This window comes from Oryctolagus cuniculus, chromosome 13 (genome assembly GCF_051225735.1).
Source record: "Oryctolagus cuniculus isolate XC-2025 breed Fujian yellow rabbit chromosome 13, ASM5122573v1, whole genome shotgun sequence".
Taxonomy (NCBI): Eukaryota; Metazoa; Chordata; class Mammalia; order Lagomorpha; family Leporidae; genus Oryctolagus; species Oryctolagus cuniculus.
Genome location: NC_142879.1, coordinates 46,861,953 through 47,150,310, shown reverse-complemented (window position 1 = coordinate 47,150,310; position 288,358 = coordinate 46,861,953). Strand labels below are relative to the sequence as shown.

Sequence of the window (288,358 nt, the reverse complement as noted above, 5' to 3'; positions counted from 1 at the left end):
TATTCATTCAATGTAAAGTCAATACATATTTGGGGAGTAAGTCTCCTGAATTTTTAAACTGCACAGAATGCTCACATAGCAAGATATTCCTGCTTCTAGCCTTTAGGAATTTGGATCTGATCATAATTTAACTAGAGGGCAATTACTTTACAATAAAGACAGAGGAAGAACAAGACATCGCATGCAGTTGGGTTGTCATTTGATGGTGTTCGCATAGTACTAAAGCTTTGTCAGGATACTAAGCATCTCAGTAGAACAATAAGAAATACACATGTGTAATACCAAAGTGCTATTTTTACAGCCTCATTTTTAAAAACAACCATTCTGGAAACAACGTTTCCAGCTGGCACGTGCCTTCTGTGCACCTTCAGTTTGGCCACAGTTATCTCATACATAACACAGCTAAAGAAGAATTCTAAAACAAGTCTTTAAAAAATGAAGTTATTGAGACTGTAAGTGCCCGAGCACAGAGAGCATGCACCTGATTTTCTAAATGGAATGTGTTCTCAAACCTGACTAAAGCACAAGGGGTAGTTGGATACGCTTTAAAAAGGTTTTGACAACAAAATTGGTTGTAGATCATATCTCTCTTGAGAAAAGTATCACAACAGAGTATCTTGCTTTTGTTGTTTTGTGGTAAATGTTTCTACTAATTCTTGTTCTCTGGAAAGTTTTCTAGTTGTGACCTATTGCGAAATGAATGCTTCATGTCTTCTTGTTACTGTTTGTACATCACAGGGTAACTCAGTTTGAAATATGTATCTGGTTGTCAGCTCTCCGCAGAGGCCGTGTGTCTGACTGCCAGAGACCACACAGGGATGTGTAAGCACAATGCCCACAAGCACCTTGTCTGAGCGAGGCTGGCCTCCGAGCGGCCCCTGGCCTGGCCCTGGCCTGCAGAGGATGAGACTACGGGTCTGCCACACTCTTTCTTTCCTTGCCTCTTTGTGCTGAGCTTTATAGCACTCCGGGAATTGGGAAAACAATGGAAAGAGAGGGTGGAAGCACTAGTGGCACCCCTTATTTTCAGGTTCATGATTTCCCATGGAATGTTTTTAATAAAGAGATAATGTCTATGATCTTTGATAACATAGCCCTATACAAAGTGGACATAGTTTATACCAAAATTATAGTAATAGATACATAAAAAAAGAGGTGCCTTTTTGATTACCCTGTTTATCTATTATGGTCTTGGGAAGAAAACTAAATGAGCAAACTTCTGCCTATTATTCTATAGGAATATTTTATTATACATGATGGGTATTTTTGTGGTGGGGTTGGGGAATGCTCCTGCGAGGTATTAATGGTGGTAGCTAATTGTATTGTATTTTAACTCTAAAGGTTTAGAACTTTAGAAAATGTTGGCTTCTTCCATCGATTTCTGAAAGGTTCTTTATGGATTAATATATAGCTGAGATATGGAGACATTAACTTTAGGTTTGGGGTTTGAAATACTAGTGTAAGAGAATAATTTTGTTAGAAGGCTGAATTCGCTATGTAAGATGAATTTCACCTAATACGTTAATTATACCTTAGCTATTTGCTTCTGATAATCTAAAGTGGCTAGATTGCTGATGTTTTGGGTAATGTGACATGGAGATGAGATAGCTTTCATTGAGCAAGTAGCTGTGTAAACTCGATGAAGGATGCTAAAATGAGAGTCTCTTTCTGAAGTAACCCACAAGGGCCCTTTCCAATTTCAACTGTTGATGATCAAGAATGTCAAGACCTCATATGAGACCTCTGTGGTCGTCGTTCCGTGATGCTCACACTACTAGAATCCACAAGCCTGGAAAGATCCCCAGGCAAATTTTCTCCCCAGTTGTCCACATTACTTTGGTAGATTTGTGGGAATTCCATATGCTTTTTGTGTTTGATAATATGGTATTCAGTTTGCATAGTATCTGCGTCTTTGTAATCCAGTCGCTGTTGAGAACGATTTGCTTTAAAGGAAAAGAGAAAACTGTATCACAGTCCCATTCTCCAGCGTCCATATAATCAGCTGCTACACATTTTGGGAAGCAGCACCAAGTATGTGACAGGCATGATACAGAACTGTTGGCCTTTGACCTGTGATAAAAATGCAAAATCGCACCATTTTCTCCTTCGAAATATGTAGAATTGTGGTTGATGATAAATGTGCAAGACTGTACTAACATTGAGAACCTAACAGTTTTGAAGAAAACATTCAAAATGCTTTTCAAATGAAGGGGCTTACAGAATGATACAATGTTCTTAACATAATTTGGCTTTTGTTATGCAAATTGTTAACACCAGCTATTAAAATATATTTTAGTAGAAATGCTTTAATTCATGTTTTTTTCCTCTACACTGTGAATCTTTAAGCCTTGGTGGACTAGAGCAACATCATGCTGTCCAAAGGACTAACCTATGCAAACTAGTTCACATTTTAGTGGATGTCACAGTAGACGTGTAATGAGACATTATTTCCCCCTGCATAATGTACAATGGCATTGAAATTACACATTTAGCCCAGCATCATGTATGTATAGTACAGTCACTCACAGACCCTTCAAGGCTATCATAATCATTAGTATTAGTATTCATGTAAAAGCAAATCCATGATTTTTCAATGGAAGAGACTTGAACGATGTGAGAAGGACAATGAGCGATGGGCTCGTCGGCCATGGCTTTTGTGTGGTCCCTGTAGGTGGTCTCCTATGATAGAACTGTGTTCTCAGATGCACTCTCTTCAGGGTCTTAAAAGTTGGTGTCTTTTTCTGTATTTGTAAAACATTATAATGCATTAATTTCCTATCTCTACACATCTGGTTTGCTTAAATAAATGCAGGATGTAACAAAGTGGTTCTGCTTCTTGGTTCTCACCATGGGTCCTTGGAACATGGGTTGTGAGGTGCAGGTAATGAACCTCAACAGTATCCTGGGTATTAGGATTCTCGTGACAGTTCCCATCAAATCTGTCAGAGGCACGTGCTGGCTTTCATGCATCTCTACTGGTGAGTCATTCAAATGTGTTTTCCTCCCCAAAATGAGCTTAGTTTTATGTGATAATAATATTATGTAGTTTCAAGCTCAGTATATTTCTGTGTACTGCAATAATACATCATTATAGGTGACTTCTTTTAGAAACAAATTCCTCATATGTTCTCAACAGTACAATCCTAATTTCTTTATATTCATAAGAGGAAATAAACACCTTGGAGCAGAGAATAAAAAAGCACAATTTGAGTCTATGAAATGGGAAGATACTGTTAAGCTAAGAAGGACTCACTTATCATAGAACATAATTACTTTTTCCCCTAATTTTCTTATAACTGAAAAAAGTGATCCCCAGTTTTGCCCTCGTATTGAGACTTAGATCTTAGCCTGTATTGTTTTGTAAAAGTCTTCATTTGGTGCATATTTCTTCTTTATTGTCAACTGATACACTTGACAGCTGACCCCTATTCCTAGAATAAAGATTGCTTCCAAATGTTGAATTTTTTAAATTCAGCAGTCTAAAATGAATATATTTATAATAGTGGTAAACATACTCATGATATTGAAATTACAAAATAGAACAGCTCTTTATTTGAAAAATTTACTATCTTTTTCACTAAGGCTCAACTCCCACTCCCAATCCCTCTACCCCCTCCAGAATCTGGGCCACAGAGGAAATGAACTTAGGAAGAATTATTTTCTGACCTAAAATAATCTAGACTTAGAACACTCTATGATTGTATTCTTCTAACTTAAAGTATTATGAAATTAGTTTTATAGGTAATTGAGACATGGTAACCACCAAAAGCTTATTACCAAAATAACTTTCTACAAAAATACTCAGACACAATACATTGAAAAGTAGATGAAAGGAAAGTTTCGTTCCTTTATGTAATGTGCTTCTCCTACACAGAAAGATTGAATACGACTTTTGTGATAGCAGAAAGCTGGCCGTGGTCCAAGCGTGAACTCGGCCCCTTTCTGTGGTTGCAAGCAGAATTCTCAGGCCTTTGTCCATTGTATTTGTATTTGGGAGCAGCAGAGTTCTGATGAAAAAAAATAGAACAAGAAAATGGGTTTTAAGTGGTGGAAAATCAATGAGAACAAAGGGCCCAGTGGCTGGTTTTCTGTTTATACCATGGCATTTTGATCTTCATGTGTATCTTCCTCTCTTTCTTCCTTTCTTCATCCTTCTCCCCTCGCCCCCTTTTTTGAGTACCAAACAAGAAATAGAATTAGAGACAGAGAAATGAGCAAAATCTGAACTGCTGTGTTTTGACTTGAGAAAACAGGAAACGTATCTGCATCCCTACCTGAATGATCGTCTTGCTTTGTAAATGAACTCACTTCTGATTCCTGACCCAGGGCAGCTACACTTCTTGTCTTCTTCCAGGAGGTTGCTGTCTTCAGGCCGCATGGCTCAAATTGGTTTTTGTTCTACATGGATAGCTGTATCGCATCCCGCGAGATGCCATGTCTCTGGTCACAGCTGACTGCATCAAGGTGATCCAAAGGTCTTCACAAGAGCTTTGCGCAGGGATTGTGCCTTTACCTGCTCACGTCTCCCTCCTCACTGTGTAGAGCAGGTCAGTTAACTGCTTGTGTTAGTAAAAACGAAAAGGCATACAGAAGGAAAACAGGAGGAAGCATCAGCCAGGAATGAGCAGAAGAATAAGAGAAAGCCACGAGATGAGGCTGGGATATTTAGGAAGAATAAAATATACAGTAGATGATTGGTAGTGACAAGAATCAGAATGGATCTCGATGGTGGCCACGTAGGACTACGGACTGTGCTGCTGAGCCCATTCCAGATGTGTGAGTTCATCCACCAGTGGCCTCTGCTGTGCCTCTCTGTATATAGTGTCCCTTGTGGAGCTGAATCCTGTGCTCCTTCCCACCTTTGCACATAAACCTGCTAATCCTTGAGGTGGTTTTGAGCGGCTCTTTGTGCCTCCCAATCACAGTAGCTCAACCCACAGAGCCCCCACATATGTCCACTGTTGCAAAATGCAAGTTTCATGTTTTTAATTTATCTCCAGTGGATTATGTGACAGAATAAATCATTTTGACAAGGAATACACTTCATGAGTGGTGGGAAGATCTGCAAAATGTCCTTTCCAAAAAAATATTCAGTAGCAAATATGATTGCAATGCCAATCACATTATCACAGGTAAAATATCATAAGGTTATCTGCAATTTTATTTTTTGTTTCATGGACTGTTGAAAATCAGTGTGCAGTTAGAAAGTTGTTTCCTTGGATCCTGTGAAGAATATCAAGAATTAATATCAAATACATTTTTAAAATGCATGAATGACCTGAGTAGATATTTCTCAAAAAAAAAGATATACAAACAACCACCAAGTATATGAAAAAGGCCCAACATCACATCAGGGCACTACAAATCAAAATCACAATGAGATCATCTCACTCAGAATGGCTATTACCAGAAAGACAAAAAAAAATGCTAGCAAGGATGCAAAGACAGTGGAACTCTCATACACTGTTGGTGGGGATGAAAATGAAAATTAGTACAGCCTTTAGGAAAACAGTATGAAGATTCCTCAGAAAATCTAGAAATCAAACTACCCTATGTTCCAGCTTTTCGTACTATTAGGTATCTATCCAATGGAAATAGCAAGTTGAAGAGACATTTGCCCATGCATGTTTTTTTGCAACACTATTTAAAATAACCAGAGTGTGGAATCAACTTAGGTATCTGTCGATGGATGAATGGGTTAGGAAGATGTGTGTGTGTGTAATTTAACCCCCCCCCCATGTGTCATTTGCAGCTACAAGGGTAGAACTGGAGGATATTGTGTGAAGTGGAGTAAGCACAGAAAGAAAAATACATGTTCTCACTTCTATGTGGAAACTAGAGTTGATTTCCAAGAAGTAGAGAATCGAGGAGGGCTTACCAGACCTGAGGAAGGTGTCGCCGTGTCCAGGGTTACTCTTGGGTGGGAGGAATGACTTGACGTTCTGGAGCACGGTAGAACTGTGCTTGACAATAGTTAATTGAGCATTTCAGAATAGCTACTAAAGAGGATTTTAGACGTTCCTGGTACAAAAATATTTATGTTTGAGTTGATAAATATGCCAGTTACCCTCATCATCACACATAGCATCCCGTAAATATGTACTTTAACTTTTATCAGTAGAGATGTACAAAGAAAGGATGGGGGGGTAGTTTGGAGAATGTCTTCATTGTTTTCTAAGTGTTTGGCATAAAAGTAGAGGGAGAGTGCCATAGGCTTGGGTGTTAGGGGCTAAACACTGAACTGTTACTGCCCATCCTGATTAAGAAATAACTGAATTCTTCCAGGCTTACTCAGTGTTAGCTCTTTATTAAGGTGGAAGAACCAGTAGAAGTAATTTATTCATTGCAAATCTGTTTCTTCAGTGTTTACTTGATTGAAGGCAGTGAACACACTTTCTCACACAATGCTCATGGTGGGAAGGGAAGATGGGTATCAAACCACGAATTATCTCCTAACCCAAGTCTTTACTTAATTGCAGTTTAAGAGATGCCATGAGAGGGAAGCCCAGTACACCCTGGGTTCTGGTTGCCAGGAGTGATCTTAGGCTGGAGATGGGATGGCAAGAGATACTTCCCTGAAGAGCTGCTATCTGAACTGAGCTCAGAGCTGCCTGGGGAGTGGGCCGTGGCCATCCAGGGGTCAGGGGCGCGGGAAGATGTAGTCACTAGCAGTCAGCAACAGAACTACTCCAGTCTTCTCTCAAATTTACTTAACTTCAGCAGCAATGACAGATATCCTTATTTTTAACAAAATTAAATTCTTCATAGATGAAAGTCAGGATGTGCATTTGCATGAGTTTGTGTGGATGTGTGCCCTTTTGTTCCAACTTCTTCCATTTTTAAAGGATTCAGCAGGTTGCAGAGTGGGTTCTGTAAACACAGTTTCGCAGATGTGGAATACTTCACTTCCATTTTTGGATAATTGGTCACTCAGAGGCTCTCCTGTGTCCGTCCTTCTCCCTGAATGTGTTTGGAAAGTGTGTGCCTGCTGGGGTTACCAGAACACAGTGAGCCCAGAACCCACTGATCCCAGGGCTATGCTCTCCTGTTTGAGCTTCTTCAGATTTGGAACTTGTCCTCCCCTCTAATACGCGACCTGAGTTAGATACGCTACATGCACCAGGCAATGTGGGGAAAATGATTGACAAAGCAGGAAAATTGTGAGCAATTGTTGAGAGCACTTCCTTGCTTGGTGGTTATTCAAGGCTTTGTTGTAGAATCCAAGCAAGGATACTGCAATGTCTGCATCCCGTAAAGGCCTGAAGTATGTTTGTACGTTTATTTATTTATTTTTTATTTTTTTGACAGGCAGAGTGGACAGTGAGAGAGAGAGAGAGACAGAGAGAAAGGTCTTCCTTTGCCATTGGTTCACCCTCCAATGGCCGCCGAGGCCAGCGCACCGCGCTGATCCGATGGTAGGAGCCAGGTACTTATCCTGGTCTCCCATGGGGTGCAGGGCCCAAGGACTTGGGCCATCCTCCACTGCACTCCCTGGCCACAGCAGAGAGCTGGCCTGGAAGAGGGTCAACCGGGACAGAATCCGGTGCCCCGACCGGGACTGGAACCCGGTGTGCCAGCGCCACAAGGCGGAGGATTAGCCTAGTGAGCCACGGCGCTGGCTTGTATGTTTTATCTTATGCCATGTAAATGAATGATCATATTTTGGACATATTTGATTCCTCTAATCGATGCCTAGGAATAGGCTTCTTGTGGGATCACTTGTTCACATACAGATATTGCTTATACAGGTTTTTTTTTTTTTTTTTAGAAAGAAATGTTTTGAATTCCATAAGGGTACCAGATAAAGTGATGTCTGGACCTCCGCTTTGTTTGGTATATTACCTTTTAAAAATTTTTAAAGGATAGCTCTGATGCTGCACTCGCTGTAGGGTCACGTTTACATTGTAACACACAATTTCTTGTGTGGACAAACCGGGTCCCTATTGGCTTATGTTCATTGTAGGGGATAAGGAGAAGAGGAGCCCAAGACCCTTGCAGGACAGACTTAGTTTGTGGGACTCACCCACAAAACCTCCCTCTAGGAGTGTCCCTGCAGCAGCCCTGGTGAGCCCACAGGTTCCTCCCTGCCTGTACCCTCCTCCAGTTGGAAGCACGAGGGGCCATAGAGGACTTCTCCACTCTTCATGGTTTATGTGCGGAGACACATGGGGAGTCAGGGGTGGCCCCTACAGTGATTTATTTGCAAACAGGCAAACAAAAAAATGCTAATAGTTTGAGAACAACAAATTATACTCTGCTGGCTCCTTAGAATGATCACAAAATGACACTTAAATATATTTAGAACCTTATATAGGACCTGCCTGGTCTTCATGTAAGTTACTTTGATGATCCGTGAGACCCTACAGTGGGCGTTTCATAAGTAGAACCCTTAAGAATTTGACAGCTCCATTGTCGTTACATTCACACACAGGTCTAGATTGTGTGCCATGGGGGTTATCTGCAGTGAGAAGTTGTAGGGCCAGAGATGACCACTGCAGGTAAGTGAATCCCTGTGGGAAAGGAACCTGGGGATTTCTGAGGCCAAGGCAGAGCTGACGCTCTCAACGCCTCACTTGGATGAAAAATTCAAGTTTTTTCTATCTTCAAGCAGAATTTGATCCTTCAAAGTTATTTCAGTTTTCAGAAATAGGATCTCTCTGTGTGGCTCTCAATGATCTGATCTTTGTGGTTCGGTGATGGCCACAAAATAATTCTGCACCTGGTTTTGCAGCTTAGCTGTTGCTGATTTGGAAGCGTCTGGAAATGTGAGAACCAGTCTCGTGGGAATGCAGAAATTGGGATACGTTCTTTGATTTAAAGATCATATGACACTTCAGGTTTTATGTAACATGTTTATTTGAAAGAGTAACAGAGAGAGAGAGAGAGAGAGAGAGAGAGAGAGAGAGAGAGAGAGAGCTCCCATCCTCTAATCTCCAAGTGGTTGTAATGGCCTGAGCTGGGCCAGTCCGAAGTCTGGATGGAACTCCATCTGAGTCTCCTACATGGGTTGCAGGAGCGAAGGATTATCTGTTTATTGCCCAGGCATATCAGCAGTGAGCTGGATCAAAAGTGGAGCAGCTGGGGATTCCAACTGGCACTTTGATAGAGGATTGTGGCTCCATCCATGCTGTACCACAGTGCTGGCCCCTATAGTAGTTTTTTTTTTTTTTTTTTTTTTTTTTTTTTTTTAGGTCCAAGAAAGCCAGGGACGTTGGTGCAGACACTATGGGACTATGGGTTTGTTTGATAGTTGGGTGGTGCCACGCTACTCAGGGCATGCAGTTTTGGCTGGCTGAGGGTCTCACCTTCCAGGATCATTATACCCAGAGGCTTCCAGGTGAATAGGGACTTTCAGTTCTCGCCCAGCTTCAGCGACACAGGCCCCATTGTGCCATTTTACATTGTAAGACAAGGGCCTGAGAAGTTTGGTGACTCTAGTTAAACAGCACGTGCCTGGAAGGCTGGATGGAAACCTGTGTGTGTCACTGTGTCTATGCTTCTCCGTGTGCCCCAAGTTCACTTTCACTGGGGGGAAGAGAATGAGAGCCTGCCTGACGTGGCCTTTCCTGTTCCGTGAATGTCCCAGTGGGGGCTCTGTGGCAGCGCAGCTCTAATCACCCAGGAGTATCCGGGAGGCTGCCTGACTTTGGTCCCGAAACCACAGCAAGCTTTGGAGTGGCAGCAGTGCGGACGCGTGTTGCAGGTTAGGCAGTCAGTATCTCATTGCCTTGAAGATGCCGCAAGCAGAACGTAAGACAAGCACAGGGGCTTCATGGTGCCAGCAGAAGTCAGAATTTGTTCTCCTGCTCCACGCCCACTCCTTTCTTCTCCCAGAAAGACTGGACTAAGCCACTATCACTCCCAACTCCGGCCTCTCGTAAGCTGGTGGTTAGCCTGCCTCAGGCCTTCTCATCTGTTTTAATGTCATTTGTCACTGACATTTCTTAGGCACCGCAGTATACCCCACGTGGGATGCCAGCAGGGTTCAGAGTCGGACCATAGGATAGATTTGTGACGAGGTGTGAGCAATCAGCCCCTCCCAGCTGTGCGTCCCATTGTGTCCGTGCTTTTTCCTTCCTGTATCGTCCCTTCAGATTTTCAAAGCATGTGTTGATTACAACTTAAAGGAATCCATCCTCACTGTAGAACTTTCAGAAGAATACAGCAAAGGAAATAATCATGTACAAACTATCTGAAGTGACAGTGTTGGTGCACATCCTTGCATGGTATTATGCATACTGGGGGGGGGGTGTCTTAAAAACATCATGGAAGGGGCCATTGTCACGGTGTAGTAAGCTAAGCATCTGCCTGCAGCACTGGTATCCCATATGGGCACCAGTTTGAGTCCTGGATCTGATCTGGCTTTCTGCTATGGCCTGTGAGGGCAGTGGAAGATGGCCAAGTGCTTGGGCCCCTGCACCCATGTGGGTGACCCAGAAGAAGCTCCTGGCTCCTGGCTTCAGATCAACCCAGCTCTGGCCATTATGGCCATTTGGGGAGTGAACCAGCAGATGGAAGACCTTTCTCTCTGTCTCTCCCTCTCTCTTTCAGTAGCTCACCTCTCAAATAAATAAATAAAATCTTAAAAAAAAGTTCATGGAAAATATGAATTATGAAAAAAAGCAAGGATTTCAAAGTTTTCCCACCAAAGTAAGTATATTTTAATTAAATTTTTCCAAGAACTTTTGAAAGTACTCTCATGCACATATATTTTTAAAATTTTGTCCATTAGTTCTTTTTTTTTTTTTTTTTTTTTGACAGGCAGAGTGGACAGTGAGAGAGACAGAGAGAAAGGTCTTCCTTTCGCTGTTGGTTCACCCTCCAATGGCCGCCACAGCTGGCACGCTGCGGCCGGCGTACCGCGCTGATCCGAAGGCAGGAGCCAGGTACTTCTCCTGGTCTCCCATGGGGTGCAGGGCCCAAGGACTTGGGCCATCCTCCACTGCACTCCCTGGCCACAGCAGAGAGCTGGCCTGGAAGAGGGGCAATCGGGACAGAATGCAGCGCCCTGACCAGGACTAGAATCCGGTGGAGAACCTAGGTGGAGGATTACCCTATTGAGCTGCGGTGCTGGCCCTCCATTAGTTTTTTTTTTTTTTTTTTTTTTTTTTGACAGGCAGAGTGGACAGTGAGAGAGAGAGACAGAGAAAAGGTCTTCCTTTTGCCGTTGGTTCACCCTCCAATGGCCGCCGCGGCCGGTGCGCTGCGGCCGGCGCACCGCGCTGGTCCGATGGCAGGAGCCAGGAGCCAGGTGCTTTTCCTGGTCTCCCATGGGGTGCAGGGCCCAAGCACCTGGGCCATCCTCCACTGCACTCCCTGGCCACAGCAGAGAGCTGGCCTGGAAGAGGGGCAACCAGGACAGAATCTGGCGCCCCGACCGGGACTAGAACCCGGTGTGCCGGCGCCACAAGGCGGAGGATTAGCCTAGTGAGCCGCGGCGCCGGCCCCATTAGTTCTTAAAATATTTTTTAAGATTTATTTATTTAAAAGGCAGAGCAACAGCAAGAGAGAGAGAGGGAGAGACAGGTAGATATCTTTATCTTCTGGTTCACTCCCCAAATGGCTATAATAGCCACGGTTGGGCCAGGCTGAAGCCAGAAGCCAGGAACTCCATCCTGGGCTCCTACATGTGTGTCAGGGGCCTAGGTTCCTGGAAAGTCACTCACTGCCCTCCCAGGTGCATTAGCAGGAAGCTGGATAAGAAGCAGAGCAGCCGGGACTCAGATCAATGTCTGATATGGGATGCCAGCATCCCAAGCAGCAACTTAACCCTCTTCACCACAGTGCCAGCCCTTGCACATATTTTTTTAATAATACTTTTCCTAAAGACAGTTTTATGTATCACTTCCACATCTCACATTCTATGATGTTTCTTTTATAAAATCATTTTTTGAAAATATTTGATCACACAGAGAAATTGTTATTTATGTAACCCTCGTTTTGGACATTTAGATTGTTTCCTTGTTAAGATTTTGCAGTAAATATTTTATAATATTATTTCCATTATTATTTCTTTTTAAAGAGATTTATATATTTATTTGAGATGTAGAGTTATATATAGAGAGAAGGAGAGACAGGTAGAGAGATCTTCCACCTGTTGGTTCACTCCTCAAATGGCTGCAACCAGCAGAGCTGGGCCAGGCTGAAACCAGGAGCCAGGAGTTTCTTCTAGGTCTCCCACACAGGTGCAGGGACCCAAGCACTTCGGCCATCATCCACAGCTTTCCTGGGTACATTAGCAGGGAGCTGGATCAGAAGTGGAGCAGGCGGGACTCAACCAGCATCCATATGAGATGCCAGTGCTGAAAGCTGTGGCTTTAACCTACCACACCACAGTGCCAGTACTCTCATTATTATTTCTTTAGGCTAAATTCCTCAAGATGGGATTTGGTGGACAAAAGGAATATATAATTTTTAGGCTTTTACTAAACATCAATTTGTTAATAGATTTACCAATGTAGCCACCTACCCTTGGTAGATGGTTCCTCTTGATACGTTTTTATTTCTGTGATTGCTAGTGAGGTCTAGCATCTGCAGTCCACTTCCCCAACTCCCCCACTCCCCCAGATTCCTGGTCTTCCACTTTGTTGCCTAGGATATTCAGTGTTTGCATGTGAGTATTTTTTAAAATTTTCATTATGTATGGCTATATATATATGGATGGATATATATATATGGATGGATATATATATATATATATATATACACACACACACACACCCTCCAGAAAGTTTCTACAAATGCGAACATACTTCAAAAAATTGAAAATAGATGTAAGAGACAAATTTATTTTGGTGCAAAAAATTTCAAAATACATGCATACATGGGGCCTTCAGAGTTCATGGAAAAAAGATTATTATGAAAAAAGTATGCATGGATTTCAATTTTTTTGCACCAAAACAAATATATCTCATTTCCGTTTTCACAAACTTTTTGAAGTCTCCTGACATATACTCTGGTTAGCGGTTTGTGTAAGTCCCATTTCACTGAGACTTCCTAACATTGATTGCCATTGTTTAAGCTTCCTGAGTCCCACTTACAGTTACAGCGACTGCCTTGTTTATGGTGCACATTTATGGCCTTGTCTTTACATATACAACTGCTGTGTGTTAAAACTCAATGGGCAGTAAACAGAGAGAGAGAAGGAGAAAGAGAATTTTGTGCAGGGAAGTAGAGGAGGGTGAGGACTTTGATGACAAGTGTTTTAAGATTGCTACAGAGAGAAAGTACAAACAAAGGAAAACATAGGGGTGCCTGGTGGCTCACCAGCCTGGGTAGCTGACTGAGTAGAAATTGGGTTTTTCACGATTCTCGAGGCTAGATGTTCAACATCCAGGTGTCTACAGGTTTGGTCATTTCTGCAACCTACCTCATTGGCTTGCATCTGGCCGTCTTCCCCCTGTGTGTTCACATGGTTGTCTCTCTGTACATGTCTGCGTTCTAACTGCTCATCTCGTAAGGACACGAGTTGTTTTGGATTAGGCCCAGTCTTCTTGATCTCATTTTACCTGAACAACCATTTCCCTGTTGCCACAGTCACACTCAGAAATACTGGGGATTAGGTTTTCTTTTTTTTTTTTTTTTTTAAGATTTATTTATTTGAAAGTCAGAGTTACACAGAGAGAGGAGAGGCAGAGAGAGAGAGAGAGAGAGAGAGGAGAGAGAGAGGTCTTCCATCTGATGATTCACTCCCCAGATGGCTGCAACAGCCGGAGCTGTGCTGATCTGAAGCCAGGAGCCAGGAGCTTCTTCCAGGTCTCCCACGTGGGTGCAGGGGCCCAAGGACTTGGGCCATCTTCACTGCCCTCCTGGGCCACAGCTGAGAGCTGGACTGGAAGAGGAGCAACTGGGACTAGAACCTGGCACCCAAATGGGATGCCGGTGCCACAGGCAGAGGATTAACCAAATGAGCCACAGCACTGGCCCCAAGGCAGACATTTGAAAGATGAGAAAACAGAACCTGAAAGGTGAGGCGATTGGCCTGAGATCAAATAACCAGGTAGTCACAGAGTTAGGACCAGAGCCCAGGACATGGGATTTCAACCTTCATGGCTTCCTGGTTGCACAGCTCAGCAGCTGTGTCCCCTGACTCCAGCCCTTCTCAGTGATCTTGAGTTGAGCAATCCACTGCCATGTGCCCCAAATCACTGTTGCTAAGTTACTCTCTACAGAAGGCGGTTTCCACATTTCCCTCCTGCAGACGTTTCTCCTCTCTATGTCAAGTTGGAGTCAATATAGTAAGATCCATTTCACTTTATGCCTGCAGTGGAGGGAGCTCAGCACCAGCTGCAGTGGAGGAGTTGAGTTTGTGTATTAAGACAACGCAGGCACACAATCTCCTCCTTGCCCTTCACCTCCCACCTTGTCCCCAGCACCAAGGCCTCTCCCTGCCCTCCTTTTCCACTTCCATGACACTTGTTTTGGGCAAAGGATAATGCATCCCAGCTTATATTTTCTTCCTTCCATCGTGTTCCTGTCTCTGTGGTAAGTTCTCTTAGAGGCACCATCTCCCAGGAAACGAGGAACTGAGACTGCCTGACTGGTTTGTCCTCTTGAGTTACTGTTGGATTCTCACTCTTCCTGGTTATTGGGCATAGCCACCAAGCCAATGTTGATTGGTGCAAAAGGATAGCTTCCTGTTCCCCTGAAAGAGTATTATTTTTAGGTTTTTATATCTACTCTTCTCTAATGCAGGGAACTACTATATGGAGCTAGTATTAAATAAGGAAATATAGCAACTTAATAAAGAACCATCCATTTGTGTCAACATTGGTGACAAACTTATCTTTGCTGTCTAAACTTTAATTAGATAGTTTCCAGTATTCTGAATGGCTGGCTGGCCGTGAATGCATGGATGACAAGTTATAGTAGAGAGATGCTGAAGAATAGAACAAACAAGTCACAGTAGGCATTTAGCCTAGTGGTAGATGTCAGTAAAGGTGCCTGTCCCCATAATCACGGTACCTGGGTTTGATTTCTGGCTCTCGCTCCTGGATCCAGCTTCCTGATAATTCAGGCCATAGGAGGCAGCAGTGATGGCTCAAATTTGGGTTCTTGCCACCAACCTGGGAGAACTGGATTGAGTTCTAGGCTCCTGACTGTATCCCAGCCCAGTGCTGGCAATTGTGAGCATTCAGGGAGTGATCCAACGAATGAGAAAATTCCCCTCTCTCTCACACATTATCTCTCTCTCTCTCTCTCTATCTCTGTCTCTATCTCTCACTCTCTCTCTCTCTCCATCTCCATCTCCATCTATCTCTATCTCTATCTCTAATCTCTATATCACTATCTCTCCCTCTTAAATTAAAAAAAGTCTTGGTTTGTAGAGTTACAATGTGGAAAATGATACCAAAATTCCCTTTTTAACTTCTTGGAAGGTGTTACCTAACTCTGGTAACTGGGCTCCTTTACTTGTTAAATGGAGAACAAATTTCTCTTCTATGCATGTTCTTGTATATTTTGTTTGTACAGAATATAGCACAGTACTTAGCTCATAACTGGTGCTTAATAGGCAGCGGAGACCATAAGTGGCCCTCTGTGAGGGCTCCCTTGTCCATTGTTACAAAAGAGAACTCGCTTCATTTCCCTCCGCTGTAGGGTCACTGAGTGATCGGTGGTGAAGACTTTAGTGTAAGTCCACCTACTTATTAAGAACAAGTTAAATACTAATTGACTATTAACTGAGTGTGATGAGATGATACAAAAGCATGTTAAGGCAACTAAGTACTAAGTATTTGCATGAGGAAAGGGCCAAGACGGAGTAAATTACGTTACCTTTTCAATATATGGATGTTTATGTCGATAAGTTCTACTTAAATTAATATGGAGATCTGATATGTTGTCACATATTTTACTTTGTAAATTACCATTTAGTAAATTAACTTCAGAAGTGGATAAGCTGTGCTCTATTGATGACCTTCACAAATGCACAGCTAATTTAATCCCTGGTATTCGAACACTAATAGATTTAATTATATGAAAGTGACACAAGAGGGCAGCTGTGTACTGTTCCTGAATATTTTTTTGCTGCAACATATTTGACTAAAATCAAATATGTGAATAATCAGAATGATAGGAAATCATCTTTAATAAATTTATTATTTAGGTGCAATAAAATTATTTAGTTAGGAACTAGTTAATTCTACCTTATACTACTCAAATCTTTATTGACAATGATTGACAAGCAATAATACCATTAACATCCTACTTATTAGCTTTGGCTCCTACCTACATTTACACAAAATTTGCTGTTGAAGTCTCGAGACTTGTTTGACCTGAGAGTGAGGAAGGAAGTTCTCATCACTAGATATTCTGCTCCCCATGGTAGCACATTTATTAGAATGGAAGACTATTCTGTTCAGAGCTTAGCAGTCTTGCAGTGTTGGACAGGAACTTCCCAGCTCCCAAGTTTCACATATTTCCTAGAAGTGGGTTTACTTCTCGAGCTTTTGCTGGGCATCCTTTGAGACTCACAGCAGGGAAACATCCTGTGTGTCCCTGGGGTCTCTGCCAGGGCAGTGGGCCCTGTGCTGGGGATCAGACAGATCCTAGGCGCTAAGATAATGGAACCTGAGCAAGGGGCCCTGAAGATGCCTAGAATGTTGTAGGTCTGAACTGCATCCAGTTTAGGGGCTGTGTAGTTGCATGGGGACAGCAAGGGTCAGGGATGGAGCTGCGCTGGGTCTCCTGTGCTTCAGCAACTATGGCATTGGCTTTGGAAGATGCCTAAGCTTTGTGCAAATGGGCAGCCACAAAATTTGCAGAGTGGCTCCTCCCCTCAAGGTGAATGTAGATCATCTTTATTGAATTCTTATCAACAAACATTTATTATCCACACATTGCAAGGTCCAGTTCATGGGGGGTGCAAATAAGCCATACAGCATTATTTCTGACAAGCGCTAACTGATCAGAGAGAGGAGGTGGCAATAGGTGGGGTATGACCTGAGCCCATAGATCCCAAGGCCCTGAAGTCTCCGGAGAGTGGGTACTTTGGCCATGGGCCCAGTAGTGTGCTGGCTGACAAATCCCAGTGGAGCCTGGGGATGGAGTGCTGAGACAGTCATGATGGTGGTGTCCAGTGTGAGAGAGAGTACAAAGGGCCTCAAACTGGCTGTGAGGGCGGCGTAGGCTAGATGGTGAGGTGGCCTAGAGACCCAAGAGCTGTCTGTGGGACCACTCATCCTGAAACAACGGAGCACGGACATAGCATCCTAAGGACTCAGTGTCAGTTCCGGTTCAAGAACCAGGGAGAGATGTAAGCTCAGAAGTTGGAGCTGGGGGTGCTGCACGGTCAGGGTACTCAAACTGGGCACAGCACGAAGGGGTGCTCACTGAGAGAAAATAGGCACATGACAAAGCTCTGAAATTGAGAAACCAGGCAGGCCGTCCAGATCAGAGAGCAGCGAATCTGGATGTCATTATCGATCACACATCAGGAAGCATTTTTCTGTCTATGCTGGTTTAAAACAATCTTCCCGGTAAGGACAAGATCACCCATGCACAGCTGCTGGTTCCCTCAGTTGTCTCAGAATTCAGAGTAGAACCATCTATGGAATACAGGCACTGCAGTCTAAGATGACTGGAAAGGAAATCAAGCCTTAACTCATATCATGAGGTTATGTCTTTAGGTAGAACCCAGTTTGATCCCAAGCTGCTGGAGGAATTTAAATATGTAATCACGGAGATTCCACAGGTTGTCTTTAAAAAATCATGTACCACAAGAGAGGAGCCTGAGTATTGATGACAAGCGAATGTCACGAGTTTTGCAAAGGAGTAGACTCCAGAAACTGCAGGTTAATAAATCTGGACAAATTAGAGAGTGACTTTTGAGCAGATGTGTTATGAGCACTTTGAAAGGAATGTGTTGACTCCTACAAGACATGGAGTCATTAACGACAAGTCCTGCCAAACCTCATCTTCCGTGAAAACATTTCCTCCAGTTGGTGCATCAGGAGGAGTGACATGACTCTGGTGCTGCCTGGCCTTAGGAAAACATTTGGTAAAATGTGACAGTTACGTCAACACATCACTCCGGGGAGCAGAGCAAAAGACACATAGCATAAAGGTGCTCTTGAGAGGCGGGCCCTAGTTCAAGACTACGCTCAGAATGGGAGAAAAAAAATTAGTTCACAACTATATTTGGTGAGTGCCTTGTTGCCTTGTTACCCCTCACAAGTTTTTTCTAGAAGACCTGCAAAGACACAGGAAAAGAGGTACCTGAATTGGGACTGGACACCACAAAAACTTGTGCTAGTATCGAGAAGTCATTTCTACTAAGTTCAAGGCTGATAAGGACGTTATTGGGGGGAAGCCATCGTAATCCATATTCTGTACTTTGGAAATTTATATTCATTAAATGAAAGTTTAAAAAAATGATTATCAGTAATCTAAAATGATCGCTTAAATATAAATATTGCTTATATGGAAAGACCTTTTTTTTCTTCCTCATTGTTTAGTTCCTGATTTAGAAAAGGAATCTGTACAAACTAAGAAACTCCACATCTACCCCCTCTGTGTTGGAGCACACTCCAGTCACAAGAGCAGCTAAGCCTCAGAATAATTCTAGCAAGAAATAAATTCTAAAGCTTTGCTGAGTGATATAAAAGCATATGAACAAATGAAGAATCCCATTCCTGAACAGGAAGATTAAACAACAGAAATATGATTCTTTCACAATTAATTATAAGCTTACTGGGGTCTAAACAGAATCGTGAGGAATTTCTCTTTGGACCTGACAGAAACATACTGAATGTATCTTTAAAAAAAAAAAAAAAAAAAAAGTAAGAGTGGTTAAGAAAAACCATCCTTACCTGTATTTCAGAAGTTAGTGTAGGGGCCGGCACTGTGGTGCAGTAGGTTAATCCTCTGTCTGTGGCGCCGGCATCCCATATGGGCACTGATTCAAGTCTCGGCTGCTCCTCTTCTAATCCAGCTCTCTGCTGTGGCCTGGGAAAGCAGTAGAAGATGGCCCACGTTCTTGGGCCCCTGCACCCACGTGGGAGACTGGAAGAAGCTCCTGGCTCCTGGAGTTGGATAGGTGCAGCTCTGATGGAAGACCTTTCTCTCTATCTCTCTCTCTCACTGTCTGTAACTCTTCCTCTCAAATAAATAAATAGAATCTTAAAAAAAAAAAAAAGCTAGTGTATGATTACAGAGACATCATAAACCAATGAAGAATGGGTGGATTCATTAACAATTTAATTTTGCAAAATAATTCACACTTGAAAAACGTGAGAGTTTTTTTTTATACATAAATAAGCATCAGAATAAGGTGTGAAACTTTACAAGCCATGTTCAAAGTCCTGAAAGATAAATATAGGATACTTAGCATATTCCAGAAAGATCTAACATGGGGTATCCAGGAGGACTTTCCTCAGTTGGGATCTAAAATGTTAAGGAGACCAAGATTTAGGAAAAGAGACTCAGGATAGAGGAACAACATAGGAAAGGCTCTGAGGTGGGAGGAGCCACGGGGTGTCCGCAGCAGTAGTAGAGAGAGAGAGGAGGAGAATCGCCTACAGGAAGCAGAGGAGGTAGGTGGGGCCAGACCCTGGGAGGCCTGGAAACCACATTAATGGGGGTGATCTTTATCTGGAGGGCAATGAGAAGGTATTGAAGATTTTTAACTGTGAAGAGAGATGATTAGACTTGAGTTTTTTAACATCAATTTTCCTTCTGTATGGACAATAAATTGGAGGGAGCCGAGGGAAGGGGGGGATGGAATTAGCAGAAAATGGCAGTAATCAGGCGATGTGGTTTGTCCTAGCCTGGTGACAGTGGCAAGAGAAATAGGAGAGAAAGTGACACACTTTATTTCACAGTCAGCAGCATATTGGACACCAAGGATATACTACAATTGCTGGAAAAGCTGACAGTGTGTGTTCATAAAAGGATACTTTCTGCTCATTATGGGAACATGGAGAGAAAGCAAAACAGTGTTTGAGTTTAAAAATTTCCACATAGGTCCAGCTATCACACATTCCAGATGTCTGACCATAAGCAAGTAATGTAAACGAGCCTCAGTGTCTCCATTTGTTCGATGACTTCTATAACATCTTCATGTGTTTGCTGTATGGTGTGGCCAACACTGCTGGTTGTCCCTAAATGTCTATTTTCTTCCTTTTTCAGTCAAACATTTTAGTTGAGCCAATGGCTGTAAAACAAAATAAAACACTTCCAGGCTCCTTATGGTTAGGCATGGTCGGGTGACAAACTTCTGACCAATACAGTGTAAGAGTGAATGGCGGGGCCAGCGCCATGGCTCACTTGGTTAATCCTCTGCCTGTGGCGCTGGCATCCCATATGGGCACCGGGTTCTAGTCCCTGGTGCTCCTCTTCCAGTCCAGCTCTCTGCTGTGGCCCGGAAGGCAGTGGAGGATGGCCCAAGTGCTTGGGCCCTGCACCCGCCTGGGAGACCAGGAGGAGGCACCTGGCTCCTGGCTTCGGATTGGTGCAGCACGCCAGCTGTAGTGACCATTTTGGGGTGTGAACCAATGGAAGGAAGACCTTTCTCTCTGTCTCTCTATCTGTCCAAAAAAAAAAAAAAAAGAGTTGAGTGGCAGCATCTGAGAACTTTCCTCAGGACAGCATTGACACCTTCTCTTTGCTCCTGTCCCCCCCCCCCCATCTTCCCCTTCTCCTCCTCTTTTTCTTCCTCCCCTTCTTTCTCATTCTCCTTCTTTTCCTTTAAGATTTATTTATTTATTCAAAGGAGAGAGTAATAGAGAGAGACATCTTCCATCCACTAGTGCCCTCCCCAAATGCCCTGCAAGAACAGAAGTTGGGTTAGGCTGAAGCCAGGAGCCAGGAACTCCATCCTGGTCTTCCACATGGGTACAGGGGCCCAAGTTCTTGGGCTAACTTCCACTGCTTTCCCAGGTGCATTAGCAAGTAGTTGGACTGGTAGCAGAGCAGCTTGAACTTAAACTCGCTGCTCTGTCACAGGAAGCCAGCATTGCAGGTGGCAGGTTAGCTGGCCCCTTTTCTTCAACATTGCCAGCCAGAAGAAAAAAGTTCCTCTTCCTGATATGAGTGTGGGCCATACAATAGGGATAGCAGAATAGTGAGCTGGAAAGGGGCTTGATCCCTAAGGAATCCCTAGAGCAGTTCAAGCCTGAATGTTGCTTTTATTTTGTTGTCGTTCGCTTGTGTATGTTCACAAGAAGGAGAAGTGGAAAGGGAAAGATTTCGTTATGGGCAGCCTCACCTGAACTGACCTGTTACATAAAGATCAGAAGACGCAGTGCGTTTGAAATGCCCAGCACATCATTAAGTACTTTGTCTTGCATGCTTCTCCCAGTAACAAAAGAAAAGACAAGCTTTAGAATTCTGTCCTCCAGGAATGGAGAATTAAATTGGATTCTTAAAGTTTTTATTTTCTTAGAGGAGACTGACAAACTGGAATGTAGCCAGAATACAATGCTCAAGGTGGGGACCCTACCTGGAAGCCATATGCATGCAATGGACAATTGATGACAGGAGCTGTGCTGTGTTTACTCTTCTAAAAATAAGTGTGCCTTCAACTCAGGCTTGGGGACCTCAGGCAAGTGGCTGGGACCCCGTAATTCCATCTATTCTGATGGGATTGAAACTGCATTATGAATAGCACTGCTGGGGCCCAGAGCTGGTTTTCTGACCAAAGGCACTTTGGGCTGGGGAGGGATTGTGGCTACACAGTTGTCTTGTGCATCCACAGATGCGGCTGGGCGTGAGGCGCCAAGGGGACCAGCAAGTGGAGAGGCTCTGTCTGCCTGTTGGGACTGCAAGGGTTCTCACCCTAGTGCAGAGACCATTGGCTTTCGCAGCCCCTACCAGGGAGTGGTGGAGGCTCAGCATAGGTGTCTTAAGGGCTCCCAAGGAGGGTGCTGGGTAGAGGCAGTAGGACAGGCATCTTCTTCTGTAAGGTTCACAATGGCAGAACTTTGAATAAGAAGGGGGATTAAAAACTTATGGTTTGAAAAATGAAAATCAAAGCCATTTTGGGGATTTTAAACCTGAAATAGAAACTGAGAGTGGAGCAACAGAGGTTCCAATTCAGCCTTTTCGGTTGCTTGCTCTGTAATGTGCCAAGTTCATCTGAACGTCCTTTAGCCTTCAATTATCCAGCTGCAGAAAGGTATCAGGGCTGTGAGCAAGCATGAGTAAAGATGGTCAAAGCTACACAGGAGTCCGTCTGAGGGAAGCACATAAGCTGCCTTCCTAAGTGAATCCATGTGTCCACCAAAAAGGACACAGTTTGGTAGAGGAAGGGTCCTATCGTGGTCTAGTCGATGGCGGAAGTGATGCTTTAACAGTGGGAACAGCTGACATGAGGTTCAAGGAGAACAATTTTCAAATGGATGGCTGCTAGGCTTGTTCTTTCTCAAGTGGCAGATGTCCTGGAGACGCCTGTGTTGACCTCATAACCTTGAGGGGCCCTCCATGGTTCACCTAACATAGGCTCACTATCAGCCTGAACTGTCTCCATGGGAGTTCTCTTCTGTTTCTCCCAACACGCTCACACCTTGTGATGCAGCCATTCCATGTGACCTGCAATTAGCAGAAGACATGTTCTCCCATATCTGCAGGCTTTCTGCTTGGAAAGCCTTCCCTTCCGTGTGTAGTACCCTGTGCACACACCCATCACAACACAGCCTGCCTGTCTGCTTGGTTGTACCCCTGCTCAACTAGGAGAGACTGCAGCTAGTTTGTTTTCACCACTTTTCCCCAGTAACCCAGAAGGTTGGTAAAAATATTTCTTGGTGAATTGAGCTGACCCTCCTGCTGGTAAACCAGTTTCACAAGGCTCTACCCTCACTACTAGGGATGCTGTTCTAAAGACAGCAAAAGTCCCTGCATCCATTCTGAGTGCACCACGTGGTCTCCAGATAGTGCACATTTGTTTCCTCAGACCAGGGAGATCTAGAGAGAGGCAACCACAGGTAAAGAAAGGATTCAGGCAACTGAGACCGGATACTTGGGTCCTAGTTTGAGCTTTATCCCCCACTTGTTATGTGGCCTCGAACAAGTCACCTAACATTTGTGTGCCTTCTTTTTTGGACTCCGTTATATCTTAATGTTAGCCGTCGCAAAGCACACCGGACACTGGAGTAAGGGAAAGGGTTTATTGGGGAACACCCTACAGACCGGAGTGAAGGGGCGGTGAAGGAAAAAGAGAGAAAGAGAATAAGAGAGAAACAGAGAGGAGAGTAGCTAGCAAGGAGAGAAGAGAGAGCAGCGAAGAGGAGAGAGGAGAGCAGAGCCAAGGGCCCAGAGGAGGAGGCTAGAGAGAGGAACCGAGAGAGAGCAGGAGAGAAGGGCCAAGAGAGCACATGTGCAGGAACAGGCCCTTTTAAAACTTCGCCTGAGGGTGGGCAGGGAAGCAGGAGCAGCGAATCCCATTAGGATGGGGGTGGAGCCTGACTCAGGTAGCTGGGCCATGCGGCCACCTGGCTACAACTGCACCAGTTTCCTAACAGACTCCTTTGACTCTATCATCATAGTAAAATAGTGGGGCAGTCTCAAATATTTATGTAGAATATTACAGAAGGAACCATGAAGGAAAAAAAATAAACAAATGGTAAGTGTTGAAGGGGGAGTGTTTTCCCTCTGGCCCCATGTGGAGGAAGTTCCATTTGCAGCAGTCCATTAGAGAACCACTCTGGTGTTTCCTTGCTTTCATCTACAAGAGGGAGGAGAGATTTCTGTCAGCGGGAAAAGGGACAGAGAATGCTCCCCCCAGTCCCTTCTGTGCTGAGTCATGTTTTCCAGGAGGGCATGAATTCTGTTCTGTCTTCTGCCACATCCCCAAGAGGCTGCTTTGGTGTAGAGGCCTGAGGCAGTAGTGGGTTAGGCACACTGACAAAAGAGCGAAGAGACGTCCTAGTAGTCACTGCTCTGTAACTCTGCCCAATTGCCTCTATCGGTAATAATGCTGGTATTTGGTTTCACTGTTTGATGTCTCTGTCTTATTTCTCAATAGGAAAGAATGTTATATACAGACACCCTGAAAGCCAACAAAAGGCTGCATCGCAGTTGTAAAGCAAGGAAGTAAGGAAGTTTAGTGCAGTCAAAACCACTTTTGATTGGAATCACCAAGGCCCCTTTTGCAGCCCCAGCTCTAATGCTCACTTACTTTGCTGTCTTGGCCAAGTTCAATGGCATTTATGGCCCTCAGTTTCTTCAACCTTAAAACGCAAGTGTTAGATGACTTGATCTTTCATCCTTTTTAGCTCTAAAAGCTTGTGAATCCACAACTGTAATTCATCCAAAGAAGGTTCCAAGTGCACTGGGCGTCTTTTATCTTTTGGTAACTGGCAGAGACTCTTCGTCAACTACTTATCTAGTCACTCTTTCTTGGAGTAAGAAACCTAGCTCTTGCTGCTTGGGAAGTACAAGAAATATTTTGTTGACGTCTTTGGAAGCTAGGAAGCTTTTGTCTTCCTTCTAACATAAAATGTGGACACACTGGTTGGAGTTCCAGGAGTTGTCATGATGCATATCAACACCAGAAGGCATAGGGGAAGGTTGGTGGAAAGACAGAAGGAGCCTGGATTAATGGTGACAAGGTGGGACAGCCACCCAAGCTGTAAATTGCCTGCTTCCAGATTTCTTTTATGTGAAGAAGAAATAAAAGAGCCACAGTTATTCCTTTTCTTTGTTGCCAGAGGCTGAATGAAATTTCCTCATGAAATAACTAGCTTGGCTTTCCCTTGTAAATAAACGATAAATCCTTCTACAGGATGCAAAGTCTGAACCTGTAGGGCACACGGCTCATCTTTAGAACAGAGAGGTTTCATTCAGATCAAGAAGTCTGAGTCTTCTGCAGTGAAAGAAATGAAATTCTCTTTCACTTTTGGGCACTAGTGGTCATGCAGAAAACAGAGAGGCTCCATTCCTGCTGACCCCAGCCATCATTTAAATATTCCAGCTAGCCCCCTCTGAAAGGGTTTTTTTTTTTTTTTCTTCAGACATCTGTAATAGTTAACAACTGTGGATCCGAACAAAACCTGTTAGCCAGAAATTCTTTCAGGCTGACAAAATGTGCTAGTCCCTGCCAAACATAAAATAACACTTAGTCATTTTCAATGAACGCTATAAAGCGGTGCAGTTGGTGCCTCATGTGTTTTGCACTATTATGAAGTAAGTAGCGACAGGAAAATAGATATCCAGCTAAATCAAGCAACTGACATTCCTCTTTAAGCATCTCAAGATGGTTTTGCAAAGCTCTAGGACATAATAAAGGTAAGATTTGCCCTGAAAGAGTTCTGCAAATGTTTCTTCCATATTGCTCTTGATGGGAACTGTGGAACTGTGGAAAGACATCTGGACTTGGAGTTGGCAGTCCTAGATCTGAACTACAGTTATTCTAAATAGTGCCCTGGCTCTGGGTGAGCCATTTAGCCTCCCTGTTTCCTTAACTGTAGAACTGGGACATGAAAAATGTATATCACAAAGCTATTGTAAGGATTACATAGTCTAACTAATACAGATCAAAGACCTGGCATAGGGCCCAATGGAAAACAGGTGCTCTTTATTTAATTTTTTAAAGTAATTAATTAATTTGAGAGAGAGAAAGAAAGAGGAGATGGGGAGAGAGCACCCCATTCCCTGATTCATACTCCCCAAATGCCTACTACAGCCAAGACGGGGCTGGGCCAAAGCTGGAAACTATGTAGGTCTCCCATATGGGTGGCAGGAACCTAATTTCTAGAGCCATCATAGCTACTTCCCAGGAGCTACATCAGCAGGAAGCTGGAATCAGGAGCCAGAGCTGGGAACTGTACTAAAGTACTCCAAGGTAGGTCCTGGATTTTTTTTTTTTTTTAAGATTTTACTTGTTTATTTGAGAGGTAGTTACAGTCAGAGGGAGAAACAGAGAGAAAGGTCTTCCATCTGCTGTTTCACTCCCCAAATGGCCCCAACGGCCGGAGCTGTGCCGATTCAAAGCCAGGAGCCAGGAGCTTCTTCCAGGTCTCCCACTGAGGTGCAGGGGCCCAAGTACTTGGGCCATCTTCTACTGGTCCTGGATATCTTAACTGCTAGGCCCAATGACCATTCCAAGAGGTGCTACACTATTTATTTATAGTGTATTTCCTCTGAGTTTCAAGCTGTAAGACAAGTTATCTGGTATCTGGACTTTTATCCTAGAGCATTTGAGGTATTGATTGGCTGCATTAAAGAATAGTCAGACACCCTCAAGCAATCAATGTTCAAATACAGGAGACTCCCTTGCCATTGTGAGGGAACGAAATGCCCAAGGGCGTTGGTGCCTCCCAGGCTCTGGGGATGACTTGCTGACAGCTCCAGTTTGAGTGTGTGAGGCTCACAGTGTGAAAGACAAGACTGGAATTAAAGTCTAACAGGTTCAATACTGAGCAAGAGAGGGAGGGAGCCCAGAGCTCAAGTGGCCCCAAGTGGGAGGACTGGCTCTGTGGGAGCAGGCAGAGGAGGGGCAGGGCGAGGGGAGACATTATTGACAGCAGTAGCTTCTCGGGGCTCTCCTGCTCCTCAGCACACGTAACAGCTCTACTTCTTCTTCCAACACACCCATTTTCCTGGAGGGCATGAAGAGGGCCCGGGGAAGCCCAAGCTCTACCGGAGTAAGAGGTTCCTACATCATGCACTGCTCCTACGTGGTGCTTCGTTTGAGCCTCAAACAACTCTGTGCACGGCCAGGCAAGTAGTCTGCTGACCTTTTTAAGGGCAAGAGAATGGAGGTAGGGAGAGGTTCAATGGCAGACCATTCGGAGCCCAGACTGGAACCCAGACGAATTTGAGTTTATTATGGAGTTAAGATACAATGTAAGTCAAACACTTAGTGCAGTGTTCAATGAATGGCGGTTATGGGTAGTATTGAGAAGGAAGATGGCCCCCAAGTTCTGCAGCCTGGAAATGGGGACATTCACGTGACCCAATCACTCTCTTCCGGGGGAAGAAGCTGGACAACATGCTTCCCATCTTTTCTGAGGACAAAACAAGAGGAAATGGGTTTCAGCTGCCTGTGGAATTTGTACATTCATTCTGCAATGAGCTTTCTACTCAAATACCTATATAAACACATATAGCCTCAGGATGCAAATGCTGTGAAATCAGTCAATAAAATAATTAAATTAATGGCAGCAAGAACATTTTCAAGTAAGAGCTAACACAACACGCACTGTGGAAACAGCACGCTCAGCTCACGTAAGAACATGCGTTCTTAGCTACCTTTCCTTTGTTCCCCGCCTACCCCCCCCCCACATACACCCCTCCCCAGTATCTGCTGCTGAATACCACAGGCCACTTGCCATTCTCCACATAAGTCACCCATCTTTGGGGGAAGGCACCTGCCATTTGGGAAGCTATTACCAGCCTCACAGGTATTCCTCGTAAGGTGATAGATTCACGGCCGAGTCTCTGAACACGTTGCTGCCATAATTAGCACTTGTGATCTGGAGGCGCTGACATTCAGCTGAGAACATCAGTGAGGCCAAGGCCCTGTGACCATAATTAAGTGACCTGCTTGGGTCATATAGCTTTGGCTTATTCTGGGACCTCTCAGCTGGAGTTTGCAGCACTCAGAGAGCCTGCAGATTTCATTTTTTCTCCTACCTTTTCTGGTTTGCTCAAACTGTTCCCCTTGTCCTCCTAGAGCCACAGGATCACGGAGATCAGGGATATGGGAATGTGAATCTCCAGGGAGCTAACTCATATTCTGATGCAGCAGGGCTGGATGGGGCCCAAGACTCTTATTTAGAAGACACTCCTAGGACTTGCAAAGACCAGAGGCTCTCCTGCTTGGAAAGAGAGTCTATCTCTCTGGCTTGCATCCCCCTAGCCAGTCCAAAGGGCAAAACACCATGGCTCTGCAAGACAGTAGTCTAGGAGCAGAGAGCCTAAAGTTTTAACAAACAAAAATCATCCTGCTCAGGCTTATTTTGCATTGAAGGACGTAGAGAATCTCCCACTTTGGGAAGCTTTCAGAATCCTTTTTGTCTCTTGCGATTGGGGCGAATGTTGACCATGGCTTCCCTAGAGGTGAGCACAGGAGAGGGAGTCACAACTAGAAGGCTCTTGGAGACTTTATCTTGTGGAACCAGGAAAGTCTGGTAACTTGGACTGAATTATAAGCAGATAGAGCACTGTTTGGTGCTGCTCAGCTTCCTTTTTGAGCCAAATGCTAAAAAACGCCAACCTCTGTAAACTTTTTGAACATGGTTTGCATTTTCAAAGCAGAGCAGAGGGTACCTTCCATGTCCACATAGATATCGTCTTCTAATGATTTTCCTGTTCTACATGCAAAGAGCCAAAAGAGCCTTCAAGGGTCTTTTTCCAAAAAGGCACTTCCTCCTGAAATATTCATTTAGGTACCTCAGCTACCTACCCTAGGCTCATGATAAATTATTTAGATAATTGCTTTAATTCTCTGCTTCATTTTGCTAATGTAGATCTGGCCTTGGCCTGTGGATTTACTGCCAGCTTCATGGTTTTCAGGAATCAAGAATCACTAAAGAGTTGATTGTGTCATTGAGGCTTATTGCTGAGGCATTAGGCATAATGACATGGTTTCAGATCCTACAGTTGGAATCTTCTGTGAGTCAAATTGTTAGATGTAGTAGACAACTCACATATGGGGATGGCTGATGAGGCAAAGAACCCTCTAACACATACGAAGCTCTTAATATTATGGCTACTAAATATTGCATTTCAATTAGGCTGTCACCTCTACTCCTTCCAGAGGCAATGAAATATATATCCATGTGTTCCACTAACTCACTGAACATGATACATAATGAGTGTTTTCCTCAGTGTGACTTGATGCCTACCAAATACCCACTGGGTACAGTGAAAACTGGGGGCTCCACTGAAGATGTTCCTGCTTAGGGCTCACTGGTCTTCACTCTATTTAGCTTGTGGAACTTGATGGGACTGTAGTTGGAGGCAGCGTGGTGGGCACCCATGGAGAGGAGGGATCAGTACAAGAGCAAGGCCTAATTGTGGCTTCAGGGTGAGGTTTGGTGAAAAAAGGAACCTGCATTTAAAATCCTAGTGGCACCTTGATTCCTGAGTGAGAAAAACAAGAAATGGAACAACCACAAGGCCATCCTAAGCTAAACCACCCAGGAGAATTACGGGCAGACAACAATACAGACATCAACACTGCAGACCGTTTAGGGACTTGTCCTAAGACTGCACCATGTCTACCTAGACTGACCCCTTGTCATCCCAGCAGGGTCACGCATGGCCCGCGGGGGGCTGTGGACCAGCTTCAAACTCTTTCTCACTTTCCCAAGCACTCAGTCCTTGGAACACACAAGCAGGAAATCTCTGTGAGAGGGAGGGACTCTGACGTTCTTAACATTACAACTTTTTTTTTTTTTTTTTTTTTTTGACAGGCAGAGTGGACAGTGAGAGAGAGAGAGAGAGACAGAGAGAAAGGTCTTCCTTTGCCGTTGGTTCACCCTCCAATGGCCGCCGCGGCCGGCGCACCGCACCGATCCGATGGCAGGAGCCAGGAGCCAGGTGCTTTTCCTGGTCTCCCATGGGGTGCAGGGCCCAAGCACCTGGGCCATCCTCCACTGCACTCCCGGGCCACAGCAGAGGGCTGGCCTGGAAGAGGGGCAACCGGGACAGAATCCGGCGCCCCGACCGGGACTAGAACCCGGTGTGCCGGCGCCGCTAGGCGGAGGATTAGCCTAGTGAGCCGCGGCGCCGGCCCTTAACATTACAACTTAAAATAGCCATGTAAACACAAACAAAGGCTTTAAAGAACTCTATTTCTCCTTAAAACCAGCACCCTGTGGCAGTTAGTTGTGGTTCCTATCACAACCATTACAACACCTGATTTTCCAAGGTCTTTGTTGGTCTATGACCAAGGCTTCGGAGGTCTTCGTTGGTCTGTGACCAAGCATTACAGCTGGTGAGTGACATTTTTCTTTTTCCTCCATTGCCTTCCTCCTCTGCCGATTGCAACACTCAGTGGTGAAGCTAAACTTTTCCAGGAGCGTGGTGCTAAAAAGGCAAAGAGGCATTTGGCTTTTAAATTATGCTTTAATGCTACAAACATTTCCCGAGCCTGGGCCTCAACTAAAGTCTTTGAGAAGAATTCCAACCTGAGTCCATTCTCTACACAACGTAGTCTGAATGGCACTCAATGCAGTGTGGCGGCACGCGTTCCTCTTCTTTCATGGTATTGATGAGTTGCTGACATCTATGTGGGGCTACGAGACTGGTTTGGGTCTCTGTCATTCTGCTGCTGTCGCTACCAGCAGCTGTTATTTTGGAACCTGATGAGATATTGGACTCTGTTTACAACCCTGCCTCTCGGACACCTCATCTGCAGCCCAGCTTCTGCTTCAGTTCTCTCAGTTGCCTCCTCCAGCACAGTGGCCACCATTCTTACCTTCTGTCTTTCTCTTTCCTTGCATCTAACGATGCACGTGGAGGAGCTTGTCACTGCATCTTATCACATCCTGGTGATGCTGTTTCCCTCTGCTGGAAATAGATGGTTAAAGAAAAATCTGAGATACCTTAAGTGTGACAGTTTATGTAAGAAAAAGGCTCTAGACCTGGCCAGCATTCCAGACTGAAGAGGGTGTTTTGTTTTGTTTTGTTTTGTTTTGTTTACATTTCTAGACGTTTAATTTTTTATCTTTAAATTCAGGGCCGGCGCCGTGGCACCCTTGGTTAATAATCTTCCGCCTACGGTGCCGTTATCCCATATGGGTGCCAGATTCTGTCCCAGTTGCTCCTCTTCCAGGCCAGCTCTCTGCTGTGGCCCAGGAGTGCAGTGGAGGATGGCCCAAGTGCTTGGGCCCTGCACCCGCATGGGAGACCAGGAGGAGCACCTGGCTCCTGGCTTTGGATCGGCACAGCGCTGGCTGTGGTGGCCATTTGGGGAGTGAACCAACGGAAGGAAGACCTTTCTCTCTGTCTCTCTCTTACTGTCTGTAACTCTACTGTCAAATAAAATAAAATAAATAAATAAATTCAAACAGTTTTTAACATTTTGCTTCACTTCAAATGTGGACATTATATACATACACATACATACTTTTTTTTTCTTGGATACAGGGACAGTATCACAACATGAGAGATTCATGAGGGTGATGATAATGTAGGGAATGAAGGGCATATTGTCAGATATGGTATAATTCAGTGTACAATATTAATCACTATATCCCAAATGACATGACATCCTCACAATTTTTTTACTCTCTATATTAACTTCCACAAGTAAGAGAAAACACGATATTGGTCTTTCTGTGCCTGGCTTATTACACTGCGGTTCCATTTATTTTGTTGCAAATATGAGGATTTGATTCTTGGTCAAGTAATATTCCCTTTTGTGTATGCACCATATTTTCTTTATCCATTCATAAGTTGATGAACATCTAGGTTGATTCCATCTTTACTATTGTGAATTGGGCTGCTGTGAACATAGGAGAATGGCTACCTCTTTGTTATGTTGATTTTGCTTTCTTTAGATTTATTTCCGGGAGTGGGAAGACTGAGTCATATGGTAGATCCATTTTTAGTTTTTTGAGGAATCTCCAAGTTTATCTGGGTAAAACGGAGGTTCCGGAATCAGTTAGCATTTCAGACTGAAAATGGTTCAGAATGCCCCACCCCTTCACTATGCTGGTTTTGTTTATACCAGTGACAAGGAGGTGGCATACTGAAGGCTTTCACCCTGATTAGCTGGAGGTTCAGCTGCCATGATTGGCTGAGACTCAGTTGTTTGGTTGGGAGCACGTACTCTTAGTTAAGTTACGTTGTTTACCTATCAAGCTGGGGCACAGTTACACCTACACAGACCACTTTTGGACAAACTTTATCACCCAAGTATGGAGACAGGTGTAGGCCAAACTGAACTCAGTTTTGTAGAATGGAGTCCAGCCTTCCTAGATCTGGTTACCTCTCCAGCTTCCTTCATGCCCACAGCCCTCTCTCAGCTCTAGACTGCTGCCACACTAAGCTATTCTATGGGCCTCCAACAAGCTGCGCTCTCTCTTGCATCCCTTTTGCCTGGAACTTCTGCTGTTTCTTTTCTTGGCCATCTTGTACATACCCTTTGAGTCTGAGTGTAGGTGGCTCCTTACTTTGAGGTTTGCCTTTATACTTTCCTGATACACAAACATCCGCCGGCTTCACAGTTCTAGCAAGCTGCAGAGCTCAGCTTGAATAAGGTCTCTCTGAATCTATATTCTTGTTTCTTCCACTATGTCATTCTGCCTCTCCAAAGAAACACCAGCTTGGCTTTTGTCCTTTTGGAGCTTGCTGAGGGAAGATGGGGGGTTTTTTGGTTGTCTAAGTTGTGGCAGGGCCTTCCTTCTCTTTTATTGTCCTAGACATCAAATGGCCATGCTGTCTTTCATTCCAACAAGATTTTACACAGTCCTTCTTTCCTTCTGTTTGCTCTTATACATGGTAGCCTCAGGGTCTAATATATATGGTATTCACAGAATTCCTCCTTTTCTTTACAAACCAAAAACTGAAGTTGTGATACTTAAGCCCTTCATGATCAAGGTTTGCTGTAGCAACGTTAATATTATAACTTCCGTGGGTTACTGATAAGTCAGGCCTAACTTACTGAAGAAACTGGATAGCAATTGGGTAGGTTAGCATTTCCCAAACCAGTATCCCAAGGAATAGTTATCTTAAGTAAAATTTAAAGAGAAAACATCTTTGAAATGTATAGCTAGTACAGTTTAACAATAAGAACTCTGTAGCTCTCCGGGAGGTGTTTCTAATATGAGAATTCTTCTAGAATGGAAACTGGTATAACAAAGATGTGAAGTGCTTGTCCTAAGAAGAGAAAGCTGGTCAGTGATGATGCTAAGAGAACTCAGATGACCCATGACAATCACTGCGGCTGTTCACCCTAGACCAGGATGTTTGTGGCTACGGATTATGGATGCTGGAAGATACCGTCACTCCTCCAGACCATGGGTGTCTAGGGCGTACTGAGCCAGCCACTTGAAACCCATTAGTGTTGTGAACAGAGAAGGATATTCCTCTCAGTACCAAAGCAAGTTCCCTGGCTATGACTCCATTCCCAAAGAGAATCACTTCACCTGTGTTCTCTAAGTAATCACGTTTTTAAAAAGACACAGTAATCTCAATACCCCTCTCGTAGGATACTACACTGAGCCTTGAAAGTCTGTTTTCATTCCCCTTAACTCATCACAGCCGTGCCACACTTGGCAGACAGATGTCATGCATTAAGCAACGGTTTCCTGGAGCATGGCTTGCATTACCACTTATCTTGCTCCTTTTCCTGAGTTTCAAGACTACACAATACTTTGAAATGCCATTAACTCCAGCCAATTTGATTATCTAGCACAGTAGGGAATACATCAAAGAGTAGGTGCTTCTGACCACAATGAAATACGGACCTAGCTATATATGTGTGTGTGTGTGTGTGTGTGTGTATACACACACACACATATATATGTATATGAATACATATATAAGTATATGTACACACATATATGTATATACATACATATATATAATAAGTAAACAATGGGATATATTAAAAATTATGAAAAATGTAGTTCAGGGATTGTGTTGTTGCCACAATGAGCAATGTAGTTAAATGTCTTTGGTGCTGGATCTATAGCCTAACCAAAAGGAGATTTAGAATCTTGGGGAGGAGGGATTGATACAGTCTAGTGAGAGCAAGACAGGGTTAGGATGCCCCATACTGAGTCTGTGGGGCTTGTGATGAAACCAAAGCTGGGAGCAATTACTTCCTTTTAAGGGGCTGAATGACTCAAAAAGAAGGAGACATGTGCTGGAGAACAGGTGACTGTGTATGTATGGAGGACAAGGAGGGGGCACTCTAAATGGAGGAAATACAAAGGTACTTCAGAAAGTTCCAGAAAATGGAATTAAAAGATTAGCTTATTTTGGTGCAAAAAATTTTGAAATCCATGCATAGTTTTTCCTAATATGTATTTATCATGGAACTTTTAGAGACGCCCTCATATGTGGACATAGAAGCATGCAAACACAAGGAGCAAGGCTTCAAAATCCTAAAAGTCATTTGCAGAGGGATAAATACTTAAAAATTCTTAGGGATAAATTTAACAGAAGGTGGGCAAGGCTGCTTTACTGAAAACTATAAAATACTGCTGCTAATGGATCAAAGCTCTCAGTACTGTTAAGCATCAATTCTCTCTAAATTGATCTGTAGATTCAACTCAAGTACAATCAAAACACAGTATTTTGTGAGCGGAAATTGACAAGTTGATACTAAGATTTATATAGAAATGCAAAAGATCTAAAATAGTTAAAACAATCTTGTAAATGTATAACGTTAAAGGACTTAATACTACTTGATTTCAAGATTTTAAGCTGTGGTAGTGAAGACATTATGATAATAAATATAATAAAGATGACAGAATAGAATAGAGTCCAGAAAGAGTCCCATATTTTACTACCAATTGCCTTTGACAAAGGTGCTAATGCACTTTGATGGGACAAGGCCTTGGAACAACTGGCTAGACTGGTAAACTGATAAGCAAATTGAAAAGGTGGCAACAGAGGCCCAGAGAAGTTAAATGCATTACTCAAAGCCACACAGCTGAGTCTTGACCGTGACTTTGGCAGTTTGGTGTGGTCTCTACTACTCACAATGCTTCCTTTGACAGTAATGTTGCATTCATCTTTATGTCGTATATAATGCAGTCTGAACTTCTGTGGCTAGGTAATTTTTCTCAAATACTTATGGGACCTATTTCATTACAAAGGAGTATTGAGACTTATCAGTAGGAATGATACTGGAATGGAAGACACCTATGGGGCCAAGAGAGTAATAATCTGATTTGTTAAAAACTCCTGCCCTCAGGAAACTGTCATTAATAACTATCTTTTCTTTTTTCATTTTTTTATTTCTATCAAAAAGTTCCATAAATTGGCAATTTTAAAACTCCCTTAATATACTGTCAGTTTTCCCTATTTTGATCATTAGCAAGTTAAAATTGGATAAAGGTAGAACAAGGTGTTGAGACAGAGGGAAAAGGATTGACAGTTTGGGGTCAGAAAACACTGCTGACTGACCATTGCAGAGTTCTATATTTTCGGAGAGTCTGAGTCCACGGGAGGTTTTCTGAATCTGGTATGGGTAACTTTTCAAAAGTATCATGGGTAATTTTTTTTTTTTAAAGTATCAGGTGGAAACTCATGTACTTATGGCAGGACATATAAAAAGATAACGCTGATAGAGAATGTGTGAAGGCAGAGCAGGATGGGGCAGGCATAGTGGTTTCAGCAAACAGCAAAAGTTCACATCCCTGGGGTGATGCGTCCATGTCTTGCCGCTTGCTGGACATGAATCCTGACACGCCATAGGAAGTCTGTGTGGGACTCTCCGATTATGTGTTTTGGGAGATTTTCTAATATTTGGGACTATATAATGTTTACGATGCCAGTTGTGTAGAAAAATAACATATTAGATACGGGAAAGAACTTGAAAAGCATTTTATCCAGCCAACTACATAAGACACATAGTCATTGTTACAGGAATACAGTTCATCTGCCACACAAAGGACAATGCTGCTGTCATTCTATCATTCTCACCTTACAGCTTCAATTTTATTTTTTTCTCCTAGCACATGGGGAGCTTTACTAATGGTATAATATAATGCTAAACCGGGCTTTCCTGGTTGGGGGTTTTAAAAATGTTTAATTTTTATTTGAAAGACAGAGGAAGGGAAGAGTATGAGAGAACAAGAGAGAGAGAGAGAGAGAAAGAGAGAGAGAGAGAGTTGGAATCCCCCATCCATCTCTGTACTCCCTAAATGCCTGCAACAGCCAGTGCTGGGTTGGGCCAAAGAGAGGAACCAGGACCTCAATCCATGCCTCCCACATGGGTCGCAGGAACCATAACACTCAAGCCATCATCTGCTGCCTCCCAGAGAGCACATTAGCAGGAAGCTAAAATCAGGCGCAGAGCTAGGACCCAAGTGAGAACATTCACACGTGGCGAGCACAGCGCCACCCCGCAAAGCCTTTTGTTTGCTTTGCTTTGTTGACTCCTCCAGCTCCAGTTCCCCTTCCAGAGGAACCACAAGTAGCTTCTGAATGGGGGAGGCCATGGAGGAGAAAAAAAAAATCTTGCTCTAGGTTTCTGAATGTGAATAAGCTTCCCAGCTGTGGCAAAGGAGATCAGCCACAGATGGTATGACAAGTGGGAAATTTTAATACTTGAGGGGCTATTTGCTAATCTGTATTAACACTTAAATAAAGTATGGGTTCCTTCCAGGGTGGGGAAGGGAGACCCCCCAGAACCCTCCTCAAGAGAATGAGAGAGAGAAGTGCAGGTGCTGGTTGGTTCTAGTTAACTCTATGAAACAATAAAATCTCTCAATCTGACTTCTTTTATAGGTGGATTGCAACCAATGCAATCTCTGAAGGCTGCTTCTCTGTTTTATGTTTTTACTCAATTATTATTTTTAGTTTCTGGGGAAAGTGTATTTTTATCCTTTAAAAAGGCAATGATTGCATGAATTCTTTTCTGCTCTGTAATTTGGTTGGCAGCCTTTTTATCTATGTGAATCTAGATGGAGGGAACATAGCTTTCCAATGAATTGCTCTCTTTTCCATTTTATAAAGGGTTTTAAACTGCATTATTGTTCTTTCTCCAGATAGAAAAGGTCATTATGAGCTATGCAGGCAGGACTATTAGCTTCAGGCATACAATAAAAAATGCAAATCCATGCTCCTTTTTCTTTAAGTCTCCAGGGTGTTTCTAAGTTCAGACCCTTGCTGCCCAAGGCTCTGGGCTGCTTCTTCACTCTGCAAGACATTTACAAATTGTTTTCCTTTTTTTTTTTTTTTAAAGATTTATTTATTTATTGAGAGATGGGGAGAGAGAAAGAGGTCTTCCATCCGCTGGTTCACTCCCCCTTGGCTGCAAGGGCCGGAGCTGTGCCAGTCCCAAGCAGGGATCCAGGAGCTTCTTCCAGGTCTCCCACTCAGGTGCAGGGGCCCAAGGACTTGGGCCATTTTCCACTGCTTTCCCAGGCCATAGCAGAGAGCTGGATCGGAAGTGGAGCAGCTAGGACTTGAACCGGAATCCACTGCAGGCGGCAGCCTTACCTGCTACACCACAGCGCCGGCCCCTAGCATTAGTTTTCTACCCTCCTGCCTGGTTCAAACCTCCTGAGGGGGGGTCACTCGGACTTTAACTCTTGGTTGGGTCCGGTCAGTGGAAAGTCGCAGCAGGACATTAGAGAGAGGAAGAGGACACCAGTGCTTGTTTTCATGCCTCCCTCTGTGAGCACTCACCAACAGTGAGTCCTGTCCCTTGCCTAGAGGTGAAGCCCCTGTCCCTGTCCCGTGTCTTTCTCTCCCCCTGTCCAATGACCACTTTTAGTTCAGCCCTTCAGGCATAGGCGTGCTGATGTCCTGCTGTGTTAGTCCTGGGGCACTGCATGCCTTTTGAGGGTCCATACATCCACCTGTGCTCCAATTGTCCCTAGATTATACTCTTAAACCCAGTTTGAGAGAATCCCTTTTTTCTTAGTAGACCTTGAAGAGCACATTTTTGGCAGAGTTACAGAGAAAGAGAGAGAGAGAGAGAGAGACTTCCACTTACTGGTTCACTCCCCAGATGGCAGCAGCTGCCCAGGCGGGTGCAGAGGCCCGAAGACTTCAGCCATCTTTTGCTTTCCCAGGCCACAGCAGAGAGTGAGATAGGAAATGGAGCAGCCGGGACTTGAACTGGCACCCATATGGGATGCCAGCACTACAGGCGGCAGCTTCACCCGCTATGCTACAGCTCCAGCCCCAAAGAGCACATTCTTTTTTGAATATTTATTCTCTTTGTCAGGAAGCTGCTAACATCCACTCCAAACCTCCAGCTGATATGGTAAAGATTAGATAGATAACTTTAAGCCGCACCTCCACACCTCCATAGCTCTGTGTTGCCAGGTTCATCTACCTGTCAATCAGGGGACCCTCCCCAGGAAGTACCTCCTCCTACCTGGGACGTGAAGGTGGTACCGCGTAAACACGTCCGTTTTCCTAACCGCGTAAAATGCTAGGAAGACGAGCCGCTTGTTCTCTTCTCCAGGTAGACTCAGGACGAGCAGAGCGGGGTGTGATAATCCTCTTTCCTTGGCCCCATTCTCCCTTAATAAAACTCTAAAGGGCCTGTGCATTTTCCTCACTTCGTAAATAAAGTTTATCATGCTGTGCTTGGGCCTGCATTTAGAATTCTTCTCTAAGAAAGGCAAGAACCTGGAAAATTGATTTAGGCCCATACCCAGCCCATAAGACAGTGACCTCCAACATCAATTAGTTGAAAACTTCTTTTGACTCTCTTCTGAGTCCCTAAATTACTGCCTGTATTTTTCTATTATAGACTTTATGAATAGTAGCAGAGAAATGGTTTACATTTTCATTAGTACCTCCTAGACCATCGACTTCTTCCAATCTGGGAATACCTGTGTGTCCTCACCACGTAGTAAATAGCCTTTTTTACACCATTTCCAATACTCTAAAGTGGACACTTTTTGAAAGGTACATTGGAAAAAGCCTAACACATAAAGATGGAATGAAAACGGGCACAATTAGCTGCTTACTGTTCTCCGATAGTGTTGTGCCTGACTGAGTGCAAACAGAAGGGCACCCACACATTGATAAAATTTAACGATCCTTTATTGCCAGCGGTGGAGAGGGGCTCATGCCCTAAAGAACTCTTGACCCAAAGCTCAAAGCAACAGCAAAAAGCCACAAGGAGGGGAGGGGGGAATAAGGCCTATGCAAAACCAATATCAATTATAATCTTGACAATAGACAGATTCCAATCTTAACATTAATCCAGGTGCAGCCTATCTGTTTTAAGCTTGAGCAATCATGTTAGGGAGTTTCTATGTTCTGCCAAGTGGGATGCAGTGGACTGTTATTGCCTGAGTTTTAGATCATAGTTTCAGACCGGAGTTTCAAGGTAGGGTAGTTGCTTTCTTAGGATAGAGTCTTGGATGCTCTAAAATGGAGTCCCCACTGTCAAGATGTTACTTCAATAGCAATTATTATTTTAATGTGAAGCAGTATATCGTATTACTATGTGATCATTCATATCAATCATACAGAATTTAGAATTATAAAGTAACCCTGTGGATGAAACATTTTGAAGAGAGGAGACCACACTGAAGTTAAGGATTGTTCCAATATTTTGCCACTGTCATTTTGTATTGCAGAGTGAAAATGACCTCTGTGGCCACAGAGTAGACTTTTACTACAAATGGATGTCCTTGGAAAAGTGACCTTGGCCTCACGGAATTATTTTAAAAACTTGAAATAACCTTTTTTTTTTTAAAGTCTCTTCAGAAAGAGATTAGTTGCTCAATGAGTGTTATTCGTTTGATAAATATTGGTTCATTTTCTCTTCTAGATTCTGAAGTCAAGCCTTAAAGGCCCAAAGCAATGAAGAAGCATTGCAGGTAAAAAGCCCTGGGGGCTGGGAGTCCCATCAGCAAAGCTGGAAGTGGCTCTCTGATGGAGTTTCCCATTTACCACTTTACCAAGTAGGCTTTGGTGAGATAAGCAGTTTCTCTGGGAGCCTAAAGGAGTAAAAGCTCAGATACTTAGGTCAGGAATTAAAACCTTATGGTTCAGTTCCCTACAACAAAAAATTTCACATTCAACTTGATCTTTCTAATATTTGTTAAAGGTGTGAATCATAAGCAATAGCGTATTTGTTTAACCAGACAATAACAGTTAAGTATCTCATAACCATAGGTTCAGAACAGAAGTGAGCAGGAGGAAGCCTTCTGGTAAAGAGCTAGTTTGTGGCAATGACATGAACTAAACCAAGTCCAAACTCATTTGTCTAGTTGCACGCTAACCCCCACCACTCCGACCTTGAATACTGTCATATTTTTGCAAAGAAAAATATTATTGAAAAAATTTGCTTATACCTCTTGGCATATCTTTAGGTAGTTTTAAGGATGGTGATGTGTTTCCTTTTGTTGGTTTGGGAAGGCTGTCTACGTGCACATGGAACCATTTCACCTCTGGCACGGCAGCTACAGAAAGAATGGATTTGTGCCATAACATAGTATGCAACCATCAATTGTGTGGAGCAATTAAGAGACTCAGAGACTCCATTAACCCAAAGGTTTATTTAACTGAATGAGCTTCTTTCTTCTGAAAAGCTGTGTCAGGGCCAATGCTGTGGCATAGTGGCTTAAACCACTGCCTTTGACACCTGCATCCCACATCAGAGCACCAGTATGTGTAACTGCTTCACTTCTAATATAGCACCCTTGGGGCTGGTGCTGTGGCGTAGTGGGTAAAGCTTGTAGTGTCGGCATCCCATATGGGCACTGGTTCGAGTCCTGGCTGCTCCACTTCCGATCCAGCTCTCTGCTATGGCCTGGGAAAGCAGTAGAAGATGGCCCAAGTCCCCACATGGCAGACCAGGAAGAAGCACCTGGCTCCTGACTTTGGTTCAGCGCAGCTCTGGTTGTTGCAGCTATCTGGGAAGTGAACCAGCAGATGGAAGACCTCTCTCTCTCTCTCTCTCCCCCTCTCCCCCTCTCTCCCTCTCTCCTTCTTTCCTTCTCTCCCCCTCTTCCCTTCTCTCTGTGTAACTCTTTCAAATAAATAAATAAATTTTTTTGACAGGCAGAGTGGACAGTGAGAGAGAGAGAGACAGAGAGAAAGGTCTTCCTTTGCCGTTGGTTCACCCCTCAATGGCCGCTGCGGCTGGTGTGTTGCGGCCAGCGCACCGCACTGATCCAAAGGCAGGAGCCAGGTGCTTCTCCTGGTCTCCCATGTGGGTGCAGGGCCCAAGCACTTGGACCATCCTCCACTGCACTCCCGGGCCATAGCAAAGAGCTGGCCTGGGAGAGGAGCAACCAGGACAGAATCCGGTGCCCCGACCGGGACTAGAACCCAGGGTGCTGGCGCCGCAGGCGGAGGATTAGCCTAGTGAGCCACGGTGCCAGCCAATAAATAAATCTTTAAAAAATATATACAGCACCCTGCTAATGTGCCTAGGGAGGCGGCAGTAAATGGACTAAGTACTTGGGCCCTTGCCACCCACATGGAAGATTTGGATGAAGTTCTAGGCTTCCAGGCTTCAGACTGGCCCAGCCTTGGCTATTGTGGTCATGTGGAGGGTGAACCTTTTCCTCTTATCAGAAGATTTTGTGAAGAACATATGTGGATAGGGCCTGCGCTGTAGCACAGTGGGTTACCGCCTTGGCCTAAAGCGCCGGCATCCCATATGGGCATCCTGGTTCTAGTCCCAGCTGTTCCTCTTGCAATCCAGCTCTCTGCTATGGCCTGGGAAAGCAGTAGAAGATGGCCCAAGTCCTTGGCCCCTGTACCTGTGTGGGAGACCTGGAAGAAGCTCCTGGCTTCAGATCGGTGCAGCTCCAGCCGTTGCGGCCATCTGGGGAGTGACCCATCAGTTGGACGACCTCTCTCTCTGTCTCTTCTTCTCTCTGTAACTCAAATAAATAAATATTTTAAAAAATAAAATAAAAAAAAAACATGTGGAGAAGTGAACACAGCCAGAGGAAATGGAGCCAACCCGCCACTGTCTTCTTAGTAGGAGTTCAATAAATTTGTATTGAACTGAGCTGGAGACTCTTGGCTTTCCTTTCTTTCTTTCTTTACTTTTTTTTTTTTTTAAGATTTATTTATTTATTTGAAAGGCAGAGTTACAAAGAGACAGAGAGAGAGAGAGAGAGAGGGAGAGTCTTCCATCCACTGGTTCACTCTCCAAATGGCTGCAACTGCCGGAGCTAGGCCGATCTGAAGCTACAAGGCAGGAGCTTCTTCTGTGTCTCTCATGTGGTGCAGGGGCCCAAGGACTTGGGCCATCTTCCACTTTTTCCCCAGGCCATAGTAGAGAGCTGGATCAGAAGTGGAGCAGCCAGGACTTGAACCGGTGCCCATATGGGATGCCGGCACTACAGGTGGCGGCCCCTTGGCTTCTATTTCTAATGATATGATTTTCTTACTTAGCATGAAAACCAGAGTGGCAATTTTGTATTTTCAGCTAAGCTGTTCCTATGCCTATGGTGAAGTTATTATTTTTAAAGTTGGGATGAAATATAAAGGAGCAACTATTTTAGAACAAATAAAGTTAAATATACTATAAAATCTCCTGCTACACAGAAACTAAGCTTTTTCTTTTTACCTCCTTTCTTCAGTTCCAATTTTAAGGTAATTAATAGAATAATGGCACCTATAAAATATTTTTATGAGTCAACAAATATTGGTTTTATTAATTCATCTTAAGGATTCTTCAAGGAGTGTGCGGTTTTGAATTTTTAATTGAATGCATCTAGTTTGGTTTCTAATTTGGTTCACTCATTACCATAGCATCAAAATATTGAGCTCACAATATCCATTGACAAGAGTCAATGAACTTGACCCCTTCAGAAATCTGCTTATAGCACATGTTGTTGTTCATTTTTCACTCGGTGATGACATCTTAACAGTACTTTGAGAATAACGACAGAATACCATAGGTGAAAATCAATGAAGAAAATCATTGCCTGGCCTCCTGTTTCTGTTACTTTTGATATATATATATATATATATATATATATATATATATATAACTACATGAAAACCTAGCAATGCAAAGCAACCATTTTATTCTTATAACTTCTGTAGGTTTGGAATTTGGAAGGAATATGTGGGAACAGCTTGTCTCTGTTCCATGCTGTCTTCACTGGGGACCATGTGATGGCTGAGGAACTGGAGTTACCTGAAGGCTCGCTTATTCCTGTGACTGGCAGCTGCAAGTCCCTACTAGAGCTGATGAGTAGAAGTCCTCGACTGTCATTCTCCATGGAGCTGTTTGGGTTCATTCACAGCTTAGTCCTGGATTCCAAGAAAGAGTGTCCAAGAGATCCAGGCAAAAGCTGATTACTTTGAATGACCTGACCCCAGAGCTCACACACATCACCTCACTGCCTTCCAGTTTGTTTTTTATTCCAGTTATATTTGTAAACAATCTTTTAATTGACAAAAAATTTAATTATTTCAGGAATACTACTGTATTATATAATGCTTAAATCAGAGTAAGCACATTATGTCCTTGAATTTATTACTTCTTTGTGGTGGAAATATTCAATATCATTTCTCTTAGCCTTTTTGAAAAATACAGTACACAATCCTACCATGCAATATAAGAACGGATTTCTCCTATCTAAGTATGGTACCCATTGGCTTATCTCTCTCTGCTTCCTACTCTCCCCAGTCTGATAACCACTATTACACTCTTAACTGCTTCTTTAGGCTCTACATCTGAGTGAGATTGTGCAGTAACTTTCCTCTGTTACTTATTTCAGCTAACACGTTTTCCACCTCCATCTGTGTTGTTGTGAGTGACAAAATTTCATACTTTTATGGCTAAAAAATATTGTACTGTGGATGAGTTAATACAAGAACCACACGTTTTTAATCTGTTCATTGATTTATGGACATGTAGGTTGATTCCACTTTTTGGCTATTGTGTATAGTGTTTCTGCAAATGTGGAAATACAGACGTCTTTTTGACACTGATTTAATTTTCTTTGGATATATATACCCAGTAGTGGGTTATTGGATCAAGAGGTAGTTTTATTTGAAATTTTTGAAGAGTCATCATACTGTTTCCCACAGTGGCTATACTAATCTACTTTCCCATCAACAGTGTGCAAACTTCCCTTTCCTTCACATCCTCTCCAACACTGGTCGTTTTTTGTTTTTTTGTAACAGCCATTCTAACCATTGTGGGGCAAGATTTCCTTGAGGCTTTGATTTGCATTTCCCTGATGCTTAGTAATGATGAGCATTTTATTTTTTTTAAAGATTATTTATTTGAAAGGCAGAGTTACAAAGAGGCAGAGGCAGATAGAGAGAGAAGTCTTCCATCAGCTGGTTCACTCCCCAGATGGCTGCAATGTCCAGTGCTGTGCCGTCCCACATGGGTGCAGGGGCCCAAGGACTTGGGCCATCTTCTACTGCTTCCCCAGGCCATAGCAGAGAGCTGGATCAGAAGAGCAGCAGCTGGGACTAGAACCAGTGTCCATATGGGATGCCAGCACTGCAGGTGATGACTTTTTTTTTTACCTGCTACGCCACAGCACTGACCCCTGAGCATTTTATTTTGCTGTATCTGTTGGCCTTTTCGTTGTATTCTTTTGAGAAATGTCTATTTAGATTTATTGTCCATTTAAAATTGTCATTTTTTTTTACTATTGAGATTTTTGCATTCCTTATTTATTCTGGATATTGACTCTATCTTATATATGGTTCATAAATATTTTTCTCCCATTCTATAGGTTATCTCTTCACTCTGCTGATGGTTTCCTTTGCTGCACAGAAGTTTTGGTTTGATGTAATTCTATTTGTCTACTTTTGCTTTGGTTTCTCATGCTTTTGGAGCACTGTCTAAAAAATCCCTACTGTTTCAATGTCCTGAAGTGTTTCTCCTATGTTATATTCCAGTAATCTCATAGTTTCAGCTTTCATATTTAAGTATTTAATTCATTTGAGCTGCTTTTTATATATGGTGAGAGACAGACAATTATATTGATTCTTCTGCATGTGATACTCAGTTTTCCAGCACCATTTATTGAAGAGATAGTCTATGTTCTTAACAACATTGTGGAAGAACAGTTGACTGTTGATGTGTGTTACTTCTAGGTTCTCTATTCTTTTCTATTATCTGTTTGTTTTTATGCCAACACCATATTCTTTTGATTACAACAGCTTTTCAGCACATTTTTTTAAAGATTTATTTATGTATTTGAAAGGCATAGTTACAGAGAGGCAGAGGGAGAGGCAGAGAGAGAGGTCCATCTGTTGGTTCACTCCCCAGATGGCCTCAACAGCTGGAGCTGTAGCGACCTGAAACCAGGAGCCAGGAGCTTCTTCCGGGTCTTCCATGCAGGTGCAAGGGCCTAAGCACATGGGCCATCTTCTACTGCTTTCCAAGGCCATAGCAGAGAGCTGGATTAGAAGTGGAGCAGATTCTTTTTTTTTTTTTTTTTTTTTTTTTGACAGGCAGAGTTAGACAGTCAGAGAGAGAGACAGAGAGAAAGGTCTTCCTTCCGTTGGTTCACCCCCCAAATGGCCACTATGGCCACGCGCTGTGCCGATCCGAAGCCAGGAGCCAGGGGCTTCCTCCTGGTCTCCCATGCCATTGGTTCTTTAGATATGATTTCCTTTAGTTCTCATAATATATTTAAAATAGCTGGTTTAGTCTGTCTAGTAAGCCCAATGTCTTGCCTTTCTGAGGGACAGTTTCCACAGAGTGATTTTTTTTCACTGCATTTGATCTTATTTCCTTTTTTTTTTTAAAGATGCTTTTCTTAATGACATAATTTTTTGAATTTTTTAAAAAGATTTATTTATTTATTTGAAAGGCAGAGTTACAGAGAGGAAGAAGCAGAGAGAGAGAGAGACAGAAGTCTTCCATCTGCTGTTCACTCCCCAAATGGCTGCAACAGCAGAGCTGGGCTAATCTGAAGACAGGAGCTTCTTCTGGGTCTCCCATGGGGATGCAAGAGCCCAAGGACCTGGGCCATTTTCTGCTGCTTTCCCAGGGCATAGCAGAGAGCTGCATCGGAAGAGGGGCAGCCAGAAATATAAGCGGCACCCCTTCGGGATGCCAGCACTGCAGGCAGCAGCTTTACCCACTATGGCACTATGCTCTCTTCCTTATTTCTTTACATGTCACAACTTATCTTGTTGTAAACTGGATATTTAATTGTTTGAACTTTTGTTTTTATTTATTTGGAAGACAGAAAGAGACAAAGACAGAAATAGATTGTCCATTATCTGGTTATTCCCCAAATGCCTACAACAGCCATGGAAGAGCCATGCTGAAACCAGGATCCTGGAACTCAGTCTGGATCTCCCCATGGGTGGCCAGAACCCAAGTACTTGCACCATTACCTGCTGTGTCCTGTGGTATGCATTAGCAGGAAGCTGGATTGGAGGTGGAGTGAGGACTCATCTAGGGACTTCAGCATGGGATTCGGGTGTCCCAAGTGGTGCCCTAACTACAACACCTACCCATGGACATTTAATTAAAAATATATAACATTTGTTTGAGAGAGGATGGCACATGAGAGAAAAACTCTTATCCAGTGGTTCGCTTCTTATTGCTTGTAATGCCAGGGGGACCAAATTCAGGAGCTTGGAATCAATCCTGGTGTCACACATGGGTGGCACCCGTGAGTCTTCACCACTGCTTCCCAGGGTCTGCCTTAGCAGGCAGTTAGAATTAGGTGCTGGAACTGAGAGTCAAACCGAGGCACTCTAATGTGGGGCACAGGCCTCCTAATCAGCATTTTAACCACGAGGCCACACACTCCCCCAAAGTGAACATTTTAAATCATAGGAATGAAAGGTGTTAACTTCCCTTCCCAGAGTTTGCTATTGTTGCTGTAGGCTGCAGCTACTTTTTTGTTTTGTGATTTTTCTGCATGAATTTTACAAAGCATGCTTTCCTTTTCATGTGTGGCCCCTGTAGCCTCTGCTCAGACTACTAGTCGGTTAATGATTGGACAGACATTTTCTTACATGCCTGGAACCAATGAATCTCCCATCCTTTGCCAAAGTCTCTGTGTGAGTGTTCGGTCACCCAGACTATTTATAATTTGACCTTGGCCTTGACGTTCTGCCTAAGGAGCCTAAAGGTCGTCAGAGGTAAGAGTTTAGTGTCTCAGTTATATTCTGGGCAAAGGCACAGCCCTTCACAGGCACGCGGCCTTTAGATTTTTAGAGCTATGTCACCTATGTATGGACATCTCATTGCCAATTTTTCTTTTTGTGGATTTTGCTCAGCTTCTTGTTTGTGCAGACAGTTACCACTGCCTTAGGTGACTGTGTCTAAATAACTATCTCTGTTTTGATCCCGCCCCCCTTTTCTTTTGTCAAATGCCCAGGGCAAATTGAAGCTGGGTGAGTTCTCAAGTCAATAAAAACCAGCCTCTTTTTTTTTTTTTTTTTTTTGACTGGCAGAGTGGACAGTGAGAGAGAGAGACAGAGAGAAAGGTCTTCCTTTTGCCATTGGTTCACCCTCCAAAGGCTGCCACGGCTGGCGCGCTGTGGCCGGCACACCACGCTGATCCGAAGGCAAGAGCCAGGTGTTTTTCCTGGTCTCCCATGGGGTACAGGACCCAAGCACTTGGGCCATCCTCCACTGCCTTCCCGGACCACAGCAGAGAGCTGGCCTGGAAGAGGGGCAACCGGGACAGAATCCGGCGCCCCGACCGGGACTAGAACCCGGTGTGCAGGCGCCGCAAGGCGGAGGATTAGCCTAGTGAGCTGTGGCGCCGGCCTAAAAACCAGCCTTGTAAGTGGGATTTTCCAGGAACTGGAAGATATAGTGTCAGGTTTTGAGAGCTGGGCGTTGGAAGAATTCCAGGACCGAACTGAGCCCTGCTGGGGCTTCTATACTACTGTTCACCACGACGGGAGGGCTGTGGTTTTCAAGGCTGCTAGAGGGAGGGGGATGGAAATGGAACATAGTCAAAGACCACAAAGCTCACCGCTCTTACAGAGACCCGACCTTTTTCTTAAATAAATGCCTACTGCCTGGCTGTAAACACTCGGTTTATACCCAGAGTTCTGAAAATTTGGTTTTGATGACTTCTCACTGTGATCTCTTTGCTTTTATGGAGGGGAAGATTATTGGAGATCCTTAAGTTATCACCCCTGCTAACATCATTCTCCATGTTTATGCTTAACCTGTTTGTGTGTTTATGTTTAAAGTTCATTTTAACAGGTGGTCTAAAGTTGGGTATTTATTTTATTCAGCCTGATAATCTTTGCCTCTCTTTTGGGGCCTTTAGAATATTCTATGGGATTATTCCTATAGTTAGGTTTGAGTCTATCATCTTGCTACTTAGTTTCTATTGTCTCATCTATTTTTAGATCCTTTCTTTTTCTACTTTCTATAGGATTATTTGAGTACTTTGTATGATGCCATTTTCTCTCCATTGCTGGCTTATTAGCCAATTTTTTTTTGTTTTGTAATTTTAGTGACTGCATTTAGTTGTGTGGGTACTTTTCTTCGGGTGCCCTATGACTGTCTCAAGTACAGCAGAAAATTCTCATAGCAGTATACTCCTTTTCTAACCCCCTGCCTTTATGCCAATGGTATCATTCATTTTACTTATATTATAACCCTCCTGTTCAGTAACTTCTGATTGTCTTTGCTTAATTCATCCATCAATAATTTTCCAATGAGAATTATATAAGAAAAAAAACGTATTTTCACCCAGCTAGTGGCCATTTTAGTGCTCTTCATTTCTCTTCGTAGATTCAGTACCATTTTCCTTCTGCCTGAAGAACTTCCTTGAACATCTTTTGTAGTGCAGACTTCCTGTTGATGGATTCCTTCAGTTCTTTCATGTTTGTTGAAAGGTACTCTTGATAATTGCAGACTTTGGCTTGGCAATGTTTTCTTTCCTTCAGGGTGTTAAGATGTTACTCTACTGTCTTCTCACTTGGATTCCTTCTGGCAGGAAAGATGCTGTCATTGTTATCTTAACTCTTCTGCATGCTGCATATGAATTTTTTCTGGCTGATTTAACAAGTTTGTCATTAGTTTTAAGCCATTTGGTTATGATGTACTTTGATGTAGTTTTCTTTGTATTTATTGTGCATGGTTTTTAAATTTTTGACTTTTTAGAAATTTTTGAATTGCACAATCATACTTATGTATTTATGGGTTAAAATGTGATGCGTACTTGTATACATTGTGTGACGATAGAATTAGAGTAATTAACATATCTGTCTCCTCCAACATTGATCCTTGCTTGGTGGTGAAAACATGAGACATCCCCTCCCAGGCATTTTGAAGCAGGTAACACATTGTTGTGAACTGTAGCTACCCTACTCTGCGAAGGACACTGTTCCCTTTCTCTAACTATAATGTTGTGCTCACTGACCATCCTCTCCCTGTCCTGCCACCCTGTCTCCTCCCCACCCTCAGGTAACCACTGTTCTATCAATTTCTAGAGATCTACTTTTTTAGAGTCTATATAAGATTGAGACTATGTGGCATTTGTCTTTCTGTGCCTGGCTTACTTATTTCATGTATCACATAGTACTCTGGGTTCATTTGTGTCATCACAAATGACAGGGTTTTAACTTTTAAATGGCTAAATAGAATTCTATTATAGATATCATAGTCCTTTATTAATTTATATATTTAACAATTATAGTTTCTTTTATTCATTCATCAGTAAATGGACACTTTTTTTTTTTGAGTTGGACTTGCTGTTTAAAGACCATGAAGGGATTACTTGATATCTCTATGTATCAGTACCCTTAGCTTTAAAAAATGAGGATTAATGTTGACTACCTAAAATTTGTATTGTAAGAATTGAATAAAAATGTCTATTATATAATAGAATAGTAGGGGATTACTAATTTCTATTTATTATTTTTCTTTCCTCAATTATTTCAGCAAATATAAATCTAGAGTTTTTTAAAATTATATCTTGTATACTATTTATTTATTTATTTTTTATTTTTCTTAACTTTTATTTAATGAATATAAATCTCTAAAGTACAGCTTATGGATTACAATGGCTTCCCCCCCATAACATCCCTCCCACCCGCAACCCTCCCCTCTCCCACCCCTCTCCCCTTCCATTCACATCAAGATTCATTTTCGATTCTCTTTATATACAGAAGATCAGTTTAGCATACATTAAGTAAAGATTTCAACAGTTTGCTCCCACACAGAAACATAAAGTGAAAAATAATAGATGATTTTTTAAATGATGATGAAATCAGATCAGACCTATTGTCATGTTTAATCCCAGTGAGAGTCAAGTTGGGAATTGATAATTTCTTCTTTGTTTTTTTTTTTTTTTTTACAGAAGATCAGTTTAGTATACATTAAGTAAAGCTTTCAACAGTTTGCACCCCCATAGAAACACAGAAAAAATATGGAATGCTTCACGAATTTGCGTGTCATCCTTGCGCAGGGGCCATGCTAATCTTCTCTGTATCGTTCCAATTTTAGTATATGTGCTGCCGAAGCGAGCACAGTAAATGGACACTTAAGTTGTTTCCATTTCTTGAATAGTGAATAGTGCTGCAATAAACAAGGGAGTGTAGCTGTCTCTTTGACATGCTTATTTCATTTCCTGTGGATATATGTCCAGTAGGGGGATTGTTGCATCACAGGGTAGCTCTATTTTCTAATTTTTTCTTAAATCTTAAACAATTTTATGTTACCAATTCTGGAAACTTAAATGCATACATTTCTTCAAAAACACAAATTCAGAAAATTGACATGGAAAGAATAATGATTTTGGATAGCCCCATATGCATTTAAAAATTAAATTCATTTAAAAAATATTTTTCCAGAGGGAAAAAAAGGCCTAAATAGTTTCACTGGTAAATTCTATTAAACATTTACAGAAGAAATAATAGTATAATGATAAATATTCTTTCAGAAAATAGAGAAGGATCAGTTGCTTTTCAGCACATTTTAAGGGCTCAGCACTACCCTGATAACAAAACTTAATGAATATAATGGAAAAAAAAACCACTAAAGAACTATAATCCTTAATTAAATGTATAGCAAGTCAACTCCAGAAAAAAAGCAAAAATACAATATGAATCGTTAGATTTTTCTACTCTTCCTTGTTTGCATACATGCTCTTCTGTTGATATTTGTACTTGTGCATGTTTGCATCATTGTAGCTGCTATCATTCTGAAACCGTTTTGCTTATTAATATTTCCAGAAATTAATTAGCTGTGTGGGCTCTTGCCATGTACTCAGAGAAGAATTCTGAATACTGGCTCAAATAGACCAGGCAACATGGTAAGTTTTAAGGATTTTAATTCAGTGAGAGAAATGCATAGGAGAGTGAGGGCTCTAGCTAAGGGAGAAAGACAAGTTTAGAAATTAAGTTGGATCCATACCAAGCAGGAGCAGACCAGGAGCCAAGTGCAGCAAGCATTCAGTTATGAGCAGCCACAAGCAGCTTAGCACAGGTAGCAAGGCAAAGGGAGAGAGAGCGGGCGCCCTCCCCCCAAAGGCCGTGCACCTGGAAGGCTCAGAGCAACAAGGGAGGGGCCCACAGTGCTGCAGGCCTTTCATCCACTTTCAAAGGGGAGTGGTTACATAGCCTGATTGGCTGTTGGGCATCAGGCGGGGTCAAGTAGGGGCATGAGATCACACGGGGGCGTGGTGAAGGCGTGGTCTTCTAGCTCACAAACCTTATCAATTTTATCCTATCTGCTTGCCTACATCAATTCCACTTCCTAGGTAAAACTCCTTTCAGTATTTCTTGGAGGGATGGGCTGGTGGTGATGAATTCCTTCAGCTTTTTCTCTTCATGGAAAATGTGTGTTTCCCCATCATCTCTGAAGGATAGATTTGTCGGGTATAATATGCTTGGCTGGCATTGTTTTTCTTTCAGGACTTTATATATTTTGTCCTATTCTCTCCTGGCCAGTAAGATTTCAGCCAAGAAATCTGCCATTGATACAACGGGAATTCCCTTAGAAGTGACTTAGGGTTTTTCTTTCTCTGTTTTTAGGGTTCTTTCTTTTGTTTGTTTGTTTATTTATTGGCAGTCTCACTGTATACATGCTGCCTCCTACAGAAATTTTGGTCGACTTTATTCCAGGTCCTTTAGGCTTAGTGGACCCAGACAGTTGCATCTTCCCCAAGATTTGGGATATCTTCAGCAATTACGTCATTGAATGGGTTTTCTGGGACTTTTCCCTTCACTTTGCCTCCTGAAACACCTGTAATATGAATGTTTGCTACTTGGTAATATCCTCTAAGTCTTAAGTCTTCATTTTTTTACATTTTTTTTAGACAGACTGGGTTATTTCAAAAGATCTACCTTTAAGACCAGAAATTCTATATTCTGCCTATAATTTTTCTGTTGAGACCACCACTGTCTTTTTATTTTTTTTCAATTTTTAAATTTAAGATATACAAGCTTCATGTATTTCATAAATACAAATTTAGGAACATAGTGATTCTTCCCACCCTATCCTCCCCCCCACCCATACTCTCACCCTTCTTCCTCCTCCCTCTCCTATTCCCATTCTTATATTTTACTAAGATATATTTTCAATTAACTTTATACACATAAGAGTAACCCTTCACTAAGTAAAGAGTTCAACAAATAGTATATATATAAAAAAAAAAAAAAACTGTTCCTCAACTGTTGAGACAAGGGCTGTTCAAAGTCATTGCATCTGTCAATTTCATTCCTATACATTATCTTTTAGGTGCTCTATTAGTTACCACAGATCAGGGAGAACATATGGTATTGGTCTTTTTGGGACTGTATTTTTAATTTTTTTTATTCAGTCTTTAGTTCTAAGATTTCTGATTAGCTATTTTTCATGGCTTTGTCTCTGCTGAATTTCTCATATCTATCATATCATAGGTTATGTTCCTTTTTATTTTTTTTTAAGTTTTTGAACTTTTTATTCAGTGAGAGGAATGCATAGGAGAGTGAGGGCCTTAAGGGAGAAAGAAAAGCCTGAAAGTAAGTTGGAATCCATTGAAGGACCCCGAAAGCGGTGTCCTTTTGTGACGACCCCAGAAACACAGACTCCAGACCAGACGATGCAAAAAAAAAAAACAGGAGGCAGTTTTATTTCATTTGCGCAAATGGGCCCTCTACTGGCTGCCGCAAGCAGCGGAGCTAGAGAGGAGCCCCGAGCAGCTATCTCACACAGCTTTTAAGGGGCGAAACCACAAAATTAACATACCATAGGGTGGCGTAAGTTTATTGGGCAACTACAAGGGGAGGAGGTCGTCAAGGAGGAGGAGAAACGGGGGGCTACGTGCCCTACGTGTCTAAGCTTGGACAAGGGGAGGGGGTCATTGAAGAGCAGAAAGGGGTGGCTACGTGCCCTACGTGCCTCGCGGTTTCTTTGTTAAGCTTGAGCAAGCACAGGGGAGGGGGCTTATGTACACAACAGGATGTTCTGTCGCCCTTATCTCTGGGTAGTAGCTATCTGCTTTCTCTGTGAACTCAGTTTACTCCCCATTTCCCAGGACTGTTTTATTAAGGCCATTTTATGGCGGCTCTCGGCTGCTCCTTTCACCATAACGAGCAGGAAGCAGGTGAAGAGCCACATGCAGCATGTGCAGCATGCGTTTGGTTTTGAGCAGCTACTCCTAGCAGCTTATTATGGGCATCGAAGTGAAGGCAGAGAGCGCAGACGGCCTGGAGGCCATGAGGCCCACGTGCATGGGCTGTATTCCTAATGCTACTGAAGTGTCTCTGCTCTCTTGTATCTCATCAAATTTCTTTAAAATTGTTCTTCATAAGGAAATTCTTCGTGAGGAAACCCATTAATTCCTCTTTCTTTATCATCTGTTGCTATAGAGCTATTGTGATCCTTTAGACGCGTGACTTTGCTTCTTCATGCTGCTTCTGTGTTGCAGTTTTGTGCATCTGGTTAGTCAGTTTATTGTCCCAGTTTTATAGGCGTTTTCCTAGTAGTAGATTTTCTGCTGCTGATGTCTCTGGTTTGTTGTCACTGATTCCGGGCCTCAGTGTAGTGTCTGTGTCGCTTCTTCAGCTGTAGCCAGTGTTGGCAGTGTCTCTGGCCAAGGCTGCAGGGTTTATAGGATAAGGCCACAAGGTGGATTGCAACTCTCTTAGGCACAGCCGGCTCACTGGCAGCTCTATGCATGGTGCATGTGGCTGTGAGAGTGGTACCACCCTTGTAGGTCCAGGTAGGCATAGAACAGTGTGTCCTGTAGCAAGGTGTGATGCCTGTTAGTGTCTGAGGATAACACAGAGGCCAGGTTACAACAGTGTGCCTGGACGGGGCACCTGTCAGTGTCTGGGGACTTCTCAGGAAGGGCTTCCCAGCTGCTTCCTGGGGCTGAGGGTGGGTGGGCAAGGCTCAGAATCTGCTTCTCAGGGCTGCAGGAGAATGAGCTTCTGAGAACTACTTCATGGGGCTGCAGGAGGATGGATGGCTCCACGCAGTTGCTTGCTCGGAGCCTCAGTGTGCTGAGCGACTCAGCAAATGCTGTTCTGTTGTTTCCCAAGTTCCCAGGTGGGCTGGTGGTACCACAAGTCTATGTCCCTGAGTCTCTGTGGGACAAACCACTTGGGGATGGTTGTCTGGTTGCTTCCTGGGACTGAGGGTGCAGAGTGGAGCCACTAAATACTTTTAGGGCAATAGGAGGGTAAGAGTGACTTCCCAGCTATTTTCTTGGAGCCTCTGCCCACTAAATCATGCAAAATGTGCCACCCATGTCCTTCCCGGGCTGTGGAAGGGCAGGCAGGGCTTACTGGTAGATCACAGGGTTGGGTGCAGAGAGCTACTGTGTGCAGGGCAGGTGGGGTCTCAGGATCAGTATGTGCAGCAAGAACCTGGGAAGGGTGCGACATAGGCTGGGCTCTTTCTCTGGAGCAATGCAGTTTGTGATAACCCACAGCTCCCCAGACTGGGATCAGTGCTTACAAGGATCCCAGGGTTCTCCAGGGGTGAATGCCGTAGGTGTCTGTGATGTCAATGGGTCTGCAGCAAGCTTCCTGCTTCCCTTTACTTGCTGAGCAAGATCCCTCTTGGTTCAGGGTTGGTCTTGAAAGAGGGAATGGCAGATTCTTTAGGCTGTTGTCTCCGTTTCTGTGAGGTCATAGTGTATCTCCTTGCCCTGTGATGCTTGGTCTTGTGCTCACCCATGCGTTATCACTTAAATAGTGATTGTCTTTAATGCTACACCATTGTAGGAGCTGTGATGGGAGCACAGCCATATGAGAAGATGGTGATAAGATTTGGGAGAGAAGAATGTTTAACTCTCTTAGAAAACACTTGATGAGGAGCCGGCACTGTGGCATAGTGGGTAAAGCTGCCACTTGCAGTGCTGGCATCCCATATGGGCGCTGGTTCGAGTCCTGGCTGGTCCACTTCTGATCTAGCTCTCTGCTATGGAAAAGCAGTGGAAGGTTGGCCCTTGCAACCAAGTGGGAGACCAGGAAGAGTTTCCTGACTCTTGGCTTTGGATCGGCACAGCTCGGGCCGTTGTGGCCAGTTGGGGAGTGAAGTAGCAGATGGAAGACCTCTCTCTCTCTTTGCCTCTCCTTCTCTCTGTGTAACTGTGACTTATAAATAAATAAATCTTTTTAAAAAAAGAGTCAGACAGTAGATAATTCCAGTTTAAAAAAAAAAAAAACACTTGATGAGTGACCATTATATATATTAGGCATGGGGCTTGGTAGCAAAAGATGTGATCCTTGCCCTGGGGCAGCTTACAGTCTCATGAGAAAAGCAGATGTGTCAACCAATCTGCTGCAACTCCTTGAGATGGGTGGGTCAGGACACGGGGTTGCAAACAGAAAAGGTTTTTATTTGAGAATATTACTTTAGTCTCCCCAATCACTGGGAGACCTGGAGGAACCAATGAAGCCTAAGCTTCCAGGAGCAATGCTGGAGAACTGGCCCTGGAGCTGTCACTATCAGGACATAAATGCCACTGACGTGACCCTGCTGCAAGTTCTCCTGTTGCCAGACACCTGCCCTTCTGCATTGGGGTTTCTGCCTTTCTGCCAGCCCTGCTCCTGAAGCTAGATAGTGCTGCTGTCACCCACAATTTACAGCACAACGGGAGCCCGTTTCCTCACTTGGCTCCGATCAAGTTCACATCAGGTGCAAATGATATATTACATCAGGAAAGGTGTAATTCCATATAGGGTGATTCATTGGGCAATGGTTGTTAACCCTGAATTTACTCTGCAATTGCCTGGGTGTTATTTAAAAATATTTATGTCTGGTTCCCACTCCTGAGATTCTGATTTAATTGTTCAGGGGCACAAGCTTGACATCCAGATTTTTAAAAGCTCTCAAGTGATTGTAACTTACAGCATGGTATGATGTAAATGGACATGCCATGGTGAATTTTATGTGTCAACTTGTCTGGGCCATGGAGTGCTGAGACATTTGATCAAATGTTGCTCTGGGTGTGGATAAGACTGTCCTTTGAATCAGTTGCTATATAGTGATGCAAAGGGCCCTCCTTAAGGTGGGTGAGTCTCACATTGCCAGATGAAAGCCTGAATAGAGCAAACAGCCCTGCTCTCTCATAGGAGGGAGGTCCTCCTGCCTACCCACTGGAGCTGGGGCTTTAATCTCCTCTTGCTTCTGGACCGGAACTGAAACATCAGCTATCTGGCTCTCGAGTCTGCTGGCTTGCACACTGGAGCTTGCACCATCAGCTACGGCTTCTGACTTCTCAGCCTCCAACACTGAGCCTAATCCTTTAAATCAGGAGTGGATCATATCTGCCTCATGGGCTATCTAAGACCTATGAAGTCATTTGGTCTGGTCCTTCCAAGGCAATAGCAAGTGGGACTCGAAATTCAATAAATGCATAGCAGGCTAATTTTAAGTTGATAATTTTCTATGGCCCACAAATGATGTTATAAATATCCAAATGGCTATTGGTGGAAAAATGGTTCCCCACCCCTGCAATCAACCTCTGTCTTTTTGTCTCTGTCATCTCTATCTTTACCATCTCTATCTATCCCTAACTTTATCCTGTTATTCCAGTTTTTCTCTGGAGAACCCTGATACACATGTATTTAATATTTAGCGCTAGTATTTGGTATTTAGTGCTAGCTTCAACACGGAGGTACCATTCAGTACAGACCTTAGGCCCTCCAACAGAACAAGGTGCTGCCCCCAGTTCCTGCCTTGGTCATGCAAAAGGCAGAGAAGAATGTGGGATAGTGGGGGTGGAGGGTGACAGACGAGTAAACCAACCCAACCTCCACCGCTGTCAGTGGTGAATGACAGGAGAAGTCGTGATGAACAGGCATCGGGGGCCATGAATATGCCTGATGATGAAAACACTCCTTACATCAGCCTGGATGCGGCATATGTTCATCGGCATTAGGATGCAAGATAAGTGGCTTGGAGAGCGTTGGAAGATTGAACAAGTTAATTCTTCAAAAGCACCCCTTTCAGCGGAGATCCTGTGATATTTGAGAGGCTGCAGTGATGGATAGACATTCGCCAAAAGATCAAAAAGAATCCTTCAGATGAAAATGAAGGTACCGAAGCAAAGAATGAACAGGAAATCAGGTTGAGCATAAATAATGTGAAATCAGAGCTGTCTCTGGCCATGTGATGCTATGCAGTTTGTGGAGGGAACATTATCAGTCCGTGGCTGTACCTACTTACTGTTGGGAGAGACCCACACTGCGTGCTGGAAATCAGCTCAGCCCACTCTTTGTTTTGCTGGAAAGCCCATTGACCTGTGTGTAGAAGATATTTTGTATTGAAACAGGGAGTGATTTTGTAGTGTTTATCAGAGACAATGTTCATAAGCCATTTGTCATCTTCTGATGAGAGGGTTTGCATTATTTAAACTGAAAATGTAAATTACTTCTTTAATTTTTTTCCACATGACTGAACAGTTGCAGCATTAGGAAGGTTTGGCTAGCTCTGGTTTGTGCACTGAACACACACACACAAACACACACACACACAGGAGCTTTTTCTATGATAATTAACTGCTTATTTGATGTGTATTTTGAGTGCCAAAGCTGCTAAACACCAAAATGTTATCCCAGTGAGCTGTGTGACAGCTGACACTAGATTAACTCAGTTTTGCAGTCTGGGGATCAGCTGTCCAGAGTATATGACGAAGTTCTCGGAAACTCACATAGGCTCCAGAGAACTTGGCTTCTGATACATGGAGCGGTCCCTGGAAAATAGCCCTCTATGAGTGTTTTATAAAATTCCAAAACTACCACAGATTTCCTCAAGTTCATGGAAAATCCAATCAAAGGCTAAATTTATTTTGGTGCAGAAAAGTTTGAAATCCGTGCTTAGCTTTCTCATGCTGTGTGTGTTCCATGAACTTTTTGAAGAGCTAGGTTATTTATCATGTCTAAGCTAACACCTATGGCTATTTACTAAGATCTTTTTAGATTTTTATGTATTTTTCTTAAATGTGTCTCTTCTAGTGGGTACATTTATTTTTTTCTACTTTTAAAAAATGATTTATTTGGGGGCGGGCGCTGTGGCACAGAGGGCTACCGCCCTGGCCTGAAGCGCTGGCATCCCATATTGGCTCCGGTTCTAGTCCCGGCTGCTCCTCTTCCGGTATGGCTCTGCTATGGCCTGGGACAGCAGTAGAAGATGGCCCAAGTGCTTGGGCCCCTGCACCCACGTGGGAGACCCTGAAGAAGCTCCTGGATTCTGGCTTCGGATCAGACAGCTCTGGCCGTTGCGGCCATTTGGGGAGTGAACCAACAGGTGGAAGACTTCTCTCTGTATCTCTCCCTCTCTCTGTAACTCTGTCTTTCAAATAAATGAAATCTTTTAAAAAATGATTTATTTGAGAATCAGCATTACAGAGGGAGGGAGAGACAGAGACAGAGGTCTTCCATCCACTGGATCACTCCCCAAAAGGGCATAACCTCCAGAGCTGGGCCGATCCAAAGCCAGGAGCCAGGAGCCTCCTCCAGGTCTCCCACATGGGTGCAGGGGTCCAAGCACTTTGGCCATCTTCTACTGCTTTCCCAGACCATCAACATGGAGCTGGATGGGAAGCAGAGCAGCCAGGACTCAAACTGGTACCCATATGGGATGTTGGCACTGCAGGTGGAATTCCAACCCATTGTACCACAGTGACTGGCCCCTAGCAGGTATATTTATATGCTAGATTCGAAACCCAGGGTGAATGAGTTTATTTTGTAAAGTTCCACTGAGTTATTTTAAAATTTATTTCAATCATTTCTATAGTGGTATTGTTTTTGTTGCCAAAATATTTCTTCACCCTTAAAAGCATTTTAAGTATAAAATACACACCTGTCTTTAGCTCTCCATCTGTTATACCTGCTGATTCATGAATAGTGACTTCACTGACAGCAAAGTTAACTCACTGGGACATAGGACTTCCCTGCTTCCCAATGGGACATTTGTCGAAAAACACAAGATCAAACGATGTTTAATGGAATCGGGGCAGGAATTATGCAAGGGAGATTACCTGCCTGCATTTCCAAAGGGAATTTATCCTTCTTCTTTTGGGTGATTTGATCCTATCTGGCAGGTTATGTGTGCTAACACATGAAAATATGACCAATTTGCCAGGAGATGTAAATGGAATATTCTGCTAGTCTGTCTTAGTCAGCTTGGGCTGCCTGAATGAAGTACCTTAGACTGTGTGGCTTGAACTGAAAACCTCTATTTCTTTCAGTTCTGGAGGCTACAAGTCCCTGGTCAAGGCACTCATGCCCCCCAAAATCCCTCCCTCCAAATGCTGCCATATTAATACATCAGTGGATGAATTGTGGGGGATGGTTTACACATGCAGTGCATTGCAACTTTTTGGGCTTTTCATACAGATTCGTTATTGTTCAGATGAAGTATGTCAGATTAAGTATCCACATTTTCTTCTCTCTTTCCAAAGACCCCACTGAGATGATAGTAATGGGACAGAAAGGGATAAACCTACAGGGGCAAATTGAACTGGAAAGTGAGAGTGAGGGATTTTAGTAACAGTCTAGGACTGGAATGCACATGGGGTGGGTTGGTGATTAGGGAAGCAAAGTCAGGGTCTCTGCAGTATAAAGTGAGAGATGGACTAGAAAATTTCAGCTTGTTTCTCAGATTAAGAGAGAGAGGCCAAGGTGCCTGCAGTGTTACAGCCCCTATTTTCTCTCCCTGCTCACTGGCAACTTCTCTGTAGCCAGGGAGCTGCTCTGAGGCCAGGCCAGAGGACACTTTGAGATTCGCCCGAGAGGAGACAACCACATTGGTCACTTAGCACCTGAGATGCTGACTCCTGGTTCCCTCTGCCCTACCACAAATCCCAACATCCGGCAATCCTGCGTTCAGACACTGTGCTTCCAGTCAGCCTGTAATGTTTCTTTTTAACCCTGAAGCTTCTGCACAGCAAAGCAAACCATCAGGTGTGAAGAGACATGTGACAGAATGGTTCAAATAATTTACCAGCTACTTATCTGACAAAGGATTGATATACAGAATTTATAATCAACTCAAAAAGCTCAACAATAGAAAAACAACAAACCCACTAAGACATGGACAAGCCACCAAAATAGATATTTCACAAAAGAAGAAATACAGATAGCTTGCAGTGATGGCACCCCAAATGGGTTCTGGTTAGTGTCCTGGCTGCTTCACTTCTGATCCAGCTCCTTACCAATGGCCAGGGAAAGCAGTGAAGATGGCCCAAGTGTTTGTGCCCTGCCACCCATGTGGGAGATCAGATACAGTCCTTGGCTCCTGGCTTTGGCCTGGCCCAGCCCTGGCTGTTGCAGCCATCTGGGGAGTGAACCAGTAGATGAAAGATATCTTTCTCTCTGTCTCTCACTCCAACTTTCCAAATAAATAAATAAATGTTTAAGCAATTTTTTCAATTTTCACTAGCCATCAGGGAAATGCAAATCAAAGTCACAATGAGGTATCCTCACCTGTTAGAATGGCTACTATCAGACAAAGCATCAAATGCTGACAAGAACATGGAGAAAGGGGAACATTTATACCCTGTTAGAATGTAAATCAGTATATACACTATGGAAAACAGTATGGAGATTCCTCAGAAAAGTGGAAATAGTTCTGCCACATGATCAGAAATTCTACCTCTGGACATATAGCTTAAAGAGAAGAAATCAGTGTATCAATGAGATGCTTATTCTATAAGTTTATTGCAGCACTGTTCCAACTTGCCAAGATATGAAATTAACCATACAATCTGTCATCAGATAAATGGATAAAGAAAATTTGAGTGGTCGGCGCTGTGGCGCAGCAGGTTAAGGCTCTGGCCTGAAGCGCCAGTATCCCGTATGGGCGTTGGTTTGAGATCCGGCTGCTCCACATCCAATCCAGCTTTCTGCTATGGCCTGGGAAAGCAGTGGAAGATGGCCGGGGTCCTTGGGCCCCTGCACCTGTGTGGAAGATCCAGAAGAAGCTCCTGCTTCCTGGTTTCAGATTGGCACAGCTCCGGCTGTTTTGGCCAATTGGGGAGTGAACCATCGGATGGAAGACCTCTCTCTCTCCTGTCCTCTCTCCATGTAACTCTGACTTTCAAATAAATAAATAAATCTTTAAAAAAAGAGAAAATTTTATATATATGTGTATATATGTATATATATATTATATGCACCCACACACAATGGAATATTACTTAGCCATAACAAAGAATGGAATCCTGTATTTGCAGCAAAACACATGGAACTGGAAATCATCATTTTAAGTGAAATAAGCCAGACAAGAAAGACAAATGCTGTATGTTCTCCCTCTTATATAGAAGATAAGAAAAGAAACTCTTTTTTTGCATTTTTAAACTTTTATTTATTAAATATAAATTTCCAAAGTACAGTTTATGGATTATAATGGCTTCCCCCCCATAACTTCCCTCCCACTTGCACCCCTCCCATCTCCCACTCCCTCTCCCATTCCATTCACATCAAGATTAATTTTCTTTTTTTAAAAATTTTTTATTTAGTAAATATAAATTTTCAAAGTACAGTTAATGGATTACAATGGCTCCCCCCCCCATAATTTCCCTCCCACTCACACCCCTCCCATCTCCCGCTCCCTCTCCCATTCCATTCACATCAAGATTCATTTTCAATTATCTTTATATACAGAAGATTGATTCAGTATATATTAAGTAAAGATTTCATCAGTTTGTACCCACACAGAACAAAGTGTAAAATACTGTTTCAGTACTAGTTATAGCATTACTTCACATCGGACAACACATTAAGGACAGATCCCACATGAGGAGTAAGTACACAGTGACTCCTGTTGTTGACTTAACAATTTGACACTCTTTTTATGGCGTCAGTAATCTCCCTAGGCTCTAGTCATGAGTTTCCAAGGCTATGGAAGCCTTTTGGGTTCGCCGACGTCGATCTTATTCAGACAGGGTCTTAGTCAAAGTGGAAGTTCTCTCCTCCCTTCAGAGAAAGGTACCTCCTTCTTGGATGGCCCTGTTCTCTCCACTGGGATCTCACTCACAGAGATCTTTCATTTAGGTTTTTTTTTTTTTTTTTTTTTTTTTTTGCCAGAGTGTCTTGGCTTTCCATGCCTAAAATACTCTCGTGGCTCTTCAGCCAGATCCGAATGCCTTAAGGGCTGATTCTGAGGCCAGAGTGCTGTTTAGGACATCTGCCATTCTATGAGTCTGCTGTGTATCTCACTTCCCATGTTGGATCATTCTCTCCCTTTTTGATTCTATCAGTTAGTATTAGCAGACACTAGTCTTGTTTATGTGATCCCTTTGACTCTTAGACCTATCAGTGTGATCAATTGTGAACTGAAATTGATCACTTGGACTAGTGAGATGGCATTGGTACATGCCACCTTGATGGGATTGTATTGGAATCCCCTGGCACGTTTCTAACTCCACCATTTGAGGCAAGTCAGCTTGAGCATGTCCCAAATTGTACATCTCCTCCCTCTCTTATTCCCACTCTTATATTTAACAGGGATCACTAAGAAAAGAAACTTCTACACGAACATTGAATAATGATTACTGGAGGCTGGGATATGGGGGGATAGAGGGAGTTTGGCTAGCAGGTACCAGATCAGGGCTGGGTCTAAGGAAGAGGGTTCCAGGGTTGCACAGCATAGTGAGGAATCTGTAGACCACAGTCTCCTACTCTGGATTTTCTGAGCAGGTTGGGGGTGAGGGGAGAAGCTCCAGTGCACCAATCAACAAATGATGTCAAGGAAGGGGAAGTGCTGGCACACGTCATGTACATGCACTGAAAGTCACACTGTGGCCCTTAAATATATACACTTACTGTCCAGAAAATTTTGAAAAATCATGGAAAGAACAATGAATAGTAAAAGACCACCAGTACAACCACAAATCAGCTTTATCACCTAGGAGCTTTCTGCCACATTTCCTTCAGAAAGGAGAGCTCTGCCAGGAACACAGCTGAAGCCCCTTCTGATGTTTCTCCTTCTCCCTCTCTGGAAGGGACCACTCTGCTGGATTTAGTGCAGTCACTACCATGCATCTTTTTATGCTATTATTACTGTCTATCCTACTGATAACAAGATGAATATGGTTTTGCATGTTTTCATATTTTCTACATACAGAATTATGCTGCCACAGTCCTGCACCTTTTCTCACTCAGTGTAAACATACATACATACATCTGTATACAACCATCCGTTTTGATACAAGGAGATCCAGTTGGTTCATTTTTGATATCTCCAACATTGTTTATTTTCCTCAGACTTTTCCAGTTGTTAAGTATTACCACCCTGCTGCCATGAATCTTCTTGTGCAGGCCCCTGTGTGGATGCAAACCCAGTTGTTGAGAGTCACACCGAGAAGGGGAGTGGCTGGTTCCCAGGTACGCACATCCTCAGTTTACTGCATGTGCCCCGCTGACCAGATCCTTCTTAATACTTGGCAATAGATGTGAGTGAAATAATATTTCATTGTTGTCATTTGTGCTGCCCTTATTATTAGTGAGATTGAGCATTTTTTTCCTTTCAAGTATCGTCTTTAAATTGACTGTTCATGCCTGTCATAAGTTTATGTTTATCTTTCTTAACAGCTTTAGGAGTTTTAAAAATTTTAGTAAATATTGAACAAATAAAAAATATTGATGACATGTCTAAAATCATGTGTATGAATTTTAAATATATATTTTGTCATTAATGTTTTATTGGATATATGCTTAACATGTGTTCAATTTTATTGAATGCTTTTTTGAATTTATTGAGATAATACATTTTCTCTACTTTTTAAAATGTGATTTAAGATCGAATTATCTGGTATTACTGAGAAAGTTCAATTTTGTTTTATTCCCTTTTGAAAAATATTGCTTGGTGAATTTGCTGGCATTTTTGAGGGGGAGTTTTGTAAATGGAGTTTGATCTCCTTTTTTCCTTTCCTTGTGTGGCTACTTCCTGTTTAGAACACAGAAGACATGAGCCTTGTAAAGTCCATGTGGCACCCGGGGGAGAAGGAGTTAAAGTGGTTGTCCTCTCACTCTTCTTCCTGGGGAGGGAAGATAAGAGACCCTATCCTTGTAAATCTTTGTCAGTTTGCTAATAATAACAGGTTAATGACGTTTGCTCAGAGAGTTCTCATTTCCAAATGCTCTTAGCCAGACGTCTCTGATTTAAAGCCATGTATGAGTAACAGGATCTGTGGACTTGGGAGCGCAGAGTATGCACAGAAACTGTAGAACCACCTGGGACATAGATAGAGATGTCTCGCCACCTCCATGCTCCCTCCTGTTGCTGGAGGTAGTAACAGACACAACTTGCTTCATTGAGTCTCTGAGCCCTGCTCCTTGCTTTCCTCTGCATTGCCTATGTCTTTGGAATTACAGCAAAGACTGATACCAACTAAGTTCTTTATCTGTTTCCTAACATAGCTTATAAAAGACATTGTCTGTTCCTTGGACATATAATGAAGTTTAACTGTAAAACTGGCTTATGATTTTTTTAAGTTATGTTTTTTATCACTGAATTTTTCTAATGGTTATTGGATTATTAGATTTTTAAATTTCTCCTTGAGGATTAGAAGATTTATAGGCTTCTAGAAGGTTATTACTTTTATTAAAGATGTAGAACAAATTTGCATAAAGTTTTAAAAAGTTTTAGAATGAATTGCATGGAATTTTAAAATGTGCTTTATTGATTTTTAAGTCTTTCTTAAGTCATATTTGAGGCATATTTTTGTTGGTAATACTGTTTATTTCTATCATCTTTTCTTCTCTGTCAGTATTGTAAGAATTTTTTTAAGATGTATTGTTAAGAATTATTTATCTTTTTTTAAGATTTATTTATTTATTTTAAAGGCAGAGTTACAGAGAGGCAGAGGCAGAGAGAGAGGTCTTCTATCTGTTTGTTCACTCCCCAGATGGCCGCAAATGCTGGAGCTGCACTGATCCAAAGCCAGGAGCCAGGAGCTTCTTCCGGGTCTTCCATGAAAGTGCAGGGGCCCAAGGACTTGGGCCATCTTCTACTGCTTTCCCAGGCCATAGCAGAGGGATGGATCGGAAGTGCAGCTGCTGGGACTCAAACCAGTGCCCATAGGGGATGCCGGCACTGTAGGCGGCGACTTTAATCCACTGCACCACAGTGTTGGCGCCAAGAATCAGATCTTAATTAGTTTGAGGCTCTTTGTTTTTTATTTTCTTAAAATATGTTCTTGGAGCAGGCATTGTGATGCAGTGGTATAAGCTGCCCCTTGGAACCGGCATCCCATATCTGAATGCCTTGGTCTGTAGGAGTAGAAGCCTGCAGGACACCAGGGACCATGGTTAGACATTCTAGCTACTAGGGCTGGTTCCTCCAGGATTGGATGAAAGGGAAGAAAGATGAGAAAGTACACTGAAGTCTCACCATGTATGTTGTCTGGAGTTCCTTTTTGGCTTGTGAATGCCTTTGACCATGGTAGGTCCTCAAGGGTTGGCTGTTTCTCTCATAATGTTCCTCTCCTGTTAGAGGATTCTGGCTCTTCTGCTGGCTTTGAAGCCTGCGGCTGGGCTGTGAGCTGCCCAGGGTGAGGGCGGTTTCCAGCCAGCAAGACCCTGAAGCTCTTTGCATGACCCTCAGGAGCTGCTGAATGCCCCCCAAGGCCTGGGAGCCAGGAAATGAACCTTTCCCCAGCTGAAATCCTGGTTGAGTTCACAGGCCTCCCTCAGAGGCCCGAGGTGAGCCATGGCTGGACTCGTGGCCCACAGAAACTTATTTTAAAACTTATTTTAAAAGTTTGTGGTAGTAGTTTTGCACAGATTTCATAATCCTCCCAAGGGGAATTCTTTTTTTGCTCTTTCTTTCTTTCTTTCTTTCTTTCTTTCTTTCTTTCTTTCTTTCTTTCTTTGTTTTTGACAGGCAGAGTGGATAGTGAGAGAGAGAGAGACAGAGAGAAAGGTCTTCCTTTTCCATTGGTTCACCCCTCAATGGCTGCTCTGGCCGGCGCACTGTGGCCAGCACACCGCGCTGATCCGAAGGCAGGAGCCAGGTGCTTCTCCTGGTCTCCCATGGGGTGCAGGGCCCAAGCACTTGGGCCATCCTCCACTGCACTCCTGGGCCACAGCAGAGAGCTGGACTGGAAGAGGAGCAACCGGGGCAGAATCCGGTGCCCTGACCAGGACTAGAACCCGGGGTACTGGCTAGTGAGCCGCGGCGCCGGCCGGGAATTCTTTTTAAAAACTGTTCAATTATTAATTTCTTTGGAAGGCAGAGAGACAAAGAGATCTTCCATTCATTGGTTCCTGCCCTAAAAGCCTGTAAAAGCTGGGAAGGGGTCAGGCCAAAAAGAACTGAGAGCTCTATCTGGAATCTCACTTGGGTGAGAAGGACCCAAGTACTTGAGCCATCACCTTCTGCCTATCCAGTTCAAATTGGCTGGAACTGGTAGCAGAGCCAAGACTCAAGCCCAGGCACTGTGAAATGGGATGCAAGTGCCCCAAGTAGCATCTTAGCTGCTGAGCCAAACACCCAGCCCTGCCATGGGGACTTCTGATCTGAGGTGTCCTGCCCTGCTGGGACAGGAGTTATTTCTCAATATCTGAGGACACTGGGGCTCAGGACCTCCTGCTGATATCTGCAGGTGCTCAAGTTCCATATGCACAATGGCATGATATTTGCAAAAAAACCTATGTGCATCTTCCTGCAGATATTAAATCATTTCTAGTTTACTTATAACCTCTAATTATTAATTACATCGATGGTTACCTTAATTACTTATAACCTCTAATACAATGGAAATGCTACATAAATAGTCTACACCACATTATTTAGAGAAAAATAAGAGAATACTTCTGTACATATAAAGTATAGATCCAGTTCATTTTTCTTCTGAATATTTTCCACTAACAGACACGGAGGGCTGGCTGTCATGTCTTGCTCCCTACTCTTCTGATGTGTGCTATTCCCAGTCTTCTGTTGTGATCACTCAAGTCCCTGGAAGGTCTCTGAGACAGTGTCCCTTCCTAGATAAGTCAAGCCTAGCCTGTACTGTAGGCTCCGAATTCTTTTCTCTAGGGAAGTTCCTGGGTGGAAAGGCATTTTGCAGCCACTGTAGCCTGTCTACTTACTCTGTGGCCAGCACAGCTCAGACAAGTTCTTTTTTTTTTAATTTATTTATTGAGAGGCAGAGTTACAGATTGAGAGAGAGAGAGAGAGACAGAGAGTGGTCTTCCATCTGCTGGTTCACTCCCCAAATGGCCACAATGGCTGGAGCTGGGCCGATCCGAAGCCAGGAGCCAAGAGCTTCTTCCAGATCTCCCATGCGAGTGCAGGGACCCAAGCATTTGGGCCATCTTCCCCTGCTTTCCCAGGCCATAGCAGAGAGCTGGATCAGTAGAGGAGCAGCAAGGACTCGAACCAGTAGCCATATGGGATGTTGGTGCCACAGGCAGAGGCTTAACCTGTTGTGACATGGCACCAGCCCCTCCTGCAAATTCTTGATCTTCAGACCTTCCCCAGTGCGTGCCAGGCACAGGTCTCTGAGTCACCCAGACTCAAGGGGAACCATGTCAGGTTCTTCAAGATATCAGTCTTCATCCACAGCTCAACTTTCTAATGGATTGGGCAGCAACCCCTGCCTTTGTGCAGCTTGGCAAGCATCCACCCAGGAGGTGACTGCCTCTTAGGAAGCATCGTGCAACGTGGCATGTGCTGTACTGGCCTTCCCCTCCCTTCAGGATGTGCAAACACCCAACTCCTTGTGTTCTCAGCTCTGGGGCTTCAGCCAGACCCCGCCGGTGATAAGACAAAGGCTTCTCATTTGATTGAGCAGGTCCCTTCATCTCTTTGCTTCTTGGATGTGGATCTTCCCCAGTGGCATTGTTGTGGGGGTATGCTGGGGAGGGTTGCATTATTTAAGTACAGAAAAAGACTGTTAATACTTATACATAACCTACTGCTTCTAAGAGAAAAGTCTTCCTTTGAGCCTTTTTCTCACAAGCTATTGACTTCACTTTCGAAGCACAGAGAAAGGGGAAATAAATACCTTCTCCATCTTGGTGTGCAGAGTCTTGAGAGATAATTGGACTAATGGATCCGAAGAGATTCATGGGATCTGGGTGTCAGAAGAGACCAAAGGAATCCCTGAGAGTTAAGATTAAGTCAGGGGCTGGCGGCATGGCTCACTTGGTTAATCTTCCACCTGCAGCACCGGCATCCCATATGGGTGCCGGTTCTAGTCCTGGTTGCTCCTCTTCCAGTCCAGCTCTCTGCTGTGGCCTGAGAAGGCAGTGGAGGATGGCCCAAGTGCTTGGGCCCTGCACCCACATGGGAGACCAGGAGGAAGCACTTGGCTCCTGGCTTCAGATCGGCGTAGCTTTGGCTGTAGCGGCCATTTGGGGGGTGAACCAACTGTCTCTCACCGTCTAACTCTGTCAAAAAAAAAAAAAAAGGTTAAGTCAAAGGAGGGACCAGTACTGTGGCACAGTAGGTCACCACCTGTGATGCTGACATCCTGTATGAGAGCTGGTTAGAGACCCAGCTGCTCCGTTTCCAGTCCAGCTCCCTGCTAAGGCACCGGGAAAGGCACTGGAAGATGGCCCAAGTGCTTGGGCCCCTGCCACCCACATGGGGAACCCAGATGTAGTTTCTGGCTCCTGGCATTGGTCTGGCCCAGTCCTGGCCATTGTGGCCATTTGGGGAGTGAACCAACAGGCGGAAGATCTTCTTTCTCAGCCACTCTGCCCTTTCAAATAAATGAAATCAATCTTTAACAAAAAAGTAAGTCAGAAGAGAAATGGCAAACACAGTGCTCCCTGATTCCCACACCATGGCAGGCTGGTTTGGGCCACAGGTGCAACGTACATTCATCCTTGGGCTCAAAGTTAAGTATGTGCCTTTGTGCACTGTTGCATCAGTTCTCGAATAGGCCTTCTCACTCCACCATTATTTAATTTTTTGAGTAGAAAATAGCCAGTAGCTGCTTTTGTAAAGTAGCATTTCCATGACCCAGGTGGCCACAAAGTCACCCAGAAATCCCATGGATTATTTGTAGACAGGAACATAAAAAGTGGCCTGCTGGCAAGAATTCTGATACAAGTGATGCTGAATTTTAATCACGCCTGGCTACAGGTGATTCGATCTTACTGACTTGGTGACTTGTCAGGGTTCACCCGTGGTGTGGAATTGCCACATGGGACCAGAACTGGGGCTACTGTTGGCTGGGAGAGCTAGCCAAGAGAGACTTAGAATATTTTAATGTATTTGTTTTCTGGTATTGCCAGAGTACTTCATGGCATCCAGTGTGTCCACAGCAAAGTGGTAAAAGCCACACCAGAAGATAGGCCTGGCCCTTTACCACAAATATGAGGGGTTTTCAAAAACAATTTATGGAAAATCTGCATAATGAAAAAGCTACACATGGTTTTCAAACTTTTTTGTACACAAGATAAACATATCTGTTTGCAAAGTTATTTGTTTTTATTTATTTAAAAGGCAGAGAGACAGAGAGAAACACAGGCGAGAGGAGATCTTCCATCTGCTAGTTCACTCCCCAAATACCTGCAAGCCAGGAGCCAGGAACTCCATCTGTGTCTCCCACTTGGGTGGCAGGAAGTCAACTACCTGAGCTCTCTCTTGCTGCCTCCGATGGTGTCCACTAGCTGGAAGTCAGACTGTCCTAAGCTGTGTCTTAACTGCTGTGCCAAATGCCAACCCCTAAACTTGTCTTTCAATTCCATTTTTCCAAGAACTTTTTGCAGTGCCCTGGTAGGGCAGAACCTTTTGGTTTGAATATTACTGTGGAGAGTGTCTTACAGAGCAACACCTGGGCAAGCCAGCCCCGCAGGCTCAGTCCATCGCCCAAACCTGCAGGATTCTGCAGGTGTTCCACACTGTTAGGAAAATGGCGCAGCAGTCTTATCTATGGCGCGATCTACACCCTGACACCATCCTAGGCTCTAGCCCCCCCCCGGAAGCCGGGTGACCACATGGCCCAACCACCAGTGTCAAGCTCCACCCCCATCCTACTGGGATTCGCTGCTCCTACTTCCCTGCCTGCCTCTGGCAAAGTTCTAAAAGGACCTGTTCCTGAACAGGCTCTCGTCTCTCCTTGCTAGGTCCTCTCTCTCTCTCTCTCTCTCTCTCTCTCTCTCTCTCTCTCTCTCTCTGTCTCCTTCTCTCTGTTACACTCTTCTTCTCCCTTTTTCCTTCCTCGCCCCTTCCCCTCAGCCTGCTGGGTTTTCTCCAATAAACCCTTTCCCTTACTCTGGTGTTTGGTGTGTTTTGTGGCGATCTTACACATACCCCTGGAAGCCTTGCCCTACAGGTTCCAACAATGCTGGACCTCAGCCTGTGGTGTGGAGAATGCACAGTACAATGGTCTCAGACAGTTCTGCCTGCCAGTCTCGAATCTTGTTAGCAGAAGCTTCTTAGCGAAAGTGCCAGAAAAAGCTCCTGACAACCTTTGGTTTGGCTTTGAAGCTTAGACTGTAGAAGTCAAATTCACGAGTCCAGAAAGTTTCTTGGGTAGTTCTGCTATCTTCTTTCTGCTTCCAACTCTATTGAAATTGTACTTCCTTCTTTTTGATTATTGTTATGATGCCAAAAACACTAGACATCAGAGAAAAGCAAAGTGATTTTTGTTCTCTTGGCAGGAACTGTCCTGCCAAGTCCGCCTCTGGGCTTGTCTTCATTTTTGTGTTTCTCTTGGAGTTTTTCATTGTGTGCAGTTGATTAATGTAGTTGACTGCTAATCAATATTAGCAGTCAGGGCAGTGGAGATATTACTGCATTATAAATGATCTTTAAAGATATGTTCCAAGAAGCAATCACTTTTAGGGCTATATTTGTTATCACAATGTTGACAACCTTGATATCAGGACTTTAATATCCGGTGGGATAATGAAATTTCTACCCAACACAGATTTGCTCTGTCTTTGTACAATAATAACTGAATATTGCTTCAGGTTGGTGAATGGTAATATTTTCCTGGCCTCTATTCATATAAAGATTCTTGAGAGGGCTTCTTTTCGAAGCCATGAGATTTTGTAGACACAAGGATAAAGTCACAAAGGATAGGTACTTATCTGGGAAGAAAAAAACCATGTTTTCCTTGCCTTCTAGTTGGTCTTCTGCCCTAGGTAGATAACTACAGGTTATGCTTGCACCATAGGCCATTCCTCAGCAATTGACATATCAATGACAAGAATCTGGGGAAAGCAAATGCCTTTGTAGAGGTGAATGCTGGAGAGAGCAAAGAGGGAACCTGGCTGATAACATTGTTTCATGGGTACTTTAAGCCAGAGTGTCAGGGGATCTCAGCTCTGTAGGGAACACTGAAGTTATGAGGAGGACCAGGAGAGGAAATGGCCCTCCAGGATCTCCACTACAGCAGCCCTCTTATGGTTTATTGTGTTTTAACAAATCTTGCAAGGGCCAGTGTGTGGCATAATGCATTAAGCTGCCTCCTGAGACACCAGCATCCCATATGGGCACCGGTTTGAGTCTGGCTGCTCCACTTCTGATCCAGGTCCTGCTAATGTGCGTGGGAAAGCAATGGAGCATGACCCAAGTCCGTGGGCCCCTTCACTCACGTGGGAGACCTGGAAGAAGCTCCTGACTCCTAGCTCCTGGCTTCAGCCTGGGCTACTTAGGGAGTAAACTAGGGGAAAGAAGATTTCTCTCTGCCTCTGCCTGTCCCTCTCTGCAACTCTACCTTTCAAATAAATCTTTAAAAAATTTATTTTAAATATCCTATGTGGGTGCATGGGCCCAAGGACATGGGCCATCTCCCACTGCTTCCCCAGGCACATTAACAGGGAGCTGGATTGGAAGTGGAGCAGCTGGGACTTGAACAAGGGCCAATGTGGTGCTGTGGTATAGCCAGGAAAGCCGCCACCTGCAGTGCTGGCATCCCATGTGGGCACCAGTTCGAGTCCTGGCTGCTCCACTTCCAATCCAGCTCTCTGCTACTGCCTGGGAAAGCAGTAGAAGATGGCCCAAGTCCTTGGGCCCTTGCATCCACGTGGAAGACCTGGAAGAAGCTCCTGGCTCCTGGCTTTGGATCGGTGCAGCTCCGGCTGTTGCAGCCATCTGGGGAGTAAACCAGCGATGGAAGAATTCTCGTTCTCTCTCTCTCTGCCTCTGCTTTTCCGTAACTCTGCCTTTCAAATAAATAAATAAATAAATCTTAAAGGGGGGGGGCAATATGGGATGCTGGTGCTGTAAATGGCAGCTTTACCCTCCAGCCCACAGCACCAGCCCCTAAAATAAATCTATAAAAAAAAAAAAAACCCAAACTGGCATTCTTTATTTTATTAGTTAATTAAAACAAATAGAAGAAGCCAACTTTTATAAGCCCTGTTGGTGTTAGTGGCAAGGACAACTTGTTTTTATACTTGGACTGTTATCATCTCACTATGCCAGTCTTACAATTTCTGATGTTATATGTTTTAAGTTATTAATGGTATTAGTTAATGAGCATTGGCTGAGCATCAGCTGTCTTAGTCACCTCTTCTGTTGATTTCCCATGGCACTGACCACCGTAATGACTAGGCTGATGAATATCAAAAACAGAAACTTCCCTATGGAGACTGTTCTGTAGAAAAACCTAAGTTACTCCAACCCCAAATGTGCTCTAAAATATCAACTTCCTTAAAGAAATGAATGAGAAACAATGAAGGCTTTATTCTGGTCCTACTGATAAAGATAAGAACAGCTGATGCTTTGTGTGATGGAACTGAGAGTGCTGTGTGCATAGTATCTCTTCATTCTCACCACAGAACTAGCAGGTGGTAAGAGGTGGAGCCAGGATGGAAATCTAGAAGCACCTGACTCCAGACTCTGCATTCCACCTACTGCACGTACTGATTGGACACTCTGCCTGGAAAACCCTGGTGATTGTATATTAAATGTGAGAAGGACCTGAGTTTGGTGGAGCCAGGTGTGGGTTGCTGTTTGAACAGGATTTGGCCTGCCAACTCATGAGCACATTTAAATCCCAAAAGTCTTTATATTAAAGGTTTTGGATTGATGTTCATTATTGTTGGATTGGGAGCCAGTATTGTGATGTAGCAGGTAAAGCTGTCTGCCACCTACAACACTGGAATCCCACTTACAACACTGACAGTTCATGTCCCAGCTGCTGCAATTCTGATTCAGCTCCCTGCTGATGGCTTGGGAAAATCAGCAGAAGATGGCCCAAGAGTTTGGACTCCTGCAGTCTACATGGGAGACCCACATGAAGCTCCTGGCTCCTGGTTTCAGTCTGGCCCAGTACTGACTGTTGCAGCATCTGGGGGAATGAACCAGCAGGTGCAAGAAATCTTCCTCTAACTCTGCCTTTCAACATAAATAAGTAAATCTTTTAAAAAATGGCTGATGGACTAATGGTGGAGGCTTGATCCAATATGGTGTCTGGGAAATGGGCCTGTTGGGAGGTCTTTGGGTTGTTGGGGTCATGCTTCCACAGTTAAAAGAGCTGTGTGTAGCACAGCTGCTCCCTGTCTGCTTCCTGGCTACCCCTGTCATCCTGTATATGCTCCACTATCCATCAACTTCTTCATATACAAGACCAGTGAGCCACCTGACCTTAGCCTGTGAACCTACAAAACTGTGAGCCAAAGAAAACCTTCCTTCCCAAGTTGCTCCTCACAGCTGAGCACCACAGATGGAATCTGAGTCAGTCCTTAGCTTGTCAGGCAGGGACCTCTGTGCCTGGGCTTTGCAACAGCAGGTCAGAGACACAGCAGGACTAAGATTTGGCCCTCACTTATACTCCTCTCCTGGTATGGAAAGTGACTACTTGGGAGCAGTTATGTCAGGTGCAGAATGGCAGTTTGTCATCTCACATCAAACATAATGGATCTGAGATACAAAATCAGAGAAGCCTGGCAAAGACTTTGAGAAATAGAACAAAACATGAGTCCATAAGCTGTTCCATAAACATGCTTTTATAGATGGCTGCAGAATAGGATGTTACGGTTACTAGATGTACTTTTGGAAGTGAATTTAGAAATGCAGTCGGCCTGGTGCACTAGAACGAAGAGCTAAAATCTATGAGGGCTGTGGAAAGCTGAGAGTATCCTTAGAAACAATAGAATTAAACATAGCCGACTTCATTCCTCTAAACAGAGGAGCAAAGAAAATGGGACAGCCTATGTTGCCTTACTCTGAACTTCTGAAAATCCTGTCAAGGCCTAAAAGATTAGAATCATCAGCCTGAAAAGATTCATTAGGTAGGGAGCAACTAGGGTAAAAACTACCCATGAAGTGAAGAGCTGACTGTGGGGTTTAAAGAAATGAAAAGGATTTTTTTTTTTTAAAGATACCAGAAAGCTTAGGGACTATGAGAAAGAAGCTGTAAGTGATGAGAGCTATCAAAGAACAATGATCACAGGGAAGCAGACATCAGAGAAGGTAATACCTTTCTCTAATGGCAGAGATTTTAATGGGGAAGAAAAATGAAGAACATTAGGAAAGAAAACCTGCTGAACTGAAACAATGCTTTTCCCACTAAGGTCATAGACTGGATCGAGTGGTGTGAAGTCACTGATGTAATGAGATTGTGGAACTGGAAGAACAGTTATCTGTGAGGCCAGCTTTCGGCTCCTGAACCTGTTTGCACAGACAAATGGTAAAGCCCATATCCCCAATAGTTTGTAGCCAGGGCTCTGAAATTCTGGTCATCCAGAAACACTGGGCCTGCAAGCTGACTCTCATATGTGATGGGACAAGACATGTATGTTACTTAGAAGGCAAAACGATTTGAGATGTTCTATACCTTATATACAAGTATGACTCACTGTGTCACGTGCCTTCTTTTTTTTTTTTTTTTAAATATAACATCTATTGTATTTATTGTTGAGGGAGAGAGAGAAAGAGAGACTATATGCTGGTTTATTCCCCTAGTGCATACAAGGGCCTAGGCTGGGCCAGGAGCTAAGAACTCAATCCAGGTCTCCCATGTGAGTGACAGGGCCCAAAACACTTGAGCCATCACCTGCTTCCCTTCAGGGTGCACATTGGCAGGAGGCTGGAATCAAGAGCTATTGTTGGAACTGCAGCCCAGGCACTGCCATATGGGATGTGAATGTCCTGACAGGGATCTTAGCCGTTGGGCCAAACACCCACCCTGACCCTGACCTGCCTTCTTGTCTGCTACTGTGGAAATTTCATTGCTGATGGAAAATTAGGCTGAGTGAGAAATAAAAATTTGAGCTTTTCTACCATAACATGTATGGTTATCCCATGCTTGTGAAGTAATCTAGTGGACGTTCCAACCCTGTGACTCAGTGCATACAAGAATGTCTGTTTTGTATGGTGAATGTAATTGAATTAATTCGTATAGCTTACTTTCTGCTCAATGTTCAGATTGACTTAATGCAAAATGAGTTTTGATCTTTCAAAGCTTGTGATCATCTGCATGTCATCCTGGACTCATCATGTTGGGGTGGATTGCTGTTTTGTCTCGGGAACTCCTGGTTTCTGTGAGCTTTGCTGATGGTCAGTGAATTATTTGATCTGCCTCAGCAATTAGAGGCCATGAGCTTACCTAGAGTTGAAGAGAGATCAGAAGACAGTACTGGGCTGGCATCACAGAGCACATGAGTGAGCCACTGTGAGTGACACTAGCAACCCTTCGAGTCCTGGCTGCTCTGTTTCCAATTTGGCTTCCTAGTACTTGGATCCTTGCTACCCACATGGGAGACCCAGATGGAGTTCCTGGCCTCTGCCTTCAGGCTGGCCCATCCCTGGCTGTTGTGGCCATTTGGGGGCTGAACCAGTAGATGAATGATCTCTTTCTCTCTCTGTCTTTCTCTGTCTCTGGCCTTTCTCTGTCTCTGTCACTCTGCATTTCAAATAAATCTTTTTAAAAAAAAGAATAAAGAAAATCAATACTCTGTGTCTATATTGTCTCTCACAATTACCCTCTTCCACTGAGGAACATAGTGAAGTTCAAATGTACTCCTGCCTGTGATTTTCTTTATCAGAATGATCTTTGTAAAACCCAGAGTATTTTTTTTTTTCAGAGTTAGAGAGAGAGAGGGAGAGAAAAAGAGATCTTTCATCCCTGATTCACTCCTCAAATGGCTACAATAGCAAGGGCTGGGCAAGGCCAAAGCCAGGAGACAGGAGCTTCTTCCAGGTCTCCCACATAGCTGCATGGGTCCAGGCACTTGGGCCACCCTCTGATGCTTTCAAGGCCATAAGCAAAGAGCTGGATTGAAAGAGGAGCTGCTGGAACTCGAACTGGTCTCCATATGGGATGTTGGCTCTGCAGGTATTGGCTTAACCTGTTACTCCACTGTGCTGGCCCCAAACGGTGGAATAGTTATCCTTTTTCTGGGAGGTTTTCTCTACCTGAAATGCTTAAAACTTTATAACTGGATACTAAGTCCAGGCCTGCATCTGCAGCGTGTAAGGTGTTTTGAAATGGGAAATCAAAACCCATGCAAACAACCTTATTCTTTTACTTAAAGCATTCTTGCTCCAAACGACATCCTGTTCTGGATTTATAGGCCACCTAATTGAGAAATAAGCATCCTAAATACTGAGCGTTTTTGGAGAGTTTCTCATTTTAAAGTACACTGCGGTCTTCAGTGGAAAGCCGCACTATTTTTATAACCACTGATTTCAAAGTGTTCTCTCTGCAATGGGTATTATTTTATTTGTTCTTGCTCATTTTATAATAAATGGTTCATTTTTTTGAGCACTAAAGGAAAGGGAAATAAAATGGAACATAACCTGAACTGCTCTTCATCTAAAGCAATTTCTTTTTACCATTTTGAAATTTCTCTGTCCCATACCCTGAGAGTGCTATTTTAAAATAAAGGCATTATATGAAAATGCAGAAAAGGGGCCAAGTTATAAAAACCACTTTTTTTTTTTTTTAAAGGCACACAAATAGGAGCCAGCACTGTGGTCTAGCAGGTAAAGCTGACACCTGCAGTACTGGCATCCCTTATGGGCGCCAGTTCCAGTCCTGGATGCTCCATTTCTGATCCAGCTCCTTGCTAATGTGCCTGGGAAAGCAGTGAAAGATGGCCCAACTGCTTGGGCCCCTGCACCCATGTGGGAGACCTGGAGGAAGCTCCAGGCTCCTGGCTTCGGATCGGCTCAGCTCCAGTCATCTCGGCCATTTGGGGAGTAAACCAGCAGATGGAAGATTTCTCTCTCTGCCTCTGCCTCTCTGTAACTCTGCCTTTCAAATAAACAAACAAACAAATAAATAAATAAATAACTTTTTTAAAAGCACAGGAATAACAAATTAAAAACTTGGAGCTCAATAACAGAAATCAACAGCTTAGGGATTTGTCCACACAGAAACCCACTTCCTGCTGGGGTTGACATTTTATCAATGGGAAGGAATGGTTCTTTCACTAAGTGAAAGTTTGTCCTTTGTAGCATGCACACACATATATTGTGTGTAGCTGTATTACATCCTATGGCATAAGTTGCCTTCCTTTTCCCATCCAGGCCTTGGAACAAGTTTACTTTCACTCTGCACAGACCCTGAATTGCTCAAGGTGGTGTCTTTCTGACATATTTTGACTCAAGCTTAGAATACAAATCATGCATTTTATATCACAATGCACAAACGCACACATGTACCTGCAGTAATGTTTCAGGAAGCAGTACTCACACTTCACTTCACATAAACAGATTTTTCTAAGATTTTCAATTCTTCTCTATTTCATTAAAAGAGCTTCCTGGGAGCAGACATCTAGCCTAGTGGTTAAATAACATGCCCACCTTCCATGTAGGGGTACCTGGGTTCAATTCTTGGCTCTGGCTCCTGACTACAGCTACCTGCTTTTGCAGACCCTGGGAGGCAGCAGTGATGGCTCAAGTGGGAGACACGGATCGAGTTCCTGGCTCCTGGCTTTGACCTTGACCCAGCCCCAGCAGTAGTGGAAAATCTGGGGAGTGAATCTGGGAAGTGAATCAAAAGATAGGAGGTTTCTTTCTGTGTATTCATCTGTTTCTCTCTTCCACTTTCTCTCTGATTAAGACCCACTGATTTACCTACAACCCACAAAAGGTCCCAGGGCTCAATTAAGGGCACACAGCTCTCAACATTCAGCTGGGACCCACCTGTAGTTGGAATCTAGAAAGTGTGTTCTAGACTTTTTGACCTTGAAGATGAGCTACATGACCTATTTTCCTATTTTGATCTTGCAAATAGGAGGTCAGTGGACTTGTATTTTACTGATAACTTGTGGGTCTTTGTGAAATTAGAACAGGGCAGGGCAGGGTGGGGCCCTGCAGATCCTGCCAGAAGCAGAGTGCAAATGTGAAGCAGTGGCTCCTCCTTTTGCCTGTGTGCCCTGGGGTGGTGGTTATAGTCCCAGAAACCCACTGGGTAACAACTGATACATCGCCCCTCCTCACATGCATCAGCCCCATTCTTTCATTCCAAGGATGGAGCTGGGCCAGGGGTCAGGTCAGAATTATTAGTTGCGGGAGGCGCTGTGGCTCACTAGGCTAATCCTCCACCTTGCGGTGCCGGCATACCAGGTTCTAGTCCCAGTCAGGGCGCCGGATTCTGTCCCGGTTGCCCCTCTTCCAGGCCAGCTCTCTGCTGTGGCCTGGGAAGGCAGTGGAGGATGGCCCAAGTGCTTGGGCTCTGCACCCCATGGGAGACCAGGAGAAGCACCTGGCTCCTGCCATCGGATCAGCGCAATGCGCCGGCTGCAGCGCGCCCACCGCGGCGGCCATTGGAGGGTGAACCAACGGCAAAGGAAGACCTTTCTCTCTGTCTCTCTCTCTCACTGTCCACTCTGCCTGTCAAAAAAAAAAAAAAAAAATTACTAGTTGCAAGGTCCAAATATAGTGGAGCCAGGGGTGGTGAGTGTCCTCTTAGAAGTCCACAATTCAGAAGTAATTGATTCCTGGTGGCTTCAGTATTCTATAAGTAGATACAATTGCCTGATGAACCACCCAGCATTTAATGGCTGCCTCCAATCAAGTGCACGTTTAATGAAGTCCACACAAAGAAATTAGACCTAAGTATAAATGCTGAATCACCTCACAGGAAAGTGCGAAGCGTGAAGGGGATTCCTGTGATATTTTAAGAAATAGAACCCGTGCTTTCCTTAGTAATGGCTTTGAGAGTAAAGTGTTACCCAGTGAAAAATATGAGTATTATCTCTGTTTACACATGGAGTAATTATGTTTATAATTCATAATTAAAAACAAAGCCTAAGCCGCTCGGGAAGATTGCTATATGGCACTTGAATTATGTAATATTTCAGCTTATTTTTGTGATGAAATTTTAGCATAAAAAGATGCTGAAAAATATTAAACTAGCTTTGAATCTGTAATAAAGCACATACTTCTTTTTTCAAAAAAAATTTAAATCTGAGAGGCACAGAGAAAGAGACAGAGAGAGAGAAATCCTATCCACTGGTTCATTCCTCAAATCCCAGTTACCTGCAGTGGCTGGGGCTGAGGGAGGCCAAAGCCAGGAGCTTGGAACTCAATCCATATCCCACATGGGTGGCAGGAACCCAGCGACTTAAGTCATCGCTGCTGCCTCCTAGGGTCTGCGTTTCAGGAAGCTCGCGTCAGGAGCAGGATGTTGTCAGGGGTACTCTGTTAGGGGACGTGGGTGTCTTAACTGCTACGCCAAATGCCTGCCTCAAGCACAGATCTATTTCTGATTTTTATGTTAGGCTAAAAATGGCAAGAAAGAGATGACAGCATGGGGCATCTAGAAGGATCTAGTTCATCCCTTTGGGTTTTTGAGTCAGCAAACATCATTTTTAGAAATGGATAGAAGAAAAAAATCAGCTCCAGCAAAGGCACCGTGTTCTGGGCTGCGGAAAGCAGAAAAGTCCCCTCCAGGCCCAGCAGCAGTCCTGCTTTCCCAGTTGTCTGCAGCTTAGCACTGCTTCATGCAGTCTTTAGAAGATGCTTTCACTGCTGTTGAATTCTATTTATTTATTTAAAATATTTAATTATTTGAAAGGCAGAGAGAGACAGAGATCCCCTCATCCACTGGTTCACTCCCCAGATGCCTGCAACAGCCGGGACGGGGCTAGACCCAAGCCAGAACCTCTGTCAGGGTCTCCCATGTGAATGGTAAGGACTCCACTACCTGAGTTACCTGCTGCCTGCCAGGGTGCACATTCGCAGGAAGTCAGAATTAAGAGCAAAATCAAAAGTCAAACCAAGGCACTCTGATATCATATGTGGGTACCCCAAGCAGCTTCTTGGGACAACAGCTACTCCAAATGCCTGCACCACACTGTTCTTTGAATGATTGATTTAGCAGTAGTGGTAGGGTGATGCAAGTTTGCCCAATATAATCCTGGATTATATCAATTGCCCTAGGGTCCCATTCAAGTTAGTATTTGTCTCAATCCTTTCAAATACATTTTAAAAACATTTTAAGAGTTGCATTGAGATGGTTTTTAGTTATTATTAATCTTAGTTTAATAGTTGCACTTAAATAGTTGCACTAAAAAGAGTTTGGCTAGACCTCCACTATATCCTTCCAACTTCTGTGATTTTATCCTACCTTTTGTTAAATGCACGGGTGAGGAGTTCCCACTTTACCATCTTAACACATGGTTAAATCTGAAAGACTACCATCCATACACTCCCTCTCTTGTGCAACTTTATGACTAAAGATGGCTGATGCCTCCCTTTCAAGAGAAGTTTGCAGAGAATTCAGTGATAAAACTCAGTGCTCTGGGACACAGGCGGCAGAGGGTACTTATTCCCATTCAGGCAATGACAGGGGAAGTATCTGACCCTGCTTATCAACTGCCACTTGCTGTGTTACAGTCATGTTATGGCTTTCAAGATGTAGAAACCATCAGACTATGTCAGCCAGGAAATTATATATGTAGGAAATTACAGGATGTGTATATGTGTGTAGTGTGGGATCTAGAGGCTCGGCATTCCCACCACAGGCAATTTAGCGAGTGATCTGAATGCTTGTATTATTGTCATGTAATTGTTGTTTTCTATAGTATAAAATTATTTTGTCCTCTTTGGTTATTGAAAAATATTTTCAGCAAACAATCCAGAGCAATGACCTAAGAATAATAAAGGAATGTTTCATGAAAGATTAAATACTGAATTTAATTTTCTCAGGAAAGCTGATGCTGAATATGAAACCTACATTTATGATCTCCCAAGCAGATCAGTGTCTACATGAAAACAAAAAGACATCACTCTACTAAAGGAGTATCCTTATCTGTTTAAGAACTCATAGTAATTTTTAAAATATGCCCACAGATGACAGGTTATCACATGTCATTCCAAGAAGCTTAACTTTTCATTTAGAGCAAATGAAATTCTAAATTATCTCTTTCATGCCTTTGGAATAAAGATCACTCTTTAGAGGAGGGTCCTGTCTTCAGGACTAAAGATAAGACTGTAAGAGACTAGCCCTAACAAAGAATAAAATGAAACTCAACAGAATTGAAAAGATCAGTCAGTAATTAGCTGCCTTCCAAATTAAATTTCAATGCCATTTAAAGGAAGACAGTATAAACTGCTGTTTACAATATATTATCAACAAGGTTTACCATATATTCACAACTCAAAGAAGCAGGAAAATATAGTTCGTAATCAAGAAAAAAGTAGTCAATAAAACGGACCTTGAGTGGATCTAGATATTGTAATTAGTATATATATATGCTAATGTATGTCACAGTATCTAGTGCTATTTTAAATGCTATTACAGACATTCAAAGACTTTAAGGAAAAGGTGGACATAATATATGACCAGATAAAAAGACTTTTTTCATTTCCTCATTTCTTTCTTTCTTTCTTTCTTTTTTTTTTTTTTTGACAGGCAGAGTGGACAGTGAGAGAGAGAGACAGAGAGAAAGGTCTTCCTTTTTGCCATTGGTTCACCCTCCAATGGCCACAGCGGGCAGCACGCTGTGGCCGGCGCACCGCGCTGATCTGATGGCAGGAGCCAGGTACTTCTCCTGGTCTCCCACGGGGTGCAGGGCCCAAGTACTTGGGCTATCCTCCACTGCACTCCCTGGCCACAGCAGAGAGCTGGCCTGGAAGAGGGGCAACCGGGACAGAATCCAGCGCCCCGACCGGGACTAGAACCCGGTGTGCTGGCGCTGCAAGGCAGAGGATTAGCCTAGTGAGCCGCGGCGCCGGCCCATTTCCTCATTTCTTAAGAGGACTAAGCAAAAATAGTATCTTGTGGCATTTAGAAGTGAAAAATAATATTTTATAAATCAAAAGTAACATGGTGGGATTTGCAAGTGAAATAAAATATATAATGGTATGCTGTTAAATGTTAAATAATTGGCTTCTGGAGGGTGGAACTCTGATTTATAGCACTTGCAAAATTACACGATATAATTTAACAATCAAATCTTGAGAGCCAGTAAAAGCTTTTATACAACACTGTAAACATATGACAAGATTAGCAAAGGAAGAGGGTCAAATGGAATTATACTGTTTTAAGTTTCTCATATTTTACAGTAAGTTGCACAATATTAACTTTAAGCAGACTATATTATGTTAAGCATTTCTGTCATAATCTCAAGTGGAAGCATTAATAATATAAAAATATATAGTCAAACTTTCAGATAAATTAAAATGAAAAACTAAAAACAGCCCTTGTCCTGACTGTTGATGTACAATATAATACTTTATCCCTTTTAGTATTTTTTTTTGTTCTACTTAATACTATTGGTTGAACTCTGTAATCAACACACACTTATTCTTAGGTATTGAAATTTAACTAAAAAGTGATCCCTGTTAAACATAAGAGTGGGAATAAGTGAGGGAGGAGATGTACAATTTGGGACATGCTCAATCGGACTTGCCCCAAATGGTAGAGTTAGAAACGTGCAAGGGGATTCCAATTCTGTCCCATCAAGGTGGCATGTACCAATGCCATCTCACTAGTCCAAGTGATCAATTTCAGTTCACAATTGATCATACAGATAGGTCTAAGAGTCAAAGGGATCACATAAACAAGACTGGTGTCTGCTAATACTAACTGATAGAATCAAAAAGGGAGAGAATGATCCAACATGGGAAGTGGGATACACAGCAGACTCATAGAATGGCAGATGTCCTAAACAGCACTCTGGCCTCAGAATTAGCCCTTAAGGCATTTGGATCTGGCTGAAGAGCCCATGAGAGTAACTAAGGCATGGAAAGCCAAGACACTCTAGCAAAACAAAAACAAAAACAAAAACAAACAAAAAACAACCAAAAACCTAAATGAAAGATCTCTGTGAGTGAGATCCCAGTGTAAAGAACAGGGCCATTAAAGAAGGAGGTACCTTTCTCTGAAGAGAGGAGAGAACTTCCACTTTGACTATGACCCTGTTGGAATACGATCGAAGTCGGCGAACTCAAAAGGCTTCCATAGCCTTGGCAACTCATGACTAGAGCCTAGGGAGATTACTGACGCCATAAACAAGAGTGTCAAATTGTTAAGTCAACAACAGGAGTCACTGTGTACTCACTCCTCATGTGGGATCTGTCGTTAACGTGTTGTCCAATGTGAATTAATGCTATAACTAGTACTGAAACAGTATTTTACACTTTGTGTTTCTGTGTGGGTGAAAACTGTTGAAATCTTTACTTAATATATACTAAATCGATCTTCTGTATGTAAAGATAATTGAAAATAAAGCTTGATGTGAATGGAACGGGAGAGGGAGTGGGAGATGGGAGGGGTGCAAGTTATGGGCGGGGGGAAGCCATTGTAATCCATAAGCTGTACTTTGGAAATTTATATTTACTAAATAAAAGTTAAAAAAAATAAAAATAACCTAATGTAAAGCAAGAAAATATTGAGAAGGGTATAGGACAAAGAGAAACAATAGCAATATGGTAGACTTATATCTATAATTACATTATATGTAACAGACTAAATACTGTAATTATTAGGTGAACTTGTCAGACTAGGTAAAGAGCAAGATCCAACTATAAGAGGGGTCTTCAAAAGTTCATGGAAAATATTTATTATGAAAAAACTGCATGGATTTCAAATTCTTTTTCCAACAAAAAGTAGTATGTTAATTCCATTTTCCATGGGCTTTTTGAAGTCTTCTTATATATTATCTATATGAAATTTATTTTACATATGAAAACATAGATCATTTGAAAATAAAAGGATATAAAAATATGCAACATATAAAGAGTAAGATCATTAAAATTGATTAAATATCAGATTAAAATATGCGGAAAGACAATGTATATTATCAGAGATTTGGAAAGATATTTCATAATGATAAAAAGTTCAGTTCATTAGAAAGGCATTATAATCCTCAATGTATAAGCACATATAATTAGTTGGAAGTCTTTAATCAAACTACTCTATGAATACAGCATCAGAAAACTTGAGTTTTGAATATTTCAGTTGATTCAAGTTATTAAGAAGAGAGCTTTCCAAATGAAAAGTATTAAAATGTATCTCTGTTAAAAAAAAAAGAGGAACATAACAACTTAAAAGAGTAATTACCAGTTTTAAAAATCTATAATTGTTCTTTGGAATTTTTTAATTTATGGCAATTTACTTAAGATGTAGCATCTATTTGTAATTGAATGGATTTACTCTTTATGAGAACAAAATACAATAGAAAGATTTCAGATTATGCAGTAACTATACTTGGCAAAATATTTATTTAAAAGAATCAGTAAATAGTGACAATTTATTTGACCAGTTTTATTTTAAAAATTTTGAAGAGGGGCCAACACTGTGGCATAGCAGGTAAAGCCACCGCCTGCAGTGCCTGCATTTCATATGGATTCTGGTTCAAGACCCAGTTGTTCCACTTCCAATCCAGCTCTCTGCTATGGCCTGGGAAAGCAGTAGAAGATAGTCCAAGTCCTTGGGCCCCTGCACCTTCATGGGAGACCCAGAAGAAGCTCCTGGCTCCTGGCTTCAGATCGGCCCAGCTCCACCCATTGCAGCCATTTGAGGAGCGAACCAGTGGATGGATGGAAGACCTCTCTCTCTCTGTCTCTATCTCTCTGTAACTCTGCCTTTAAAATAAATAAATCTTTAAAAAAATTGTGTTTGAAGAAGTGTACTTAGAAAGGGGTGACAGTACTTATGAGAATAGTAAAGCTTAAATATTTCCACATTTCCATATGAGAAAATGAAAATGTCTTATATTTAGTAGAATTTCCTTTGGGCTTACAATGTACTTCTGCATCTACAGAATAAAGTCAATTGAAGTATAAATGATTTCAAATTTATTAATCATAAAGTTAAACTTTGAACAAATCACAGGGAACTTTAGAGAAATATAAATTAAAAGGCTGTATAAAAACTATGCATCGGCCAGCGCTGCGGCTCACTAGGCTAATCCTCTGCCTAGTGGCGCCGGCACACCGGGTTCTAGTCCCGGTCGGGGCGCTGGATTCTGTCCCGGTTGCCCCTCTTCCAGGCCAGCTCTCTGCTGTGGCCAGGGAGTGCAGTGGAAGATGGCCCAGGTGCTTGGGCCCTGCACCCCATGGGAGACCAGGAAAAGCACCTGGCTCCTGGCTCCTGCCATCGGATCAGCGCGGTACGCTGGCCACAGCGCGCCGGCCGCTGTGGCCATTGGAGGGTGAACCAACGGCAAAGGAAGACCTTTCTCTCTGTCTCTCTCTCTCACTGTCCACTCTGCCTGTCAAAAAAAAAAAAAAAAACAAAAAAAAAAAACAAAAAAACTATGCATCAAAAATTATCAATAAACTGTTTGGCTCACATATGTTGATGGAAGTGATAAAAGTACATGAAAAACCTTGTTATTTTTAAGCATTCAGAATATTATACAGAAGAGATTTTTAAAATATTATTATGCACATGTTTTTCCTTTAATGGAAATAATTTATTTTTTCAAAAATGAAACTATTTTATAGGTCCACAAATAGCAATATCCATCAAACAACAAAAAATATTTCTTGTTTCCTTTTACTCTCAAAATTGTCCTGGTCTGCATAGTTAGTTAGAGGGTCATCTACCAAGAGGACAAGATCAAGCCATCAGTGGGCGGGTACTGATGCTCTATTGCATGCCTGTTATTATACATATTATCAAAAGCAAATGCTTGCTTAGTAACTTCAGAGAATTCTCATCTATTCAGGGCAGTTTATCTATTAGTGTAGGTGAAACAACTGGAGAATCCTACAGTCACATAGCATCACACTTTGTTGTGCAGAATCTAAGCTGTTTCAACTTACTGAGTTAGCAGTATGTATAAAAAATAATGGTCCTTGGTAAAGGGGGAACGCGGTGACTTTTTTACTTTTTCTTCTGATGCTGATGATACATGTTATTCTTTTCTGCTGTTACTCAACATGAGGGAGCTCTATCTGTGTTTTGAGTCCATTTGGGTTATTTATTGACCTTGGGGAAAAAGCAATACTTTTAGCTTTCCAGGCATGTGTGTACTTTGATGGCCAAGAATTTCAGTGGTAAATGGCTTCTGTTTCCCCATTTCTTTTAATGTAATTAAATATTTTTAAGACTGGGAGTGGATGTATTTAACCATGCAAACTCCATTGCAAGTGAGTACAGCTTCTATATAATGTGGATTATAGCTAAAAGTTTTTCATTGTATTTGATAGTTCATTTTCATAACTGTTATTGATAATGGTTTAATTTGCTTATCTCCCCTTAAACAATTTAAAAACCAAATATGCTTGTATTTGTCATGAACACTCTAATGATATGCATCAGACGAGAGACTAAAACTCCTTAAGGAAAGGGCAGATTCCCAAGAGAATAGAAGTTAAGGGGAAGGTTGGCTTATGGGGAGATGAGAAGCAGAGAGCAACTTGATCTGATTCATGATTTTCCCACTAGCCAAATCTGCCTTAGATTTCTGGGGCTTTTATACAAGTTAATTCCACTTGAGAAAAAATATTCCAAGGTGAGAACATTTCCTATCTTGCTGTTTATTTAAGTTATGGTCAATATCTTTTAAATTAGTCCAAGGACTTAGAAATCTAAAATAGATTGCAAATTTTATTGAAACATTAGCTGATTCTGAATGGAGTTGTTTGAGGCAAAGACTGGGAGACCTGGGGAACTCTGAATGCTTGCCTAACCAGATGAACTCTCACTGGCATGGCCTTTTGCCTTCCTGTTTTGACACCAATGGAACACAGATCCTTATTTTTATGTTTTCATTTCACACAGGAGGACACTAACAGACTTGTGAGTCAGCATTTGAACCCAGGTTTTCCGTTTTGAAAGATTGCATTGTTTTCTCTACCACATGCTGATTTTATCCTCAAATGTCTTTCATTATTAAACCAGTAAATTTAACATTTTATACCAGGAAACATTAGTGAAAGTTAAATATTTTTGGGAAATGGTCTCTACCATGTCCTCTTCTTATGACAAATCTTATAAAAGCAATTCACTTAGTCTAGTTTCAACCAGTGTTTTCCATACAAACAGAGGATCTGTTTTTCTTCCTTAGAACTTAGTTTGGGAAACAGTGCCCACTGTCCAAGTAGGATATTGTGGATTTAAAACACAAAAGACCGTCACCTTAAGTTTTATTTATAGCCTTGCCCAATTACTTTTCAAGTTTTTTTCCATTAAAAACTCCTCTAAAAGTAAAATTTCCAAGTCAGTTACATAATTACCTTTAGTTCCAATGGAAAAACTTTGAAAGCATTCTTGGCCCCCAAATCATTACCCACTGATACCAACACACTGCAGAATTCTATACGTGGACGTGACTGTGTGATCGGTTAACATTGGTAGTTCCAGCACCGCACGCAGTGATCTTCCTGTGATGAGTCTACCCTGTGAGCACGTCTTCCAGCCTTGCTCATCCAGATCCTGTGGGTGACCCATGGAGGAAGTAATACGTAGCGTGTAGAGTTTGTGGGATGCCTTGCACAAGCAGTGCATATATATTGCACCAGTCTGAAAGTTTGCACACACACCCAAATTCATGTGTTAAAATCCTAATCACCAATGTGATTGCTGTTAGGAGGGAGGTGTGCGTGTTTGGGGATGATTAGATGATGGTGGTAGAGCTTTTCTGAAGGGGACTCTTAGTGCTTTGATAAAAGGAGTCCCAGGAAGCTATTCTGTGTCTTCCACCAGGTCAGAGCACATCAAGGGAAGTATCATCCGTGACTAAGGAGACAGGCCCGGAGACAGGCCTCACCAGACCCGGAACTTGCAGGGGCCCGGATCTGGGACTTCCCAGCCTCCGGAAGCTTGAGGAATAAATTTCTGCTGTTTGGAAGCCACTGAAGCTATGGTGTTTTTTATAGCAGCCCAAATGGACTGAGACAAAAATGATGCACAGTATCTTTAAAATTAAGCAATAAAAAACAGAACCAAGGAAATCAACGAACACAAGGCACCCATTTGATGAGATTCTCATGACTGAAAAGTGAACAGAGTGTGACTATTGTCTCATAATAACCCCAGGTGATGGGTGGCAGCCGTCCGAACATGAGGCTGACGGAGGTGGCTCCTGTTCTACCACACTAGCTGTTGGCAGGTAAGATCTGAATTTGTTCTCATAATCAAATGGCTAAAATTAGGACTGGATTTCAGATTAACCTTCTCTCATAACGGAATCCTTAAAATCCAAATGGATGTAGCCTGCACTATGATTATGATATCATTCAGTGAATATGATGAGTCTACTCGTTTTGTTATTTTATCTTGGAGTAACTCTGAGCTGGCAATGATGGGCTTAGCACTGAATTTTGAAACCCTACCTCCAGTCTTGTTCATTTGGTCTTTTGGGTTTATTGTCTTAGTTCCTAATTCTGGAACTAAGATTCTCATTTATTCTGAGCATGTAAAAAATGGCAATGTGGAGTTTATTAAAGAAAGTGAAGGCTCTGGAGACAGGTGTCTGGATTTCTTCTCCTGCAAAGGAGGTTACGGGCAGAATTCAATTTAGAGAACCATTGTGAGCATTGAAGAGTTAACCCATGAGAAGTAACTAGAATAGCACCCGGCAAATAAACACCGAAATTGGTAAGGTTGCTCTCTGACGTTGCGATCCACAGTTCACCGAGCTCTGTCCCTGAGACGGGTCGCCCTGGCAAGTACACATCTCAAGCGACATGGTTCCTTCCTTGCTGGAGCTTGTGGTCAGTGGGGGAGACAGACACAGAAAAGATGTCTGTCATAGAGGGAGGTATGTGTAGCAATAGCCTTAGGCACAGAAAATCTATTTAGTTTTATATAGCCTTGTTGAGAAAGAGTATACAATACATGTCATATTTTAAAGAGTACAATCTGATGAGTGTGGGTGAATTTCTATAACCTGTGAACCCATTACCCCAGTCATGCTAATGAGCACACCCACAAACACCCAAAGTTTTCCTGTGCCCTTGAGAATTCCTCTATTTATCCCGCCCCACCTCGTAGTCCCAGGTAACCATTGCTATGCTTTCTGTCACTATGGATTAATTTTCATTTTTTAGAATTTTATTCAACACTATCATGTGGAGATTCATTCCCACATTTGTGTGTAGGTTTAGTTTATCCTATTTATGGTTGAGTAGTAGTCCATCAATCGCATTTGTTGCAACTTATTTATTCATTTACCTACTGATGGAAATTTGCATTGCTTCTAGTTTGGGGTTAATATACATAAAGTTGATAAAAACTTCTTTTAAATTTAACAAAACGTTCAAAATGTCTCATTTAGCCACAGTCAACATTTCTATCACCCTTGAGAGTGTCTTCAGAGCCCTTTGTGTCCATCCTGAGGCAGCACTAATCTGTTTTCTGTTACTACGGATTTGTTTGCATTTTTGAGAATTTTATGTAAATGGAAGCATGCAGCGTGGATGCCTTTGTTCTTGTCTTTCATGCAGCATAATGATTTTGGAATTTACCCACATGGTCAGGTTCCTCAGTGTTTTGCTCCGTGTTATTGCTGAACAGCGTTCTGTGGAGTGCATGGACCACAGTTTATTTGTCTAGTGGACATTAGGCTGTTTCCAGTTTGAGGCCGTGGTGCATAGCTGCTGAGGATAGTCTCTTATAACTCTTTTTTAAAAAGATTTTTTAAAAAGATTTGAAAGTGTGTGTGTGTGTGTGTGAGAGAGACAGAGAGAGAGAGAGAGAGAGATTTTTTGATTGCTTCCACTGGTTCACTCCCTAAATGGCTACAACAGCTGGTGCTGGGCCAGGCTGAAGTCAGGAGTCCAGAGCTCCATCCTGGACATGGGTGGCAGGGCTCAAGCATTTGCGCCACCTTCCTCTACGTTCCCAGGCATATTAGCAGGGAGCTGGATTGGAAGCAAAGCAGTTGGGATGCGCCAGTGCTTCAATATGGGTGCCAGTGTTGCAGGTGGCAGCTTATTTCCCTGTGCCACAGCACCTCCTGTAACTCTTTGTGTGGGTTTCAGAATTTCACTCTTGGAGTGGGCACTTGTCCTACTGATTAAGACCCTGGTTAGGACACCTGCAGTCTACATTGGAGTACCTGGGTTTAATTGCAGCTCTGCAGCCTGATCCCTCTTGGGAGGCAGCAACGATGGCTCAAGTGGTTTAAGTCACTGTTGCCTGCCTGGAAGATCTGGGTTGAGTTCCTGGCTCCTTGCTCTGGCCTCAGCCCAGCCCCAGCAGTTGTAGACATTTGAGGAGATGGAGCAGATGAGAATGCTCATTTTCTTTGAAATAAATCAAGTTTATTCTTTAAAAAAAGAATCTCATTACCATGAATTCTACACATACTAACCCGCACAGAGGCTAGTTGGTCATGCCTGGGTTTCATTCTTCTGAACTGTTGTCAGCCTAAGGAACTCTATGAATTTGTACCTTATTTTTCCCTTTGCTTTTTCCTTTAGGGTTCTTGGAGGTGAATTTAAGGGCTAGGTATAGTCATCATGCAACTTGTTAATGGTATGAATATTTTGTGTGCTGACATTATCTTTGGCTTATGTTATCCTCTGTCATTACCCTCCCTAATTTTATCATGTTAATTTTTTGTTATATTTTTAATTTTATTTTTATTTATTTATTTTCTAGAAATTCCATATTCTCATTCAGTCTTGAAGTCCCCTTGTATGTTGATCTCAGCGATTTATTTATTTTTTTATTTTTACAAATTTTTATCCTCTGTTTTTTCTTTTTTTTAAAAAGAAGATTTATTTATTTGTTTGAAAGTCAGAGGTACACACAGAGAGAAAGAGGCAGAGAGAGAGAGAAAGGTCTTCCATCCACTGTTTTACTCTCCAAATGGCCACAATGGCTGGAACTGGGCCAACCCGAAGCCAGGAGCTAGGAGCCTCTTCCTGGTGTCCCACATGGGTGCACGGGCCCAAGGACTTGGGCCAACTTCTGCTTTCCCAGGCCATAGAAGAGAGCTTAGAGAAGTGGACTTGAACTGGCACCCGGATGGGATGCTGCCACTGCAGGCGGTGGCTTTATCCGCTACGCCACAGTGCCAGCCCCTGTAATTTTATTTTTAAAAAATTCATTTTGAAAGAAGCAGAATACAAATCAAAGAATCAATAAATTTGGCATAATTTGAAAAACATCAGGAAACTTTCCTCTGCCCCAAATAGTTTGTCTTGTGGGAGAGGGGAGGGTTGCAGGGGGGAGGGAAGTTATGAGGGGGAAAAAGCCATTGTAATCATAAGCTGTACTTTGGAAATTTATATTTGTTAAAAAAAAGAAGCATTTCCTCTTACAAGAAAGTCCTCAAAGAGAGAAGAAATCTTAACCTTAGCTCATGAAGTTGTGGGTTCATTTATCTGAATCTTTGCTAGGGGATAGTGAGAGGCTGGGGTGGACGGTACTGGAGGTGGAAGGGAGAATGAGACTCACTACAAGACAAAAAGCAGACAGGGCCTAGGAGAGAATAGCAAGGAAGAAATAGGTGGAGAAGCTGTGTTCTCTGGTTTTTCTGCTGTCCTGAGTGAGAATTTTATTTTTATTTGTCTTCCCTTTTGGGGGGGAGAGGTTCACAAGCTGAGAATTAAGTTAAATAACACTAACGTTCATAGCTGAACTACCTAGAAAGCTTTGATTACTGAAACAAAAGCAGAATAGGAAATGAAGGCCAAGCATCCCATATTTGAAGTCTCCTGGTAGTAGGGTGGGAATCTCTCACCTCATTCTCCTTAGTACTGAAGCATGCATGCTGTTTGTTGGAGTAGGGACAAGCAAAATATAGACTGTAGTGCACAGAAAATCCAATTAGTGTGACTCAAAACCCCTACCTTCCCACCCCTGCCACAAATCAACTATATAAAACCACGTGAACACCAAGGAAAAACCAGACATCAGAAAAAGTATTGATGACCAGAAGGAATGATTCAGGCAGCAGAAAAATAGCAGGTACACAAGCAGTGAATCGTAGATTAAGAATCCTTGGGAGCTTGCACATGCTTTGCTGATGAAAATCTGGTTGATGGAAGCAAAAGTCCTGATTACATCCACTTTTTGCCAATATTTTAACATTTATAGATGCAAGTCCCAGATGAGTCCATGGCTTGGCAAGTTCATCTAAATGACTCTCTAGACTGTATTTGATGAGAAGTTCACTTTTGCAGCTGCCAGGAGAAAAGTCAATCAGGTAGTTCTCCATTGTAGACAACGGGAGTAGAGAAGGAGCGTGATTGGTTGCAGCTCCTTAGAGGCGGTGGCTTATTGATGTTTCCTGTGAGAAGCCAGAGTTTCTTTTATCACCAGAGCCTGATCTCAAGTGCAAGGGGGCGATTTCTCTTGGAGCCACGCTGTAAACGTTGCAGGTAAGGAGAGGGTATAAGTAGATGCACAGGACAGCGTTTTCGAGGGAAGGGGACATGAGGGTGGGTATTACAGTCAAGCATTACAGAAAGTGCTTCATGAATATTCATTAAGGTGGTAAGTAAGGGCAGCTGGATGAGCCTCTCTGTCTCAATACAGCAACGTCCTGGGAGAAGGGAAATAACGCTGAGGACTTGTAAAGTCCTTATTGTCACGTGTTACTCACGAATGGTACAGCCAGGCTGAACGGCAGCTCTGCTCCCCCGAATCACAATTACAGTTTACTACCCACTGCATTCTCATCGGGTGGTCACCGCTTAACTTTCATTGCTCTGGAGTCAGGTGGGGATATATTCTCATCCACCAGGTGAGCCTTGCAAAGCACTCCTCGGGCCTCTAATGCGCCTGGGGTCCACCTGGAGGAAGGTTAGTAAACGGAGGCCTGCCCAGGCTGTTGTTGAACATCGTTCCTCTGACCTCTGGCCTCCCTTGGGCACCTATAAGCTTGCTCCTACTCTTTTTCTCCATGGCCTTGATGTTCCATCTGGTCCTGCCTTTTGCTTGTTTCATTACTTGTTTGTTGTGGGCCAGAGTATTAGTGGTCATAATTAATTAATGATTCAGTTAAAAAAAAATCTTACCTTTAACCTTGAACTCTGATTGTTTCAATATCAAGGAGCCTGGGCTAGGCTGGTTGGGAGCTGCTCTTCAAAACAGAGCCTTCCCGTAGTCCCAGTGCACCACCACTTGTAACTTGCAATAATTTCTTACATGTTTCTGGATTCTACTTAAAGTTTTGTTTTTAAATTATGAGAGTCACAGTTTTAAATCTCCTTATCTTAGACTTGCCGTTTTTGCCCTGTTTGCTAGAACATTGAAGATCAGCAAAATTCTCCTGCTGATAAATCCTGAGGTTTAATCTTGAGGACTGATTTATCCTTATTTTTCCCAGATCAAAGCTAAGATTAGCAAACTGTTTTAAACTAATCCATAGGTGACCCTTTTCAACTGGACTCTTTTTCAATCCATTTGAAATTCATGTCTAAAGTCCTCAAATGGCAATAGGGCTATTTTCAGAAGAAAGGGAGTTTTAAAAAGCGAGGTGGGAATCCCTTACACTTTGTGGCACAGCTCACTTAGGAATCTCTGATTATGGCTACCATAACCAACTCAGTAACCTTCCTAAAGGCTTTTGAATTGAACTGGATTGCATTAGGTATATATTTGAGTAATTAGGATTTCTTGGGGATTGATGCCCACTCTGTCTTTACAATTTTTGAAATCAGACTATTCTCTCACTTTCCTGCCAAAGAAGCTGACAAGCGAAGTTCTGGGGTCACAGCCTTGTCCCTACATGCTTTTAACGCATTAGTTCCATTCAGTAATACCACGTGCTCCCCGCGCTCTTCCTGGTCCTCACCTGTTTGCAGGAAAGTGACTTCTCTAGCACATTCTCCCACTTCAGATAGTTTGGCTCTGGAACCTGCCCAAATCCCCAGCTGTAGTGTGTTTACACACCATCTTGAGGCGATAATGTTTGGTAAACAGCGGCTACCCCTCCTCCTTGATCTCATCCTGTTTAATTGGCCAGGGTACAAGTCAGAAATAAAAACAATTCACATGCTTTGCGTCGCACGTGCTGTGGCTCCCTAAGGAGAGGAACCATTTGCAGCAGTGCAGCCTTCTTGTACCACTGCCCTTTGATTCTTGATCTCAGGGTGATGTCACCATTTGTGTCCATTTTCAGGATTTCCAGGAAAGGCTTGAAGCCAGCAGGTCCTGATTTCACACATGTTGACTTGTGATTCCTTTTATGAGCCAAGGAGCACAGAGTAAGATAGGACACACATTAGGTTTCTGGTAAGTAATAGGATTTTTGCCTCTGCTCTTTTTAGAAGCATACAGCTGCTTGGTCCATCCCTGGTGACCAAAGCTAGCACTTCATTTTCACAAGAAATTGAAATTTCAATGTATTCTTAGCGTATCTTTGTTTCCTCTTTTTTTTCTTTCCAAGTCATGCTGATAATGTGTGTACTGTGTCCTGGTTGATTCTGAACTATGCACACTCTGTTTACCTACTTTTACCAGACTTTGAGTGTGGACCGTAGTAAGGAAACATTCCTATTTACAACTGAAGAACTTAATTCAGTTGGAAATTCTGGGAAGGCTGGTGAACAGGTGTCTTCCTGCTTAGGTTTCTGCTTTCTGTAAAAAGGAGCCTGTACTTGGTGCAGGGATAACTGGACTGAGGAGGAAGCAGAAGGTAGTGGAGACATTGGCAAAATTCAGCTCCTTCATTGGCCTCATGGCCTGAGTTTGTAAACCATGGATTTGAACCCCCAGGTTCAAATACAAATACCCAGTTTTATCTCAAAACAAAATAAAAATTTTAAATGTTTGCTTTTGTTGTTGATAATAATGGCATCAGTGCTCTCTTTCAACAATTGGAATTTAGGAATTGAACACTGTTCATCGATTTTTCATCTTACGTAAGATTGCTACATTTAGCAAAGATACTGGTCACTTACCAAGTTAAACTTGAATTTCAGAAATATGCTGAGTAGCTTTTGAGTATGAGCATTTTCCGTGCAATAGTTGGACAAATGTTGCGTAGGACAGTTTTAATACTAAAATATTCTTTGTGTATCTGAAATTCAAATGTAACTATATTTTTCTAGCAACCTCAATCTTAATGTAACTAAGTAATCCAATCAAAACTATTCTGCATTCCCTTTTCTCACTGCCACTCTAATTCTAGACTTCTCGTAGAGGAAAACTCCTTAGAGCATCCTGCTGAGAAGCCCCAAAGTCCAGTATTATTAGCATCTGCAAATAGAGGCAGAGGCCTTTATAAAGAGGCATAAAGAGGAAATTTGACTTCTTAACCACTGCAGTTCATATCCATAATCCTCTCTCAGTTCACCTTAACTGAAGTCATTAGCGCATGATATTTTGCAGCTGGCTGAGCCAGCTGTTGTTACTGGGATCAGGTGGGGATAGGAGGACATTTACAATTTTTATTTGAGAGTTCCCTTCCAAACCCAGATAAATAAATATGTAGCAGCAGGTGATGCAAAGAACCAAGGAAAAGAGTTGGAAACAGACAGAATCTCATCATTTTGGAAAATGTAAAATGCAAAATCTGGTCTGTGGTGTACAGTGCTGCAGCATGGTACCTGCCACTTGCTTCTCCCCAGGTCGGGTATTTTATATCTTTAGTGTGCAGCTGTGTGAGGTTTATATTACCTCTCAGCATCCCAGAAAATGGGCTGCCAGGGCCACTCAGAGGTGTAAATTTGTCTTCCAAACTGGTCAAATTACTAAATTGTCCTTCTGATTCTCATGTTCAGCCCCATTTTATGAGTCATAAGTCGGAAGAACATAACCATTCCTCCTGAAGTTTGCACCCGTAACTGTGCAGACCTGAGTCATTTAGGGCTGTACCTCCCAGCAGAATGCAGTCTAGCGTTACTTCCGAAATGCCACTCAGGCCTGCTTGTCTTGCATCAGAAGCTTAGGATATTGTTGTATTTTGCACTTGCAGGTTAATGTCTATATCTCCTGATGGGGTCCCTGGGAACGAATGGCAAAGCTAACCCATCCTTATTGTTACATCTCTAGAATGCACCTTGATTTCTACCATCTGTCTAATTTATTCTTTTTGAAAAATTGCTCATTTGATGTTTTTCTCTAAGAGCAATAAAAGACATCTTTCAATTTCACTCCCAACTTGGAGATAAATGATTTTTTTTTCCTTTCAAAATCAGGCTTAATCTTTCTGAAAATCTTGAGGCAACTCCAGAACTATCCTGTGGGCTTCCTTCAGTTTCTTCCTGCATCACACCTTGGGCACTGAATGGCAGGGTGCACGTTTCCCAGGGAGTCCTTGGGCAGGGTTCTTGGGTCTCTACCTAGGCTTGTGAAGGAGAAGTGAGCAAGTCTGGCTCCCCAGTAGCCCCTGATCAGAGGTTCACGGACAGGTGTGAGCGCCAAGAGCCTTGTTCTCCACATAGCTCATGCCTGCCAAGAAATCCTGTCACTCCCAGCCACAGTGCTCCCAATGCTTCCTAGCATGTGGTTGGTCATGCCACTCCTCACAACCACCATTTGCCCAGGACGGCCTCCATCTGCCTTGCCTGCCTCCTCCACTTCCATTATTCCCATCTGAGGGGTGTAATGCCCCAGACATTGTCCCTGCTACCTGCTACCTGAGGATAACGTGGGACACAGCTCAATGTGCTGAGTGAAAGCTTGCGAGCCCAGGACTTCCTCTGCATGTGCATCTGTCTTGGTCTAACTTATCCATCTGGGTGAAATGTGCTCTTCTGACATCTGAATGTCCAAGCCCTACCAGAATGATACAGGGAAACTCTCTTCAGTCCTTATTCTCTAGGTTCGTTTACTGCTCAGAGTCCACGCTAGGTGCTCCAGGACTTAACTGGGGAGACACCCGAAGCAGTGTTTAGTGTAGGAATGTAGGTGTGGAGTGACAAGAAGCGACAAGGCAATCCCAGGCAGCAAGGGTAGCACAGAAGACAATGTGCATAAAAGGTTTTATGTTTTAAAAACAATTATTTTCAATTATTGGAAAGGCAGAGAAAGATTTGGAGACAGACAAATTTTCTGTTCATGGGTTCACTCCCGGGGAGCTGACGTTGGGAGCTGCAGCTGAGAATCAAACCCAGGCTCTCCAACGTGGGATGTGGATTTCTTCACTAGTGTCTTGACTGATAGGCCAGGTGCCTCAACCTGGAAGCATTTCTGATTGTCAAGGATGGGGAGGTGCTCTTCCTTCTGTCCTTAGAGGTCAATGGTGCTATTAAGCCCCACCCCATGCAACAGTTATCCTCCCAGTACGTCCTATAGAGCCTAAGCTGACAGCCCTGCTTTAATGTTTGCAGTTGCCACAGTATTAACAGGAAACCAGGTTTGGGGATCGTATATCAGTCACCTGGGGATATTGATTCCTTGTTAGGAGATCAGATTGGGGCAGGACTTAAGCAAACTCTTCCTAGTCTTTTCTAAGCTTCTGCATTAAGAAGCCATGACTTGAGTTTTCAATGACCCAAATGTCATGAGATGGCACAGGCATTGCATTATTTGGTGTTTTCTCTTTTTGTTCTCGCTTTCATATTATCTCTGTCCACATCTCACACCGCCAAACAATCAGGAAGGTTTACCAAACACCAGAGCTTCCCCTCCAACACAGATCTGCAGGGAGATTCTCCACCCACTAGGCCAATTTGCACAGAGAGAGAAAGCAGAAAGAAGGGTGATTTTACTTCTATCCATTCATTTAAATTAGAAAAGGAAGAAGCTGGTATAACGAGTTTGTGGCTGGTCAAAGTTTGGCACATCTGTAAAAGCCTCACCTCATTATGTAGGTTTAATATGAACATGAAGTCAGCTTAATGAATCTTGACCATCATAGCTATAAAAATTCTTCCCAACAGGATTTCTCATAAACCCGAGGCTTATACAGAGCTAATTTAACCTCTTAACTCCCTTCCTCCTGAACCCAAGTCCTAGAGCCTTCTAGTCATTTCCTTTCTCCATAAAGAGGAGAGGGAGCAGTCAGGCATGAGCAAGTAGAGACCAGCAGAGACAGCCGTGCACCCTGTCAGCCGCTTCACAAGGATAATTCATCACTCAACATTTCCGCTCCTCTGCAATGGAGCAGTTTGTCTGCTTTCCAGCCTGGGGGCCCAAGAGGATTTGAAAATATTTCTCCTCCAATTTTCTGTCAACTGAGATAAGCCAGGGTGTGAATGTTGACAGTCTGGAGACTGAAGACAAAGCCTTTTTCCATGAGCAGCCACATTTCCCAGCTTCCCTTCCTCTCTGTGAGGCATTTGGCCAAAGCTGCTGGCCTTCAGGATAGAGAAGCAGCACGACCTGAGCTCAAATTTTTTCCAAAGAATGAAGAAGAGGTAACAATAAGGGGTTCAGGCCCTAATTTCGCATTTATGAAAATGTTTTATTTTAATGTATTTGATTTTTATGCATGTTATTTATTTTTAAAAAGATTTATTTATCCATTTGAAAGGCACAATTACAGAGAGAAAAAGAGAGAGGAGAGAGAAAGAAAGGGAAGTTCCATGTGCTGATTCATTCCCCAAATGGCCACAACAGCCAGGTCTGTGACAGGCTGAAGCCAGGAGTCCGGAAACCATCCAGGTCTCCCACATGGGTGGTCAGACGCAAACACTTGGATGATCACCTGCTGCTTTCCCAGCACATTAGCAGGAAGCTGGTCAGAAAGCAGAGCAGCCAGCACTTGAACTGTGCTCAGATATGGGATACTGGCATCAAAAATAGTGGCTTAACCCAATACCACAACACTGGCTCCAATCTGTCTTTATTTTTGACTTCCATAAGGGCCACATGACCACCAGCCATTCTTGAATATGAAAATGAATAATAGAACAAAGCACAAATGATTCCATTCACAACTGGCAGTGCTCGAAGAAACTAGAAACCAACTGCTTACTTGTAGAAAAAAAAAATCAATTGCCAAATAGCCTTAAAGGTAAATCCAAATTCCACATGTCAATCTATTAAAATAGACAAATGAATATCTACTTTTAGATGAGAAAACATTCTAAGATGCTCCTTATTTATTCATTCACTAATTCAATGCAATCATAGAAAATTTACTATCTGTCAAATGCTTTTGTAAATTCTGTAGAAAACACAATGATGAAATAACACAGCTCCTGGCTCAGCAGGTTAAAGCCCCAGCCTGCAGTGCCGGCATCCCATATAGGTGCCAGTTCAAGTGCCAGCTGCTCCTCTTCCAATGCAGCTTTCTGCTATGGCCTGGGAAAGCTGTAGAAGATGGCTCAACTCCTTGGGCCCCTGAACCTACATGGAGACTCAGAAGAAGCTCCTGGCTCCTGGCTGTTGCGGTCATTTGGGGAGTGAACCAGCAGAATGGAAGACCTCTCTCTCCCTCTCTGGCTCTACCTCTCTCTCTAACTCTTTCAACTAAATAAAATAAATCTTTAAAAAACAAAAAGGAAATAACGCGAGTCCTTCCCCTGAGAAGGATATAGCTTTCTTTGGAAAAAGCATGAATAAGTAAGTCATGATAAGGGAAGGTAGGAAAGGAGATAAATAAAGCTTGCAGAATGAAGTCCATAACACGGTTATGATTTGGAGCCTGACACTTCCCTGCATGCTCCCCTGGCCTCCACCAAAATGAGCTACCACCACCAGGCTTCTGCACATAACTTTCCCTCCCTCTGGAACATGCTTCCTGTATTCCTTTACATCTAATCAACTCGGTGCCTTCAGGTTCACCTGAAGCTCACTCCTGTAGAAAACCTTCCACAGCAGCTGCCCATCACAGACGGACATTTGCCATGAGCTGATCAGAACATCCCAGCAAGAACTGGGGCAGTCAATAAATCAATAAATAATACATCAACATGAAAAAATAAAAGACTGCCGGCCAAGCAAGGGCTAGCACTGCAATGCTATCTTCATTCATGCTTTGTCATAATACATTATGAAGGGATTAACGGATAGTGGAAGAGTTCAGATTCTTCAAAAGAAAAGGACAGCATCTTATTTAGAAATGTCTTTGCTATTTTCAAAGATGACTTAAGAGTTTTATAATAATACCATAATTTATGAATTTTTTCTTTTACCACTTTCCCTGAGAAAGCTCATCCAGGCCCATGCCTTCAACTCTGACTCCTAAGTTATGATTAATTTTATTCTACATCTAAAATTTCTTTTGATTAAGATATAATTCACACACCATCAGTTGTATGTACCTTCACAACAATAAATTGTACACTGATAAAGTACAATAATTTACTGTACTTGCAAGGCTGTGTAATCATCACTGCTGTCTAATTTCAAGATATTTTCTCACCCCAAAAAGCAGCTCTGTTCCTTTTAGTAGTCATTCTTACTATTCCTAGACCTCAAATTTCTGGCAACAGTTTTTTTTTCTTTATAAATTTGTTTTTTTCTGGGCATTTCCTGCAAATGGCATCATACAACATGTGGCTTTTGGGGTCTGGCTTCTTTCACTTCACAAAATATCTTCAAGGTTCATCCTGAGCTTGGGACCCATTTCTCCAATTGTCTGGTCCATTGGCCTGCCTGTGTCTCACACCTCTGGCTGTAACTGACCTCACTGCCTGCCTACAGAACTAATCCATTTTCAGTCAACGGTGTCCAGTTGCTCAAGCCATATGCCTGGAGACCGCCACAGGCTTCTCCCCCTTCCTCATGGACAGCATCCAGTTGATGAACGACTCCTGCTGGTCTGTGAGGCCACTGCCTTAGTTCACGCCTTCTGTATTACCCCCCTAGATGAGTTTCACAGCCTCTTTGTGGGTCACCATACCCACCCATTCTCTGTGTTCTTTCTTTAATGGTGGTCGGAGACTATCTCCTTCTGCTCCGAAAGCCTCCGTGTGGGACTTAAGTTCTCCTTTGTTCTGCCATTCGCCTGCTCCTCCAGACTGTGTTCTGACTTTCTCCCCTTACCTTCTATTCATACTCAAGCTAAAATCAACTTCTTGCACTCTCTCAAATGCGCTGTGTGGTTAACTCTGTCTCTGTGTTAAACGTGGCAAGTGGATGGCCAGCCTTTGCAGATTTGAGAACGCCCTCTCTGTGCCTCCTGTTCTTCCCTCTGTCTGTGCTGCCTGTGCCCTAATCTCCACTTCCCAGTCACATTGCGTTAGGGTGGATGCTAATGACCTCATTTAGCTTATTCACCTCTTTAAAGACCCGCTTTTTTTTTTTAACTTTTATTTAGTAAATATAAATTTCCAAAGTACAGCTTATGGATTACAATGGCTCCCCCCCCCCATTACTTCCCTCCTACTCACACCTCTCCCATATCCTGCTCCCTCTCCCATTCCATTCACATCAAGATTCATTTTCAATTATCTTTATATACAGAAGATCGATTTAGTATATATTAAGTAAAGATTTCAACAGTTTTCATCAACACAGGACATAAAGTGTAAATACATTGGACAACACATTAAGGACAGAGATCCTATATGAGGAGTAAGTGCACAGTGACTCCTGTTGTTGACCTAACAATTTGACACTCTTTTTATGGCATCAGTAATCACCCTAGGCTCTTGTCATGAGTTGCCAAGGCTATGGAAGCCTTATGAGTTCGCTGACTTCGATCTTATTCAGACAGGGTCATAGTCAAAGTGGAAGTTCTCTCCTCCCTTCAGAGAAAGGTACCTCCTTCTTTGATGACCCATTCTTTTCACTGGGATCTCACTCACAGAGATCTTTCATTTAGGTGTTTTTCTTTTTTTCTTTTTTTTTTGCCAGAGTGTCTTGGCTTTCCTTGCCTAAAATACTCTCATGGGCTCTTCAGCCAGATCCGAATGCCTTAGGGCTGATTCTGAGGCCAAAGTGCTGTTTAGGACATCTGCCATTCTATGAGCCTGCTGTGTATCCCACTTTCCATGTTGGATCATTCTCTCCCTTTTTGATTTTATCAGTTAGTATTAGCAGACACTAGTCCTGTTTGTGTGATCCCTTTGACTCTTAGACCTATCAGTATGATCAATTGTGAACAGAAATTGATCACTTGGACTAGTGAGATGGCATTGGTACATGCCACCTTGATGGGATTGTATTGGAATCGCCTGGCACGTTTCTAACTCCACCATTTGGGGCAAGTCCAGTTGAGCATGTCCCAAATTGTACATCCCCTCCCTCTCTTATTTCCACTCTTATATTTAACAGGGATCACTTTTCAGTTAAATTTCAACACCTAAGAATAATTGTGTATTAATTAGAGAGTTCAACCAATAGTATTAACTAGAAAAAAAAATACTAAAAGGGATAAAGTATTATATTGTACATCAACAGTCAGGACAAGGGCTGATCAAGTCATTGTTTCTCATAGTGTTCATTTCACTTCAACAGGTTTCCTTTTTGGTGCTTGGTTAGTCGTCACCAATCAGGGAGAACATACGATATTTGTCCCTTTGGGACTGGCTTAATTCACTCAGCATGATGTTTTCCAGATTCCTCCACTTTGTTGCAAATGACCAGATTTCATTGTTTTTGACTGCTGTATAGTATTCTATAGAGTACATGTCCCATAATTTCTTTATCCAGTCTACTGTTGATGGGCATTTGGGTTGGTTCCAGGTCTTAGCTATTGTGAATTGAGCTGCAATAAACATTAAGGTGCAGACAGCTTTTGTGTTTGCCAATTTCATTTCCTTTGGGTAAATTCCAAGGAGTCCTATGGCTGGGTTTATGGTAGGGTTATATTCAGGTTTCTGAGGAATCTCCAGACTGACTTCCATAGTGGCTTTACCAGTTTGCATTCCCACCAACAGTGGATTAGCGTCCCTTTTTCCCCACATCCTCACCAGTATCTGTTGTTGGCAGATTTCTAAATGTCAGCCATTCTCACCGGGGTGAGGTGAAACCTCATTGTGGTTTTGATTTGCATTCTCCTGATTGCTAGTGATCTTGAACATTTTTTCATGTGTCTGTTGGCCATTTGGATTTCCTCTTTTGAAAAATGTCTGTTGAGGTCCTTGGCCCATCTCTTAAGTGGGTTGTTTGTTTTGTTTTTGTGGAGTTTCTTGATCTCTTTGTAGATTCTGGTTATTAACCCTTTATCTGTTGCATAGTTTGCAAATACTTTTTCGCATTCTGTTGGTAGCCTCTTCACTTTCCTGACTGTTTCTTTTGCAGTACAGAAACTTCTCAATTTGATGCAATCCCAAATGTTAATTTTGGCTTTGACTGCCTGTGCTTCGGGGTCTTTTCCAAGAAGTCTTTGCTGGTACCTATATCTTGCAGGGTTTCTCCAATGTTCTCTAATAATTTAATTGTGTCAGGTCGTAGATTTAAGTCTTTAATCCACATTGAGTGGATTTTTGTGTAAGGTGAAAGGTAGGGGTCTTGCTTCATGCTTCTGCACATGGAAATCCAATTTTCCCAGCACCATTTATTAAATAGACTGTCCTTACTCCAAGGATTGGTTTTGGATCCTTGATCAAATATAAATTGGCTGTAGATGTTTGGATTGATTTCTGGTGCTTCTAATTTTGTTCCATTGGTCTATCCATCTTTTTCTGTACCAGTACCATGCTGTTTTGATAACAACTGCCCTGTAGTGTGTCCTGAAATCTGGTATTGTGATGCCTCCAGCTTCATTTTTGTTGTACAAGATTGCTTTAGCTATTCGAGGTCTCCTGTGTCTCCATATGAATTTCAGCATCATTTTTTCCAGATCTGAGAAGAATGTCTTTGGTATCTTGATTGGTATTGCGTTGAATCTATAAATTACTTTTGGGAGAATGGACATTTTGATGATATTGATTCTTCCAATCCATCAGCATGGAAGATTTTTCCATTATTTGCTATCCTCTTCTATTTCTTTCTTTAAGATTTTTGTAATTCTCATCGTAGAGATCTTTAACATCCTTGGTTAAGTTTATTCCAAGGTATTTGATTGTTTTTGTAGCTATTGTGAATGGGATTGATCTTAGAAGTTCTTCCTCAGCCGTGGCATTGCCTGTGTATACAAAGGCTGTTGATTTTTGTGCATTGATTTTATATCCTGCTACTTTGCCAAACTCTTCTATGAGTTCCAATAGTCTCTTAGTAGAGTTCTTTGGGTCCCCTAAATAAAGAATCATATCATCTGCAAAGAGGGATAGTTTGAGTTCTTCCTTCCCAATTTGTATCCCTTTAATTTCTTTTTCTTGCATAATAGCTCTGGCTAAAACTTCCAGAACTATATTGAATAGCAGTGGTGAGAGTGGGCATCCCTGTGTGGTACCAGATCTCAGTGGAAATGCTTCCAATTTTCCCCATTCAATATGATGCTGGCCATGGGTTTTTCATAAATTGCTTTGATTGTATTCAGGAATGTTCCTTCCATACCCAGTTTGCTTAGAGTTTTCATCATGAAAGGGTGTTGTATTTTATCGAATGCTTTCTCTGTATCTATTGAGATAATCCTATGGTTTTTCTTCTGCAGTCTGTTAATGTGGTGTATCACATTGATTGTTTTGCGAATATTGAACCATCCCTGCATACCAGGGATAAATCCCACTTGGTCTGGGTGGATGATCTTTCTGATGTATTGTTGCTTTCTATTGGCGAGAATTTTATTGAGGATTTTTGCATCTATGTTCATCAGGGATATTGTTCTGTAATTCTCTTTCAGTGCTGCATCTTTTTCCGGCTTAGGAATAAAGGTGATGCTGGCTTCATAGAAAGAATTTGGGAGGATTCCCTCTTTTTCGATTGTTCTGAATAGTTTGAGAAGAAGTGGAGTTAGTTCTTCTTTAAATGTCTGGTAGAATTCAGCAGTGAATCCATCTGGTCCTGGGCTTTTCTTTGTTGGGAGGGCTTTTATTACTGTTTCACTTTCTGTCTCAGTTATGGGTCTGTTTAGGTTTTCTATGTCTTCATGGTTCAATTTAGGTAGGTTGCATGTGTCCAGGAATCTATCCATTTCTGATAGATTTCCCTGTTTGCTGGCATACAAGTCCTTGTAGTAATTTCTGATGATTCTTTTTTATTTCTGTGGTGTCTGTTATTACGTTTCCTTTTTCATCTCTGATTTTATTGATTTGGGTCTTTTCTCTTCTTTTTTTAGTTAGTTGGGCCAATGGGGTGTCAATTTTGTTTATTTTTTCAAAAAACCAGCTCCTCGTTTGGCTGATTTTTTGTAATGTTTTTTTTTTTTGGATTCAATCCTGTTGATTTCTTCTCTGATTTTAATTATTTCTCTTCTCCTACTAGATTTGGGTCTGGTTTGCTGTAGGTTTTCTAGATCCTTGAGGTGAATTGAAAGCTCATCTATTTGGTGCCTTTCGAATTTCTTGATGTAGGCACCTATTGTTATAAACTTTCCTCTTAACACTGCTTTTGCTGTATCCCATAAGTTTTGGTATGTTGTGCTGTTATCCTCATTTACTTCCAGAAAGTTTTTGATTTCTCTTTTGATTTCTTCTATGACCCATTGTTCATTCAGGAGCATGTTGTTCAATCTCCATGTATTTGCATATATTCTAGGGATTCCTGAGTTGCTAATTTCCAACTTCATTCCCCTATGGTCTGAGAAGCTGCATCATATGATTCTAATTCTTTTGAATTTGCTGAGACTTGGTTTATGGCCTAGTGTGGGGAGCAACTCGGACTAGACTAAGTTACTGGAATTAAGACTTATTCTATGCATCTGCTTTCCCACAATATGGCGCTGAGAGAGGAGCAAACAGCTTCTACACAACTGCCTCCAGTTCAACCAATAAACTGTAGGACCTGCTCCTGATTGGAGGAGAGCAGCGTACTCAGCGTGTGGGTAGCAGAGTTGGGATTGGCAAAAGAGGACTATAAAGGAGGAGAGAGACAACATGCACCAGGAACATCTAAGAGGAACATCTATCTGAAGGAACACCTGTGCAGCCCCCGAGAGAGCCGGCCGGCAGTGTGCCGCTCCCCCGCGGAAGTGGGGAATGTGGCAGGGGGAACCGCCCTTCCACGGAGGTGGAAGGGACGGTAGCCAACCCGGGAAGAACCAGCAGCAAACACGGGGAGGGCCGAGCAGACAAAAGAACAGTGCAGGGTCCTGTGTCGTTCCTCCACGAAGAGGGGGAGCGACAGCCTAGTATGTGGTCAATCCTACAGTAGGTTCCATGTTCTGCTGAGAAGAATGTAAATTCTTTATGTGTGAGATGAAAAATTATGTAGATATCTGTTAGATCCATTTGGGCTATAGTGTCATTTAAATCTACTGTATCCTTGTTGGTCTTCTGTCAGAAGACCCTATCTCTTAATACAGTCACATTCTGAGGAACTGGAGTTTAGGGCTTCAACCTGAGAATTTTGATGGGACATAGTTCATCCCCTCCCAGCCTTCTATTTTTACTGCTAATATCTAACCGTTAAATAGAGAGTAAATGAACAACTGTTAAGATTAATGGTCAAAGGGCTGGCGCCGTGGCTCACTTGGTTAATCCTCCACCTGCGGTGTCGGCATCCCATATGGGCGCTGGGTTCTAGTCCGGCTGCTCCTCTTCCAGTCCAGCTCTCTGCTGTGGCCCAGGGGGCAGTGGAAGATGGCCCAAGTGCTTGGGCCCCTGCACCCGTATGGGAGACCAGGAGGAAGCACCTGGCTTCTGGCTTCGGATCGGCACAGCGCACTGGCCGTAGCCATTTGGGGAGTGAACCAACAAAAGGAGGACCTTTCTCTCTGTCTCTCTCTCTTTCTCTCTCACTGTCTGTAACTCCACCTGTCAAAGAAAAAATAGAGATTAATGGTCATGGAGGAAAAGATGATCAGAAAGGAGTGAGGAGAAGAGGGAGGTATTGGAGAAACAAAACAGAAATTTAAGGTAATGACAGTGCTTCTCTCTGTGTATGTCTGTGCCCTCTTTTTGTAAGGATACCAGTTGTATCAGATTATGTTCTACTTCAATGACCTCATTTGAACTGGATTCCCTCTGGGAAGTCCCCTTTTCCAAATAAGGTCACATTCTGAGTTAGTGGGGAGAAGGATTGCATCATATTTTGGTGTAAAGGAGGCACAATTCACCCCATAATAATCCCTTCCTAGAATCACCCAGCGCTAGCCCAAACACTTTGGTGGTGGCTCCCAGGGCCCTCTCACCAGATGCTCTGTCCCATGCAGGAGCAAGTAGAATCATCTGAAATGAGAATTCAGAAGTGTTCCCAGTTTCCTTTGACAGTTGGACTTCAAAAGTTCTAACGTCATTTTAGATTATCTTTATACCACCAAGGCAAAGGCAGGAATTTCAAAATGGTCATTGAAAATGGAATTACTTTTAAAGATTTAATTATGTATTTGAAAAGCAGAGTTACAGAGAGAGTTACAGAGAGAGGGAGAGTTACAGAGAGGGTGGGAGGAGGGAGAGAGACAGATATCTTCCATCCTCTTCTGCATTCCCCAATGGCTATAAGTGCTGGGGTTGGGCAAGGCCAGGCTGAAGCCAGGAGCATGGAGCAAGGAGCCTGGAGCCTGGAACTCCATCCTGGCCTCCCATGAGGGTACAACGACCCAAACACTTGGGCCATCTTTTGCTGCTTTCCCAGGCATATTAGCAGGAACTGGATCAGAAGTAGAGCAGCTAAGACTCATACAGGTGTCCAAATGGGATCGCGGCTTACCCTGCTCCATCACCACTCTAGCCCTGAAAATGGAACTAAAAGATAAGTTCATTTTGCTGAAAGCATTTTTGAAATCTGTGCATGGGTTTTTTATAATATGGGTTTTCCATGAACTTTTTGAAGAAACTTTCTACGCACCTTAACTTTGTTAAACTTCACTTTCACCAGTGCAGACTAATTTCAGTGCCAACCAAATACTCACTTCCACTTGGGTGGCCTAGCATAGTGGGTTGGAGCTTATAACCAAACCACAAAATCACATAACCTGCATTCAATGGGAAGCATGTTTATTTACTAGCTGTTAGTTGCATCTCACGTGTAGAGTCAAAGTAGAAAAGCATTTACATCATTTGTGATGAGTATTAAGGAAGAACACATGCAGAGTGCTCACTCTGCATGGCTTGTGTGCATGCTACTTAATAAATGTTGGCAATTATGATTGATAGTCACTGGATTAACATTTAGGAAAATATAAGAAATTATTATTTCTGCAACTTTCCAGCATTGTTAAAATTTCAGAGTGACAATGCTAAGCTGGTCCTTAGAGATGCTAGTCCAAGCTCCTCAAGGGTTGGTGGAATAAGCTGCAGACCTAGCGGCTGGGTTCTCACTAAAAGTCATGTGAGCCCCCTTGGAAACTCCTGTGGTCCTCTCTTTGTCAGCAGCACCCAAAACTGAACAACTTTGCTGAGCTCTTACTTTAGACACAACATTATGTAGGTCCTATTAAAAAAAAAAACACAGACTAATGAATTATTTTTTATCTTGTTTCAGTTTTCTATCAATTTCCATCAAATGTCGGTGTTAAGTCCTCAGTAGGAGGACTTAATCAGACTGAAGTTTGAATCAAAAAATGTGGCAATAACCCTGCTTATATTAGGCATGATAAAACTATTTTTAGAAGTGAATTATATTGAAATGCCACTTATTTTCATTCCTCCACCTGGCCAAGTAAATGAATGAAATTAAATTTCATAATTAACTTTATAAATCCCAGAACACATGGTTCTGGTTTTCTAATTTTAAACAACGATCCAAAGGGAAATGGCAGAAATTAATATCCTTAAAGAAAAAAAGGAAGCTAAAACATTATATATATAATCTTCATATTTTATTAGCTCCCTATACTGAAAATTATCTTTTATGGTATATAATGTAATTCTATATTTCCCCCAACCTTTAATCTTAGATTTGCTCATTTATTCTGATATGTACAGCAGCTTTGTCAGAAATTTTTGGCCAGCACCAGTTCTGGGTGGTAGTTTTACTGGTTGCTGGCGGTGGGAGGAGTTTGAGGGACAATCCAAGGAAGGAGAGTATGGTGATACATTTCCTCTAGCTCTTTCTCTGATTCCTGTCTCCATTCCTAACAGAACATCAAAAGTAGGAGTACTTCTAACAGAATGCATACATAGCCACAAAGCAGCTGCAAAATGGCTAACAAACCTTCCTTTTAAACTATTGATGCTTTCTTCCAATTAATATTCCAAGTTCCACCTCATCCCTCCCATCCTCTGAGCAAAGTTCCCTGACATACCCACTTGCTGACCTGATGGCAACGAACACAGATGTGCCCAGTTTCCTCAGCCTCTGTGTCAGTTTCCTAGGGCTGCTGCCCCCAAGGGCCAGACCTGGGCGGCTTGCAGTAACAGGAAAGTATCCCTGTCTCGCTGCTCTGCAGGCTGGAACATGGGCTAACATCAAGGGGTCAACAGGACCATGCTTCTTCTGGTGGGGACGTCCTTCTCTTGTCTGTCCTTTCAGGTGTGTACTAGCAACCCTTGGCCTGCCTTGGCTTATCGATACTCCCCTCCAGTCACTTGGCCATCTTCTCCCTGCTTCTTCGCCTTGTCTTCTCTTTTAGCGCTGGCCAAAAATATCTGAGAAGGCTGCTGATTGTGTCCCCATGATGACCTATTGCCTCTTATGATATTATTATAATAAGATCACTGTGGCTGACACTACTACTCTCATCAGACACCTGATGCTATAGCACTTCCCAGAATTCCTAAAAACTCTAGAAAATCAACAGTCACCGAATTCTGGGAATCTCTGCCCAAAACACCACCTGTTATGCCTCCAGATCACATAAAAACATGACCCTGAACCTCCTGGATTGCAGCTCACTCTTGAATGTACACTTTCACTTGGCTTGTGCATCTTTTTTCCTTTTTTTTAAAGAATGGGATTTTTTAGTTTATTATTTATTTATTTATTTGAGAGGTAGAGTTACAGTGAGAGGGAGAGACAGAGGGAAAGGTCTTCCATCCACTGGTTCACTCCGCAAATGGCTACAATGGCCAGAGCTGGGCTGATCTGAAGCCAAGAACCACGAGCTTCTTCTTGGTCTCCTATGTGGGTGCAGGGGCCCAAGTATCTGGGCTATTTTCTACTGCTTTCCCAGTTAATAGCAGAGAGCTGGATCAGAAGAGGAGCAGCCAGGACTAGAACCGAGGTCCATACAGGATGCCAGTGCTGCAGGCAGAGTTTATCCCACTGCACCACAGTGCCAGCCCTGGCTTATGCATCTTATTCCTCTGTTAACCTTTAACCACATGTTGTCCTAGAATTCTTTCATGCATCAGCAAGAAGAATCTGAGATCCCTTGGCTCCCAAGCAATCCCAGTCTATCAATAGGGCTGATTTTCACTTTCTCAGATTTCATTGTAAGCGTAGCATATTTATTTCAATTAGTAATTACTTACTTTTGATGATAATGTAAACTTGAAGTAAAATTTCAGCTGAAGAGAAATGAAAAAGGCATATTAGTACAGTGGTCTCTGGGAGAGTGACTACAGCGAGCGCAGTGTCTGCAGGATGCAAGTTTGGAGAAAATTGTGTGACAGGTTTGTTCTAGGTTTCTACTGATTTGTGTGAAAAAGAAAAACTGCATTTTGGTCTCATGGATCCCTTTGCAAGTGTTAAAAATTTACATTTGTAAACATTCCCATGTGTTACTGTAGAGATTGGAGGGGTGGAGAAGAAGGATAGGAACAGTGCACAAATGTTAAAACAGGAATTACTTCAATCCAAGTAGGAAGTCTACTCACACTTAACATAAAATCCTGCTTTTTTTTCTACTTTTATTTTCTTATAAATTTGTGATTTATTTGGGCTAGAAAAGATTCTTGGGTAAGAAATGTTACATTTGGATTAAATTTATGTATTTATCTAAAGTAAACTGTGTTAGGGGCTGGCATTGTAGTCAGTGGGTTAACCCATGCCTGCAAAGCCAGCAACTCACATGAGTGCCGGTTCTAATCCCAGAAGCTCTACTTCTGATTCAGCTCCCTGCTAATGCACCCAGGAAAACAGCAAAAGATGGCCATCTTCTCCCTGCTTCTTCCCTGCTACTTGGGCCCCTGCTACCCATGTGGGAGACCTGGATGGGGTTCTAGGTTCCTGGCTTTGGCTTGGCCCAATCCTGGCTGTTGTGCCATTAGGAAAGTGAACCAGAGAATGGAAGATCTCTCTCTCTCTTCCTCTTTCTCTCTCTCTGTGTCTCCTACTCTGTTGAGTCTGACTTTCAAATGAATAATAAATTTTTAAAAATAAAATAAACTGTGTTAAGTTAAAGAAATTACCAGTCTTCCTTCTGACTCGGGAACACATTTCTTCTTACATATACAAACCCCTGGAGGAATCACAAGACCCTTTTTGCTCTTTAATGGGAAGTGATCTCATGAAGTGGTTTCTCCTAACCCCAGCTGGGGGAGTTGCAGAGGAGGATTGCAGACCTGGGCAGTCATTCTGTGAGGGCCTGGTACTCCCTAAGAGCCATGGTCACCTGGGGTGAGGAACTGGGAGACTGGGAAGAGAGTTCTGGGAAGCGCAACATGTCAGAGCCCCACGTCACGTTATTTCTCCAGTTTGCTACAGGGTGGGCATTTGGCTGAACAGTGATAATGACCGCATCCCATATCAGTGGATTGGAGTCTGAGTTCTGGTTCCACTCCTGATTCCAGCTTCCTGCTCATGCAGACCCTGGGAGGCAGTGGTGAGCTCAAGTGGTTGGTTTCCTGCCACCTACATAGGAGACCTTGATTGAGTTCCCTGGGGGCCATTACGGCCTTAAAGCAGATGAATCAGCAGATGGGAGGTCTGTCCCTTCCCTCACATAAATACTTCAAAAATAAGGTTTGCCTAGGACCTGCAAAGGAAAGGAAAACCCACCCTGATGCTCTGGGTCTCCCTTCTGTGTACATGTTGTAGCCACTGGTTTACACGCTTAGGTAGGAATCAAGAGTTCTGTTGCTGACCTGCACTGTGGATAGGCAAGTTTTGAAGGCCTGGTTAGAAATTCATCTGCCAGTTCTCACCTTGTTTATGGTACCTGCTATAGGCTCAAAGTTTGTGTCATCCCCCTAAATTCATATGTAGGAAGTGAATTCCCAGTGCAGTAGGCATCCCATATGAGGACTGGTTCATGTCCTAGCTGCTCCACTTCCAATCCAGCTCCCTGCTAATGTGCCTGGGAAAGCAGCAGAAGACGGTCCAAGTAGTTGGGACTCTGCCACCCACATAAGAGACCCTGGTGGATTCTAGGATCCCTGCTTAGGACTGGACCAGCCATTGTAGCCATTTGGGGAGTGACCAGCAGATGGAAGATTTTCTCTCTCTCTTTCTCTCTCCCCTCCCTTATCTCTCTAATTTTGTTTTTCAAATAAATAAAATACACATTTAAAATTTTTTAAAAAGAAAAAGATTCTTTGAGACTTTCTTTTGCTTTGGTTTCTTCTCTACATTATCTGGGTTTCCATGCAGTCTTCCTCAGCTACTTCTGATTCATGCGGGATGAATCTGATTTTTTTTTTCCTATTTCTATAAGTTAATTTATGATCTTTCTGAGTCTGGCTTCCTTCACAAAGAGCAATGCATTTGAAACTTATTCATATTTTCACAGGGTTCAGTAATGAAAAAAAGATAATTCCTGAGTAGTATTCCATTTTCTATACTTGTTTATCTGCTCCTAAAAAAAAGACATTTGGATAGTCCTGTTTTTTGACGATTTATGATGTTATAAATATTTATGTGAATGCTTTTGTGTGAATCCAAGTTTTTGTTTTATGTATTTATTTATTTCTAATGTGAAATACACTTAATCAATTAAAAGCAACGCACACTCCATGACAGTCTGTAACAGTGTTAGGGAAATTGGAGAGTAACCATGTGCCTGATAAACACCCTGGCAGCAGGGAGACAGGAACCCTTAATGTAGGCCCTTACTTTTCAGTTGCCAGCTGAGCCTGCATACTTTTATTTTGGCAAAATATTTTTTTGGAAGTAAAGCAAAGGGAGGTGATGGGGCCAAGTGAGGGAGGTCCAAGAAGGAGGAATCTTGTGTAAAGAAGGGAAACAGATAGTGTGGTAAAATACGACTTTTACAACTCACCGTCAGAACTGTCTGATGAGGTCGTGGGGTCAGCCAAGGCAGCATTTCTCATCTATCAATATCCACCATTGTGTAACTCAGAAAGCTGGAAGAAAATAGGTGTGAGATGGTTGTAGCCAGCCGGTACAGGGAGAACTGTCTAATGTCAAAAGTCATGGCAACCAAGTTTCTATCCAAGGGATCCATTGTGAGTTCTGTCAATCTTGCACAGTGATTCCAAAGTCCAGAGTAAGAAAACTCAGTGAACAAGATTCCTTATGGAGTAGCATGTGAAAATGATTCTTTGAGTGTCTGACCTTGTGATGCTGGCATCACCTATCAGGGTGCTGGTTCGAGTACTGAGATCCAGCTGCTACACTTCCAATCCAGTTCCCTGCTAATGTGCCTGGGAAGGCAGCGGAGGATGGCACAAGGGCTTGGGACCCTGCCACCCACATAGGAGACCTGGATGGAGCTCCTGGCTCCTGAGACGTTTTCTTTTTTCTACATTATCTTGGGGTTCCATGTATTCTTCAGCTACTTCAGATTCACGTGGGATGAGTCGAAACCCTCTGCTTTCACACTGGCTGTCAGGCATGGATCTGAGAGTGTTGACAACCCTTTTTCTCCGAAGAACTATCACTGTGGTACACACACCAACACCATACTTTTACCTCCTTTTCCAGGGAGTTTTGCTGCTAAGAAAATGTGTTTGCTATTAATTGAATGTGGTGCCTTTCAGCTGCTTTGTGTACCGGCCTGATATTTGCTTTCTTTGCCTTACCTCCAGGATTTTGTTTGTCCTTTCTGCTGGCCTCCAAGGAGGCTGAAATGGATGCAGGTTGTCTTGCCATCCCAGGATTTCTTTGAACATCTGTCCAGTCATCTGATCATTTCCTACTCCCACTCACACAGTCCCACAGTGATGGAACTTGCGTAGATTTGCACATATGGTTGATGTTCACAGCTTGAAAGTGTCCAAGCTATTTAAGTTTGATTTTCATTTAAATGAAAGCTCATAGTTTTGCCCAGAGTTGAAATCAAGGTGTTAGAAATCCCCAGATTTCCAGGTCGTTAGAGCATTTAAACATTAGTTCAAGCACAGCTGCTCCTTTTAGTAGAAAGGAATAAGTATTAAGGAGAAAAATTCAAAAATATCCACCTTAAAATTTTAGAGTGTTCAAAATGTGCTTTGGGTGTCTGGTTTCAAAAGTCCCTTTGAACTGCCAAAGTCCGTTTAATAGATTGAATGATTACCAAGTAGTTCCTAAAAACAAGCAGAAATTGGTTCATGGAACCATCTGATTAGGAAAAGGAGTTTTTAAGATGCAGTACCCCAGTTTAAGGCAGAATTCTTAAGTGAGGGTGCTGACCTATTTTGTACATTCTCTCTGGCCTCCAGGACTGTGATGATCCTTTGAACTCCATTTGGCTTGTTATGGTAATATTTGGAGGAGATTTAGGAATTTTAAAAAGATAAAAGGATTTTGAGAATGACTGAACCCATCCTTTGTGTGCCTCCAGGGCTTACTTCCTACCTCATAGAAGTTTTTGGTAAGTTTGTATGGAATGGAATTAAACTTAAGGGAGGAGAATAATAGTTAACTGAAGCACATTTATGCTGTGACTCATACTCCACAGACATACTACACAGAAAATGTTCTGTGGCACAGAGGGTAAAGGCCCTGCATGGAAGCATGCATCCCCTACCAGAGTGCCTACGATGGAGTCCACCTTTTTTTTTAAGATATATATAAAATATATATATATAAAATATATTTATTTGAAAGGCAGAGTTACAGAGAGGCAGAGGCAGAGGCAGAGGCAGAGGCAGAGGCAGAGGCAGAGGTAGAGGTAGAGGTAGAGGTAGAGGAGAGAGAGAGAGAGAGAGAAAGGTCTTCCATCTTCTGGTCCACTCCCCAGCTGGGTGCAACGGCCGGAGCTGTGCCAATCTGAAGCCAGGAGCCAGGAGTTTCCTCCCGGTCTCCATGTGGGTGCAGGGGCCCAAGGACTTGGGCTGTCTTCTACCACTTTCCCAGGCCATAGCAGAGAGCTGGATTGGAAGTGGAGCAGCCAGAACTCGAACTGGCGCCCATATGGGATTCCAGCACTGCAGGCGGTGGCTTTACCCGCTACAGCACAGTGCTGCCCCTTCCACCTTTACTTCTGACCCACATTGGAAACCCAGATGAAGCTCCTGGCTCCTGACTTTGTTCCAGCCCAGCCTTGGCTGTTGCAGATATTTGAAGCAGTGAACTGACAGATGGAAGATCTCCCTCTCAGCCTATCTCTCTCTCTCTCTCTGACTTTCAGATAAATAAAAGTAAACTTAAAAAGAAAAAAGTTAGCATAGGAATTTCTGTTTTCCTCAATAGGAGCAAGGACATCCTCGGCTAAGTGGGATGGAATAACGTATTCATCTAACATGATTTGTGTTCTGCTGATTCATTTTGGAGAGTCCTGCTCCAGACTCATGCTGTGCCATTTTATATTGAAACTGAATGATATTCGTGTGTAGAGATTTTAAAAAAATAATTTTTAAGTTGCTCCAAAACCTCAAAGTTCATCATAACTGCGGAACTTTTATCAGTTGCTTCCCAAGTGTCTTGCTCTCCGTCCTGCGGTCTGCAAAGCCCCTGCTGCTGTTGCTTGTTACCCAGAGCTGCTGCAGTTCAGGTGGGACAGGATTGCAGCTCTTCTCTGTGGCCCGGGCCTCTGGCTCGGAGGCCCCTCTGTGAGCAGTGATGGGCAGCATTGTCCGTTCATCTGATTTTGTTGGGAAGAGTAACTTGAACGAGACCCAGCTGGGAATATTCTCTGGGGTGTAGGCAGCACTCCATGACAGTCCCCCTGTAACACTACTCCGTCCTCTTTCCCCATTTCCCACTGACATCACAGCTCCGGAAACACTACTGCTGTCTTCCTTAATGTGCTGGAGAGAACCCTACCAGAGAGGGAGGACTCTGACGGCCTTGGGGATGTTGTGGTTCATTTTCTTTTCATCTGCCTATGTTTTATTAGTACAAACTACAGAAACTAAAACATGACCCAAAGCTTCTTGGGGGAGGTGGGGTGGGTGGAAAAACAAAGGAAGAGATTTTTCTTTTCCTTTTTAAATGTTTTAAGTGTGAGAAGCATCGAATGTGATGACTAACAGTAAGCACTTTCAATGCCAGCCTTCTCGTGGACTGGTCGTAGAGGTGTTGATCAGCCTCAGGATCCGGCATTCCCTGCAGAGCACTGCTCCAGTGTGTCCATACTTTCCTGGTCAACATTTCCCCCTTTCCACCCACACCACACATGCAGCTGGGAACCTCCCAACTGCTTGAGTGACATTCCGTTCCCCTTCCGCTCTAATCCCATGGGCTCGTCCTGGGTCCCACGCCCTTTTGCAGCTGTGAAAGCCATCAGTCCTGTTTCCTCACAGGGGAGCTGTGTCCACATCCAGAGAGTCGGAAGTGAGAAACACACACCCATTTTTCAGCCAGGTGGTGGAATTTATAACGCGGAACATGTGGGGACTGCTGGAGTCCTCAGTGTTGGGGAAGACGATTCTTCCCATTGGGAAGGCTACTCCATGCCCTGCCATGCATGGAGACCTTCTCTGGGTTCAGAGGGCTTGCAACAGAGTCACAAGTGTGGTGTTTTGGTGTGAGCTAGAGGCCAGACGGCATCCAAGAGCTTCAGCATCTTCTCAGAGTTCTTTTAATAACTTGTTTATGTCTTGAGCAACTTCCTTTGAGATGCAAGCTTCTCGGAATCATCACTGAGGCACTTATTAGAAAGGCGGATTTCTTTGTCAGAGAAATTGGAAGCACGTCCTACAGCTTTTAGGCATTTTTTAAATTGCTGCTTTGGTTTTGTTGGTTTTACTCCATGTCTCGTCCTTCATCCTCCTGGCATTAAGCTGTCTCGTCTCCCGGAGCTGCCCACCCCTTTCGATCCCTGTCCTGTCTTTTCTGCACTACTGTGAACCTGGCGTTAAGTACTCCCGAGGCATATCATGCATTCATATCTTTGCTTTCCTGGATAATCTGAGAGTGGTAGCACATAGGCACTCATTCATGAAATTGATTTGTAATAGTGTGAACTCACTGGTTCAAATGTTCTGGCTCATCAGGGCTCTCCCAACTTCTACTGAGTGTGTTGTGACTTACATCACACTCATACGAGGGCACGTCCAAGAGTTCATGGAAAGTAGAATTAAAAGATATTTGTTTTGGGGCAAAAAGTGTTGAAATCCATGCAGACAATGAGTCTTCAAAAGGTGCATGGGAAATGCATAGTATGAAAAGATCTATTTATTGGTTTTAAAATAAGTGTATCATTTATTTTGCCCCCAAATAAGCATATCATTGGTTTCCTTGTATATATGTCTCTTTATGAATGCCAGCGGCAGTGAAGAAGAAACTGTATTCTTTGTTTCTCAGGCCAGACTCTCCCGGAACGAAAATCAGGATGTCAAGAATAATCACCAGTAAGTGTTTGTTCTCCAGGGCCTCCCTCCAGCTGCCTTGCCACGCCCGTCTCCGCTGTCAGTTCCTCCAGAGCAGTTCGGTTCCTTCCTAGACGCTGCTTCACACAGTGCTCCGAGAGCAATCCTTCCTTTCTGATGCGAGGCCACTGTCTGGTTACTAAACATATAAAGGTGCATACATACACACATACACACACACATACATTCACGGTCTCCCAATACAATGATTTCCCGCTTCTCTTCACCCATCTCGGGCAACGCGTGGTTCATCTTGTGAATGATCTTCTGAAGATCCTGCCCACCACTTTTCTCATCTTTCCTAGATGTGAAGGTGGACATAATGTGGGTTAACCTTGAACTCCTGCTACAGAAGCTTCATCCCTTGGTGGTATTAGTTTGTCCCCCTTTCTAATACAAGGGTCTAGGCTCCCTTCTGGGTCATTGGCTCTGCTGGACAATGTGCTGCCCACACGTGACCTGCGTGCTCACTTACCTGAGTTTCCCCCTGGGGGAAGCTGCTCACTGGTTTCTACCCAAGCTGCACCTGAGGGTTTCTAGCATGTACCCGGGATGGAAACACCTGTGCCAGCACAGGGTTGGGTATGGTTTGGATGATGAAGAAAAATATGTGGTGGTGGCAGAAAGGGATCTTTTAATGAAGAATGTAAGGGCTCATAAAGAATTAAATGCTGTGGGACAGTTACAGGGTCCTGGCATTCGTTGCTGGTGGCTGCCGTGAAGTGCCTCATGCTCCTTCCGAAGACTCCAGGGAGGGATCTGTGCCGGGTTCCGCTCTAGCCTCTGCTGATGCCCTGGCTTGTGGCAGCAGAACACCCATCTTCACTCAGTAGCCTCCCTGCGTGTACGTCTGTGTCTCCCTCCAGTGTTCTTTTGTAAGGATGAGAGTTGTATTTTGGATTGGGCCCCCCTACTCCTATATGACCTCATTGTAACAGATTTCTCAGTTCCATCTGCAGTGACCCTATTTCCAAGCTAAGTCACATTCTGAAGTATTTGGCGTTAGGACTTCAACACAGGAAGTTTGGAGTGACACACTTCAATCCATACCCATCATTGTTTGTTCTGTGCCCAGGTGGAGCTATTTTGAAGTGCCAGTGAAACCAAGATATGATGCCTACTGTTGCTGGAATCAAACAGCATCTTCCATGTTTGCCTTTTATAGGCTTGGCCTAGGTGTGCTATTCAGACTTTCTGAATTTCCAGCATTCTTCTCCCAGACAAGTGTGGTTCCTGGACAAAAGCTGCAACTATAAGATATAATTGCTTTGCAACCAAATAAGATACAACTGTTGTGCAACCAAAGGCCAGTCTAAAGGTAACCACTCCACAGGGACAGCTGAAAGTAAGCGAGGAGCAATGAGAGAAGGAATTTCACTTGTCATCGCAGCATTTAGGAACCAAATGGTATGAGACCAGGCACTTCTCCTCGAGAACTACAAAATATGAGAAGGTTTTTTGAGCCTGCATCAAGGCCATTTTGGCCTTAATAATATTTGAATAGAGGATATTAACAGAACCTGTGTCCTACTGCTTGAAAGGAATAAGTCTCCCATGTGCAATTAGGACTTTTAAGTCCCTTCTAACTTACTGACCAGACTTTAAATTGAACAGTACCTTTCTGGCACTGGCTACATTAAAGCAAGGGGTCAGAGGTTGAAGGAATCTACAGCTTAAATTTTCAACTTGCCACAACCAAGGGGCAAATTTTGTTTCTTAAAGCAATTCTGAGAAAAACTTTTTAAAATGATGCTTTTTTCTACCAATAAGCCAGTGAGTATATTCCAAGGTGGGATTTTCTTATTATCACTTTGTACCATGCCTTGCAACTTGGAAATAAAGAAGACCTTTATTTGGGGGACTGAATTAGACATGGGAGAGACCTTGGACCAGGAATCCCGGGCAACAGTACCAAGGTACTTCAGAAAGTTTTGGGAAATACAATTAAAAGACACATATTTTGGTGCACAGTATTTTAGAATCTGTTCAGTTTTTTCCCAATACACATTTTCCATGAACTTCTGGAAGACCTGTTGTGTGGCTGCAGCACTCAGTAGCGTGTGCTACTCCTGCCCTATCCTCTCAGCTTCATACTTTACACAATGGCTGTCATGGGATGTAGTGACTCACCTGTCAACTTTATAAGAGGTGTGTGGGGAGGGAACTTTGCTTGACAATACAGGAGTTCACATGATTATATTTCTCTCACACTAATTAGAGTGCTAGGGGATAGAGGTTGTAACTTTAATTGTAGTCTCTCCAGCAAATTCATAATGAAAGATAATGATTTCTTGTTTCATGGCAAATGTATGCTTTCCAAGTATCTCCTGCTTTTCTTTCTTATACAATTAGAAGTGTCATTTGAGAATTGCATTTCAGATATTTCTACTTCTTACTGAGAGCATGATCTAAAATTTGAATACTTGCTTGTTTGGGGCTTACTGCTGTTAAGCTCTCTCTTAACCTAAGGTAGGACAATGGCACCATGAATTATGTATATAAAAATCATAGACTGGAATATGTGGGAAGGAGATGGGAAGAAAACATGCTTGTTTTCTCCTTTCCCTCCCTCCTGAATTCTCACCCATCAATAAATCTTATTTTTTCTACCTCTAAAACATTCCTGAAATCCTCCTACTTTGTTTTAGCCACCACTCTTTAGTCTAAGCCACCTTGACACTCACCGGGGCTCCAGGACAAGCCCTACCTGCTACTCCTATGATTCTATTTTGGGTCCATCAAACCCACTCTCCACCTGGAAACCAGGATGATCTTTAAAAGTATACCCCGTCACCATCCTGCTTGCCCTTTGACTAAAATCCCAGCTCTACTTAGGAGAGCTTCATGAGCTATGCTCAGCGTACCAGGGGCATCTCCTTCCACGCCCCACCTCCTCCAGCCTTTTCGGGCCTTTGCACATTGTTGAAGAGTTGTCCCTCTTAGGTCCTCCCCACCTACTGCTCTTTCTTCCTGGAACACTGGGCTTCCACTGAACACCCTCTGTCAGCACAAGTGCGGGTATTCACACACGTACTCACACGCGCACACACAGACATGCTCATTCTTACACAGAGCCTCACTCATACAGATTCATATCCCACACTCACACTCACAGGGACCCACTTAGACTCTTACATACACAGACACACATGCATGTGGGTGCATGCGTACACGCACCTGACTCCTTTAAATTACTCCAGTCATGGTTTCAACATCTCCTCCTCTGAGAAGTCTTCTCAGGCCACCATGTCTGCATATATTTTCCCACCTGCCATTCCGTTTCACTGCACCTTGCTCCTGCATTTCATATCATCTTCATCGTTTTGCTGTTGGGTATCCCTTATTCTCTGACTTCTTCCTGACTATTCTCGCCACCAGGTAGGCAGCATGTCAGTCTTCCTTATCAGGGTACATTCTGTTCTTAGCACATGGATTGCAACAAATATTTGTTGACTGGGTATAAACAATGAGCAATGTTGAAAAGGGAAAAGCAGAAGGGGAAATAAGTGAGAATAAAGAGAATAAATGTGTTTCCTTCCCTTCATAATTTTAAAGTTGGAACAAACGCTGGAATTTGAAAAGGAATGAATAGATAATGCTATGGGTGAATGGTTAATGTAGATAATTATTAACTAGGTTCATTTTCCAAAATGTCTTTGGAAATTTCACTGTAAGCATTGTGTGTTTTGAATAAAATTTCTACAGGTGCTCACCTTTCAATTGGCAAACAGAAAAGGACCTGGGAAAGTACTTATTCTAGAGGAATTTGTAATTGTTTTGTATATCTAATAGGATAAAATGCCTATTTGACTCTTTTAGACTTTCAAGATGTAGTTTTCTCTTTCCTATACTACTAAATGAATTTTATTTCTTGCTGTGATTCAACTATACATGCTTAACTACATTCACTTATCCTTTAATGTTCCAATATTTCCCCAATCTTTTATTAATTCCATCTTACTTTCTTTGTTTTTGTGATTTTTCCAAGATGGAAAATCCCTTTTTACTTCCACTCACCCTTCAAGATCTAGCTCAGTCCCACTTCCTCCAAGCAGTCACTCCTGCCTTAGCTTGACATTATCCCTTCATCTTTAAAATTCCTGTTTAATGTATGGTTTTTAAACATTTTAATTTGAGTGCTTGTACTCTATGCATAGGGAAAAAAAATACCTGGGCCAAAGGAGTATATGTCCCTGACTTAAGATAGTTCAGCCCACAATTTTTTGACTTATGAGGGTGCAAGGATATCTATATTCTGTTTTTCACTTTCAGTAAAGTATTTAGTATATTACATAAGATATTCAGTACTTTATTATAAAACAGGCTTTGTATTAGATTATTTTATCCAGCTATAGGCTAATGTGTTCTGAACACATTCAAGGTAGGCGAGGCAAGGGTCTGATATTCAGTAATTTGGTTATTTTTTGACTTACAATAGGCTTTTTGGGATGTAACCCCACTGTAAGTCAAGGAGTTCCTGTATACACCTCTCCTGCATACATTGTCCTGCCTCATAGAATTTTAGGTACCTAGCAGTTATTCACTACATATCTATAGATTTGCTAGTTGACATAATTGCAACTGTGAGTATGTGGGGCCCACAGAAGGTAAGCTGTGTGCAGCGCTACATAGCCACCTCATGGACTTGGGGGTTGCTCTTGTTTTAACATGAGTTAGCTTGCCAACTCATGTTGAGATTTAAACCCCAAGATCTTATGTTACTGGTGTTGGGAGGATAGAAGCTTAATCTTAAGGTGAAGCCTTTGGGAAGTGCTTGAATTGGATTAGGTTGCTAGTGTGGAGCCCTGTGATTGGATCATGATAACTTTATTAGGGGAGACTCCATGGATGAGCACGCTCCCTGTCTCCCTATGCTTTTTGGATCAAAACCACCAAAACCATGAGCCAAAATCAATCTTCTTATTTCCTAATAGCTTCTCTCAGGTGTCTGTTATAGAAACAAAGAGCTAACTAATAAAGGAGTTAAACACAGCAGCCATGGTTACTTGCTGCGGTTGTCAAAGACAGAAGCCGAGATGTTACCTGTAAATGTATAAGCCAAAGGTGCTGCTCAATAAAGACAACAGAGACAAAAGAGAATTCCCCTGAAATCGATGCGGAGCCTCCAAGTGCCATCCAGTACAATACACTGACGTTATGGTTCCATTGCAGTGCTTTTCCTGTGGCCTGCAACAGGGCCTGAAGCACCTTGCGCTGGGAGATTCATTTTAAGATCACCTTATTCCTGCATTCTGCTTCCACACTCTCCACGAAATCCCTTAATAACTTGGCTTCCCATATGCTTGCTTCTCATTATACAATAATAAACAGCCATTCCATCTCCGTGAACTTGATTACAGAGTTTGCCTCTGAGGGAAGACAGAGTACTTCCAATGTGCTCAATGAAATCAGGTCTCATAACCTGCCAGCCTGAACCCAGACCTGGGGGTATAGTGAATTCATTAAGGCAGCTGTAACCTTTGGAATCTTTCTGAGCAGCCAGACATAATATTCAATATTTTGAAAAATCTCCCTGTATAGCACTTGTATGCCACATCTTGCTTTATTTTATTTAAATAAAGGAAGGAACACACACTCCTTTGCACTCTCAGCCTCTCTGTCCTGTCAGCAATGAAAAAAATTCTACTCTAGACATCTTTATAGGGGACAAATAGCAGACAACGCCAGACTCCCTTGCCTGGGCTGTTGTCTTCCACTCTTTGTTATTTTGCTCCAGACTTTCCTGAGGGGTAGAATTTTCTCAAAGAGCTAAGCGTTTGTGTGTGTGTGTTTGGGGAGTAGGGATCGAGACAGGGTACAAATCTGTGATGCATTTAAAATTCTATGGAGAATTCCAAGAAGTCAATTTAAAAAGGTGCTTCAGAAAGCGCAGAATAAGAAATAAGTTCATTTTGATGCAAAACTTTTGAAGTCCATGTACAATTTTTTCATGTCTTTTTCATAAACTTTTGGAAGATCACTTGTATGCATGGTTTTCAAATAATTTTACACCAAAATAAACTTACCTTTTGGTAGCTTTGGGATCCGCATGGAAGGAAGGCCTATACTTCCGAGAATGGAAGGTTCCTATCTGTACTTCCAGGGGGAAAAGTCCTTGTCAAGGTCCCTGAGGGTTCCTAAAGGTCAACCAATGAGGATCAGACCCACCTCGACCTTTAACCCCCATGCCCTGAGTCTATAAAAGGAGCTCTCCCAATCTCTGACGCTCGACTTCCCCTGCCCCCGCTCTGTTGCTCTGTTGGGGCCGTGGAACCTCGCCCAGGAGCAGAACCCCAATAAAAGCCTGTGAATTAATTGATTCGTCTGCCTGGGAAGATTTGTTATGCACAGGACACCTTACACCTTTCAATTCCATTTGTCCATGAACTTTTTGAAGTACTCTCCTTTGTACATTTATATAAAATTCCGACACCTGTTCTTAAAATTCCGATAGGATTTTTAAGAAATCATTTAGACTAATTTTCCTATGACAACATTAATAGCACACATATCAGGAAAGTAAAGTGGCTTTGACAGATGAATTGCAGTCAGCACCAGCAGGAGAGATTCTGATGCTTGTCAGTTCTTGAATGATTATTTGCACTTCCTTCTGCTGCCACCCAGATGAATCTGGTGTGGTGCGTAAACTCAGCATATTCCAAAAACAGAGGCTCCCACAGACATGTATTTGAGATTGATGTATTCGGCTGTTTTGGAAGAAAACTAAAGTGAGACTGACAGTAATTTTGTATGGAAGTTTTAGGAAAAACATATGCTTTATCATCATAGATCTAACTCACTGCCTTCCGTTCGCATTTAGAGAAGTTTGATAATATTGATGCTGTTCCTTCGTGTTAAACTCAAAGGTTAGAGTTCACGGTCTCAACTTAATGCACAGACAGGATTATTGCCCCCTGAAACTTGGTGAGGCGCTTATGTGAAGGAAAATGCTTCCTTGGATGTGAAACACTCTCTTCCAACATGTGGGCCGCTCGGACGTTGGGTTCTGTGAGCTGGTGGCATGGTTAAGAACCATTTGTCTTGTCTTACTGTATAGAATTATGCTCAGATATTATTAATAATCTCTGAGAGTATAACTACTAAATTTGTTAGATTAAAATTAATCCAGGGGCCAGCATAGAGAAGCTGAAAAGCTACCACCTGTAATGATTGCATCTCATATTGAAGTGCTGGTTTGAGCCTTGCCTGCTCTGCTTTTATCCAGTTTCCCACTAATACCCCTTGGAAGGCAGCAGATGGTGACCCAAGTGCTTGGACCCCTGCCACCCATATGAGAAACTGGATGGAGTTCATGGTCCCTAGCTTTGGCCTGGCCCAGCCCTGGCTATTTGCAGCCATTTAGGGAATGAAACATTGTGTAGACCGCTCTCTCTCCCTCTCTCCGTCCCTCCCTCCCTCCCTTTCTCTGTCAGTCTGCCTTTCATCTTTAAAAAATTAATCTAAATATTTTTGCATTTAACAAGGACATTGGGCACAGGATGGAAAACAATGTAAGGGGATACCTCTGATTAGAAGTTGCCTCCGGAGTGGTTCACAGTGTTGGCCAAACATCTTATGTTACATATGTTCCTATGTGTTATTTCTTGTCTACATAAAAATAAATAACTACTTTATTTATTTATTTGACAGGCAGAGTTAGACAGTGAGAGAGAGAGAGAGAGAGAGAAAGGTCTTCCTTTTTCCATTGGTTCAACCCACAAGTGGCCGCCACAGCCAGCGCGTTGTGGCTGGCATGCTGCGCTGATCTGAAGCCAGGAGCCAGATGCTTCCTCCTGGTCTCCCATGTGGGTGCAGGGCCCAAACACTTGGGCCATTCTCCACTGCCTTCCCGGGCCACAGCAGAGAGCTGGACTGGAAGAGGAGCAACAGGGACAAAATCTGGCGCCCCAACTGGGACTAGAACCCGGGGTGCTGCTGCCACAGGCAGAGGATTAGCCTAGTGAGCCGCGGTGCCAGCCAATAACTACTCTTTAGAGCAAAGAAGATATGTTAAAGTGCCCAGATTAAAAATATAAGAGTACTTCAAAAAAGTTTGTGGCAAAATGAAATTAAAAGATTAAGATAAGTTTGTTTGGTACAAAAATTTTTTTATATTTATGCAGTTTTCTCCTAATACACATTTTCTGTGGACTTTTTGAGGATTGCTTGTATCATTGAGTAGCCCTGGGACTAGGCAAAGGGAGCATTGGCAAAGCCCCAGGCTCCATGGGAGAAGGGTGGGCACCCATGGAGTGGCAGGAAAAGTCAGAGGCTTGTGTTTCTTCATGGACAGTCTTCAAGCTGTGGATGGTTTAGGTAAACAGACTTTTCTGAAAGAAAAGAATGAGTGTGGAAAATGCCTCTGGCATTACCATATCTTGGAAGAGGAAAAGCAAAGGTCTAATATTTCTTTCTTTTTTAAAATATTTATTTATTTATTTGAAAGTCAGAGTTACACAGAGTGAGAAGAAGAGGCAGAGAGAGAGAGAGAAAGGTCTTCCATCTGCTGTTTTACTCCCCAATTGGCTGCAATGGCTGGAGCTGCACCGACCCAAAGCCAGGAGCCAGGAGCTTCCTCTGGGTCTCCCATGTGGGTACAGGGGCCCAAGAACTTAGGCCATCTGCTACTGCTTTCCCAGGCCATAGCAGAGAGCTGGGTCAGAACTGGAGCAGCCAGGACTCGAACTGGCACCCATTTGGGACGCCTGCACTGCAAGCAGTGGCTTTAACTATTATGCCACAGCGCCAGCCCCTGATCTAATATTTATTAGGTACTTTTCATAAAGTAGGTTAACAATAACCCATTGCTGGCTGTGACCACTGGGCCAGCTCAGGCACAGGAGAGGCTACACAAGGCCCTGGCTCTGGAAAGTGAGAAAGAAAGGGAAGTGAGGGGATGTGATGCAAATTGCCCAAGGTCACCTGGGCCAGCTCATGGTTGGGAGCAGGGTGGCCATTAAAATAGTTACGATCAGACTAGCTCTGGACCAAAGCAGGCCTCTAAGAAGAACTGATCCTGACAGGGGATAACGTGGCAGCTGGCACTCCAGGGTCTTGGGAAAGATGTCACTGTCAGGTGGGTGTGGTCGAGGGAGCAATAGAGTTCCATGCGATTTGGCAGGATTTCTGCTTCTAGCTGTGGCTACACATGAGTGGCTCCATTCAGCAGACAGACAAGGGCACGAGGTCAAACAGGCTGCTGCTCAGCATGGGTCCTCTGTTTACCTTAATGAAATAAAATAAAGAATATATGTAAAACAGAATTTAGGCAGACCCCATGTCAGATGGACTAGGACAGAAAAGCAAAGGTTACCTGATGGCCAAGGTGCAATGGGCAGAGAGATGACCTGAGCTCACCCTAGCATCCGCGGATGCCAAGTTTATTAACAATGAAAGTAGTGTCAGATGGTACCAGCTGGTAGATCAAAGCCTGCTGATGTCTGGCCCACTTTGGTTGAGATTGATTTAGGAACTGGATGACTGGAAGGGTCACACCAGCACACGGGCCAGAGGAAGCAAGAATAAATATTGACTCCAGCAGATTCCTTTCACTGTGTTCTGGAAGCCAAATATCAAAGCCAAACATCTGACACCTAAGAAAGTACATATGTTAGCACAAGTGAAGGGAAAGTTGATTTGCTTCTTTGAACTCAAAGCCCGTTCTGCAGAATTTGTCTTCCCAGGGCAGACCAGCCATCAGGTTCTAAAGTATTGAAGAAGGGAGGGAGCCAGGCCCTCATCTGTGAAGCTGTCCCTGTGACACAGCTCAGCTGTGAAACACCGTCCTCTGCCCCGATATACCCGGTTTGGTGTGGACCTCCCTGTTGACTTAGCTCTGAATGAGACTGCAGGTGTGCGACCTGCACACTGTCATCTGTGATCACTCTAGCCTTCGAGACACAAAGAAAATACTTCCAAAAGTTCATGGTAAGATATGTTTTAGTGCAAAAAAAAAAAAAAAAAAAATTCAAAGTCCATGCACAGTGTTTTTGCAGTATGTATTTTTCATGAACTTTTTGAAGAGCCCCTGTAGACCTGTCTGCACTCCTCAGGTCCATGACGTGTCTCTGAGGTTTGACTGAATGATTTCAGTGTCTGAATGACCTTGCTAGGTGGTACCTGGTCTCTTCGCTCTACCTTATAGGCACTCCACATTCCATCCCTCCGTAATACAGCAAATACAAAACTAGATACAGCACAATGCTAATGACACTTTGTAGCAGTGAGGAGGCTATTTATTGTATATTACTATTCCTAGATAGCTGAAGATGGAATTCGAACCCTCCTCTTAGAAATCCTCATGCATTTTTACTTTCCCTTTAACATATTCCTTTCTCTTACCTCTTATTTTCCTCCGTCCTCCCTTCACTCCTAAATTATCCTTTAGTCTTTGTTTAGAAAAGATTCTTTCTTTTTTTTGCATATTTCTACATGGGTGCTTTTCAAATTACAAGTTGTGACCAATGAGTGGGTTGAGAAACCCTTTCAGTGGTGTCCTAGTCCATTTGGGCTACTATAAAAAATAGTTTAAACTGAATGGCTTCTAAACAACAAGCATTTATCTCCCAGAGCTCTGAAGACTGCATAGTTCAAGGTCAAGGTACCTGCAGACTTGGTGACACAGACTGACATCTTTTTGTGTCTTCTCATGGTGGACAGCAACTAGGGACCTCTCTGTTTCCCTCTCCTTTTTTGTGATTAGTAACGCCATCATGAGGCCTCCACCCCCACATCCTAATTACCTCCCAGAGACCCATCTCCAAATATTACCACACTGGAGATCCAGACTTCAACGTATGAATTTTAGCAGAACACAAACATTTAGTCTATTGTGTGTGAGCTGACAGAAGAATTTCAAGAAAACTAAATAGGATCAAATGAAAAATATCTCTATGCATTGTTCCTGGTCAGGTGGAATTTTGCTGTGGATTCTATTATGCTGGGAAAAATATTATTGTCTGTGGATTGCATTCAAAGCATTTTTAACTCTGCTATTGCAGACCATGTAGCATAGACTGTCTTTCCATTCGCAAGTGTTCTATCAAGGTATTTTCGAGAACAAAGATGGTTTTCTGCTGCATGAGTCCTCAGAAGTCAAATTTATTATTCATGGAAAATCGAGCCCCACCATTGCTGCTGTAAGAAGGAGTGTGGCCCCATTGGCTTTAAAAGAATTTCCCAGTGATAAATCTCAAACATTCTCACAAGGTAGAAACAAATCGATCCTCCTGTGATGGTACCTTCCTGGGCAACAACCTTTTTTTTTTTTTTTTAAAGGTTAATTAATTTATTTATTTGACAAGTAGAGTTATAGACAGTGAGAAAGAGAGACACTCTGGTTCACTCCCCAAATGGCCGCCATGGCCGGCACTGCGCCGATCCAAAGCCAGGAGCCAGGTGCTTCTTCCTGGTCTCCCATGCGGATGCAGGGGCCCAAGCACCTGGGCCATCCTCCACTGCCCTCCCAGGGCATAGCAGAGAGCTGGACTGGAAGAGGAGCAACCGGGACTAGAACCCGGTGTCCATATGGGATGCTGGCGCTGCAGGTGGAGAATTAACCAAGTGAGCCACAACGCCGACCCCAGCCACAATGCCGGCCCCAACAACCTTTAACTGATGAATCTGGACACATGGTGGGACAATGTCCAGGCTGAATCATTCACGTTCATAGTACTAATGGGGGCCAGGATTGTGGCACAGTGAGCTAAGCTGCTGCCTGCACCACGGGCACCCCATATTGGGCTGCTGGTCCAAGTCTTGGCTGCTCTGCTTCTGATCCAGCTCCCTGTTAATGTGCCTGGATTAGCAGCAAAGGATGGCCCAGCAAAGTAGCTGGGCCCTTGCCACCCACGTGGGGAATACAGATGTAGTTCCAGGCTTCTGACTTCAGCCTGGACCAACCCCTGTTGCTGCAGCCTTTTCAGGAGTGAACTAGTGGATAGGTTCTCTCTCTCATTCTCTGCTGTTCAGATAAATAAAATGAATCTTCAAGAAATATATTCACAGTACCCCTCTGTCACTAAGCACTTTAAAGGTGGAAGCAAGAGTGTGGCTCAGGAACCATGGGAAATGGCCTCACATTTCAAATTCAGGGATTCCTCATCCAGGTATTAGTGTCAGTATAGCTCAATCTGTACCTGCCATGCCAGAGTGCTAAGTAGAAGTGTGTGTGCACTTGTGCTGGGCTGCAAAAATTGGTGATGAATACTTAGAGTAAAGGACTCTAGTTTAATAAGTAACAAATGTCAAGAAGTAATCAAACAGACATTTGGCCTGGTGGTTAACACCTGCTTGTGATGCCCACATCCCACGTTAGGATGCCTGGGTTCATGTCCCAGCTCTGCTCCTCATTCCAGACTCCTGCTAACGGGAATCCTAGGGGGCAGCAGCTGACGGCTCCATTGGTTGGGTCCCCACCACCCATGTGGGAGACGTGCATTGGGGTACCAACTCCCAGCTTCAGCCTGGGCCAGCCTTCACTATTGCAGACATTTGGGGAGTGAACAAGTGTATGGGAGCTCACTTTTTCTTTTTATCTCTAATAATAATAATAATAGTAAATATTAAGAAATAAGATAATTGTTTTCTTTTTGTAATTTATTTTTTTCTTTTTTGATCATTGACCAAGATTTTTCATTTAAAATGATGACATTTTAGGAATGGTAGTTCAGTCTGCTTTCAATTCCTGGAAGATCAGTATCACTAGAATTCATAAAACTTACCTCACATAAATTCACAAAAACAATAATGAAAGTAATTCTTTTTTCTTTTTTCTTTCTTTCTTCTTTTTTTTTTTTTTTTTTTTGACAGACAGAGTGGACAGTGAGAGAGAGAGACAGAGTTTAGAAAGGTCTTCCTTTACTGTTGGTTCACCCTCCAGTGGCCACTGTGGCCAGTGCGCTGCGGCCGGCACACCGCGCTGATCCGAAGCCAGGAGCCAGGTGCTTCTCCTGGTCTCCCATGGGGTGCAGGACCCAAGCACTTGGGCCATCCTCCACTGTACTCCCTGGCCACAGCAGAGAGCTGGCCTGGAAGAGGGGCAACCGGGACAGAACCCGGTGTGCTGGTGCCGCAGAAAGTAATTCTTAAGTATATATGTGAGAGTGCTTCAGAAAGTTTTTGGAAATATAGAACTAAAAGTTTGCTGCAAAATTTTGAAATCCATGCATAGTTTTATCATAATACACATTTTTTACGATGTTTCTGGTGATCTTCCAGTGTCACGGAAAGAAGTCTTCATCTAAGACAGAAAGAATTTGTCTTGTGTGGGGAGAATGTGTGACTCAATGGCCCTGGACTCTCCAGGGCAGGGAAGCTGACTCTCAGACTCATGGCACTTCCGAACGTTTGCATTTCTGTGTAGTTCTGATACACAGACAAAACCAGTTCTCTCTGTAGCTCTATCCAGCTTTGGGGAGGGAGTACTTTGTTATTACCATGGTAAATTACACCAGATATCACTCTTTTGGAGGAGAATTTCTACACCATAAAGTATTCAGAACTATTTGTAAAATACATCGATAGACTGACAGCAGGGCTGCATTTATATGAAAATCCATGATGCTAATGCGAGCCAGGGAAGGAGAACTTTGACCAAGATGGATCATAAAGTTTTAGAGCCCATCCCATTCATTGTCTGGCTGAGGTTACTTTCAGTTCATTGTCCAAAAATCTCTATAAAAGTTTGATTACAAACACTTATTGCCTATAACCAACTCCATCTATATGAAAGGCTATTTTAATACATAACAATAGAGGTCTCTACTTTAGACAGATGATATGGAATTTCCAGTGTCAGCAGCAGCAGTGAAACTATTCTTCAATTACTAGAATGCAAGGGAGCATTTGCCCCTTTTTAGTTTTCTTCAAAGAGTACCATATGCCATTTTTTCCCTTTGGGATATTTCTCCCTCTGGCTGTTACTGAAGCACACTTGGCCATTTACTGAATAATTTTACATTATCTTACCTGCACCGAATTTTAACCCATTATTAAGAAGTACTGATATCTACTTCTTGTTAAAGTGGAATGTGTATGGAATTTGTATAATGATAAAACAAGATATTTTAAATACCACCCAAAAATATGTTTTTTAAAGCCATGAACTGACAATGGCTGGCAAGAAGTCTAAAAGAATTCACCAAAGATGGGGACTTCCTAGATAGAGAATACAATTGTCCCTCAGTGCCTATGGGTGATTATTTCCAGGACCCCTTGCCAATACCAAAACCTAAAGATGCTCAAGTCCCTTATTTAAAATGGCACAGTATTTGCCTATAACCTATACACATTCTCTTTTATACTTCAAAATATCTCTAGATTGTTTGTAATATGTAATTCAATATAAATGCTAAACAGTTATTATACTTACATCATTTAGGGAATAATGACAAAGTCTACATATGTTCAGTACAAATGAACTCCCACCTTCCCAAGTATATTCAGTCTTCCATTGGTTGACTCTGTGAACATGGAGGTCACAGATTTGGACAATAGATCTGGATGTTGACTGTGCTTTCATAGTTTCTGAGATTGGAGATGTTGGATATAGAAAGCTTGCCAGAGAAGGACATTCTTGACTCAGTTTAGGAAAAAGCAACTGGACTTTTGACAGAGCTGGAGTTGGATACATGAAGCACCAAGCTCTTAAAAATATTTCTTACCATTAAACAATTCTCTTAAGTAAGACTATTTTTTTTTCTTTTTTACAGAATAAGCAGTTGTAAGAACATGGCTGAAAAGTGGAAGGTAAAAATTATAGAGACAATAAAAAGATCAGTGGTTATCAGGGGTAAGAAAAAGGAGGAGCAGAGTAGGTAGAGCACAGAAGATTTTTAGTGCGATGAAAAGGCTCTGTATGGTACTGTGAAGGTGGATACATGCCACTCACTACAGTTTTGTCTAAATCCATAGAATACACAACATCAAGAGTGAACCCTAGGGGGCAGCATTGTGACACAGCAGGTTAAGCTTGCTTGTCTGCCTCAGTTTGAGTCTGGCTGCTCTGCTTCCAATCCAGCTCCCTGCTGTGCACCTGGGAAGGCAGCAGGAGATGGTGCAGGTGCTCGGTCCCCTGCCATCTATGTGGGAGATCCAGAAGGAGTGCTAGGGTCCTGGAGTCAACATGGCCTAGGCTTGGCTGCTGTAGGCCTTTGGGTAGTAAATCAATGTATGGAAGACCTTTTTCTTTCTTTGTCTGTCTTTGTCTCTCAGTTGCTGTGTCTTTCAAATAAAATAAATAAAAATCAATAACATAAATAAATATAATGAACAAAAATAAATCTTTGTTTTAGTGAAAAGTAGGCCCTCATGTAAAGTTATGGACTTGGATGAGTTGATGTCAGTGTATTTTCATCTAATTTAACAAATATGCCACTCTGGTGGGGGTTATTGATAATGGGGTACAGAGGTTGTGTGTGGGGGTTGTGACAAGGCATATGTGGGAAATCTCTGTACCTTCTGCTCAATTTTGCTGTGAACTTAAAACTGTTCTAATGTAGTCTATTTTTAAAAAAAATTGAGAGACCATCTCATGAGCTCACATTCTCATACTCAAAATCTGCTTTTGAATACTTCTGATTATTTCCCTTCTCAGTATGCATTCTTGTGGTCCCGCGATGTTAAGTGGTCTTGGGGTTTCAGGATCTTCTGGTCTTGCAGTTTCGTAGTCAAGGTCTGGCAGACTAAAGGTCTCACACACTTGAAATCTTGAAGTCCTTCAGTGTTTGGTTCCAATAAACTATTAGAGGACAAGGCCTGACTTCTTTAACATGCTTGATGGTAAATGTGATCTGAGTGTAAAAAAAAGCTGCAAGGAAATCCCCCACTCAATTCCATTTGTGACAAGATTCAAGATGTCAACCTTGTGACAATGTATGAATATGGAGTGTGGTCTGAAATATAAAGAGAGTTTTTAAGACTTCTGGTGGTCATAAAAGGAGGACCTGAGGCCTGTGCTGTGGCTCAATAGGCTAATCCTCTGCCTTGCGGCGCCGGCACACCGGGTTCTAGTCCCGGTTGCCCCCTTCCAGGCCAGCTCTCTGCTGTGGCCAGGGAGTGCAGTGGAGGATGGCCCAAGTCCTTGGGCCCTGCACCTGCATGGGAGACCAGGAGAAACACCTGGCTCCTGCCTTCGGATCAGTGCAGTGCGCTGGCCGCAGCATGCTGGCCGCAGCGGCTATTAGAGGGTGAACCAATGGCAAAGGAAGACCTTTCTCTCTGTCTCTCTCTCTCTCACTGTCCACTCTACCTGTCAAAAAAAAAAAAAAAAAAAAAAAGGAGGACCTGAGGACCTGATATTGGGAATAAAGCTACAATCTGGTCTGAAATTTCAGCTTCCACTGTTCTCTGAGACATAAAATCTGGTATATATTTTTAGTAAATCAGATATAAAAGCAGAATGCACCACAGTCAAGAGAAAAATCACTCAATAGAAGTAGAGTGTGAGCCACCTACACATTAGATCAACAGAATTTAAAATGGCTATGATAAATATTTAAAGAATATATAGAAAAAAAGAATGAGTGAAGATATAGTAAACTTTATAACAGAAGTAAACTTTAGAAACTATATAAAAGAACCAAATCGGGGCTGTCATCGTGGCGTAATGGTTTAAGCCACTGACTGCAGTGCTGGCATCCCATATGGGCACCAGTTCAAGTCCCAGCTGCTCTACTTCCTATCCAACTTCCTGCTAATGTGCCTGGAAAAGCAGTGGAGGATGGGCCAAGTCCTTGGGTTCCTGCACCCACATGGGCAACTCAGATGAAGCTCCTGGCTTTGGCCTGGCCCAGCTGTGGCCATTGTAGCCACTTGAGGGGGGTGAACCAGCATATGCAACACCTCTCTCTCTCTCTCTCTCTCTCTCTCTAACTTTGCCTTTTAAATAAGTAAGTAACCTTGTTAAAAAAGAACCAAAAGGAAACAGTAAAACTGAAATAAAATAAAAGGAATTCAAATAATTCATTAGACCCAACAGGTTTGACATAACTAAGAAAGGATAAATGAATCTGTAAACAGATCACAAGTCATCCATGACACATTCAGTAAAAAAATGATGTAAAAATATGAAAATAATTTTGACCTGTGAGTTGCATATAGGTCATATATATGAAACACTCAGGGACTGGTGTTGTAGTGCAATTGTTTAGGTCACCACCTGGGACACCAGCATCTCATATGAGCACTGGGTTGCATCCTGGCTACTCCAGTTCTAATCTAGCTCTCTGCTTATGCATCTGGGCAGGCAACAGAAGGTGGCCCAAGTGCTCAGGCCCCTGCGATGCATGTAGAAGACCAGCACGGAATACCAGGCTCCTCACTTTGGCCTGGCCCAATCCCTTCCATTATGATTATTTGGGGAGCTAACCAGCAGACATAGATGGAAGATTCATTCTCTCTCTCTCTCTCTCTCTCTCTCTCCCTCTCCCTCTCCCTCTCTCTCCAACTCTGACTTTCAAATAAATAAATAAATCTTAAGAAAAATCCATTCAAACAAATGTATTTGCAATTAGAGTTCCAAGAAAAGCATAGAAACAGAATGGAAGCAGAACACTTGAGGAAGCATGCACTGAAAAGTTTCCAAATTCAGTTTTTAAAAAAAAATCACAGAAACCCCAAACCTCAGTGCTAAGTAAGCTAGGTGACTCAAGCAGGATGGACATGATAAGCAATATCCCTACACATGCCAGACCAAAATCCACCTAGGGACATATACTAGAACCAAACTCCTAAAAAACGAATGTAATTGGTTTTTAAGCAGATTTTCTCCCACAGAGATACATTAAGAATGACAAATGACCTGACCTTTCATAATAAAATATGTAGATCAGCAAATAATACCACCTTTTGGTGGAAGAATTATTTGACTAGAATTCTACATTCTGTAAAAGTCTCTCAAAAGCACAGGAAGGACGTTTTCAAAAACATGAGAAATTCATTGCCAGTAATCTCAAATTGTAAGAATGACTGAGGAAATTTCTAGAATCTCTCAGAAAACAGAGAAATGACTTCAGTGGTAAGGTAGATCTGTAGAAAGCAATGAAGGGCTCCAGAAAGAGTAAGTATATGAAAATATAAAATATTTTTAAAGATTTATTTATTTATTTATTTATTTGGAAGTCAGAATTACACACAGAGAGAGGTCTTCCATCTGCTGGTTTACTCCCCAATTGGCCGCAATGGCCAGAGCTGTGCCGATCTGAAGCCAGGAGCCAGCAGCTTCCTCTGGGTCTCCCATGCAGATGCGGGGCCCAAAGACTTGGGCCATCCTCCATTGCTTTCCCAGGCCATAACAGAGAGCTGGATCAGAAGTTGAGCAGCCAGGACCCGAACCAGCACCCATATAGGATGCTGGCACTGCAGAGGGCATCTTTATCTGCTATGCCACAGCACCGGCCCCTAAAATATATTTTAAAAAATACATCTTTAATGTATATTTTGGAGATTATTGTTTAAAATAGAAGACTAATGTTTCTTGAAAATAGCTATAAAATTTTTCATACGAGTCAGAAATGTTAACACGGTGTTCTTATATTGTTGATGAGTCAGTACATAATCTGAAGATGGGCTGTGGGAAGCCAGATTTCTTACTATTACAAAAAAAAGGTACAAATATGTGAAGGAGAAAGCTCTGAATAAACCTGCTGCTGCTGGGCTGGAATTGAAGGTATCGGTGTGAACTCAAGCTTCTTCATTTATATATAGGTAGAGAAATAGATTTCTGGATGCACATAGAAAATGTGCCACTTCAGTGGCAATAAAAATCACTAATATTCATAAATTTCTTTTTTGGAATTCCTACATTCCGTTTTTCACTGAAAGGAACTAGAGCTGACAGGGATGGGGGCTGCAAGAGGGGGATGATAAATGGATAGACCTTTGCATCTCACTAATATAAGCAGTACAATTAAAAATGGGCAACAGATTTGAAGACTCAACAAATAAGATATACAGATGGCCAATAAACATATGAAAAGATGATCAACATCGCTCTTTATCAGGGAAGTGCAAATTAAAGCTACAATGAGGGGCGGCATGTGGCACAGTGATTAATTCCTGATCAGGACGCCCACATCCCATATTGCAGTGCCTGATTTGTGTCCTGCCTGCGACACTTACAATCCAACTTCATGGTAATGTGTACCCTGGGAAGCAGTAGATGATAGCTTAAGTACTTGGGTCCATGCCACCCACTCTGCAAACCCTAATTGAGTTCCAGGCTTTATCTTTGGCTTGGCCCAGCCCTGGCTGCTGCAGACATTTGGGGCATGAACCATCAGATGAAAAGATCTTTCTCAATCTGTCTCCCTGCCTCTCTGTCTTTCAACCAAAATGAAAATAAATAAAAATTAAAATGAAATCCACAGTGAGATACTGTGTCAGACTCACTAGAATTGCAGAAATTAAAATAACTGACATTATTAAATACAACTGAATATCAATCAACTGGAATTCTCACACATTGCTTAGCAGGTGGTAAAACTGTACAACTTTGGAAACTATTCCTTTTAAATTAAACATACACCTACCCCATGACATATCAATTCTCTTCCTGGGTAATTTCCCAAGGGAAATGAAAGCATATATGCATTAAGAGACTTATTCAAGAATATTCATCTCCACTTTAATCTAAATGACTCCAAACTAGAGGCAATACAAATGTCTACCAGTAGGTAAATACTACTTAGTAGTAAACAGCAAAAACTTACTTATAATACTACGAATGAATCTCAAAAAGATTAAGTTGTGTCATAGAAAGTCAGATACAAGAGAGTACATATGCATGATTTATTTATGTGACATTCAGGGGCAAGCACAAAACAACTATGGCAATAGAAATCAGGTCAGTGCTCCCTTGAAGTTGACTGAAATGGGGCCAGGAACTTTCGGGATATGGAAGTGTTCTGTTTCTCAATGGGAGGTAATTTATGTAAGATATACATTTGTCAAAATGCATCAAAAATACTCTTAAAATCAGCAGTTGATTGCATAGGAACAATGCAGTTGACCAAAAGGAAACAGTGTGTTCAGAATATTAGAAACATACCCAATTATTCATTTATTTATCGATTACTACTTGACATGTAATTTTCTAGGTGCTAAGGATCTATCAATAAAAACTGACAAGGTCTCTGTCCTCATGAAACTTCCATTCTAGTGGTTGATGACAAGGAATGTAAGAACAAACCAATGTGCAACCTATCAGAACACACTGCCTGACCATGGAGATCTGCTGTGACCATTCTTACCTATGCTCCAGCAGATGGTTTCCTGCACAGGTGTGTTTGTTGTTCTCTGGCACAAAACTCCACAGAGTTAAAGACATAGGAGCAACCCTCTGTCAATAAGGAATAGGAAGAGGTGACCTGTGGCCCATTTTCCTTACCCTTCAGATTTCTCAATGAGTCCCAAGGGTCCTGAGCCCCAGTTGCCTACAGAGGTAACTGATCTATTCTTGTATTGTTTGGTGGTCTTTCTCCTCTGTGTTTCACTTCTCTACTCCCTTCCAATGCTTCCAAAATCAGCTATTTGCAACCAAATCCTTCCTCAAGATCTATTTTTCAGAGGGAACCAGGCTAAGACTGGTTAAAGAGATACAGTTCTGGGGATGGCCGAATAGGAGAAAGGACTATTTGATATAAGATGGTCAGAAAGACTTCTCAGGGCTGGCACTGTGGCATAGAGGGTAAAGCCACTGCCTGCAGTGTGGGCACTCCATATGGGGGCCGGTTCGAGTTCTGGCTGCTCCACTTTTAATACAGCTCTCTGCTTTGGCCTGGGAAAGCAGTAGAAGATGGCCCAAGTGCTTGGGCCCCTGAACCTGAGTGGGAGGCCTGGAAGAAGCTCCTGGCTCCTGGCTTTGGATGGGTGCAGCTCCAGCCATTGCGGCCAATTGGGGATGGCAGTGGATGGAAGTGAACCAGTGGATGGAAGACTCTATTTCTGCCTCTCCTTCTCTCTCTGGGTAACTCTGAATTTCAAATTAATAAATCTTCAAGAGAACAAAAAAGAAAGACTTCTTTGAAAATTGACATTTGAATAGAGAGAAGGTTCTGAGTGGATGTATATTTGGATATGATCACCTGGAGAGTGAATGTGGCTAAGAGAAGAGCCTGTGGTTGGAGCTCTGACCACTCTGGTGTTTAGAGGCTAGACAGTTGAAGTGGACAAAAAACAGGAGAGAAATAGAAATAGCCAGGGAGGTAGGAAGAAAACCAAGAGAATGGTACTCTGGCAGCCAAATACAGAAAAGATGTCAAGAATGGGAGAATGATAAACTAAGCTAGATGGTGGCTATGACTGGAATGTGTCATTGGATTTTGTGATATAGAGGTCATTGCTGATGAGCTTTTCGGCTTCACTGAGAAGGTAGGGATTAAAGCCTCATCAGAGTAAGATCAAAAGAGGATAGGAAATGGAAAACAATACTTTTAGGAAGGAGCTAACATTTAATTGCAAACTCATACATGTGCTAAGGTGCTTTTAACTTCATGATGGAAAGTGGAAAATCTTTGGATTTTCTCAATAAAGTGTTGCTCAGAAATGAGGCAGTAGCTGCAAGGACATATGAGTTCAATGAATGATTTGTTTTCAGTGAAGGCTGGTATTGTCATATGCACACCTACTGATGGGAATGAACACTCCCAAAATGGGTAGAAGGGGTCCAAGTACTAGGGGCCATCATTTGCTGCTTTCCCAAGCATATCAGCAGGGAGCTGGATTGGAAGCAGAGTCACTGGGATTTGAACTGGGGAGACTGACATGTGATGCCGATGTCACAAGCATTGTCTTAACCAACTGTACCTCAATACTGGCTCCATCTTAGCCATTTTTGAACATAGTGGGCACACTTTTCCCTTAAGGCCATTGCTCTGTCTATTGCCTCTGCTAGGAAGGTTCTCTTCTGATTCCTCCTTCACCTCATTCAGGTCTTTGCCTTTATTTTGTTTTCTCAGTACAATCATTTCTCACCCTGATGTGAAATTCAACCTCCTCATCCACCCTAACACACCACTACCATTTCCTGCTTTATTTCTCTCTATGGGTATTACTGTCATCTAACTTATTTTCTTCCATCTATTTTTTATTTTATTTATTTTTTGACAGGCAGAGTGGACAGTGAGAGAGAGAGAGAGAGACAGAGAGAAAGGTCTTCCTTTTCCATTGGTTCACCCTCCAATGGCCGCTGTGGCCAGCGCCCTGCGGCCGGCGCACCGTGCTGATCCGAAGCCAGGAGCCGGGTGCTTCCTCCTGGTCTCCCATGCGGGTGCAGGGCCCAAGCACTTGGGCCATCCTCCACTGCACTCCCGGGCCACAGCAGAGAGCTGGACTGGAAGAGGGGCAACTGGGACAGAATCCGGTGCCCTGACCAGGACTAGAACCCGGTGTGCCGGCGCCACAGGCAGAGGATTAGCCTAGTGAGCCGCGGAGCTGGCCTCTTCCATCTATTTTTAATGTTTACTCTTTTATTAGAGTGTAGCTCCGGTGGGTGGATTCATTTCATTGTTGCTTCCCCAGGTTAGTGTCTGACATATTGCACTTGCTCAAAGAAATATTTGCTACTGCTTGGATGAAATGAGTTTTATTGCTATTGAATTTGAGAGACCTTAGAGGGACAAAGCCTGGAAGTAGCTATGAGAAAGTAGCAGGGAGAAAGCCCGTCTCTCCTCCAGACTGATAAATTCTGTATGTGTGGAAGAGAAAGCAGACTGTACCTAGAAGGGTACTAGGGTACCGCTATTCAAGGTCTCATCAGAAAGGAATCTTTCAAGTGCAGCTGAAGAGTTAGCTGAGTTTTCTGTGTTCCAGGGACTCTGGGAGGAGGTTTCAGGAAGGGTGGCAAACTGCATGGGATGGAATTGCGTGGAAGGAAGTGCACATCTATGTGAGCGATGGAAGCCTGGTTGGGGCTCTTCTTGATAGTCTTCTAGGAAGTGTGGGTGGCAAGGCTCTGAGGATTTGGGTTTAAGATGGACAGCAGGTTATTAGGATCATGTGACTTTCCAGAACTCACTATAGATGTGACCACGTGTCTCCTACACCTCACACACAAGACTGGTGTCTAATTTGTTGGCTGAGTGAAAAATTAGTGCTAAAATTAAATCACTATTTCTGAAGAGGAGAAAAAAACAATGTAGCATGACCCTTTAACTCTTAGGAGTCATTAGCATGAGGAAGCATCATGTTAATATACAGAGGAAATGCAGAAGTAATATAGGATAAAAACTTTGCTCCGGAAGACTTACAGCTCAATCATGTTTGTTGTTTGGATGAAACATAATATAAATAACTGTTCTTCTAGTTTCAACCTGAGAGACAAATAAATAACATTGGGTAAGGAATGTAGGCTTCTTTGCACACAGAAGCATAGGACACAGCTTTTTGGATTGTGGATTATGATGAACCAGAACGACCTTCTTGCTGTTCTTATCTGGGCCAATTAAGTGGTATCCTGGGAGATTTATTTTCCTCTCATGGTTCAAGTTGTTCTTTCTTAAAAATAGGGCTTAGAATTTCTGAGTTCCTGATATGTCAGGAAGTTAGGGTGAGCTCAGGAGCCCCTGCAAAGAGGCAGGCCATGCCCAGATGTCCATCAAGTGAACTTTTCCCCCACTCTCTTTCATGAGTTACTAGCCCATGTTGTCCATAGACTACATGTTACTTTCAAATGTTATTTATATGAATATGCAATGAGCTTGTTATCATTTACAAGTTAGCAAATACATTTTTAATCCTCCATTTTAATTTCTAATGTTGTAAACGATTAATAGATAACCCTTATAAACAAAAATACTTTGGGAGTTCTCAATCCAATCATGTTTGAGAATGTAAGTGGGTCTGGAGGGTGAGACTGTTCTATGGTTACCTGGAACTGTTGACATCTGTGAGATTTAGCCTTTCTCTTCTAGCAAAAACGTAGCTACTTCAGATCTTGTATCTTCTCCTGTGGCTTAAACCAGAGCATCTGAGACAGAGAGCCAGCTCTAGGACCAGAGGGACAGCAGGACTCACCTGTGCTTCCTTTCCTGCTCAATCAGGGCTTCAGGCTCTGTGTGTGTTCTGGAACTCGTGGTAGACCCTGCCCCAACCAGGAGATGCACTGATCTCCCCGTGCTGGGAGTTCTGGAGCCCCGAGACTTTTTTCCTGTTACTGAAACTTGTGTGCCTTGCCAGCTGCTTTTCAACTGAATCTTTTCCAGTCTTGGATAGAGAGGGAAGAGAACAGGTTTGGGAACAGAGGAACCTGAGGAGGGAATCCTGGACCCCTGTGGTCCTAATTTGTCTTGACCTGTCTACTCTCTTTCTAACTCAAACATGATAAGGTCCTCTGAGAACCTAAGCTGTTGAAAGGGTACAGGCTTTGCAGACAGGATAAGATACATATTCTTGAATGAATAATATTTGAAATATATTTGGTATATTTGCTGACCTGGAATATTGGCTAATTTCCTCTTCATTTTGGATCCAACCTTCTTGATCTAGTAGCCCACATGATGTGAGTTAACCCTTCTTCATGGACTGATTTGGAAGTTCTTTGCCATTTGATTTGACTTGTAGCTGGTGAAATAAGTCATTTCTTGGTTGATGGTATTCAGAATGATCATTCCTTTTTAACTCTGATTTTCTCACCCACATTTAATTATGGAATTTTTCAGATATATAGGGAACAAAAAAGGTTTGTAGTGAACACCCATTTTGCAGTAGCCTACATTCTACCATTGTCCTATATGATTGATTACAAGTCTGTCCATCTACTTGTCACTCTATCTGGTCATTAAATGTGATTTCTAATCTAAACTTTACCAAACAACTCTATCAAAAAGAAAACAAAGATATTTTTAGCTAACAGGACTTCCATGTGGGACATAAAATCTAACGTAGTAAGTTTTTCTCTGATTCACTTAAATTTCCAGAAGCAAAATATTGTTATCCAACCACACTGTTTAGAAATTTAATGTGAGAATGGCACTTTCGGCATGAGCACTCTTGCTTCCTGTTTTGTGTCTATAGTGAGGATCTGCACATTTACTGAATTTTTCTGGAAATTTCCCAGATACCTTAATTAGAAATCAACATTAAAAAGTTATTAGGAACAGCTGAACCAATGCTAGGCAAGCACTGAGAGACCATTGGATTTTCCTGAAGAAAGAAATTGATACTTCCAAACACTGGACATATATATAGATCTCAACTTTGGTTCTACAGTAGGAATTAAGTTATAGGAAAGAAAATTAGCCTACCAATTTATCATTTTTTTTTTTACTATATTTCCTTTCAGGTTTGGGAAAATAAAAAATTTCAGCGAATAAGTGAAGCCTATTCCATCTATTAATGCTTATCTTCTCTTAATATTCCAATTGCCTCAAGGCTCCAGTTACAGTAATTATTTCTTGAAAGCTCTCCCAGTATTGAAGTTTTGCTCTCTTTTCCTGCTAAGCTATTGTATATGCAAGCTCATGATTTTTCTACAATTAAAAAAAGAAAGTAAGAGCTGGGGGAAAGTGGAATTTTATGACACCTGTTTCAAATTTATTTCGCTTAATTTTGCAACTATTCTTGGAGCTTTCTTATCTATCCTTTGAAGACAGAATAACCGTTTGGCATTGACTAGGCTGGTTAAGGCTTTATATGTCAAAATTACATTTCCCCTGTCAGTTTTAGGCTATAAATTTCTGTTTTATGGTTTCTCCTTATAGTTTTGCTTTGCCCTTGTATCAATAGCTTTGTCTCTTTTTTAACTTCAAAAAAATGAGGCAAAAATCCGAAGAGATAGCGGCCAGTATTGAACACCAACTCCTAGCATTGCCTGTCAGGAAAACAATCTACTCTCCACCTGCAATCTCACTGTAGTCTTTTTCTGGCAGGCCTTTGGCAGTTTGAGGGACTCACAACATTTTCTTCATTTTATCGACATAATTTCAGATGGCAGTGGTCATTGGATCCCTAAGTGTGCTATATTTTTATATCCATTATCTGTAGGAGACAAGTTGAAGTTTATATTTTACTATTCTATTTCCTAGGAAAGTACTTTAAATGGAAATAAGAACTATTCACCCCTTAATAATTGTGATTTAGAAGACATACCAGCAAGAAAGTATTTCTCCATCTGAAGTACTGATTTCAAGATTCCATTCACGTTAGAGAGCGCGCTTACTGGAGAAAAGAACTGATTTCAATCTCTCTTCCTACTTAGGAAACCTTATATTTCTAAATAACTCAGAGCTGGCAAACACTTAAATAGGAAACTCACAAGATATTCATTTAGGTAGCCTGATTATTAAATTTAACCCATGAAGCAAATGAAAATAAGTTGCCTAAAGACATGAAAATTACAGTGGCCATTTAACTACATAATAAATATGTTATATACTCAGTTGATGTTTCTTAAAGATAGGAAAACACTTGACTGACTTGACTGCTGTTTCCGTCTTTAAAAAAAAAAAAAAGCATGGCCATAGCGGCCACGTGGGGGGTGAACCAATGGAAAAAGGAAGACCTTTCTGTCTCTCTCTCTCTCTCACTGTCTAACTCTGCCTGTCAAAAAATAAATAAAAAATAAAAATTAATAAAAAAAGAAGTATGGATCTGGCCTTCTGATTCTTCCATCCACACTGATATTCAATTCCTGTAGCTAAGACAAGTGCTTACCATCAGATTACAAGATAAGAGAATTCTCTTACCAACTCAGATCTCCAAGGAAGTAACTTTTTGTGAGTAATTAAATAATCTCTATCTGCCACATTACTGCTCATTTACAAAGCAAGGCACTTTATGATTTTACTTGATGAAAAATAAATGCTGTTCTTTCTTAAAGGAGCAGCTCAAAATAAAAGTTTGTTGGACTTCGTGGGGAGGAGACCAAGAGAAGTCTTCATTCTGGCGCAGCAAGTAGTTTGAGCTCAAGTCGGTAGAGGGCAGGGCTATTGAATTTGTCCTGGGAGAAGGTGTAGACTTTCTCTAACTTCTTCAGTTGCCCACAATTGCTTCATGTGTACAATAAGAGCTTGGGACTAGACGATGTCTTCTAGTTCAAAAAGTCTTTCATCTTTGCTTTTTTCAAGATGATTTGGTTTATGAGCACTATTCAATCTGGATATTGGCATGATGCAGTTTCTAATGAGAACATGTTATCACTTGAATTTTAGTGTAGATAAAATTATCAACCATGGTCTCTGAAAACATAAAAAAAATGCATCTCTATGTTTCTGTCAGGTAGACCTGGTGACCCTCAAAGTGGGTGTATCTGTCAGAATTTTTAGGTGACATGTATCTATAAATTCTGATTTAAACAAAGCACTGCTTTCTAATGGAATTTCTAAAGTTAACTTGATTATGTGGCTGTGGGCTATTGAAGAGAGGTCTATTCTTCCAGTTAAACTACACAAATTGCACTGGACAGCTATGATTTTCAAGCCAATATCTATCAGATCTTGGTGTCGACAGTAGTAAGTATGGGGCTAAGAAAGAGTAGAGATAATCCCAAGAAAAATTTCAACTCAAATTTTACATTTAGGTCAGTGTTCCAAGTTTGTTTTTTTGTTTTTTTTTTTTTTTAATTCCCATGGCAATGGGAGTCTCTTTTTCTGCTATTAACCATTTGGGTCTACTTATGACAAACTTATTCCTGTTATTTCCAGGAACTGAATTTCCAATCTATTTGAGCTTGTTCTTAAAAGTCTTGCTTGCAAGTGATTTACTGGTAAACTCAAAACTGTTATCTGTTGTGAGATAGGGATCTGTGGTTTGGAAAGGTGGTTCATTCTGGGGTGGCATGCTTCCCTCCCTCATTGGAAATTCTTGCTAAGTGGCTCTGCAGGTTTCAGTTTAGGTAAGAAGGCAAAGCTGATGCCTATTGGGTCTGTTGATTGCATCCCAAAGAGCAGGCATACGAGTCCCCCTTGAGTGGACAGTCGGCGATGTAGTGGAGTCACTGATTTCCACAGAGAGTGAGATGCCTGCAGCTGGGAGCTGTGTTATTTAGGGGGTAAGGAGACATGCTATGGAGATAGAAAATTTTCCATTTGAACAATCAAGTGCTTGTGTGCTATTTTTTAAAAATTCTTTACATACAAACCTTAGGAACATAAGCAATCACTCCCTATCTTTTCAGAAAAGTACAGGACTGCGAAGAAAAGGTTCTTTCTTTCTTTCCTTTTCTTTCTTTTTTTTTTTTTTTTTTGACAGGCAGAGTGAACAGTGAGAGAGAGAGACAGAGAGAAAGGTCTTCCTTTACCGTTGGTTCACCCTCCAATGGCCGCTGCCGCTGATGCGCTGCAGATTGGAAGCCAGGAGCCAGATGCTTCTCCTGGTCTCCCATGGGGTGCAGGGCCCAAGCACTTGGGCCATCCTCCACTGCACTCCCGGGCCACAGCAGAGAGCTGGCCTGGGAGAGGGGCAACCGGGACAGAATCTGGCGCCCCGACGGGGACTAGAACCCGGGGTGCTGGTGCAGCAGGCGGAGAATTAGCCTAGTGAGCCGCGGCGCCGGCCAAAACCACTCTTTTTAATTTCTATGGTTGAAATGTTTCCAGACCACGTGTGTTAGCTGAGTAAGCAGGGCGAATATAGACGCATCCAGCCAAACGTCCCTGTTGAACAAATATAATGAACAAAACATGTTCCCGGGCTGGAACCAGGAAGTGTGCCGTCGGCTCCTAGAGTTGCCCTTAGCCATTGGCGTGTGTGTGGTGGCCCAGAGAGGGAGGGAGAGTGGGGGAGGGGCGAGGGACTGGTCTGAGCGGAGGAATAAAGAAGCACCGTGAATACAAATGTGACCTCGTTTTGTGCAAAGAGCTTGTCAGTGATGGATGCAAAGGATGGACCGTTCTGAGCAGTCAGTTGCATTTTATTTTTAAATATGGTAGCAGTAACTCAAATGTATTACTCTCTTTTCAAATAAAGATATCAAAGAAACTCAGTGGAGGGTCCAAGAGAGGCGATTTCCGAGGAAAATAAACAGGGAAGAAGGCAGTTTAATGAGCTCTCTAACACGAGGCAGGGAAGGTGAGCCGTCGAGTGGAAGAATGGAGTTGAGTCAGCCAGTCCGCCTCATTTGCACAAGTTTCCAGTGTTGCAGAAGCTCTCGTTGGAAGGTGAAGTAAAGGGCATCGGGTGCCGCTCAATTCAGCACGGAGCACTACGAACCTGTCATTTTAATCTGCATGGCGTCCGCTTATCTTTTCTCTAATTACATTGTTCTTCAAAGAGGAAGCCAAGTCCGCTGTGGCGATGCCTCTGAGGAGGAACACCTGAACCATCTCCGCGGGGATGACTCGCTTGAAAGCGAAGAAGCCTTGATGGCGCCTTTCTGATCCTTTCGCCGCGGCTATCACAGCCCGTTCCCATTTAAGCGGGTTCCCGAGGTGGGGAGGCTCCCTCAGGGAGGAGGCGGTGGGGGCTCATTAGTGAGGCGGGGAGCGAGAGACCCGCACGCCTCTCCTTGAAGGCGGGGAGGGAGTTCCTCTAAGGGGCCTCCCCAGCGACTCAGCTTCTGAGGATGGAGCCAGTCCCTTCCCAGGGCTGCTTCCACGCCCCTGGCACCTGCTCAGAAGCTGCCCATAGGAAGGGGAGCGCCTCAGTGAGTAGGTTTCTGAGTTCTCTTTAGCATCGGAGCAACTCTAAAGACTCCTCTGTGCGGTTCCCAACACTGAGGGTTGAGGAGTGCAGTGGCTGCTGTGGTGTGCTACCCAGACCCCGCTAGCCCCCAGCTGCCCTGGGTGCTCCCTGCTGATGACTCACAGCCCATAGACGGGCAGCTCCGGTCCGAAGCTAGGAGCCCGCCCCGACCTCGGTTCAGAAGACTGAGGAAGGCAACTGCCCGCAGCGTTAGCGCTCCCTGCGGGACTGGGACCTGGGTGGCAGGTCTCCTCCTTCCTCTGCCCACACTCTTACAGGTGTCGCTCTTGAGTACTTCCCTAGTAAGCCACCTGCACACTTTGCTCCAGTGGAGAGTCTGTTTCCAAGGAAACCTGCCACCCCCACCCACACCCTGCAACAGAAGCTAAAAGACATTTGAAAATGCACTAAATAATGTTGTTTATTCAAGAAATATTTAATGAGAACCCATTATGAGCCAAGGATTGTACAATAACTCTGTGACTAGAACATTAAGAGACTTTAGAGTCTTTGGGGGTGCACTGATTAAACTTGAATTTCTCCCTGAATTGTTCAGAATCACCACCCGTATATAACCCTCCTGTTTGCACCTTGGTGGCATGAAGGTCAAATCTACCTGTAAGTAGTTTTTGTGTCCATGCTGTAAGATTTTGATTTAGTTGTGAATTGAAACAACAACAACAACAGATTTCACATAAAACTGAGGTTCTGGCTGTTTTTAGAAACAAATTCTGGCAACACAAGGCTTCCTTTCCTAGAAGGCAACAATTAACTGGTCCTGATTAATGGCTTCCGTTAAAAGCAGCACCCATTCTGGTTCTCCCGAGTGGGCAATAGCTGACCCACTTACTCACACTTGTCCTTACTTACAGGCACCTGTAGTCACTCACATCGGTGACCCCTTTCCCTCCGGAGAGTTTTGGTGGTGACTCTACTCTCCACAGCCAGGCTCTCCTTCCATAGCTAGGGCTGATGGTGTTTCCCGGCAGTCACAGGCAGGCTTGCAGCCTGCTTACTCCCACCTCTGGGAGCTGGAGCCTCCACGCTGTCCTGATTCTGGCATTTTATCTCAGCACAAAGATGCAGCAGGAGCTGAGCCTTCGGAACAGCTCTGCTGAGAGAGACAGGTTTGTTCTGGCAAAGGGAAGGGCATTGACCTTGAGCTGGAATGTTCACAGAAGTCTTTAGCATCAAGAGCAAACAACGTTGGCTTCAGAGACCCAGCCCTGAGCAGAGGAGAAAAGGTTTATAGCATAAGGCAAGTGTGTCCCAGAGATTTAGAGGAATTGAGAGTGAGCCAGGAGGGAATGAAGAGCTCAGGCGGTTGGGTTAGATGCCATGGCTGCTCCTCCCCAGCCCCAAGTCACCATATGCAGGAGCGGAGACCAGGTCTAGAACCTCGTCTTCTGCCAAGACTAATCTCCTGCCCACCATTATACATAAAACCCATTATATTATTTTCTAGCAACATACATAAGAGTGTCAATCATCTGCCTTGAGAGCATCAAGACTGTTGGCATCGTGTCCTCTGTCCTTATCCCAAGGGTCCTGCAAGCACCCTGAATTCTAAGCTCTCATCAACAGAAGTCGCTTTTCCCATTCACTTTACCTGTTCCTAGCACCAGCTCCTGGTGTTGTCCTGCCCTCTGATCTGCAACATCCCTGGCATATTCTCAGCCTCTTCTCTGTTCCCTGCCTGCTGTAACAGAAGCCTGGCCCACCCCTCGGTCATAGCTCCCTCCCCTGCAGCCCCTCTGTGTGTGTGGGGTGGTTTATGGGAGCACCTTCTTTTCCATAGCCCTCAGCCCAGTGGGTCTGGAAATGGGAGACCTGCACTGCTTGCTCTCCATCACTTCCAGAGTATGCTTTATCTCTGTTCCCTAAAACCTTTAGGCAGAGGCCCCGTCTCTGCTCCTGCCTATCATGACAGGGAGGTAGAGGACAGGCCATCTTGTCTGATCAGTGCACCATGTTCTCAGAGCATCCAACATGCTGCCCCTTCCTGCTATGGCCGCACATCAACCCCAGGCCACATAACATACCTCAAAGATTTCAGCTCTGGGTCACTGTCCCTCTCCTACTGTGTTCTTGTCAAAATCGCAGTGATTTCAATATCCACATAGATGGACCCCTCCAATGGTCCTGTCCTCAGCCATGCACACCTCACAAGTTGTCATTATGAAGAACTGATGTGCCAGAGACCAGCTCCAGCAAGTCCAGGGGCCCCAAGGTGTGAGAGGTTTGGTGCTCGAAGACATGAGAGACACTCACAGCAGTGCTGATGGCATGGCTCTGGCTCTTGAGCACTAGGCTTTCTTTTTATATCATCAGTCATATAATGATTCTTCTTGAAATAAAAAGTCTGTTGTCCATTTTCTTAGAACCATTGACCTTGTATTTTATGTTGCCTCTAGACTCTATGTCTACATCTAGTTACAATTTCTTTGACTTTCAAGGGCATATACAGAGCATGGGTTACAAATAGACAGGTGTGAGACAACAATTTTCAAGGGCATATTTAGAGCATGGGTTACAATCACAGACAAGTGCGAGATAACGGGCTGCCCACACAAGCCAAGGCCTAGAGTGCTGTCGAGCTATGTAGAAATTGGTTACAGAAGCTAGAGTATTACCTTCCTAATCTAATCTTTACTAGAAGCCCCAATGTTCAGAGCTGGCCCTTTTTTAAATGTATCCCCTCTTTGCAGTTCTTTCTGTAGCTCTAATTTCTTTATCATACTTATTTAAAGGTTTACTTAGATCTATTCTACGGTTTTGACATTCTAACCATTGTAGTATTTGTTGCATATATTGAATTAAAGCTTAAATATCATTTATCTTTATTCTAGTGGGAAGTATACACCAGGGAGCCTGTTGCCTTTTAATTCTTTTCCACAAACAGCTCAACCTTGAGTAAAGTATTAACCCCTTCTCCTATGCTAACATTTGATTTGATTAAAATTCTACAAAGCAATGGACATATTGGGGATTATGAGACTAAGCATTCTTCCCTAAAATTAGAAATACAGCAGTCATTAGCAAGACCATCAGAAAGTTCTGGCTTTTTTCTGCAGAGTGTAATTCCCAACAAACCTAAAACCACCAAGAGGACCACAGCTGTCCTTCTCATGCCTTGCTGAGACAGACCTTCTTCTGTGACCTTGTCAGCCAGCCGAAGTTGCCTTGGTCTCGCCACTGATGCATCTCTGTAATCTCAATTTCTTTCTTTCTCAACTGTCACCTGCTAACTTCCCAGCTCCCCCTGTAGTATCCAGATTGCAATGATTCCTCAGCTCCTACAAGACCTGTGATCCATTGATTCTACCATCATTGCTCTCTTTCATCATCCTCATATTCAGACTTCTTTTTTAAAAACCAGTTAAATTTCATGGCTTATCATTATAACCACGTTCTGGCATGAGTGCTCTGCCCCTCTGTACCCTATTGGCCATGCGTGCAACAGCCCCACTGTCTAATATATGCTCTTAGCCTCTTGTGTGCCTGCAACCATTCAGCAGAATATGAGGGCAAGGAAACACAACCAGACAGACTGATCACGCCTGACATTCAAGGCAGTGAACGTCAGAGTGCTCCCTGAAAATTCTTTTCAGTTTCTCTAGTCTGCTCAATCTCATGTTCTTCTTAAAAGGATTTTCTCTTTTCTTGGATCTTCAGACCTCCAATACCATTCTTGTCCTCCTTGCCCTTAGCTCATGGCTTTGCTTCTTTTGTCTCAAAGAAAGAAATGTTCAGAAAAGAACTCCAACAAGCTCTTCCCACCACATCTACTCACCTCCCTGCACCTGAGTCTTATACCCAGTCCTTTTCCTGAACACAGATATCTTTTTCTGCATCTTGTCAAAGATCAACTCTTTCGTTTATGGCTAGATCCCAAACCCCTCAATCAAAAAACATGGTTTTGCAATACTTCCCTTTCTCTTTTATATTATCAGTTTTTCCCTCTGCAAACTTTCATCCTCATCAATATGCTGCTTTCCTCTTAAAGAATAATATTTTGACTCTCCACCCCCAACCTCCTGTTCAAAAAAAAACCTCTTGGACATTGTTCTAATGTGTGTGTGTGTGTGTGTGTGTGTGTCAACTTTGCTGGGCTACAATCTGTAGACATTTGGTCGAACAGTATTCTAGATATTTCTGTGAAGGTATTGAGTAAAGCCGATTGCCCTGGATAATACAGGTTGATCTCATGCAAACAGCCAAAGGCCTTTGGAGGAAAAAGACTTCCCTGGAAGAAGAGGGTGTGCTACCAGCAGACTCACTTGAGACTTGAACTGCAGCGTGGATTTCCAGCCTGTTGGCCTCCACTAGACAAGAGCCAATTCCTTAAAATACACTCTGCCTTCCTCTGTCTTTCTGTATATATATCCTATTGATTTTGCTTTTCTGCAGAACACTTACTAGTACATAGTATCTACCATTTCCATATTTTCTCCTCCAAGTGCCTCAGGACTTAGTCTATGGAACTCGTATCTTTTCTATGTCATTTCTTAGGTGATCTCAGCACAGTCTCTCATCAATATGTTGAAAGCTCCCCAAAATCTCCACCCTGGACCTCTCCCCTAGCCTCCAGACCTTATATCCAACTCTACTTGATGTGTCTCTGTGGAATTCTAATAAGGGTCTTCAAATGAGCATGTTTAAAATCAAATTTCTGAGAGTAGGCATTGATACAACAATTGAGATGTTGTTTGGGATACCCACATCCTGTAAAGGAGTGCCTGCGTGAGAGTCCAGCTCTGCTTCCAATTCCAGCTTCCTGCTAACGCACACTCTGGGAAGCAGCAGGTGATGGCTCAAGCGCTTGGGTCCCTGCCACCCACATGTGAGATCCAGGAGGAGTTCTGGACCCCTCGCTTCAGTTTGACCCAACCTGACTTTGTAGAGAGTGAACCAGCAGATGGAAGATCTTTTTCTGTCTCTATCTCTGTTTTTCAAAAAATAAAAATTAAAAAAAAAAAACTTTTAAAACCCATCTCATGATAGGTTCTTTATAGCCAAATTCTCTTGATATCTTCTTGATTTCAATTCCTGGGGAACCATATTTTAGTTTCTAAGAACACAAATTTAAATTTTTCCCGAAACCATTCTCCTTTCTTTCCTCTGCTAATATTTTGCACCCAGTTAATTAACACCACTGTTGTCATCACCCTGGGGCAGGAATCAGCTGTCTCTGGATTCTTTCAGTGGCTTCTGAATGATTCTGTTTCTAACCTTGTTCCCCTGCTGTTAGGTTTTCAACGTGTTCTACGGAGTGGGTTCTTAAACTACCTAAGTCAAACGATGACATCATCCTGCTGAGAACCTTGCAGCAGCTTAGAATGGAATCCCAGATCTTCATGAGGCCCCAGAATGCTCCATGTGACCCAATAACTTCTTACTTCCCCGAACTCTTGTGCCACCCCCAGTGTTTCTCTTCTTTGAACACACCAGGCTGTCTCCAACCTCTAGGCGCTCCCTATGTGCTGATGCTTTTGTCCAGAATGGCCTTCCCCTAGATGTTGGCCTGGCTTGCTTTCTCATCTCTTTCATGTCTACTAAAATGTTGTCTCATTTTACCTCACAAAATAGGACTTCTCTACCAACCACTCTCCCTTTAAATAAATTTTATTTATCTTATTTATATGAGAGGGGAGGTGGGGAGAAAGAGGGAGAAAGGGAGAGAGAGCAAGAGAGTGCTCCTATTTGCAGGTTCATTCTCCAAATGCCAAGGACAGCAGGTATTGGGCCAGACTGAAGCCAGGAGCCAGGAATGCAATCTAGGTCTTTCACGTGGATGGCAAGGCCCCAACAATTTGAGTCATAGCATGCTGTCTCCAGGGTGTATGTTAGCAGAAAAGTGGAATTGGGGGAGCTAAGATTCAAACCCAGGCATTCCAGTATGGGACACATGCATCTTTCTTTTCTTATAAGAGGTTTTCAAAAAGTTAATGCAAAATGTATATTGTACAAAATAGTGCATGGACTTAAAAATATTTGCATTCCAATAAACTTTTTTAATTTTACAGAAACTTTTTGAAGTATCCTTGTATAATCACCACTGGACATATTGTATATTTACTGTAAGCTCCAAAAGGACTTTTGTCCACTACATTTTTTAAAAAAGATTTTATTTATTTATTTGAAAGTCAGAGTTACACAGAGAGAGAAGGAAAGGCAGAGAGAGAGAGAGAGGTCTTCCATCCACTGGTTCACTCCCCAAATGACTGCAATGGCCAAAGCTGAGCTGATCCAAAGCCAGGATCCAGGAGCTTCTTCCGAGTCTCCCACATGGGTGCAGAGGCCCAAGCACTTGGACCATCTTCTGCTTTCCCAGGCCATAGCTGAGAGCTGAATCAAAAGTGGAGCAGCCAGGTCTCGAACCGGCACCCATATGGGATGCCGGCTTTACCCGCTATGCCACAGCGCCGGCCCCTGTCTACTACTTTAATTCTTGAATCTAGAATAATGCCTGGCACATAGCATGTGCTCAGTTAGCATTTATTGGATTACAAATGAGTGTAATTTTTGTAGCATATTAACCAAAAGTTGCTAATGACCTGAAAATGACCTGGCTGTGGTTGTCATTCATTTCTGTCATGGTGCTGTGGGTTATACACAGAGCACACACAGAAAGTATGCACACATTTTCACGTTATCTTTTCCAAGTCAAAGCCAGCTCATTACAGAGACTCCAGCCTTCTAGCATATCCCAATTACCTGTTTCTTAACCATGGTCTGTTCTTTATTGATTTCTGTACATTTCTGTCATTTTTCTTTTGATGATAGTCACACACTTCCAAGTGGGTAAATTTATAATTTTGGTCTTTAAGTATGTTAGGTTGAAACAAATAGAATATTTTTTGGGGCAACACATAGATTACATGTATTGAGACCATTTATCTAGGTCACTCGATAAATCATCAAGTTCCCTAAACAAATAGTAGTTGGGATAAAAGTTCTACCAATAATCAAGGCCTACCTCTGAGATCATAAGGAAGGTAGGGGCCAGGGGCCCTACCCAGCTTTAGATAAATACCCCAAGTCATAAGTAAACAGAAACCTCCCCGAGCAAGGTCATCCTCCAGGCTGAGGCGTGCCCTGAGTTAAGTCACACCGGTAAGTTGGGCTCAGGGAAAAGGAGGTGGCAGCCCTGGCAGAGCTTTTCCAGAAGTCAGCAAATGCAGGCTGAATGCCAGACACAGTGAGCTGGAGCATGGAGCAGCAGACACATTTCAACCAGAGATAAGCTGGCAAACTGATGACACGAGATGAAGCCCATGAGTAGGGGAAAGAAGAAATAGCTGAACTGCTCGTTCCCTAGAGAAGAAAATTGCATTTTTCTCCCTCAGAAACAGTTACTTGGATCTTAGTATCTTCCAGATACGGGTTTTCTGGAGCTAGGGCCAAGGCTTTACTGGGCTTGGTCTCTCAGAGTCAGTCTTGAGCTGTGTCCAGTCTCCCCTCTGTGCCTGGGCAGGGATGTATTTTAAAGCATGGAAGCAGGGCCTCCCTTGTCCAGGCTCTGGATGGCTATCCCAGGTTCCCCTGCGATGGGCACTAGCCTTTTTAAGGGAAGACTATGCCAACAGTTCTATAAAGGTATTTTTTAATCAACACGTAGCAACTCTATAAGTTATAGGGCATGTCTACAATGTGTAAATAATCAGATCAGGGTAAGCGGCCTATCAATCCAGACATTCATCATTGGCTTGCATCAGGAGCAATCACAATCCTCTCCACTAGCTATTTTGAAATATCCAGTTAACTGTTGGCAATCATAGTGATCTTACTGTGCTATACAATATCGGAAGTCACTCTTCCCACCCCCTTCTCCCCCAAACCCACCACCCACTCTGCGTTCTTCTCTGGCTCTGGTAACTGCTTTTCTGTTTTCCACTTCTGTGAGCAAAGGTATATTTATAACAGAAATTTAGAAACTGAATCAATTCCCAAGTAATGATGTGATTTTATCCAGTTTATCAAGTAACTGAACTGTGCATCTTGACTCTCATTCACTTTCTTTTCCTTGAAAGATTTAAAATAACTACCAAGCCTGGGACCTGTCAGCCCCTCTAATGCTTCTGCACCCTCTACTCACCCAAGCTTCCCAGACCTACAGACTACTCTTCTCGTCTCCACTGTCTTACTTGCCATTGTTCCTTGCGCCTCCGTGCCCTCCACTCTACCAAAATCTTTTGCTAAGACCACCCAGACTGCCTGCCTGTTAGAAACAGCAGATGCATTTCTCAGGCCTACCTCACTGAGGCTCTTTGGTGCTTCTCACCAAACCTCCTCTTGTCTGAGAGTGCCGTCTCCCGTGTGTCTTCTGTCTCTCCAAGGCTCCCTGTTCTCACTCTGCCTGTGTCAGATGTGCTGTTACCTTTGATCTCAGAGACCCTAGGTCTTCCGGCCCGAGCTTTTCCTTAGCAGGCTTTAAAATTCACTTGCTTTTGGACAGCTTCTCAGTATGTTCTCAAATTCACCATGTCTTCCCATTGACTCATCTCATTTTTTTTTCCCCCAGTAACCACAAAGTCACCAAAATTAGTGACATGGGACCAACCCAGGTCTCCTGCTTCATCCTCCTTTCCCCACAATATGGCAGTTTATGCATTTGCATCTACCTGTTCTTTGTCTTACCATTGCCTTCTTGGGCCTTTTTCTTTTCTCACTGAGGTTGATATAACAGTCTTTTTACAGGGTTTACTTATGAAGGGAGCCCCTTCATGATTCTTGGGTCATCCCAATGCCACCATATAATGATGTTGATGGGAAGTGGGTGAGCTTAATTGTTGTGAATCTTATCTGTTCCCATCCTTAAACCGCTTCCTGAAGCTAGCTTGCCATTCATAATGAAGAGAACTATAAAGACTTAAAACTTCCCTTTTAACTCTCCCTCCTCTGGGAAGGATGCTGTTTACTTTGATGTTTTTATAAAAGGAGGCAATTAATCCGGCAGTGTCTCCAGTAAAGTTAAAGGAGCTTGTGACTGCATGCCACCACCCCGCGCCCTGAATTTCTGCCGAGTGACAGCGGTCAGGACGTGTGCTCAGCCTTGGGTTCACTTGTGGAAGTTGCCTGCTGAGGGAACTGATTAGGAAACTGACCAGTCCCACTGGCAGACAGAGCAGGTGCAGTGCAGGCATTTCCAGGGTCATTCTCAGCACTGATGTTGACAGGAAGGAAGGAAGGAAGAAGGAATGAAACCCTTTGACAGCTTTCTAACTCTCATTTACTGCTATTTTGTTCTATGCTTATCAAAGCATCCAAGTATTGATGTGCCCAGAAAAGGGGGCCACTGGGTATTGTATCGGATACCAAGACAAAGACCGGAAATTGTGCTTTCAGCCGAATCTTGTTCTCCTAACATCAGAGTAAAGCAGAAAAGAGTGTATCGTTGATTATGGTTTCGTCAATATCCCTCCCCTCTTCTCCCAGTCATGCTGGCCTTTGGAGAAACCATGCTCTTTGCTAGCAGACGGCTTTTGCTTATACTGTTCCTTAAGGCCCCAAACACCCTTCCTTCTCACCTGCTCAGTCTTCCTTCCTCGGAGTTGCACTTCATTCTTCAGACCTCATACAAACCTCTCTTCTCCAGACACCGTGTATTTTCCACTCTCGGGTATTTCTATTTTCCTATGGCCTCTTAGGGTCACATTTCTTCCCTTCATTGCACTTTGCCCCAGTTTGCCATAGACATTTGGATCCCTGATTACTCACTGGCCTCTCCCACACTGGAGTATGTTTCTGACTTTGTGAACAAATGACTGGGTTCAGCGCTGTCTGGAAACAGTATGTTTCTTCCACTGAAACTCTGTGTGCCTCATGCTAATTTTTCTAAGCAGACTGAAAAAAAAGTTGCTGTTGTGTATTAAGTGAACGTTTTGTCTCCAATTTTGCTGGAGAAGAATTTTTAACAGGCTCAGGTTTCCTCCCTCCCCATAACATTCCTTTGAAATAAGTATCATGAATGGGTTCAAAGCATCCCTGATCTTTTCTTTAATTGTCTAGTATTTATTTCTAGTGTGTAAATTTGTCATCATGACATATTTCCTCAATATATTTAGTCCATGGTTCTTTAGAGTGTGGTTTTAAGAATTGTTTTATATCCCTTCTTTATTTATCTTTGATCCAGTTTTTAAACATCTGGTGTTTACCTTTATTATTTTTTAAAAGATTTACTTATTTATATTGAAAGGCCGAGTTACAGAGAGAGACGGAGAGAAAGAGAGTGAGGTCTTCCATCCACTGGTTCACTCCCCAGATGGCTGCAATGGTTAGGGCTGGGTCCGGCCAAAGCTGGGATCCCGGGGCTTCTTCCAGGTTTCACACTTGGGCCATCTTCCACAGCTTGTCACAGGCACATGAGCGGGGAGCTGGATCAGAAGTGGAGCAGTCGACATGGGATGCCAGCATCACAGGTGGAGGCTTTACCCACCACATCATGCCTGTCCCTGGTGTTTACCTTTATAAAGCAGTAACCTCTTTTTCTCATTTTACCCACTGTTAGCCTGTTTTATTTGCCCACAGTGATTTTTTCATTTAGAGCTAGTATTTTTGAGTATTTATTTTGGGCTAGATATGCCACTGATGATACACCGTGTAATGCACAAAACAACACAACGACATGGGTGCTGTTATTTCCATTTTACAAACAGGGAGACTGAGACTTAGAATGTATTTAATTGGTTCAATATCAAATATTTTCTGTATGGTGGAGCAGATTCTGATTCCAGAAACCATTCTTTTTGGCAATTTTTCAAACCCAAATGGCATTGAGAATGTTTTTTTTTTTTTTAAAGATTTATTTTATTTATTTGAAAGACAGAGTTACAGAGAGAGGTCTTCCATCCACTGGTTCACTCTCCAGAAGGCTGCAACGGCCAGAGCTGCGCCGATCCAAAGCCAGGAGCCAGGAGCTTCTTCTGGGTCTCCCACTTGGGTGCAGGGGCCCAAGCACTTGGGCCATCTTCTACTGCTATCCCAGGCCAAAGCAGAGAGCTGGATTGGAAGAGGAGTAGCTGGGAATAGAACAGGCACCCGTATGGGGTGCCAGTGCTTCAGGCCAGAAGTTTAACCCACTGTGCCACAGCACTGGTCCCCCCAAGAATGTTTGTTTTTAACATCTATATTACCAGCATCATGAACCCATTATGTGTTATTATATTATGGCAATCTAATATTCAAGACAAATAATGAAGTATTTGCTTATACACTTTTGTATCTCCTAAAATTTATAGACATCATATTTAAGTCAGAAGCCTTTGCAATGAAAGCATGCAACTCCCTGAAGTTCAATCATTGATAATACCAGATACCTAAGTAGTAACTCGTTGGCCCAACCTCAGGGCCCCTGTGGTGGCAGTGGGGTCAAACAGATACCAGGGCCATGAAGGCTCTCTCATGAAGACTGGTTCTTCAGGTGACTCTAACAGATACCCTTTCCCTTTCTTTCTTTGTCCCAATAACAAATTCATCCACTGTTTTCTGGATGAATTTGCAGCTAGATATACCACTCTAACATTTATGTTTGTGTGGCAGACTCCTTGCAGTGCAGAAAGTTTGGGAGGTGAGAGGGAGAATTTAATAACCAAAAGAAATACTACTATAAAGGTAGAATGATTGTCTTTCTTGAAAAACCCACCTTTTTCCATTTAAACAAGGCATTGTTCCACTTCTTGGTTGTTCATAACAGTTGGCTGAAGGTAGATTCAAGTACAAGCAACTTTGTTGGCATTGCATGGTTCTCTGGGGAGAGTAGGAACTCCCTTGAGCAGAAGGAGAAAGAAGCAGAAAGAGGCAAGCGAGGCTGCTTTCCTGCCCCTGACTATGAAGGAGGGGCAGTGCATCCGGTGGTGTTGGCCCTCCAGCCCCTCCTTCTGGCCTGCAGAAGGAGGCTTGAGTGGGAGGAAGGGTCTTCCTAGCCACACTGCAGTGGATGCAAATGGAAACCACTATCAAGAAGCACTCAGCGATTTTCAGAAACCCAGTAACCAGGAATGTAAAGATTGGCATTAAGATATGTAGTCACGGGGCCGGCGTCGTGGCGCACTAGGTTAATCCTCCACCTGTGGCGCCGGCATCCCAAATGGTGCTGGTTCTAGGCCCAGCTGCTCCTCTTCCAGTCCAGCTCTCTGCTGTGGTCTGGGTAAGCAGTGGAGGATAGCCCAAGTGATTGGGCCCCTGCACCTGCATGGGAGACCTGAAAGAATCTCCTGGCTCCTGGCTTCGGATTGATGCAGCTCCGGTCATTGCAGCCATTTGGGGAGTGAACCAACGGAAGGAAGACCTTTCTCTCTGTCTCTCCCCCTCACTGTCTGTAACTCTACCTGTCACATAAATAAATAATAAAATCTTTAAAAAGAAGATTATGTAGTCACAAGAGAAAAACCCAAAGGACTGAAGTAAATCTGAAAAAAAATCTTAAGGGGAAGAGAGCAACAGGAGCATTCTTCAATCATCTGGAAATTATTTTCAAGTCCTTTCTGAGTTTGCCAACCACTCTATAGAGGGTTTAAAGAACTTATTATTTATTTATTTATTTATTTGAAAGTCAGAGTTCTACAGAGAGAGGAGAGGCAGAGAGAGAGAGAGAAAGAGAGAGAGAGAGAGAGAGAGAAAGGTCTTCCATCTGCTGGTTTACTCCCCAAATGGCCGAAATGGCTAGCTGCACTGATCCAAAGCCAGGAGCCAGGAGCTTCCTCCAGGTCTCCCATGCAGGTGCAGGGGCCCCAGGACTTGGGCCATCTTCTACTGCTTTCCCAGGTCATAGCAGAGAGGTAGATTGGAAGTGGAGCAGCCAGGACTTGAACTGGTGCCCATATGGGATTCTGGCACTGCAGATGGTGGCTTTACCTGCTATGCCACAGTGCCAGCCCCTAAAGAACTTCTTGAAGAGGAATGTAAAATTAGATGATGATACATGAACGTCAAAATCACCTTGAAGTCACTTTATTACTGAAAAATCTGATATTCTAGCATTAGAAAAAGTAAGATGCTCTTTGGGGAACATTCCTCAGCTTCAGGATGGGGATGATCTGTCTCTATCACCTTTCACATGTATTCCTCAGTGCCACCTAGAGTCAGCTCTTGGACTTCCTTTGGGTGTATAAAATGAGACCCTCACTTTAGAAGGTCAGTAGCACTTTCTGTTGTGTTTGAACTCTGCAGTGGGCAGCCATGGATCTGGCATACTGAGTAGAAGCCAACAAGGAGTCTTTCTGGGTATGTCGGAGTGAGAGAGAAGGAAGCATTGCCAGATGCTATTCCACAGACAATTTCTGTAGCTAGAAGGTCATAAACATTCTTAAAAGCACCCTGGAAATAGAGACATAGCTTTTTGTTGAGACACAAGTTGAGTGGAAAACACTTTGTATGTTTTAAATGCCTCCTTGGACTCATCTGTCCAAGAGGATGAAAACAAAACAAAACAAAACAAAAAACCTCAGAAAACAAAAAAATGTTCACAGCTAGGTGCAAGTCTGTGAAGCTACATGTAACATAATATGTGTTCATAGACACCCTCCTACACACCAAGCTGTACAGACTCAGGATACAGGTGCGAATGTTTGTACAGTCATGTGTTACTCAGTGAAGGAAATACATTCTGAGAAATGCCTCGTTAGGCGACCTCACCATTGTGTGAACATCATAAAACATACTTCCTCAAACTAGAGGGTATAGGTCAGTCATTCAGTGTGGCTTCTTTACACAGTCAAGAGGTGTGGGAAGCACAAGTTACGTGAGGCTGCTACCAGCATAACTTGACATGCCACTTTGCTGTAAACATTTTCATTATAAATAGATGGAGTATACTTTAAACTAATGATAAGAGTGAACTATGCTATAGTCATTTACTGTATTATGTGCTGTTCATAATTGTATTGTTTTACTTGCATAGGACTGGTAGCGCAGAAGGTTTGTTTACACCAGCATCACTACAAACATGTGAATAATGTGTTGAGCTCTGATATTATGACAACTATGTCACCAGGCAATAGGAGTTTTTTTAGTTCCACTATAATCTTATGGGATCATGGTTAGATACATGGTTCATCTTAGACTAAAGTGTTGTCATGTAGTCATATGCTCATAACATACAAACATGCATGTGTGGATGGGTTTTATTTTTCTGTTTCTTTTTTATTTATTTGACAGGTAGAGATATAGACAGTGAGAGAGAGAAAGAGAGAAAGGTCTTCCTTCCGTTGGTTCACCCCCCAAATGGCTGCTACGGCCGGCGTTGTGCCGATCCGAAGCCAGGAGCCAGGTGCCTCCTCCTGGTCTCCCATGCAGGTGCAGGGCCCAAGAACCTGGGCCATCCTCCACTGCCTTCCTGGGCCACAGCAGAGAGCTGGACTGGAAGAGGAGCAACCAGGACCAGAAACCCGGTACCCATATGGGATGCCAGCGCCTCAGGTGGAGGATTAACCAAGTGAGCCATGGTGCCAGCCCCTGGTTTTTTTTAAAAAGGGCCTATGCAAACATTTTCTATTCTAGAGAAGGTTAAGTTTTTGATTTTTTAAAAACTAGAATCCAATCCACTTGCCCATTAACTTTTGGATTTTCAGAAACTAGTATATAGCCAATAGTACTCCACACATAGCAGAAGTTTAAAAAAATAGTTGTTGAAAGAGCAAATGACTGAGTGGATGGAGAATGAATATGAACACTCAACTCACACAAATGAATTCTTATCCATGAGTGGAGACCTGACTGTCTTCACCTCTCATGACAGCTCTGGTGACCAGGGGACATTTCTTCCCCTCACCTGCATTTTCAGGAGGTTTTCCCAAGCCAGAGCCTTGGGATTAGAGTCTCCATAAGTGAGCACCCTAGCAAATTCTTAGAACTTCAGGGTGGCCTTCAGCATATATCCCAGCCATGGAATGCCATAAATATACACAAATTTATTTATTAAAAAAGTAAAACAAGCAGTCAGACACCTGAGGATGTGTTGCCATTGCACAGACACTTTGCAGATGACAGGAGAATTTGCTGGAGAGGTGGTTAGAACAACTGGGCCATATATGCTATCTGTCGCATGTTGAGCCATCTGGGTAACTGAAATCTGGACCGTGCAGGTTTCTTAGTGGCCACAACCTCTCGTTTTGACATCAGAGACACCTGAAAATGTTTCCTTTGCTTGTGTGTAGGAAATTACTAGCTATCAAAGTCTCACATGAAGGAAGACAACATTTTGATAAAAAAAAAAGTTCTGAAGATGTGACTAATTCCAAATCTGCCTTACCTTTTGTAGGTAGCATGTTACCCCCAATGAATAGAACAAATATAAGACAAAACAACATGCACCTTTCCTGAAATACCAGTGAATATACTGATAATTTTTAAAGGTTTATTTATTTGTTTGAAAGTCAGAGTTACAAACAGAGAGAAGGAGAGGCAGAAAGAGAGAGAAGTCTTCTGTCTGCTGGTTCACTCCCCAAATGGCCGCAATGGCCAGAGCTGCACCAATCCAAAGCCAGGAGCCAGGAGCTTCTTCCAGGTCTCCCACGTGGGTGCAGGGGCCCAAGGACTTGGGCCATCTTCTACTGCTTTCCCAGGCCATAGCAGAGAGCTGGATTGGAAGTGGAGCAGCCAAGACTTGAACTGGTGCCCATATGGGATGCTGGCACTGCAGGTGGTGGCTTTACTCACTACGCCACAGCGCCGGCCCCCATATTGATACTTTTACTAGGTATTTTAAAACATTTTGAGGGAATTGCAGATAGATTAATATGTGGTTTATTAAGTTTGTGTTGATTTGTGATCACCTGATTTCCCTTTCTTCCTAGGCAGGAAGCTAGTTGGTAATTAGGGAGCTAAGGGGCTGTGTCTTTTCTGTAGCCTTGTACTACTAAAGCGCTCCATCCCCTTCCCTGCTGATCCAGCACAGCCACTTCTCCCTCAGGCACCTGAGTCCCCACATCATGCAGAAGGTGCCATGATGAAAACAGGAGATCCCACCAGAATTCATCACATACCTTAAACCCCACTCAAATTCCACCCATTTGTACATTAGAGCACCACCCCTTAGCTAATAAAGAGGGCAACCGACTGGAATGGGAATGATTCTCCTCATGAGGCTGCCCACATTCATCTCTGAGCATTATCTTTGTAATCGCTTTAAAAATACCCTGCTCCCTTCTTGCACTTCATCCATAGCTCTGCTTTGAATTCTGCTATGCCAAGACAAGAACTTGGAATAAATCCAGCTTGGGACCCCATACTTCCACAACAGAGATGCTGGCAAAACCACAATAAAACAATCATGAATCTGAGAAGCAGATAATCACATGTCAGGCACTGTTTCTTGATGGTTTGTCTGTGTCCCTCAGATAATTGTTGAAATTTCTTGTCTGAGATCTGAAGGACACCTGCTCTTTCTTCCCAGATAGTGTTATATCTGATAAAGAACTTTCTCCCCTTCAAAAGTTAACCTCCAGGAGGAATGACTAACATCGGGAAGCTATACATTCACCATCACAGTTATTATTGTTCCTAATAAAGGCAAACAGTGGAAATGTGACATCAGCAGCCTTCACTACAGATGGGCAGGAGCAATGTTTAAAAGAAATCAGATGGGTTTCAATATTTTGAACACCTCCAAGCCAATGAACAAGAAAAGATGCTCATTCTCTGAGAGATTGAGGGACGGGTCCCTGGGTAGCTGCTCTAAGCCTTATCCATCTGAAAAGACAGTTAAACAAGTTAGATACTTTCCTTTAAAGCTGAGGCAATATCAGACTACCTCAAGAAGTTCATGAAACAAAGGAATTAAAAGTATAACTTTAGCTTGGTTCAAAACATTTTTTTAAAATCCATGTAAAGTTTTTCATAATACACATTTTCCCATGCATTAAGAAAAAGGTTTTGCACAAAATAAATGCATACCTTTCATTTTTCCATGAACTTCTGGAAGTACCCTTATATGTTCCTTCTATTTTGTTATATACCAGTGAAGCTGAATTAGCTTTTAAAAGAATCCTATATGTAACATTCAAATGACACGAAGGCTTGTAATAATTTTGGAATTCTTTTGACCAAATTCAACTTCTGTTGAATCAGTCAAGATGTTTAAAGTGGTGGTACAACTTCTCAATTATTTGGCTGACTGATTCTCATTCCTACTTCAATCAGTTTACTTGGCCTTATGTCCAATAAATTTCCAAAATCTTTCATGCTATACCTCTAGGCAATATGTCTGAGGAATTATAAGAGGCAAGTAAATGACTCTTCATTTATTTAGTAGGTAGTTTTGAGGACAGGAAGTTATAGATAAATTTCAACATATCTTCTGCTCATAAACAGTATTATTCCCTTCTTTTTGACCATTGCATCTTTGAACTAATATGCTTTTCTGCTCTTACAGTAATAGTATCAACTTATTTTATTAAAAATAAGTTAACAGAGAAAGCTTTCAACACTCTCCTCCCAACTAACAATGACAAAATGCATTTTATAAGATATTTCTAATTTTCCAGTTCTAAAATAGGTCATGCTTATGTAGATTGTGAGAACACAATATGATAATTATAAACCTGGAGAGAAAGGGCAGCACACATACTCTTTGCTTGAAAGAGAAGCCTTGAAAGAGAAGCTTTCTGTGACTAACACAGAACAGTGAGTCACTATTTCTAAGAAATTTGCTTTCAAATGTATTTTGTCACAGTGGTACTAAGAATGTAGGAGATTCAGAATGCAGGCACTTGGAGAAGTGTCCTGACTGGTTGAAAGGAGACAGTCTATGATAATTACAATTTTTACAAGAAGAGAATGTTTGGATTGGAAGTCATGCATGCCAAATGGGATATAATTGTGAAATATGAGTCAGGATATTAAATGTGATAATAGAAACAGAGCCTACAAGAGTGAAATTCAGATGTGAGGGTATGAAATTCTAGGAATCTCAGCAGGGTTACCTTGATGGAGTGAAGGAAGAGAAGGAAGTCCAGGAAGTTAGAGGTCAAATATCTGAGTCTCCAGCCCCTTCTTTCTTCTTCTTCTTCCTCTTTTTTAAATACTGAGTACTACCTAATATCACATTGACAATAATTTCCCTTCTACATATGTACAAAAACCATTGGCGTTGCATGTGGATCTGGAGTCAGCAGCTTTATCACTCCCAAATATTTGATTACTCAGCCTCTTTCAAGCCTCAGTTTTTTCATTTCTATCTTGAGAATCATAACCATTCCTTCCTTTCAGTGTTGTGAGAATGCACTGAATAGACACGAGGGTACTTCAAGAACTTCATGGAAAATTGAATTTAAAGATAAAGTTTAGGGGCAGACATTTGGCCTACCAATGTACAGCTGTTTGGGATTCCTGCATCCCATTTCCTGGGATGCAAGTCCTGGCTCAGCTCCTTTCTTGCTAATGTACACCCTGGGAGGCAACAGTGATGACTCAAATACTTGGGTCCCTGCCACCCACATAGGATATCTGGATTGAATTGCCAACTCCCAGCTCCAGCCTGGCCCAGCTCCAGTTGTTGCAGGCCGGCATTTAGTGAACAAGTGGATGGGAGATCTCTGTCTCTGTTTCTCTTTCAAATAAATGAATTTTAAAAATTATTTTGGTGTAAAAAATTCAAAACCCATGCACAGTTGTTTTCACAATATGCACGCTCATGAACTTATTGGAACTCCCTCATGTGCATGGATTTCAAACTTTTGGACCAAAATAAACTTATCATTCAATATTTCTGATGATTTTTGAAAGTGCTTTCACATATGCAAAACTTGTAGTACAATGATGCACACTGTAAGGACTCAGTTAATATTGGCTTTATTGTTTCATATAGTATAAAATAAACCATGTGTTCTTCATTAATGAAAAATCAGAAACAATCCGTTTATTACAAGATAATTGGCCAAAAGTATGTAACAGAAGTGAAATTACAAATTGGTAAATTTTCCCAGTAGTTGGAGCCAAGGAAGACATTAGAGAAGTTCATGAACATGATAAAAGATAAAGATTATTGCACCAAGAAGCAACTTAGTCCAAAACAGGAAGGACTCTTCTGTTTTCTTTCACACAGCTTGTTTCTCTGTCTCTGTTAACAGTGAAACTTTCGAAGGGTTGAGAACTCACTCTAGCGCCACTTCCTTCCTTCGCATCCGTTTCACACCTTATCTCTTCACAATGTGAAATTCTGCACCACCATGCCACTGAAGGTGATCTTGTAGTCCTTAGTAGTGAAGTTCATGTTGCCCAACCCTACTGCTTCTTTTCTCTGCATCTTCTCTGAAGTCCTAGCACCAGGACCACTGTTGCAGTTGAGCCTTCTCTTGTTTCCAGGAAGCCCGGGCTTTCCCTTTGTCTTTGCTTGCTCTTTCACTCAACCTCCAAATGCAGAAGTTCATCAAGGCTGGGTTCTGAGCTTCTGCTATTTGTTTCCTTTATTATATCCATTCTCTCTGCCTTTAAATATCCTTTATAGGATGAAAACTTCCAAATTTCCCAAACTTGAGACTTTTCTTTTGTTGCCACTATCTACTTTATATTTTCATGTTGATGTCTGATAGAATGCTTAAGCTTATTGAAATCCTTGATTTTTCCCTTTCACCAAACCTGTTTTTATACTATCCATTACAGTAAAACTTATTACTGTTTTTATCCATTATAGTAAAACTTATTACTGTCTACCAGATAGCTCAAGCAAGAAGCCTCTATTTTAATTCTGGATTATTTCATCACAAAAAGAAATGTATGATGTGTCGTTATCCATCTTGACTATCATCAAAGTCTAAACTACACCTGTGTTTCATGTAAACAATACATTGATCCTCTTCTTCCTTCATTGCTTCCCTCTCCACTTGGTAGCTAGAATGATCTTTTTATACAACAAATGTGAATTTAAAGTCTGAATCATACACAAGACACTGAACAGTGACTCTTCAGTGTATGTCATACACTCAGAGCATGTAAACAACAATTTCATTTCCTACTAGACTGGACTAGAAGACTCTAAAAGGAAGAGGATTAGCAAGCCAGTGAGTTAGAGAAAAAAAAGTTCAATAGTTAGATGCAAGTCAAACCAAAGAGTTAACTATTCCCTATGAGAAGAAAGTCAATAACAGAAGTATAGTATATTTATAAAAATTTGCTAATGTGAGATCCATCAAATATAATCTTGATTCTATGAGTGGATTCTGGTATTGGTAAGGAATAGCACTTTTGTCCTTTTAGTCACCGAGTTTTGTTCTTTGATGCCCCAGAGAAGGCTGCCACAATATCCTTTCTTCTGTCTGATGTGTATGACATCACAGCTGCCTGATAGGGGACTACATGAATCCGAACACTTCACAAGTACACCCGTTAGTGATGCGGGATGACTCGGCCATGCAGCCACTGCTTTCCTGTCTATAGAAGATCCAAGAAGGAGTCTTTCAACCACCAAAAATTTGTCACTAAAACTATAAACATGATAGAGTTTGGCAGGTGCTACAGTGAGTCATAGTTTCTCTATTCCATCCATTTCTTGAAGGTCAAAATTAATTTAAGATGGCATATTATCTTGTAAGGTGACAATTGTTCCAAATTACACTGAACTCTACTTTGTGTCTCTCTTTTCTCATAGTAGAGAGTGTTTTAGATTCTCAAAGTGACTCCAGTTCTTAACATAAACATCCATTCCATAATCTTGGACACTTGCTTTCTGTTCTCAAACCTTGGTTTTTCTCATATGAGGAAAAAAAGGAGACAGAAGTATAAATATTTTTTCTGAATCATACATCTACAAATTTATTTTGTTGCATCTTCTGTTTTTAAATAAGTTCTTGCAAAAGGTCAGCAAACACGTCTCCCAGGAAAACTTTGTTACAATGAATGTGTGCTATACTTGTGACTTGCCAGAGACAGATGCATAGGCAATTTGTATATTATTAAACAAATGTTGTATGTAACTGTGTCTGTAATAAAGAAAATAACCAAATGGCAAGGGCAAACAAACTTTATTAGCCATTTTTTATTTTTTCACATTGCCATGTATTCAGATAATTTAAAAAATCTAATATTTTTATTATTTGTTTAAAAGGCAGAGCGGAGGAGAGGGAAGGAGAAGAGAGAGAGGGAGAAGGAGAGGGAGAGAAAGAGGGAGAGACACCTTGCATCTGCTTGTTTTCTCCCCAAATACCCACAACAGCTGGGACTGGGCCAGGCCAAAGCCAGAGAGCCTAGAACTCAATCCAAGTCTTCCTTGTGTGGCGGGGACCCAAGTACTCGAGCTATCAAGGCTGCTGTCTCCCTGGTTGTGCATTAGCAGCAAGCTGGAGTCAGAAGCAGAGTGAAGATTACAACCTAGGGACTTGAAAGTAGATGCAGGCATCCTAAGTAGTGCTTTAACACTATGCCAAATGCCTACCCCCGTATTCAGATCATCGAATGTCTAAAAATTAATATAAATATATATACACCTGCAAAAAAGGATTTAAAATATAAATTAATTTTGGTATAAAACATTTTTTGATTCATGTAAAAAGTTCATGAAAAATGCATATCACAAAAAACTATGCATGGATTTCAAAATGTTTTGCACCAAACTTTTCTTTTAGTTCTATTTTTTCAGTAACTTTTTGAAGTACTCTTCTTATATTCCTGTCTATGTAATTACATAATCTGTGTATGTATACCTTTCATTCATGATGATGGTGATGATCTGGAAATATATATATATATATATGTACCAATATGTAATGCATACTTTCTTATAATAACATATGTAACATGCTTAAGCAAAGGCTCATGCAAAGTATGCATTCCCCAGCTCTGTAGTCTGCCAGTGAGGTATCACCTGAATGTAATGTGTGAGAGTAGTGCAGCATAGCAGAGCTAATTTAAGAAAATTTTCCCTCATTCCTAAAGAAGACTTGAATGTTTATACAGATCCACCATGTTTCATGAAAAACTAATACAGTGGATCCAACACCATAACTTATATAATAAAACTGTTGGGCTTCAAATTCCAATGGGTTTAAATGACCGCCAGCCAAAAGAATCAAGTCTCTCGGAAGTGGAAGAAAAGCAGATCAGCATCAGACTCCTCTATGGTTTCATTTAATACAAAAATACTTCAACAAATTTAAGCAAGGACAAGGAAGCAAGGATTTTATTCTCAGGCAGTTGTCCTTCAAGTACAAAGGCGCTTGCTATTTAATAGTCTTGGATATATAAGAACTCATACAATGCTGTCCCCTCCTGGGAGTAAACACTAGAGAACAAATTCTGGGAAGTCAAGAGATGCTGATCAGAATAAATTAAATGACAAAGGGGGGAACCTCCAGGACCAAAGTTAGCAACACTCTGGAAGAACCAACAGATAGGCCTCAAAATATAAAGATAATCAATGTTCTTGGAGAAGATAATGCCCATTTTTCATTCTTAATTTAATTTTCATTAAATTAAAGTATGTTTGAAAAAAATGATGAAGGAAGCATAACTAGGAAAACTGTTAAAAGTAAGAGCAATGAGGGAATGTATGCCTGAAAGATAGCAAAGCCTGTGCGCATGAAAAGCTAACAGACCGAAAGAAACACATAAATAGACAGACACACACGGTGGAACTTAGCACTGATTACGTCTCAAATAAAGGGTGTAAATAGGAGTTCCCCATGTGCGAAAATCATATTGGGAGAACTGTGTAGCTATCTGGGAAAATATAAAATTGTATCCACACTTCAAATCATTACCTTAGGATTAAAGTACTAGATTGGAACATGGAGTGGATTCATCTGTTTAAAGACTTTTATTTGTTTATTTTTTATTTATTTGAGTGGCAGGAATATGGGTGTGTGTATGTGTGTGTGGGGAGAGAAAGAGAGTGAGAGAGAGAGAAAAAGAGAGAGAGAGGGAGGTCTTCCATACACTGGTTTACTCACCAAATGCACACAGCAGCTGGGATTGGGTCAGACCAAAGTCAGTAGCCCAGATTCAATCCAGGTTTCTCACATGGGTGTTAGAGACCCAACACTTGAGTCATCACCTGCTGTCTTCCAGGGTGCACATTAGCAGGAAGCTGGAATTGGGAATAGAGCTAGGATTCATATCCATTCACTCCAGTGTGGGACGTGAATGTTCCAATCAGCACCATAATTGCTGTTTAAGATCACTGCCTCTGGAGTCCTTTATGTTTAAACTTTTTTTAATTTAAAAAATTGATTCATCTACTTGAAATGCTGAGTGACAGAGAGGAAGCGTGACAGTGAGAGAAAAGGAGAGGCAGAGATTGTCCATTGGCTGGCCCTCTGCCCAGATGCCTGCAATAGCCCAGGTTGGGTTGGGCTGAAGCTAAAAACCCAGAACTCCTTCTGGAAGACCCAGTGACAGAAACTGGAACACCTGAACTATTATCTTGTTGCCTCCCAGGAAACATTAACAGGAAGCTGGATTGGAAGTGGAGTAACTGGGACTCAAACCAGCACTCCAATATAAGATGTGGGCAACTGAAGCTGAGGTTGAACCCACTGTGCCACAAAGTCTGCCCCTCTAGGGTTCTTTTCAACTCATAGTGAGGAAGGACTTTCCAATTAGCTTTCTGAAATCCTGAAGCCATTAGAAACAAGTATACACATAAACAAAAACCAACCAACCAATAAAAAGCCCAAAATTGATCAATTCAGCTACATGTAGAAAAAATAGACACCATAAAACTTCACATGACTATATGAATTTGAAAGACAAAAAATTAGAAAAGCATTTGCAACTCATTTCCCTCTCACAGGGTTAATCTTCTTAGTATATAAACGTTATTAGAAGTAGAGAAGAAAAATGCCAATGAGGCAATAGAAACACAGGAAAAGACATGAGCAGATAGTTCACACAAAAAGAAATACAAATGGCTCCCAGCCATATGAGAATGCAAATTAAATTATGCGTAATGACTGCAAAGTTTTACAACACATCCTGTTCACAGAATTGTGGAGAAATGGGCAGTCATCTACCTTCCTGGGATACACCATAGTGCAAACATCATGGAAGGCATCTACCTAGATTACAAACACATTTGTCACTTGACCCAAAAATTCTACTTTTGGGAAGTCATCCTACAAGTCTCTCTATGTATGGGGTAAAAGGAAATCAAGAAAGATGATTTAAGCAACAGCCTTTGTAATAGCACAAGACTGGAGATGATCTAATTTTTCCAGTGATAGGAGACTGGTACATCTGCAGACTGGGACATTGTGCATCTATAGGGGAAAATGGAGGAAGCTTTTTATGTAAGGTTAGGGAAAAGTTCTGGGATGTATTATTATACAAAAACAGCAAGGTGTGAACAGTATACATAGCATGCTTTCATTTGTTTAAGAAAGTGGATAATGAGTGTATATGTTTATTTTTCTCAGATTTGCAAAAACAAACACTGAAAGGCTATTTAGACAGCTTATAAATATGATCACCTCTGCATGGATGGATGTAATGGAGAGAAGCCATGGGGACAGAGAAGGAGCAACACTTATGAATGCATGCCTTTGTGTGCAGTTTCTGTTTGTGAACTCTGTGAAACCATTCCTTACTTAAAAATTAAAATTAGTAATGAGAATAAGAATTACTATTACTAGCAACTTCAGGTGTGTGTGTGTGTGTGTGTCCGCAGAAGAACCTTTTACACTGCTGTTTCTCTCTATACAGTAAAGTCCTGGATACTTAAATGTTGCATGAGGGGCAAGGGATAAAGGAAGCCTGCAGAAAATCCCATGCCTATGTTGCCGTGGCAGGACGTCTGGCCAGCAAGAGAGTGGGGTGATGCAGAAACTTCACTAATTTACAAGAAGTGGGGTTGTAGCCACGAAAATGTATGCTCCTCATGAACTTGTAGGAATCTCCCTGATGCAGTGGAATGAGCATCACACAATTTTATTTAGACTTTGCGTGGTATAGTGCTCCCAGGTAATATGAGGGTTACAAAGCCCTGTTCTTAATTTTTAATTCTTCCAGAGCTTGTAAAGCTAAGTACCTAACTCTTTATATGGATTTGACATAGGAAGGAAAATAATAGAGCTTGGTAAGTTAATACAGTTCTGAGTATTTGATCTAGGGAAATAAATTAGTATAAAATATATTGTGAAGTCTAAAATCTACTTTAAAAATCCTTAGGTTGTAATCACATGGCTTAAAAATCCTTCCCCCCGTATATTTTACCCCCAAAACACTAACAGGTCCTCATTCAAGTGACAGGTCTAAAATTAAAAATTGATTTGGCATCTAAGGAAAATATGTTCTCATTTATTCATGTATCTTTATGGGTCTAATTGTAGAACATTAAGTTATTAAAAAATGAACATAGCTGGAAACAACCCACTAGTGTTAGAAATATTGTTGTACATTTTCCCTCTTGCTCTTTCTCACACTGTTTTTCAAGAAGTAAATTGGAAGCCCACTAGCTAAGGCCCTGATCCATAAACCATCCTGGAGCCCCCCAGATGCTTCTGCTCAAAGGGCTCATTCATTTACACAGTTCCACTCAAAACCTCAAGGTCTCTGCATGGCAAGCGACGGGATTTGTCACTCCGTAGTGAAACGTCCTTGCCCAACACTGAAAACACCAGTCTGTTTTACAAACAAAATTTTATGCTCAGTATCCTGAATTTGAAATCATAATGCCAAGCTAAGGCAACATGCCAGCATATTGCTGTTAAATACGATGCTCAAGGATTTTTTTTCCATGAAAAATTCTGTGATTTTTTTTTTTTCCCTGAATGTGACTTGTGAGAGAGACTCAACTTGTAAAGCCATCAACCAGGTTGGCTATCTCAGGGTGAGATTGTCTTGAATTATTGTCAGACACTAGTGGTACCAAGCTACCAGTCTTTTGAGCTCATTAAGGAGGGATTCTGCTTTAGGGAGATAAATTAGAAAATTGCCTTAGGTTCATTCACAGGTATTTTTCATGATGGTGACAGCTCAGAATGTCTTGGGAAGAGCTTCGAGAGATCCCAAACACAAACTACAGGGGAACGCATTGCTGTCTGACATTCAGAACGGGGAGGTGGGTGTTTACAGATGAAGATGCATGAAGGAACAGTCAGAAACAAACCTGGGATCTCTTAAGCCCAGCTGTGTGAGGATCATTTCACTTTGGAGCGTATGCTTTGAAAGTGTTTTGAATCCTCAGGCCGGCACAGGCCATTGCTTCCAGCAGTTAAAAAATGATGTTAGCGGTGTTCAGTGCTCACGTTTAACAAGTGAGACCCTGAGGGAGAGTAAAAGTCATCACAAGATACCCGTGGAAATAGGTGTGGGGAGGGGAGGGGGTCCACTGGCTGCAGGCCAGGAATCCGAGAAAATCCTTTAGCAAAGAATGATTGTGTAGCTTCTCTAATTCAGACTTAAGATATTCTAGTTGTGGCCTCCCTTAAAATCAAACAGAAAACCTACAACCTCATTCCAAGAATGCACATGGGGAGCTAACAAGAACTAAATAAACAATGCTCTGTTTGCTCAAATATTTAGCAAATAGCTCGGGGATTACTGCATAAACCACCGTGGAGATTTTAGCCAATTCTCAAGGATGTTTCTATGTTCTACTAATAAAACAACTCATGTATGTATAATGGCACATTGTAATTATTTCCACATGGTTAGCACTTAGACAAGACCTGGGGGAAGAAGGTCACCATTTGATGAAACTTCATCACAAGTCAGCATTATGACAGTACAGTCAAAACCCAACGCCAAAGCACGATTAAAACCAACAGGAGCAATCATATGATAGGTCAGTTCATATTTTTCCTCATGCTCTTTTCTCCTTATCTCTAATTTTTTTCTGCTATGACTCAGAAAGTATGATAAAGTTACAGGAAATACATATTGGGGCTTTCTGGATAATATCTTACAAAATATATAGGGACAGGTCTGTCTATGTTGGCCATAAATGCTTGGCAAAGTGTCGCCTGTGGTGCAGAAATTCATAGTGGGAGAAACCTCCATGAGGATACTTAGAGTTGAGCATCTGGATGATGGGACTATATCCAAGTGATTATGATTTGTGACTCTAATCTCAAGCAAAGCCTTGTTCTGGATTATTCATTCTTGCTCCAGCAGCTAACTTACATGGTAGAATATCTGCATGAGGTAATGACTGAATAGAAGAGAATAAAAATCTTTTTGGGTTTACAGAGCAGAGTTATTACATTTAGAAAGATCTTCCATTAAAAGACTTGGTAAATTTTTATGCCTAAAACTTAAAATCATATCTGCATACAATTTGGAACTAAGTAATGGTAGATTGTTTTTAGTGGCTTTGTGTTTTATTCAGGCGACCAAAGCTTAATTAGTATTGGTAACTTGAAAACCAATAAGTCGAATAATTTTCATTTGTTAATTTATCCAAATCAAGGATGAAAGTAAACTCCTCCTCATTCATTCATTCATTATTTATTGAGCATGTATTGTGTGCCTAGACTGTTTTAGGGATGAGGGAGAGAGCAATGGGAAAAATCAACTCTTTGACTCATAGGGATTTTAAAGAATATCTCAAATGTTCATGGGAAAAGGGAGTTAAATGATAGCTTTATTTTGATGCAGAAAATATTGAAATCCATGTGTAGTTTTTTTTCAATAATGCACATTCCCATGAACTTTTTGAAGACCCCCTCATATTTTAAATAAAAAAAACAATAAAAATATTGTTATATATTCTGCAAACTTTGAAGATATAGCAGAATAGAAAGGAAGTGTTGAGAGTAGACAAAGGGATTCTAACATGCAGTGTGGTTAGAAAAGACTTTGAGCTTCAAACATTGAAGGGGAGACTTCATTGAAGGGAGAGGATGAGCCATTAGAAAGTCTGGAATCTGAATGAATGAAGGGTTGAATGAAAGATGAAGAGATCTGCTTTCATCCTTGAGCTAGAGAAAGCAACACAGAGGAAAGTATTACAATCTCAGAGTTTTGTGTTGGTAATTACCAAATCCAGTTCACTGGGGTCAGAAGGAAGAACAAGCACAAAGATTCGGACAGAGGACTAAGTGTGGCTCACTTGAGGAGCCTCTCAAAAGTCCATGATGCTGGAGTGGAGTTAGCATGTGAAAGACAGTGGAAATGAGTGCAGAAAAGTGCAAGATTCTACCAAGAAGAGCCCTGCAAACTCAGGGAGGGGTTTCATTCAGATGTGATGAAAGATTGTGAGAAGGGCGACATCATATGATTGAAGGTTTTACAAGTCCCTTTGGCTGTTTTGTGGAAAATAGACTGTAACTGAGAACAAGGGTGGGGTGGGAAAGCCAGGTGGGTTACTGTGCCAGTACTGGCCATGGATGATGCTGGTTTGCACAAGAGCTTAGCTGTGGAATGTGAAGTGCTTTAATCCCAAACATATTTAGATCCATTTCCAAAGCAGGAATGCCAATAGTTTTCTGCTGGATGAAATAGATGTACTGGGGAGTTAGGAATTGGGGATGATTCTAAAGTACTTGGTCTCAGCCACAGGGAAATGGTTGAGCCAACTATTCATTCATTTCCTCAAGTGTATATTAAATGCCGATGTGTGCTAGACATTAATTATATTAGGTGATTGAGGTAAATCATTGAGCATAGACAAAGGTCCTTGGAAGAAAAGGTAAATAAAATTGATCATAAAGAAATGCTTATGTATGTTCGAAGATTATAAATGTCAAAAAGAAGAAGGAGAGGAAGTTTAAGGGAATGGGAGGCACAACAAGTTTCTCTACTAAATAGGGGGTCAGAGTGGGCTCACTGGGAAGGTGAAATCTGAGCCAAGGCCGGGAGGCTGGTGTGTCTGCAGCCCTGTGAGGCAGAGGGAGATGGAGCAAGAAAGGTTACCAAGGGGCTTGCAGATGGCCTTGGAGGCCACGGAAGATGAGACTGTTAGAGTCATTTCAGGATTTTCAGCGGACTGGTGACATGACTTGACTTAAGTTTAAAGTCTTATTCTGGTTCCTCTAAGAACAAATCACAAGGCAGCAGATTTAAAGCTGAGACCCGGTTGGGGACTATCACAGTGATCTAGTTGAGGGCCAATGTTGGCTTGGTTGAGAGAGATTGAGAACCACATAAATAGCAACAAGTGACCAGATTCTGAATATATTTAAAGCTGGAGCCCTTTTGATTTCCTGGTAGATGAGAGAACAGTGATTTTTGACCTGAAAAATTAGAACAATCACATTGCCATCAACTTAGATGATGAGGAATCCCATTTGAGTGTGAAGTGGATGAGATCACTAGTTCAATTTTGAATATGTTGATGTGGAGATGTCTGGTAGACTTTGAAGTGAAGGAATCAGTTTGGCAGTAGGATATTTGAGTCTGGAGCTCAAGAGAATATTTTAAGTTAGAGATATGTGTTCCTAGATGAAGATATACACATGAAATGGAGAACCACAGGCAGTGGATGAGGTCACATAGGAAGTGATTGGCAATAGAAAGGAGATCAAAGACTGAGCACAGGGGGCCACCCAACTACTTGAAGCAGGGAAAAGTGGAAGAACTGGGACCAGCACTCTGGCACAGCAGGTTAACACTGTGGCCTGCAGTGCTGGTGTCCCAAATGGACATCAGTTCAAGTCTCAGGTGCTCCACTTCTGATCCAGCTCTCCGCTATGGCCTGAGAAAGCAGTAGAAGATGGCCTAAGTCCTTGGACCCCTGAACTTCCGTGGGAGACCTGGAAGATGCTCCTAGCTCCAGATCAGCTCAGCTTAGCTTTGGCCATTGCGGTCATTTGGGGAGTGAACCAGAGAATGGAAGACCTCTCTCTCTCTCTCTCTCTCTCTCTGGCTCTACTGCTCTCTGTAACTCTGTCTTTCAAATAAATAAAATAAATCTTTTTTTAAAAAAAGTGGAGGAACCAGCAAAGCTACCACTGAAGGAGGGGAAGAACCCAGAGAATATGTGGTCAACCCTATACAGTCTATTACGGCAGGTGTGATCCACCGTGATAAACGTTGCTGAGAGGTAAAGAATAATAACTGGGACCAGAGGATGGGATGTGGGAACATGGAGGTCGTTAATGAGTTCTGAGAGCAGCACTGGCGGAGTGGTGGGCAGGGCGGGGAAGGGAGGAAGAGGCTGGTCATAGAAGTGAGGAGTACTGAGGGGAAACAGGGTGGGTCTGAGGATAAAGGGATCAACCCAAATGAGAGCTTTTGTTGTGTTCATTTTCTTTGTTGGCCATGTACATCCAAGTTCTGAGGCAGCTCTGTAGGAATGCTGAATCATTTATTTTCTCAGTGATTAGCACTGAATCATTTCATTAAAATATTTGTTGTTTTATTCAGAATCAATTTTGGACTTCTGTGTTTAAGCCTTATGAAAAGCCATCTTGCCAAAAGAAATATGGATCTCTTATAGGACTTTTATGGCTCAGAGACAAAGAATTCTTTTCTTTTTATTGAATTATTTGTGTTGCTGAGGCGGGCTATATTCTAAATCTCATATTGTAATGTTAATATTTATTGTAATGCAAACACAATAATGCAGTGCTTGGCATTGAGTTAACTATAAAAATAATTGGATTTTATATATACCTGTCCAAAAGGCAAAATTTGTGATTATACAAACACTTTGTAAATAACAGCACATTGCTCTGTGATGTCCCTTGAACCGTGGTTTTTTATTTAGCTCTAGGATTGTTGATCTTTATGCCTATCTGATTTGTAAATTCTTGGAAGGCAGAGTGCCATGTGTATCCCTTGTAGCAAAGAGACAGGTGTGTATTATGGCTTATGTGTCTTCTATTATTTGATTGAATTACTATCGCTCCATCATGTAAGAGCTGGGTGGTAGCAAAAGCAGAAGTCCTGGGAGCCAAGATGGCATAAGGCTCCATGCAGTTTCCTCAAGAAAACTACAGGACTTTTCAAGACAAGGCACCATATTTATTTTAGTAATTAAATGTATTTCCTAACCACTCAACATGTATAAACTTGCTGTGTTTCTACTAGCTTTCTATCTTTTTTATGTGTCATAGCTGAGGCTTCAGTTAAGTTGTCCCCTTAACTCCATTTTCCCATAAGCCCTGTGATGTTAATTTTGGATGGCACTGGTGATTTTTAGAAGTATATGTCAGCCAGCACCGCAGCTCAATAGGCTAATTCTCTGCCTGTGGCGCTGGCACACCGGGTTCTAGTCCCAGTTGGGGCACCAGATTCTGTCCTGGTTGTTCCTCTTCAAGTCCAGCTCTTTGCTGTGGCCCAGGAGTGCAGTGGAGGATGGCCCAAGTGCTTGGGCCCTGCACCCGCATGGGAGACCAGAAGAAGCACCTGGCTCCTGGCTTCGGATCAGCGTGGTGCGCCGGCAGTATTGCGCTGACCGCAGCGGCCATTGGAGGGCGAACCAATGGAAAAGGAAGACCTTTCTCTCTGTCTCTCTCTCTCACTGTCCACTCTGCCCGAAAAAAAAAAAAAAAAAAAGAAGCATATGTCACATTCTAACAGAATTGGCTATATTTTCCATATTACCATATATCTCTGATTTCAATTTTGCAGAAGAGCCTGATTGCAAGCATAAATGATTGAAAAAGGAAACAAAAAGTTTAATCCTCTTATTGGAATGTTATGCATTGTCTTAATAATATTTGGAAGACACAGATTAAAGAATTGAATGATTTTGAAAGCAGTATTCTTAAGGAACAAACAGAAAAGTCATAGAATGGGTAAGCCAAAGTCAGAGTAGAATCACAGGATGTGAAGTCTTGAATGATCTTGTTGATGTCCTTGGGCCGTGCTTATAGTCAGGGCTCCTGGTCTGGTCTGGGTGGGCAAGTCATAGACAGGTGCAGTGCTGCTATGGTTGACATGGGTGGTGCATTATTGTACTCCAGTAACTAGCAGCTCAATGTTAATCTTTCTCAGGTGCCTCTATAGTTCTCTGGGACCTCGTTTGAAACCACATTTGTGTACTTGCCTAAAGCATCCACTCCACAGTCTCAACATGAACAGAGTAGCCATTCATTCATGCCGACATCAGTGAGAAATGTCCTAATTTGATCAACAAACTCATTCACTAATTTTGAAAATAAAATTATGTACTAAAAAAATCCAATAAAATCGACTACAAAATGATTACTTGGCACTTGTGAATAGTTTTCAAAGTCAGGGGCTGTAAGCCTGGATTAAACTTGGTAATTTGTTAACTTTCTATCTAAAAAAGAGGAAAATTTAACAAGTATTGGACAAAGATTACTGTTCTTGATGATATCTATAGCAGATAATCATTCAGCTGTCTCTGTTGTTATCTAGGTATTATTGCTTTCTATAAGGGGTCATGTAATCTAGTCTGCATCCATATAAGGCCCACAAAATCATCTGGTCTGGCCCTGCCAAAGCAATCATAGGTGGGACTCAAAATCCAATAAATCTATAGCAGGCTAATATTTTTTAACTTTTATTTAGCAAATATAAATTTCCAAAGTACAGCTTATGGATTACAATGGCTTTTTCACCCTCATAACTTCCCTCCACCTGCAACCCTCCCCTCTCCCGCTCGCTCTCCCCTTCCATTCACATCAAGATTCATTTTCAATATCTTTATATACAGAAGATCAATTTAGTATATATTAAGTAAAGATCTCAACAGTTTGCACCCACACAGAACACAAAGTGTAAAATACTGTTTGAGTACTAGTTATAGCATTAAATCTCAATGTACAGCACACTAAGGACAGAGATCCTACATGAGGAGTAGGTTCACAGTGACTCCTGTTGTTGACCTAACAAATTGACACTCTTGTTTATGGCATCAGCAATCTCCCTAGGCTCTAGTCATGAGTTGCCAAGGCTATGGAAGGCTTCTGAGTTTGCCGACTTCAATCTTATTTAGATAAGGCCATAGTCAACCTGTTGAAATGAAATGGACGCTATGAGAAAGAGTGACTTGATTGGCCCTTGTCCTGACTGTTGATGTACAACTTAATACTTTATCCCTTTTAGTATTTTTTTGTTCTACTTAATACTATTGGTTGAACTCTGTAATCAACACACACTTATTCTTAGGTATTGAAATTTAACTGAAAAGTGATCTCTGTTAAATATAAGAGTGGGAATAAGAGAGGGAGGAGATGTACAATTTGGGACATGCTCAACTGGACTTGCCCCAAATGGTGGAGTTAGAAACGTGCCAGGGGATTCCAATTCAGTCCCATCAAGGTTGCATGTACCAATGCCATCTCACTAGTCCAAGTGATCAATTTCAGTTCACAATTGATCATACTGACACGTGTAGGAGTCAAAGGGATCACATAAATAAGACTAGTGTCTGCTAATACTAACTGATAGAATGAAAAAGGGAGAGAACAATCCATCAAGGGAAGCGGGATACACAGCAGGCTCATAGAAGGGCAGATGTCCTAAACAGCACTCTTAGCAGGCTAATTTTTAAGTTGATGATTTTGTATGGCCCTTGACTGACGTTGCAAATATCCAAATGGCGCTTGGCAGAAAAATGGTTCCCTACCCCCACATATATTCTCAAATGCCCAAATGAATGTTCCTGAACCTTATGTTTTCCAATTGTTAATTGATAGGTTTAAAAGAAGGTCAATATACACACATATCTTTCCTAATAAAACTTTAATTAATTTAGCCTGGGAGTCTGAGTTCCATTTTAGCTTAGTTTTCAGTCAAAACCAAAGTTGAAAAATGTCACATTTAGAAGTTATTTGGCAGATTTTCTTGCTTCCTTTTAGAAATATATATTCAGAGGTAGGTGTATAGTCTTAGAGTTAAAACATTGGTTAAAATGCCCATGTCTTAATTAGAGCACCTGGGTTTGAGGTTTGAGTCCTGGCTCTGGATCCTGACTCTGGCAGGATGCAGACCCTGGGAGGCAGTGCTGATGGTTCAAGTGATTGTGTTCTGGCTACCAACATGGGAGACCTGGATTGAATTCACAGCGCCTGACTTCAGCCCAGCCTGGGTTTGACTGTTGTGGATATTGGGGTATGAACCATTGGCTGCGAGCTCTTTCTCTGGGTCTACCTGTGTGACTTTTTCTGTCTCTCAAATAAATATATGTGTGTGTGTGTGTGTGTGTGTGTGTATTCGCTACTTCCCAGTGGAATCCCAGTGCATTGCTGTTGGTCTTATTGCATGGCAGCTTGTGTGCTGACCCCCTGCAGCATAATATTGGAGGTTCTTTGATAGAGACAGTATGCTAGATACCTTCCATTTGCCTCTCCAGTGACTCCACCCTTTCTAACCTTCCCTTGTCCTAGGGGTATGTCAATAATTGGATGCCATTATTATTTGGCTTCCCCATGGATTTGTCCAATGAAGATCCTTGAAAGGAGAACAGAGATGATTAAGAAAACAAGTCAAGGCATTTGTCCCCTCATAGCCACCTACCACAAGGTCACCTTAAGATTATTTCCTCTTTTGAAGGTCACAGCTCCTCATAAATTGGATTATCTGTGGATTTTTTGTTTTAGGTTCTATCAACCTTTCCCTTCCTCAATTTCATGGGCCTATAGGTAATAATGACAAGAAGCTCAGCATTATTACTATGACTTCCTTCCACACTGCCCATACTTTTGCAAAGAATCCCTTATGAAACCATTTTCAAATTATCTAAACCTGAATTACAATCCAATTAGTTTTATGCTAAGACCTTGGGTAGAACAGCTGATCCTGGGTTGGAAGACATTAAGAATAATTGAAGGTAGAGATGCCATTCTGAAGATAAAGAGATTATATGAGAGTGTACTTCCAAAGTTTTGAAAAACCTGAACTCTCCCCAGATTGGTTCTCCAAGCAGCATGCAAGGTATTCAACCTCAAGGCAGGAGAATAGAAGAGCCTTCTTTATAGGCAATCTGACTAGATCAGAAGGGATTAAAAAAAAGAGCAAAACTTTTTTTCTAAAAAGAAAAAGTTCAAAGAATAGACTTCATTCCACCATGCTCGATGAAGGCTGTGTCAGTCTCGTCAGAAACCGAGATTATGCAGGAAGAAAAAAACACTCTTACTTCAACAGAAAGACAGGGTAGACAGCACATTTAGGCACTAAGAACATTTTCCCTGAAAAACGGACAGAGAACCAAGCAGAGCCCCAGGAAAGATGAGTAATATGGAGATGAGCTATTCTATACATAGGCAGTAAGATGAGGATGAAGGAGCCCTCAGGGCATACAGCCACAGATGAAAAGGTTATATAGGGAAAAGATACACAACAATTAAGCATTAGTCTAGGAATTCTAACATCTAGATAACAGAAATTACCCTCAGGGCCAACGTTGTGGTATAGCAGGTAAAGCAGCCTCTAGTGATGCCAGCATCAGATATGGACACCAGGTCAAGTCCTGGCTGCTCCTCTTTCAATCCAGATCCCTGCTAATGCCCTGGAAAACCATCGGAGGATGGCCCAAGTGCTTGGGCCCCTGCACCCACTTGGGAGACCTGGAAGAAGCTCCTGGCTTCGGTTTGGCACAGCATCTGGGGAGTGAACCAGCAATGGGAGATCTCTCTCTCTCTCTCTCTCTCTCTTTCTCTGACTCTCCCCTTCTCTCTGTAACTCTTTCAAATAAATAAATAAATAATCTTTAAAACAAAACAAAAAACATCAAGCTAAAAATAATTGAGCAGAATAAAAGAATGGAAAGAAAGCAACTGCACATGATGTTCCATTAGAACTCTGCCCAAGTAATTTTCTTTTTTAAGAAGTCTGACATTAATCTTTCACTAACCTTCCAAGATTGTGGATTTATTTTTAATGAATTTCTGTGGAAAAGAAGAACATCAGAGTGCACATGTTACCTAGAATTCATGTGAGTCTATTGTTGCCCAACGAAAATGATGTGTAATGAAAGAATGATTTGCTGATTTGTTCTGTGAAAATGGTCGCAGTTATTTTGAATACGAAGTCTTGGGAAGGCATCTGCTCCTGCTGCTGTTGCTTTGGGGCACAAGACACCTGCACACTTACCAAGAGAAATGATTTCCAGTTCCTAAATATAAATTCATTATCTGATGATTCACAAATAGAAATGTGTTCTGTTGATAGGAACCAAGACGGAAGAAAACCTTAAATGTCATAAAACTCAGGTGTAACTTTCTATGTTTCAATGGCTAAGAAAACAACTCTCTCTCTATTTATTAGCTATGTGTTTCTGTGGTGCCTAAGTTTGTGAAGGCACCAGGTGGGAAGTGACAGATAAACGCCTATCCGTCTCAGCTATCTGATACTTACATAACTGAAGCTCTCATTTGTCAAATTTTGGCTTGAGATACTGCTTAACTGTACACCTCGGTGTAGACTATCTGGTAAACTATGCTTGTCTTTGGCATTGCAATTTTTCCTCACCTAATTTCAATACAACCCTGAGCTGAGTGTAGAGCAGAGTAGATAGATGGAAGGAGTGGGAAGTAAAGTGAGTGTCAGTACTGGGACAGCTTTAATGCTGTGAGGTGGTGAACAAAGGAAGATGGAGCAAGTGGAAGCAGCACTCATGTGGGCAAGCATTTGGAACAGCAGCTAAGACATCACATCAGATGCTTGTATCCCACATCAGAGCGCCTGGTTCGAGTCCCAACCCCTCCCCTTCCTATCCAACGTCCTGTTACTGCATACTCTGGGAGGCAGCAGAGATGGCTCAAGTACATGGGTCCTTGCTGTCATGTGAGAGACCTAGGTTGAGGTGTAGATTCCTGACATAGGCCTGGCCCAGTCCTGGCTGTTATAGACATTTAGGGCCTGTATGGAAAAATCACTGCTTTTCAAATTAAAACAAAAATTGTAGCATTTGCAGGTACCCATTTAGCTGCTTGTAAATGTGTAGTTTACGTATGTAAACCATTACCTTTATCTTAGTATATCCCCCACAACAGTCTACCGTGACATGCATTCAAATCAGTGATGATGCATGGTCTTCGTTGTTCAAGTCTTCCTAGTGGAGTGGCCATGGTTTAGGTAAAAGCATGTTTCCATCTAGGACACACATAATCAAGTGAGTAACTGAGGTAACAGTGGGCTACTGTGAAGATGCACAAAATGTACTTAGCACATGACTGCTGTGTGGTCAGCACTCATACTAGGTCAAGTATGGGGACAGAAATGGTACAAAGAGAGGGAAACCATCTTCCGGGGATGTGGGCCATGGGAAGCCAGGCTCTTTACGCCTTCTTTACCTGCTGGCTTGCTTTCTCAAGTTCGCTTCCTCGCATCTGACTGCAATAAACAACATGTGTGAATTAAGTTGTGCGGTTTGGCAATTGGCTTACTATTATCTGTAAATGTAATTCAGGATATTTGCACCCTTGGTGAAACCAGAGTGGGCCAGGTAGAGAGAAAGGGATCAGCGTGGGGTGGCCCCTGTGCTGGGCCCCAGGTGGGAGGACAGGTGAGGTTGCTGCCTGGTCCTTAAGGCTCAAGGTGCACTGGAAATCACATTATTTCACTTCAGTTCAGTTCAGTTCCATTCAATTCAGTTTATTTCAGTCCATTTCATGCTTCAGCCAATTGTAGAATGAAGCTGTGTCCTAAAATAGCAGCACAGATGATCAGAGGGTTCTGATCTTAGGTAGCTGTGGCTTGAAAAAATAAGCAAAAATTGGTGAAACCTGTCTGAGCCTACTCCATTCTTGTCTGATTTTAAAATAGAGGGAAGTTAGGCATTAAAGGGGCTATGATGTATCACTCATAATCATAAAATAATGCACAGTATTTTTATAAAAAATCAACAATTCTCAGAAAAAATACTCTTCAAGAAACAATTTTCAAGAGGGGTTCACGTACCCACCACTTCTTATTTCTTTTTTTCTACTTATGTCCATGCTTACTATGTGCACATTCTGTTTTTTTTTAAAGATTTTTTTAAACTTTTATTTAGTAAATATAAGTTTCCAAAGTACAGCTTATGGATTACAATGGCTTTTTCCCCCCCATAACTTCGCTCCCACCCGCACCCCTCCCATCTCCTGCTCCCTCTCCCATTCCATTCACATCAAGATTCATTTTCAATTATCTTTGTATACAGAAGATCAATTTAGTATATATTAAGTAAAGATTTCATCAGTTTGCACCCACACAGAACACAAAGTGTAAAATACTGTTTGAGTACTAGTTATAGCATTAATTCACATTGTACAACACATTAAGGACAGAGATCCCACATAGGAGTAAGTACACAGTGACTCCTGTTGTTGATTTAACAATTTGACACTCTTGTTTATGGCGTCGGAAATCTCCCTAGGCTCCCGTCATGAGTTTCCAAGGCTATGGAAGCCTCTTGAGTTTGCTGACTACAATCTTATTTAGACAAGGTCATAGTCAAAGTGCAACTTCTCTGCTCCCTTCAGAGAAAGGTACCTCCTTCTTCGATGGCCCGTTATTTCTACTGGGATCTCACTTGCAGAGACCTTTCATTTAGGTCTTTTTTTTTTTCCCCCAGAGTGTCTTGGCTTTCCATGCCTAAAATACTCTCATGGGCTCTTCAACCAGATCCAAGTGCCTTAAGGGCTGATTCTGAGGCCAGAGTGCTGTTTAGGACATCTGCCATTCTACGAGTCTGCTGTGTATCCCACTTCCCATGTTGGATCATTCTCTCCCTTTTTCACTCTATCAGTTAGTATTCACAGACAGTAGTCTTGTTTGTGTGATCCCTTTGACTCTTAGACCTATCAGTATGATCAATTGTGAACTGAAGTCGATCACTTGGACTAGTGAGATGGCATTGGTACATGCCACCTTGATGGGATTGTATTAGAATCCCCTGGCACATTTCTAACTCCACCATTTGGGGCAAGTCCGATTGAGCATGTCCCAAATTGTACATTTCCTCCCTCTCTTTTTTTTTTTTTTTTTTTTTTTTTTTTTTTTTTTTTGTGACAGGCAGAGTGGACAGTGAGAGAGAGAGAGACAGAGAGAAAGGTCTTCCTTTTGCCGTTGGTTCGCCCTCCAATGGCCGCCGCGGCTGGCGCGCTGCGACCGGCGCACCACGCTGATCCGATGGCAGGAGCCAGGAGCCAGGTGCTTTTCCTGGTCTCCCATGGGGTGCAGGGCCCAAGCACCTGGGCCATCCTCCACTGCACTCCCTGGCCACAGCAGAGGGCTGGCCTGGAAGAGGGGCAACCGGGACAGACTCCGGCGCCCCGACCGGGACTAGAACCCGGTGTGCCGGCGCCGCTAGGCGGAGGATTAGCCTAGTGAGCCGCGGCGCCGGCCTCATTTCCTCCCTCTCTTATTCCCACTCTTATATTTAACAGGGATCACTTTTCAGTTAAATTTCAATACCTAAGAATAAATGTGTTTGGATTACAGAGTTCAACCAATAGTATTAACTAGAACAAAAAAAATACTAAAAGGGATAAAGTATTAAATTGCACATCAACAGTCAGGACAAGGACTGATCAAGTCGCTGTTTCTCATAGTGTCCCTTTCACTTCAACAGGTTTCCTTTTTTGTGGTTGGTTAGTTGTCACCAATCAGGGAGAACATATGATATTTGTCCCTTTGGGACTGGCTTAATTCACTCAGCATGATGTTTTATTTTTTATTTATTTGAAAGACAGAGTTACAGAGAAAGGAGGAGAAACAGAGACAGAGAAGTCTTCCATCCACTGGTTAACTCCCCAAATGGCTGCAATAGCTAGGGCTGGGCTAGGCCAAGGCCAGAAGCCTGGCCTTTCTTCTAGGTCTCTCACATAGGTGCAGGGGCCCAAGCAATTGGGCTATCTCCTACTGCTTTCCCAGGCAAATTAGCAGAGAGTTGGATTGGAAGTGGAGCAGCCGAGTCTTGAACCAGTACCCAGGTGGAACCCCAGCATTGTAGATGGAGGCTTAACCTGCTACTACTCCATAATGCTGGCCCCCATTCTGGGTTTTTAAAAAGATTTATTTATTTTTCTGAAGCTCAGAGTTATGGAGAGAGGAGAGAGAGAGAGAAAGAGAGAGAGAGAGAGAGAGAGAGAGACTTTCCATTCCCTAGATCATTCCCTAGATGAACGCATCAGTCTGGGCTGGGCCAGGCTGAAGTCAGGAGCCAGGAGCTTCATCTAGGTCTCTTATGGGCTTACAGTAAAGGATTTGGACCATATCCCACTATTTTCCCAGGCCATTAGCTGGAGCTGGAATGAAAGTGGAGTGGCCAGGACTCAAATTGGTGCCCATATCGGATGCGGGCACTGCAGGCAGCAGTTTAAACTGCTACACCGCAGTATCAGCCCTATATGTTCTGTTTTCTATCTTATTTTTATACCTTATTGAGAATTCATTCTAATAATAAAAAGTATAAAAAACATACACATTATATATTAGTAAATTCAACTGAATTAAAGTTGAAAGCTAAGTATATTTTTAAGAGATTTATTTATTTATTTACTTGAAAGGCAGAGAAACAGAAAAAGAGAGAAACAGAGAGAAATGGAGATTGTCCATCTGCTGGTTTCATTCCCTAAAGGCTCACAATAGCCAGGACTGGACTAGGTGGAAGCCAGGAGCTCAGAACTCGATCTAGGTCTCCTGGGTTGGCATTAGGGACCCAGTACTTGAGCGATCACCTACTCCCTCCCACGATGTGGGTTGGCAGGAAGACAGAATCTGAAGTGAAGCCATAATTAGAATCCAGGGACACCATAGAGTGCATTTGTCCCAAGCAGTGTATTAACCACTCTACCAAATGCATGCCCTGGAAAGTTAAATATCTTAATGTATGTTTTTAATTTACCTTAATTTCAAAGCACTTCATCTCTGAAGAAATACGTTACATATAACTAATTATTAACTATTTTAAAGAATTAAATAATTAGAAATTAATTAATTATAAATGCTTTTTTGGTTCAAGTAAATTATTTCTATGATTTCTCCTGCGCATCACCAGGAACAATTAGTCTAAGTCAGATTAACGCTCCTCAAAGCCTGGGAGACAAAAACAGAGCTGACACAGGAGGCCCAGTGAGAACTGCAGCTCTGGTTTAGTGCAAAGTGCGTGCTCTTGGAGATAAGAGAAGCCTTGTCAGCTAGCTTCAGGGGGTCTCAAATGTGCCCTTATTCCTGAGTCTGGGTCTTAGTCCACACAGAGAGGGTCTTAGGCAACTTTTTGTAAAACCTCCAGCTTGTGAAAGCTTCATGAGTTAGCTGCAAATCACAAGGGACACACGCATCCTGAGACAAAATCAAATTTCTTTGGCAACAGCAGATTGGGGGCGGGGCTCTTCAGGAGAGCGGGCGGCACCCTTTGACAGGCAACAGTGCTCCGCAGGCCTGGCTTCCTCAGGCTCCAGGGAGGCTGTGGGACTCAGTGCTGGGTTACCGGCTGTTTCTGAGGTGGGATTAGGATATGTGAAGATTAACCAGGGATTACTCTGTGTCCTGTGGCCAGGGTAGCTAGCAGTGCTGTGTCTCCAGGAACAGGTAAATTGCAGCGAATGCCCGCGTCCCTGGCAGCCAGGCCCTGGTTCCTAGGAAGGGGCTTGTGAGGGTTGCCAGTAGCTCCTGTCAGTTCCACAGCTGCCACGTGGGTGGCAAGAGCTCAGACATTTGGGGCATCCTCCGCTGCTTTTCCCAGGCCGTTAGCAGGGAGCTGTATCGGAAGTGGAGCAGCTGGGACTTGAACTGGCACCCGTATGGGATGCAATGTCTCAGGCAGTAGCTTTACCCTGTACTCCACAATGCCAGCCTCTTTTGTGAACATAACGTTTTAAATAACACTCATCATATACATGTATACATATACATGTAAATAGATATACATGTGTATAGACTCCTCATATGCATGTATATGGATCTACATGTATGTAGATAGCTTTATGTTTTCATGTAATAAAATTCCATAAAATATATATTTCATGTATATAAAATTTTACATATATATTATATATACTCATGTTTACATATACCTGTGTATTTTGTATATATAAGATACACAGGTATACACAAACACACACACACTCATAGTAAAATTTGGGAGCAGGATCTCTATTTACTTATTCAGATATTCAGATTCAATATTAATAAATGCCTACAGGTTTTGGGTCACAGAAAATTCAGTTTTTAAGCTGAGGAGACCCAGTGAGGTAGTACTGATGCTGAGTCCATTGTTTTCTTTAAAATATACAGGAGCACCTTTTTCTGAATGTGTTAGACAGACTTCGGAAGGGGCCAGGACTAGCCCTTGTCTTCTGTTCCGGGGTTGGCTCTCTGTGGCCCCTCTGGAAGCCAGGGCTGCTTGGCAGAAACCATCTACCTACCCCACAGGTGTTGTGCCACACTGAGGGTTGGATTTATGTACTATTTCCCTTCCTGACTCATCCAAAGATTTCATGACATGGGAGAGGTATGGTAATTATCCCCCTGTCATTAGATGGAAATCTTGGTGATAGATGGAGAACCTCCATTGGCAATTTATAAGTTGTGTCACCAATATGTTTCTCTGGAAATAGATAAATGTCTTGTTTTGTCAAAATCCCATTACTCTGATTTATTTGGCTAAGTTTTATGTTGTCAAAGAAGTTCTATGATAGATTGGGATGAATTCGATTTTATTTATTATTTATTTATCTTCGTGTTCAAGAATTAATGTGTTGCCTGCAAGCCACCTGGAGTGAAAATGATAGTACCTCTTCCTGTGTCTGTACTTTACAATTATTTGGGTCTTTTTTTTTTTTTTTTTTTTGAAAGGCAGAGTGGACAGTGAGAGAGAGACAGAGAGAAATGTCTTCCTTTTGCCATTGGTTCACCCTCCAATGGCCGCCGCGGCCGGCGCACCGTGCTGATCCGATGGCAGGAGCCAGGAGCCAGGTGCTTTTCCTGGTCTCCCATGCAGGTGCAGGGCCCAAGGACTTGGGCCATCCTCCACTGCACTCCCTGGCCACAGCAGAGAGCTGGCCTGGAAGAGGGGCAACCGGGACAGAATCCGGCGCCCTGACCGGGACTAGAACCCGGTGTGCCGGCGCCGCTAGGCGGAGGATTAGTCTAGTGAGCCGCCGGCCCTGGGTCTTTCTTATAAGAGGCTGCAACTACAAGCTAATAACATGTTAACAAAACTGTGTCTTAGGACTGTGGGATGGACTTTCTTTTCTTTTTTTATTTTATTTATTTATTTATTTTTGACAGGCAGAGTTAGACAGTGAGAGAGAGAGAGAGAGACAGAGCGAAAGATCTTCCTTCCGTTGGTTCACCCTCCAATGGCCGCTATGGCTGGCGTGCTGTGCCGATCCGAAGCCAGGAGCCAGGTGCTTCCTCCTGGTCTCCCATGTGGGTACAGGGCCCAAGTACCTGGGCCATCCTCCACTGCCTTCCCAGGCCACAGCAGAGAGTTGGACTGGAAGAGGAGCAACTGGGACAGAAACCTGCTCCCCGACCAGGACTGGAACCTGGGGTGCTGGTGCCACAGGCGGAGGATTAACCTAGTGAGCCGCGGCAGAGGCCTGTGGGATGGATTTTCTTAAGTGTTTTCTGAAAAGCTACAGAAGAATCACCACTACCATCAGCTTCAGCATCATCACCATGCCATGCTTACTGTTGCATTCAGGTTTCCGTTATATATGAAATTATGTCAGATCCTATAGATTTCAAATTAAACGGACACAGCTCTTGTCCTATGAGATCCTGAAGCATAAAAAGAAGGTCATCATCATCAAACAGGTACTTTAAGATTATAATTAAATAAATGCATGAAAGGCTTAAATTTGCATTCATTTGTTGGACAAACATCACAGAATTAAGAAAGGGAAAGTCAGAAGCCTACAAATTTTTTTTAAACCACCCTTTCACAATACAGACTGTGGGTTCCTCCCTCTACCACCTCCCACTACCTTTGCTACAATCTTGTTTGTTTTTTTTAAGGATTTATTTATTTTACTTGAAAGTCAGTTACACAGAGAGAAGGGAGGCAGAAAGAGAGAGAGAGAAGGAAAGAGAGAGAGAGAGAGAGGTCTTCCATTCAATGGTTCACTCCCCAATCTGCAACAGCTGGAGCTGCACCGATCCGAAGCCAGGAGCCAGGAGCTTCCTCCGGGTCTCCCTTGCAGGTGCAGGGGCCCAAGGACTTGGGCCATCTTCTGCTTTCTGAGGCCACAGCAGAGAGCTGGAAAGGAAGTGGAGCAGCCAGGTCTCGAACCTGCACCCATATGGGATGCCTACGCTTCAGGCCAGTGCGTTAACCTGCTGTGCCACAGCGCCAGCCCCTACAATTTTGGTTTTTAGAGTTGATTTCGCTGAGCGTAACCAAGCACAGAAATTATTCTGTCTCTACAATAAAGGTAAAATCAGAGGCTTCAAGGGTAATCTCTGCTTCTATTAAGAACATAACAATATTTATACTTTTGTATGGATGTATCATTAACATATGCCATTTACCTTTTTTATGAATTATGTGAAACTTGCATTATGGGGAATCTACTCATTCATCTCTTAGTTTCTGAGACTTATGGAGATCAGGCTTCACGCCTAGGTTAATTTAAACTTGGGGTCTGATCTGTATATACTGAAGCATTTGGCCCAAATGAGACCACAAATGAATATAAAACAAAACTCTGATCTATAAATTGGATTCTAGAATTCATACTTTGTTAAGATTTATTTACTTAAACTTGTGTAGTGGGACAAATGACCCTACCTAACTCTAAGTGTTGTGGAAATAATTTTCAAATACACATGAAGAAGTGTTAGGTATTATGTAAAAAGATGACAATAACATGACAGCAATTTTGAAAGAGGCAAATGAGATGCTACTGTCTCCATAATGTTATTTAAAGCGTTTCTTTTATTTTAAGATTTGTTTATTTATTTGAAAGTCAGAGTTACACAGAGAGAAGAGAGGCAGAGAGAGAGAGGTCTTCCATCCATTGGTTCACTCCCCAGATGACCGCAACGGCCGGAGCTGCACTGATCTGAAGCCAGGAGCCAGGAGCTTCTTCCAGGTCTCCCATGTGGGTGCAGGGACCCAAGGACTTGGGCCATCTTCCACTGCTTTCCCAGGCCATAGCAGAGAGCTGGATTAGAAGTGGAGCATCCGGGACATGAACTGCAGGCAGTGGCTTTACCCAATACACCAGAGCGCCGGCCCCTAAAATGTAATTCTAATATTTGAATTAGGGCCATCTAAAATAACCTTTTTTTCAATATAAAATACTGCATACTTATGGTAAATAATAAAAATGAAGTAAAAATCATTTGTAATTCTTTCATTTAGATAAGTTACATTTCCTTTTAGAACCATGGCGGGGGCCTCTGTGATGCAGCAGGTTAAGCTGCTGCCTCGGTGCCAGCATCCCATATTGGCCCTTGTTCCAGTCGCAGTTGCTCCACTTCTGATCCAGCTCCCTGCTAATGCTCCGGAGAAAGCAGCAGAATATGGCCCAAGTGCTTGGGCCCCTGCACCCACATGGGAGACTTGGAAGAAGCTCCTGGCTTTTGGCTTCATCCTGGTTCAATCCCAGCTATTGTGGCCATTTGAGGAGTGAACAAGCAGATAAAAGATTTTTCTCTCTCTCTCCCTCTCTCTCTCTGTCTTTCTTTCTCTCTGTCCTCCTTTCTCTGTAACTCTGCCTTGCAAATAAATAAAATAAATCTTAAAAAACCACCATTACTGGGCCTGCCATTGTGGCACAGTAGGTAAAGCCACCTCCTACGTCACCAGCATCCCATATGAGCACGAGTTGCAATCCCAGCTACTCTGCTTTTGATTCAGCTCCCTGCTAATGCTCTGGGAAAGCAGCAGCAGATGTCCTAAAAAACTGGGCCCCTGTCCCCGGTGTGAGAGGCGCAGATGGAGTTCCAGGCTCCTGGCTTTGACCAGGCCCAACTCTGGTTGTTGTGGTCATTTTGGGGATGAATCAATAGATGGAAGTTATCTCTCTTTCTCTCAGGGTCACTCTGCCATTCAAATAAATAAATTTTTTTTAAAGAAAACATTACTAATTTGAAATATGCATTTCTTTGTAAAACTGTTGAAATCATACTGCTTTTTGTACATTCCTTTTTAATTCAATATTGTATCAGAAGTATTTCTCAATATCATTAAATAATATTCAAAGCCTGATACTTAGTAGCTATCTATTATTTTATTGTGTGAAAACACTATTTCCCCTTCCTATTTCTTTCCTATTTTACATTTAGGTAATAATTCCTTTTAAGGTTTCTCTCCCAGTTAAATGCATTACATAAACTTGGATGATAAGCGCTGGTAGGGCATGCACATCACATAACCTAAGAGAGGGGCTAAATTAAAAAAAATAAAAAAGAAACTCCAAGTCTTATACACATGTTCATGCTGGCTTAGAAAATCCTTTTAAACAACTATCTTTTGTCTGTTCCTTCTTAAATGTGCTTTGTAAAATGTAAAAGTTAAAAAAGAATTAGTGCATTGTGGTTATAAGTATTTAACATTTTTCACTGTTATGATTTAATTTACTTGACTAACTCTGTAGATTCCTCTGTCATCCTTCTATGGCCTTAGGATACCCTGGTATTAATGCTTTAGGAGGAACTGGGTAGAGAATTATAATACGATGCTCTGACTTGCCCTGATGGCTTAATATGAATTCTGCGTAGTTGAGCACTGCCGTTGGGCATCACATCCATTTGTGTGCCTATGGTGTTTGATCAAACGACAGATGGTACAGCACTGCCCATTGTACAAGTTAAAAGCTATAGAAAAATGTGGTGATTAAATCCTGGAGAGAAACTGCGCATAGCTACTGACAGTGGAATTCTGGAACTCTGGGCTCAGAGCTCCAGCTCAGTGAACCCAAGTCTATTGATCAATTGGGTTATCGCTGATAGAGTTGGTGAGCTGAAACCCAGACGAAGAAAGAGGAAGGAGAAAACTCTAGTCTAACAAAGGACATATGATTCTGAAAAACATTGGCTTAGACTACACTTTAGTTCCAAAAATTGTATTGTACACTCTTTAAGTGTATACACACTACATTTTACTTTATTTTTTTCTTGACAGGCAGAGTTAGACAGTGAGATAGACAGAGAGAAAGGTCTTCTTTCCATTGGCTCACCCCTCAAATGGCTGCTACAGCTGGCGCGCTGTGCCGATCCGAAGCCAGGAGCCAGGTACTTCCTCCTGGTCTCCCATGTGGGTGCAGGGCCCAAGCACTTGTGCCATCCTCCACTGCCTTCCCAGGCCACAGCAGAGAGCTGGACTGGAAGAGGAGCAACCGGGACAGAATCCGGCATCCCAGCCGGGACTAGAACCCAGGGTGCCAGCACCGCAGGCGGAGGATTAGCCAAGTGAGCCACGGCTACTTTCTCTCTCTCTCTACAGAGTAAATCACAGTAAGATATTCCATCAATCATCATGAACTATAGTAAAGAGTAAAATGTAGGAGAATCAGCTTTTGAAACAGGAAGGAAGCTTAGAGAGTATCTAACAGCTAGAGTTTGCAAATGAGGAAGGAGACCCTAGAAATGGGAGTTGCTAGATCTGACTACCCAGTCCCAGCAGTTTCCATGGCACCATCTATGTCTGACACTCAGTATGTACAGGTTCTATGTCTACAGATTCAACCAACCCCAAACTTAAATATTCAGGAAAAAACTGCATCTTTACTGAACATGGATATACTTTTTTTTGTCCTAATTCACTAAATGATAAAATATAACACCTATTACATAGCCTTTACATTGCATTAGGTATTATAAATATTCCAGAAATGATTGAAATAGACAAGGAGATGCATGTGGGCAAATACTATATCATTTTACATAAGGGACTTCTGCATCTTTGGATTTTGGTACCTGCAGGGGATCCTAGAATGAATGCCTTGAAGATACCCAGGGATAACTAAATTTAGAAGAGTGAGTTATATAGAGTTTGGATAGGAAATTATCATAGCATTTTTTTTGCTTTAAAGAGTCACTGCTGTTTAAAGAGACATGCATGTTCCTAATCACTACTGGATTTCTGCTTGTGGTCATTTCTCCCTGAATGTTAGTTTAAAGGTCTTTGCATCGGAGATGCAGAAAGTGGAAAAACAAACCAAACATTACAGTCTTAACTTCTGTGAGTGAAGTAGTAACTCCAGGCTGAAGATGATTCCTGTTAATAATCATGTCCTGGATGATTACATGTGGTCACAGGCTTTAAATATGCTGATGTCTCCAAAACTGACTCATTCTGACTGTTCTCTTACAACATGTAACTTGGATATCTAAGTGACATTGCATTGTCAAATAAGATAGTCCTATGTAACAAGCCCCAGACTTCAGTATAGATTCCCCAATACCCAAACTTGTACTTTCCCCAAGTCAGTCAATGGTCTCCACTTCAGTCAGTGGCCACCCCAGCTTTGTAATTCCTCTGGTCATGACAGTTGGAGACACCCCTGACTCTCCAATTGCCATGCCCTACAGTCATTCTTGTCTTTCTTTTTAAGATTGTTTTATTTATTTTAAAGACAGAATTACAGAGAGGCAGAGGTGGCGGGGGGAGGAGATCTGCTGATTCACTTGGCCTGAGCTGCACCGATCAGGAGCCAGGAGCCAGGAACCAGGAGCCAGGAACTTCTGGGTCTCCCACATGGGTGCAGTGGCTCAAGGAGCTGGACCATCTTCTTCTTTTTTTATTTTTAGAAGCTTTTATTTAATGAATGCATTTTTCATAGGTACAACTTTAGGAATATAGTGGTTCTTTCTCCCATACCCGCCCTCCCACCACCACTCCTGTCCCACCTCCTACTCCTTCTCCCATCCCATTCTTCATTACGGTTCATTTTTAGTTTAACTTTATATACAGAGGACTAAGTCTATGCTAGGTAAAGATTTCAACAGTTTGCATCCCCCCACACACACAATGTATAAAGTATAGTTTGAGAACAAGTTTTGCATTTAATTATCATAGTACAACTCATTAATGACAGAGGTCCTACGTGGGGAGTAAATGCACAGTGACTTCTGTTGTTCATTTAACAATTAACACTCTTATTTATGATGTCAGTGATCACCCAAGGCTCTTGCCATGGACTGCCAAGGCTATGAAAGCCTTTTGTGACCATAGACTCCATTGGTATTTAGACACAACAATAAGCAAAGTGGACATTCTCTCCTCCCTTCAGAGAAAAGTACATCCTTCTTTGATGGCCCCTTCTTTCCACTGGGGTCTCACTCACAGAGATCCTTCATGTAGGATATATTTCGCCACAGAGCCTTGGCTTTCCATGCCTGAAATGCTCTCCCAGGCCTTTCAGCCAGACCAGGAAGCCTTAAGGGTTGATTCTGAGGTCAGAGTGTTTCTTACAGTGAATGTCATTCTGGGAGTCTGCTGTGTGGACTGCTTCCCATGTTGGACATTCCCTCCTTTTTAATTCTGTCTATTATTATTACCAGGGACTTAATGTTATTTATATGATCTCTTTAATACTTAATTCTATCTATATGATCACTTTAACAATTAAGATGGCATCTTTACTACCAATTTTAATGGGATTGGGATCCCATGACAAGTTTTTAAACTGTATCCTTATAAGTAAGTCCGTAGGACAGTATGCAGAACTATACAGCTTTACAGTTATAAACTACCTCCTCCCTCTCTTATTCCCCCTTTTATTTTTTACTGGGATCTATTTTCAATTGACTTTATATACATATGGTTAACTGTATGTTAAGTAAAGAATTCAACATATGGTATGAAGAAGAGAAAAGAAGAAAAGAAAGAAAAAGAAGGAAATAAAAAATAAAAAATACAAATAATAAACTGTTCCTTGACAGGACAAGCACTATTCAAGTCATTGTTTATAAAAGTGTCAATTTCACTTCTACAGCTTTCCTTTTAGGAGAGCTATTAATTCTCATAGAACAGGGAGAATTTGGGACTGGGTTAGTTCACTAAGTATGAAGTTTTCCAGATTGATCCATTTTGTTGCAAATGACTGGATTTCATTTTTTTTTTACTGCTGTGTAGTTATTCCATAGTGAACATATCCTATAATTTCTTTATCCAGTCTGGTTGATGGGCATTTATGTTGATTCCAGGTCTTAGCTATTGTGAATTGAGCTGCAATAAACATGGAGGGGAGGTTCAGATAGCTCTTTTGTTTACTGATTTCAGTTCCCTTGGGTAAATTCCCAGGAGTCTGATGGCTGGGTCATATGGTAGGTCTATATTCAGACTTTTGAAGTATCTCCATACTGTCTTCCATAGTGGCTTTACCAGTTTGCATTCCCACCAACAGTGAATTAGATTGCCCTTTTCCCCATATCCTCACCAGCATTTGTTATTTGTTGATTTATGTATGAGGGCCATTATAACTGGGTGAGGTGAAATTTCATTGCGGTTTTGATTTGCATTTCCTTGATGGCTAGTGATCCTGAACATTTTTTCATGTGTCTGTTGGGCATTTGGATTTTCTTTTGAAAAATGTATGTTTAAGTCCTTTGCCCATCTCTTAACTGGGTTGTTTGTTTTGTTATTGTAGAGTTTCTTAATCTATTTGTAGATTCTGGTTATTAATCCTTTATAGGTTGTATAGTTTGCAAATAATTTCTCCCATTCTGTTGGTTGTCTCTTCACTTTCCTATTTCTTTTGCTGTACAGAATCTTCTCAATTTGAAGCAATCCCATTTGTTCATTTTGGCATTGACTGCCTGTGCCTTAGGGGTCTTTTCCAGGAATTCTTTGCCTGTGCCAATGTCTGCAGAGTTTCCCCAATGTTTTTAATTAATTTGATGGTGTCGGGTCATAGATTTAGATCTTTAATCCATGTTGAGTGGATTTTTCTGTAAAGTGTAAGGTAGAGGTCTTGCTTCATGCTTCTGCATGTAGAAGTCCAGTTTTCCCAGCACCATTAGTTGAAGAGACTGCCCTTGCTCCAGGAATTGGTTTTAGCTCTTTTGTTAAATATAAGTTGGTTGTAGATGTCTGGATTGATTTCTGGTGTTTCTATTCTGTTTCATTGGTCTATCCCATCTGTTTTTGTACCAGTACCAGGCTGTTTTGATTACAACTGCCCTGTAGTATGTCTTGAAATCTGGTATTGTGATGCCTCTGGCTTTGTTTTTGTTGTATAAGATTGCTTTAGCTATTCGAGGCTCCTGTTCCTCCATATGAATTTCAGCGTCATTTTTTCTAGATCTGAGAAGAACATCTTTGGTATTTTGATTGGTATAGCATTGAATCTGTAAATTGCTTCCAGAAGAATTGACATTTTGATGATATTGATTCTTACAGTCCATGAACATGGAAGGTTTTCCCATTTTTTTGTATCTTCTTCTATTTCTTTCTTAATGTTTTGTAATTCTCATTGTAGAGATCTTTGACATACTTGGTTAAGTTTATTCCAAGGTATTTGACTTTTTTATGGTTATTGTGAATGTGATTGATCTTAGAAGTTCTTCCTCAGCTGTGGCATTGTCTGTGTATACAAAGGCTGTTGATTTTTGCATATTGACTTTATATCCTGCTACTTTACCAAACTCTATGAGTTCCAATAGTCTCTTAGTGAAGTCTTTTGGATCCCCTATAGATAGAATCATATCATCTACAAATTGGGATAGTTTGACTTCCTTCTTCCCAATTTGTGTCCCTTTGATTTCTTTTTCTTGCCTAATGGCTCTGGCTAAAACTTCCAGGACTATATTGAATAGCAGTGGTGAGAGTGGCATCCCTGCATGGTACTGGATCTCAGTAGGAATGCTTCCAACTTTTCCCCATTCAATATGATACTGGCCATGGGTTTGTCATAAATTGCCTTGATTGTGTTGAAGAATGTTCCTTCTATACCCAATTTGCTTAGAGTTTTCATCATGAAAGGGTGTTGTATTTGTTGAATGCTTTCTCTGTATCTATTGAGATAATCATATGGTTTTTATTCTTCAATTTGTTGGTGTGATGTATCACATTGATTTGCAAATGTTGAATCATCCCTGCATACCAGGGATAAATTCCACTTGGTCTGGGTCAATGATTTTTATAATGTGTAGCTGGATTCTATTGGCCAGGATTTTGTTGAGGATTTTTGCATTTATATTCATCAGGGAAATTGGTCTATAGTTTTTTTTTTTTGTTTTTGTTTTTGTTTTTTTTTTTGACAGGCAGAGTTAGAGAGGGAGAGAGAGAGACAGAGAGAATGGTCTTTCTTTTCCCTTGGTTCACCCCCCAAATGGCCACTATGGCCGGTGCACTATGCCAATCCAAAGCCAGGAACCAAGTGCTTCCTCCTGGTCTCCCGTGCAGGTACAGGGCCCAAGCACTTGGGCCATCCTCCACTGCCTTCCCAGGCCACAGCAGAGAGCTGGACTGGAAGAGGAACACCCAGGACGGAATCCGGCGCCCCAACCAGGACTAGAACTTGGGATGCCAGTGCCGTAGGCGGAGGATTTGCCAAGTGAGCCACGGTGCCGGCCATGGTCTATAGTTTTCTTTCTCTGTTGCATCTTTTCCAGGTTTAGGAATTAAGATGACATTGGGTTCATAGAACAAATTTGCAATTGTTTTTGAATAATTTGATAAAAATTGAGGTTTGTTCTTTAAATTTCTGGTACAGTGCAGCAGTGAAGTCATCCAGTCCTGGACTCTTCTTTGTTGGAAGGGTGTTTATTACTGATTGAATTTCTGTCTTGGTTATGGGTCTGTTTAGGTTTTCTTTGTCTTCATGGCTCAAGTTAGGTAGGTTGTGTGTGTCCAGGAATCTACCCATTTCTTCTAGGTTTCCCAGTTTGTTGGCATTCATCTCTTTGTGTGGTTTCTGATGATTCTTTTTATTTCTGTGATGTCTGTTGTTACATTTCCTTTTCCATCTCTGATTTTATTGATTTGGGTCTTCTCTCTCCTTTTTTCGGTTAGTTGGGCCAATGGTATGTCAATTTTGTTTATTTTTTCCAAAAAGCAGCTCTTCGTTTTGCTGATCTTTTGTATTTTTATTGTTGTTGTTGGGCCATCTTCTGCTTTCCCAAGCCATAGTTGAGAACTGGATCAGAACTGGAGCAGCCAGGACTCGAACTGGCACCCATATGGGATGCTGGCACTGCAGGTGGCATCTTCACCTTCCATGCCACATACCTGGCCCCCTACAGCCATTCTTTTTTTTTTTTTTAAAGATTTATTTATTTATTTGAAAGTCAGAGTTCCACAGAGAGAGGAGAGGCAGAGAGAGAGAGAGGTCTTCCATCGGATGGTTCATTCCCCAACTGGCCACAATGGCCAGAGCTGTGCCACTCTGAAGCCAGGAGCCAGGAGCTTCTTTCTGGATCTCCCATGTGAGTACAGGGACCCAAGGACCTGGGTCATCCTCCACTGCCTTCCCAGGCCATAGCAGAGAGCTGGATCGGAAATGGAGCAGCCAGGTCTTGAACTGACACCCACATGGGATGCTGGCACTTCAGGCCAGGGTGTTAACCCACTGCGCCACGGTTCCAAACCCTACAGCGATTCTTGTTGGCTCTCCTTTCAGAACATTTTCCCAGCTGACCTTTCTACCCAGGCTCACTGCAGGCACCCAATCCCAGCCACGAGACTACTGTCCAGTGGATTCCCACCTTGTTTCCTGACTTCCCCTCTTGCTTCCCAATGGTACATTCTCCACCCAGCAGCAAAAACACCCCTTTACACTCACAGAGTGAGTCCTGTCTGCTCACAATCCTCCATAGCGTCCCATATCCATCAGAGTAAAATCAACACTCTCTACCATAGACCCTAATACCTGCCATCATTCTCTCTTGCCCACTTTGGCCTCAGTGCCACTACCTCTCAGATCATCTTAGAATACCCCATGAGTGCTCCTTCCTCAGTGCCTTGCCCAGAATCCAGAATGCTCCTTCCTCAAATACACATATATGACCCCCTTCTTTACTTCATTCAGGCTTCTTGCAAAGATCCCTTCTAAGAGGTTTAACATCACCTCACCTAAACTATCACAATATGTCCTATGTATCCCATTCTCTTTGTCTTAGAACTTCCCATTCATTAAAACCTGTTTTCTGTTTTTTGTCCTGCTTCCAGGAGCAGGAACGTCCCCTGAGGACAGAACTCCTATCTCTTATCTCAGATACACCCACAGGGCCTACAACAGCCTTGGTACTAAATAGGTGCTCAGTAATGAGTTTTGGAATGAATGAATCATGAAATGTCTATTTTGAAGTGCCAACACTGGACCAAGAGTTGAATTTCTAATGACAGGAATCAGAAAGAATATCCACCCTGGATTCGAACAAGACCCTGGCTGTTGTGTGTCCTCTTGTTTCTTGAGCTGATTCCAGGGCTCCATGTGACTGAGCCAGTTTTTCTCTGCCTTTCAGTCAGCACAGTGATGAGAGACCCCAGTACAATTAAAGAAGAGTGTTGCTTGGTCCATGGGCTTTCTTGTGCTATCTCTTATTTAGTAGTTCTATATCCTCAGTTCTCATAAGTTAAGATCTATTCAAGTCACAAAAACAAGCATGACCCTAAGAAAAATTCAAAATAATAAATTAGCTGTCCCTGTGGGCAGACTCTGATAATGTGTTAATTTGCCAGTAATATTTGCCTATCTCCAAAAGAATGTTTGATTTGGGTTCATAAATTACAAATTAGTGACAAGCAATATCATGACAGTTAAATTAAAAATAGAAAAGATTTAAAAGAATGTTAAAATATGCTTTGACTGAAATCAAAGAAACTTAAAATGAATTTTAGTGTTTTTGAGCTCTCATACATAATCAATGCTTTCCTCTATCTTTGTTTGCTTATATTATGTAAAACATTTGCTGCTATGTGAGGAAAAAAAGCTTTGTTTTGTTGAGCATTCTGTTTGATCTATGATTTCTTTTTCTAGACTTTGTTGTAGATATGGGGAAATAAAGTTCAACAGCAATTCCATGAGGAGGAAAGGGCGGAGAAACTAATGAAGAGATTGTATCCAAGAATGTCCTGTCCCTGCTCTTCTGTGCCTTGGGCAGACCTCTTTTGGCCATTGCCCTTGTGTGAAGGTTAAGGTTTGAGCTCCAATCTCAGAAGGACAAGCTGGCTAAAATGAGGCTTGCTTTTCTTTCTCCCCAAAATCGTATATTCAAAATGTCCCTTTTTGATGGCTTAGAAAGTCATTGTACTCAGGCTGTCATCATCATTTTTCTCAAAGGCCCTTCTCAAAAAGAAGTCCAGCACATCATCCAAGTTTGTGATGTGAAACTCATTGCTGCTAATGTGAGACAAATCATTATTTCTCTACAGGCTATTTATGGCAATGCAATAATTCAATCAAATTAAAAATGTGAAGACATTTTTCATCAAGCTACAATGAACAATCAGCCCAACACAAAGCACATTGCACTACGAAACAGATGATGCAAAGATCAAGCTTTCCTAAAGAAAGGAAAGGATCTCAATTTTAAGAAACACTCTTCTTTAACAGGCTTACATGGTAATTAGTTCTTTTATATTTATAGGAAAGCTTAGTTCAAATTTTTGACCTCCCTCTCTGGGAGTCAAGCCTTCTCTAATGGTGATCTGAATCATCAAAATAATGTCTTTTTCATTTAAAAAATTGATCCTTTTGAAAGGCTGAGTGTGAGAGGGAGAATGGAAGTGAGAAACAGAGAGAGATCTTCCAACTGCTGGTTCACTCTCCAAATTCCTGCAGTAGCCAGAGCTGGGCCAGGTTGAAGCCAGGAGCACAGAACACAATTCAGATCTCCCATGTGAGTGGCAGGGACCGAAGCACTCGGGCTTGTTACCTGTTAGCTCGTAGGGTGTGCAGTACTAGTGTGGGGAGCAACTTGGACTAGACTGTTACTCGAATTAAGACTTATTCTATGCATCTGCTCTCCCACAATATGGCGCTGGGAGAGGAGTAACAACTTCTATGCAGCTGCCTCTCGCCAACTTGAGTGATGACCTGCAGGAGCTGATCCTGCTCCTGATTGGAGGAGAGCAGCGTACTCGGCGTGTGGGTAGCAGAGTTGGCATTGGTGGAAGAGGACTATAAAGGAGGAGAGAGACAACATGCACCAGGAACACCTGAGGAACATCTGAGCAGCCCCCGAGAGAGCCGGCCGGCGGTGTGCCGCTCCCCTGCGGAAGTGGGGAAAGTGGCAGGGGGAACCGCCCTTCCACGGAGGTGGAAGGGTTGGTAGCCAACCCGGGAAGAACCAGCAGCAAACCCAGGGAGGGCCGAGCAGACAAAAGAACAACACAGGGTCCTGTGTCGTTCCTCCACAAAGAGGGGGAGCGACAACTAGGAAGTTGGATACGAAACAGAGTCAGGACTTGAACTCGGGTACTTCAATATGGGATGCAGGTGTGGCAAATGGCGTCTTAAGTTCTGTGACAAAGGGCAGCCCCATGTTGTTTATTTTTCAAATGCAGAAATGTGGAGGTCCTAAAATTTCATGAGTTGTGTGAGGTCACACAGTTGCTAAGTGGCTGGGAAGGATTTGAGTTTAGCTCTGATTCTAAATATCTTTTGTTCAGTCTCCCTGCACCATATCTTCTCAATGCTGTTAATTTTGCATCATTCTGAAAAGTTTGAGTTATTCAATTTTCCCAATCCAATTCTCTTTCCTTGAGTTTCCTATAAGCATCAAGCTTAAAATGCAAAACACAGAGCACTCCAAATCCAGTAATGTGTGGAACTCCTTGTGCCATTCGAGCTACTTATCTGGCTTTTTCTCTATATTTAAGAGCCGCACATATGACAAAAAAACTAGCGTATGCCCCAAATAGAACTGCCGCAAATAATTGGAACTTAAGCCTCCCTACAAAGAAAGGACTCTTGAACTTGCTTCAGGAAGAGACCGAATCTCCTTCATGAAAACTTAGGAAAAGGAAATCAGAACTTGATTTGTAACTTAGCCTTGCTTCAGTGATGCCATTTCCTCTATTTCTGTCTTAACTTCAGTACTTCTGAGAATTTCACCTGCTGGGAAATCTTCACTAGATATCCTACTTCATCATTCCTGCTCCTGTTGACCCTGGACGTGAAGACCAGATATGTTTAGTCGCTTTCTCACTCACCAGCCATAATTTTTGAAATTGTTCCTTAGTAAGATGGATATGGAATCTGGCACTGAGAGTCTAGAGTGAGAGTCTGGTGGATCTGCCATGCATGTGCACCTCTGTAAGGGGTGCTCCGCGGATAAAGCATCACTGAAGATGGGAAGAGAGTAGTAACTATTGCAAGGTGTCCTTTGATCAGCTACTTCAAAAGGAAAGAAGAGGAGTGAATAGGAGGAGTATAGTAAGTTTTTATGGTGGTGACATTATTCTCTGCTGGTACCATCATGCTGAATACATGGCTCTAAACGTTTTCTCAAAACCCATAGAGATGCCAGTGTTGTGGTGCAGCAGGTTAAGCCACTCCTTACAATGCTGCCATCTCATACCGGAGTGCTGGCTTGTATCCAGCTGCTCTGCTTCTGATCCTGCTCCCTGACAATGCACCTGGGATGCTGCTGAACATGGCTCCCGTCACCCAGGTGGGAGACGCAGATGGATTATTGAAGACTAACTTTGGGTTGGCCCAATCCCAGCTGTTGTGGCCATTTGGGGAGTGAACCAACATGCATTCTTTGTGCATGTTAAACCTTGGTTCCTATATTAGTTGTTCCCTTATCTCTCTGTCTCTGTCTCTCTCTTAAATAAGTAAATAAAATCTGAAAAAAAAAAAAAACCATGGAGCTTTGCAACACATGCTGTGGATCCTGATGTAAACTGTGGACCTGAGTTAGTAATAATGGATCAGTATTGGTTCATCAGTCTTAACAACTGTACCAAATGAAAGCAAGATGCTAATAAAAAAATGATGTTTTGGGAGCAGAGAGCGGGTTATTACTTTATGCTTTCTGCTTTATTTTTCTGTAAACCAAAAACTGCCCTACTAAAAATTGTTTGTTATTCAAAGTCTACTATTTAAATCTTTTTTTAAAAAAAGAATGAGGGGCAGATATTTGGCCTAGCTGTTAAACTACATGTTGGGATGCTTGAGTCCCAATTCAGAGGGCCTGAGTTCAAGTCCAATCCTGGGTCCCGACTCCAGCTTCTTGCAAGGACATGCCCTGAGAGGCAACAGTGAGGCTCATGTGGTTGGATTCCTATCACTCATGTGGAAGACTAGGGTTGAGTTCCCAACTATCAGTTTCACCCGTGCCCAGCATTCATCATTGTGGGCATCTGGGAAAGGGACCAGCAGATGGAAGCTCTCTCTCTATTTGTCTGTTTGTCTCAAATAAACATTTTTTTTTAAAGAAAGAAATGAGAATGGCATGTCCTGGTCACCTTAGACACATGATATAGTAATGATGGCTGGCCAGTCTTTCTCACGTGCCTTCTCAGGGTGGTGAGGCTATAATCGCAGGGCTTCCGTTTCACAGGGTAAGGTGTTAGTTTGTGACCAGGGTTAAATATCTCTTGTCAATTATCAAGGGAGGATATTTTGTCTCTTAGCACATATTAAAGAACATTGTTTTGAAAGGGCACCAAACATTTTGCCCAGGTAGTTGGATGTTTTGGTCTGGGGTCTCCAGCATGCTGAGGCTGATCTGGAAGTAAGTTCTGGCCTGTCTTCCCAGCTCTTGACTTTGTTCCCCAGAGCTTCTCTTGCAAGCATCTGGAAGGGTCCCAGGCCTTGAGCCATCCTTTGTTGTGTCCTGGCTGCTGCCACAGAGCAAGGGCGCAGTAGCCAGGGGTGGGGATAACCCACCTGCTTCTCCTGGACCCACCTTTGAATGATTCATTCCTGGACCTATATTTTGGGATAATTTTTAAAGATTAAGATCAGACAAAGGTTTCCATGTATTTTGTGGTGAAAGGAGGACATAAAGGCTAGCAATGTGATGGATCTTAATCTAGGATTCTCTATATTTAATGCTTAGCCTTCTGTCATAATGAAAGGTTTCACTCAATCTGGGAAAAAAATTAAGGAAATGGCTCGTTCTTTGTTTATTCATTTTAAACAGATTTGCTGCATGGCTCAAAGCACTTTATGAATATAAAATTATTCAATAGATGGCATCAAAGCCACTGAAAAAGAAAGCATGTATTTGATTAACAGATATTATCTGTCTCCATATCTGTACTTAAAAATATCTAGAACGATATACAAGCAGAAAATATCTAGAACAACATAATAGAAAGGGCCGTTAACTTTTACAGTGTTTTTTAAAGATTTGTTTACTTATTTGAAAGGCAGAGTTATGTGGGAAAAGGGAGAGGGAGCAAGAGAGACAGATAGAAAGATCTTGCCGTGGCTGGTTCACTCCACCAATGGTTACAATGGTGGGGGCTGGGCCAGGTGGAAGAAAGGAATTCTATCCAGATCTCCCACACAGGTGGCAGGTGCTCAAGCACTTGGGCCATCATTTGCTGCTTTCCCAGGTGCATTAGCAGGGAACTGGACTGAAAGTGGAGCTGCCAGAACTCAGATTGGTGCCCACGTGGGACTCTGGTATAACCAGTTGACCCATAACACAGCCCCCATTTTTACAGTATACTAGAGAATGACCTGACTAGAAATTGTATGATTATGTTTCACTTCAAAAGTTTTACATTTTCTGGTTTTCATGTAACTTTAAAAGATTTTTTTTAACTTTATCCAAAGGTAGAGAGAGGCAGACTGATGGAGAGTTCCTGTTAACACCTGGATTGGGCCAGACCAAAGTCAAGTGCCTGAAACTCTATCCAGATCTCTCATGTGGCTGGCAGGGACCCAAGCACTTGAGCTATCCACTACTGTTTCCCAGGGTGCACATTTGTAAAGAGCTGAAATCAAGGAGTGGAGCCAGGACTTGAACCCAGGTATTCTGATAAGGGCTGTGGACATCCCAAGCTAGCCTTGACCTGAGTTAATCCTAAGCTATGCCAAACCTATGCCCCCATATGTAAGATTTGATAATGATATTAGCTCATATTTTCTAACAGACTTATTAATGGTTTTTCTCTTCTACTCTACTGGAAGAGAGACCATGAAAAAGGTAGAGAGATATAAAACAGAAAGGAAGATTTAAAGACAAAAGTTACAAACCTACACTGAAATTTGGAAGAGCGTGTTTGAATTGAGGAATAGAAGAGTAGAAAAAGGTTCAAATGAAAGTTTGAAAGTCACAAATTTACAGGCAGTGCAAGCATGAGCACCCTTCACGTATTGCTTACCTTCCTCACAGGAGGAAATAAAAGCGGTCACTTGTCTTCCCAGTCGCCCTGGGAGAGTCTATCACTGGGCTTTGTCCCCATGTCTGCTCTCAAAAGACTCTTGTGGATGTCTCCAGGGACTTCCCTGCTGCCCTGGTCAGTGCAGCTGCCATCTTGTCTGGGTGCAGTGGCCTGCTCTCTCCTTGCACACTCACTGTAGTGTGTCTTTCCTATATCACCCCTGTCTTGTCCAGTCTCCCTGGCTCATTCATTCTCATTTTTAGATCTCCAAGTGTTGGCAGGCCACACAGGGCAGCCACTTCACCTCTTCTTTTCCACTACTCTAGTCTTTGTGCCAACAATTCACCTGCCAACTATCTTCCTCTTTGCTAGAGGAAACACCTGTTAAGATGTGATCGACGGAATAGGTCAGAAACTGAACCTGTAATTTCCCATGCTCCTTCAGTAAACAGCAGCTGTCTTTTCTTCCAGTGACGTGAACCAAATCTTGATCCCCAGGCTGACACTGTGCTGCAGCAGGTTAAGCTGCTGCCTGTGACACCAGTGTCAGGGTGCCTGCTTGAGTAACAGTGGTTCTGCTTCGAATCCAGCTTTCTGCTAAGGTGCCTCAAAAAGCAGCAGAAGATGGCCCAATGACTTGGGCCTCAGCCACTCATGTAGGACATAAGGATGGAGTTCCTGGCTCCTGGCTTCAGTCTGGCGCAGCCCTGGCTATTGTGGCCATTTGGGGAGTAAACCAGTGGATGGAAGACCTCTCTCGCTCTCTCTAGCTCTGTTAGTCTGCCTTTCAAATAAATAAATACATCTAAAAATTTTCTTTTTAAAAATCTTTATCCTCTTACTGAAAAAAACAAAACCAAAAACACCCATATAGTTTGTAAGAAGCAAAACTGAGTTGCTGCCAGATGTGTCTTTTTACTGCTAATTCCCTAGCATTGTCATGAAGGTTTCAGATTTCATTCTTGTCTATTTCTGGATTGAATGGAGCCAACAAACAGGCCAGGAATGTGGATGAAATTAGGATGGTTGCTAGGTTACTCAGTATGTTGGATCCCCTGTCTACTGTTTCTAGTGAAGATTTATAGAAGTGTGAGATTTTCAATAGGAAACACGCTCTTTTGAGGCTTACTTGTGAAAAATCAAATAACAAATGAAAGTAGAAATAAGAAAAAATCTTTTTAACATTCTTCTTCTTTTCTTCTAGAAAAGTGTATAAAATGGAACTTAAGTTGGGGAACATACATACTTTCAGAATCTTAGTGTCAAAAGCATGTATTCTTTGTGCACCCAACCTCAGCCAAAGCACTACATTGAATACAGGCCCCGGGACATGGTAGATTTCATTTAGATAGAAATGCACCTAAATGAAATTGTCCGCCATTTTAATTTCATGATTCTTAGATAATGGCATTTGCCATTCAGACAAATGAAGGAGGATAGTTACATTACACTCAGTGTATTTAGAGAAGTGTTTTTATGCTATAAAACACGAAGGCAGTGTGCCTGGCTATCAGAGTGCATCATTGTGAGAAATGTCCCTGGTCGGTTGTGAACTGCTGGAACCTTTCACACAGATGAGTGTGCACGTCTTGGAATCCTCACAAGTGCCTCACGAGATGCACCATTTGCAACGGGTTTGCTGGACCAGGCCCCTCCTTCCTACACCCTGACGATCTTGCTTCTGTGAACCTCTGCAGTATGTTCTTAAATTAGGTAACTCCTTATTTATCAGTAAAATATGCCTCCTTATCATAATCATAAAGAAATGAAAAGGGGAAAATAGTTTTAACAGGTTAACCAAAAATATATTAGTCTATAAAAATGTTATATATAGAAATAACAACTGCTATAAATAACACAACTGAATGATATTTCCTATGATCTAATTATTTCATTATTGCTCAGTATTTATGTCCACTGATAAAGCCAGCAGATGCATTCAAAGTAATAGGAAAAAATAAGTTATTGTCACATGAGATGAATAAAACATAGAGGGAGAGTCATGTCATCTGAACATTCTACCTTGAACTTTTTCTCAAATTGGGAGGCTAGGGACAATAGATGACATATAACCCTAAGTAAATGATCCATAAATGCATGTCCAGTAGTATACTCTGGGAAGGGAATGCAAAAGGGAGTCTTTTTGCAATGAATAACTGTCTTTCACATGTTTTCTACATGGACACATTTAAAATGCAAAATAACCGAAGGCGAGAGACCGAATTTTATTGGCTGTGTCTCATCCTCATAGTGTCTTCCATGATCTAACAGTTATGGAGAAGAACATATTTTTTGGATCATCTCTGTGATTTTTCCAAAGAAAATAAAGGGATCGGTGTGTGCCTGGGGATGGTGTGTTGTTACAAAGGTGATGTTTCAAAATAGGTAAGAAGAAAAGAATTATAGTACTTTAAGAACTGAACCCAATTCCACTGCCTCCAGCTCAACAGTGCTCCAGAGAGCTTGTCACCTTGCAGTAGGAGACCCTGAAGCTGCAAAAATGTCAAATGTGTTGCACTTTATAAATACAAACCTTTTATATAGCAAAAATACCAACCCCCAGTATTAAAAATGCTATAAATATACATATTTTATATAGCAAGACTACTAAAAACATTTACAAAGCAGTTGACTAAAACAGTTTATATTAGTATTATACAAATAATAAAAGGATAGTACAATAAAAATGGTCAAAGGCTATAAATAAATAATTCAGAGAAGATCAAATCCAAATGTAATAAATAGTTTATTAAAATGGCAATTATTTATGAAAGAGCACTGAGATTTTGGTGGGATTTTTTTCCCCAAATATTTGATGGAAGGTGTGAATTTTGTAGGAAGAGTGTATAATATTTAAATAATCAGAGGGGAAAATGAATTATTTTTATTGTGGATGAGAAAAATATTTCAAGGAAACAAAACTACACAGGGGTGCATAGGGAGTCACAGAAAACTACAACATTCACCAGGGAACATCACAGGATGCAAATCAGATCTCCTGGTTGTCCCTGGAGAATTGTGAACTCTGGCTGAAGTCCAGCCTCACACCTTCTATGGCTCTCTTTTCTATTCCTGTAATTATTTATCTCTTAATTGCATATGTTACTCGCCTGCATATACAAGTTTCAAATATTTTCCCAATGAAGTTCAAAGATCTCTTGGATATCTTAATTGAGACTCTCCTACAGATCTATCCTCATGATACATTGCCAGGATTATTCCAGCTATTCCTTCAGTGAAGGGTATGTCCTTCACATGGCATCCTGGACAACTAAATGGAATATGTATGGTGGGGAATGTGTTTCTGCAATGGGATTCTGAATATATGTACAGAATTTTCTCAATAAGTGAATTCTAGAAGAAAAATTGCAAGCATGGTCTGACAGTGGGGTGCAGGGAGGAGTGGGGAATGAAAGGGAGCATCTGTGGGATTTTTCCCTTTAACCTTATAATTTTATGTTCCCATAGATTTATCACAACTTGCTAATCTGAGTTTAATCAGTTCAGTTAAATTCAGTATTTATTAAGTAGCTATAATGCTCTCAGGATTGTTAAGTACAAGAGGACTTCAGAAAGTTCATGAAAAATGGAATTAAAAGATAAGTTTATTTTGGTGCAAACATTTTGAAATCCATGCACAGTTTTTTCATGATACTCATTTCGCACAAATTTTGAACACCCTTCCATACAAGAATTTCAAAGTGTTTTTTTCACAAAAATAACCTATCAATTGCATTTTCCACGAACTTTTTGAAGTACCTTCATATAAACAGGGTTTTACAAGTAGTATGTGGCATAGCCCTAACGCTCATGCAACTCCCACTCACTGGGAGCAAGACTTGAACTCTGTGACAATTGAAGTCAATGTATAGTAGTCCATAACAATTTATATACTGTGAACTCTGGCTGATATGACTCTATGACTTAATTCTACAAATCAAGCACCCCAGAGGGTATTTATTTCTCTCTTTCCATATTTGAACTATTCTTTTGCTAAAGGACCTAGTATTACATGAATGAAATAAAAAACAATTTTAAAATTTTAGTCTAGATCTTTCCTTAAGCCCTTTTTCTTTCTCTCCTCTTCTCTACTTTTTAAAATATGTGTGTGTATGTGTCACTAAATACTTTTTTTGTGATATATGTACAGTAAGAGCTGGTTTGTAGAATCCAACTTAGAATTTGAGTTTAGAGCAAGTTTGGAAAGTAAAATAATTCTAGGATATAATTACACATTTTTCATGTTTCTTAACTATTATTTCCTTCCTCTTTCCTCAATTTTGTCTTTCCTTATTAATCTTGATATAGAAAGACTTCAACATCTTTCTGGTACATCAGTTATTTTTGAGATAGAGATGTTTCTGTCAATTTACTGTCAACTCAGGTTCAGATTTCCCTGCACTCAAAGCTAAACTGGAGTTGGGCATTTGGTCTAACAGTCGATACCTGTTAAGACACCCATGTCTCATACTGAAGAAGCTGAGTTTAATTCCTGGCTCCACTCTCAACTCCAGAGTCCTGCTAATGTGGACCCTGGGAAATAGCAAATGGTGGCTCAAGTGATTGGATTCCTGTAACCTGTGTTGGTTACCTGGATTGGGTTCACAGCTCCTAGCTTTGACCCCAGACTAAGGTCACTGCAGGTTTTTGGGAGGTGAACCAGTGGATGGGAGTTCTCTATCTGTCCTCTCTCTTCTCTTTCTCCCTCTGCCTTTCATGTAAATAAGATTAAAAATATTTTTAAAATAAAAAGAGCTCCTCGTGAATTTTTTTGTTCCTTTCTCAAGCTACTGTGTGGCTTTCTGCAACATCCCTGGATCCCTTTCTCCTCCTGTAACTGCTTATCCTGGGGGATCTTCTGAGGTTTCTAGTTTTGTTCTCTCATGATTCTTTCTACGACTCCTTAAAGACAATACTAATAGGGACCACAACAAACCCCATTAGTTATACAAGATTAGTAATAATACACAATTAATACTTACACATAATTAATAATGCTATATAACATACTTAGCATATAATTAATAATAATACTGTGTGATTTACTTGAAATTTTCTAAGAGGGTAGATCTTAAGGGTCCTTACCACACATATGCAAAAAAGGGTAACTTTGTCTGGCAACGGATGTTAATTATTCAATTATGGTAATCATTTCACAATTGTTCATGTATATCACATCATCTTGTTGACTACTTTGAATATATATAATTTTTATTTACCAATTATGCCTCAGTACAACTGAAACAAGTCCCAGTCATTTTTCTCCCATTGCTTCCCACAGAAGATGATCTAGACCACATAATCCCAAATCCTTGAGGTTATTGTATGCTCAAGCATGCAGGGCTTCCCTGCTTTCCTTATATTTGTGTCTGCCCCTTAGTAAGGCAGCTCCTGGCATTTCTAAATTTTCAGTCCAGTAACAGGTATGCTTTAGGTACACTTTAGAATTTGCCCAGTCTTTCAGTAAATATCCCTTAGAAATCAATCTAGTAACTGAATTCTTCAAAAATTGTTGCAGGAAGAGGTGGTGTGATTTATGATGTAGCACATGTTAAATGAACATTTAAAGAAGTGATTTGCGTGGTTCATGTGCGATCAGAGTTGGTCCATAACTGACTGGTAAGATTTAAATAGGTCTAGGGTAGAGACTGCAGCATTGGGAAAGGTTTGGAAATGAAAAGATTTTTCTTAGTTACCACACCGATTGATTTTGGTGACCAATCAATCATTTTAGATTAGTTAGTGCTGATGCAGCTTCAGTGACTTAGTGCTTGTAACTTGTATCATAGGAAATAGTTCAGTGAGTTTCAAAGTCTTTCTTTTTGAAGATTTATTTATTTATTGGAAAGACAAGAGAGAGAAGGAGAGGGAAAAGTGAGAGAGAGAGAGAGAGACAGACAGACAGACAGATACCTTCCATCTACTGATTCACTCCCCAGATGGCCACACTGACCAAGGCTGGGTCAGACCAAAACCAGGAGCCAGGAGCTTCACCTGGGTCTCCCACATGGGTGCAGGGGCCCAAGCACTTGGGCCATCCTCTGCTGCTTTCCCAGGTGCATTAGCAGGGAGCTGGATCAGAAGTGGAGCAGCCGGGACTGGAACCAGCACTCATAAGGGATGCTGCCATTGCAGATGGTAACAACATGCTATGTTACAATGCCAGCCCCATCAAAGTCTTTTAAAAAATTAGTATTCTTTGTAAAAATAATTAGAATAAAGATAGTCATTATAAAATTAGAGGGCTTTATGGGGCCAGGGTTGTGGCGTAGCAGGTAAAACCACTGCCTGCAGTGCCGACAATCCCATATGGGCTCCGGTTCGAGTCCTGGCTGCTCCACTTCCTATCCAGCTCTCTGCTATGGCCTGGGAAAGCAGTAGAAGATGACCCAAGTCCTTGGGCCTTACACCTATGTGGGAGACCCAGAAGAAGCTCCTGGCTCCTGGCTCCTTGCTCCTGGCTTTGGATCAGCACAGCTCCGGCTGTTGTGGCCAATTGGGGAGTGAACCAGCGGATGGAAGACCTCTCTCTCTCTCTTTCTCTCTCTCTCTCTCTCTCTCTCTCTCTTGCTCTCTGCCTCTCCTTCTCTCTCTGTGTAACTCTGATTTTAAAATAAATAAATACTTCTTGAAAAAAAATTAGAGTGCTTTTTTTTAAATGTGTGGAAAAATGATCCGGAACCACCAGGCTCAAATGCTGAGAGAAAAACAGTACATATATTGTAAATAAAAGATGAAATTCAGTTGCACAGTGAGAGAGGCCAGTTACTGGAATCTCTGTTACTGGGGGCTTGAGAGGATGGCTAGGAAAGCAAAAATACTCTTTAGAATTTGACCTTGGACGGCACCTGGGAAATTACGGAAAATGAATTTCCTAGAAATATACTTCTTGCATGTCCACTCTTTCATAGACAAGTGAACGTAATTTTAAAATTCAGATTCTCAGAATGGAGGCAAGTGTTTGGCACAGTGAGTGAGATGCAACTCAGGACACTTGTGTCCCATATCAGAGTGCCTGGGTTCAAGTCCTGCCTCTGCTTCCTACCCAGCTTCCTGCTCTTATGCACCCTGGGAGGTAACAGGTGATGGCCCAAGTAGTTGGATCCCTGACACACATGTGGGAAACCCAGAGTGAGCTCTGAGTTCCTGGCTTTTTTGGCCTAGTTCAACTCTGACCACTGTAGGTTTAGAGAGTGAACCAGTGGATGTAAGATACCTTCTCTCTCTCTCTCTCGCTCTCTCTTTCTCTGCTTTACAAATAAAATGAAAATGAACAAAACTTTTAAAATAAATGATTTTTAAAATAAATGTAGTTAGAATGGCTACAATTGAAGTTGTAAATCAGAAGCATAGCCTGCTTTTTTTTCTGAGAAACTGAATGAATAAGCAGTTAATAACATCATAACATCTTACTGTGGCATGTGTATGGTGATTCAGTATTTACTTAATTAGATTTGATAGGAAAGTACTTTTGTAGTTTGTGCATGTGTATGTGTGTATGGTGTGGATGTGTGTATTTTCAACTGCAGGCTTAGCAAATCTGGCATCTCTGTCTTTTCCCAGAAAGCCAGTATTATTTGTATTCATTCATATTCAAAAGTCTATAAAGAATGGCAGACATTGTGAGCTCTGATTCACAATGGGTAGCTGAAACCCAACCTGTTAAAAACAGTTGAGCGATAATTTTGTTCTTAATCAACCATTGTAACCACATACCCACATTCTTCATAACTGATCTCAAGACTGATTTCTCTCATGAAGCTATTTTCCATCTTTTCAGTTTCCTCCCTTATTTGTTTTATGGCCCTGTCGGGTAAAGTTTTGAAAGTGTTCTTTGCCTTTCGGATAGGATGTGATAGCTGTGAATCGGTGTGCACTTGAGTTTCTTAAGGGAGTCACAGTATTAAGAGAGGCTGGGGACATGCTCCTCAGTTTTAGAGACCAAGCTCTGACCATTGGAAAGAGTGGGACAGCAGGCAGCAGTTCAGGGGGCTTCTGTGTCTTTGAGGAAATGATGCTGTCCGTGTAAGAATAGCTGACTTAACGCAGACAGATTGATGAAGGTCATGGTCAAAATCACAGGACCAGCAGGCCAGAGCTCAGAGAAGAGTTGGGACTGCAGGAATGAAACATGGCCAGCCCAGGTGCCCTGCCACTAACATTCTCTTGAAATCTGTCTCTGGGATCTTGGGGGAGCTCAGGCATGTCTGAGCAAAATTCCCCTGAAGGCTTGACTCTCCCCAACACACTTACGAATTCCTTCCCTTTCTCACTGGAAATAGATAGGATTGGCAATTATGACTCTGTCACATATACCAAGGTATGCATGCAACTTCTCTAGGATACAGTTATATCTTGCAACAAGTGAACCACATAGAGAATTGAGGTGGATAAACTCTTTGTCCAGGGTTGTTTATGGTGCTGGTAGTGAATAAAGGGGATTCTGAGCCCTAAAATAAAGTTAGGATTGGATGTTACCCGTACCATCATTTCTATCCTGTCACTCGGTTGCACCAGCTCAAAAGTTCTACCATTGATAAACACCGTAGGCTATGGAGCTGTCTGTGCAGCAGCTGTGGGCCGCCCAGCCCTGCCTTGAACAAAGAACAGAGGAAAGTGCAAGGCACCACTTGGATTCCATGTCTTAGACACAAAAATGCCCTTCTTAACACCCAGCTCAGATACGGAAGTCTTTACTCATTTTGCTAAGGAAACAAAATAGTGCTTTCCCAGGTACCAAGTAAGTTAATGAATTCTCTCCTCATCTGCACTCTCCATACGGCTGGCTAGGAAGCTACATGTTCATGAAAACAGAACATGCAAACGCTCTCTGTTGTATTTCCCTCTTCAGCTCCAAATCCAAGGATATTTGTTTATGTGCCTTTTCTTCCCATTCAGACATCTGTAGAGACACATGAAGTCCCAGGTAGGAAATCAAAAATCTTTCTAGGACTTGTCCTAAAATCTCAACTTCTTTAACAACTGCTGATATCACCAACTAATTTCATATTTTAAATATTGTTTGCATGGATTTTTTACTGTTCACAATATATTAGGGTGGTTTCTTTAAATTGGTTTCAAAACTTTGTGATTATAAAAATTATAATTTTTAAAATTGAAACATTGTCACAGATATGTGCTGCCTATTCATGGTAATCACCATGGGGAATGGACCTGTATTTTGTTTATTTGACCATTAAAGTTTAACACAGCAGAAAAAATACCATAGAGGCAGGCAGGACTGTGCAGTGGTTACTAGGTTATGAGACTTGTTCCTTTGATTTGATTTAATAAAAGTTTAATGTGAAAGAGTTTTGTCCTCATTCAGTTGTAAAAATGAAATATGAGTCTTATGGAAAATTTGGAAAATTAGAAAGGGGACTATAAAATGGCTGTTCCATACAGAAGCAATCTCCTTGGCTCTTCCTGATTCAAGGGTGACTCCATGGAGTGAGTTGGGATACTGCCCACACTACCCTGCTTCACTGGGCAACCTCTGAAGCGAGCCCGTCCTCAGCGCTGCCCCTCCCACTGCTGTGATAACTACAAGCATATATGTGCGGTGAAGATAGGGGATGGTCAAATGCCTGTGTGTCCCACTTAATCAGATAAACCAAGTGACATATGCAAGAGCATACAGTCGACATTGGCTGAGGGCTTCTGTTTCTTAGACACGGTGCTTGGCATGAAGGTGCAGTAGTGGATAGTACCATCCTATCTCTCCACTGTCTGCCTGGGGAATCTTACACCTATTCCCATACACCAGTTAGGAAGAGGCATTTGTGACTCAATAGAATATGCAAAATGCTGCAGGAGTCAAATGACAAAGCACATTATGTATGAAGTGACATTTAGGCTAGATCTTGAGAGATCAAAGAAATAAAATTCCCCTGGGTCTATCAGCAGTTCAAATTTTGACTTTAGCATAGGAATAAAAATAATGAGGTCCTCCTTTAGGTCAGAGCCGGAATTATTAAGATATCTATAAAGGGCCAAACACAAACCTTGGTGTGGTGCTGCAACTTCTAATGATAGCAATAAAAATTTACGGTCATTTAATTTTTAAAAAATTCAGTAATAAAGCAAAAGCCCTTGCGGTTATCAAAGGCTTTGGCATGGTGACATTTCTCCAATGGTAAAATAGCCAACGATTTCTAGAACAGAATTTGCCCATTGGTCCCTGAGGCCACCTCCCGAGCACATAGATAAAATGAGTTTATCAGAACGAGTGAGCACTCCCAACCCAGGCACAACTTTGTTGATAAAACCACAAGACTTCTGAATTCTGTGATGGCTTGTGAGTCTCTCCAGTCATCTGGGAACACAGTGTCCTGCCCCTGTCACTTGTGACTGGACCTGAATGGAAGTGATGTTCCCATCACACATCTAGTGTCCCTGAGTATCTACAGACCTGCACTCAATTATGGAGCTGACATAGCCAGTTTGTCTGAAATTCTTTGAGAACATCAAGAATAATAGTCTGAGTTGCCTCTCACCTAATTTCTCCAACTCCTCACACTCTCAATATTCTTCCCCAGGCTAGCAGCCAGCTCCGGAAGGATGGTGGAAGATCACGCAGTGCTACGGACCACCCCACGTGGAGGCCGCTGCTCCCTCCTCTGCACTGTTAGAACTATTCCCTGGGTGAGTCATTTAGTGAATGTGATCTTATGCACAAGAGAACCTCAAAAAGTTTGTGGAAGATGCAATTAAAAGATAAGTTTACTGTGTGAAAAAAAAATGAAATCCCCGTAGGAGTTTTTCATAATATGTATCTTTTCCATGATCTTTTTTGCATACCCCTCATACACATGAATTCCAGAATTTTTGCACCAAAATAAACTTATCTTTTAATTCCATAATTTCTAAAGTGCCCCTTGCTTGTGGGCTTGTAATTGAAAACATCTTTGGTGGTGTTTTCATTGTCAGAGGTTTTCTTTAAAGTAGTTTAGTAGACATATAAACACTGTGGGAGAGTTGAAAGTGAGGGCAGTACACGCCTTGGCATTGGCAGTGAAAGAGTGGAGGGACACAAATGTGCTTTTGTTCTTCCTATTGCTGCACCTGGGACAAGCTGTATCCAGGGATTGAGGTTAGCAGCAGCTGCTAACCCTGTGGAGAAGAGTTCTCTCTAGGCTAGTAGGGGATGAAGGTAGGGTAAGTATAGTGCAAGACCTCCCTGAGTACTACCTCTATTTGCCATTTTGGGGTTGCGCCATCGGAGGCAGAGAGCTGGCAGTACGCAGCAGGTGGTGTTCTAAGACAGGGTTGAGTGGAACAGGTGTTTAGGCCAGTAGAGACTTAAGAAGAATGATTAACTTTTGATTCCAGTTCCGACAAGTAAAAAGCCTGGAAATCCTCACTGTAAGAAATACAAGGAAGGGCAGGCATTGTGTCTCAATGAGTTACGCTGCCACTTGGGATGCCCATGACCTATAGTGAGTACCATTTCCAGTCCCATGTCCTCTGCTTCAAATCCATCTTCCTGCTAATGTGCCTGGGGGGTGGCAGATGATGGCTCAAGTATTTACGTTTCTGTTACTCATGGCTCCTGGGTGTTAGAGACAGTTGAGGAGTGAACCAGTGGATGGAAGACCCCTCCCTCCCTCTCTCCCTCGCTCTCTCTCTCCTTCTTCCCTCTTCTTCTGTCTCTCTTTCAGACAAATCTTTTTTCAGAAAAGAAATAAATGAAACCATCTGCGCATCACGAACTTGTACCCATGAGAGACCGAGATGGCAGAGGACACCACCACCTTTTATGTAGAGAAAGAGAGGAATGCAGAGAATCAGAGCCAAGGTCAGCTTTCCCAGGACAGAAGTCCCTGGAACCCAAACTGATAGGAACACTTACACAATAACCTTGACAAATTGCTGGAGGCTGAGTACAAACTGGCTTGAGAGTGATGAACTTTCAGGGCCACAGTCTGGGAAAGGCCCATACTTCATAGTTTTTACCTCCAAGAACTCTAATAGGTTCATTTTTTAAAAAATATTTATTTATTTGAAAGTCATTGCTACACAGAGAGAAAAGGAGAGGGAGAGGGAGAGGGAGAGGGAGAGGGAGAGGGAGAGGGAGAGGGAGAGAGAGAGAGAGAGAGAGAGTGAGAGAGAGTCTTCCATCCTCTGGTTCAATTGGCCACAACAGCCGGAGTGGTGCCGATCCGAAGCCTGAAGCCTGGAGCCTCCTCCAGGTCCCCCACATGGGTGCAGGGGCTCAGGGACTTGGGACATCTTCTACTACTTTCCCAGGTCATAGCAGAGAGCTGGATCAGAAGTGGAGCAACCAGGACTTGAACCGGCACCCATATGGTATGCTGGCATACCTGCTATGCCACAGCGCTGTCCCCCCCCCCTTTTTTTCCCCGATAGGTTCTTAAGATGAATAGTTACAACAAACCAACCAACCCTTATGCTTCTGGATGAAAGGAAAAACTGATCACTCTGAAATATGCTCAGCTCATTCTCCATAATCAGGGGCCACTGTTCGGGGGCAGGGGGGAAGTGCAATCACCCACCGCAGCACCTGCCAGCCTTCCTATCCTGATTCATGGTAGACAGATAAAAGGTGGGAAGCAGGTGGGAGGGTCACACCCCAGGGACACCACCCACTAAAAGACTAACTAAGCTTAATCATAAGACACAGAAGGCCTGCTTCCTCCCATTCCTTACCAACACATCAACAAAGTTACAAACTAGCAACAGCGGAGTACAGTTGAAAGAGCTGCAAGCATAGACAATTTCAAAAGGAATTGTTAGGGAAACTTAAAAGGGAAGACAAAAGCAAGGATGCTAGAGAAAACAGAAGCATTGACATCTCCATTTTACAAACATGAAATTCAACTGAACTTCTCATCATATTAATATAAAGCCTCACGCTAAAGATCTGTGGATCTCAATGCCTATTACCCAACACACTGTAACTGTCTTTCAAGAACAGCAACAAGGTTGCCAGGCATGCTGAAAAATAAAAACAAAAAGCAGGCAAAACAAAGTTTGAAGTGACAAAGCATGGATCATAACTAAAGAAGGTAGGAGACAAATTTTAGAACTATCCAACAGGGCATTAAAAATAATTGTTTAATATCCCAAGGTTCTACTTTTTGAAACTGGATAACATGCAAGAACAATGGGCCTAATGTAACAGAGAGGTGAAAAGTCTACAAGGAATGGAAAAGAAATTCCAGAAATCAAAACATTGTAACAGAGATGAAGAATGCCTTCGGTGAACTCATCGGTAGACTGGACACAGCTAAGGAAAAAGGTGAGCTGGCAGATGCATCTCAGCAGATATGCTGCTACATTTCCCAAACTAAAGTGCAAAAGGAAACCAGAACATCCAGAAAGCATTTCCAAAGGTATAGTGTATGTTCCACTGGCATAGCAGAAGGAGAGCAAAAGAAACAGGACAGAGCGTATTTGAAAGAATAATGGCTCACGACTTTCAGAAATTAAAGATACACACCAAAACATAGATCCAGGAAGCTCAGGTTAAACATCAAAAACCTATACCTAGGCATGATATGTTTTAACTGAAGACAATAATAGATGATGAGACTCTTTTGAAAGAAACCTCGAGGGCAGAAGGAAAATCATCACACAAACTTCTTGTTAGAAAGCATGCAAGCGAGAATAGAATGGAAAGTATCTGAAGTCTTGAAAGGAAAATATCACTAACCCGGAATTCCAACTCCAGTGAAAAGATCCTTCAAAGGTGAAGGAAGAACAGAGATTCCGTCAGATAAACAAAACCTGAGGGCATCATCCCCTGTAACATGGGCCGTAAGAGATGCTGGATCTCTGGGGAGCAGGAAAAGGATGTAGGCACAAACAGATCTACAAAAGGGAAGCACATCACAGAGGAGTGAATGAAGGGAAATGAAATTCTTTTTTAAAAAGATTTATTTATTTATTGCGAAGGCAGAGAGAGAGAGAGAGGTCTTCCATCCTTTAGTTTACTCCCCAAATGGCTGCAACGGCCAGAGCTGGGTCAATCCGAAGCCAGGAGAGCCAGGAGTTTCTTCCAGGTCTCCCACATGGGTGCAGGGGCCCAAGGACGTGGGCCATCTTCCACTGATTTCCTAGGCACATTAGAAGGGAGTGGGATTGGAAGTGGAGCAGCCAGGACTCCAATGGATACTTGTATGGGATGCCAGCACTGCAGACGGCAGCTTTACCCACTACCCCACAGCGTCGGCCCTGAAATAAAATTCTTATATTTTTCTCATTCTTAATTGGTGTAATAGGTAATTGCTTGTGCATAGTAGTAATAGTAACAGTGTACAGGGAGATTATACGATATGGACAATAAAATGAATAGCCGCGATGTTTAAGGAACGGGAAGCAGGAATCAGGAATTCTTCGTTAGAAGATATCTGGAGTATCTGTGCCAAGGCATAGCATTCCTTCAGCGTGCGCTTAGATTTGCCGTATACTGCAAACTCTAGGAAGCAAACCATAACGGGTATGTAACGAGAAGGGAGAAAATGAACTTGTAAAAAATGCCCTGCTAAAACCCGAGAAATCAGAAGAAGAAACAGTCAGAGAAGAGAGAGAGAGAGAGGGAGAGAGGGAGAGAGGAAGAGAGGGAGAGAGGGAGAGAGAGGCATTAAGCTGGGATTTTTTTTTTCTGGCTGGTACTCAAGATTCCTGAGCAGTATTCTCATCTCTTGCTGCCCATAATGTCCAGGCTGAGGTGTTTGAGTTATTTAAAAGCATGAATGCATGAATTAATTTGTTTGTTGAAAGGAGACACTTTAGGACTGGCCTTGGTGGCACAGCTGCACAAGCCACCACTTGGGACACTAGCATCCCATAGCAGGGAGTGCCAGTTCAAGTCACAGCTGCTCCACTTCAAATCCAGCTCCCTGCTAATGCACCTGGGAAAGCAGTGGAAGATGGCCCCTGCATCCATGTGGGAGACCCAGAAGTTCCAAGCTCCCAGCTTCAGCCTGGCCCAGCCCCCTGGTGTTGCAGCTATTTGAGGAATGAAGCAGTGGATGGAAGCTCACCTTCTCTCTGTCTCTGTCACTCTGCCTTCCAAATACATATGAATAAATAAATCTGTAAAAAAGTAAATTAACAAAAGAAGGAGGCACTTAAACACTTAAAATAGACTTTCAGTTCTTGGAAGGCTCCTTGAAAATTGTCTGAAGCCTTGAATATATACCCCAGTAAAATACATACATTTGTGGCCTTATCAAATGCTTTGCATGGTTTCAGGGAGCCCACACAGCTCTTGAATCCATCCATGGCCTCCATATTAGGAAAGTTTGCACTGTATATTGTGCTTTAAAATAAAAGTGCACATTAGTATTCTCCCCTGACACCACAGAGAGGCAAGAGCACTTAGTTAGACGGCCAGTACTCTCTTGGGAGGCGTCTGCATGCCCAGGGCCAGCCCTGCCACCTGGGTAGCTCAGGTCAGCTGCAATGCATCCACAGGGATGCGGGCAGGCACCAGCCGCAGGGTGGTCCAACCAAAGGTAAGTTCAGACTTTGTGTAGCTAGGAACAGTTCTGCTGCTGGAACACTAGTTATTCTATTAAACTGGAAATACTGTGAGGAAGGCACATTTGCCATCTCAAGACACAAAGACATCTTCACTCCTGTTGGTCTCCAAACTTAGAATCACACCCTAGGGGCAGGCGCTGTGTGGCAGCAGCTTAAGCCACTGCTCGGGACACCCACAGCCCACGATGGAGTGCCAGCTCCAGTCCCACCCACTCACTCCATGCTTAAGATCTGCTTTCTGACTAATGCACTGGGAAACAGCAGGTGGTGGCTCAAACAGTTGGGCTCCTGACACCCGTGTTAAGAGACCTGGATAGAATTCAGGCTCCCGACTTCTTCCTGACCCAGCCCTGGCTGTTGTGGGCCTTTGGGGAGGGAAGATCCCTTTCTGTTACTCTGTCTTTCAAAATAAGTAAAGGTAAATAGACATTAGAATCACACATCTATCAGTGTGCCCTGTAAATATATTTTATTTAAAATTTATATCCAGATGTCCTTGTCATTTTGTGTAATAAAGATTAGAAAAAATAAAACTTATTTTTTTAGGTAAAAATGAATATCAGTAGAAGTTCTCAAACTCATATTTTCCAGCTTAGTGGATTGCCTTGTGTACCCTCTAAAGTGCATGGACTCCATTTAGGAGCCTCCAGACTAAATGTGTGAGCAGAACAGAGCCCTTGCAGCATGCAGGCCTCCTCCAAGGTACCTCCAAGGTGAACAGAGTGACAGCATCACAGAAAATCCTTCATTTCATTTCCAAAGAAAGCAGCCTGCCACTCCAGTGCTTCATTACTCCCCATGACTTTTTATGATACCAGGCACTATTTCGAGCACTTTGAATGCTTTTAATAATGCTATAAAATAAATACTAGTGTTATCCCAATAACGTGAATAATTTTGTATAGCACAGACTTGAATGTTGATCCTGAGAAGTGGAGCTGGAAGGAGAAAAGCTACTGGTTGTTGGTGCAGCTCCATTTGCATAGAAACTCAGAGTTCTGCGGCTGGCGGCCAGGCTTGTGCAGCTCTCAGGCACCTGCTCACAGGCTGCAGTCCCTCCCACACTACAGCCCACAGAGCCGTGGTGCAGGTCAGCCGCCTCGGAGATGCCTTTTGACAAATCTTTTATTTATTGATTTAAGAGATGATGGAGGGAAGGGGGAAGCATGCCCCCCTCCCATACGCTGGTTCATGTTCAAAAGCCTGCAGTGGCTGGGACTGGGCTCCAGCTTCATCTGGAGCCAAGAGCTGGGGACTCAACCTGGGCCTCCCACGTGCATGCCTGGGACGAAAGTACTTGCGCCACCATCGGCTGCCTCCAGGGGTGCACAATAACAGGAAGCAGGAAGCAGGGGAAGAGCCAAGACCCAAAACCAGCTACTCTAATACTAGCTGTCCTGTCCAAAGTAGTGTCTCCTTTTTTTTTTTTTTTATAATGATTTATTTATTTATTTGAAAGGCAGAGTTACAGAGAGAGGGAGAAGCAGAGACAGAGACCTTCCATTTGCAATTCACTCCCCAAATGGCCTCTGAAGCCAGGACCCTGGAACTCCATCCAGTTCTCCCAGGTGTGCGGGAGGGGCCCCATACTCAGCTCATCTTCCACTGCTTTCCTAGGTCATTAGTCGGGAGCCAGACCAGAAGTGGAGTAGCCAGGACTTGAACCAGCACCCGTGAGAGATGCCAGCATTGCAGGCAGTGGTGGAGCCTGCTGTACTACAGTACTGGTCCCCCAAGTGATGTCTTAACCACTGCACCAAACACCCTCTCCTAAGCTTTATTTTGAAAGAAAGACCTGCGTCACAAGGCATGATTTCATTGAACTTCTTTTTTGCTTTTGTGCCAGAGATGCCCAGAAAAAAAGCTGTTTCTTTTCCTTTCTTTGCCCCTATTCAAGAGGCTTTTCTTTCACATCAAAAAGTGTCATAGGAAGGGAACATCTGAAGACTGAAACAGATGACCAACTCTAGTTCTCACACCTTTTCTGGTCACCTGACACAGCTGCTTGGACTAAGGCCTTATTTTTACTCTTCCTACATTTTCAAAAAATTCTAGAAGCATTTCTAACTCGCATTGATAGAGGCAATGACACTAGAAAACCAGATGTCACGGGACAGGGTCTTCCATATTTCTGTATCCTGCAACGTTTCTGTGGCAGTTATCCATTTAGCAAAATCTTTTCTGTTTGTACCTCCTAAGTGTTCAGCCTCTGTTGTAAGTGACACATGAGAGAATTAACAAACATATCTGACACCCTGTGACTCTTTTGGGGAGAACAAATGTCTCTTAGCTTGCTTTATTTTTCTGCACAGTACTCACCCTTTTGGATATATTATCTACTTATTTTTTGTGTGTCCAAGAGACAAAGAGTTTATGATTGGTTGCTGCTGTAGCCTGAAACCTAAAACAATGCCTTGGCCAAGAATTGTCCCCCATCCATATGTGTCCCATGAAAGGACGGACAGTGAGGAGTGTGTGCTGTGAACTCATCCCACGTGGGCACTGTAGTGGGGCAGGCCCCTTGCCCTCAAAGGGTTTGGCCAACGTTACAGGAGGACAGTACTGTTGCCTTCTTATGAGGGGTGGGAGGGGAGCGGGGAATGTGAGCAATAGTTATGCTGATTTGTTCGCACAGCAGCAATATAGAGTTCTTTGGGAAATTTGCCAGTAGAACTTAAGAAGTGGCATACATGTTATGTACTCACTTAGCCTCTATTAAGTAACAATATCCAGACACTCAGAACTAAGCATGAAAAGCCTTATGACACCAAAGGTAAATGAAGAATGAAGCAGGCTACTTGATTTAATGCTTCAGAAATGAACTGTAAAGAAATTGAACTGGTTTACAACTTATTGTGTTAGTATCTTGTGCAACCCCTAAAGTGAGGTGCACATTGATACTGTCCTGTAAAAAATTGTTTCTTGTTTGTGTTGATAGCCTCAACATATAGAGAAATCTTGCTCTCTGATACTTTTCAAATAAGTTTTATTTGATATCTGAAATGTCTCTCTTGAGCTCTTAATTATGTTGATAGATAGGTTGTCTTGATATTTTTACTATATAAATCTCTTGTCTTGAAGGAAAAAAATTGATCTTTAAGAAATTTACAATGAGCTATTGATGAAAAGTCACCATAAAATGCACGTCTGTGTGTTCAATAGTTGAAAAGAAAGTAATATTAGTTGTCTAACCTCTTGAGAAATCAATTCTTGCAATTTCCATTATAAAAATTAATAATATAATCTTCTGCTCCATCAAATATAGTGCCATTTGCTGATTTTATTTTTAAGGCATTATATATTCAAATTTCTGGATCCTGAGTGATGTAGCTATTCTATGAAAAACAGAGCTTTTGGATGTTTAAAAGAGAATAATAAAGTTATAAAGTGTGTCCAAGTATTAATGGATTTATTTTCTTTTTTATCAAAACCTATGAGCTGAGGATTTCCATATTCTAGAAACTGATGAGATTTCAGACCTTGTAATAATAGATGCACAAGTCACATATTTCTTACGTTTTCATAAAACCAGCCTCATTGTTACCTGAAACAGAATAAGCATGACATTCAATTATTTGAATGTTTTCTCTACAGATGCTAGAAACAAAGATAGGATCAAAAGAAATCTAGCTTTTCTTTTTATCATACCAGTTAACCTAGCATGATATGGTGGTGAAAACGAGAAGGTTAACTGTTTGGCATCATGTATTAAGTGAAGTGTTGCTGCATAACCAACCACATCAAATTCAATGGTTTAAATTATAATTTATGGAGCTGGCATTGTGGCTCATTTGGTTAATCCTCTGCCTTGCAGCACCGGCATCCCATATCGGTGCCGATTCTAGTCCCGGTTGCCCCTCTTCCAGTCCAGCTCTCTGCTGTGGCCCGGGAGGACAGTGGAGGAGGCCCAAGTGTTTGGGCCCTGCACCTGCGTGGGAGACCAGGAGAAGCACCTGGCTCCTGGCTTTGGATAGGTGCAATGGCACCGGCCATGGGGGGGGGGGTGAACATGTATTTTGCAATTCCCCCCTTTACCCTGGGAAACAGGCCCAATGAATTTCTTTTGCTACTCAACGCTGCTGTGGGCTTGTGACTTACTAAAGCCAATAGAGGGGGCAGAAGTAACGCTGCTGGTACCCAGGGTAGGCCTCCGCAGGCCTTTCTGACTTCCACTTCATCGCATCATGAGAAAGACAAGCCTAGGCTAGCCTGCAGGCCCCAGGAAATGCATGGGGTGGAACCAACCACCCTAGTGGAGCTGCCTACATCTGCCTGGAGCAGAACTGTCAGCCAGCCGATGGACACATGAGGGAACCCGGCCTCAATAAGCCAGGCCCACAGAGATGAGCCAAATCGCAACACATTTGTTGATTCCCAGTTACCCTATAAACTCATGCATTCTAAAATAAATAATTATTTATTTATTTATTTTAATTTATTTGACAGAGTTAGATAGTGAGAGAGAGAGAGACAAAGGTCTTCCTTTTGCTGTTGGTTCACCCTCCAATGGCCGCTGCAGCTGGCGCGCTGCGGCCAGAGCACCGCACTAATCCGTAGCCAGGAGCCAGGTGCTTCTCCTGGTCTCCCATGGGGTGCAGGGCCCAAGCACTTGGGCCATCCTCCACTGCACTCCCGGGCCACAGCAGAGAGCTGGCCTGGAAGAGGGGCAACCAGGACAGAATCCAGCGCCCCGACTGTGACTAGAACCCGGTGTGCCGGTACCTCTAGGTGAGCCGCGGCGCCAGTGTTACCTGGATTTTAGTACACCCTCCAGGCAGTTCGGATGCCTGCTGACGGAGAAAGTCACTTGCTTGTTTGCTCAGATTGCAGTAAACTGCAACACCATCTTCCAGAAACTTGCATGATTTCCTAACGATGTTCTGACCACTTTTTGGGGTTTTGTTGTTGACAACTTCAAATGGGAAGATCATCAAGTGTTCGTGAATTTTTGGCATATGAGTCCCACAGTTGTTTACATGGGACATCATTCAGCAGATGAGAAACCTGGATTTGCTTCCTTCCATACAGAACTTTCTTGTTTTTCATTGTTCTGTGATTTTCCAGGTACCTGCCCCCTGTGTTGAATGGCATTTATCTTTTTCATCATAGCAGGTGTCGAAACTAAGGTGGATAACACGTAACAACCTTTGCTATGGTTCCAATGTTTGTGTTTCCTCCAAAATTCATTTTGGAACTTGATCCCCAAAGCAGGAACATGAAGAGGTGGGGCCCTTGGGAGGTGGCTAGACCGTGAAGGCTCTGACGTCGTGGGTGGGATTATTAAAGGGGTTGGAGGAAACTCCCTAGAGCCTTCTGGAATTTTTTGTCCTTCCAGCAAGTGAGGAAGCAGTGTTCAGGGTGCCATCTTGGAAGCTGAGACTGAACCCTCCTAAGACGCTGAGCCCACTGATGCCTTGATCTTGACTTCTACCCAGAACTGTGAGAAGTAAATGTCTGTTGTTTATTCAGTGTGGGGTATTGTGTTGCAGCAGCATGAATAGACTAAAGCAACCAGCTTATATTCTCTTCCTTTCATGTTTTCCCATTTAACTCTTGAATCACAAATAAGATTTGTGATACTTTGGGCAAAAAAAAAAAATGATGAACAGAACATGTTTGAAGGGTTAGTTCCTTCACATTTGTATTTCTTAGTTATCTAACAGAAGGATCTTGGTTCCCTTTGTCTACTTCCTCAACTTAGCTCATCCCATTTTCCCCCTGTGTAGACAGCTTCCAGACTACTTTTTCTATGAATGAGTTTCCAACGAGAAGATTTTCATGACAGTGGATGCTGTCCAGGGCTCCTGAAGGCTACGTTAGATCAACTGGAAAGTGTTTCCTTTAATTGTTTTTTCTCAAAAGTAGAAGGAAGAATAGCCAGTCGCTGTTCATATTTCTAGTAATATCATCTGGACTTCTGAGCCTAGAAAGGAAGACTCCATGCTGGGATCTCTGTAGTACCCATGGAAAGCTTTATGATTTAATCTCTAGCTATTTGGTGATATGATATCATCAGATAATTATTGTTTCTACTTATTTTACCAAAACAAATTGTATCTAAAAGAGGAGGACTGTCTGGGAGCCAATATATCTAACAGAGTATTAGTGATGTGATAATGTATAAAATTAACAATGATCCGATGAATTATTTATCAAGTTATTTAGTTCTATGAAAAGCAAATATTTTGTCTTCTGCATAGGAAATTATTTCTAAGGTCACTGCGCAACTCAGAGGAAAAAAGCATTTTTAAAAAATCTTGGATGCATTACTATAATTATAGAAGCCTACATTTTCAACTATATTGATTATGGAGTTGAAAGTAATTTAATGAGCATAATTTCCAAATCGGTTGGTGAAAAGGAAACAGAAAATTGTGTTAATTGATGTTGAGAATAATTCTTCTAAACTTAGCCACAGGCTGAGACACTTTCTTCAGAGTATTTGTCACTCCAAAGTGCTTGAGTCATATGTCAGTTCACTGCCCTAAAACACATCAGTAATTATCTTATTATCTTTTGTGTGTACATCACCTGTCAATTTATTTTTCCCCATCTTTAGAATTGCTATGATTATTAGCCTGTCAATGTATTTTACTTTTCAACACACATACGTATTGTTTTATTATTTTTTCATATATTGTTTTATTGAATTGTAATTTGCATTGCTTTGTGCTACAATCTTTTGGTAGCTCTGACTGGGATACTGAGCCTTAGAATTACCTAATAGTCTTTGAGGTTTGATTCAAACTTTGTACCTAGCTCTCCCTGCTTCCCTGTCCCCCACCCCTCTTCACAGTACCTGATATTACACCTGCTGTAACTAATGCCTTTGGTAGGAATCCTGTATTGGTCAGCTCTAATTGCTGTGAAGGTTTAACTTATCAAATCAGTGACCCTGAGTGCTAATTACTCTTGGATAAGACTTCACCACAGTGAAGAAAGTAGGTGAGAAACCAAGAGTTAAAGAGAATTTCTGGGGGCTGGCGCAGGGGTATAGTGGGTAAAACTGCCACAGGCAGTGCCACTATCCCAAATGGGTGACGGTTCGAGTCCCAGCTTCTCCACTTCTGATCTAGTTCTCTGCTATGTTCTGGGAAAGCAGTAGAAGATGGCCCAAGTTCTTGGGCCCCTGCACCCTGCACTCTGGAGGAAGCTCCAGGCTCCTGGCTTCGGATTGGTGCAGCTCCAACTGTTATAACCATGTGGGGAGTGAACAAGCGGATAGAAACCTCTCTCTCTTTGCCTCTGCTTCTCTGTAACTCTGCCTTTCAAGTAAATAAATAAATAAATGTTTTTTAAAAAGAGGATTTCTGCGTAAATTAACAGGTAAGAATAGGAAAGAACGTTTTTGAAAAGAATGAAAAAGCTGCCTTACTTTACAGTTTCACCTGCAGCTAAAATTGCCTCCGAGGGGAACTGATTGATCCCAGCTTACCAATTAGATGCCATGTCCCAAAGCATGTGGGGTGCTGGCCACTCTTGCACAGCTCTTAGGAACCGGTGATTCAGTCTCTGCTCGAGTTTTTTGTTCAAGATCCAAAGACCTCGTTAGCAATAACCAAGTATGTCATTCAAGAATATCTTGATTTCCTGAAGCTATTGGTACAATAGATTGTCTCCATTACTCAGATAAGTTGTAATGGAAGTGATGTGTTTTTACAGGAGCAAGCCCAGGTGGTTACACAGGCACGTGCTCTTTATAGAGTATGTTAAATGTAACTCATAAACTAGTTACTTCATTTGCTGTATTTATGAGTCTGTTTCCCACGCTAGACTGTAAGCTTCTAGGAGACAGGGGCATTGCTCCTTGTGTTCTTTGTAGCCCTGTGTGGCTCCCGGCAGGTGCTCACAATGCAACTTCTGAAGAGAGAAATACAGGTTTGATGAACGGCGTTAGGGCTGCAAGGCATCTTGAGACGCTGCCACATCTTATTTGTATTTGTTTCCTATTGCTGTGCTGACAAATGATCACAAACTCTGTGGCTTAGAACAACACAGATTTATTGTCTTCTGGTTTGGAAGACCTGAAGTCTGAGCCGGGTCTCAGGAGGCCGTGGCCAGTGGTGCTCCTCATGGAGGCTCCAGGCCGTTACCTTTTCAGCCTCCTGTGGCTCCTTCTCCAGCTGCAGGGCCTGCCAAGGAGCATCTTCAAAGCTCCGAATCCCACTCCCCTGCCTCCCTCTTCCATTTTTAAGAACCCACCAGAATAATCTCTCCAACTCAGCACCAGCCAGTTAGCAGCTTCATTCCATCTGCCACCTTGATGCTCCTTTGTCGCATAACCTAACATAGTCCCAGGTTCCTGGGAGTAGGATGTAGACATTTTTGAAAGGCTCATCCGGCCTATTACATTGTCAAAGCAGCAATTTTTTTCAAGATTTTCAGCCTACATTGGCTAGCTGACTTTTTTTTTTCCCATTTAACTATGAACAACATAAGAGTGCCCAAGTGGCAAATAATTATTTTGAAAATGAGTGCCTAAATATATCAGTGACTCTGATCCACCTTTCTTCTAAGAAATTGTTTCCATATGCTTTATGGCTATATGAACCATAAGGACTGCTGGTAGGACTTGAAAATCTGGTGCAAATGAGAACATTCCCTCAGAAGCAAGTGTGAGCTTTGAAAGTAAACCACCATTGTCTTTCAATAATAGCCTATTCACAAAGGTTAATTTTGTTTAAATCTCAGCACATTTTGAATTCGAGAACAAACTTCAAGCAATTAGAATCTGTTGGATAAACTTTGGAAACAAAATCTGAGGGCATTGTTCAGAGGAAAAGCATGAAAATAAATTATCTTTTAAAATTAATATCCATTTTTAAAATAAAAAAGCCAATCAGAAACCTATTTAAGCAAATAAGAAGCAAATTGATAAACTTAAGAATCTACCAGAGCAACTGGGAACATTCACTTAATCTTATGAGCCAATGATTGCTAGATTGAAATCATTTCTGAGCAGAAAGAACTTTTGTTTTTCTTCTGTGAGAAATGGAAAGCGTGCTAATTAGGAATATGAAACATTAAGGCATAATTAAGCTGCTGAATCGCTCTAAATTTGTCCTGAATTTTCTTAGCTTAAGGGCTGTGGTGGTAATTTTATTTTCTACTTTGTATCCAAGAATCAGCTACCATCTGCCTCTGAGCAAGTTTACCTAAACTGGTACTTTCACTACACATCTAATTGTTTATTTATTTGACTAATGGCTTCTGTCCTCATTAGAGCTTCTTATATAAAAATTGTGTTTCTGAGTTTGGAAAGGAATGTATTGTCTTCTAAAAACTGTAAAACTACCTTTTGGTTCCTTTCTGACTACTATGTTTCCAGATTCAAATAGACAAACACCACAGAGAAATCCCAGTGAAATTCTCTATTCTGATATAAAGAAATGAAAATTAGCCCATGAGTTCTACAGGTATCTTGATAAAATAGTTCCTGTTCTCCACCTACTTTCCTCCAATATGAAAATGTGAAAGACTTTCTGTGGGAATCCCCACCACCCAACCCCAGAAATCAAAGGCGTCCTCGTAGCTGTGTTTCCCCACTGAAGATCTAGAGTCTTCTGCCTTGGGATTGCTTTTGTCATGTGGCTCCTTCCAGGTAAAACTCTGTTCATTGAATTGTTTCCTTCCCTTCTTAATATATTTAGATATTTGACTGTGCTTTTGCCTTGGTTGCCGATATTATTTCCAATTTTCTCCAAGAATTGGGCCATTTCGGCCTCTAGGCCTGGTTGATTAGAGACCCAATTTCCTATCTAAGTCCTGATGGCTTTCTTCCCCTCAGGGGCTTCCACTTCTACAGGATTCCTCCTTGCAGAAGGAGCTTCCCTTCGCAGGGTGAAGGCTTTACCTACCCCATCCTGAGCACCAAGGTTGCACAGGGACTCCTGCTCCCACTTGTGTCTTCTGCCCTGGCTCAGGTACAAGAGGACTCACTTTTTTTTTTTTTTTTTAATTTTTTGACAGGCAGAGTGGACAGTGAGAGAGAAAGGTCTTCCTTTGCCGTTGGTTCACCCTCCAATGGCCGCCGCGGCCAGCGCGCTGTGGCCAGCGCACCACGCTGATCCGATGGCAGGAGCCAGGTACTTATCCTGGTCTCCCATGGGGTGCAGGGCCCAAGGACTTGGGCCATCCTCCACTGCACTCCCTGGCCACAGTAGAGAGCTGGCCTGGAAGAGGGGCAACCGGGACAGAATCCGGTGCCCCAACTGGGACTAGAACCCGGTGTGCTGGCGCCGCTAGGCGGAGGATTAGCCTAATGAGCCGCGGCGCCGGCCGAGGACTCACATTTTGATGGAAGAGTCACAGAACCATGCATGAGGAAAGGCATCCGTGGGCATGATTTAGGGTCACTTCAAATCCTTTCTTTGGCCAGTAGATTTTCTGCCAGCATTAGTAATCCACTGACTAAATGTTTCCTGGAGCTTAGAAATGGGAGATAGCAGAGTAGGACCTATGCCGCATTCTAGCACTGTCATTAGCTGTCTTCTCATTGCCTCCAGTCCCTTGTGAAATCAAATGCTTCAGACACTTCTGGTTCATGCGGTATAGGTGTGTGGGCTGAATCTTCTGAGAAGCCAACGGTTTCTTATTTCATAAGCAATGGTTTGGTGTACCGATGCTGTTTCATACAGCAGAATAATATGAGAGTTAATTGTTTGTATTTTGCAGCTATTGGGACTGGTTCTTTTAAATGAAATGTCACTGTCGCTAATGCACTAATCCAGTCGACCCTCATTAGTTGGGTTAAACAAAATGTCATTTATCCAATTTGCTCCCATTTGTTGGGTTGTAAGAAAATGCAACAAAAAGAACACAAGCCATGGTGAAGCCAGTTGCTTCTGTTTTGTGAATGCAAGTGATTTGATTTCTAATTCTGATGCCCTTTTTGCATAATGTCTTTCATTATTTTACTTTATTAGCTAATATAAGTTCCAAATCCAGAAGTGACAGAATATGTCTTAAATTTATCCTTCTCATGACATTATTGAGGTAGAAGTGTCATGAACTACCACTTGATAAATGGCAACATACGTGTAAACCCATGAAGCCACACCCACGTCAAGGTAATCAACATTTTTATCTTTCTCATTTTCTTCACATTTTGTGTAATCTCTGCCTTTTACCCCCTCTCCCTCCAGGCAACCAGTAGTCTGTTTTCTGTCAGAGATTAGCTTCCACTTGCTAGAATTTTGTGTACTAGGCTCATGTACTGGGCACTTTTTTGGCAGGGGGCAGGGATCTGGCATCTCTCTGTGAACATAATTATTCTGAGATTCATTGGTGATGTTGTGTCCATTGACAGCCTGCTCCTTTTTGTTACATGGCTATATGGCAATTTGTTATCTATTCACTTCTTGATGAGCATTTGGATTGTTTCCAATTTTTGCCTATTACCAACAAAGCTGCCATGAAAAGTCAAGTCTTTTTATGAACATAGGCTTTCATTTCTCTTGGGTAAATACCTAAAATTGAAATGGCTGCATTGTTGAGTAGTAGTATGTTTACTATTTTAAGAACCTGCTAAACTGTTTTCCACAGTGACTTTTTTTTTTTTTTTTTTTTTTTTTTTTTTTTTTTGACAGGCAGAGTGGATAGTGAGAGAGAGAGACAGAGAGAAAGGTCTTCCTTTGCCGTTGGTTCACCCTCCAATGGCCGCCGCGGCCGGCGCGCTGCGGCCGGCGCACCGCGCTGATCCGATGGCAGGAGCCAGGAGCCAGGTGCTTTTTCCTGGTCTCCCATGGGGTGCAGGGCCCAAGCACCTGGGCCATCCTCCACTGCACTCCCTGGCCACAGCAGAGGGCTGGCCTGGAAGAGGGGCAACCGGGACAGAATCCGGCGCCCCGACCGGGACTAGAACCCGGTGTGCCGGCGCCGCTAGGCGGAGGATTAGCCTAGTGAGCCGCGGCGCCGGCCCTTCCACAGTGACTCTTATATTTTACATTCCCGACAACAGTATGTAAGAATAATAGCTCATCCACAACCTCAACAACATTTAATATATCAGGGTTTTTTAAAAAGATTTATTGTATTTATTTGAAAGGCAGAGTTACAGAGAGGCAGACTCTCTCTCTCTCTCTCTCTCTCTCTCTCTCTCTCTCTCTCTAACACACACACACACACACACACACGGGGGCGGGAGGAGAGAATATCTTCCACCTGCTGATTCACTCCACAAATGGCAACAACTACCAAGGCTGAGCCAGGCTGAAGCCAGGAGCCATGACCTTCTTCCAGGTCTCCCACGTGGTTATGGGGGCCCAAGTACTTAGGCCATCTTCCACTGCTTTCCCAGGCACATTAGCAGGGAGCTAGATAGGAAGCAGAGCAGCCAGGACTTGAACTGGTGCCCACTTGGGATACTGACATCGCAGGCAGCATCTTTACCCACTGTGCCACAGCGCCAGCCCTGACTTCCTTACAATTTTATCTCTACTTTATGATCTAATATGACCAAGATTTTGACAAATTAAACTAGTCATCTTTTGGTATATAGTTAGAGTTCTAAACTCATGTTGTGCTATTAGTGAAGATCGAGTACCGTAAGTGGAAAATAGGCTGTGACATAGGTGATGAATCCAACCTCAAATGCGTTCAGAGAATTCTTCAGAACTCTGTGGTTGTCACTCAGGAACCGGTTGGAAATAGAGGTCCCTAATCTGGTAGTGGAGTCAGGTTTTGGGATATAGATTAAGGAATCGTCAAGCCTCTCAAATTGAAGCTGTGACTTCAGATAAGATCACCTAGAGAGAAAATAGAAGAAAGAGGAAAAAAAAAAAAAAAAAAAAAACACCAACCACTGAGGAAGGAGACTGCAAAAATCAGAAGAAATGGTCTCAGATGGAGGGACGGGTAAGAGCCTGTTCTAGAACTCACCAGAAGAGAATGTCAAGGGGGAAGGGATGGATGACAGTGCTGAGACTCACAGGTTGATTAATAGGTGAGAACTGAGAAATAGTATTTGGAGTCTTTGTTGGTCATTTTTATCAGAGAAGGCATTGTGATAGGACAAGGAGTTAATGAAAGACAAAGGTGTGGAGAGAGCATGCTTCCAACAGTCTTTCAGAAGTGGTGGTGGTGAAGGGAAGAAGCTGGATAGAGTGCTGGTCTGAGAAGTTGTAGGATGAAAGGAGAGGTTTTTTTTAAATGAAGGAACTTGAAAAATGTTTATAGATTGAAAGGAGGAGACAAAGGAGACACGAATTAGGACATAAGAAACAGGAAATTTTGATGAAGTAAATCTTGGATATTTGACTTATAACTGTTTTTGGTGCTAGACCTATAAGAAATGTTTAATAGATGTGCTGACTGACGACTGAAATAATAGTTGGGATACAATATATCCTGGGTGGAAGAATGACTCTTGTATTGAAAAAGGTTCAAATTCCCTTCAAGGGTACCCAGCTCTCCAGCCACTGCCTACCTGTTTACCATTAATATTCCATGCCCCAAAGGTCAGCCCCTTCCTCAAACATACAACACCTCCACTGTCTCTGTGCCTGGCTCTCTGGCTTTACTTATGTCTGAAGTGCCCTTTTACTTACTCATTCTTCAGGAGTTAGCCCTCATGTCAGCCCCATCAAGAAGACTTCTTGTATTTAAGGCAGAATTCACCACTGCTTCCTGAGGGCCGTCGCAACCCTGTGTTCCTCTGCCTGGAGGAGCATTTAGCAAATTCACTGTCATCACACTGTGTGCCGCTCTGAATTCTCCTCACTGGGCCGGACACAACTCTTGTATCTGCCAGTACCCAACTCCTAGGGCAGTGTTTAGGACATAGTAGGCACTGAAAGAGTCTATGCTGAATGAATGAATGAAAGAACAATTGAGTATTGGTTTTCCAAGGCTAGATACATTTTTAAGAATCTCAGTAAAAATCAACCCATTGGTTAGTCTTAGAAAATATATTTTTGAAGACATTGGAATGTCAAATCCTAGAGCTGTAAGAATTATGGAAAGGAAATTAGAGCTACAAAGGATTTTTAATAGCTCTGCTCTACCGTAAGTGCATCAACAAAGCAAAGGAATAGCTCAACAACTCTCAGAAACAGAAATGTGTGACTTGGATAACACGAAGATGGAACAACTGGAATTTTTATCAATATATTTACAGACAAAATACCCTCCTGCTACTGTCGCCCGATACTAAGGCAACTGTCACTGAGATACAATATGTACTAGCTGCACTGGTGTGTGCAGAATTAATCACATTGAAATTGAAGGCATCTCCTGAAAGCTTTTCCAATAATGATATTTTGCTATGTCATTTTCAATTGGCTTGCTATCCAACAGCCATTTCCAGTCTCCTTTTCTTGCTAAATGCAAACTGGTTTTGCTCAGATGTTGGCCATATTATGCTTCAAGGTAATGGCCTTTCCATGGCCCAAGAAAATGTGTCCTGATTAATGCTAAGTCAGCTGTGTAAATCCAGTGTTCTTTCTGGGGTTTGTTTATGAAACTAATGAGATATTAAGGGGCCAGTGCTGAGGCTCACTAGGCTAATCCTCTGCCTGCGGTGCCGGCACACCTGGTTCTAGTCCTGGTCGGGGCGCCGGATTCTGTCCCGGTTGCCCCTCTTCCAGGCCAGCTCTCTGCTGTGGCCTGGGAAGGCAGTGGAGGATGGCCCAAGTGCTTGGGCCTGCACCCCATGGGAGACCAGGAGGAGCACCTGGCTCCTAGCTTCGGATCAGCGCGGTGCGCCGGCCACAGTGCGCCGGCTGCGGCAGCCATTGGAGGGTGAACCAATGGCAAAGGAAGACCTTTCTCTCTGTCTCTCTCTCTCACTGTCCACTCTGCCTGTCAAAAAAAAAAAAAAAAAAAAGATATAAAGGAAGTATTTTCTTTTCATTCTTTTTTTTAAAAAAATTGTTTATTTGTATTTACTTACTTGAAAGAGAGAGACCATCAGAGATAGATATTCTATCCATTGATTTACTCACAAAATGCCTCCAAGGGCCAAGGCTGAGCCAGTCCAAAGCCAGAAGTCCAAAACACAATGTGGGTCTTCCATATGGGTGATAGGGACCCAAAGACTTGGGCTGCTAATACCTGCTGCCTCCCAGCACGCACATTAGTAAGAAGCTGGAATCAGAAGAGAAACGGGAGCTGAAAACCAGGCATTGTGACGTGGGAGGTGGGCATCCCAGGTGGTGTCCTACCGCTGCACCAAACCCCCACCCCTTCTCCTTCTTAGTAAGGAGTCAGAATGGGGCTTACTTACCTCCACTGTCTGTATGTTTGCGAAGATGTGCTATCTGGAGCTGTGGTGGCCATCTGTGACCAGGAGGTAACAAGCCTGAGGATAAAAGCCAGTGCAGTGAGAGTGGTAGAAGAGAAAGGTGGAAAGAACTGGGTTCCAGTGTAGGTAACTGAATTAACCAACCTTGTCAGGGCCCCACTGCTGGACCTTTTAACTTTCTGTGAAGATTTATTTATTTGTTTAAAAAGCAGAGTGGGTCCGGCTTACTTGGTTAATCTTCCGCCTGCGGCGCCGGCATCCCGTGTGGGCACCGGGTTCTAGTCCTGGTTGCTCCTCTTCCAGTCCAGCTCTCTGCTGTGGCCTGGGAGGGCAGTGGAGGATGGCCCAAGTGCTTGTGCCCCTGTACCCGCATGGGAGACCAGGAAAAAGCACCTGGCTCCTTGGTTCAGATTGGCACAGTGCCGGAAATAGCAGCCATCTGGGGAGTGAACCGACAGAAGGAAGACCTTTCTCTCTCACTGTCAATAACTCTACCTGTCAAATAAAAATAAAATGCAAGCAGAATGACAGAAAGGGAGAGATAGAAAGAGTGAGATCTTCCATCTGCTAGTTCACTCCCCAAATGGCCGCAACAGCCAGGGATGGGCCAGGCCAAAGCCAGGAGTCAAGAACTCCATCTGGCTCTCCCATGTGGGTAGCAGAGTCTCAAGCACTTAGGCCAGCACCCACTCATTGCCTTTCCAAGGTGCATTAGCAGGAAGCTGTATGGGAAGCAGAGTAGCCAGTTCTCAAATAGGCACTCATAGAAGTATTGTAAATGGCGGCTTAACCTGCTGATCCACGACACTGGCCCTTAGATCATTTTTTTTAAAATGCGATAATAGAGGCTGGTGCTATGATATAGTGGGCTAAACCTCCGCCTGTGGCACCAGTATCCTTTGTGGGTGCTGGTTTGTGTCCTGGCTGCTCCTCTTCTGATCCAGCTCTTTGCTATGGCCCGGGAAAGCTGTAAAAGATGGCTCAGGTGCTTGGGCCCCTGCACCCACATGGGAGACCCAGAAGAAGCTCCTGGCCCCTGGCTTCGGATCAGCCCAGCCCTGGATGTTGCAGCCATGTGGGGAGTGAACCAGCGGAAGGAAGACCTTTCCTTCTGTCTCTCCCTCTTTCTGTATGTAACTCTACCTCTCAAATAAATAAATAAAATCTTAAAAAAAATAAAAAATGAGATAATACATTTCCTGTTATTGGTGCAGTCTGTTGAATTTTCTCCTGCAAAGCCTTCAGCTGAATGCTTCCTAAGAGATGCTATTGGTCACAAAATTTAAGGATGGCTTTTCCAGCATTATTGGCTTCTTACCCATCACACTTTACTGTGACTTCTCAGGTCACTCTTAAAAGAAGTTGTAAATTCTGTTACTGATTTTTAAAAATGAAAATGCCCAGACTAAGAGGCAATCATATCTGTGCAATTTCCTTACTCAGTGTAAGTTTATTTTAAAGAGATCAGTACTCTCAAGTCTTTGACCTGGTTAATATCACCTCTCCAAAATGGGCAGACTATTAAAGCTCTCAGCTACCAGACTTAACCTACTACCATGATGGATGACAGAGGATTTCTTGAGCACTCTGGCTTTATGGGGCACACAAGCTGAAAAAACTTCCAATTCAACGTTCATTTTGAAATTCTGAAATATATTGCAGGAAGAATGCAGAAAGTGTTATTTGCATGTCTTTAACATCAATCTTAGCAAAGCATGTGAGTATGCATGGGTTTTCAGTACTTTAGTAATCCAAACTTATTTATGTCCAAAAGAAGAAAGATGGTGAGAACATTTATTTTTATTTTAGTGCTTTAGCAAATATTTATTGAAATCTTATAATAGACCAGGCAATCCAAGTCAGTATAGCGTTATGGTAATGAATGAGGGCTTCAGTCTCAGACACATGTGGGCTGTGACCTTGAAATGTGCACTTGCTTGGGAGGAAAACTGAGGAAGTCTGTGATCCTTATCTGATTCCAGAACTTGCAAGGTGGTGGCAGCAGGGCCTTGGGTTTCTGGGTGGAGGGACTTCTGGCGGTGGAAAGCACCCTGCCCACACCTGCTCTCCAGGTGAGTGACTTGCCTGAGTGCAGGAGCTGAGCTAGGCCACGGAGGGTGAGTCTCCCCCTTCTACCCTCCTTTTGTTGGGACAGTGCTCCGAGTTCAGCTGGGCCTGAAATTGACCTGCAGGATCTCTTGCTGAATGAGTCTTTCCAACTCAGGCCTAAAGCTGACATTTTCATCTCCATAACTCTGATGCCTGAGTCACTCTTTCAGTTCCATCTGAACTCCTAGAAGGAAAGCGCTGGTGTTACTAGAGGCGCTGAGACCCTAGATTATAAGACGCTGCTCTATATCACACAGTACATGGATACAGGGAATCCAGGGGAGGAGGCTCCATATCCTTGCTATTTCAATTCCGTCCTCCCCCCAAAAAACCTGTACACAATCTGTTGTCTTAGTCTCTTAGATCCAAACTTGTTATACACATTGCCACCTGGGCGGCCCGCTTTCCTCACTAGGCAGGCGCAGCGATCTGCAGTAATTGCTTCCGGATTTACACTGCTCACGGCAACTCTGCTAAATGCTCAGTAGGAAGCATCTCGACTGTGTGTGAGATGCAGTGAGGAGCCAAGTCAGGCTGAATCCCTGAAGTCCTTGCAGTCTGCCCAGGGGGTTCCGCTGCTTTTCCTACAGGTGCATGGTTCTGTGGAGCCTGGGCAGGAGTGGAGATGCAGAGCACTGCCCGCAGCAGCTGTGACAGCAGGGACATTAACGAGTAGACAAAGAGACAGGAAAATAAGTTTGAAAAAGCTACAGTTGCCTATGCAAAAAAACACTGCAATTCCATCCACAGGTAATTGGAAGAGAAATTTTAGGAGGTGAGTTTCTATGTCCTGCGGCTTAAGAGCTAGAAGCAGTGTGATTTAGGTTGTTATCAACGTGACCCCAATTTGATTCATGAGTTGGCAAGGATAAGAGAAAGGTGGAGAGCAGTAAAAATTGTCATTGTGATATGTTGGTGCTGTAATTCTGGGTATGAATTCAATTGGGAACATTATTATGAGTTCTTCTGCTTAGATTTGAACATAACTTTTATTTATTCCCCATTTAGAGAATTTACCTTAGATTCTACCACTGGGGAGCCTTCTTATAGAAGGAATTGTTTGAATCCTGGGCTTTGAGAATGGTTCTGAGCCGCTTCCTAAGGCCCAACCTGTCACACTTTTTGGAGTAGATGCCTGGCTATGCCTGCTAACTCATGCGCAAGTGCCAGCATCCGCACCATCCACCTTCTAGCACACCCCTCACTGTGCTCTCGCGACCTGGCTCTACCTGCAGGCTCCTGCACCACAGGGTGGCATGAGGAGGGAAGGCTGCGTCCAGACTGCCCTGGGCTCCCCCAGCAGCATCCATTCCCAGCTGTCATTTTGAGATCTACATGCTCTTGGCTGGGCCTCACTCCTTCCTCACACGTAGCACCCCCAGCCTCTGCCTCCACAGACCCCAAGACTTATCTTCTCATGTCTTACTACTGCCACCAGGAGGCGGTCAGACTTCCACGTCATCTCTCATCCCCAAGACTCTTCCATACCATCTCTGTAGATCTGCTCATCCGGCTCCTTTTCTAACCCTTCCCCAGTTGCTGGAACCCTTTTGCCTCTCTAGAACTTCTGTTCACTCAGCCATGAATCTGTTGGACCTCTTGTTTCTTCTCAGAAAATATTTTTTTTTGTCCAGTTGAAACCTGTCTTTGTCTGTTAGAGATAATTTTCCATGCAGCTCTCTCGGTTGGAGACTGTTTTTTCTCCATGCCATATAGACCATTGGTCTGATAATTGATTAGGAGTATCCCATTTGACATTTGTTTTTGGTTGATCTGTTTTAGGTTCATTTTTCCTGACTTTTTAGATCAATTGAGCACTCTTTTAATCCACTTTATTTCCCCTATGGGCTCTTTGTGGTATTTTCTACTCTTTGGTTGATGAATTATAACATACAGCCTTAATTTATGACATTTTACTCTAGATTAACATTTTAGCACTGCATGAATAATGCAGAAGCCTTACAACAGTAGAATTCAATTTAATCGTTTGTGCTCTTCTTTTCGTACATTTTATTTCTATATGTGTTACAAACATCACGATCCATTGCTTCAATTTTTTCTTGAAATAACTATCCTTTAAAGAAATTGTGAAAATAGAAAATAGCATTTTGCATGTAACCATGTATTTGCCACTTATGGTGTTCTTCATGCCTTCTTTCAGATGTTAGTTTCCACCTGGTAAAATTTACTATTAGTATTTATCACAGTGTGAATATGTATGTTGGCAACAAGTTATTTCTACTTCCATTTATCTTAAAGCTGTATTTTACCTTTATTTCAGGTGACTGTTTTCACTGGGTATAGACTCAGGTTTCAATTTTCCCTCCCTCTCTCCCTTCAACTCTTGAAATATATGTATTATTCCATTTTCTATTGTCTTCCATTGCTTCCAGTGAGTAACAGATATTCTCCTCACTGTTGTTCTCATGCATCTGATACATTCTTTCTCCTCTGGCTGATTTTATCATTATTCCTTTACCAGAAAAAGGACCAAGATGAGGCAGGTGAGACACTTAGGTTGTGAAATTTCAGGAGGCACTCATTCTTAGGTTAGTATACGCTCTTCCTTACATTGTGTGCCCTAGGTAACTGGTCTCATCTTAATCCCAGCTTGGTATTCCATATTGTCTTTCCACAGTTTGACTATGTGCTTAAGTGAGATTTGCCTAATATAACTCTTGCTTATTGATCACAAAGTTTCCTGCATCTATGGGTTTATGGTTTTCATCAAATTTAGGAGAATACTGTATCCATTTCTTCAAATACATTTCCTGACCTATTATCACTCTCCTTTTTACTGGGAGTCCAGTTGTATGTGCATTAGATCATCTGATATTGTTTGCAAGTCATTGAAAACCTGCTCCCTGCCCCCCCATTTTATTTTTGAGTAGCTTCTGTTGGTCTCACTTTATTTACTGATCCATTTTCTTCCACTGAAACAATTCTTGTCAATAATTACCAATCACCTCTATGTTGTTATAAGCCAATTGTTAGTCTTCATTTTATGACATATCTAATCACACCATCCTTAAAACTCTTCACTTGCCTTTCTAGAAGTTATTCTCTATGAAAAACTATTCTTTTAATCTCATTAATTGGTATCTCCTCATATAACATCCCATTCTAGTCACATCAAAGTTCAGTATCAGATTTCTTTTATTCATAGGCATTGGCTACTCTAATTTGCTTTCATAGCTATACATTCCTCCATATACTCTGTAATTGTGCTTTAAATGCTTTTAAATCCATTTTTATATCTAAGATTGCCTCCCTTAACTCGAGACCCATGTGTACTACTACTGCCTTCTTGACATCTGCCTCTGGAGATCTAATATGCATCTCAAATTTAAAATGTCCAATATTTAATTCGAGGTTCATCTTCAACAAATATGCTCTTTCTGCAGTTTTACACACCTTAGTCAATGATTTAAGATTATCATTTTTTTTCCTCTTTCTCTCACATCCCACATTCAATTAATTGACAACCACGTTGGCCGTACTCCCAAAATACATCTTAAATCTAATTTCTCACCAATGCCTTACTACTATCCTTGCCTAAGTCAATGTAATCTCTTTAATTATTTGAGTAATCTTCCAACCAGTCTATCTGTTTCCTTCTATCACAATTGATTTTCCCTTCCACCAAAGCCTACTCTCATATCATTTGGAATGTTCCTTGAAAAATGCCACTCTTCTACTCATAACCCTCTAGTATCTTCCCGTTTATCTTAGGAAATGCCTCATGCAAAATTATGCCCAATTGCCTGGGAGTGAATTTGCAGTGCTCGGTGACACAAAAGCTGGACCCTATTGCCTAAATTCTAGTGACAGCTCCGAAAGGCAAGTCCAACTTCAGATGTCCTTGTGGGATTGGTTGAATCCTTTGGGGGGCTGAATTGCAATTCAACTTTTCCTTCTATCCAATCTCTCTTTCATCACTCTCACTAGTGCTAATCCCCAAAGTGGTTTCCAGTAGACTTCCTGCCCAGAAATCACCATCTAAGGGGTCTATCCTCTTAGGTGGTGTAAACAGTTCATTCTCCCAATGTCTCTATCTCCCTCCTTATGTAGTAAAACTTTAACCTCTCAGAACACAGTGCTCTCCTACTTCAGACATCCCAGTACTATGTTTCTGTTCAGGATCTCTTCCTTTGCCTGTAATTTTTACATAAAGTTTTTTTTTTTTTTTTTTTTTTTTGACAGGCAGAGTGGACAGTGAGAGAGAGAGACAGAGGGAAAGGTCTTCCTTTGCCGTTGGTTCACCCTCCAATGGCCGCCGCGCTGATCCGATGGCAGGAGCCAGGTACTTATCCTGGTCTCCCATGGGGTACAGGGCCCAAGCACTTGGGCCATCCTCCACTGCCCTCCCTGGCCACAGCAGAGAGCTGGCCTGGAAGAGGGGCAACTGGGACAGAATCCGGCGCCCCGACCGGAACTAGAACCCGGTGTGCCGGCGCCGCAAGGTGGAGGATTAGCCTAGTGAGCCGCGGTGCCGGCCTACATAAAGTTTTAGTCATTCCAGTTGTATCAGATATATTTTGGGCTTTTTTATCATCGATTGCCTTGGTATTATTTTTTTTTTAAGACTTAATTGGTTATTTGAAAGTTGGAGTTACAGAGAGAGAAAGAGACAAGGGCAGAGAGTTCTTCCATAGACTTGTTCACTCCCCAGATGGCCACAACAGCAGGGCTGGGGCAGGCTGAAGCCAGGAACTTCTTCCCTATCTCCCATGTGAGTACAGGGACCTGAGGACTTGGTCCATCTTCTGCTGCTTTCCCAGGCCATTAGCAGGGAGCTGGATTGGAAGTAGAGCAGCTGGGACATGAACCCACACCCATTAGAGATGCTCACATCAAAGCTGGTGGCTCTATCCTTTGTACCACAATGCCAGCCCTGTTTTAGATTTTTATCACCATCTTTTGGATAAAGTTTAAAAATTATCTCTTTCCCACACAATACTATCTCAGGGCTCTCTTCCTCTCCATCTTCCTCTCTCTTCCTTTTTCCACACAACTCTGCCTTTCAAAATGAATAAAAGTCGGCCGGCGCTGCGGCTCACTAGGCTAATCCTCCACCTTGCGGCGCCGGCACACCGGGTTCTAGTCCCGGTCGGGGCGCCGGATTCTGTCCCAGTTGCCCCTCTTCCAGGCCAGCCCTCTGCTGTGGCCAGGGAGTGCAGTGGAGGATGGCCCAGGTGCTTGGGCCCTGCACCCCATGGGAGACCAGGAAAAGCACCTGGCTCCTGGCTCCTGCCATCGGATCAGCGCGGTGCGCCGGCCGCGGTGCGCCGGCCGCAGCGCGCCGGCCGCGGCGGCCATTGGAGGGTGAACCAACGGCAAAAAGGAAGACCTTTCTCTCTGTCTCTCTCTCTCGCTGTCCACTCTGCCTGTCAAAAAAATAAAAAAAAAAATGAATAAAAGTCTTTAAAACCACAAAAAGGGCCCAATGCTCTGCCATAGTGGGTTAAGCCACTGCCTGCAGTGCTGGCATCCTGTATGAGCACCAGTTTGAGTCCCAGGTTCCTCCTTGTGTACCTGGGAAAGCAGCAGAGGACCGCCCAAGTGCTTGGGCCCCTGCACACATGCGGGAGACTCAGAAGAAGCTCCTGACTCCTGGCTTCTGGCTATTTGGGGAGTGAACCAGTGGGTAGAAGACCTCTCTTCTTCTCTCTCTCTCTGTGTGTGTGTGTGTGTGTGTGTGTGTATGTGTGTGTGTGTGTAACTTTGCCTTTCAAAATAAATAAAAGTCTTTTATAAAAAATCCCATAACCTGGGTTTTCTAAAACAACAGGATGCGTTCTCTCGTCATCCTGGAAGGCAGTGAGCTGGGGTAAGAGTGTCTGGACAGCTGACGTGAGGGCTCTGAGGGAGACTTGGCTCTGGTCCTCCCGCCCAGCTTCTGGCAGTTGCAGGCAATTCCTGGCTCTTCCAGATTTGTAGCCATTTTGGCTCTAATTCTCTGCCTCCACCATCACACAGCCTTCTCCTCTGACCTTCTCCTCTTCTTCCAAAGATGACTATTAATGGATTTAGTGCTTACCTTAAATCCAGTTTGCTTTCATCTCAAGATCCTACCTTAGTTCTATGTGATAAAGATACATCTCTCCACTTGAGATCAAATTCCCAATTACTGGGCAAGGACATGGACCTATCTTTGCAGGAGGGGGTTAGTTATTCAACCTGCTGACAACAGGGAAACAATGATTGATACGCCCACTTTTCAGATGACTCAGCTTTGAGTTTCTTTACATTTCCTGTCCCGGCTGATGACTTTCCTGAAAACTCTAATCCAAGCAGGGCTGATCTACACAGTATGCAGATTGACAGCTCCCAACACAGTCCTCTTACTGTCCAATATTCAATGTTCACTATTGCTTTTACTTAATACTTATTATACCTAATTCTCCTGAATGTAACTTGAGCTCGAGTCTTTTGGGACTGTCAAAGCACTGCCAATAAGAACCAAATTTCCCAAGCTTCTTTTAGTAGCTGGTGTTTGTTGGGAGGTACAGGAGGGAAGACCTGCACAGCTCTTTTATAAAGCTCTTATTTGAGGAACTTGTCTAGAGTTCACACAAGTAAAGCCTACACATTCATTAGGTCTGCACCAAGCACAGGGTCCAAGGCTGTGGACTGAGTTTTCTTGCTTCAGAATTCTATCCGTTCTCATATTTTTTTCCTAGCCAATATGGTTCAAACTCAGGAGCATAGGTGTGACCATAAATAATGTTCTTTGATCAAATAGTTCTTTGGTCAGAGTCCATGGTAGTAGGTTACATTTGCTAGCCTCCGTAACTGGAGCCATGTTCTACCCCCAAATTGTCAGCATCAGCGATACATGTCACTTCCAGTTGTGACTATTGGTCAGTGTGAAACCTCCATATAACTGACCCTTGTTGCAGTGACCAACAATGTTCATATGGTGGCTGCTCCATGACCACAGTGCTGGAGTGAGGTGACAAGAAATTGTGACGGGGCAGGCATATGTCACGGTGGTAAGGCACTGCTTGGAACGCCAGCAGTGTCTGTGTTTGGGTCTCAGCTCTACTTCTAACTCCAGCTTGCTGCTGATGTGCACCCTGGAAGGCAGAAGCTGATGCATCAAGAGGCCAGGTCCCTGCCATCACTTGGAAGACCCATATCCAGTTCCTTGGTAGTGGCTTTAGCCTGGTATGGCCCTGGCCATTCAAGACATGTGGGGAGTGCACAAATGGATAGAAGAGCACTTTGTGTCTGTCTGTCTCAGTCTCTCTCTCTCTCACTCTCAAATAAAATAATAGTTGTTTTTTTTTTTTTTTAAAGAAGCACTGGGCAGGCATTGTGGCACAGCAGGTTAAGCCCCTGCATGGGAAGCCCACATCCCATATTGGAATGTCAGTTTAAATCCTGTCTTCTCCACTTCCCATCCTTCTTCTTGCTAGGGTACATGCTGGGAAGCAGCAGACGATAGTTCAAGTACGTGGGTTCTTTCCACCCCTGTGCAAGACCTGACTTCAGCCTGGCTTACCCTGGTTGTTGTAGGTTTTTGGGGAGTGAACCAGTGGATGGAAGATCTCTCTCTTCTGGCTCTCCTTCCTTCCCTGTCACCCTGCCTTTCAAGTACGTAAATAAATAGCAGAAACCAAATCTGTCCAGAGCTGCTAGCAGAGCCAGGAGTTGTGTGTAGTTTAGCATAATCTAGTTTATACATCCTTGGACAAAGAGATTTAGTAACAATCCCGACTTACTTATCATGTTGCCCCCATAACAAAAGGAAACATTCAGGCAAATTGATCCTTGAGAAAAGCTTTTCCTATCCTAGAACATCTTATAACTAAATGCAAAATAGTCTCTGGTATTGATCATGAGTCATAACATTTTTTCTTTTTTCTTTTTTTTTTTTTTTGACAGGCAGAGTGGACAGTGAGAGAGAGAGAGAGAAAGGTCTTCCTTTGCTGTTGGTTCACTCTCCAATGGCCGCCGCGGCTGGCGCGCTGCAGCCGGCGCACCGCGCTGATCCGATGGCAGAAGCCAGGAGCCAGGTGCTTTTCCTGGTCTCCCATGGGGTGCAGGGCCCAAGTACTGGGGTCATCCTCCACTGCACTCCCGGGCCACAGCAGAGAGCTGGCCTGGAAGAGGGGCAACTGGGACAGAATCCGGCACCCCGACCGGGACTAGAACCCGGTGTGCCGGCGCCGCAAGGCGGAGGATTAGCCTAGTGAGCCGCGGCGCCAGCCAGATCATGAGTCATAATATTAAAGACACGCTGCATCATAGTGTTACAAGATTGTATAAGTGAAACTACTCTGACAGTTTTGCTTGGACAAGATCAATGGGGAATGGGTGCTAAAATAAACTGCTTAGAGCAAGAGTGAATTTCTCTTTTCCAGGCCACATTCACTTCGATTCAAAAGAACCTTCCTCTGTGGAAGTCCTCTGCTCCAATCTCCACCCTTAGGGATGCCCATACTTTGTTTTTTTAAAGATATTTATTTGAAAGACAGAGTTACAGAGAGAAGTAAAGACTGAGAGAGGTCTTCCATCCACTAGTGGCCACTCCCCAAATGGCCACAATGACTGGGATTGGGCCTAGCCAAAGCCAGGAGCTTCTTCTGGGTCTCCCATGTGGGTGAAGGGGTCCAAGCACTTGGGCTATCCTTGGCTGTTTTCCCAGATGTATTAGCAGCGAGCCAGATTAGAAATGGAGCAGCCAGGACACGAACAGGCGCTCATATGGGTTGCTGATTGCAGGCCTGGGTTTTAACACACTGTACCACAGTGCTGGCCCCAACCTCCACATTTATAAATGGGATATCCTATCCTAATTCAGTATCCAATGATGAAAAAGCCAAGATCCAAGAGACTTGCAATTAGGAGGAGGATAAATTTGTATTTAAACCAGCAAATCCAACAAAATGCTGTAAGTGCTGTTGATTGGTCTGGATGAGGTACAGTGAAGGGTCCGAGAGGGGGGAGAGTGGGACCCAGAAAAGGAATTGAATCTGGTGGTTCAGGCATCATTGATGAGATTACCCTTGTTCATTGGTATATATTTGGATGATACATTTATGGGCACTACCATCTTAGGAAGAATGATCTATTCTATCTGACACTTTAAAAAAATCAACAGCATGTTAGTTATATAATTGACTGCTTGGGGCTGGCACTATGATGTAGAAGTTTGGTGTCCACCTGCAGTGCCAGAATCCCAAATGGGCACTGCTTCAAGTCCTGGCTGTTCCATTTCTGATCCAGCTCTCTGCTATGGCCTGGGAAAGCAGCACAAGATGGCCCAAGTCCTTGGGCTCCTGCACTCATGTGGGAGACCCTGAAGAAGCTCTGGCTCCTGGCTTTAGATTGGCCTGCGTCCGGCCTAGCCATTGAGACCATTTGGGGAGTGAACCAGTAGATGAAAGATCTCTCTCTCTTTCTCCGTCTCTCCCTCTGTCTCCCTGCACCTCTACCTTTCAAATAAATAATCTTTTTTTTAAAAAAAATGACTCTTCTCTTTATATTAATAAGAAAACTAAAAATTAATCCCCACCCCCCAAAAAATGCTAATCTGTTTGTTACCAGAGGTCTGGGGCTATAACTTATGGACAGTTTACCTTGAGAACTAAGCATGCAACGTATGTGTGTCGGTGTGGGTAGGGGAAGGTGTAGAGAATGGAATGAAACTTAGCATTGAATGAATGCTATCAAGTAACCAAATTGCTAAAATAAAGAAAATTATTCTTAAAAGATCATCTTTCTGAACTCCCAGTAGATTTGTCAGGCGGTTCAGGCACACTATTTAAGAGAAAATGAAGTGATTTTACAAACAGCCTTGGAAATACATTCATCTTAGAAAAATCCCTTGAGTTCTCACTGTCCTCGTCCACTATGAGCTAACAACATAAGGACTCATTAACTGGAAGTCCCCGGGCAGTTTCTGGGAAATGCTGTAAATGTAGAGTCACTGTCCTTGCTCTCAGTACATAGGAAAAGGTGGGAAAGAAACTGCAAGACTTTTTGGGAGTGGATGATGAAGCGGAAGATGGGACTGAGAGGGAAAGGAAGCAGCCACGTGGTTTTAGGATTGACTAAGAAATGACCCGTGGATTCCAGTTTCCATTTAGATATAGCAACAGCTCAATGGCTCAGACTCTTCTCTCTGAGCTCTCAGGGAAGTCCTCACAGCTGGAGGACCCTGGTGATGTGGATGACATCCCCTGTTCCTTAGCTTGGGATCATCTTTGGGAGGACTTTCACCTTTTCCCATAGGCTTCATCTTCTCCCATGGGGCCTGTTTTAGGCACACACATGCAAGTGGCCCATTTCTTTTGTTGGCATTCAACAACCCCTAAAGGCCACCACTTAAAGAAGTCTTCCAGCTTCCTTGCGAGTACTTGCAGTTCCGTTATCCGAGATCATTTGCACCCCATACAGGCACTCTTAAAATACAAATAAGCTGGTAGAAGAGCTGGCATTCTAGGTCAAACGATTTCAAATGATTGTAAAGCTGGCACATCTGAGGCTTTAAAGTGAATAGGTTTTGATTAGTATCAGCCAGCAGAATACAAAAGTACTGAAAAATCTGAGAGAAGGTGGAGGACAAGCAATGTGGGGTTTTGTACTTTATTCTTTGCTTAGAACCAGCTCTGTTTGTTGTTCTAACGGACTGCCTCCAGCTAGACAGGCAAGGACGATGTGAGGAAAAAGACATCATTCGTACACATTATGTTTCTAGCTAAATATTAATGGGCTCCTGAAATATTTCATCTTGAATTGTAAAGGGACACGTGTGTGAGCCTTGCCTGTGTTTTGCTGGTAAGTTTCTTTATTTGCTCTAAGGAGTCTTAATTCAACTCACCTTAGACTGCTACCAACTTGCGAAAAATAAGATACCTCATCTTTTTTTTTTCAAGTACATAACTGATTTGGGGAGCTTCATCTGGGTATTCCACATGGCCTGAGTACTCAGGCCATTCTCTGCTGCTTTTTCAGGCAGATTAGCAGAGAGCTGGATCGGAACTGGAGTTAGCCAGGACTTGAACTGATAGGCAAATGGGGTGCTGGAGTTGCAGGCGGTGACTTAACCCGCTATGCCACAATGCCAGGCCTGTTACATAACTGATTTTGACAAACAGAAATAGATAATTATAAATTTTGCATGAATGAGAGCAAATTTGGAAAAAAATGAGAATTTTAAATTAAATCCAAATTTGTTGAAAAGACTTTAAGCTCTATTAATAACATGCTTATTTCTTTAAATATAAAGTAAAATGAATAAAATAAAAAGGATGCTTTTTCTCAGGGAGCAGCTAAACATTCATTTTAAAAGTTCTGTTTGGCAGTTAATTCCTTCCCTGGGCTGACTGTTACGTACTTGACTGTAGAGGCTTTGCCTTTGATCAGACAGGATTTAGGTTTCTGCAGAGAATGGCTCGCTCATGTCATGGCCCAAGTCACCTTCCCACGACATTCTCCCACCCAAAATGCTTGAGATGCAAAAGCTGCTGCTATGTGAAGCCTACCTGAACTCACTCCGAATTGAAAATGGGATGAATGTGTTTTGTTCATGAAACTGTAGAAAAGGCAAAACTGAAAACTTTTGTGATAAGTATAAGATTTCTTTTATGACGCCCAGTTCCCGTTTCTATCTATGGAACATGACTAGTTCATCTCACACCTGGTTTCTAAAGTGATCCTTTATAAATGTAAGTAGTGCCTGTCCCTTAGCTTGTACTGGTGTGTGTGGATGAGGAGGGTGGAGAGGACTTCTAGGTTTTGTGCATGGGCAGTGTTTGAAAGACAACACTGGCGCTGTACTTGAGATGCATCCATTCTACTCCTACCTGTTAGCATTGACAGAGAGTCTCCACCTGGGGCAGAGGCTGAGTCCTTCTTCTTTTTAGGGGGAAATAAGAATGCACACTCTTCAATATGGTAGCCATTGTCTGCATGTACCTATGTACATTTAAATTACTTCTAATTAAATAAAATTAAAAATTCAATTTCTTGGTGGCAGAATTTTAAGTGCACCCTAGCCACATGTGATAAATGCCCACTCTTTGGTACAGAAATGGAATAGTTGTATCATTGATGAATCCTCCTTATGTTTTATAATTTCTCACATGCATTGCTAACTTTGCTTTTTGATTTCATCCTGTATTAGAGTTTGCATGCTGCAGTGTCATTAAATTAAATTCATTTTATTTTATTCTCCATTTCCTGGTCATTATGAACCATGGAAGTTCTTCAAAAGCTTCATGGAAAATGCATATTATGAAAAATGATGCATGGGTTTCAAATTTTTTTTGCATCAAAATAAACTTATCTTTTAATTCTATTTTTTCATAAACATCAAGAAGTACCCTTGTAAAAGCATTGTATTCTGGAGCTAACCTGACAGCGTTCCAAATTTCAGATCCCACCCCCCCTAGAATTCCTTTCTTAGCTTCCTTTCTTCTTTCGTTTCCACATTTTGAAAGATTTTTTGTCCAAAACAATGTATTTGCCTTCATAATTGTTAAATTGCTTTTCTATCTTTTACTACCAATGACATATATAATTGCTATTCAGCATTTTTCATCAACACAAGACTGATTGCCACTGCACCAAAGTGATAAAGTTCCTGCCTGCAGAAAGAAAGAAAAGGAAAGAAAACCAACCAAACAATAAGCCTTAATGTTTCTATCAGCCCCCACAGCGTTATCTTGAGTGAAGGCAGGCTTCCCATTAGGCTACAGTGAAATGCTGAAATTAGCTCAGAGAATGATTTTACAAACCTTACAGAATCAAGGTAGGGATTCACAGATTTCGTAGCACCCTGCTGTTTTGCAAGTAAACAAACCAAGCTGCATACTTTCACAAACAGGTGGGCCAGATTCCAGTTTTATGTCAGGTCATTCTACCATTCCACACTTCCTACCTCCAAGAGGATTCTGAATGAGGAGCCTCCGTACTCCTATACCTGCTGGCCAAGCCCTGGAAACTCCTTTTGGAGGTGCAGAGACGGTGAACCTCGGGACGGCAGAGACTACAGTAGTGGCTGTGTCTCAGAAAGCAGAAGTTGTTGTTGGGTGATCCTAAAGCACCAGATGATGCTGAGACTCTCTAGAAGTATCCTTAAAGTGTAGGCTCAAGTCTGAAGTGTGTGTAGGCTGGACTGGTTTGAAAATTGCCCGAGTTTGAGCCAGTTCCATACAGGAGAAAATTCTGAACCTGGGAATTTCATAATTTCCTCCTTGGAGACCTTTAGATTTCTAACTGTTGGTTTGAATAACGACTTTTAAGGGCCCCTGGTACTATTCTACGTATCTCACAGATATTAATATCTTCAATGTTTCTAACAACTCCATCAGACACGATGGTCATTTCTACCTCACAGATGGGGGTGGGGGTCTGAGGCTCAGCTTTGCTGAGGCTTGCACAGCCAGTTGATAACAGAGGGGGGCTCTGAACTTGGGAAGTCCAGCCCAGAGCTCATGTTCTTTACCAGTACTGCAGAGTGTCTGTCTCCTAGATGACCTTAACATCCTGTGGTTAAAGGGTGATGAGAAGAAGGCCAATGCTGCAGCAAACTTCATCTTTCAGTTCAAGCCCTGGGGATTACAAGGTCACAGACTGGTGGGCTGCGTTTGAGCCTCATGCTAGTGATTTCTTTTGGCCAATACAATGGGGAGGGCAGTTTGCAGACACTACTACAAGGATCTGAAACCATTAACAGGGAATGCATTTGATGATTCCTGTGATGGGTTTCATGGAGCTGCTCACACTTTAGCCTTCAAGGATGAAGGCCTCTCCTGCTTCTCTCATTCAAGCAAATGGAGTTGCTATGCATTCAGCTTAATTCGTGTTTATCGTTCTCTATTCATGGGGAAAAAGTTAGTGTTAGCTCATATATTTTTTTCTGGTTTAACATTATATATTGTAAAGAACACAAGGTGATAACTACCCTCACCATAATACATAACAGGAAAGTGATGTTAGCATCCAAATCACAGCAGCCCCACAGTAGGCAATCATCAAACTATGAAAGCACAGAATCCACCTTCCATGAACTAGCAGGACTGCTGTGCTGTGTGATATTATTGATGATTAAAAAGAGGAGAGTTCAAACCGCAGTAACCTGCTGTGGATGGAAACGGTGACCTCACTTGGGATTGTCTTATTTGCAGGGAATTTCTTTTGGTTTTGCTTTCCTAGGCAGTTGACATGGTAGAAGAAGTAAAAAATAGGTTATTGATGCTGTGGTCAAAAAGGAAATGCCTTCCGCTAAGAGGGATCCTGTGAGTTAGAGTTTGTAACAGCCATCTTCAGCGGTCCCCAGACGGCTGTAGACACATGTGCTGGGATGCTATTCCAGCAGCCCGATTTTTAATACAACAACTGGTGGACAATTATTTCATTTACCTCCCACGGTTAAATGATGTTGATCCCTGTGGCTTACAGGTTCAGATACACCAACTTGGAGGCGAGCGTGGCAGTGCATAATGTGGTCACAAAGAAGTAAACTGTTCTGTAAAGTGCATTGGCGGTGACAGCTTCCTTTCATTAGGATGTCATTTCATTAGCTGTAGAATTGGTCAGGACAAAAGAGAGTCTACTTCCCTTGGGCCTGTGTTTCAAGGAGGGAGAAAAAGAGACCATTGAAAAACATTCTGTGGAAATTTTTTGTTTCTGTCTCCACAGTGTGTACTTTAGGATCTGTTGGCTCATCAAAACTGATCACCTTAAAAAATATTTTATATATATGATTTCTTACAACTGCTGGTTAATTGATATAAATACAAAAATGCAATGCAGTTTGTATTCAGTGACTGTTGATCGTGCTTACAAGGAAAACACTTTCATTTTTACCTGTTGAGGATCATCACAAATCCTTTCCATGTTCAGTCAATTCAGAGGAAAAACTGTCCTTGTGAGTTCCAGAAGCACCCAGTCGGCCATTGTGATCGTACAGCATGTACCAAGCTACATACATACATCTCCAGTGGGAAACCAACGTGCAGGAATATGAAATGAGCAACTATTCATTGGGTGAGAGTGTTTTTGCATGATAAGGGAGTAATAACTATTATAATCAAGTTTTATTCTTTTAAATAATAGGTTACCAACTTAATTATTAAAAATTTGCTCCAGCCTGCAATCTGTGGAAAATTGTATATAAATTATGCAAGTTTCTGAGCATTTTCACTCATTTTATCATATATATACAATTACTTAAAATTGCCTTAATCTTAGTTCTTTATCATCCTTGGTGCTGTTTGATTCCAGAAGCTGTTGGACAGAAAATGCAAGTTCTTCTTGTTAAAAGCAAAGCATTGTATTTTGCTTTGATAGGATAATTTTCTTTGGATGAATGAACACTCCAATCATTATCTACACCAGAGTTTATGTAAGAAAAGCTTTCCCAGGGAATGATTCTTCTGGGACCTATTCCCCTACGCTCACTGGCTACTTCTCTGTGCTCCCTCTCAAACCCCTCACTTTGGGCTTTAGTGGAAAACAGGAGATGAATTGAACAGAGGAAAGGATCTCAGATTTAGTAATAATGATGAAAACAGCAGGACATGAATTTATCTTTAATTCTCACTGCCTAACTAGGGAAATGAGTTTATAATCCTCATTGTTGAATTATAGGCTGAAAATTAAAAAAAATTTTTAGGTGGTTGTGGATGTCACTCTGTGGTCAAGAAATAGTGATGTGATAATTAGGATAATGGTTCCCAACTCTGGATCAAAATTACCTGGGGAGCTGTTTGAGTTCGGATAGTTTTTGGCTCATTGTAAAGCATACCCAGCTCATAATAACTGAAGCCACAGGAAGATATGGCATCCACTGGGCTCAGGCACAACGAGCCTTTGGCATCTGGGACAGACCAACCTCTTGGCCGTTCTCAAATCTTCTCTGCACATCGATTTCCTCTCTTTCTTCACAGGGCTGTCTCTACTGCCCTAAACACCCAGCAAGTGTTTAGTGTTGAAGAACAAGAGAGGAGGGATGGGAGAAAAAGGGAAAGAGAGAGGAGAGAGAGAGAGAATTTCTCCTAATCCCAGTCCTAACATTCCTGGAGAATGACTCCCCATTGGCCATATTAAGTCAATTCTCACCCGATCAAGCTGGAAGAGTGGGGGAAGATGATTCCAGGGTATGAACTGGTTGTCCCCATGATAACCATGTGAGTGGAGGGCACGGATGTGGGCACAGTTCAGAACGAAGTAGTCAGGGGCTGGGCACAAACACCAATAGAGCCAAATGCAAGAGCTTAGGCCATCTACCTGAAAGTCCCCATTCCCACTGAAATCTAGAGAGCTGGAAAGAGACTCACTCTCAAGCACCGGTTTGAAAAGCCAGGTAGGCAGTAACTTCAGGCCTCTCCTGAACTGCCTTTTCCTACGCACTGTAATGGTGGCAAGGCATGAAGTAGCCCAGATGTGTAGGGAGAGCCGGGAGCGGGCAGGGAGAGCTGAGGCTGACTTAGCGGGATCCATTGCAGCGGGCATGGTGAGCAGAGACCAGCTCCGGGAGTGACTGCGCTTCCTGAGGCCTCTGGTTGTGTACCCAGCAGGGGAGATGACACCCCGAGGGAGCATGGCCACAAAACAGGAGAGCGTGCCCCTCTTGCGGGCTTTTTCACCAAACCTCATCGGGTGCTCACAGAAAACCGTGGGAAGGTCCTAAGGCAGTCTGTATGATGGGGGAGGAGGGGTGGGAGGAGAGGTAAGACACTGAGAGCAGCCTCTTTTCCTTTGCTTCCCCTTAAGAATCAAAATCCTTCGTGTGGGGAGAGCAGCAAGCAACTCATCAGCCTGAGGTGCTTGGGAAGTTGCACTGCAGTTTAAAGAAAGGAAATATGGGAATATCACAAAGTGCCGTAGACGGGATGGTTTTGAAGTGATATTTTTGCTAGCTCACGGGGCTCGAAGTCAGAGATGAGGGGTTGGCACAGCCCCGTTCTCAAAAGGATCCTCCTGCGAGTTACAGACTGCTGAATTTTTGTTGTGACCTCATGGGCAAGAAAGAGAGCTAGGCTTTCTGGGTCATCCTGTTCAAGGGACTAATCCCATCATGAGGATTCCGCCCTCAGGACCTAAGCCCCTCCCAAAGATCCCCACCTCCCCTGACACCAATACATTGGGACTAAATTCCACTATATGAATACGGGGCGGAAAGGTGGGACACAGACATTCAGTCCCCACCAGATGGTGTGGATGGAAAAGCTGTAGGCCACTAGTATATATATGGACAGAAACGGTTAGAATCCTTCCCATTACATCAACATTTCTCAACTTCCAACACAGAATATCAGAATATTTTGCTTGGCTGGACCAGGGACAAAAACCCTTAAGGTTATGGTTGGTTTTTTTGTTTATTTAGTGTTTGTTTTTTAGTCTCCTGGGGTTTCCTGTATAAAAATCCAATGCATATGATTAATAGTTTGATTTTATAAATAATATTAGCTATTCAGTATTCCAGATAAAGATTGCGTGGCTGGCAGTTAGTTTTATTGTGAACATAAAGGAAAATAATTGGGCAGCTTAAGAATAGGACCTGAGCCTGTCTTGTGTACCAGTTGGGGTTGCCAGATTTATCAATAAGGCAAAAAACACCCAGTTTAATTTGAGTCTCAGGAAACAATGAATGTACTGTTACTTCAAGTATGCCCAATGCAATTTTGAATATTTGACTGGCTGTCCTATATTTTTATTTGGAAGCTCTAACACTGATGTGTCTCTAGCACTGTGCCTGGAACATGGTGGGTGCCTGTGAACGATATGCTGAATGAATTGAAAAATATTCTGTAACTCTTTGAATAGTAATTAAATTAATTCCTGTGTTGAAATCAAAGAACTAGCTTACAGATACTTTGCCAATTAAAGGATCCCAGAGTGTTTCATATGCCTAGCATTGATCAGGATTTGTGTATCTGTGCATTCTATGATATGTGTTAAGATACTTGTGAATCCAAGCCTTCAGGAACTATGGCCTCCTGAACCAACAGTCAACAAATCTGATGACTTTAATAACTATTGATTTTTAGAGACATGCTTGGCAGATAATGATAAGAATTATGGAAGTGAAGAGGCCAGGATAATGAAATAATTTTCTTAGATAAGCCCTATTTTCAAGGGATCTCTAAAGCCAATTTTCGTTTTCTAAAGCTTTCTTTTGCATGCATCTTCCTCCCGTCTACCTCTTCTGAAATCGATGGTGATGACTATTTCACTTGTAACCTCTGGGCAACAAATGAGAATAACTGTCTATGTGTCTATGTGACCATCGTCTGTATGTGTCCCTTACATGGGGTAGGCTCAATTCATTAAGCATATGGCATTCCAAGGCCTCAGGTATTGGCTAAATTTTTCTACCTCTTCACAAGAAGTGACATAGGATATTGATATTCTAATGAAGAATCTGGTGGTAATAGACTGCAGGCACTTGGACACCAGCTTCTAAGTACAGTTTTCCATTTGCTTTAAGGTAGTGCAGAAAAGCAAGCATAATGAGGAAACACAACAGGAGACTTCTTTCATTTTTACATAAAAATGTCATTTATTCTGGTAAATAAATCAACCTAGCCTTGGAAGTGATTTCTTTTTTAATTCCAGAAAGAAATGTGCAAATGGCTGCATTTAGTCTGCAAAGGAAAAGTCAAGGATCCACTCAGTGTTTCAGTGTTTTGGGAAAAAGCTTTAATTGGGCCTTTTGATTGAATCAAGCATGAGTTTTGTTCTGATTGCAGAATCTTAGCATTTCCCTCCCATATCCATTTGTGTTCTGGTGTTTGGAGTTTCTAGTAAGGTGGTCAGCATATTTGCACGGGACTGCTGGAATCTCCTGGAGTTTGGGGTCATTCTATTGAAGGATGTAGTGTTTTATGCTCTTCTCCAAGGCATGTGTAGTCTAAAGATACTGGAGGCTTTTGGACACATGTGTTTCAACATGCACCTCTGCCTCAGTAAGCAATCATATCTCTCATGTGGACCTACGCATCTAGCTGCCATTACTTCACCAAAACTGAGTAAAGATCAGACTGATTGTCTTGGGAGTGTGCAACAGAGACAGTGACAAACCAACAGTGAACTGTGGTGTTGAAAAGACACAAAATATTGGGAGACTTAGAATGTGAAATTGCTTGGAATTAAAGCAATGAGGTAGAAAAAGAAATGGCTCTTCTCAGAGGAGAATGGGAGAGGTGCACAGAAAAAAGCACCCAGACCACAATGTTCCAAGATGGGGAGAGAGGGAATGCCCATTGCTTCAGGAGTGTGTATTTTTCCTTTCCTCGAGGTCACCCATGTCTTTCCAATAAATACTTATTTTATCTTCATTTACCACCTTAAGTTTGTGTTCTTTGTAATTGATGATCTCCAAGGCCTGTCTCCTCTCCTTGCCTCATTTATGGTGATTTCTGTCCTAGTTATTTTGTGGAAGGTAGGCTTTCCTAAGTGGTTCTGGCTGGAGGTAACTAGAGATTAAACTAAGATTGAAACTTGTGAGAAGATTTTGCATTTCCCAGAAGATTTAACCCACTTACCCAAGTGACAGTCTTGAAAATCCTTTAATATATCATCTACCTTCTTAGGGTAAGCCACCATTAGATTCCCACGAGAAACATCTCTCAATAAAATAGTCACTCTGTCAACAATGGCCAATAAGTCAGAAAGAAAGAATCAGCACAGCCCTTTATTTCTGATGCTGCCATTGTACAATAATGCCAGGAAAGGCACCACTATTACCTGCTTTGTAAATTACTATTTTTGAAGACTGCTGCCAGTAATTGGGTCCATGGACTTTATAACAGACTTATTATCCAGCTTGTGACTGAAAAATTCTGTTTAGTTCTTTTGGCAAGTAGGTGAGTGTTTAATTTTGATTAGAAACTAGGGCCCACAAAACTCTATTATGTAGTCTTGAAAACTGACTCCCATCTGAAAGAGTAAGACAATAAACTCACCCCATCTAGGTGCTACCTTTGGAGAAGAAAAAGTTACACTATGACTTTATTCCCTCCATAGGGTTGAAATTTTCCTCGTACTTTCTTGGGCCCTGTGTTAGTCTATCTCAACTGTCATTACAAAATACCATGGGCTGGGTGGCTTAAACAAGATAAATTTATTTCTCACAGTGCCAGAGGCTGGATGTCTTAGATCAGGGTGTCAGCATTGTTGGATTCTGGTGAGGGCCTCTTCCTAGCTTGTTGATGGCCACCTTCTTGCTAGATCCTCACATGGCAGAGAGAGAGAGAGAGAGAGAGAGAGAGAGAGAGTCAGTCATTAAGATCTCTGGTGTCTCTTCCCCTAAGGGAACTAATCCCGTTGCAAGGGCACCACCCTCACTCTCTCATCTAAACTTCATTATCCCCAAAGCCTCTGAATCAGAATCCAATTGCTTTGGAGAGCAGGGCTTCAACATCCGGGACTGAAGCAAAGCTCAGCCCAAAGTTTGCCCTAAGGAAAAAATAAATATGACTGGAAATTCTAAGCCTGTTGAAAAAAAATACAAGAAACTTTTTCGTGTGGGTGCCACAGAACTGTTTTTCCTTTGGATTTGCCAATGTCCCTTCCGTATTTTCTCTATTCTATTCCCAGTTTTGTCCATTTCAACCAGGTTGCAATTATTTCTGGATTTGCTTGGACAGCCCAGTGAATTAGTGATTATGGCCTTTAATAATTCTCACTGCTGAATATAAGTGTTTACTGTTTTCCTTTTGAGGAGCAGGGTTTTCTCCCTATTTAAGGTGTTGAATGAATCTCAAAGAAGCTGCCTGTGTCACAGGAACTCCGTGGCTTTTGTAGAAGTCTACAGTTCAAAGGTGCTGTGCTGTTGATGAATGCATTTTTTTATTTAATAAATGTTAATTTACAAAGTGCAACTTTTGCATTGTTGTGGCTCCCCCCCCAACCTCCCTCCCTCCCATGGCCCTCCCCTCTCCCACTCCCTCTCCCATGCCGCCCTTCATCGAGTTTCATTTCAATTACCTTCATATACAGAAGATCAAATTAGTATACACTAAGCAAGGATTTCAACAGGCTGCACTCACACAACCACACAAGGTATAGGGTATTGTTCAACTAGTAGTTGTGGGGAGCAATCCGGACTAGACTGAGTTACTGGAATTAAGACTTATTCTATGCATCTGATCTCCCACAATATGGCGCTGGGAGAGAAGTAAACAGCTTCTGCACAGCTGCTTCCAGTTCAACCAATAAACTGTAGGACTTGCTCCTGATTGGAGGAGAGCAGCGTGCTCGGCGTGTGGGCAGCCGAGTTGGGATTGGCAGAGAAGGACTATAAAGGAGGAGAGAGACGGCATGCACCAGGAACATCTAAGGGGAACATCTAGCTGAAGGAACACCTGTGCAGCCCCCGAGAAGAGCCGGCCGACGGTGTGCCGCTCCCCTGCGGAAGTGGGGAATGCGGCCAGGGGGAACTGCCCTTCCATGGAGGTGGAAGGGATAGTAGCCAACCCGGGAAGAACCAGCAGCAAACCCGGGGAGGGCCGAGCAGATGAAAGAACAGCGCAGGGTCCTGTGTCGTTCCTCCACGAAGAGGGGGAGCGACATAATGGTGCCGTGACTCGGATATGAAGCCTAGGCAGGGTTTAGCGTCGTTCCTCCAGGAAGAGGGGGAGCGACATAATGGTGCCGTGACTCGGATAGGAAACCTAGGACGGATAGGAAACTTAGGAGGGAAGAAATGACTCGGATTAGGAAACCTAGGTCGGATAGCAAACTTAAGAGGGAAGAAACGGGAAGAACTGGGAAATTACCGGAGAGAGAGACTAGCAAACAGCCTAGGGAAAAGCCGGACGAAAAAGGTGCCGGAAGAAGCTATTGAAAGCCTAGGCATAGACTCAGATATGGACTACGGGGGGAAGCTGGGAGAAATCTCTAAGGTCGAAAGCGAAAGTGAAAGCTAGAACAAACAGACTCGGATGCGGACTGTGGGGAGAGGCCAGGAGAAATGAGGGAGGAATATTGTTGGAAGAAAACTTAGGGAAACATACCGGGTAGAGAAAAGTGTTAGGGAAATTGAAGCCGCGGGGGGTAGGCCGAGGCGGATACGAAAGCCACTTTGGGATTCTCAAGTTAGCCCGGGAATAGGGGGCGAAAAGTTGAAACCAGAAGCTGAAAACGTAAGCCAGATTGGGATCCGTCTGATTAGCCCGGGGAGCAAAGGACGGGAAGCCAAACCGTGGGGCGGAGACGTATGCTGGGTTGAATTCGCCAGGCTAGCCCGGGGAACTTAGATTGAATGCTAGTGGCGGACACGTAAGCTACGCTGTGTGACTCGCGGAGGCTGCCGCGCGCAGACAGAGCGTGCGGGGCTCAAGTACATAGGGAACGCGGGGCTAGCGCGGAGACCGCAGAGTGTGCGTGCAAAGCCGAGCCGCGCAGAGCCGCGAAGCCTCGCAGATGAGAGAGGCGCGGGCTGAAGCGGCTCAGAGCCGGAAAGCTGCCGAGAAGCAGCCTCGGGGCGGGCGCAGCCGGGAAGCCGCGGGGATAAGAATGAGAGCGGGAAGCTGCGGGGATAAGAGAAACAGAAGTTTAGAAGTAAAGTGAGAGAAATAGGAATGCTGGAAGATAGAAGTAAAATGGGAGAAATAGGAATGCCCGGAGATAGAGAAATAGAGAAATAGAAAGGCCTCCCTACAACACTGCAATGTGAGAGCTTGGATTCGGTCTGCCTGATTAAGTGAGGCGATGAGCACGATGAGCACCTGCGGCGGCTAGCAGCTTATGCGCCGCAGGTCACCGAAGACAGGCACGAATTAACATCAGAAAGGCCTCCCCACAATACAACAATGAGAGGGCTTGGATTCGGTTTGCCTGATTGTTAGGGCTTGTAAGCCCCTGCGGGCAGAGCAGAGCATGCGCTGCAGGGCACCGAACACAGGCACGCATCAGCGCCTAAAAACCTCCTCACAACATGGCGAAGAGAGGACCCGGATTCGGTTTGCCTGATTGATAGGACTTGTAAGAGCCTGTGGCAACTCTAGCAAGTAGAGCAGAGTGTGTGCCGCGGGACACTGAAGACAGGCGCGTATCAACGCCAAAAAATAAAAAGAAAGGGGGATCTGTGGGGAGCAATCCGGACTGGACTGAGTTACTGGAATTAAGACTTATTCTATGCATCTGCTCTCCCACAATATGGCGCTGGGAGAGAAGTAAACAGCTTCCGCACAGCTGCCTCCAGTTCAACTAATAAACTGTAGGACTTGCTCCTGATTGGAGGAGAGCAGCGTACTCGGCGTGTGGGCAGCCGAGTTGGGATTGGCGGAGGAGGACTATAAAGGAGGAGAGAGACGGCATGCACCAGGAACATCTATGGGGAACATCTAAGGGAACCCGTGCAGCCCCCGAGAGAACCGGCCGGCGGTGTGCCGCTCCCCTGCGGAAGTGGGGAATGTGGCCAGGGGGAACTGCCCTTCCACGGAGGTGGAAGGGATAGTAGCCAACCCGGGAAGAACCAGCAGCAAACCCGGGGAGGGCCGAGCAGATGAAAGAACAGCGCAGGGTCCTGTGTCGTTCCTCCACGAAGAGGGGGAGCGACAAGTAGTGTTATCGTTAACTCTGATAGTAAAACACATTAAGGACAGAGATCCTACATGGGGAGCATGTACCAAGTACTCCCGTTGTTGATTTAACAATTGGCACTCTTACTCATGACGTCAGCAATCATCCGAGGCTCTTGCCATGAGCTGTCTAGGCTATGGAAGCCCCTTGAGTTCACCAACTCTGAACTTGTTTAGTCAAGGCCGTATCACAGTGGAGGTTCCTTCCTCCCTTCAGAGAAAGGCGCCTCCCTCCTTGATGGCCTGTTCCTTCCGCTGGGGTCTTGTTCACCAGGATCTTTCATTTAGGTTGTTTTTGCCACCGTGTCATGGCTTCCCATTCCTGTGAGACTCCCATGGGCCTTTTAGCCAGATCCGAATGCCCCAAGGGTTGATTCTGAGGCCGGAGTGCTGTTTGGGGCGTTTGTCATGATGAATGCATTTTCAGTATTTCATTAATTTTGTTTGTGGAGGTTTGGCCTGGTAGTATCACTCCTATTCTCTTGTTGACCACAACAATAACAGCTCAGAAATTGTCTGTTTTTTTTTTCTTGTTTTCTTTCTTTTCCTAGAGAATTATAGCTTACATTCATTATCATTGGAATTTCTAGGCAAATCTCTTTCCAGTCTGTCCATAATTTCTAAATATAAATAATTTGGTAGTCATGAAGGCCATTGGGTAAATCAACTTCCCAAATTGTTTCAGAGGTTTAAGACTTAAGACATGCTACTGAAGACTACAAAGTTCAAGCTGCTAGTTTGGGTTTGGAAGGCCCTGTTGAATTTTATGGCCATCTGTTACCCATACGTCAGACAGATACTTGAGCGTCATCCAGGGCCTAGGAAATGCTCTGGGTACTGAGACTATATCAATAAGCCAAACAGCTGGAGCAACACGCTAGCAGCAGGGCACAGACAATGCACAAATGCACATAGAATCACATCTATGGATAAAAATAAAACTAAAACCAAGCAAGGAGGGAGAAAGCTGCAAAGTGATAGTTGAGCAGAATCCAAAATAGAGAGAGGAAACAGGAGGCTCTGTGGTCAAGAGTGTTTAGAGTTGAATGAGCAGCAAGTGCAAAGGTGCTTTACACAGTTGCAGGATTGTAAGGAGGCCCCAGAGTCCAGTCAGAGGTAGAGGGAAACAGGAGAACTGTGGAAAATATGAAGGCCCAGGTAGTACTGGAGGATTTGGGCTCCAGCTATACCAGTCTTCTTGCTGTTACACAAACTTGGTTCACGCCATTGGGCTCTTGCCGCTAATCTTTCCTAAAAAAACTGTTCCAGATTTAACAGGTGAGTTGCTCCCCTGAGTCTTTTGGGTGTTTTCCCAGTGGCCACCTTCTCAGTGAGGCCTCCTCCACTTGCCTTCCAGTCGCTTTCTTCCCGACTGCATCATGGTTTCTACTGCTACTGCTAGTACTCGTTAGCGTTCATTCAGTGCTCATCATCTGCCTTCCTCATCAGAGGGAAACTCCTTGTGGGATGGGAATTTTGTGTTTGGTTGTTTTGGTTCATAGCTTTTCCCTTAGTGCCTTGTATACACCATGAGTGGCACTCCCCAATATTTGTTGAACAGATAGATAAATGAATGCTAGCATTATATGAAAAAGAGAGGGAAATCAACTAAGCACATAGTCATGATACAGAGGTTAAGGTAAAATATTTAAAGAGAGATGCTTGGGTCTTGAAATATATAATAGCCATGACAATTGTAAAGGAAGGAAAAGGTGCCATAAATTGGAAAAGAAGCAAAGACACACTGTGGAAACTTTAAAAAATTGTGTCTCATCAATGCAAGCTATTTGGGCTGGATACTCTCATAGGTGCCCACAGGAGATGGGTATCCCTGGACTCTGAGGCAAGGGGCCAAGATGAACTGGGAAGACACTGGGAAAGTGGTCACCGGATGTCCGTGCTCCATTGTAAGAAGTCCGGATTGGATAGATTCAGCAACGAAGAGCCCCTCTGGTTCCTGGAGCTGAGTCCTTGGGTGGGAAAATGGTGCTCAGAGCAGAATGCTGTGGCACCCTGTGTTAGTGAATCAAAGCAGGGAGGTGAGGACGGCAGAAGCTTTTCTGGGAAAGTTTTTGAAATGGTCCCAGTGAGATCTACTTGTAGAAATAGAAAGCGAGGCAACGTATGGTCCAGTGTAAGCCTTTTATTTCACAGATGAGGAAACTGGGCCTCCAGGGCAGTGCTTGGGTGTCTTAACTGAGCTGGCTGCTGGAGAAAGGGGAAGTGCAGAAGGTGTTAAAGGGAAGCAAAGGAAGGCTGATGACAGCAGCTGAGGGGATGCTCTCTCCGTACTCGCTAGCAGGAACATCTGGTATTTAAAATAAGTACATCTCTCAGGAGAGTAATATATACTGGAAAAACAATTATGCTGATTTCGAAAAAGAATGGTTCTCAGGGATGCTGTGCCAGGGTTACCCAGAAAATTTGCTTTCTGATAAGCAATGGAAGCATTTCATCTGATTTGATGAGGGCTAATTTTCTGATTCAGAGCACTCTGGCCTCCACCACAAAATATTGTGATGTGCAAAGGGGAATGCAATGTTTACCGTTTGTGTTTGGCCAAGAATCATAATCTTCCGATGGGAGATGAGCTCAGAAAATTCTAATTCATGCACCTTGGCAGTTCCATTACCAGGTTTCTTTTTTTAACACTGTTTCTCTGATCATAAGGAAAAATGTGACAGAAGTGTCCTGGCCGATCAGCATCTCTTCGGTGATCTGTGTAAGAATACGTTTAATCTTGCATGTCAGTATCGTTTCTGGTTTCAGAGTAACACGTTTTCAAAGTTGGAATTCTAGGTGCGTGCAACTCACACACTAGCAATCTCAGTTTTTAAAGAATCTGAAGTGGTCCTCCTGCTGCTTTTATTGCATGTGAAATTGGGGTACAAGTCGGTGAGAGTACATTTAAGTGTGTCTGGGGTGGTCCCAGCTTAGCCTTGCTGTCCTGCTGTAATTAGGTGTATCTCCTCAGCCTATCACTCTCAGAAGTTCTCCAGTTCGGATGATGAATTGCATGGCTGTTGGGAGACTACAGAAGAAGCCCTGCTGTAACTGTCACTCCCCAGCAGACTTGTCCTCAGTTTCAATCCCAGGCCATTCATCTCCCCTTGTCAGTGCATCCCACACAGAAAAGCCTGACCCATAATGATACAAGTCCTTTGCCGATAAAGAAAAATAGAAATGATTCTCCTTCATTGAAAAGACAGAATTTACTGGCATAAATTTATTTCGAGGGGTGACAAAGAGGAAAGCAAATGATCTCTGTCATTTGTTACTGGGCACAGACAATGACTGGATGCAATCAGACTTGGAAAAGCAACTTCCATGTGGGTTTTTAACACTCCCAGCTTTGCCTAACAGGCAGGCACCCAGAACTGTCTAGAAAAGTTGTATTCCGGTTAGGAAGTTAGGATCTACATAAGAAACCCCATAGCTGGAAGAAAGACAGAATGATGTAACATCAACGGGCAGTAAGTAAACTATTTCTCTGCAGATTTTTAAAATCTCTTGTGCAGTATATCCGAGACAGATGATACTGAAGTGTCCTTAAAGTTTTCTCTTGACCTTATAATTATGTGTCACACACCTTCATTGAGGATGGATGTTGGAACAATGCTCTCTGCCAGTGACAGATCATTCAGTTTGCAGAAACCTCCTGGGTGGAAAATTGGGAACTTTCCCAGGAATCCCTGGTGCCTTAGTGCCTCAGTGTCACTCTAGAATCTCTTCCTTTGGTTCGTCAAATATCTATCTATCTGTCTATCTGTCTCTCTGTCTATCTCCATCAATTGTTATGTTTGCTGGACAATGGTAATCTAAAACCTTTCATCATTTTTCTCAGTGAAATCTTTTGTATTTTGAAGCCAGTTATAGTTTATTCCTTCATTTTCCCAATTTTGAGGTTAAATTATAAACTTCTTTTATTTTTGTCTTATTATTGTCAGATAAGGAGTCCACTGGTAAGTATGTGGGTATCCCTGCTTCAGCTGGAGGCAATGCTGGAGTCACTCATTGAAGACAAATCCCCCGTGTTGAGTACATCGGGGAGGCAGGCCCATTGCCTGCAATGAGCGCATGAATGAATGGATATTCGGACTTCAGCAAGGATCTGTCTCAAAGCAAAATCCTGTATCATCTGTCCTTTGCTTTACACCTTAATATGATTTTGACTTCCTTTTCCAGTGGCTCTAACGCAGGCTTATAGTTAATTCATGGTTAAATGAGGCTATGTAAACCTTTTCCCATTGTTTTTTTACCCATAACCAGTAAGTTGTCTTCCTTCCTGTATTAAAAGTTTGCCTAATCAGAGAGGAACATAGCCTATTCTGACATCATCACTCTAATTACTGGATTATGTTGCAGTGCACTAACTGTAATAACGTATCTCCTAACTTTCATCTGTTCATTCTATGAATGACTCAAAGGGAAGCAAATATTTGTTGAATGAATAAATGAATGGGTGAAACATCTAACAATATTTGAAGTAGCTCCACAGAGGGAAATGATGAGTATAGATGGCATATGGAAAGAAAGAAACACCTTTGTCCAGATTCCACACTCTTTTAGAAGAGGGGCCGTATTCTTTAGATTCTCACTTCAGAAGATAGAGAGGAGGGGATGGGAGAATAGCTGTCATTTCCTTATGCTTGCTGTTTATATAAGTCTGTTAATTCACATGGAGCCTCCATTAGTTAAGTCCAGGTAAGAAAATGGAGGCTCTGGAAATGAATCCATCCCCGCCAGCCTCCTTGCAGCGTCTGTATAAAGCTTGTATTCTCAGACTGTGCCTGGTTACCACCCGTCAAGGGCGAGAGCCCCAAATGGCTGTAGAAGTGCTTTGCTTTACAACTTGAACAGCTCTTTGGACAAGGACAGAAGCCAATAGTGGACTGACAGAGATTTTAGGAAATGACTGCTTGGACGTGGCTTAAGGACAGAAAGGTAGGAGGAGTTAAAACAGAAACAGAGATTTTGTTTCAACCCATATGAGAGTACTTCACAAAGTCTGTAAAAAATGAAATTAAAAGGTGTTGATTTTGGTGCAAAATTTTATGAAATTCATTCATAGTTTTTTCATAATATGGATCTTATGGAAACTTCTTGCTGACCCCGTCACAGGCATGGATTTCAACATTTTTTTGCACCAAAATAAACATTCTCTTAAATTCTATTTTCTATGAACTTTTTTTTTTAACTTTTATTTAATAAATATAAATTTCCAAAGTACAGCTTTTGGGTTACAGTGGCTTCCCCCCCCCCCCCCATAACTTCCCTCCCACCTGCAACCCTCCCATTTTCTGCTCCCTCTCCCATCCCATTCACATCGATTTATTTTCAATTATCTTTATATACAGAAGATCAATTTAGTATATATTAAGTAAAGATTTCAACAGTTTGCACCCACCCAGAAACACAAAGTGTAAAGTACTGTTTGAGTACTAGTTATAGCATTAATTCACATTGGACAACACATTAAGGACAGAGATCCTACATGAGAAGTAAGTACACAGTGACTCCTGTTGTTGATTTAACAATTGACACTCTTGTTTATGGCGTCAGTAATCACCCAAGGCTCTTGTCATGAGTTGCCAAGGCTATGGAAGCCTCTTGAGTTCGCTAACTCCTATCTTTTTTAGACAATGTCATAGTCAAAGTGGAAGTTCTCTCCTCCCTTCAGAGAAAGATACCTCCTTCTTTGATGGCCCGTCTACGAACTTTTTGAAGTACTCTCATAGACATTTCTCAATTTCCTCATACTAATAAGAGCCACCTATGGTATGTAAAATACAAAAGCCATTATGATTCCTGCATAATTTAGTTTTGTTCTAACTGGATTCATTTTAGATTTTTCTGATATTACAAATCAAAATGATTTCTCTTCAGTACACCAGAAAGTAACAATATCTTAAAAACAATGAGGAAAATTAGAAATAGTAACACAGAAAGCTTCCCAAAGAATTCCAGCCACGAGCGTCTTTTTCCTAGGCCCCATGTGCACAAAAGAATGCATTACTTTGACTGGTTAAAGCAAACCTAGGGAGGTAGGCAGTGATGGTTCAGGGAGTTGTGACCCTACCACCTTCATGGAAGACCTGGATTGACTTTCCAGCTCCCAGCTTTGGCCTGTCCCTGCCCCACTCTCCCACAGAGATTTGGAGAGTGAGCCAGAGGATGGGAACTCTGTCTCTCTCTCTATTTTTAAATAAATAAATAACTTTGTTTTTTCCAAAAAAAGAATAAACCCCATGTCCAAATTCAAGTGTTTTCATCTTTATTTGTTGATGTTCTCCTCCTTAAATTAAGGTAATGATGGAAAAATTGTAGATGACTTCCTTCCGAATAGCAAAGAGTGTGGGAAAGTAAATAAATATACATAAAAATACTAAATTTATTGGATAAACAGATGATGATCATTATGTCAACACAACTTGGAACAGAAGCTTTGATGTGAGCAATTTACTTATTTACCAATTTCAGTGTGTTCTGAGTTTAGAGAAACAATCCAAAACCAAAATCCTTTTAGGATATGATCATTGTTCTCCAGGAACTTAAAAGAAAAGAAAAGAAACATTAAAGCAGTTTTAACCAGCCCACAAACAAGTGCTAAAGAGAGGAGCAGAAGAACTTGAGTCCTGAAGAAGTCAAACTCACAGGGCGATGAAATTGCTCCAGACTTTTGCTCCTCAGAGGGAGACTTAGGATTTGCAAAGATCAGAGCTGCTCATTAGAGGCCAGGCTTCAGTGTAGCCTGCAGGTATGGTTTGTTTGTTTGTTTGTTCATTTTGACTCATCGAATTTTAAAACATCTTTAATAGACTGTACCTATTTAAAAATTAGAAAATTTTATACCAAATTCTAGGGTTACAACTTCTCTGCAAAAACCCTAAGATCTGCTTAGTCTAAGAGTGCATTTGGCCTGGAGCTGTGGCATTGGAGTTTGTCACCTTGGTATAGAAATAACAGAGAAGCAGGTGCAGTGATAAGCAGGAAGGCAATTAGCCAGGGGCCTTCAGACTAATCTGACTACAACAGAGGCTTTCCAGGGAGAAAACTTTGAAGAGATCAGTTGGTACCGATCTGGAGGACACTTTGAAGGTCAGGACGAGCAATTTGGATTTTACCTGATAGCTTCTTCACGCCATGCTCCCACAGAATATTTTGATTTTGTGACTTGTACCGTTCTGAAGTTAAAATCAAATAATGTTGGATTTCTCAATTTATTAAAAGCCTGATTAGTGAATAGGGATTTTTTTCTTCCCATTTTGTGCCATTTTTTAAACCAAAATGTTTTTCTTAAATACTTGGCACTCATTGGTATTGCTCATCTTCTAGCAAATGTTAGTCTATGTCAGCAAATAAAAATACAGCAAAGGATTATTTAGCCCAAAATACAGACTTAGCTAATTGGGTATAATTCCAACTATTTTTCTTCTTGAGAATCTGTCCTTATTGTTTATATTTCGTATTGCATATTCACAGAGTCTGCTAAAAATGTTGCTTCTGACTTGTGTGATTAACATTTCACGGTTTTCTATAGAAAGCATGATGTTTTACTAAAGGAGAGGAAGGGGACTAAGATTTTTGAGCAGCCACCATATCTAGGTGCTGTGCTAAGTGCCTTACATGTAACATTCATTTATTGCCACAATAAATACTGCAGACTCAGGAACAAAAGTTCCAAGAGGACATGCATTCTAATCACAGGTGCACAGCTCCTAGGTGCAGCACCAAGTGTGCCTGCAGCTGAAGACCTTGCATTTCGCATTTATGACGCTACTGGAGTAGCAGGAGTCCCAGTTGATCTTCATCATGAATACTTTGAGAATCATGACTGTTGGCAGTTGGGAGCCAATGGCATTTTTTTGTTTTTATTTTAATAGCCAGTGTCTTAAATTTTGAAGGCATGGTTTTGGTCTTACATTGTAGGACTGATAACAGAGAGGAACAACTGAAGCAAATATGCTGACCCAATCAACACAAATGGCACTCAAAGACAATGCAATACCCTCTCTTTCTATCTGGTGTGGATATTTGCCTAGAAATAAAAAAAAACCACATAGGTAAAACCTTGGAACGCATTTATACATCCCATGCACAGCAAATAAGGTTAGCAACTCAGTATAGAATTGAACTAAAAATATTCCATGGCATCTTTTGACACGCCCATCAGTTGTTGCCTAGGGAAAATGTATACTTCTCAATATTACTTTGGACTCACCTCTGAGCCAGTGGGCCAATTAGGAGGTAATTACAATTTCTGAGAGGTAAATGACGATCTGGCTTAGGATGCTAGCCCTTGAAGGGGAGGATGAAAGGAAAGAAGGAAGAAAAGGATAGGAGTGGAGCAGGCCAGATAGTGACCCCTCCAAATATGACTGCACCCTATTCCTTAGACTTTGTGAATATTAGTTTATAGGGCAAAAGGGACTTCACACCTCCTATTGAGATGGGCGGAGCATCCTGGATCATCCAGAAGTGCTGATATATCACACCAGTCCTTACAAGAGGGACATGTGAAAAGTCAGAGGAGAAGATGATATGACGTTAGAAGCAGAGACTGTAGCAATGCACATAGGAAATAGAGGGAGGGGCCACAATCCAAGGAATTCTGGAACTATGAGAACCTGACAGAGGCAAGGAAATGAATCTCCAGATGCAACCAGCCCAACCCCCATGGTAACGGTCACCCAGCGAAACTGACATGAGATGTCTCAACTATCAGAGAACCAGTTTCTGTTGCTTAGGCCACTAGGTGAGTGGTCATTTGCAGCAGAGGCAACAAGAACATAACACAGGAACTTCCGTGTGATCCAGCCTTCCCACTGCTGGGTGTTTATCCCAGACATAAAATCATTATAACAAGGAAATACCTGCACCACCATGTTTATGGCAGCATTGTTCACAGCACCCAAGATATGCAATCCACTGAGGTGTCCATCAACAGATGAAGACATGAAGATTTTTCAGTGAGGACGGATGAGAAGCTCTGGTGAATGACTGTCTTTGCACAGTGAAGAGATGGTTGTGATTTCATCATTGCAGCTCTGTGGAGCAGGCTCCTAGATGCAGCACTTTTCCTCCAGGGTAGGAGTAATCAGGGAGTAGTACGTGGGCGCTGTGTGCATATGGGCAAAGATACTGGTGTTGTTCTTTGCCTTATGCTAGATGACAGGTGCACTAGTATTATTGTAATATACATGAACAGTTTTAAATTTGGATGTTTGGGGGAGGGACAGAATGATATCACCAGCAATAGAAACATGGAAGTTTCTCAAGGGGGAAATTGGGAGACATCTAACTAGCTTAAGGCACACATGAGTCATGACCTGTTGTACTCAGTAAACTCATTTGTAGAAGATTTAGTTATCAGTCTCAGGACGTTTGTGTGGCTGATGAGTGTACATAAGTGTTTTGATACTTCCTGCAGGCCAAACATGGGGTTACATGACTGACCAGCATGTTCTTGTGAAATCCTGACAACCTAAGGAAGTATTGGCAGAGGACTCCACACAGGCATGGGAAGTCAGGGCCCTGGAGCAGCCATGCAGTTTCAAGTCTGTGGCCTCTCCCCCAGTGGCAAGATCTCAGGCAAATCCCCTAATCATTCTGGGTCTCAATTTCCCCATCTGAGGAAATGGATTGATAATAGTAGCGCCTACCTCGTAGAGTTGTTTAAAGTAATAGATGAGTTAGCTCATTTGAAGCCCTTTTAATAGTACCCAACAAATTGTAAACATAAATTAATGGTCACTACTATTATTAAGAGTTGAGAAACATGAGACTTAGAGAATTCCCTTGGCCAAGGCCATACAACCAGTAAATGGAAGAAAGGACAGGAAATCCAGTGCAGCCATGAAAGCATCAATAGATACTAATTCAATTCAGGAATCAGTAATTTCATATGAGCAAATCAACCACATTAGAATTTTAATCTGTTTTGAACCAAATTATTTTACTTGTTTTTGACATTAAAATTTTTTTTTCCTCAAAGTTAACTGCATTTCATCAGTTAGACACAATCTTATTTTCTGATTCTTTCAGAAGATCAGAATAGTGATTTGTAATTTGCTAAAAAAATAGTTCTCCATTATATGAAATAATTTTCACTGTATTCTTCTACTATTGAAGGAAAATATGGAATATCCTTAAATATCTCTATAAAAGGACAGGAAAAATATGAATTTATACCATTGTGGTCTTTTAGCAATCAGTAATAGTAAAACTTAACATTTGTACCTGTTTGCTGTCTCTATTAAAAATAATATCTATTCCTAAGTTACTTCTGCTTTTTCCATATGGCATGAAGATCTGGTCAAGGTCAGAATAAGCAAGCTGCAAAAAAATTTGTCTTAATAATTATCTGATAATTAGCATCACTATTAAAGACAGTTGATTTGTATTAGTTTGGGGCTGGCATGATACAGTGGGTTATGCTTGGGATACTGGCATCTCATACTGGTGTGTAGGTTCAAGTCCTGGCTGCTCTGCTTCTGATCCAGTTCCTTGCTAATGCATGTGGGAAAGCAGGAGGCAAGACCCAAGTGCTTGGGCCCCTACTACCCACCCGGGAGACCTGCATGGTCTCCTCCAGGTTCCAAGCTTTGGCCTGGCCAAGCCTCAGCACCATTGCAGCCATTTGGGGAAGAAATAAGCGACAGAAGATCTCTTTTCCTCTCTGTCTCTCCCTCTCTCTGTCATTCTTTCAAATAAATAAAGTAAATATTTTTTAAAAATTTATGTGATTTTTTTATATTGAATCAAATTTTAATCCAACTAGATGAGTTTGAGTAAAATTAACTTTTCTTTTTGTAAAAAAAAAAAAAAAATGATTGCAGCTCTTACCAGACTCATTATTATTAGCTACTTCTCAGTTTGTGAAAGTTTTTACTTTTGTGAAGCAGATACACATTGGAGAAATCCAGGTGCAACTTTAGACTAATTTCACATAGCACAAGTAAAATTGCCTTTTTTTTTAATAGATCAAAAGACTTTGGTATTTCCCTCTGTAAAGCCCTCAACAAGCACACAAACATTTGAGAGCCCTTTGAAAAGTCTGTGAAAAAATGAAATTAAGAGATAACTTTCTTTTAGTGCAAGAAATGTGGAAATCATGTGGAGTTTTTCATAAAATATACTTTCCATTTACTTTTTGAAGATTCCTTGTATGTATCAAACCAAATGGTTAAGTAGCTACTCATTGCTGCAGAGACTTGAAAATGGGATACCTGTAGGTTGAAATGGAAAGTCATAGCTCTCAGGGTACTTACTCCAACTGCTGTCGCCAACCAACTCTAATTCAACCTTTCGCATGTCCTAATAGTTTTAAGCCAATGTAGTCTCAATTCCTTTCCATTCTTCAAGGATTTGCAGATATGTTTTTTAAGTGTAGCTTGATTCCAGCTTTAAGAACATCCAGAGATGTCCCACTAGAATGAGTCAAGCTGGAACCATCTGTGAAGTTGACTAAGGAGTCCCCACTCATTTTCTTGTGCAAGTACTCCCCCCAACTAGCTGCCTGAAGAAGGAAAAGGCAAAAACAAAAACCACAACAAAAATCCTGGCTCTTGGCTTGCACCTCGAAGGATCGTTAGTCTCTTATATGTGAGAAACATGTAGGGGAGTCTTGTTCTGTTAAAAAGAGACACATCAGATATCACTGAGAACAAACACATCCAGCATGTGGGTGGAGGGCAGAGAGAGGGCCAATGTCCTTTGCCTTTGGCGTTTCCTTTGGGGCTGTTTTTGGAAGCCGCTGAGGATGCTGGTCTCTGCCTGCTCATTCTGGTGTGTCTCCAGGGGAAGGATATCGCACACACTGTTCATTAAGAGAAGATGCAGTAAAGAGGTTTTTATTGCTAAGGGAATGCTTCTTAAACGATAAGCGCTGAATTTTCAGCTGCTGATTAGTGGGAGCATCGATATGTTGAAGAATTTAATGTTTCTTGTTTACTGCTGTAGGAATGAAACAAGAGCTCAGAAAAAATATCTCTAATAACCACACTCTTTTCTTTGAACCATCCCTCCCCCTCAAAAAAAAAAAAAAAAATCTCCAAAGAATTTCCCTAACAAGTCTGGCACACAAATATTTCAAACAAAAGGAAACAAATTACTAATGTTGCTGATGAAGTCACTAAAGCAACAATCTAAACAGATGTCCCATGTTAAATCTTACGTCCATTTCTCTTCCTGAATTCATTTGCCTCTTCTCTTCACCTTTCTATATCTACCTGTGTTGTAGGGTGAGTCTCCATATCTGAGACAGCTTTTGTCCTGGATTATCTCTTCAAGGATGTTTTTATTTATTTTTTTAAAGATTTATTTATTTATTTGAAAGACAGAGTTACAGAGAGAGGTAGAGACAGAGAGAGAGGTCTTCCATCCGCTGGTTCGCTCCCCAGATGGCCGCAACGGCTGGAGCTGAGCCGATCCAGAGCCAGGAGCCAGGAGCTGCTTCTGTGTCTCTCACATGGGTGCAGGGGCCTAAGGACTTGAGCCATCTTCTACTGCTTACCCAGGCCAGAGCAGAGATCAGAATCAGATCCATAGCTGGATTGGAAGAGGAGCAGCTGAGACTAGAACCGGTGCCCATATGGGATGCCGGCACTTCAGGCCAGGGCTTTAACCCACTACGCCACAGCGCCGGCCCCTCTCTTCAAGGATGTTTGCAGGGCAGACAGCTTTAGAAGACAGAGTTACTGTCTTGCTTTGGGTTAGAGGCTTTATTTGCATCACGACGAGGTTTGCTCGCAGAGCCCTTTATAAGATTGGAGGTTTCCTAAACCTCTCCAGCTGTGACACAGCCCATCTGCATGTACGGCATAAACCCAGGCCTGCCTCTTCATGGCCCATGTAGAACATGGGGGACAAGGAGAAACCAAACGTGAACATGAAGCTAAAGCTACCTGTAATGAATGGATAGAAACATTTTTATTTCTGACCTCAGAGTCTTACATTTCCTATTAGCATCTATGAAACTATAGCAGGCTAACTTATTAGCTTGAAGATGGGGTAAAATTTCAGACGCTTTTCTATTTTTCTTTTTGTTCCTATATATTATTTCCCTGAACCCCCAGGATTCTACAGCAGCAGTGTTCAGCACTTCTCAGAACTCCGCTGACCTGAGATACTGCACAATCCCTTGCTGAACGACTCACTGATAGGTCACTTCAACCGAGGGGTGACATCTAGAGGATAGTGGTGGTTCAAGTGGAAAACCTCAATCTTTACAGTCTCAGCGCTAAATAGAACCAGCTGGAGGTCTCTCCACAAGCCAGGGCAGTGGAAGAAGCCACCCTTCCTGTTACAAAATTCTAGGAGGATTATCTCTTATAAATGGGCTACTGAGATACTGTAAAACAGTAGGAAGAATTTATTTTAAATGAGGAATCTCTTGTTAATTGGTTAGGCATCGAGAAGGAGCTGTCACTCATGGACAATGCTACTCGCGTTAGTGCTTTATCCTTGGCATCTACTGCAAGTTTTTTAGAAATGCAGAATCTAAGTCCCTACCTATAGTTACAGAACCACACTCTGCATTGTATCAGACCTTCAGGGAAGTATAAGAAAATTAGTTTGACAGATTCTGCCCATGAGGAGTTGGTCTGGCTGTAGTTTGGCTAATCCAACTCCCATTCTCAACCTCTTTTGCTTTTGTTCCTGGCTTAGTAAATGAGGATTTACTGACCCTGAGTTGGAAAGAGAGGAGATGGCAAGAAGACAAATAGTTAGGGCCCCAGACCAAGGAAGAAAAATCCATACTTTCCAGAAAGCATACCAAAATAGCCAAAAAACCTTCTGATGATAATTTTGGGATCTTTGTAGCCTGTGACTCAATTGCACCTTCTAGACTCAACTGGTCTGTAGGCTTAACTGAGATTACAAGCCCAGTCTGGATTCTTAGGCTCATTGCTATAAAACCCCATCCATGGGATTTGGGTTTAATACCTTCTGTTGATTGTGTTTCCCTTGCTTAGCCTGGCAGAAAACTCCATTTAACCCTCACTATATCTCAAAGTTGTTATTACAATCTGTTGTGCTTTAAATGCTAGGATATTACAGAGCTCAACCAATAGTACTAGAACAAAAAAAATACTAAAATGGATAAAGTATTACATTGTACATCAACAGTCAGGACAAGAGCTGATCAAGTCACTGTTTCTCATAGTGTCCATTTCACTTCAACAGGTTTCCCCTTTGGTGCTCAGTTAGTTGTCACCGATCAGGGAGAACATATGATTATTCTTAGGTGTTTAAATTTTAACTGAAAAATTATCCCTGTTAAATATAAGAGTGGGAATAAGAGAGGGAGGAGATGTACAATTTGAGACATGCTCAATCGGACTTGCCCCAAATGGTGGAGTTAGAAACGTGCCAGGGGATTCCAATACAATCCCATCAAGGTGGCATGTACCAATGCCATCTCACTAGTCCAAGTGATCGACTTCAGTTCACAATTGATCACACTGATAGGTCTAAGAGTCAAAGGGATCACACAAACAAGACTAGTGTCTGCTAATACTAACTGATAGAATCAAAAAGGGAGAGAACAATCCAACATGGGAAGCGGGATACATAGCAGACTCATAGAAGGGCAGATGTCCTAAAGAGCACTCTGGCCTCAGAATCAGCCCTGAAGGCACTTGGATCTGGCTGAAGAGCCTATGAGAGTATTTTAGGCATGGAAAGCCAAGACACCCTGGGGGGGGGGGGGGAAGGAAGACCTAAATGAAAGATCTCTGTGAGTGAGATCCCAGTGGAAAGAACGGGTCATCAAAGAAGGAGGTACCTTTCTCTGAAGGGAGGAGAGAACTTCCACTTTGACTATGACCCTGTTGGAATAAGATCAAAGTCGGCGAACCCAAAAGGCTTCCATAGCCTTGGCAACTCATGACTAGAGCCTAGTGAAATTACTGACGCCATAAACAAGAGTGTCAGATTGTTAAGTCAACAACAGGAGTCACTGTGCACTTACTCCTCATGTGGGATCTGTCCTTAATGTGTTGTCCAATGTGAAGTAATGCTATAACTAGTACTGAGACAGTATTTTACACTCTGTGTTTCTGTGTGGGTGCAAACTGATGAAATCTTTACTTAATATATACTAAATCGATCTTCTGTATATAAAGATAACTGAAAATGAATCTTGATGTGAATGGAATGGGAGAGGGAGTGGGAGATGGGAGGGGTGCGAGTGGGAGGGAAATTATGGGGAGGGGAAGCCAATATAATCCATAAACTGTACTTTGGAAATTTATATTTACTAAATAAAAATAAATAAATAAATTCTAGGATAGCTAACATGCCAACATTGTATACTTCTCTTAAATATTTGGGATGGCCAATGTGACAGAGTTCTGCCCAATGAGCCATTTAGACAGTCTGCTGGTGCTGCTTTCTTTACTTCATGTTACTTGTGAGCTAGAATGCAGATCCTATGGCTGGAACTTGAGAAACCACTTTCTAGCCATGAGATAATGAGATGATACTTGTGAGGTTAATATGAAGAAATTTGGGGGAGGGATGTCAAAAAACAGTATTAGGTGAAGAAAGGAAGATCTTACTTATTTAACCTAGTCAGCCAAATAAAATCTACCATGTGTGGCTAAATGCTGTGCTGAGAGAATTAGGAGAGCAGGTGCTAAAGGAAGAATATAATCTCTATTTTGTCTTTGGATTTCAGTCTTTACAAGCTATATGATTCAGCCCCAAAGTCCTTTTCTGAAATAACACAGCAGCAATAGTAACTGCTGTGAGTTTAAATAAAATAATCTTTGTAAATCTCTTAGCATTGTGAGTAATGCAGAGAAAATACCCTTCCCCCAAATTGTCAGTGTGTTTTTTTTTTTTCAACTTTAAAGGAGCTAGGACTAGGACATTTCCATTCTAGGTATGCTAGGCTACCTGCACCCAGTCTATTTCCTCAGCTCTCACCCCCACTCCCACAAGACTTTGTGTAACCAGGACCTGGCATTTTGTAGTCCACCTGAGTCTTCCACTATTGCCAACACAACCTGCGTTCCTAGAACTGTGATAGAAGAAGATTCACATTTAATGAACTGGAACCTTGTTGGAACTCTAGAGCCCAGAACCAGACTGAACTCCCCAGGATGAAGCTGGCTTAATAGAAGGTACCCAGGGAGTAATTTTCTCCAGAGCAGAAAAAGTCTAAAATTACTTTGGAAACCTCAGTGGAGAAATTGTTCTGGATAAAGTTCTTTGTTTTCTGACTTCCTCTTTTAGACAGCTGATCACTATCCTTTGTCTATGACTCATATTTATGGGCCTTTAATCATCTCAGTGGTTTCCCCCTGACTTTATCCCAAACTCTCTTTTTTATCTGAGGCTTTGTTATTGGGTATTGCTCTTCCCTAATCCTGGGACTGTTATCTCTAGGCTTTTCCCATGCTCCACACATTCTCATCTTTGAGTTTAGCTTAAACCACATTCCCCAGAGAGGCCTCCCCGTCAATGAGGACCTAAAAATTCGCTGACCACAGCTGCTGACAGATGGCGCCAACCCATCTAATGGTTCACACTATCATGTTCTTCAGAATCAAGGACTGAAGTGGCAGAGCCTAGGTCCCATGCCTGTAAATCTGGCAGCCAAGGGCACCTGGAGGAATCCATTACTTTATCCTGTAGGGAACAGAATTCATGTGGGCCACTGGTAACCAGAGAAAGGGTATCCACAATATGCCAAGGAACTGCAAACATGGTAATTCGTTTTCTTTAGGTAGGTAGGAATTCGCAGAGTAACTAGCATGAGTGAGGGATCCAGTGACAGGGTACCAATGAAATCTATATAGAATGATAGACTGAGTCCTTGTGGATGGACTTAAAGATAAATTTGGAGCAGATGACACCATCCATAGGATGTATGACCTCTAAATTTATTTTGGAGAAGTTTGGAGACTTTGCTGATGGAAGCTAGAAAAGCAGTCTTACAAAAGTTGCCCAAAGTTTTTCCCAGGCATGAGAGCTGACAGCCCCCACTCCTTAGCATGGGGCAGTCAGACTCCTCCTTCAGTCTAGAGAAACAAATTGTCCCACCAGCTCTTTGAGTTTAATCCTACAGGCACTGGAGAATCTTTGAAAGGATTTGAACAGAAAAGCGGCATCACTGGAAGCATGTTCACTAAAATGAAACCAAGAAAGGTAGATAAGATATGTAAAAGTGAGAAAGAGAATGATGAAGATTTGAAACTTCCTCTGGAGGACACGTGCTCATGAAGAGAGAATATCAAATACAAATTCAGGCACTGATGGTTCCTCCATCAGTTGGCTGTGTGAATTTTAAGGGAATAAATGTATTTATGTAAAATAACAGTGAAAATGACATGATTAATGTACTGTAAGGAAACATCATCATCATAGGTATCAAACATACATTGAGTCTGGCCTAAGTCCTAGGTTGAGTGTTTTTGAAAATGCAACAAGCAAGGACAACTAATGAAAATTAGAAGCTAATCCCTTCTGGACTATGCTTGTCCTGTGTAGTGCTTCAGGTCACTCTTTGTGAGGACTGATGAGGTTTTCTGTTCTTTCCAGAGAAAGAGGCCATGAAGGTATGAACAGAGTAGCATGAGTAGGTGCCTGGGATCTGGCCTTCTATCTGGGCTCCTCCTTTGGTGTTGTATTAATTTCTCTGGGCCTCAGTTTCCTGAGAATCATCATCAAAAAGCTAACAATGGGACCCTCCTTGTGGCTGTGCACCTGCTCCAGGACTATTCTAGCACATGACAATCAGTGTTCAGCACAAAGAGGAGCTCATTAATTGCTGCTTTAGCTTTGTTGTAGGGAAAAAAGTGGAAGGAAAGATCCATTCCAATTTCTTTCCATTTTCCCACCCAAATATTAATGTATGGAAATATCATCTTATATCACAGTTGTCTGACTTCCCAGCAGGGATGGAGCTTTTATAAGTAACGTACTGTACAAGAAAACTTCAAAAAGTTTGTGGAAAATGAATATTATGAAAAAACAATGCATGCATTTTGCAATTTTTTTCTAACCAAAATAAACATATCTTTGAATTTCATTTTCCCATGAATTTTCTGAAGTGCCCTCATTCATCTCTTTGAAGATCACTGTAAAGGGAGTGCAGCTTTGATAGGGCAGGGGAGCACATCAGCTGTGAACCACCACTCCTGTAGGACTCACTCAGTCTCTTGCTCTCTGAGCCCAGCAAGACCAGGTTCTTGATGGGACAGAGAGAGAAACTGTTCTCTCATTCCATGTTAGCTGTCGAGAGGGAAGGGCAATTGATGCCCCAGAAATATTTCAATTTTATATGTGTATTGACTTTTGAGATCAGGGCAGAGTTTAAGACACCACTCGGGAAGCCTGCATCCCATATCAGAGTGTCCAGGCTCAAGATCTGACTCCTGTCCTGATAGCAGCTTCTAGTTAATGTGCATCCTGGGAAACAGCAGAGGATGGGTCAAGTAGTTGGATCCCTGTTCCCTATGTGGAAGACCTGGATGGAATTCCTGGCTCCTGGCTTCAGCCCGCCCCAGTCCTGGGTGTGGTGGGTATTTGGTGATGAACCAGTGTCTCCCTCTGTCCACCTTTCAACTATATATGCAACCTACATTTCAGAGGCCAGAGGGTAAGGTAACAATAGTCTTACTATACGAGAAGGACAAAGACTTTATTTAGTGGAATATTAAGCCTTAGACTCTAACATAAATTTACAATGTTATCTAAAAAAATACCAAGTTAAAAAAGAAAAGGGGACAAGGGACTAAATGCAGCAATAAAGATGTAGTCAAGCAAATTCAGACAAACAAAAAGAGGATATCCTCAACCATATCCAGCTAAAAATTTCCCTCAGTTTAGTAGTGAAAAAAAATGATGACAAAAGCTTTCTCTCTTTTTCTCCCTCTGTATGAATGTATGTATGTGTGTGTGTGTATATATATATATATATATATTACCTACACACATGCAACACACACACACACTACACACTCACTCACACAAATATGAAGGGACTTTTAAAATGTTCATGGAAAGTGGAATTCAAAGATAAATTTTATTTTGGTGCAAAAGATTGAAATCCTGTGTTTTTTTTATAATACACATTTTTCATGAAATTTTTGAAGACCTCTCATGTATGTATATTTATTAATATATATATATACATATAGTGATAAAATTGACTCTAACTTAAATATAAATTTATATTTCACAAAATATATTTAAACAATCTCCCTGTACTGCCTCTATATAGAGCGAAGGAAAGGAAATCTATTATGTATTATTAGTATTATTCAAGTTCAAGCTTCAACTGATAATTAGAACAACAACTCTGGTTACCAGGAACTTAGCTGGTTGACAGTACCGCTACATAAGGCTCATTCCTGTTTGAGATCTCTGAAGTCTGGTTTCCCTAGGAGCACAAGCCATCTGTACACAACCAAACCTGTCCTCATTGGAGAGAAGTAAGGGATTATTAGGTCAGTTACTTCAAGTGTGTGTCTCTGCATAGCACACCTTTCAGAGGAACATATTGGATAGAATTCATGAGCTGAGCCGTGTCTTCTCATGCTCACTAAAAAAGCTCCGATCTGAAAGGACAAGAGGGAGCAGATCTTTTACCTGAAGCACAGAAAAGTGCAAACAGCAACAGTTCTCAGTCATTGCCAAAGTCTCAAAGTCTCAGATTCATAACAGCACCTACATCGTGGTTGCTGTTCGTCTCTAACAACGAATGAGCACGCAGAGAGCAGCCACGCTGGATTTGGTCTGCAAGAACTTGGAGACATCTATTTAGAAAAAACCATGAGTGGAGAGTAAGAAAGTGTTTTCTCAGAGCCTGCATGAAGGATAAGATGCTCCATAGAAAATGAGGTAGCTTCTTCTGAATTAGAACCTAGAAAAGATAACCTCTCCTGGTTAACACAAGTTCGCCCCCACAAAAGAGCAGCTTTGTCCCCATGTCGACACAATCAGACCAAGAAGCAAGAATGACAGCCAGGACAATATTTTCCGAAATATGATTGGAGAATATCAGTCCAGAAAAGTAGTCTATGAAAGTTTGATAGAAATTCAAAAAGTTCTTGGAAAAAGAATTAAAAGATAGATTTATTTTGGTGCCAAAAATGTTTGCAGTCCTTGCATAGTTTTTTTCATAATGCATGTTTTTGATGAAGTTTTTGATGATCCTCATACATGAAGGACTGCTACACACTAACCAATGAGGTTAAAGACATTTATTAGCATATTGTAATTCTGAAACTTCACTTAAGTATTTCCCACAGTTATTTGATCACAGAATCTTTTTATATGTGATGCCTATTAACACCCTTCAGTGCTAGTGTTCTAGGAACTATATTTTAGGATAGATTGTTCCAGTCAAAACAAGATTAGAAAACACAAACGAGATTGGGGGAGGGAAAACCACTTTCCAAAACAAACACCTAAATAGCTATGTTACTCTCAAATGTTTTTAAGCTACAATTGAGTATGAGAGTACCTCAAAAAGTACATGAGAAATGCATATTATGAAAAGAGTATACATGGCTTTCAAAAATGTTTGCACCAAAATTAATTTATCTTCAATTTCATTGTTTTGCACAAAATTTCAAGATAATTTTTCTCATTGTGCTATAGCAATGTTTATTGAGAGTGATTTCCAAGAGTGAAATCCATCCGATTTGCAAGCCTACTGCTTTGGGGAGGGGAGCACATTTCAGTAGTAAATGAACTGAGGATAGTAGAGTTATAGGAAGATATTTAAGAATTAGAGTTTACTCAACTCTCAAATGAGCAAGGTGGCCATGACTATTACTTTCTTATAAGGACCCAGTACATTTTTCGCCTGAGGTCTGTTGATTCTTCTTTCATTCAAAGTAACACAAATTGTGTTTGCTGAATACTGAATACATAAAAGATACATGTTTCAAACATAGTTGAAGCATTTAAGATGAAGAGTGAAACACACAGCCTCAACCTGTGAGTTCCTCATCCAGTGAAAGTCAGGGATCTGGATGAATCAGTGCGAAGTCCTGCCCTATCCCATCTGCCACCAGCTGCAAGGGCGGCACTGTCCCGAACTTGGTATCTTCCAGTCCTTTCTTTTCTTTATAGTTTTATGGTACATACATCCATCAGTGTAAAGGAATTGGGGATTTTTTGTAAGATATAGGAATGAATATCTGTTGTAAATTAATCATTATTTTTAAACTTCATCATCAAAAGGCAAAGCTGATGGATTTTGCAAGCTTCTCTTAGAAGCCTTATGAAACATTTATTATTCATTGACTTCTAAAATGAAACCTGATAAGAAGCACTAACATGAAACTCGAGAATTAAAACTAAAATAATATTATAACTAAAAGAAAAAATGATGTTATTTTAAAAATATTATAACTAAATAATAATAAAAACATTATAACTAAAAGAAAAAGTTAAAGAACTGTAAAGGGGAAAAAACTAAATAGGCATATTCACCTATATGCTTGTCCAAAGTGGAATTTATAATGAAAATATGACAATCTGAATAATTTTTTCTTCTTACATACTGCTGGAGCTGTGTGCAAACTTTTGAAAATTACGCAATCCAACTATGAAAAATTATGAAGATTTTTTTCATGAGTATTCTTAGTTATTAAGGCAGCTATATGAAGCACAAATAATGAAATAAAGCATGAGCAATTAATGTTCTAATGGAAGTATAATCTGTAGTAAGTGAGGAGTAAGGAAGCATTAAAATTCTTTTAATAAATACATGTTTCTTAGAAGTCAAATTTAAAAAGCAGCTCTGTTTGAAAATAATTTAAAGTATTTACCTCAAATTGAAGTCATTCTTACTGTAGTCTGCAAAAGTAATCAGAACTACACTTCTTAATTTGGAATTTGATTCCCAACAAGAGAATTTGCAATTATCATGGAAATGAAATGCTGTACATTTTTCTAAAAGTATGCATACTTGTATCAAATTCATTTGCCTTTGATAATGTTGCTGTTTTTGGACAACATGAAATTTAAAGCATTTGAAGGTAATAATTTGCATGCAGTTGGAAGTTTCATTATGCAGGTGGTAAATGCTAGGCATTTATGGCAGTAATAAGGCAGGGAACGTTGCAGTGATTTTATGAGGCTGTTGTCAATCACATTTTCATATAAACAACTAATCCGAAGGCACAGACATGTATTTGGAAAAGTTACACATGGTAGTTACTCAAGAATCATCAACTTACTTCACAGCTTATATCAATTAATATTGATTGTTTAATCTATTTGATTTCAATACCCTTATATAACATTTGATGCACTGGAGTAAAGTGAACATAATTTCAGTAACTGATTTATCATTTCTATTTAGTTTAAAACACAAAAAAATGTTTAACTGTTTTTTGGTTATATTGAAGATCCAGTTAGGATATGGTCACAGGCTTAAGGGACACAAGATTGAGAGACGTCAACAGAGATGATAGGAAATTCTCACCTCAACGGAGAACCCTCCCATGGCCTTTGCATAGTTCTCCAAGCAGAACTGGTTTTGCAGCCACTGGCCCTTACCCAGGATTCTCTCACGTCCTCATTCTCTCCTTTCCTCCCTCAGTTTTTGCTCAGTCTAGTCCATCCTCCTTTTGATTTACAGAGTCAGTAGACTCCAATGGGTCAAGCAATGCCACTTCTTTGCTGAAAATCCTCTTTTGCCCAGCCTCATCTCCAGCTGGCTGCAGCACCACAGCAGCCCCCACCATAGGGCCCATCTTTATCTTCCAGTGAGGCCCTGCTCATGATGTCTTCCAGACCACGTTTGTCCTCCAGAGTGGTTGGAACTGTACCCCCAATAGATATTTCCACCAGGAATCTCTCAATGTGACCTTATTTGGTCTTTGCAGATGCAGTCAAGCCTCAGATTCAGGATCATTCTGGATTAGAGTGAGCTCTATATCCAACAGTAGAAAATATGATACAGCTAGGATAGCCTTTGCCCTATTTTTTAAAAAAAAAAAACCCTCAACAGATGTCAACTATGATTTTTATATATAAATGTCCCTAATTTCTTCAGGAGAATATTTCTTGCCTACTCTTCAATGGGAACTATAAAGTAGCCACAGGAGATTTAATAAGTGAGCTCATGCATGCGAATGGCTTCAAGAGTGAGGTATACCTGTTCACCACTGAGATTATGTGCAACCTTGCTGTTTTCTTACAGGTAAAATCCTTCCATCCATCCAGATTCCTTGGAACACATCTATGTATATCCATACTCATTTATGTCGCCACTGGAATGATGTCTCTACCAATATGATCCAGTCTGAAGTTTCATAAGTGGACAATCAGTGTTGGATCCATGAGTGCGTGAATGAACATGAACATGAATAATTTGGTAGGCAGGGTGAATATGCTTTTACGAATACTAAAAGCATTTATTTACTGTGCAGTCGTTGATTGCGTGACTGCCCCCAGTACAGTCTTGAAGCTCTTGCAGGATGAAGACTTGGAGTTACAGAGGATTCCAGCATCATGCTTCACAGGCTCTCAGTGAGCACTTCTTATGGGTGAATGTCTGTGTGACAGGGAAAGACCTGCTTGGTTGTGGTCACTTCTAGCACTTGGATTGATGCCTACTCTCACATCACCACCTCATCCTCTAGTAACTGGCTCAGAGATGTCGAGTACCACACAGAGGTTCCTAATTTAATTGAGACTTCTTGAGTTTTCATCAGGTGAATAAATGGTATGAGGAAGTTGATATGTTCACTGAATTCCTGCCTGTGCTGCACAAATGCCACTTTAAGTATGGCATTTCCCAGGTACCTTTGTGTCTCAATTCTTGTGCCAGAAAATATAGTGTGTCTAGAGGTCGGGGCAGTGGCTCAGTGGTCCTTTTCAATTAAATAGAGTGTTCAATTAATGTTTTCTGAGTACCAGCTCTGTGGTTCATTCTGTCTGGAGTATTTTCTTTTTCTTTTTTATTGAATATTTCTTTATTTATTTGAAAGGCAGAGTTACAGAGAGCCAGAGGCAGAGAGAGAGAGACAGGGAGAGAGAAAGAGAGAGGTCCCATCTGCTGGTTCATTCCCCCGGTGGCCACAATGGCCAGAGCTGTGCCGATCCGAAGCCAGGAGCCAGGAACTTCTTCTGGGTCTCCCAGGTGGGCTCAGGAGCCCAAGGACTTGGGCCATCTTCCACTGCTTTCCCAGGCCATAGCAGAGAGCTGGATCGGAAGTAGAGCAGCTGGGTCTCAAATTGGCACCTATATGGGATGTCAGCACTGCAAGTGACAGCTTTACCCGCTACACCACAGGGCTGGCCCCTGTCTGATGTATTTTCTTGTCTACCGCAGACTACGTTTGAGGTTTGCTGGAGGAGAGGAAGAAAAGAAAGGGATGTTGAACTCGCAGAAGTGTGCCCCTCACATGCTAGAACTGCTCAAGAGATAGTTCTTCCAGAACAATGTTAAGAGGTGCTTTCACATTTGAACTTTCTTTGTTCAGGTCATTTAGCTCTGAGCAACACAAACTTAAATCCTTTCATGTTAGCATAACAAAATAGAAGGAAAGAGAAAAGAACTGCATTGGAAAAGTAAAAGGAAAAACTCAACAACCAATTGGATTTAAGAAAGGATCCAAATGAGAGCAATTCCAGGGATTTAGGTAGCATTTGCTTATTTATTCATTCAATGATTTTTTTTTTTACTATGTAATAGGCAAGCATCTTCCTCAATAAATGAGACAGAACAGGTAGCAGCCCTCTCCCATCCAAGGAAGATAAAATCATACACAGAAATGTCACGTGGGGAAAGAGTAATGAAGAAAAATAAAGCACAGGGATAGAAAGTGACAAGGAGC

General features: G+C 42.4%; 1 protein-coding gene, 1 long non-coding RNA gene and 1 other non-coding gene across 29 annotated transcripts in view; 2 read left to right on the top strand and 1 right to left on the bottom strand.

Moving 5' to 3' along the window:
- NEBL (nebulette) overlaps window positions 1-2,823 on the top strand; it is a 395,196-nt gene extending 392,373 nt beyond the window's left edge. For all 12 annotated transcript variants that reach the window (XM_070055474.2, XM_070055473.2, XM_089311550.1 and 9 more), the window contains one exon: window positions 1-2,823. This exon is cut by the window's left edge and continues 2,454 nt beyond it. The gene's annotated coding sequence lies outside the window, so the exon portion shown is untranslated.
- A 47,063-nt stretch (window positions 2,824-49,886) lies between these two features.
- LOC127483663 (U6 spliceosomal RNA) lies at window positions 49,887-49,993 on the bottom strand. The gene has a single exon (XR_007910084.1). It is a non-coding gene; the product is annotated as a U6 spliceosomal RNA (small nuclear RNA).
- A 42,420-nt stretch (window positions 49,994-92,413) lies between these two features.
- On the top strand, window positions 92,414-287,125 carry LOC127483555 (uncharacterized). Of its 16 annotated transcripts, XR_016218931.1 has the most exons (6): window positions 92,414-92,551; window positions 94,297-94,409; window positions 114,479-114,630; window positions 117,507-117,553; window positions 117,877-117,941; window positions 118,254-118,638. It is a non-coding gene; the product is annotated as an uncharacterized LOC127483555 (long non-coding RNA). The 16 variants fall into 16 exon arrangements; XR_016218934.1 differs by lacking the exons at window positions 114,479-114,630; window positions 118,254-118,638 and adding an exon at window positions 118,647-119,978; XR_016218932.1 differs by lacking the exons at window positions 117,877-117,941; window positions 118,254-118,638 and adding an exon at window positions 118,647-119,963.
- Window positions 287,126-288,358: the final 1,233 nt, after the last annotated feature.